At 64.7% G+C, this 269,508-nt stretch overlaps 15 protein-coding genes and 1 pseudogene across 17 annotated transcripts in view; 9 read left to right on the top strand and 7 right to left on the bottom strand.

Moving 5' to 3' along the window:
- Positions 1-18,062: 18,062 nt before the first annotated feature.
- ZNF623 (zinc finger protein 623) lies at positions 18,063-47,172 on the bottom strand. Its single transcript, XM_062187913.1, has 2 exons — positions 47,085-47,172; positions 18,063-21,518 (listed from the first exon to the last, which is right to left on the bottom strand). Exon 2 carries the CDS (start codon positions 21,447-21,449, stop codon positions 19,953-19,955), a length of 1,497 nt encoding a protein of 498 aa, XP_062043897.1. The 5' UTR covers positions 21,450-21,518; positions 47,085-47,172; the 3' UTR covers positions 18,063-19,952.
- On the bottom strand, positions 28,855-33,620 carry LOC133758219 (protein kinase C eta type-like; annotated as a pseudogene).
- Positions 45,844-47,585, top strand: LOC133758220 (basic salivary proline-rich protein 1-like). Its single transcript, XM_062189401.1, has 2 exons — positions 45,844-45,853; positions 46,378-47,585. Exons 1-2 carry the CDS (start codon positions 45,844-45,846, stop codon positions 47,583-47,585), a joined length of 1,218 nt encoding a protein of 405 aa, XP_062045385.1.
- Positions 47,586-62,851: 15,266 nt separating this feature from the next.
- On the top strand, positions 62,852-67,039 carry GFUS (GDP-L-fucose synthase). The gene is made up of 11 exons (XM_062189429.1): positions 62,852-62,929; positions 63,327-63,483; positions 63,732-63,846; positions 64,574-64,702; positions 64,787-64,860; positions 65,218-65,351; positions 65,419-65,483; positions 65,656-65,722; positions 66,403-66,482; positions 66,635-66,734; positions 66,835-67,039. The coding sequence occupies exons 2-11, from the start codon at positions 63,338-63,340 to the stop codon at positions 66,888-66,890; spliced, it is 966 nt and encodes a 321-aa protein (XP_062045413.1). The 5' UTR covers positions 62,852-62,929; positions 63,327-63,337; the 3' UTR covers positions 66,891-67,039.
- A 4,086-nt stretch (positions 67,040-71,125) lies between these two features.
- Positions 71,126-76,530, top strand: PYCR3 (pyrroline-5-carboxylate reductase 3). Its single transcript, XM_062189430.1, has 6 exons — positions 71,126-71,217; positions 72,383-72,447; positions 72,745-72,924; positions 74,713-74,925; positions 75,126-75,218; positions 75,314-76,530. Exons 1-6 carry the CDS (start codon positions 71,130-71,132, stop codon positions 75,494-75,496), a joined length of 822 nt encoding a protein of 273 aa, XP_062045414.1. The 5' UTR covers positions 71,126-71,129; the 3' UTR covers positions 75,497-76,530.
- A 2,930-nt stretch (positions 76,531-79,460) lies between these two features.
- TIGD5 (tigger transposable element derived 5) lies at positions 79,461-82,142 on the bottom strand. Its single transcript, XM_062189432.1, has one exon. The coding sequence runs from the start codon at positions 82,106-82,108 to the stop codon at positions 80,492-80,494; it is 1,617 nt and encodes a 538-aa protein (XP_062045416.1). The 5' UTR covers positions 82,109-82,142; the 3' UTR covers positions 79,461-80,491.
- A 504-nt stretch (positions 82,143-82,646) lies between these two features.
- LOC133757486 (elongation factor 1-delta) lies at positions 82,647-92,541 on the top strand. 2 transcript variants are annotated; one of them, XM_062187916.1, is made up of 8 exons: positions 82,647-82,747; positions 88,073-88,196; positions 88,403-88,474; positions 91,331-91,430; positions 91,504-91,604; positions 91,713-91,928; positions 92,180-92,374; positions 92,461-92,541. In XM_062187916.1, exons 2-8 carry the CDS (start codon positions 88,080-88,082, stop codon positions 92,497-92,499), a joined length of 840 nt encoding a protein of 279 aa, XP_062043900.1. In that variant the 5' UTR covers positions 82,647-82,747; positions 88,073-88,079; the 3' UTR covers positions 92,500-92,541. The 2 variants fall into 2 exon arrangements, with proteins under 2 accessions (XP_062043900.1, XP_062043901.1); XM_062187917.1 differs by having other exon boundaries at positions 82,650-82,747; positions 88,076-88,196.
- On the top strand, positions 83,438-87,755 carry LOC133757485 (uncharacterized). The gene is made up of 2 exons (XM_062187914.1): positions 83,438-86,039; positions 86,243-87,755. The coding sequence occupies exon 2, from the start codon at positions 86,243-86,245 to the stop codon at positions 87,272-87,274; it is 1,032 nt and encodes a 343-aa protein (XP_062043898.1). The 5' UTR covers positions 83,438-86,039; the 3' UTR covers positions 87,275-87,755.
- A 772-nt stretch (positions 92,542-93,313) lies between the features above and the next one.
- On the top strand, positions 93,314-96,219 carry NAPRT (nicotinate phosphoribosyltransferase). 2 transcript variants are annotated; one of them, XM_062189433.1, is made up of 13 exons: positions 93,314-93,560; positions 93,681-93,808; positions 93,888-93,970; positions 94,098-94,228; positions 94,308-94,423; positions 94,597-94,793; positions 94,871-95,011; positions 95,179-95,263; positions 95,340-95,420; positions 95,493-95,595; positions 95,679-95,833; positions 95,910-96,017; positions 96,103-96,219. In XM_062189433.1, exons 1-13 carry the CDS (start codon positions 93,335-93,337, stop codon positions 96,163-96,165), a joined length of 1,617 nt encoding a protein of 538 aa, XP_062045417.1. In that variant the 5' UTR covers positions 93,314-93,334; the 3' UTR covers positions 96,166-96,219. The 2 variants fall into 2 exon arrangements, with proteins under 2 accessions (XP_062045417.1, XP_062045418.1); XM_062189434.1 differs by having other exon boundaries at positions 93,681-93,769.
- Positions 96,220-98,354: 2,135 nt separating this feature from the next.
- On the top strand, positions 98,355-104,157 carry MROH6 (maestro heat like repeat family member 6). The gene is given in 17 exon segments (XM_062187918.1): positions 98,355-98,638; positions 98,812-98,881; positions 98,883-98,963; positions 99,144-99,298; positions 99,573-99,690; positions 99,871-100,055; positions 100,143-100,218; positions 100,220-100,287; positions 100,427-100,541; positions 100,629-100,772; positions 100,847-101,020; positions 101,352-101,519; positions 101,631-101,750; positions 101,922-102,024; positions 102,110-102,175; positions 102,286-103,163; positions 103,200-104,157. Coding segments are annotated over 16 exon segments (2,166 nt in total). The 3' UTR covers positions 102,525-103,163; positions 103,200-104,157.
- A 5-nt stretch (positions 104,158-104,162) lies between these two features.
- Positions 104,163-108,335, bottom strand: GSDMD (gasdermin D). The gene is made up of 11 exons (XM_062187919.1): positions 108,119-108,335; positions 106,755-107,009; positions 106,479-106,671; positions 105,970-106,138; positions 105,669-105,771; positions 105,469-105,519; positions 105,248-105,310; positions 104,966-105,138; positions 104,749-104,890; positions 104,591-104,664; positions 104,163-104,469 (listed from the first exon to the last, which is right to left on the bottom strand). Exons 2-11 carry the CDS (start codon positions 106,969-106,971, stop codon positions 104,173-104,175), a joined length of 1,482 nt encoding a protein of 493 aa, XP_062043903.1. The 5' UTR covers positions 106,972-107,009; positions 108,119-108,335; the 3' UTR covers positions 104,163-104,172.
- A 9,669-nt stretch (positions 108,336-118,004) lies between these two features.
- ZC3H3 (zinc finger CCCH-type containing 3) lies at positions 118,005-201,631 on the top strand. Its single transcript, XM_062187921.1, has 12 exons — positions 118,005-118,088; positions 118,816-120,055; positions 121,015-121,187; positions 152,703-152,856; positions 172,647-172,813; positions 177,200-177,242; positions 177,319-177,477; positions 177,569-177,638; positions 179,237-179,368; positions 196,852-197,033; positions 197,341-197,711; positions 201,314-201,631. Exons 1-12 carry the CDS (start codon positions 118,043-118,045, stop codon positions 201,343-201,345), a joined length of 2,769 nt encoding a protein of 922 aa, XP_062043905.1. The 5' UTR covers positions 118,005-118,042; the 3' UTR covers positions 201,346-201,631.
- Positions 201,632-207,153: 5,522 nt separating this feature from the next.
- Positions 207,154-208,107, top strand: MAFA (MAF bZIP transcription factor A). Its single transcript, XM_062187926.1, has one exon. It carries the CDS (start codon positions 207,154-207,156, stop codon positions 208,105-208,107), a length of 954 nt encoding a protein of 317 aa, XP_062043910.1.
- A 26,302-nt stretch (positions 208,108-234,409) lies between these two features.
- Positions 234,410-242,012, bottom strand: RHPN1 (rhophilin Rho GTPase binding protein 1). Its single transcript, XM_062189402.1, is given in 18 exon segments — positions 234,410-234,647; positions 234,938-235,145; positions 235,214-235,360; positions 235,579-235,655; positions 235,945-236,139; positions 236,231-236,296; positions 236,299-236,542; positions 236,641-236,816; positions 236,891-236,924; positions 236,926-237,021; positions 237,023-237,059; positions 237,131-237,246; positions 237,248-237,256; positions 237,401-237,478; positions 238,245-238,320; positions 238,475-238,600; positions 238,932-239,047; positions 241,902-242,012. Coding segments are annotated over 18 exon segments (2,076 nt in total). The 5' UTR covers positions 241,983-242,012; the 3' UTR covers positions 234,410-234,453.
- Positions 242,013-248,176: 6,164 nt separating this feature from the next.
- On the bottom strand, positions 248,177-265,648 carry ZNF696 (zinc finger protein 696). The gene is made up of 7 exons (XM_062189404.1): positions 265,358-265,648; positions 263,056-263,151; positions 261,756-262,512; positions 261,250-261,356; positions 257,776-258,159; positions 254,893-255,378; positions 248,177-253,180 (listed from the first exon to the last, which is right to left on the bottom strand). Exons 1-7 carry the CDS (start codon positions 265,464-265,466, stop codon positions 252,141-252,143), a joined length of 2,979 nt encoding a protein of 992 aa, XP_062045388.1. The 5' UTR covers positions 265,467-265,648; the 3' UTR covers positions 248,177-252,140.
- Positions 265,649-266,951: 1,303 nt separating this feature from the next.
- The window catches only part of ZFP41 (ZFP41 zinc finger protein), a 7,115-nt gene continuing 4,558 nt past the window's right edge, over positions 266,952-269,508 (bottom strand). Inside the window, exon 3 of the mRNA XM_062189405.1 lies at positions 266,952-268,500. The gene's annotated coding sequence lies outside the window, so the exon portion shown is untranslated. The remainder of the gene's footprint in view (positions 268,501-269,508) is intronic.

Below are 269,508 nucleotides of genomic sequence, written 5' to 3' on the forward strand. Positions count from 1 at the left end.
CTGCAGCCTGTGCCCTCCCCAGGAACGTGGCTCGCGGCTTCCCCAGAGTGGGAAACTCATTTCTAATTCCACCGCTCTGTGCACATGTTAGGGAATTCTTTAAAAACAAGCAAATGTGCAGTCTTTCACCAGCTATGGGTAACCTGGAAGCCAGGGGGTGAAAGCCTTGGCTCCATCAACCCCGCAGGGAGGGGCCGCTGCGCTCCGCGTAAGCAGTGCCACCACTTCCTGGCCTCGCAGCTCAAAGACCCCATCAGATGCACCGCTTTGAGAGGCGTGGCCAGCGTCCAATCTCCAGCTGAGGAGCAAGAGCATGGCTCAGACCTACCCCCAGCACCGGCACACTTGCAGCTGCCCTGGGGGTCCTGCATATGGAAAGAAAAGACCCTAAAAGTGAGGGGCCCAGGGCTGAGCAGAGCAGCCCCAGCTGGGAGCTGTCCCTAGGGCCTGCATCCCAGTGCACACGCAGGGCTGGGGAGGAGCGTCTGGCCTCACGAGCCAGGCTGAGTCCCCAGTGCCCTCCCCCACAGCTCCCAGAGGCGCCAGCGGGCCTCCGGCCCTCACCAGGGCACTGCTGTGCCAGTCTGCCTGGGTGCAAAGACCCCCAGGCAGGGTGCCCGTAACCAGAGGACTTGGGCAGATCCATGTGGTCATGAATACGAGCCACAGAGGCAGGAGGCGAAGCTGTGCTACCAGAGACCCAATGTCCAGGAGGCACTTCCTGTTCAAGAGGCTGTACAGAGGACCGGCGCCACGAGACGTGGTCCTTACACGTGCACAAGTGTCCCGAGATGCCATCCTCACGTGTGTGTGACTGTCCCCTGAGACACGGTCCCTCACGTGTGTGTGACTGTCCCCTGAGACACGGTCCTCACGTGTGTGTGACTGTCCCCTGAGACACGGTCCTCACATGTGTGTGACTGTCCCCTGAGACACGGTCCTCACATGTGTGACTGTCCCCTGAGACACAGTCCTCACATGTGTGTGACTGTCCCCTGAGACACAGTCCTCACATGTGTGTGACTGTCCCGAGACACAGTCCTCACATGTGTGTGACTGTCCCCTGAGACACGGTCCTCACATGTGTGTGACTGTCCCCTGAAACACAGGCCTCACATGTGTGACTGTCCCCTGAGACATGGTCCTCACATGTGTGACTGTCCCCTGAGACACGGTCCTCACATGTGTGACTGTCCCCTGAGACACGGTCCTCACATGTGTGTGACTGTCCCCTGAGACACGGTCCTCACGTGTGTGTGACTGTCCCCTGAGACACGGTCCTCACATGTGTGTGACTGTCCCCTGAGACACGGTCCTCACATGTGTGTGACTGTCCCCTGAAACACAGGCCTCACATGTGTGTGACTGTCCCCTGAGACAGTCCTCACATGTGTGACTGTCTCCTGAGACACAGTCCTCACATGTGTGTGACTGTCCCCTGAGACACGGTCCTCACGTGTGTGTGACTGTCCCCTGAGACACGGTCCTCACATGTGTGTGACTGTCCCAAGACACGGTCCTCACATGTGTGTGACTGTCCCCTGAGACATGGTCCTCACATGTGTGTGACTGTCCTGAGACACAGTCCTCACGTGTGTGTGACTGTCCCCTGAAACACGGTCCTCACATGTGTGTGACTGTCCCCTGAGACACGGTCCTCACATGTGTGTGACTGTCCCCTGAGACACAGTCCTCACATGTGTGTGACTGTCCCCTGAAACACAGTCCTCACATGTGTGTGACTGTCCCCTGAGACACAGTCCTCACATGTGTGACTGTCCCCTGAGACACGGTCCTCACACACCCAACTCTCCCCTGAGATGTGGCCCTCACACACATGCATGACATGTGTGTGACACAGTCCTCACAGACATGTGACTGTCCCCAGAGATGCGGTTCTCTCTGTCACACACACACACACACACACATGACAGTCCCCCAGACGTGGTCCTTACACACATGCATGACTGTCCCCCTAGACGGGGTTCTCACACACTATACAGTTTTCATACACACACACACACACGACTCCCCCAGACGCGGTCCTCACACACACGTGCGACTGTCCTGAGGTGCAGTCCTCACACATGGGACTGTCCTGGCCCTATGCTGCCACCACCTCGGATGCTTCCCGACGCACGGAGCATGCTGGCCACAGGGTCGCTAATTCAGGTCTTTCCCAATCCTTCAACAAGAACGCAGTTTTCTAACCACTGCAGGCGGCAGAAGGGTCCCCAAACCAGAGGAGAGCAAAGGGGACGACACAGAGTGACAAAGAGCCGGGGAGTAAAGAAATCAGGGTGCAGGCAAGGAACAGTCAGGGCAGACTAAGTTCCTGGGCCCGTCGGCTGTGGGTGAGGGAGGGCCTGCTGCATGGAGCCCAGAGCAGAGGTGGCCCTGTGGCCTCTCCAGGGGCTGGGCACCCTGGCTCTGTGTGTTTGTAGCTGGATTTTCCAGGCCAAATGGAGTGGCTGCTCCCGGGAGCTCCTCCCCAGGGCCTGAGATGCAGGGGCCTCCACGGGTCCCCGTGCCATGAGGAAGCCGAGGTAGCGAAAGCCTTTCCCGCAGCGCTCGCACGCGTAGACCTCTTTGCCAGGTGCAGGCTCCTCTGGTGGTGGCTGAGGCTCTCCTTGGCCCCAAGGCAGGGGCAGGCTGAGAGGATCCGCCCTGGTCACCCTGGCTGGTCTCTGTGACTGCAGCGGGAAGCACACACAGACCCCGGGTGCCATTTACAGCGACCCAGCATCCCTCCTACCCGTAGTGCCAGAGCATACCGCCCTGCCTGCGTGGGTGTGGGTCTGAGTTCCTTGGTTTCCCACTGTGGATGGTTTGAGCTTGCCTGATGGTGCCTCAGGGCTCAGGGAGCAGCAGAATGAGACGCGGCTTTGTTCCGGTGCGGTGTGCCGAGCCGTGCTCAGCTTCCCGGCTCGTTCTGAAGGCCCAGCACGCTCCCTCTTCTCCCTGGCGGTGGCTCCGGCAGCTTCCCTTCCTGCCCTGCCGCCTCCCACGGACAGGCCCCAGCCTCACGGGAGCTGTCGGTTTTCCTCTGCAGGGGCGAGGACATCCCTTGACCACAGGATGGGCCCGCGAGAAAGTCCACGTGCAAGGAAGCGCCGGGGAAGGAGGTGGCTTCAGGGAGCGCTTCGTCCTGAGCCAGGGTAGTGCGCTCCTCACTCCCAGTTTTGGATAGGCCTTGGATGGAAGACTTTCACTCTCTCCGCCTCTTACTGTATAACTCTGCCTTTCAAATAATAAATAAGTAAGCCTTTTAAAAACAATAACAATTTTTAAAGACCCCTTCACGGTGAGATCGAGGGCAGGAAGACAGCATGGGGGTGGGGAGGAGACAGCGACTATCCCACCACCGGGACCCGGGGGCTGCTCCCACAGTGTCCGTTCCCCGCCCCGGTCGGGCCTCGGGGCCCCTGCACCCCCTGCCTTCCCCGGCTCGCCCTGCGCTCCGCTGGCCCCTCGGGCAGCCCGGGGCCCCAGCGGGACCTGCCCGGCCGGAGCGGTGGTGGGACGGCGGCGGCCGCCCTGAGCTGTGGCGTCCGGCTGTCCTGCTGCGGGTCTCCTCTCTTGTAAAGGCACGTGGTGTGTGGGGGCCGCATCTGTGTGTCCGTCGGGTTCTCAGACGGCCACTTGGGCTGTTGTGACGTCACTGCACAAGGTCGCCGCGCAGGTCCAGGTGTCCATCCCGCGGTCAGCCAGAGCCGTTCCGCTGAGCTGACCAGAAAGAAGCAGGACCGAAGGGAGGACTGGTTAGCTCAGAGGCGCTGCCCTTGCGGCACGGAGGGGGACAGAGCAGGGCGGGTCACCATCGGGGCGCTGCTTGACAAGGATGAAGCTGAAGGGGACTTGGCCAAGTGCTGACGGCCGATGGTGCTCGAGGCAGGGGCCCGCCCTCCTGGCCGCACAGCCCCAGAGGGATGCGGGAGCGGCTCCCCGGGCTCCTGCGGCTCAGCACCGCAGTCTACTTCGAGCCGCAGCCCCACCTCCCTCCATCATGCCCACAGGTGGAGCCGCGGGGGCCAGCAGGACCTCCACGGCCACGCTGTGCCCGCTCAGGGCCTCGTGCCTCAGAGCCCCGCCCCTCACAGCCCCCTCCTCAGAGCCCCGCCCCTCACAGCCCCGAACCTCACAGCACCACCCCTCAGAGCCCCTCCTCAGACCCCCACCCCTCAGAGCCCATCCTCAGAGCCCCGCCCCTCAGAGCCCCGCCCCTGAGACCTGCCCCACTCACAGCTCCGCCCCTCAGAGCCCCTCCTCAGAGCCCCACCCCTCAGAGCCCCCTCCTCAGAGCCCCCTCCTCAGAGACCCGCCCCTCACAGACCCGCACCTCACAGCACCACCCCTCAGAGCCCCTCCTCAGAGCCCCACCCCTCAGAGCCCCGCCCCTCAGAGCCCCACCCCTCAGAGCCCATCCTCAGAGCCCCGCCCCTCAGAGCCCCGCCCCTGAGACCTGCACCACTCACAGCTCCGCCCCTCAGAACCCCTCCTCAGAGCCCCGCCCCTCACAGACCCGCACCTCACAGCACCACCCCTCAGAGCCCCTCCTCAGAGCCCCACCCCTCAGAGCCCCGCCCCTGAGACCTGCGCCCCTCACAGCCCCGCCCCTCACAGCCCCGCCCCTCACAGCCCCCTCCTCAGAGCCCCCTCCTCAGAGCCCCTCCTCAGAGCCCCGCCCCTCACAGCCCCTCCTCAGAGCCCCCTCCTCAGAGCCCCGCCCCTAGAGCCCCCTCCTCACAGCCCCCTCCTCACAGCCCCCTCCTCACAGCCCCGCCCCTAGAGCCCCGCCCCTAGAGCCCCCTCCTCACAGCCCCCTCCTCACAGCACCACCCCTCAGAGCCCCGCCCCTCACAGCCCCGTCCCTCACAGCCCCCTCCTCAAAGTCCCGCCGCTCAGAGCCCCCTCCTCAGAGCCGAGCCCCTCCTCAGAGCCCCCTCCTCAGAGCCCCGTCTCTCAAAGTCCCCTCCTCAGAGACCCACCCCTCAGCGCCCCCTCCTCACAGCCCCCTCCTCACAGCCCCCTCCTCAGAGCCCCGCCCCTCAGAGCCCCCTCCTCACAACCCCCTCCTCACAGCCCCCTCCTCACAGCCCTGTCCCTCAGGGCCCCGTCTCAGAGCCCCCTCCTCACAGCCCCCTCCTCAGAGCCCCATCCCTCAGAGCCCCATCCCTCAGAGCCCCGCCCCTCAGAGCCCCCTCCTCAGAGCCCCGTCCCTCAGAGCCCCCTCCTCAGAGCCCCGTCCCTCAGAGCCCCCTCCTCAGAGCCCCTCCTCACAGCCCCGCCCCTCACAGCCCCTCCTCACAGCCCCTCCTCAGAGCCCCCTCCTCACAGCCCCATCCTTCACAGCCCCCTCCTCAGAGCCCCTCCTCAGAGCCCCCTCCTCAGAGCTCCGCCCCTCAGAGCCCCTCCTCAGAGCCCCGCCCCTCACAGCCCCGCCCCTCAGAGCCCCCTCCTCACAGCCCTCTCCTCACAGCCCTCTCCTCAGAGCCCCGCCCCTCACAGCCCCTCCTCACAGCCCCTCCTCACAGCCCCCTCCTCACAGCCCTCTCCTCAGAGCCCCATCCTTCACAGCCCCCTCCTCAGAGCCCCTCCTCACAGCCCCCTCCTCAGAGCCCCTCCTCAGAGCCCCCTCCTCAGAGCCCCTCCTCAGAGCTCCGCCCCTCAGCCCCGCCCCTCACAGCCCCTCCTCACAGCCCCTCCTCACAGCCCTCTCCTCACAGCCCCCTCCTCAGAGCCCCGTCCCTCACAGCCCCATCCTTCACAGCCCCTCCTCAGAGCCCCCTCCTCAGAGCCCCTCCTCAGAGCCCCGCCCCTCACAGCCCCTCCTCACAGCCCCCTCCTCACAGCCCTCTCCTCAGAGCCCCTCCTCAGAGCCCCTCCTCAGAGCCCCTCCTCAGAGCCCCGTCCCTCACAGCCCCATCCTTCACAGCCCCTCCTCAGAGCCCCCTCCTCAGAGCCCCTCCTCAGAGCCCCATCCTTCACAGCCCCTCCTCACAGCCCCCTCCTCACAGCCCTCTCCTCAGAGCCCCGCCCCTCACAGCCCCTCCTCACAGCCCCTCCTCACAGCCCTCTCCTCACAGCCCCCTCCTCAGAGCCCCTCCTCAGAGCCCCTCCTCAGAGCCCCTCCTCAGAGCTCCGCCCCTCAGCCCCGCCCCTCACAGCCCCTCCTCACAGCCCTCTCCTCACAGCCCCCTCCTCAGAGCCCCTCCTCAGAGCCCCTCCTCAGAGCTCCGCCCCTCAGCCCCGCCCCTCACAGCCCCTCCTCACAGCCCTCTCCTCACAGCCCCCTCCTCAGAGCCCCTCCTCAGAGCCCCTCCTCAGAGCCCCTCCTCAGAGCTCCGCCCCTCAGCCCCGCCCCTCACAGCCCGCCCCTCACAGCCTCACTTTCCCCCGGAGCGCTAGCCGCGGCCTCTCAGGCGCGCCCAGCAGCGGCTCCGAGCTCCGCGGGCCCACTTGCGGGCCTCGCGCTAACGCGGGTCGGAGCGGGAGCGGCCCCCGGACGCCCTCCCGCCCAGAGCCGCCGCCCACGCGTCACCGCTTCTCCCCGCAAGGGAGTAGTGAACGGCACCAGTCCGAGGGCCGGACGTGGGGGCAGTGGCGCAGCGGTCATCGCCGGGCGACAGTGCGCGCGGCACCGCTTCCTCCCGATTTGGGACTGCGCTGCCTTACGTGCGACAGGAGCTGACCCGATGCGGCGGTGACTGGCATACGTGACTGACGTCTGGCCGTTGCATTCCTTTGGCCTCTCTGCGCACGTGGCCGTCAACTAGCGGTCTCTGGTTTCGCCGGGAGACGAACCGCACGCTACACCGCACGGCCCGCAGTCCCGGTGGGGCCCCTGCCCACTCAGCATCCCCCTGCCTGACACAAGCGCCACGTGCCCGCCTCCCCACGCACCTCCCCGACGCTGGTGCGGGCCCAGGGGCGGCCGGAGCCTGTGTCCACCCCGACCCCTCGCGAGGCCCCAGGCGCCGGGCACCGACACCTGCAGCAGGGCGTGCCCTGACTCAGGCCTGGGCCGGCCGCGCTTCCTGAGGCGGATGCACGCGGGGACCCCGTGGCGCGGGGTGGCCATGTGCTTCGTGTGGGAGCATCTGGACATGGGTCTGGAGCCGACACCTGCAGTTGCATGGGAAGGAGGGGCACGGCGCGCGCCCCTCTGCTGCACAGGCGAGCACCTGCGAGGCGGCGGCCGCAACCCCGAGGTGCCCCGCGCTGCTTGCTGGCAGCTGCTCCTACCCTGCCCTGACGGTGCTCGCGGCCAGGGACGCGGCTTGGAAGAAGTCTGCCTTGCGGTGGTCCTGGCAAGATGAAGAGGGTGGCAAGGGGGCCTTAGGGACCAGGCACCCTTTGTTGGAAGACATGAACCCCGGGAGGGAGAGATGGAAGGGAAAAGACTTGCTCCCTCGCGGCGTCCCGTGGCTCTCGACAGCTCCCTCACCCCCTGTGGCTCCTCCTGGGGTGCACAGCCCGAGTGGCACCTGCCTACGGAGTGTGCACCATCCACAGTTCGTGGACCCCGTCTTCCCTCCCTAGCTCAGCCTCTTCTCTCCCAACCTGGGGTGACCTTTCAGCTGCAGCGTGGAGTCGGCAGGAACAGGTGGAAAGAGTGCCCTCCTGAGTTGGTGGTGGCCAGAGGGGGTGAGCAACGAGATGACCACTCCCCTAACACACGTGTCCATCTTTCCTTAGGGACTCCACCACCTGTGTGTGCTGCTCTGGCGTGTCCCCTCCAGGCAAGTCAGGGCCCACTCCTTGACCGATTCCGACACACTCAGGAGTTGACATCCACTGACTAGGCTCACCAGGACCCCAGCGTGAGCAGGTAACATAAGCCAGCACCAGGGGAAAGCTGGCCAAGGTTGGACACTGTCCCGAGGGGAAATGAAAGATGCTGTTCAACAGTTCAAGGGAAAGAAACCTGCTCCAGTTCAGGCAGCACAGAGTAAGGCTGACTGGGGGAGAATGAACTAGAATTGGCCAGATTCTCCGAGCAAAGCCGCCCCAGTGGGGGAGGGTCAGCCCCCGCCAGCCCCACCCCCAGAGCCCAGAGAGCTGCAGTTAACGAAGCAGTCAGAGTCCCTGCTTTGGAGGACATTCAGTTCTGGCTTAGGAGACAAAAGCTGGTAAGTTATGCAAAATACGACGTCGTGCAGAATGAGCTATGAGGAGCAGTCTGGGGCTCCTGCCTCAGGGAGGCCTTCTAGTGTGGGTAGACAGACGGGGCAGTCCAGGAACACGGGGTGGGCAGTGCCAGGCGCAGCAGGGGTCGACGGGAACTGCAGACAGCTTGCTCAGCAAGGCCAGGAGAAACACGCAGTGACGATGACAGGATGCACACACGTCGTGTCTCTTACTATTCACTGCCCCGTAGGATGAGGGGTGTGTGTGTGTACGCGTCGTGTCACTTAATATTTACTGCCCCTGTAGGATAAGAGGTGTGTGTGTGTGTGTGTGTGTACGCGTCGTGTCACTTAATATTTACTGCCCCTGTAGGATAAGAGGTGTGTGTGTACACGTCGTGTCACTTAATATTCACCACCCCTGTAGGATAAGAGGTGTGTGTGTGTGTGTGTACGCGTCGTGTCACTTAATATTCACCACCCCTGTAGGATAAGAGGTGTGTGTGTGTGTGTGTACACGTCGTGTCACTTAATATTCACCACCCCTGTAGGATAAGAGGTGTGTGTGTGTGTGTGTGTACGCGTCGTGTCACTTAATATTCACCACCCCTGTAGGATAAGAGGTGTGTGTGTGTGTGTGTGTACGCGTCGTGTCACTTAATATTTACTGCCCCTGTAGGATAAGAGGTGTGTGTGTGTGTACACGTCGTGTCACTTAATATTCACCACCCCTGTAGGATAAGAGGTGTGTGTGTGTGTGTGTGTGTGTACGCATCGTGTCACTTAATATTTACTGCCCCTGTAGGATAAGAGGTGTGTGTGTGTGTGTACACGTCGTGTCACTTAATATTCACCACCCCTGTAGGATAAGAGGTGTGTGTGTGTGTACACGTCGTGTCTCTTAATATTTACTGCCCCGTAGGATGAGGGGTGTGTGTGTGTGTGTGTGTACACGTCATGTCTCTTAATATTTACTGCCCCTGTAGGATAAGAGGTGTGTGTGTACACGTCGTGTCACTTAATATTCACCACCCCTGTAGGATAAGAGGTGTGTGTGTGTGTACACGTCGTGTCTCTTAATATTTACTGCCCCTGTAGGATAAGAGGTGTGTGTGTGTGTGTGTGTACGCGTCGTGTCTCTTAATATTCACTGCCCCTGTAGGATAAGAGGTGTGTGTGTGTGTGTGTACGCGTCGTGTCTCTTAATATTCACTGCCCCTGTAGGATAAGAGGTGTGTGTGTGTGTGTGTGTGTACGCGTCGTGTCACTTAATATTCACTGCCCCTGTAGGATAAGAGGGGTGTGTGTGTGTGTGTGTACGCATCATGTCACTTAATATTTACTGCCCCTGTAGGATAAGAGGTGTGTGTGTGTGTGTACACGTCGTGTCTCTTAATATTTACTGCCCCTGTAGGATAAGAGGTGTGTGTGTGTGTGTGTGTACGCGTCGTGTCACTTAATATTCACTGCCCCTGTAGGATAAGAGGGGTGTGTGTGTGTGTGTGTGTGTACGTGTCGTGTCACTTAATATTTACTGCCCCTGTAGGATAAGAGGTGTGTGTGTGTGTGTGTGTGTGTACGCGTCGTGTCACTTAATATTTACTGCCCCTGTAGGATAAGAGGTGTGTGTGTGTGTGTGTGTGTACGCGTCGTGTCACTTAATATTTACTGCCCCTGTAGGATAAGAGGGGTGTGTGTGTGTGTGTGTGTGTACGCGTCGTGTCACTTAATATTTACTGCCCCTGTAGGATAAGAGGTGTGTGTGTGTGTGTGTGTACGCGTCGTGTCACTTAATATTTACTGCCCCCGTAGGATAAGAGGTGTGTGTGTGTGTGTGTGTACGCGTCATGTCACTTAATATTTACTGCCCCTGTAGGATAAGAGGGGTGTGTGTGTGTGTGTGTGTACGCGTCGTGTCACTTAATATTTACTGCCCCTGTAGGATAAGAGGGGTGTGTGTGTGTACACGTCGTGTCTCTTAATATTCACTGCCCCTGTAGGATAAGAGGTGTGTGTGTGTGTACACGTCGTGTCAATATTCACCACCCCGTAGGATAAGAGGTGTCTGTGTGTGTGTGTGTACACATTGTGTCACTTAATATTCACCACCCCCTGTAGGATAAGAGGTGTGTGTGTGTGTGTGTACACGTCGTGTCTCTTAATATTTACTGCCCCTGTAGGATAAGAGGTGTGTGTGTGTGTGTGTGTACGCGTCGTGTCACTTAATATTTACTGCCCCTGTAGGATAAGAGGTGTGTGTGTGTGTGTGTGTGTGTACACGTCGTGTCACTTAATATTTACTGCCCCTGTAGGATAAGAGGTGTGTGTGTGTGTGTACATGTCGTGTCAATATTTACTGCCCCTGTAAGATAAGAGGTGTGTGTGTGTGTGTGTGTACACGTCGTGTCTCTTAATATTTACTGCCCCTGTAGGATAAGAGGTGTGTGTGTGTGTGTGTGTGTGTACGCGTCGTGTCACTTAATATTCACTGCCCCTGTAGGATAAGAGGGGTGTGTGTGTGTGTGTGTGTGTGTACGCGTCGTGTCACTTAATATTTACTGCCCCTGTAGGATAAGAGGTGTGTGTGTGTGTGTGTGTGTGTACGCGTCGTGTCACTTAATATTTACTGCCCCTGTAGGATAAGAGGGGTGTGTGTGTGTGTGTGTGTGTACGCGTCGTGTCACTTAATATTTACTGCCCCTGTAGGATAAGAGGGGTGTGTGTGTGTACACGTCGTGTCTCTTAATATTCACTGCCCCTGTAGGATAAGAGGTGTGTGTGTGTGTACACGTCGTGTCAATATTCACCACCCCGTAGGATAAGAGGTGTGTGTGTGTGTGTGTGTGTACACATTGTGTCACTTAATATTCACCACCCCCTGTAGGATAAGAGGTGTGTGTGTGTGTGTGTGTACACGTCGTGTCTCTTAATATTTACTGCCCCTGTAGGATAAGAGGTGTGTGTGTGTGTGTGTGTACGCGTCGTGTCACTTAATATTTACTGCCCCTGTAGGATAAGAGGTGTGTGTGTGTGTGTGTACACGTCGTGTCACTTAATATTTACTGCCCCTGTAGGATAAGAGGTGTGTGTGTGTGTGTACACGTCGTGTCCCTTAATATTTACTGCCCCTGTAAGATAAGAGGTGTGTGTGTGTGTACACGTCGTGTCTCTTAATATTCACTGCCCCTGTAGGATAAGAGGTGTGTGTGTGTGTGTGTACACGTCGTGTCTCTTAATATTTACTGCCCCTGTAAGATAAGAGGTGTGTGTGTACACGTCGTGTCACTTAATATTCACCACCCCTGTAGGATAAGAGGTGTGTGTGTGTGTACACATCGTGTCACTTAATATTCACTGCCCCTGTAGGATAAGGTGTGTGTGTGTGTACACGTCGTGTCAATATTCACCACCCCTGTAGGATAAGAGGTGTGTGTGTGTGTGTACACGTTGTGTCACTTAATATTCACCACCCCTGTAGGATAAGACAGGGGATGGTGTGTGTGTACACGTCATGTCACTTAATATTCACCACCCCTGTAGGATGAGACAGGGGGTGGTGTGTGTACACGTCATGTCACTTAATATTCACCACCCCTGTAGGATAAGACAGGGGGTGGTGTGTGTACACGTCATGTCACTTAATATTCACCACCCCTGTAGGATAAGACAGGGGGTGGTGTGTGTGTACACACGTCACTTAATATTCACCACCCCCTGTGGGATAAGAGGTGTGTGTGTGTATGTGTGTATACACGTCGTGTCCCTTAATATTCACCACCCCTGTAGGATAAGACAGGGGGTGGTGTGTGTGTGTGTGTACGCGTCGTGTCATTTAATATTCACCACCCCTGTAGGATAAGACAGGGGGTGGTGTGTGTGTGTGTGTACATGTCATGTCATTTAATATTCACCACCCCCTGTAGGATAAGAGGTGTGTGTGTGTGTGTGTGTGTTTACTTGAAAGGCAGAGCTACAAAGATAAGGAAAGACAGATCTCTTCCACCTGCAGGTTCACTCCCCAGATGGCCACAACAGCCAGGGCTGGGCCAGGAGTCAGGAATTGCACCTGGATCTGCCATGGGTGCAGGGACCAAGCACCTGGGCCATCTTCTGCTGCCCTTCCAGGGGCATTAGCAGGGAACTGGACTGGAAGCAGAGCACTTGGATTCAAACCAGCTGTCTGCTATGGGATGCCAGGCCCCAGGAGCAGGGTCTTAACCTGCTGTCCCACAACGCCAGGCACAGATACGAGGTTTATGTTCATTCTTCCTCAGATGAAGCACCTGAGGTCCAGACGCCCGAGATTATAAATTCCAGCGAATAGCGTAGCTGAGCCAGCTCCCCCTCTCCCCCGCCAAAGAAAACAATGGGCATATTCAACAAGAAACCAAATGAAAGATGACTAGAAACTGTCCAGTCCAGTTGGATCTGGTTGCCTTGTCATGGAGATTTTCAGAAGTGTTGGGAGAAGCCACACGTTGAGCTGAGGATAGGAAATGAGATTGGAGCGAGAGTGTACAGGTGGCATTTTTGAGAAGCAAGGTTGATGACAGCAAGGCATTGTGTGGCTCAACACAAGTGGCAAGAGTCACCCTCAGCACAGGAGTGGATGGCGAGGTGGACTTGGTCCCACAGAAGTTTCCTTTAGAACCGGGCACTGTGGGGATGACTAGGGAGCACTTCCCCATGAATCCAAACTCCTTTTGCTGGGCAGCTAGCAAGTGGCTTTCTCTACCACTGGGTAGTTGATTTTTTGTTTTTTTAAGATTTATTTATTTATTTGGAAGGTAGAGTTAACAGAGAGATATTCTATCTGCTAGTTCACTCTCCAAATGGCTGCAATGGCCAGAGCTGGAATGATCCAAAGCCAGGAGCATCATCCAGGTCTCCCATGTGGGTGCAAGGGCCCAAGCATTGGGCCATCCTCTGCTGCTTTCCCAGGCCATAGCAGAGAGCTGGGTCGGAAGTGGAGCAGCCGGGACTCAAACCGGCACCCATAAGGGATGTCGGTTCCAAGGAAAAACCTCAATGTGCTCATCAGAGGACTCACTGAGAAGCCTTACCAATGCAAAGGAGGATGGGAACTCGTGCAGTTAGAATGCTTTCCACAAACCTTTCTGACCTCAGAGAAACCGTACTGGACAAAACACATTTTGATGTGGTGACTGTGGGAAATTTTTTGCTAAAGTTCAGACACTATACAGCACAAGAGAATTCACACCTGAGACCCTAAGCATGTAATGAACATGGAAAAGCCATTATTAATTCTACTTCAGTCATTCCAAAGTATATGAGAATTCATACTGCAGAAAAACCCCACGCATATGCCAGAGAGCGCCTTCACCAGCGCTCAGTTACCCAGCACTGGGGACACACGGCAGGGTCCTGAGCATAACAGGTGAAAGCCACCCCTCAGTGAACACAGAATTCCACAAGAAACCCTATGCATGTGACATGGGAAAGCCATCAGGTAAGCTCTGGCCACCTCTCATTGTGAGAGGATTCGTGTGGACGGAAGCACTCAGGCCATCTGCTGCTGCTTTCCCAGGTGCGTTAGCAGGGAGCCGCATTGGAAGCAGAGCAGCTGAGACCCAAACTGTTATTCTGACTTGGGATGCTGGCGTCGAAGGTAGTCGCTTAACTCTGTGGCACAACACCAGCCCCAAGCAGAAATTTTAAATTCTGGCTATTACCCGTAATTAAAAAAAAAAAAAAAACTTTCCACAAAGGAACCCCAGGATTTCACTAGCGAAATGGATCAAACAGGAAGAAATAAAAACTTCAGGACATAACATGTGGATAAAATAATTCATGACTCTTGACAGCAACATTACCCAGATAACAAAACAAAACCAAAGCAGTATGTACTGAAAATCCTACAAGAGGCCGTGCTTGGTACAGTAAGCAAGAAAAAGGAACAAAGTCCATGTGAACTGATAAAGAAGAAATAACGTTCTGACTGGCAGATGACATGATTGCCTATGTAAACATGGCAAAGCATATAGGAAGGAGCTGGACACTGCGGGACACTGGGTCACCACAGAAGTGCATCTCTATACCAGCAATAATAGTTGGAAATAGCTTTTTAAAAACCTGTATCATTTGCAACAGCATTTTTAAGATGAAATGAAATTTTTATTTATTTTTTTAATTTTTTTTTTATTTTTGACAGGCAGAGTGGATAGTGAGAGAGAGAGACAGAAAGGTCTTCCTTTGCCGTTGGTTCACCCTCCAACGGCCACCGCGCTGCGGCCGGCGCATCGCGCTGATCCAAATCCAGGAGCCAGGTGCTTCTCCTGGTTTCCCATGGGGTGCAGGGCCCAAGGACTTGGGCCATCCTCCACTGCACTCCCGGGCCATAGCAGAGAGCTGGCCTGGAAGAGGGGCAACCGGGACAGAATCCGGCGCCCTGACCAGGACTAGAACCTGGTGTGTCAGCGCCACTAGGCAGAGGATTAGCCTGTTGAGCCACAGCGCTGGCCGAAATGAAATTTTTTAAAGATGTATTTACAGGGCTGGTGTTGTGGTATAGCAGGTAAAGCCACTGCCTATGACACTGGCATCCCATATGGGCACTGGTTTGGTTTGAGTCTTGGCTGTTCCTGGCCTTTTTTCTTTTTAATAAAGAGGAGAGCTATACAGAGGGAGGGCAAGACAGTTTTTTGTTTTTTGTTTTGTTTTTTTTCAACATTTACGTATTTGAAAGAGTTAGTCTTCCATCCACTGGTTCACTCCCCAAATGGCTGCAATGGGCAGAGCTGGGCCAATCCAAAGCCAGGAGCCAGAGATGCTCCTGGGTCTACCATGGTGGGTGCAGGGGCCCAAGCACTTGGGCTACCTTCTATTGCTTTCCTAGGCCATAGCAGAGAGTTCAGTCGGAAGTAGAGCAGCCAGGACTCGAACCAGTGGCCATATGGGATGCCGGTACCACAGGCGGCAGCTTTACCTGCTACGCCACAGTGCTGGCCCCAGAGAAAGAGATCTTCCATACTCTGGTTTGTTCCCCAAATACTCGCAGTGGCCAAAGCTGGAACAGGCTAAAGCCAGGAACCAGGAGCTTCACTGGGTCTCCCATGTGGGTGGCAGGAGCCCAAACACTTGGGCCATTGTCTGCTGCTTTCCCAGGCCATTAGCAGGGAGCTGGATCAGAAGTGGAGCATCCGGGACTGGAATTGGTGCCCATATGGGATACTGACACTACAGGTGGTGTCCTAATCCACTATGCCACAATGCTGGTCCCAGAAATGAAATATCTAACAAGAGAGACCTGTACACTGAAGGAAATGGAGTAGACTTAGACAAATCAAATAATATACAAGTTCAAGAACAGTAAAACTTGGAATTGCTAAAATGTCAGTTGTCCCTAAATTGGTTTATAAATCCCAGGAGGTTTTCTTGGGTAGACACTGACAACTTGACACAAAAACTCAGCATAGAAATGCAAAGGACCTAGAATAGTTCTTAAAAGAAAAAAACTGAAGCACTCTGACTTCAGTACTCATAAAACTACAATAATCAACACAGGTTCATACTGTGGTAAAGATAGCATATAGGACAGAAATAACAGAGTTCATCGTGACCACTCCTATGGCCAGAACTTGAGGTTTACTCTTCGGGAAGGCATGGTCCTTCAAGGAATGGTGTTGAAGCAGTCAGTCATCCACATGGACAGAAAACACATGTGGTGGAGTCGGCTGGACATGGCTGCAGCCATTCTGGACTTAAACACCGTCTTGCCCTTTAGGTAACCCTGGCGGTTACCCCCTAGCCCTACAGTAAGCACTGTCCATTTGGTGCCTGAGCTGTAACCTTTAAAACATCCAAGTGCATTCTATCAGCCACAGGCTACCTGTCCGTGAAATCCTTTGTCTCCTGCAACCCTTGTCTTGTGGTGATCCCAGAGCACGCCTCTGCGAACACCCCAGTGAACATTCCACGTAACCTTGGATTTGTCCCCTTGCTTCATTCCTGAGCCCCTTCTGCCTTTGGCACTTGGTTCTTGTATCCCAGGTTTTTCTGAAACACTTTTTAAAATTTTTATTTATTTATTTGAGAGGTAGATTTATAGAGAGAGACAGAGAGAGAGAGAGGTCTTCCATCTGTTGATTCACTCCCCAATGGCCGCAACAGCCGGAGCTGGGCCAATCTGAAGCCAGGAGCCAGGAGCTTCTTCCGGGTCTCCCACGTGGGTGCAGGGGCCCAAGGACTTGAGTCATCCTCTACTGCTTTCCCAGGCCACAGCAGGGAGCTGGATCAGCAGAGGAGCAGCCAGGACTAGAATCAGCACCTATATGGGATGCCAGCTCTGCAGGCAGAGGCTTAGCTCACTACACCACAGCTTGGGCCCATTTCTGAAACATTTGACCCTCATAGCACCCCATACTCTTACTCAAAACAGGTAAGAAACCTCCATATGAAAGCTAGTACTCTAAAAAGTCCAGACCAAAAACATGAGAGTAAATATTATCTTCTGAGTAGGGAAATGTTTCTTAGAACCAAAAGGCAATAACTATAAAAAGTCTTTGATAAATTGGACCTAATCAGAATTTTTAGGGGCCGGTGCTGTGGTGTAGCGGGTAAAGCCGCCACCTACAATGCCGGCATCTCATATGGGCACCAGTTCAAGTCTCAGCTGCTCCACTTCAATCCAGCTCCCGGCTGGTGCACCTGGGAAGGCAGCGGGAGGACAGTCCAAAGGCTTGGCCCCCTGCACCCACATAAGAGACCTGGAGGAAGCTCCTGGCTTCGACCTGGCCCAGCTCCGGCTGTTGAGGCCATGTGGGGAGTGAACCAGTGGATGAAGATGTCTCTATTTCTCCCTCTCCCAGTCTCGTAACTCTTTCAAATAAATAAATATCCTAAAAAATTGTTTAAAACTGATATTCAAGACACTACTAATAAAATGAAAGGCAAACTAAAGGCTAAAAGGAAATAATGATAATACAGATTTGGAATTTTTCATCTAGAATATGGAAAGGAGTCTTTCAAGTCAGTCAGAAGCAGCCCACTAAATAGGGGCAGAAGCAGACACACCACAGAATACACTGAACAGCAGCAGGCACAGAGGGGTCCAGCAGCATCACTTACACGCAAACACAAAGCAACATCGTGGACTAGCATGACTTAAATTTTAAGAAAGACAATACCAAGTATTGGGAAGGATGTGGAGCAACTGGAACACTCATCTACTGTGGCAGGGGTGTTAAACAGGATGCCCGCTACGCAGAGCTGTGTGGCAGTTTCTTAGTAGGGCGGGCTGTGCACAGCAGGCTCAGCTGCCAACGGGGATGCCTGTGCACCGTATCAGAGTGCCAGGTCCTGACTACTCAGCTTCCATCCAGCTTCCTGCTAATGCACCTGGGAAGACAGTGGTTGATGGCCAGAGTACCTGGGTCACTGCCACCCACATGGAAGACCTGTATGGAGTCCCAGGCTCCTGGCTTTCACCTGAGCTAGACCCAGCTACTGTGGGCTTTTAGGAAGTGAACCAAATCAAAGACCTCACTCTCATTCTGCCTTTTAAAGAAATTGTTTTACAAAACTAATGTACTTATTGCAATGGGCTGAGTATGTTCCCCCAAAATTTGTATCTTTAGATCCTACTCCCCAAGGTGATGGTGTCAGGAGCTGGAGCTTTTGGGACGTGATAACAAGGAGAACCTTGCTGAATGGGACGAGGGCTCCTATGAATGAGGTCTGAGGTTTCCTAGTTGCCTTCTACCACATGAGGTCACAGTGAGAAGACATCACGTAGGAAGGGATGGGTCCTGACCAGAAACCAAACTGGCCACCACCTTGATCTTGAGCTTCCCAGCCTCGAGAACTGTTGTTTATAGGCACCCGGTGTATGGTGTTCTGTTACGGCCGCCTGAATGGACTAAGACATTTAAGAGAAATCCGATGAGAAATAAAGACATGTGCAAACATCCTCTTACACAATGCTTACAGCTGTTTTATTCTTAGAGCCCAAACTAGAAACCCAAATGTCCACCGTGGAAGGACGAACAAAGGACAGCCGATCCATAAGATGCACACTACTCAGCAAGAACTACTGAGTCACCAAGCCCGGCTGATTCTAAACACGTGACAAAGTGAATCGAGGAGACACAGAGGAGGCCCTACCTGACCGTGTCAGGAGCTGCTAGAACCAAAGCTAGGACCGACGGCTGTGGTTAATGCGGCAAAGTGAGACTGACCAGGAGACAGCAGAGGGACCACCTTGGTGTCAGAACACGATTTCCTTGACTGTGTGGCAGTTGTAAGGCTGTGGCAATTTTCCAAAACTGACCATGTGAAATATGTTTGTTGATCCCATACCACGTGCAGTACCTCCAGGAGTTTCCAAGAAATGGTGTTGTGTGTGTGCTCAGTTATCTGCCCCTCTGGGTTTCTAGAGTTGTGGGAATTTATTAAGACCAGGATACGTGCTCCTGGGTAAAAAATCGATTTCTATAATTTCCAAACTGGATGTTTTGGCTAAAATTCAGACATAAACTCAGAGGCAAAGATTCGCAGTTTGCTAGCTGGTTCCCCACCGTGTTAACCCGCCTGCTCTGACCACGGGGCCAGGCCACTGTTGGTGCAGATCTCCTCTCCGACAGCTCTCTCTTCTCCAGGGGCCCCCAGCCTCTCAGGAAGCCACCTCAGCTTGGTGACCCCTCACCTAGGAACATACTTGTATTTAAAAAGCTAACTCCCCGGCCCAGGTCGTCTGTGTTCCCTGCTTCACTCTGAGGGACCCGAGATCAGCAGCGTCTTACTGTCAGCTTCCTCACTGCTTGGAACCTCTCTTTACAGACACCAACACGTGTTCAAGCAAATGTCATGCTGAGCCGGGGAGCCGGGACAGGGCTGAGAATTAAGTTCAAACCTGGAAACACTGGGAAAGAAGTTACCCAGGGCGTGGGGACTGCATGCCCCTTGGCGGTGAGAACGCCACAGGCCACGCAGGTCACTGCGCCCAGCCCAAGGTCTGGGCACGCAAAGGGAAGCACCCGCAGCCAGCAGACCCAGCAAGCGCCGAGCTTCTGAGCTGGGGAGGAGCAGTCGGCAGAATCGGCCAACACGAAGCACAGCAGACAGAAAGGACAAAGTGGGAGAAACGCCAGTGACACGTGGGTTCGCGGTTTCTTGTGTTTTGGGGGACTTTGCTGTGTGCTAGACGCTGGGGACACAGAAGCGACTGAATGTGCTCACTGTTCCCCAGGAACCGCGGATACGAGACAGCACACACAGTTCTGGCAGCAAAGCAAGCCGAGCGACGGGGCGAGCAAGCATTAGCACAGAAGCCGGCTGCCGGGCCCGGCCTGAGGAACAATGTGCCACACGTGGCGCTGAGACGAACCTGAACAGTGAGTGGGGAGGACCCAGGTGGGCGCAGGGAACAGCGCAGAGCACGGGGGAATCTGCTGGACAATCAGCTGAACATGTCGGGGGCCTGGAGCTGAGTCCAAGGGTAACAGGGGCCCAACCATTGTTCCACACACGAGAGAATCCTTCTCCGACCCGACCTCCCGAGGGCGCAGTCTTCCAGGCACTCCTTTAAGTAGATGCGTAGCTCTGCGCTCAAAGGACTGAGCTCTGGGACGGAGAGTGAGTGAATAAACACAGACCTTCCCGCCCCTGCCCCCACTGCCTCTCCTGGGGGTGCCTGGGGCCGAGGCGGGGAGGACCCGGGTCCCAGGTGCTGCACACTGAATGCCCACTCCAAAAGCAGCGCCGGTGGGGATCTGGGACACTTTGCACATCCCAATCCCAGAAGCCACAGGGACCCTAGCTGCACAGACTCGCAAGCATTCTCAACTGCACAGGACGGTGACAGTGTCACAGGTCACCTGGAGGGTCCTCCTGGCCCACGGGCCGCTCCCCCAAACACAGCGGGGCCGTGCTCAAGGGAAGGCCCTCCTGCTGGGCATCGGGACTGTGCTCGAAGCCTGGCGGCGAGTTCAAGTCCTTCTCAAACTGACGACATTCGTAGAGCTTCTCCTCGGTGTGGACCTTCTGGTGCTGCAGGAAGTTCGACCTCTGGATGAAGCCCCTCCCGCAGTAGCTGCACACGTAGGGCTTCTCTCCGGTGTGGATGATCTGGTGCAGCAGCAGCTTGGAGCTCTGGATGAACGCCTTGCCGCAGTCTTTGCACTCGAAGGGCCTGTCCCCAGTGTGGATCTTCTGGTGCTCGGTGAGGTGGGCTTTCTGGAGAAAAGCCTTCCCGCACTCTTTGCACTCATACACCCGCTCGCCAGTGTGGATCTTCTGGTGTCGGATGAGGTAGGAGCTCAGGAAGAAGGCTTTGCCACATTCGCTGCACTCGTACAGTTTCTCTCCAGTGTGAATCCTCTGGTGCTGGGTGAAGTTGGACGTCTGGCTGAAGCGCTTCCCGCACTCGTTGCAGACGTACGGCCTTTCTCCTGTGTGGATCCTCTGGTGCTGGATGAGCTTGGAGCTCCGGATGAAGGCTTTCCCACACTCGTTGCACTCAAAGGGCCGCTCCCCGGTGTGGATCCGCTGGTGCTCGATGAGGTCCGAGCGGTGGCGGAAGGCCTTGCCGCACTCCTTGCACTCGTACTGCTTCACCTCCGTGTGGATCTGGTAATGCCGGATGAGGCTGGAGCTGCGGATGAAGGACTTCCCGCATTCGTTGCACTCGTAGGGCCTCTCCCCGGTGTGAATCCTCTGATGGCGAATAAGCAGCGAGCTCTGACTGAAGCCTTTCCCACACTCCTTGCACTCAAACGGTCTTTCCCTGGTGTGAACGCGCTGGTGGCGGATCAGGTCCGAGCTGTGCCCGAAGGCTTTCCCACACTGTGCACACTTGAAGGGCTTTTCCCCGGCGTGTGCTCGCTGGTGCTCGGTGAGGTCTGCGTAGTGAGCGAAGCGGTCCCCACACATGTGACACACGCAAGGTCTCTTCCCGGCGTGGATCCTCTGGTGCTCTGTCAGGAGAGCACGCTGCCCAAAGCCTTGCCCACACTGATCGCATATGTAAGGTTTCTCCCCAGTGTGAGAAGTCTGATGCCTAACGAGCTCCGAGCCAAACATGAAGCTTTCGCCACAGACATCGCAAGGATGGGCGCCCCCGCCCACGAGCTCCCGTGGGAGTAGCAGCAGGTCGGAGTTCAGCAGAGGACCCCGCCCTGACTCACCACACGCTGAGGCCGGAGCCCCCGTCTGGATCTTCCAATGCGTCACTGTCACCTGCTTGAATTCCTCTTCCTGAGAGGGGGAACCTGCCAGGCTCTGCCCTTCCGGGTTTCCCAAAAGCTCTCCTAACGTGACGTCAGACGCAGGGGGCTCCATCACCGTGAGCTTGTCTGACAGCATCGCACGCGAACGTTCATCTTCAGAGACAGGCCGTGAGGTCAGCGCTGCTCACCAGCTCCTGTACCAGATCTGAAACAAGAGGAGAGGAGACATCTTTCCCTTTGTACACGACAGAGGCTTCTCAAAAGCAGAGAGACACTCGTCCCAGAAGTGAGGGGGAAACGCCTGCTCCTCCCGGCCGCCCGACGGAGCCCCCACGGCGCCAGACTCCAGCGCACGCTGGCCTCAAGGACACAGCAAGGACTCCATCCACAATCAAGACACCTATTTCTAAAGAAGCTATCAACACCACCTCTCCGCCATCGCTCGTTCCGTCGGGTCCTCCTCCTCCTCCCCCAGCTCAGCACCCAGGCTGGGCCCCGCACTCATTTTAGTCAGTCCTCTGCACCTGCACATTCGACCACCCCTGGACCATTCTTCACAGGAAAAGAAAACTGTCTGTACTAAGCATGTACTTTGTCAGGTCCTTATTCCCTACACAGTACAGTGTAACAACTCTCTATACAGTGCCTGCATTTTTTTTTAAAGGTTTATTTGAAAGGCAGAGTTACAGAAAGAGGGAGAGGCAGTGAGAGAGATTGATTGATTGATCTTCCATCTACTGGGTCACTCCCCAAATGGCTGCAATGACCAGAGGTGGGCTGATCCAAAGCCAGGAGCCAGGAGTTTCTTCAGGGTCTCCCACATGGGTGCAGGGGCCCAAGTACTTGAGCCATCTTCTGCTGCTTTCCCAGGCCACAGCAGGGAGCTGGATCACAAGTGGAGCAGCCAGGACTTGAACTGGCGACTATATGGGATGCCGGCACTGAAGGCAGCGGCTTTACCCGCTAAGCCACAGCGCCAGCCCCCAGTGTCTACATTTTATTAGGCACTGTAAGTAACCCGAGAGTGAGACTACCAGGAGTGTGCAGACTGCATGTAAACACTGTGCCACTCACGTAGGGAACTGGGGCACCCAAGGATCTGAGTATCTGGGGAGGGTCCTGGAGCCAATGCCCCCTGGCTAAGGGAAGATGTTCTGTCCCTGCTGCAGGGAGAAGGCCCCGAGGCAGGGCTGGAAAAAGAGTGGACCTTGGCGAATTCCGGAAAAGTCCACACCTCTGGAAACACAATTTCAATAGACCAGTGAGAAAGAGGGGAGTATGGCACATAAAATAAGGTTATGGGAAATATTAACCAACTACCAACCCCTTCCACGCTCATGAACAGAGGCAGGGACCCCTGCTGCACGCACAAGGTGAAGGGTCAGCGCGTCGCAGACGAGGAGGGCGGAGAAGGAGTAAGAGAGCAGCCTGCGGGAGGCCGGACTCCAGCTCCAGGCCCTCCTCCGCACGGAGAGCTGCGCCGCCTAGCGCACACAACCTCGCTTTCACTTGGCGCTCTCTTGGACTCTGTGCACTTCCAGACTGGGCAGCAGTTCACAGACCAGGCAGCCCCCCAGCCAGGACACAGCGGCTTGCATGGAACCCCAACTCCCTGGTCCTTTCCCTCCTCTATCTCACGTTTAGGGAACCCTGCTCCAGCCATAGGAAGCTTGCTCCCACACCTGTGTTCACCCGACTGGACTCCTTCACATGGATAACCCCTAGCCTAATCGGGCCCAGGAGCTGCCAGCACAATTTTGTAATTTGAAAGGCAGAGAAAGACAGGATCTTTCCTTTGCTGGTTCGCTCCCCGAATGCCTGGAACAGCCGGGGCTTGGCCAGGCTGAAACCAGGGCACTGGAACTAAATTCATGTCTCCCACAGGAATGGCAGAAACCCAAGTACTGGAGCCATCACTGCCGCCTCCCTGGGTATCGGCAGGCTGGAACCTGAAGGGAGCCAGGACTCAAGGCCAGGAAAGCCAACACAGTGTGAGCGCATCCCAAGCGTCTTAACCGTTGTGCCCAAATGCCCAACACTCCAATCTCCCTCTCAGCTGGTGACCTTGTCTTGATCCAGTGAGACCCAACGCAAGAGAATCGAGTTCTTTCCACATCTACAAGCCCACCTGATCTGTGCCATCTTCAGCCTCTCTCTTATGTGACATGACCTTGACCTAAAGTCGCTATTGCTTCCTGTGCATGAGAACCCGCCCTCCATCATGAACTCACTGCCTCCCCACCACCATCCCAATCAGTGGGCAAACTCCAGCCTCACTCACCTTAGAAACAGCTTCCTGGGCCTGCCTTCTCCTTGTCAACTACCCCGTTACTGTCCTCCGCAGGGAGACTGTCACCCAGGCTGGCTTCCTCCACCTGCTCCCCGCCGAGGCCGAGCCCCAGGCAGGTCCTCACTCCCGGCACATCCAACCACCGGCAGCTGCCTCTCCACGGCCTCCGCCTCGCTCCTCCTCTGCTCAGGCTCCCTGTGGAGTCTGGGACAGTCCCCTGCTCATCCAGCCCAGGGACTGCCCCTCCTATGTCCCCTGGCACTGCCCTGGCTGCTGTGCCCCAGGGCTCAGACCTCAGACCTCTCCTACACTCATCCTGAGACAAGCGCACCCATTGTTGTTTTGTTTTGTTTTGTTTTTACAATTTTATTTATTTATTTGAGAGGTAAATTTACAGAGGGAGAGAAAGAAAGAGGTCTTTCATCTGCTGGTTCACTCCCCAAATGGCTGCAACGGCCAGAGTTGAGTCGATCAGAAGCCAGGAGCTAGGAGCCTCCTTTGGGTTCCCACGTGGGTACAGGAGCCATCTTCCACTGCTTTTCTTTTTTTTTTTCTTTTTTTTTTTTTTGACAGGCAGAGTGGACAGTGAAAGAGAGAGAGACAGAGAGAAAGGTCTTCCTTTGCCGTTGGTTCACCCTCCAATGGCTGCTGCGGCCGGTGCACTGCGCTGATCCGATGGCAGGAGCCAGGTGCTTCTCCTGGTCTCCCATGGGGTGCAGGGCCCAAGCACTTGGGCCATCCTCCACTGCACTGCCAGGCCATAGCAGAGAGCTGGACTGGAAGAGGGGCAACCGGGATAGAATCCGGCGCCCCAACCAGGACTAGAACCCAGTGTGCCGGCGCCGCAAGGCAGAGGATTAGCCTGTGGAACCACGGCGCCAGCCTTCCACTGCTTTTCTAGGCCATAGCAGAGAGCTGGCTCACAAAAGAACAGCTGGGATTCGAACTGGCGCCCATGACTAACATCCATATGGGATGCTGGTGCCACAGGCGGAGGCTTAGCCCATGAAGCCACAGCACCGGCCCAAAGCTCACCCATTTTATTTCGTTAAGATTCATTTTCAGGGCCAACGGCACAGCAGGTTAAGCCACTGCTAGTGATGTCAGCATTGCACACTGGGCACCAGTTCCAGTCTTGGCTGCTCCACTTCCAATCCAGCTTCCTGCTGGATGCCTGGGAAGCAGCAGCAGATGGCCCCAATACTTGGCCCCTGCCACCTGTGTGGGGGACCTAGAGTTCCTGGCTCCTAGCTTTGGCCTGGTCCAGCCCTGGTCATTGTGACCATTTGAGGAGTGACCTAAACTGGGGAGATGGAAGATCTGTCTCTCCCTCTCTCTTTTTTCTGTTACAAAATGTACTTTTTTCAGCCAGATGAAACTCTCCAACTGCGCATGTGGTTACATATTATAAGGCCTGCCTCTGATGCGGGCCCTGTTTACAAGACCTATTTCTAATTATTAACTTGTCTCTTACAACATAGCTAAATAAATGGCTAATGTACATGTTGTCACAGACAGGCGTGGTGTGCAGCTCACTGCCGAGTCCACAGCACTGTGCACCTGGCGGGACAGCCCAGGTGATCAGGTAGCACAAACCGCAGCTCCCCTGCGGACGGTGCAGCTGTGGCGGGGACCCTTCTGTGAAAAACGCGTTCCGTGTGGACAGAGAAGACAGCGCCTCGTGCAGGGGCATTTCACAGCAGGCAAACGGCACTCGGGCAAATGCAGGAATCGTGAAGGCAAGCAAGCTTCGGGAACGCGAATCCACCGTTTACACTACTGGGGACTGTGCCACCTGTCCCTGGACACTCGATAAATATCGATTCCCTGAGAGCCAGGACATGAAAGTGCCGCCAGAGCAGCTGCCTTGGAGCCCAAGGCTGGGCTGTAAGTTGTGACACTTCAGAGAAAACCACATCATCTGGAAAGCCATGCATGGCCTTCCAGTGGCCTTGCAATTCTTCAGGAGCGATGCGTGACTTCTCGCAGACGGCAGGCAGCAGCGGGTCTCAGCTTGAAGGGCACAGAGTGGGCCACAGAAATGTTGATTTGTCTCTTAAAGTAAAATCCTGCTTTCTCAGAATTCCTAGGACCTAACGGATCTCTCTCCCTCTGTCTCCAGTTAACATCCTGAAAAAGCCAGGGAACCTCCCAGGCTGAGCAGTGTCAATGCAGCACCATGGCTCCGTCGGGACGTGAACTGGGCGCTGTCTTGAAGCTCCGCCCTTGAGAGTTCTCCGCGTGCTCCTCGGCGGTGAGGTTGCTGGTTTGAGGGCTGAGGCTGCGGAAGTCCCTGCTGGGTCTCCCTCCAGCCCTGACTCCCCGCGAGCCCACGGCTGCAGTTCTGCAGACGGGCAGGAAGTTTCTGAACGTGTCCTGGTTAATCATCGGGAGATGCTCCTCCTTTATGAAGTCAGGTGTGGTGGAATGAGAAGGTGAGAAGGTCATGCCAAGATGGCCGCTGACAACAGAAACTGCCTGGCAACAGGCCGTGATTGGGTGGCTTTGGAAACCACAGGACAACAGAGCCTGACTGACAACAGGCCGTGACTGGATGGCTTCAGAAACTGCCTGACAACAGAGCCTGACTGACAACAGGCCGTGATTGGATGGCTTTGGAAACCACAGGACAACAGAGCCTGACTGACAACAGGCCATGATTGGATGGCTTCAGAAGCCATATGGCAACACAGCCTAACTGGCAACAGGCTGTGATTGGGTGGCTTTGGAAACTGCCTGACAACAGGCTGTGATTGGTTAGGGCATAGACCGCCCCTTGACCGGATTGGCTGTCTTGGCTATATAAGTGGCTGTAGCAACTGAAATAAACGAGTCTGCGGGCTGCTCGTCTCAGGCCTGCTTTCCCCCGACTCCTGGGGTCTGTGTGGTGACTCCACGCCTCTTGCCCCCACCACGCTCTTCCTCTCAGAAGCAAATCCACTGCAACGTCTGGTGGGCCAATGTGACAAAGAGACAGCGTGTCGGACTCAGCAAGGTCCCCCCTGGATTTCGGCAAGTAGGCCCCTCGGTGTTTTGTGTGCTGTTCGGTTCTGTGAGGGTGAGCACAGAACCCCCTCCTACGCCCCTTTCCTTGTCCTTGTCCTCGGTCTAAGTGAGCCCAGGTTGGCACACACCGCCCTGAAGCGTACGTCGCTTCTCGGCTCCTCCTTTTACTTTCAGTTCACTCAGCGAACTCATATAAGGGACTGATCATCCCAGAATTTGGAACCAAGTCATCTTCCCTCACTCGAGAGAGGTGACGCTCCAGAGACACCGTGTGGGCATACGGCCTTGACCTAACGAATCAAGGAAGTCCCCCACCAAGCACAGGACATACGTACGATCTGATACACCACTGTCTGTCTGTCTAACGCAGGAACCCCCTGCAGAATGCCATCAGCCACTGAGGTGCTAGGAATTTGCTTTGTTATGGCAGCAGTGCTGTGCCTGTCTTTCCTTTGGCTAGAATTGGCATGGTGCACCGCTCTTAAGCGCTCAAGCATGGGAAAGATACCCCCCTCTCAGAATCCCGCGCAGATTACCAAACATAATCAATCTGTGAGTGATAAGAGCCTGTCACTCCAGGTCCCTGTCTCACAGACAACAGTTGATGACTTGGGGAGAGAGAGCTCTGACGGTGAAAATGACATGACAGCAGACAAGGCAGCAATGCCTAGTCAGCCACCCCCCACATCCCCGTGGGATGAACTTAGACGACCTCGACGCAATAACCCATGCGAGGTCATCCCATCTGCACCTAGTGAGGATCCCCACCTTTGTGGCAGTCCCCAGGCACCCCAGGCTCTCAGGGCAGCTGCTAGACCCCATCCCACCTGCACGTTTGCCGTTAATGTTGGAATGGATGCAGAATTCAGGCCCTGGGTTCCCACGCCCACAAATGACCTTGCTATGCTAAAAAAGGCTTCTCAGGAGTCAGGCCCCAACTCTCCTGCTTTGAACAGGTGCTCACACCATGGGCAGCGAACCTGCAAACTCATTTTGACTGGGTTTACACTGCTCAAAGCATGTTTGTCGAGACCACAGTTTTTACAGGGAAAGCCTCCTATGAGGAGGAGGCCTGAAACCGAGGTGAGGCATAATGCTGCCTATGGAATAGCAGTAACCTTTGATATGCTTACAAGCCGCGGCACGTACATCTATCCTCACGAACAGGCCCACATTGGAGTAGTTGCCTATTTTGATCAGGTCAGAGACTTGGCACTTAGAGCCTTAAAAAATATAAATCCTCCTGGTTATAGTCAGCTCTTTAGAAACCTAGTTCAAGGCCCAGGCGAATGGTTCCCCGATTTCCTTGCCAGAGTCTTGGAGGCAGTGGAGAAAAGATTACCGCCTGGCCCCGATCAAGACAATTTGGTCAAACGATTAGCTTGGATACTACCAAAGAGGCAAAAGCGGCAATCTCCCCAGTCCGTAATGAAGACCTTTCTAAATGGATAGTAGCCACAAAGGAGGTAAACCCTGCTGATACACCCATACAGGCCCTGACTGCGGCCATTCACAAACTGAACACAAGGAAGTCTAATGACCCTCCAGGTTGTTGGGGATGTCAGGAAACGGGACACCTACGGCAAAACTGCCCAAACGCTGACAGACGGGGCAAGCCCAAAGGGCTGTGTCCCAGATGTAAAAAAGGCTTTCGTTGGGCAAAAGGTTGCAAGACCAAGCCTTTAAACTCCCAGTGGGGCGGCCCTCAGCCCAGCAAGTAAGAGGGAGTCCCACCACCATTAACTGGTCGATGCCTATCTTCAAGCTGAGGCCAAAATTGACCCTATATTTAGATGACATTGCCTTTGTGGGTTTAATTGATATGGGGGTAGATGTCACTGTCTTAAAAGTTAGGGATGCGGCCGGCGCCGCGGCTCACTAGGCTAATCCTCCGCCTTGCGGCGCCAGCACACCGGGTTCTAGTCCCAGTCGGGGCACCGATCCTGTCCCGGTTGCCCCTCTTCCAGGCCAGCTCTCTGTTGTGGCCAGGGAGTGCAGTGGAGGATGGCCCAAGTTCTTGGGCCCTGCACCCCATGGGAGACCAGGAGAAGCACCTGGCTCCCGGCTTCGGATCAGCGCAGTGCGCCGGCCGCAGCGCGCTACCGCGGCGGCCGTTGGAGGGTGAACCAACGGCAAAAGGAAGACCTTTCTCTCTGTCTCTCTCTCACTGTCCACTCTGCCTGTCAAAAATTAAAAAAAAAAAAAAAAAAAGTTAGGGATGCAAGAAAAATGCAACATTGGAAGACAGCACCCAGGCCTGACCTCCAAGGCGTAGGAGGATTAAAATTGGCTGATCAGGTCATCACACCTGTAACGTGGCGAGATGACAATGGAGATACGGGGACCATCTTTCCACTAACTGCTGAGGCTTCCACAACCTTATCGGGGAGAGATGTGCTCTCACAAATGCAAGCGGTCCTTACTACGGATCACAAATCTCCACGGGCCAACAGCTTTAATGGAGAGCCTACAAGTAAGATTCACCCCCAACTCTAGGGGCCACTGCTCTCCTCATACAAAAGCCAGGCCCAATCCCCACTGAATGGGAAAAAACAGGAAACATCTGGGTAGAGCAATGGCCAATATTACAACCCAAACTTGGCATCCTTAGAGAACTGGAAAAGAGACACATAGAGCCCTCCACTAGCCCTTACAACACACCCATTTTTGTGATACCAAAGAAACAGGGAAAATATAGGCTTCCACAGGATTTGAGAGCCATCAACAAAATCATAAAAAAGATGGGAACATTCCAGGCTGGCATTCCCCATCCAGGGGCCATTCCTAATGGATACCACATAGTTACCATTCATATCAAAGATTGTTTCTTTTCCATTTCCATCGCGGAGCAGGATAAGGCCTACTTCGCCTTTATAGTATGGGAGCCCAATTTTCAGCTCCCTGCAAAAAGATTTCAGTGGACAGTACTCCCACAAGGCATGAAAAATAGCCCTGCCAGGCCGGCGCCGTGGCTTAACAGGCTAATCCTCTGCCTTGGGGCGCTGGCATACTGGGTTCTAGTCCCAGTTGGGGCACCGGATTCTGTCCAGGTTGCCCCTCTTCCAGGCCAGCTCTCTGCTGTGGCCCGGGAGTGCAGTGGAGGATGGCCTAAGTCCTTGGGCCCTGCACCCCATGGGAAACCAGGAGAAGCACCTGGCTCCTGGATTTGGATCAGCGCGATGCGCCGGCCGCAGCGGCCATTGGAGAGTGAACCAACGGCAAAAAGGAAGACCTTTCTCTCTGTCTCTCTCTCTCACTATCCACTCTGCCTGTCAAAAAAAGAAAAAGAAAAAAGAAAAATAGCCCTGCCATTTGCCAAAGATACGTTTCTCATGCGACCAGCACACTTAAAGATCAGTGCTCGGTCATACATTATGTGGATGATCTCTTACTTGCTCACAAGAATGCAGCAATTCTGAATGCCTGTCTAAGGGAGACAGTAAGAAATTTACAATTCCTGGGTTTGTCTATTGCCACAGAAAAGCTACATTTTCCTCCCTTTCAACTCTTGGGTTATCAAATCTCCTCCCATATATCTCCACTGGGCCCAAACCTAAAAATCAAGCATAAATACTCACTTAATGAACTTCAGCAACTATGCGGCCAAATCAATTGGCTGAAGCCCTTCCTTCTCCTAACACCTGCAGAGCTTAGACCGCTATATGATTTACCGACTAAGGGGAACAGCCCTTCTTCAAAAATCAGCCGCTGAAGCCACTATAGGAAAAATCAACATCCAGTTGTGAAATTTAAAATCCTTTAGATATGACCCACAGGTGCCTCTATTTGCCATAACCATATCTACCCTCAGGGGCCCCTTAGGAGTTATTTGGCAACAACACAGACCACTTTTTTGGGTGCACATAGCTTGGAGCAAGTGTCGTAAAAGAGTTAACAAAGTAGATGCCATCCTTATGATGGGACTTAAGATATTATGCCAATAAGATATTTAACTCAGAGCCAGATATAGTGGTCCTACCCCTATCACAATTAGAACTGTCCACATTGATGCAGAATAGCACGCTCTTTCAAACGTTAATGATAAATTTCCCAGGACAGGTTGACAATCACCTGCCAGCAGACAGGCTACTCCAGACACTACAAACCTTAGAAATAGACTATCCAAAACATGCTTTCCCTGCTACTCAACCTATACCCATGGCACCATGTGTGTTTACGGATGCCAACAAGTCACTGTTTGGAATAGTGATCAAATCCTCAACATAAAAAGATAAGATCCATGTAGAACCCCACGGGGGCTCAGTACAGTTGGGAGAAATAAGAGCAATAGTCAAGGTTCTACTCCTTAGCCCAGATGGACCGGTAAATATATTTTCGGACAGCAAATACTCAGTACAGGTAGCAAAGACGATCCCTTTTGTAGTCTTTAACCCGACCAATAAGCCAATTAACTAGATGTTCACAACACTTAAAGAGCTAACTGAGAGCAGAAAACACCCATGGTATATATCACACATAAGATCACATACTGGGTTACCTGGCTTCATTTTCCAAGGCAACAGAAAGGTTGATCGTCTTATCTCCTGCAACACAGCTTCCATTGGACACTTAGAACAAGCCCATATTTTACACCAAAAATTTCATATGTCAGCAAGCAACATAAAATTGCTTTTCCTGGAGCTAACAATGAGCCAATGCAAACACCTAGTGCACGCTTGCAAGAATTGTGCACCCCTCGCCCCGTTAGGCCCACTGCAACAAGCAGGAGCGAACCCGCGAGGCCTTGCTCCTAAGCTCTGGCAAGTGGACACCACTCACATTAACTCCTTTGGTAAACTTCAGTTTGTCCATGTGGTGGCAGATACCTATTCAAAGGCTGTATTTGCACAGCCCAATCCGGAGAAAAGGCCAGTAATGTGATAAAGGCGGTGAAATCAGCCAAGCTGGTCCTCGGTGTCCCCTGGACCATAAAGACTATAACGGGCCAGCGTATACATCACAGGAATTTACTTCCTTCCTGAAATCCTGGAACGGTCTGCCCCAGGTATCCCATACAGCCCACAGGGACAGGCAATCCCTGCAAGAACTCGTCCTCCACAGCAGCAGTCAGGGTCAGCATTACCGACATCGTCTCGGATTTAATTCTGGGTCTGAAGGGCGGCTCGAGCTGGCGACGGTTCAGCTGGGCCCAGTCCATCTCCTTAAGGAAAGGATGTCTCACGACGGCACGCTCACGTCCCCGCGTCAGGCTGCCCAAGCACATCGCGGGGTTTTCGGTCATGAAAGACAGAGGATCCATGGCGTCCAGGGCGGGTAGACGACTTCATCGTCCAGGATGGCCTCAAAGAGGTGGGCCTCGTTCCCGGCCTCAGAGGGGGCGTGGCCAGAGCGCCTCCTAGAGCAGCACGCCCATCGCCACCAGTTGATGGAGGCCCGCGCAGCACTTCCTGGATCTGTGGTCGGGTGTGGCACGGCACGCGGCTGCGGTGACCCCGCCGCAGAGCCCCTCCCCGCACATCCCGAAGCCGGCCAGCTCACAGCGGCCTCGCTGTCCAGCAGCACAGAGGCCAGATTCCTTTCTCCTGCAGGAACAGGAGCGCCGAGATGGCCTCCACAGCGCAGAACCGGGCTTGGGCTTGGTCTGATCGATCAGACTTCAGGATGCGGACCATCGAGCAGACCCCACTCCCAAACTGCACCCCAGCGAGCCCTGGATCCGGGCTCTGGAGGCAGCAGCATAACCGCGTGAGGAAGCGGTGCCTGCGGCCGGAGCCAGGACCCTCTCCTCGGTCTCGGTGCACCCACGTCGTCATCCTGCAGGACCAGGCTCCCCTCCAGGGGCACACAGGTCCCCGGTCTCCTTTATTCTCGCCAGCATCACCTCCCCCAAACACCCCTCCCGCAGCACACCGATGAATGCCAAGTTGTCGACCTCCAGCCGATTACCAAAGAAGCCGCTGCCTTCTCTGACGCTGTCCCTTCCCTGTGGTCTTAGGGCCGGTCTGGAAACGAGTTTCGAGGTTGGCGGACAATTTCTGGGCTGGAGCCCCGTGCTGGCCAGGTCTCGGCGGGCCACCGTGTTGACCCACAGTCAGGGGCCGCGGTGGTCGCAGAAGTGGACACTGAGCCCAGCCTCTGCCTGGCAGCCTTGGAACTCGCTCGTTCCTGTTGTATTGGCAGGTGCAGGCCGCAACGATCAGATGACGGCCGTGTGTGGACACAGGTGCACACCTGGCATTCGTAACCCTGCTTTCCAAACACTCCCGAGTGAGACTTCCTGTTCGGGCTATCACCACAATTATTTCTCCCGAGTTCCGGATCCACCCAGCCCTCGAAGGTGTCCGAGACACTGGCCGTGCGCAGCAGCTCCTGGAACTGCAGGGTACAGCTGGCCATGAAGCGGGCACAGCCCAGGGGCGTCTCGTGGAAGATGGCCAGCTCCAGGGGGCTGCCGTTGGCAACACTGGTGCAGAACTCGTTGTATGTGGGTGTGTTGGTCTGCTTGGTGCCGGCCCATGCGTACGTGGCTCCCGATCACTGTCAGCTAGGGGTCCAGCAGCTGGCAACCCTTCTTGAAAAGTAAGTGGCACAGGGACCAAGCGGTGGGCCGCAGCCCACTGCCTCGCTGATGCAGACCCTTCGACAGCCACTGAATGTCACGGTGCGGACATTGCCAGCGCCGCCGCCTGGGCCCTGGGGACTGCACGGGCTCACCCCTGAGTGGGGAGCCCTGCCTCAGGCCAGCCCACGCAGCAACCTCAGGTGTGGAGGCAGCTCCAGGAGGAAGCAGCGCCCAAACCCGCCCTCAACCAGCCATCTGTCGCCTCCCTGGGACCCTCGCCTCCTTCCCTGCCTCTGGGTGGAAAGGAGGGGAGCCCAGAGCCCAGCCCTCTCTGGCCGGGGAAGCCCAAGCGTCCCTCTGGAGCCTGGCCTAGAACTCGCCTCTCCTCCAGGGCTGAGCAGTGTCTTCTCTGGTGACCCCTCGGGTGAGCTCCAGCCCGAGCGTCTCCCCCTCACCTCCTCCCGCTTCTGCTCCTGCCCCCACTGCATCGGCTCACGCTCTCCCCCCCTCGGCGAGCTTCAAAGCAGGAAGCAGCTGGTGGGAACTCTGTGCCGCCAGCCTTAAGTTCACAGCACCCCAGTGCCTTCCAGACCCCAGGGGCATGGCACAAGAGGCCCAGCGGCCCGCCCCTGCGGGCGCTCCTGGCTACACAGGTCTGGCCGAGTGCTGCGGGCTGGGGACCGCTCCAGGAGCAGGCCTTTTTCTCTCCCTTTCTGTAGCTCTCCCTTTCAAATAAATAAATCTTTATGTAAAGAAGACTCATCTGGGGCCAGTGCTGTGCTGTAGCGGATAAAGCCGACGCCTGCAGTGCCGGCACCCCACATGGGCCCCGGTTTGAGTCCCGGCTGCTCCATTTCTGATCCAGCTCTCTGCTATGTCATGGGAAAGCAGTGGAAGACTTGGGCCATCTTCTGCTGCTGTACCCGCATGGGAGACTGGAAGAAGCTCCAGGCTCCTGGCTTTGGACTGGCACAGCTCTGACCATGCAGCCAACTGGGGAGTGAAGCAGCAGCTGGAAGACCTCTCTCTCTGCTTCTCCTTCTATGTGTAATTCTGACTTTTGAATAAAATAAATAAATCTTAAAAAAAAAAAAAAGATCATCTGCCTATCCGACAGGTGCGAACTCCATCTCTGCTGAGAACACAGCACACCTCCTCCTCCCCACAGCCCTTTCCCAACAGCTTCTGGAGATTCTAGAATTCGCACCTAACAAGCCACACTTCTGCCTTTCCTCCTTCAACTGCCCCTTCTCCAGTCTCCCCATCAGTGAGAACCTTATCCCACACGCAGCCCCAAACAGCACAGTCATCCCAGCTCCCTCTGCTCATTTTCATCTACTGAGAAGGGGAGGGAGGAGGCAGAGGTCGCCACCCGTCGGTTCACTACCCAAATGTCTACAACAGCCAGGGCTGGGCCAGGCCAGAGCTAGGAGGCCGGAACTCAATGGAGGTCTCCCGGGCGGGTGCAGGGCCCTAAGCACTGGTCACCCACTGCCTCCTCGGAGAACCGGAGGCAGAGTCGGCAGCCCCCACTCAGCACTCCCACTCGGGATGCAGACCTCCTAGTGCTGCGCCACGACACCCACGCCCCCTTTTCTTCCTTCCAGCCTGACCCTGTCTCACAGCCCGCACCGGCGCCCTCTGCCACCCACTCCCACCCCACCCAGGCCCTCCCCCTCGCCTCCAGAGCCAGGAGGAGCCTGGAAGGCACAGATCGGAAGTCACTTTCCACTCAGACTCTGAAGGGTCTCCTTCCCCCACTAAAGCAGAGTGAATCCTCTGCCTGCCGAGGGCCCAGGTCTGCCTGCCCACTCCTCCTCACCCCTCTCCTCGGCCACTGGGCCGCTGCTGCCTCTGCCTGCCTTGGGCCTTTGCACCTCTCGTCTCTCTGCCGGAAATACTATTTCCTGAGCCATCACACGGGGTCAGCCTCCACCCACCCAGCTCCCCAGCACTCCCCTCTCCTGCCTCCTCCGGGGTCCTCACCACCTGACAAATAATTGACCCCAGCCGAGGTGCCCTCAACACGAGACTCACCACTACTGTGTGTACTGTGTGTACACTGTGTGTACCGTCTGGGAAACGGCTCAGGAGCCTGCGTTCCAGTCCCCGCTGCTCCCCACCCCAGCGTCCCGCCCACGCATGCTCCAGGGGCCGGCAGGGCTTGGCTCAAATACTTGGGCTCCTGACACCCAGACGGAGTTCCCAGCTCCTGGTTTGGCCTGGCCCAGCTCTGCCTGTTGCACATTGTTGGCTGGTGAATCAGCAGATGGAAGGTCTCTCTCTCTCTGCCTTTCAAACAAAGTACATAATTTTAAAAAATAAAATAGTCCACCAATGCTAAGAGGCAACTAAATTTCAGATATTAAAACACGAGGGACCAGTGCTGTGGTGTAGCAGGTAAAAGTCACCGCTCCTCCCACGGGGGCGCCAGTTCGAGTCTCAGCTGCTCCACTTCCGAGCCAGCTCTCTGCTATGGCCTGGGAAAGCGGAAGAAAATGGCCCAAGTGCTTGGGCCCCTGGGTTCAGACCAGAGCCCAGCCCAGCCCAGCCCAGCTCCAGCGACTGTGGCCATTTGGGGAGTGAGCCAACAGATGGAAGACTTTCTCTCTCTCTCTCTGCCTCTCAAATAAATAAATCTTAAAAAGAAAAGAAAGAAATGTATATCTTAGCATCAACAAAGCGTGTGCACACAGGGACACACAACCACGGACCAAATTCTGCCAGGCTCCCCCTGGAATGTGAGTGCTATGTGGGCCGGGGCTGTCTTGCATCAACGACACCTCAACAGCTTCTGGCATAAGGTGGACAATGTGATAAGCATTTCTTCTGCGTACATGCACACATCGCCCACGCCACAGCAGCAGTCACGGTTCCCATCTAACGGAGTCCCCGGAGCGCACGGCTGCCAGCAGGGCTGGAGACAGGTGCGGAACGGGCGGTGCAGGGGCCGAGGCCGGCGGACCGTCCCAGCAGCTGTCTCTTCCCTTCCAGCAACCATGCACGGCTCCCGCCTCCCTCGCCCGCAGCGCGCTGAGTCACGGCTAGTGGGACGGGAACACCCGTCACCCTGGGGCCACAGCGCAGCGGGCTTCTGCACCGGCTTGAACCTGCTGGTGAGAAAGGCCCAGGCAGGAGCAGGCCAAACAACGGAGGAAATGCTGGGCCAGTCCGCATCAGACGCCACCGCAATAAACCCAAGACGTGGGGCGGCTCGCTCACGCCGGTCACGGAAAGCACTCGGCAGAACCCAAGGCCACGGTGTGCCGTCACCCAGGCTGCGCCCACCCGCGCCGGCGCCCGAGGGAGCCAGGTCGGCCTTGCCGGCTGCTCCCTGGCTTCCGGAATGCACCTTGAAGGGGCTGAGGTCCAGAATCAGCCCATGTCAAAGCGGGGGGGCCTCTCAGGAGGCTGCTGTGGGCAGCTGGAAGTGAGCAGCAGACGAAGACTTTCCGTCTCTGCTTTCCAAATAAACAGCTTTACAGCTGTATTTATTTATTTGAAAGTCAGAGTGACAGAGAGGAGAGACAGCGAGATTGTCCATCTGCTGGCCCACTCCCCAAATGTCCACAACAGCCAGGCGGGGCCAGGCAGAAGCCAGGAGTTTGTTTGTTTGTTTGTTTGGTTTTTTTTTGGACAGGCAGAGTGGACAGTGAGAGAGAGAGAGACAGAGAGAAAGGTCTTCCTTTGCCGTTGGTTCACCCTCCTGCGGCCGGCACATCGCGCTGATCCGAAGCCGGGAGCCAGGTGCTTCTCCTGGTCTCCCATGGGGTGCAGGGCCCAAGAACTTGGGCCATCCTCCACTGCACTCCCGGGCCACAGCAGAGAGCTGGCCTGGAAGAGGGGCAACCGGGACAGAATCCGGCGCCCCAACCGGGACTAGAACCTGGCCGCAAGGCGGAGGATTAGCCTGTTGAGCCGTGGCGCCAGCCAGGAGCCAGGAGCTTTACCCGGGTCTCCCACCTGGGGGCAAAGGACCCAAGCGCTAGGGCCATCTTCCACTGCCTTCCCAGGCACGTCAGCAGGGCGCTGGATCGGATGGGATGCTGGTACTGCGCACGGCAGCTTAGCCTGCTGCACCACAGTGCCAGCCCCAAAATATATTTTAAAAACATTTTACTTTAGGCTGGCGCCGTGGCTTAACAGGCTAATCCTCTACCTTACGGCGCCGGCACACCGGGTTCTAGTCCCAGTTGGGGGTGCCGGATTCTATCCCGGTTGCCCCTCTTCCAGGCCAGCTCTCTGCTGTGGCCCGGGAGTGCAGTGGAGGATGGCCCAGGTCCTTGGGCCCTGCACCCGCATGGGAGACCAGGAGAGGCACCTGGCTGCTGGCTTTGGATCAGCATGATGCGCCAGCCGCAGCGGCCATTGGAGGGTGAACCAATGGCAAAGGAAGACCTTTCTCTCTGTCTCTCTCTCTCTCACTGTCCACTCTGCCTGTCAAAAACAAAAAACAAAAAAACACATTTTACTTTAAAAACCTATTTTCATTTTATCTGAAAGGTGGAACAACAAAGATAGACGGAGACCTTCCACCCGCTGGTTTGCTCCCCAAATGCCCACTACAGCCAAGGCTGGGACAGGGAAAGCCTGAAGCCCAGAACTCCACCCGAGTCTCCCACATGCGTGGCGGGGACACAAGCACTTGAACCACCATCTGCAGGAAGCTGGATCAAAGGTGGAGCAGCCGCTCCTCTTCCAGGCCAGCTCTCTGCTGCGGCCTGGGAAGGCAGTGGAGGATGGGCCAGGTGCCTGGGCCCTGCACCCCATGGGAGACCCGGAGGAGGCTCCTGGCTTCAGAGGATCGGCGCAGCTCCCGCTGTTGCAGCCATGACGGCAGACCTCTGTCTCTCCCTCTGTCTGTAGCTCCACCTCTCAAATAAGTAAATAAAATCTTAGAAAAAAGTGGCGCAGCCAGTACCTGGGCCAGGCAATCCGCTGTGGATACGGGCGTCCCAGGTGGTGACTTACCCACTGCCCCAAACACCTGCACACATTCCACCACAGCTGTCGTGGGGGCGTGGACGGCTGACCACCGCAGCTGTCGTGGGGGTGTGGACGGCTGACCACCGCAGCTGTCGTGGGGGCGTGGACGGCTGACCACCGCAGCTGTCGTGGGGGCGTGGACAGCTGACCACCTGACCACCACAGCTGTCGTGGGGGAGAGAGGACGGCTGACCACCTGACCACCACAGCTGTCGTGGGGGAGAGAGGACGGCTGACCACCACAGCTGTCACTGGGGGAGAGGACAGCTGACCACCACAGCTGTCACTGGGGGAGAGAGGACGGCTGACCACCACAGCTGTCACGGGGGAGAGAGGACATCTGACCACCACAGCTGTCACTGGGGGAGAGAGGACAGCTGACCACCGCAGCTGTCGTGGGGGAGAGGACAGGTGACCACCACAGCTGTCATGGGGGAGAGAGGACAGCTGACCACCTGACCACCACAGCTGTCACTGGGGAGAGAGGACCCTTCCTGTTCACCTGTGCAATCGCTCCTCACCCAGAGGCTCCCCCATCAGGGCTCCCCCCAGAACCAACGAGCTGTTGTTGGAGGGGTCTGGCCTGTGTTTGAATTTTACTTAAATAGAATCATACAGCATTTCCCTCTTGGGACTGCTTTTTTCACAACCAAATTAGAACAAATTCAGTGTCTGAAACAACATAGTGGCCTCTACTCTATTCCAAAGGCTGTGCCAGCCGCACCGACTCCAGAACACCTCCACACCTGACGACACCCTTACACCTGTGCTGACACACCAACGGCGCTGTTCTCACTGGTATGCGGCGTTCTGCGGCAACATACACATCCGGGTCACCCCTGACTTGGCGCCGTCACGTCTACACCGCTATGAGCATTCCCGTGCTTGCCTTCTGGCACACAGACGTCTCGTGTCTGCGGAGCCACGGGACACAGGAATGCTTTCCTGTGGCACTGAGACTTCCGGCTTGGCAGGATTCCACCGGCGGCCAGAGCAGCAGCCGCTGCCGGCTCCTCCTACCCTGCAGTCCTGGGCTCCGCTGCCGGACGCGGGGACACGGATCATGTCTGAAGTCGGCCACACGCGAGGCTGCACTGAACCCTGATGGAGAAAGCCCCATGGCACCCAGAGATCCCGGGCCCTGGGCCAGAGGCAGCACCCGAGGCTGACCCACGTGTGAGAAGACACGGGTGGCCAGTGGCGCTGGTGGCCCAGTATCCCTGCGTTCCTCTTCCTTTAACGGCAGAAGCCCCACCGTAGGACAGCCAGTGGCCACCCAGCAAATGACTACACTTTGCCATGTCCCCTCAGTTGGGCACAGCCACGTGACCGAGCCGAAGAGATGGGTCGGGATAACCACCCCCCAGCCAGGGTGCAGGGAGGCAGAGCAGCCAGGGCCCCGAGAGCCGTCGCCAGCCTGAGACCCAGAAGTCCGTCTCTTCTTGGAATTCCCTGTAGAGCACCTTTAAGTCGTGCCTCACGTAACACCACACGCGGCCCAGACACCAGACGGCGAGAGAGGGAGCGCGGGCATCGCTTGGGCTAGCCCTGAAGGCCCCAGTGGGACGCCCCGTCCCGCGTCTGAGGCCCAGCCCTGGTCCTGACTCCAGCTCTCTGCTCGTGCAGACCCTGGGACGCAGTGGTGACGGCTCAAGTCACTGAGTCCCTGCACTCACACGGCAGACCCGGCAGAGCGCTCAGAGCCTGGCTCTGCCTGGCCTCGTGCCAGCCACCGCAGGCATCTGAAGCGTGCGCCCGTGGGTGGAGCTCTACCCCGGCCCTCCTCTCAGTGAGGGCGGGGCACGTCTGAGGAACCCACTGCAAGGGGATGGAGCTAACGGTCCTCCATCTTGGCTTAAAATCTTTTCTACTGTTTACTAAAACTAGCTTAGGGGCCGGCGCTGTGGCACAGTGGGTTAACGCCCCAGCCTGCAGCGCCGGCATCCCATATAGACGCCGGTTCTAGTCCCAGCAGCTCCTCTTTCTTTTTTTTTTTTTTAATTTTAATTTTTTAATTTTTTTTTTTTTTTGACAGGCAGAGTGGACAGTGAGAGAGAGAGAGAGACAGAGAGAAAGGTCTTCCTTTGCCGTTGGTTCACCCTCCAATGGCCACTGCGGCCGGCGCACCGCGCTGATCCGATGGCAGGAGCCAGGTGCTTCTCCTGGTCTCCCATGGGGTGCAGGGCCCAAGCACTTGGGCCATCCTCCACTGCACTCCCTGGCCACAGCAGAGAGCTGGCCTGGAAGAGGGGCAACCGGGACAGGATCGGTGCCCCGACCGGGACTAGAACCCAGGGTGCCGGCGCCGCAAGGCGGAGGATTAGCCTAGTGAGCCGCGGCGCCGGCCTAGCAGCTCCTCTTTCAATCCAGCTCTCTGCTGCGGCCTGGGAAAGCAGTGGAAGATGGCCCAAGTCCTTGGGTCCCTGCACCCATGTGGGGGACCCGGAGGAAGCTCCTGGCTTCAGATCAGCTCAGCTCTGGCCATCGCGGTCATTTGGGGAGTGAACCAGTGGAATGTAAGACCCCCCCCCAGCTCTACCTCTTTCTGTAACTCTTTCAAATAAATAATTAATTTCACATGTAAAGGTAAATTATGCTCATTGAGGAAAACGAGACAACCGAAAAAACTTAGGAAACTACTTTTAACCTCCCCTGAACCCCACCCAAAACCACAGTTAACATCTTCCATTCTAGCCTTCTGCATCAACACTTTACGAAACCAGGACCCTACTGTTCAGCTTTATAGCTTTACTTTTATAAATCTTTCCAATTCTTAGAGACTAAAATCATCAAACACACTGTACAAATATCTCAGCCGACAGAGAAACATAGACTACTACGGAAATCTGGTAATTCACCTGTAGCTGTTCACACACATCCACCGACTCTTGCTTAACCAGCTGGACATGGACGTCCATGCACACGATTTTCAGAACCAGTGAGTCGCCCACTGAACCCACCCACCTGCCACGTCTCTGGGTGTACTGCCCCGGCGTTCTCCAAGCACACACCAGCTGCCCCTGCTTGGGGCTTCACCGTCACAGCAAGGGGCTGGCTCAACAGCAAGGTGTGCCCCAAGTGTCCTGGCTGCCGCCCAGCCACGCAGGTGGAAAGGCCACAGGACAGAACCTGTGGGGGGACCGCCGGCACCGCAGCCCACGCGCTCCCACCTTCCCGGGAGGCAGCTGCTTCCAGGGCCACCCACTCCGCCCCCACCCTTCCTGCCAGGAGTCTCAGGAGGACGGCGCCGCTGTTGAGGACACCCGTGTCCCCTAACGGAGTGCCGGGCCTGAGTCTCAGCTCCTCTCTCCAGGCCGGTTTCCCGCTAACGTGCTCGCTGGAAGACAGTGGCTCATCCCTATCGACCACGTGGGAGACCCAGCCGGAGTTCTGGCTCCAGGCCGGTTTCCCGCTAACGTGCTCGCTGGAAGACAGTGGCTCATCCCTATCGACCACGTGGGAGACCCAGCCGGAGTTCTGGCTCCAGGCCGGTTTCCCGCTAACGTGCTCGCTGGAAGACAGTGGCTCATCCCTATCGACCACGTGGGAGACCCAGCCGGAGTTCTGGCTCCAGGCCGGTTTCCCGCTAACGTGCTCGCTAGAAGACAGTGGCTCATCCCTACCGACCACGTGGGAGACCCAGCCGGAGTTCTGGCTCCAGGCCGGTTTCCCGCTAACGTGCTCGCTAGAAGACAGTGGCTCATCCCTATTGACCATGTGGGAGACCCAGCCGGAGTTCTGGCTCCAGGCCGGTTTCCCGCTAACGTGCTCGCTGGAAGACAGTGGCTCATCCCTATCGACCACGTGGGAGACCCAGCCGGAGTTCTGGCTCCAGGCCGGTTTCCCGCTAACGTGCTCGCTAGAAGACAGTGGCTCATCCCTATCGACCACGTGGGAGACCCAGCCGGAGTTCTGGCTCCAGGCCGGTTTCCCGCTAACGTGCTCGCTGGAAGACAGTGGCTCATCCCTATCGACCACGTGGGAGACCCAGCCGGAGTTCTGGCTCCAGGCCGGTTTCCCGCTAACGCGCTCGCTGGAAGACAGTGGCTCATCCCTATCGACCACGTGGGAGACCCAGCCGGAGTTCTGGCTCCAGGCCGGTTTCCCGCTAACGCGCTCGCTGGAAGACAGTGGCTCATCCCTACCGACCACGTGGGAGACCCAGCCGGAGTTCTGGCTCCAGGCCGGTTTCCCGCTAACGCGCTCGCTAGAAGACAGTGGCTCATCCCTACCGACCACGTGGGAGACCCAGCCGGAGTTCTGGCTCCAGGCCGGTTTCCCGCTAACGCGCTCGCTAGAAGACAGTGGCTCATCCCTACCGACCACGTGGGAGACCCAGCCGGAGTTCTGGCTCCATGCCGGTTTCCCGCTAACGTGCTCGCTGGAAGACAGTGGCTCATCCCTATCGACCACGTGGGAGACCCAGCCGGAGTTCTGGCTCCAGGCCGGTTTCCCGCTAACGTGCTCGCTGGAAGACAGTGGCTCATCCCTATCGACCACGTGGGAGACCCAGCCGGAGTTCTGGCTCCAGGCCGGTTTCCCGCTAACGTGCTCGCTGGAAGACAGTGGCTCATCCCTATCGACCACGTGGGAGACCCAGCCGGAGTTCTGGCTCCAGGCCGGTTTCCCGCTAACGCGCTCGCTGGAAGACAGTGGCTCATCCCTACCGACCACGTGGGAGACCCAGCCGGAGTTCTGGCTCCAGGCCGGTTTCCCGCTAACGCGCTTGCTAGAAGACAGTGGCTCATCCCTACCGGCCACGTGGGAGACCCAGCCAGAGTTCTGGCTCCAGGCCGGTTTCCCGCTAACGTGCTCGCTAGAAGACAGTGGCTCATCCCTATCGACCACGTGGGAGACCCAGCCGGAGTTCTGGCTCCAGGCCGGTTTCCCGCTAACGCGCTCGCTGGAAGACAGTGGCTCATCCCTACCGGCCACGTGGGAGACCCAGCTGGAGTTCTGGCTCCAGGCCGGTTTCCCGCTAACGCGCTCGCTAGAAGACAGTGGCTCATCCCTACCGACCACGTGGGAGACCCAGCCGGAGTTCTGGCTCCAGGCCGGTTTCCCGCTAACGTGCTCGCTGGAAGACAGTGGCTCATCCCTACCGACCACGTGGGAGACCCAGCCGGAGTTCTGGCTCCAGGCCGGTTTCCCGCTAACGCGCTCGCTAGAAGACAGTGGCTCATCCCAACCGGCCACGTGGGAGACCCAGCCGGAGTTCTGGCTCCAGGCCGGTTTCCCGCTAACGTGCTCGCTGGAAGACAGTGGCTCATCCCTACCGACCACGTGGGAGACCCAGCCGGAGTTCTGGCTCCAGGCCGGTTTCCCGCTAACGTGCTCGCTAGAAGACAGTGGCTCATCCCTATTGACCACGTGGGAGACCCAGCCGGAGTTCTGGCTCCAGGCCGGTTTCCCGCTAACGTGCTCGCTGGAAGACAGTGGCTCATCCCTACCGACCACGTGGGAGACCCAGCCGGAGTTCTGGCTCCAGGCCGGTTTCCCGCTAACGTGCTCGCTAGAAGACAGTGGCTCATCCCTATCGACCACGTGGGAGACCCAGCCGGAGTTCTGGCTCCAGGCCGGTTTCCCGCTAACGTGCTCGCTGGAAGACAGTGGCTCATCCCTATCGACCACGTGGGAGACCCAGCCGGAGTTCTGGCTCCAGGCCGGTTTCCCGCTAACGTGCTCGCTGGAAGACAGTGGCTCATCCCTACCGACCACGTGGGAGACCCAGCCGGAGTTCTGGCTCCAGGCCTGGCCAGCTGTTGTGAAATCGGCAGATGAGATATGTTTTTCTGTCTCTGTGTCCACTTTCAAACAAAAAATGAATGCAGATTTTAAGAAGAGAGCAGGCTCTGCCTGACCAGTTCAGAACCCAGGGACGGAAGGAGGACAAAGTGCCCCGGGGCCTCGACCTCAATGCAGGCGGCCGGGCCACCTTGCCTCACACCCTCCCAACCTGAGCGCAGGCATTACCCTGGCCAGAACTGCTGTAGAGAGAAAGACACAGAGGCTGAGAGACAAGTCAACCAGCCAAGGCCGCTAAGCCAGCAGGGACAGAGCCACAGTGCGCCTGAGCCCGGGCCCCCTTCCTCATCCCTACAGGGCCTTCCCTTCCCCAGTCTGACATTTCCCCAGGATTTTCTACTTAGCGGCCAGCTGGAATCCTGTTAGAGCACTAAGCTGTGATTTTAAGCCTTGTCATTTTCCTGAATTAAAAAGGGGGGCGGGGGCGGCGCTGTGGCACACAAAGTTGAGCTGCTGCTTACAGCGCTGGCATCCCATATGGGCACAGGTTCAAGTCCCAGCTGCTCCACTTCCAACCCAGCTCCCTGCTGACGGCCAGAAAAAGCAGCAGCAGCTGGCCCAAGCCTTTGGGCCCCTGCACCATGCGAGAGACCTGGATGAAGCTCCTGGCTCCTGGCTTCAGCCTGGCCCTGCCCTGGCCATTGCAGCCATTTGGGGACTGAACCAGCGGACGGAAGATCTCTCTATATGTAACTCTTTCAAATAAATGAAAATAAATCTTTCTTAAAAAATTGAATTTACCTTGCTCTAAAGAAGCATTTATGTGAAAGCCAACAATCCATACTTCCTGTTTACCTCCTTTTGTTCTGTAAATTCAGGTAAAATTATATCAATATCCTTTCATTTAACGAATAAAGACGTGAGAACATCTCAACAACCACCTGGGCCGTGACCCCTCCTGGACACAGAACTTGCAGGATGAACCTGCACGGGAGCTGTCCGCAGGCACTGGGGGCTCTGCTTCTGCATCCACACTGCCTGAGAGACATGTCCGGGGGCCAGTGCTGTGGCGCAGGTTAACCCTCCACCTGCGGAGCTGGCTTCCCAGATGGCCACCGGTTCGAGTCCCGGCTGCTCCTCTTCTGATCCAGCTCTCAGCTGTGGCCTGGGAAAGAAGTGGAAGACGGCCCAAGTCCTTCGGCCCCTGCACCCACGTGGGAGACCCGGAAGAAGCTCCTGGCTTCAGATCAGCGCAGCTCCACACGTTGTGGCCATTTGGGGAGTGAACCAGCAGATGGAAGACCTCTCTCTCTCTCTCTCTCTCTCTCTCTCTCTCTCTGCCTCTCCTCTCTCTGTGTAACGCTGCCTTTCAAATAAATCTTAAAAAAAAAAAGAAAGAAAAAGCAGAGCAAGAGGGTCTAAGCCGACCCTGGACAGGCATTCCACGAGGGTCAGGCCGGCGCTGCCGCCCTGATGAGGGGAGCTGAGCGCCCGCGCACGCGCCGCCACGCAGGTGCACTCACAGCCGCCCTGACGAGGGGAGCTGAGCGCCCGTGCACGCGCCGCCACGCAGGTGCACTCACAGCCGCCCACGAGGGTCAGGCCGGCGCTGCCGCCCTGACGAGGGGAGCTGAGCGCCCGCGCACGCGCCGCCACGCAGGTGCACTCACAGCGCCCACGAGGGTCAGGCCGGCGCTGCCGCCCTGACGAGGGGAGCTGAGCGCCCGCGCACGCGCCGCCACGCAGGTGCACTCACAGCGCCCACGAGGGTCAGGCCGGCGCTGCCGCCCTGACGAGGGGAGCTGAGCGCCCGCGCACGCGCCGCCACGCAGGTGCACTCACAGCGCCCACGAGGGTCGGCCAGGCGGTCTGCTCACGGAGAGGCAGAAGTGGAGGCAGCGGCGGCGCCTCGTCCTCCCCAGGCCAGCCGGCTCCCTGCTCCCGCCTGCTGCTCTGCCCCAGGACACCCCAGCGTCCACCATGGCCTCCGGTGACCCTAAAGCAGCAAGCACCAGCCGGTCGGCCCCTTGAACTGCTTCTCCGCGGCACCCCGGTTCTGGGCCGGCCACCTCCCAGACCTCCCCCTCTGCTCCCGTGTCCAGCTCGGGCCTCTCCACCACCCCACCATCACCCTAACTCCAGGACAGGCTCAGCGCCGCACACGGGGCGAGGCTCCTGAAGGACAGAGGAGCGCTGCTGGGGTCACCGCAGGAACAGGGTTGGCGGAGAACGCGGTGGAGGGCAGCACGCGCCCCGCACTCTGACACCCCAGGGAGGCCTCTGGACGCCGCGGCCCACGCGTGGGCTCCCGGGAGGCCGCTGGGGCCCTGCAGGGAAGCGGGGCCGGGAGGCCGGGAACCGCTGCACACCGGCAGCGACACGTCTGGGCGACACCCCGGCCCCAGCACGGGCGGCCTCAGGGGCCGGCGGCTCCGCAGCGCAGGGCAGGAGCCCCGGGGACCGGGAACCGCTGCACACCGGCAGCGACACGTCTGGGCGCCACCCCGGCCCCAGCACGGGCGGCCTCAGGGGCCGGCGGCTCCGCAGCGCAGGGCAGGAGCCCCGGGGACCGGGAACCGCTGCACACCGGCAGCGACACGTCTGGGCGCCACCCCGGCCCCAGCACGGGCGGCCTCGGGGGCCGGGGGCTCCGCAGCGCAGGGCAGGAGCCCCGGGGACCGGGAACCGCTGCACACCGGCAGCGACACGTCTGGGCGCCACCCCGGCCCCAGCACGGGCGGCCTAGGGGGCCGGCGGCTCCGCAGCGCAGGGCAGGAGCCCCGGGGACCGGGAACCGCTGCACACCGGCAGCGACACGTCTGGGCGCCACCCCGGCCCCAGCACGGGCGGCCTCGGGGGCCGGGGGCTCCGCAGCGCAGGGCAGGAGCCCCGGGGACCGGGAACCGCTGCACACCGGCAACGACACGTCTGGGCGCCACCCCGGCCCCAGCACGGGCGGCCTCAGGGGCCGGCGGCTCCGCAGCGCAGGGCAGGAGCCCTGGGGACCGGGGACGGCGCCGAGCCAAAAGGCCCGGGAGCCCGGCCTGCGCCCACAGCAAGCGCTTCCGGCAGCGGACCCGAGCTCGGGCCCCAGCGGGCTCGCCCGGGACACTGCGGGCCGCGAGCCGCCCCCCGGGACACCGGCTGCGGAGGCCCAGCTCCCGGCACCTGCGGGCGGCCCTCTCGGCGGCATCCGCCCGACCCCGGGGCGCACCACTCACCCGGCGCCCAGCGGCGAGAGGACGGCGCGGCCCGCCCGGCGCCGGAGCCGGACACCTGCCGACAAAGCCCGCACAGCCACCGCAGGACCGCCCGCACGCCGCGGGCGGAAGTCGCCGAGGCCCCGCCCGGGCAACTTCCGGCGCCGCTCTAGGCGCGCCGGGGCGGGCCCTCCTCTCGATGGTGCGCACTTCCGGCCGAGCCGGGGCGCTGGGGCGGAGGCGGTTTGGGCGCGGCGTTGGCCCTGGAGGAGTGAAGTCGCGGAGGCTTTCAGCTTCGTGGGCCCGCACCCCGTGTCCGGGGAGCCGCAGCTGCGGCCGCGCGTTGCTCCCGCGGAGCGCAGGCTCGGCCCTCGGGGTCGCCGGGTGAAATGCCGCCCTCTGTTGTTACCTGCGGTGCGGCGCAGCCGGGAGGCCGCGGAGGGCGGCCCGTGCACAGGGAGACCGGCGTGGGGCGTGACCAGCGCGCGGAAGGCCTCGCTCCGTCACGCTGCCCACAAATAGATAAAATCCTGCCCGCAGAGTTGTGCACAAAGTGCGCTCTGCTCACGGCGGCTGCGTCCCCAGCCGCTGCCCCCACGCCGGGCCACCTGCAGGCCGCCGCGCCCTCCCCCGCGTGTCTCCGCGGCTCCGGGAAGGCACGGGGCGAGCACCCGGGATCCGTCTGGCTCCTCTCACCGGCAGCCCCGCGGCTGAGGCACACTCTGGAAGTGTCGACCAGGTGCACAGGGGGACCGGCCTGCTGTGCGACAACACCGGCCGAACGGACTCTGGGCCACTCCCTGGATGGCCGCAATGGCCAGGGCTGGGACAGACGGAAGCCAGGGGCCTGGGGCTTCATCCAGGTCCCCCACATGGGGACAGGGGCCCAACGCTTGGGCCCTTCTCTGCTTTTCCCAGGCCGTAGCGGGGAGCTGGATGGGAAGTGGAGCACCCGGGACTTGAACCGGTGCCGATAAGGGATGCGCGTCGCAAGTGGCACCTTCACTAACCGCTGTACCCCGGCGCCGGCTCTTCAGTAAGGCGCAGTCTCCCTGGGACTTCAGTGGAGACCTGGGGTCTTCCCAGAGGGGTCAGAACCGGGTTCTCAGCCCCATGTGGCCTCTCACCGGCCCCCTCTGCAGGCCACGCAGGACCCCTCGGGTTGCGGGCATCTGGTGCCTGCCCACGAGGACCCCGTGTGCAGGCGCCTGAACCAGACGTTCATCTGTCAACCGGGAAGCCTGATTCCACGTGCCAGCAGCTGGCGTTGCTGGCTTCTGAGCGCCCTGCCCCTGGCTGGGGCCGGCTGCTCCCTGGCAGGAGCCACGTAAAGCCTCTTCTCCCTGCTCGCGCCCCGGGAAGGAAGCAACAAAGTTCTGTTGTCTCTCCCCGCTGTGAGAGAACAGATCCTAGCCGACCAGGGCCCCGTCTTCGTGGCCTGCCCCAGGTACAGCCCCTTTGGGGATTCAGGCTTCAGCTTGGGGACTTAGGGGAGACACATTTCAGTACCTAACAGACTACTTTTTAATGAATCTTTTAATACCATACGTGGCTTTTTTATAAAAGATCTATTTATTTATTATAAGAGAGGCAGAGAGAGAAAGGACTTCATCCACTGGTTCACTCCCCGATGGCTGCAACGGCCAGAGCTGGGCCGATCAGGAGCTTCTGGGTCTCCCACGTGGGTGCAGGGCCCAAGGACCTGGGCCATCTTCCGTTACTTTCCCAGGCCGCAGCAGAGAGCCGGATTGGAAGTGAGCAGCTGGACTCACGGGATGCCAGCACTGCAGGCAGCGGCTCTACCTGCTGTGCCACGGCGTGGCCCCAAGGTTTACTTTTTTGAAAACATAAATGTCATTGCTTCCTAAAATGCACGAGTTGGAATTCCCCGGCAGTGCCCAGCTTCCTGCAGGCGGCGACTGGTGTCGACAGCTCCAGGAGGGACACGGTCACCCCTGGAGCAGGAGGCGCAGGTGCAGGGGTGCCACGTCGGCCTCCGGGCCCTCTGAAGCCACGCGCCGGAGCAGGACGAGACCACAGTGAGGCCGCGGCGGTCCTGAGACCCCTGGCCTCGCACCTGGGCAAGCTGCTGGGAAAGTCAGGTACCTGCCCCTGGCCTGCAGGTGGAGCCCTCCTCCCAGCCCCACCCCGCCCACAGTCAAAACCCCAAGCAAGCGGCGACACGTAGACCAGCAGTGAAGACGCCCCTGCCTCCCAGAGCAGATCCTGGGCAACACGGCACCGCTTCTTCAGGGCGCGCAACAGCCAAGCCCTCTGCCGTAGGGGTCCCGGCAGGGCCCTGGGTGAGGGTTATCCTGAGACGTCCTCAATGGGGTCATCAGGAAAACTTGTTAAAAATCCGTTCGGCCGGCACTGTAGCACAGCAGGTAAGCTGCTGCCTGCAGTGCCAGCATCCCATAGGGGCGCCAGTTTGAGTCCCGGCTGCTCCACTGCCCATCCAGCTCTCTGCTCTGGCCTGGGAAAGCTGTAGATGATGGCCCAAGTGCTTGGGCCTCTGTACTCACGTGGGAGACCCAGAAGGAGACCCTGGCTCCTGGCTTCAGCCTGGCTGTTGTAGCCATGTGGGAATGAGCCAGCGGATAGAAGATCTCTCACACTCTCTTTCTCTCCTCTCTCTCTATATATAACTCTGCCTTTCAAATAAATAACATAAATCTCTAAAAAAGAAAAAAATCGGTCCCCAAGCCCACTGCAGATCGTGATGAAGAGAGACTGGAGGAGAGGTTAGCACAGGTGCGTGGGGGGCCCCGGGGCCTTCAGGGCACTCGTGTGTCGCCAGAGGGCCTGGGGTCAGGAAGGCTCCGCCACAGGAAACCTCAGAGAGCCCCAAGGCAAGCACCTGCCGCCCCTCCGCCCTCTCGTCCAGGCACATGGCTAGCCCTGCAAACCGAGGACGGGTGGCAGTTAGGCCAGGGCTGCCGTCACCTCGCCTGTGCTGGGAGCTCAGCCCTGTGCCGGGGTGCAGCCGTGCCACGCCCTCTCCCCATAACCTCCCACGCGAGCCCTCTGTGAGAACCCTCAGCAGCAAGGAGCGAAAACCCAAGCCAGACGGGGCCAAAGCAAGAGCGAGCAGCTCGTGCCCAAGCCACAGAGTGGCCCAGGGCTGCTGCCCAGTTCCGCTGGTTCTCAGGCTCCAAGTGACATCGCCACACGGGGGCCCAACGCTTAACACTGGCCTGGGCCCAACATACAGCGGCCAGAATGGCTGCTGGCCACACACGGTGGGACTCAGCCTGGTCATTGTTCTGGCACTGCGTCTACCCTCCTGCCCTTAAAAATTTTAAATATATTATTGGGGCCAGCGCTGTGGGATAGTGGGCTAAGCCTCCTGGCTGCTGTGCTTCCAATCTAGCTCCCTGCTGGGGCAGCAGTGGAAGATGACCCAAGCGCTTAGGCCCCTGCACCTATGTGGGAGACCCAGAAGAAGCTCCTGGCTCCTGGCTCCTGGCTCCTGGCTTCAGATCACCAGCTCCAGCCGTCACAGCCATCTGGGGAGTGAACCAGCGCAAGGAAGACCTCTCTCTCTCTCTCTCTCTCTCTCTCTCTGTCTTCCCTCTTTCTGTCTGTAACCACTTCTCAAATAAATAAATAAATCTTAAAATATATATTTTTCATTTTATTTGAAAGGCAGAGAGACAGGAAGATCTCCCATCCTCTGATTCACTCCCCCAAATGCCTGAAACAGCTGGGGCTGGGCCCTGCCGAAGCCAGGAACCTGGAGCCCCACCCAGGTCTCCCATGTGGATGCCTGCCGAAGCCAGGAACCTGGAGCCCCAGCCAGGTCTCCCATGTGGATGGCTGCCGAAGCCAGGAACCTGGAGCCCCACCCACGTCTCCCATGTGGATGGCTGCCGAAGCCAGGAACCTGGAGCCCCACCCACGTCTCCCATGTGGATGGCTGCCGAAGCCAGGAACCTGGAGCCCCACCCAGGTCTCCCATGTGGATGGCTGCCGAAGCCAGGAACCTGGAGCCCCACCCAGGTCTCCCATGTGGATGCCTGCCGAAGCCAGGAACCTGGAGCCCCACCCAGGTCTCCCATGTGGATGGCTGCCGAAGCCAGGAACCTGGAGCCCCACCCACGTCTCCCATGTGGATGGCTGCCGAAGCCAGGAACCTGGAGCCCCACCCACGTCTCCCATGTGGATGGCTGCCGAAGCCAGGAACCTGGAGCCCCACCCACGTCTCCCATGTGGATGGCTGCCGAAGCCAGGAACCTGGAGCCCCACCCACGTCTCCCATGTGGATGGCTGCCGAAGCCAGGAACCTGGAGCCCCACCCAGGTCTCCCATGTGGATGCCTGCCGAAGCCAGGAACCTGGAGCCCCACCCACGTCTCCCATGTGAAGGACCCTTATGGGGGAGAGGGACAAGAAACTAGGCCTGGGCAGATATCGGGGGCTTCTTAAGAGGTTAGATGTTCCCCAGGGTCCAGCGGGCACGTTCTCTGGGAAGGAAAAGTCTATCCCCTTTAGAGAACCTCTAGGCATGCCCAGAGCAGAGCTGCCACTCCCCCTTCGAAGAGTCTCAGTACTCTCCTCAGCATTCTCCTCAGCTGGTTCCCTCAGCACTCTCCTCAGCATTCTCTTCAGCTGGTTCCCTCAGCACTCTCCTCAGCATTCTCCGGTATGCTAATTATCCCTCTATATAACCTGTGTGAAACTGCCGCTCAGGGCTCCTCACCGCCTTAGGTGGGGGCCCGTTTGCGCAAACGTACAATAAATACCTCATGCTTTTTGCATCAACTGGTCTGGAGTCTGGATTTTTGGGCGTCCTCTCGAGCAAGTGGGCATCTCTACAACTGAGAGGTCCAACATTTTGGCGCCCAACGTGGGGCTCGAGGTCGCCCTCAGACCCATTCTCTGCAGGACCAGTTGGAGGTATAATTAAGTGTTTTCTGTATGTTGTCTTTGTCTTGAGTATTCTGATTCTGATTCTGACTGAAGTATTCTGACTGGCCAGTATCTGACCTGACTCTGTGGGACCAGTGGGGGAGGCAGGCGTGCCCAGCAACCCCTGGCCCGTGCCCCGGAGGACGCTCCGGGATGAGAGGGGAAACCCTCGGTCTGTTCCCCCGGAAGACGCACCCGGGGTGGTCTGGAGGTGGGTCGGAGACCAAGTCTCCCTCCTTCCCGGGGAGGGCTGGTCAGGTAGCCGCTCCCAAAACTATTTTAGCCATGTGGTTTGTCTTACTTATTGTATATGTTTGTGCATTGGCTGTTCTTTTTGTTTGGGTTGAAATCCTTGCACACATGGGTCAACAAATAACCACCCCTTTAAGTCTCACTCTAGATCACTGGAAAGACGTTCGAGAACGCGCGCGCCACCTCTCAGTGGAGATTAAAAGGAAACAATGGGCAAAATTCTGTTCCTCAGAGTGGCCGGCCTTTGAGGTCGGCTGGCCAAGGAACGGCACTTTCTACAATTGGAAAACCCATAACCCCTCTTTCTCTCAGGACCCCCAGGCTCTGACTGGGCTGATTGAGTCAATTTTATTGACTCATCAGCCCACCTGGGATGATTGTCAGCAGCTCCTGCAGACCCTCCTCACTACTGAGGAAAAGCAGCGTGTCTACCTTGAGGCACGGAAAAACGTCCCTGGAGCAGATGGCCGACCGACCCTACTGCTAAACGAAATCGAGGAGGCGTTTCCCTCAACCCGTCCTGATTGGGACTACACCACCGTTGCTGGTAGGGAGCGACTTCGTCTTTATCGCCAGATTCTCCTTGCGGGTCTCAGAGGGGCTGGAAAGCGCCCCACCAATTTGGCCAAGGTACGTGCAGTAGTACAGGGGGCTGAGGAAACGCCGGCAGGCTTCCTAGAAAGATTAATGGAAGCCTACCGTATGTATACCCCGTTTGACCCCCTGGCAGAGGACCGGCAGGGAGATGTAATCATGTCCTTTATAGGACAGTCAGCGCCGGACATCCGCAATAAATTGCAGCGGCTAGAGGGGCTTCAGGGGTATACTATACAAGATTTAATAAAGGAGGCAGAAAGGATTTACAATAAAAGGGAGACCCGAGAGGAGAAGGAGGAAAGGATCCGCAGGGAGCAGGAGGAAAGGGAAGACAAAAGAGATAAAAGACGTAATCGAGAGCTTAGTAGAATTTTGGCCACCGTAGTGCAGGATACAGAAAGGAGTAGACCAGGACAGAATAGGGACTTGGGAGACAAACGAAAGCCTCGGGTGGAAAAAGATCAATGTGCCTATTGTAAAGAAAGAGGACATTGGGTCAAAGATTGCCCGAAGAAAACACAGGGACCAAAGATCCTGTCCCTGGAAGAAGACGACTAGGTGAGTCAGGGCCAGGAGCCCCCCCCTGAGCCCAGGATAACCCTTGAAGTGGGGGGCAGACCGGTAACCTTCCTGATTGACACGGGAGTCCAGCACTCGGTACTGACTTCAGAAAAAGGGCCTTTAAGCTCCAAGATTTTCCTCAGGCCTGGGCAGAGACTGCGGGAATAGGGCTGGCCGTCAACCGGCCTCCCTTGATCTGAAGCCCACGGCCATTCCCGTGTCAGTTCGTCAATATCCGATGGGCAAGGAAGCTAAGGAAGGTATCCGGCCACATATCCGGAGACTGTTACACCTAGGCATTTTAAAAACCTTGTCGTTCACCTTGGAACACCCCCCTACTACTAGTAAAGAAGCCTGGTACGGGTGACTACCGCCCGGTACAGGACTTGCGGGAGGTTAACGGGAGAGCAGAGGATATGCATCCCACGGTGCCCAACCCCTACAATCTGCTAAGTACCTTGCCTCCGACCCACGTATGGTGCACTGTGTTAGATCTAAAAGGTGCATTCTTTTGTTTAAGACTGAGCCCTCAGAGCCAATCCATCTTTGCTTTTGAGTGGAAAGACTCAGAGACCGGGTTTTCAGGACAACTCACCTGGACAAGGTTGCCTCAAGGATTTAAAAACTCGCCTACCTTGTTTGATGAAGCTCTGCACCTAGATTTGGCCGACTTCCGAGTCAACCATCCGGATCTGGTCCTCCTGCAATATGTGGACGACCTCCTCCTTGCCGCTGAAACTGAGCAGAGCTGCCACTCTCCTCAGCATTCTCCTCAGCAATTCATTGCCCCGGGCACCAACGAGGAGACGACTCCGTAGCAAGGGGAAACAGGATGGCAGACGAGGCCGCTAGGGCGGCAGCCCTGAGCCAACAGGTGCTCCCGTTAAAGACAATTGAGCCCACCCAAGTATCGAGGGAACCACCTTTCCTCTATTCGGACCAAGACTTAGATACGATTCAGCGGCTCGGTGCAGAGTATGATGAACAAATAAGGGTTTGGAGGCTCGGAGAGAAAATAGTCTTGCCACATCAATTGGCTAAAGAAATAATTACCAGCCTCCATCAATGGACTCATTTGGGATACAAAAAGCTAAAAGCAGCCTTACAGGAAGATAGGCAGTCTTACTACATCCCCGGACTTGACTCTTTAGCCCAGCAGGTGACTGAATCCTGTGTTCCGTGTGCCAAGGTAAATGCCAGACACCTCAAGCTCCCGGAGGGAGCTAGGGTAAGAGGAGACCGACCAGGAATCAACTGGGAGGTCGATTTCACTGAGATAAGGCCGGGCAGTTATGGGAATAAGTATCTTCTAGTTTTTGTAGACACCTTCTCCGGATGGACTGAGGCATTCCCCACAAAACGGGAAACCGCCCAGGTGGTCGTCAAGAAGATCATAGAGGAGATCTTCCCCCGGTTCGGCTTGCCTAAGGTAATCGGGTCCGACAATGGCCCAGCGTTTGTCTCCCAGGTAAGTCAGTTGGTGGCCAAAGCATTAGGCATAAATTGGAAATTGCACTGTGCCTATAGACCCCAAAGTTCAGGACAGGTAGAAAGAATGAACAGAACAATTAAAGAGACCTTGACCAAATTAGCGTTGGAGACTGGTGTTAAAGACTGGGTCCAACTCCTCCCTATGGTGTTGTTCCGGGTCCGAAACACGCCCTCTCATTGCGGGCTGACGCCATACGAAATCCTTTATGGAGGGCCCCCACCAGTAGCAGGCTTGCTTGACCTTGCCAGTGACTCCGTTGCCGATGCCCCTAAGTTACAGGCCCGGTTGAGAGCACTCCAGATCATCCAGAACCAGGTCTGGAAACCTCTTGCAGCAGCCTACCAACCCAAGACGACAACCATTCCACATCCTTTCCAAATCGGTGATGCTGTGTATGTCCGAAGGCACCAATCTAAGACTCTAGAGCCCCGGTGGAAAGGCCCCTTCACTGTGCTGTTGACAACTCCCACCGCTCTCAAGGTCGACGGAATCGCTGCTTGGGTCCACGCCTCACACGTGAAGCGAGCACCACCTCCCCAGGGCCCCGAGGATCCGGATAGACCAGCCAAATGGAAGCTCCAGCGCACTCAGAACCCACTCAAGCTAAGACTTTATGATGTTCCTGGCCTTTCCCCATTGTTTTTCCAATCCCCATGCTCCGCAATTGTTAACGTGGAACCTAACCCAGTCCAGTAAGAACAGAGTTTCCTCCCTCCAGTGAGGCAGGTTCTCCCCAGGCCGGTTCAATAGATTTTAAGATTAAAATCTTTGCAAAAAGAAAAGGAGGGAATGAAGGACCCTTATGGGGGAGAGGGACAAGAAACTAGGCCTGGGCAGATATCGGGGGCTTCTTAAGAGGTTAGATGTTCCCCAGGGTCCAGCGGGCACGTTCTCTGGGAAGGAAAAGTCTATCCCCTTTAGAGAACCTCTAGGCATGCCCAGAGCAGAGCTGCCACTCCCCCTTCGAAGAGTCTCAGTACTCTCCTCAGCATTCTCTTCAGCTGGTTCCCTCAGTACTCTCCTCAGCATTCTCTTCAGCTGGTTCCCTCAGCACTCTCCTCAGCATTCTCCGGTATGCTAATTATCCCTCTATATAACCTGTGTGAAACTGCCGCTCAGGGCTCCTCACCGCCTTAGGTGGGGGCCCGTTTGCGCAAACGTACAATAAATACCTCATGCTTTTTGCATCAACTGGTCTGGAGTCTGGATTTTTGGGCGTCCTCTCGAGCAAGTGGGCATCTCTGCAACTGAGAGGTCCAACACATGTGGATGGCTGCCGAAGCCAGGAACCTGGAGCCCCACCCAGGTCTCCCATGTGGATGGCTGCCGAAGCCAGGAACCTGGAGCCCCACCCAGGTCTCCCATGTGGATGCCTGCCGAAGCCAGGAACCTGGAGCCCCACCCACGTCTCCCATGTGGATGGCTGCCGAAGCCAGGAACCTGGAGCCCCACCCACGTCTCCCATGTGGATGGCTGCCGAAGCCAGGAACCTGGAGCCCCACCCACGTCTCCCATGTGGATGCCTGCCGAAGCCAGGAACCTGGAGCCCCACCCACGTCTCCCATGTGGATGGCTGCCGAAGCCAGGAACCTGGAGCCCCACCCACGTCTCCCATGTGGATGCCTGCCGAAGCCAGGAACCTGGAGCCCCACCCACGTCTCCCATGTGGATGGCTGCCGAAGCCAGGAACCTGGAGCCCCACCCAGGTCTCCCATGTGGATGCCTGCCGAAGCCAGGAACCTGGAGCCCCACCCAGGTCTCCCATGTGGATGCCTGCCGAAGCCAGGAACCTGGAGCCCCACCCAGGTCTCCCATGTGGATGGCTGCAACTCAAGCACTTGAGCCGTCCGCTGCTGCCTCCCAAGGTGCACATTAGCGCTGGAGTCAGGAGCAGAGCCAGGATTCGAACCAGGCACTCTGATTCAGGGTGGCAGTGCCCCGCAGGCCTTGTACCTGCTGGGTTAGCCACGTACCTTTGCGCTGTGTCTGGGAGACTGGGAGGCCTGTCCCTCCGCCCTGAACACTTCTGTGCTCCCCATCACCAGCCAGTCCTCGTGGACCCCAGCTGGGAATCACGCGGTCAGGCAGCAGCCTAAGCTTCCACAGGCCGTGTGCCAAAGGCTTGGGACCCCAGGCTTGCACCGGGCTCACCAGGCTGGCACTGACGGGCAGTGGCGTGAGTGGCTGCTGTGCTCTGTGTAACTCTAACCAGAGCAGCAGAGTCTTCTTTGGAAAGGACGGGTCTGTTTCAGCTCGCAGTTTGAGGCTGCAGGGTCTGGGGGAGGCGCGACCCCGGGGGGAGGCAGGAAGCAGAGAGCACAGGCAGGCAGCACTGGAGCTCAAATTGCCAAAACCTGGGGAAGCAGCCTCCGCGGGCGCACCCCAAGACCCCACACCCACCCCCCGGTGCCCCCCACAACTCCACGGTGAGTCAACCAGCCACGAGCAGTACGACATTACAGTTTTTGCTTTGTTATTTTTTTAAATTTATTTATTTAAAAGAGTTACACACAGAGAGAAGGAGAGGCAGAGAGAGAGGAGAGAGAGGTCTTCCATCTGCTGGTTCACTCCCCAGTTGGCCGCAATGGCTGGAGCTGCGCCGATCCGAAGCCAGGAGCCAGGAGCTTCTTCTGGGTCTCCGACGTGGGTGCAGGCGCCCAAGCACTTGGGCCATCTTCTGTTGCTTTCCCAGGCCAGAGCAGAGAGCTGGATCGGAAGAGGAGCAGCTGGGACTTGAACCAGCACCCATATGGGATGCTGGCATGGCAGGCGGCGGCTTTACCCACTACACCACAGTGCTGGCCCCTGCTTTGTTATTTTAGACTGTTTTTTTCTTTTTTTTGGAAAGGTAGAGTGACAGAGAAAGGGAGGGAGGGAGGGATCGAGGGAGGGAGGGAGGGAGGGAGAGAGATTGAGATCTGAGTCACTCCCCGAATGGTCGCAACAGCTGGAACTGGGCCAGACAACAGCCAGGAGCCAGGAGCCTGGAACTCCCTCCTGGTCTCCCATGTGGGTGCAGGGGCCCTAGCACACGGGCCATCCTCTGCTGCTTTCCAGGGAGCTGGATTGGAAGTGGAGCAGCCGGGCCTGGAACCGGCACTCCCACATGAGACATGGGATGTCAGCATCATACGTGGCAGCTTAACCTGCTGCACCACAACGCGGGCCCAAGACACGGTTGAAAGAGCTGCATGTGTTTTGGGGAGACAAACCTTACCCAAGTGGAGACTTGGCATAGCCACGGTGTCCAGGAGGGGGCCCAGCGGAAGCTGCTGTGGTCGCTGGAGGTGTGTCCCGGTGTCTTTGGAACAGATCTCCTGAGAGGGCTGGTTCCAGAGCCCGGCCGCTCCCTGTCTCTCTGCTTCCTGGCTTGGCGTGTGACCCCCCCATCTGCGCTGCCCACCACCCCCACAGGATGCCAGATTAGCGGGGCCGCCCGATTGTGAGCCAAAGGACTCCTCTCTTGCTAAGCAGCTGCTCTTGGGCACTTGTCACAGTGACAGAAAGTCGACGCTGGGTCCCATGGTGTCATCCATTCTGACACTGCACTGGGGTCCCAGGCGGCAGGTGCAGTCCCGCGAGGCTGCCCCGCCCCGCCTCCTTGAACTCCAGGTGGTCCCACACCTTCCTCCAGGTTAGGAACTCGCTGGAGCGGCTCACAGAACTCAGTTGCTTTCCTGGCATCTCCTGGCTTCTTACAAAGCATACAACTCGGGAAAGGCCCTGCAGCTCAGGATGGGGGGCGGGACCCCCAGCAGATGTCCTACCAGGCGCACCTCGGTGGCCCACCCGCCGGGAAGCTCATCCGGCCTTCGGGCCCACTTGATGCAGCTGAGCTCAGAGGGTGGGGCTGGGAGCTGCAGCCCTCATGCTGTCTGCCTGTGGACCCGTGCCACTGAGCTGCCAAGGGCTCTGCCTTAAGGCTCTCATTGGCATAAGCTCAGGTGTGGTCACCAGGGGCTCCCTATGGGTCAGAAAAGACCCCTACCACCCAGGAAACCCCAAGGGCTCTAGGGGTCTGGCAGCAGCAACTGTGGATGGATATACCACCTACTGCACCACCCACCAAGGCAGCACATGGCACCTGGTCTACACTGCAGTGTCCACACAGAGACAGCCGGTGACACCCGGTCTACACTGACACTGCAGTGTCCACATGGAGAGAGACAGCTGGTGACACCCTGTCTACACTGACACTGCACTGTCCGCACGGAGAGAGACAGCCGGTGACACCAATCTACACTGACACTGCACTGTCCACACAGAGGGAGACAGCCGGTAACTGTGGGGAACGGCAGGCTGGCCACCTGTGGGAACCTCCTCGTCTGCATAGCTTGCAGCACTCGGTTGACCACCAGCACTCGGTCGACCACAAGGCCCACGAAAACAGCCAGGTGAAACAGATGGAACAGAATGGACTCTGCATAAACTAGGAGGAACCAGGTGAAACAGATGAAGTTGAGGCAGGGCAGACTCTGCATAAACAACTAGGAGGAACCCGGTGAAACAGATGAACTTTCGACCTGAGACTGTACGCGTCCTTTCATCTGATTGGACGATACCAGTGTGACCTGCACGGGAAGAGAGCCGCTATTGGCTGTGGAGCGGATGCGCCACAGGACTTGGGGTATAAAGGGACATTGGGACTTGGGCTTGGAGCTCCTCCTCCTCCTTCTCTCCCCTCACTCTTTCCTTCTGCCCCCACAAGTAAAAGTTCCTTGAGAACCGAGAGACAGTGACCGTGTCGTGACTGCGTTGGACCCTTGCTGGTGAGGGTCCGACAGGTGACACCCGGTCTACACTGCATCACTGCACTTTCCACACGGAGAGAGACAGCCGGTGACACCCGGTCTACACTGTGTCACTGCACTGTCCACACGGAGAGAGACAGCCGGTGACACCCGGTCTACACTGCGTCACTGCACTGTCCACACGGAGAGAGACAGCCGGTGACACCCGGTCTACACTGCGTCACTGCACTGTCCACACGGAGAGAGACAGCCGGTGACACCCGGTCTACACTGACACTGCACTGTCCACATGGAGAGAGACAGCTGGTGACACCCTGTCTACACTGACACTGCACTGTCCACACGGAGAGAGACAGCCGGTGACACCCGGTCTACACTGTGTCACTGCACTGTCCACACGGAGAGAGACAGCTGGTGACACCCGGTCTACACTGACACTGCACTGTCCACACGGAGAGAGACAGCCGGTGACACCCGGTCTACACTGTGTCACTGCACTGTCCACACGGAGAGAGACAGCCGGTGACACCCGGTCTACACTGTGTCACTGCACTGTCCACACGGAGAGAGACAGCCGGTGACACCCGGTCTACACTGTGTCACTGCACTGTCCACATGGAGAGAGACAGCCGGTGACACCCGGTCTACACTGCATCACTGCACTTTCCACACGGAGAGAGACAGCCGGTGACACCCGGTCTACACTGCGTCACTGCACTGTCCACACGGAGAGAGACAGCCGGTGACACCCGGTCTACACTGCGTCACTGCACTGTCCACACGGAGAGAGACAGCCGGTGACACCCGGTCTACACTGCGTCACTGCACTGTCCACATGGAGAGAGACAGCCGGTGACACCCGGTCTACACTGCGTCACTGCACTGTCCACACGGAGAGAGACAGCCGGTGACACCCGGTCTACACTGACACTGCACTGTCCACATGGAGAGAGACAGCTGGTGACACCCTGTCTACACTGACACTGCACTGTCCACACGGAGAGAGACAGCCGGTGACACCCGGTCTACACTGTGTCACTGCACTGTCCACACGGAGAGAGACAGCCGGTGACACCCGGTCTACACTGACACTGCACTGTCCACACGGAGAGAGACAGCCGGTGACACCCGGTCTACACTGCATCACTGCACTTTCCACACGGAGAGAGACAGCCGGTGACACCCGGTCTACACTGCGTCACTGCACTGTCCACACGGAGAGAGACAGCCGGTGACACCCGGTCTACACTGCGTCACTGCACTGTCCACACGGAGAGAGACAGCCGGTGACACCCGGTCTACACTGACACTGCACTGTCCACATGGAGAGAGACAGCCGGTGACACCCTGTCTACACTGACACTGCACTGTCCACACGGAGAGAGACAGCCGGTGACACCCGGTCTACACTGTGTCACTGCACTGTCCACACGGAGAGAGACAGCCGGTGACACCCGGTCTACACTGTGTCACTGCACTGTCCACACGGAGAGAGACAGCCGGTGACACCCGGTCTACACTGTGTCACTGCACTGTCCACACGGAGAGAGACAGCCGGTGACACCCGGTCTACACTGTGTCACTGCACTGTCCACACGGAGAGAGACAGCCGGTGACACCCGGTCTACACTGTGTCACTGCACTGTCCACACGGAGAGAGACAGCCGGTGACACCCGGTCTACACTGTGTCACTGCACTGTCCACACGGAGAGAGACAGCCGGTGACACCCGGTCTACACTGACACTGCACTGTCCACACGGAGAGAGACAGCCGGTGACACCCGGTCTACACTGACACTGCACTGTCCACACGGAGAGACAGCCGGTGACACCCTGTCTACACTGACACTGCACTGTCCACACGGAGAGAGACAGCCGGTGACACCCTGTCTACACTGACACTGCACTGTCCACATGGAGAGAGACAGCTGGTGACACCCTGTCTACACTGACACTGCACTGTCCACACGGAGAGAGACAGCCGGTGACACCCGGTCTACACTGTGTCACTGCACTGTCCACACGGAGAGAGACAGCCGGTGACACCCGGTCTACACTGACACTGCACTGTCCACACGGAGAGAGACAGCCAGTGACACCCGGTCTACACTGACACTGCACTGTCCACACGGAGAGACAGCTGGTGACACCCTGTCTACACTGACACTGCACTGTCCACACGGAGAGAGACAGCCGGTGACACCCGGTCTACACTGCGTCACTGCACTGTCCACACGGAGAGAGACAGCCGGTGACACCCGGTCTACACTGTCCACTGCACTGTCCACACAGAGACAGCTGAGAATAGGTGGCAGTTAGGTCTACACCCCACATCGTCTGGTTTGGCCTTCCAGTGAGTAAATGATGCGCCCATGGTAACGTGGTTTATCCGGGAGGCAGAGAGGCCTCTCCAAATGCCAACAGCTGAACTTGCCGGGTGGGAGCTGGGAGCCAGGAACTCACCCATGTGCGCGGAGGACCCGGCTCCTTCAGCCTGCACCTGCTGCCTGCCCCTGCGCCAAAGGCCCCGCCCACGATTGTTCATTGTAGCAGCTAATTAACATAATTACTAATTTAGGGACCCTGTCTTGATTAACAAAGCTGCCGGCCCCTTCACCAGCACAGTCAACTGCGCGGCGGAAATTCGTCCGAAACCACCGCTTTCCAGACACGGCCCGTGTCACCCCCAGCAGCTGAGATGCTGTCGCAGCGCGGGAGTGACAGCTGGTAGACACCGCCGGCGACAGAAGGCCCGCACGGGAGCGTGGCCGGCGGCTCCGGGAGCGCGCACCGGAGCGCGCGTGGGTGCGGGGCCCCTCGGCACCCGTCAGGCCTCCGCGCCGGCAAAGGCGCCTCTGTCCGTGGGCGGCGGCTCCCACCTCGGCCGAACCTCGGCGTCCCGGGACCACGGAGGGCCGGCTCCCCGAGTGGGCCGAGAACATGAGGCGAGCAGGACATCGGAGGGTCAGCGAGGGACGCTCGAGAATCGCGTGCGGTCCCGCTCCCGACTGTCCGGTGAGGGCTCAGGCGCGGTGCCCGCCACGATTTAGCCGCTGTGGCCACCTGCTGCCTTGGGACCCGGAGCGCCAGCCTCCGGAGTGAGCCTAAGCTTCCCAGGTGGCTGCGCGGCCTCGGACTACACTTCCCAGGTGCCCGCGCGGCTCAGGGACTACACTTCCCAGAGTGCCGTGGGACGAGGACGCGGTCCCGCCCCCGCCCCGCCCCCTGGCCGCGCGCGTGGCCGGAGACTCGCCAGGCGCCGGAAGCAGCTCTACCCGCCGGGCAGGTGGGGCTGGTGACAGGTGAGATTGCACCGGACGCCGTGGGGACCCTCGCGGGCGCGACGTGGCGAGCCCGGGCCCGGGCCCTGCGTGCTCTGGGAGGGCCAGGGAGCCCCGGGGGCCGGCGCCGACCGCGGGACCCCAGCCGCGGTGACGGCTACCCGCGCACCCCGGGTCGGGATTGGCCGTGGGGACGCGCGGCGCTCCCAGCGGAGTGTCCCGGAGGTCTGTGCGGGAGGGATCAGGCTCGCGAGCGCTCTGCGGGTTCAGTCCGGAGCGGGTGGGCGCGGGGCTGCAGCTGGGGGCCGCCCCTGCCTCCCTCCTGTCCGTACCCTGGAGGCCCGTGCAGAGCTGCAAGCCGCGAGCGCCCGGGGAACAGAGCGGGCAGGAGGGGGCCTCACAGCCTCCGGGCTTGCAGGTGCAGCCAGCATGGGTGAGCCCCAGGGGTCCACGCGGATCCTGGTGACCGGAGGCTCTGGGCTGGTGGGCAAAGCCATTCAGAAGGTGGTAGCGGATGGAGCCGGCCTGCCCGGAGAGGAGTGGGTGTTTGTCTCTTCCAAGGACGCGGATCTTACGTGAGGAAGCCATCCCCGGGGACCCCCACCCTCCCCGTGCCCGCTCCACACCACCGAGCTCCGGGCTGGCCTGTCTCTGAGCCTGGCAGTAGCCACGTGTCCCGGACCTGCCCGCCAGGTGGCTGGCCTGGGCTGGGTGTGCCCCGCGGACGTCCTGGGTCCCTCCCTGCCCAATGCCCTCGCGCCCGTCCACACTGGATGCCCACCTGCTGCGGCCCCGTGGGGCCCCTGACACCCGGCTCCCCCAGGGACGCGGCGCAGACCCGAGCCCTGTTTGAGAAAGTGCAGCCCACCCATGTCATCCACCTTGCCGCCATGGTGGGGGGCCTCTTCCGGAACATCAAATACAACTTGGACTTCTGGGTGAGTGAGGGGCCCAGCAGGCTCCTGGTGGGCTTCGGGTTTCCACCCGGGAGCAGAGGTGGGACGGGCCGCAGAGCTGACCCCCAGTGTCTGCCGTGAGCGCTGAGGCTCCTGGGCTGTGTGCCCTGGTGGGGAGGGCTGTGGTATAAGGACCCTTCCCCTAGGGCGGCCTGGACCCCCCTGCCTGTGGGCAGCAGCCTGGCCTGCGTGGCCTGCACCAATGACCACATTCTGCCCCAGGCCCTCCTGCTCTCAGCGTGCCAAGCAGTGGCCTGGCTGCCACCTCCGCCCTCTGCTAAGACCAGTCCAGATGCCCTGGCCATCTCGGGGCCAGCTTGGGGAAGGGATGTGGGTGCTGCGGAGGGGTGGGCAGACCAAGACCTGGGTGCTCCTGGGAAGCCGGGCCTGCGTGGGTTCCTCTGTGCGAGGGTCACCGAGGGGCCCCTTCTCCCCCTGGAGTGGGGGTCCCACGGCACCCCGGGGACAAACTGGGCCTCTTTGGCTCCTTCCATCCCCCCCACTCCCGCTCTGACCTCAGCAGCCCTGGACAGGGGTGGGTACCTCTCCTCTCCCCAGGGAGCCAGGGCTAACGCTCCAGCAGCCCTGGGTGGGTGGGACCCTTTGCAGGGGGTGACGGGGAGGCTCTGGGACCACTCCTGTCTGAGGGGCTTCACCCCTGAGGGTTGGGGAAGGGCTGAGGTCCCGATCCGCGCCCCCTGCCCCGCAGAGGAAAAACGTGCACATCAACGACAACGTGCTGCACTCGGCCTTCGAGGTGGGCGCCCGCAAGGTGGTCTCCTGCCTGTCCACCTGTATCTTCCCCGACAAGACCACCTATCCCATCGACGAGACCATGGTGAGGGGCGGGGCCCGGCGGGGGCGGGGCCTGACGGGGCGGGGCCGGGAAGCCGCGGCCTCAGCGCGCCTTCGGCTCCCGCAGATCCACGACGGGCCGCCCCACAGCAGCAACTTTGGCTACGCGTACGCCAAGAGGATGATTGACGTGCAGAACAGGTCCGGGCGGGGCCGGGAGCGGGGTTCGCGGGCTGCGGCGGGGGCCGAGGTCGGGCTGGGCCAGGAGCGGGGTTCGCGGGCTGCGGCGGGGGCCGAGGTCGGGCTGGGCCAGGAGCGGGGTTCGCAGTCTGGGGCGGGGGCGGGAGCGGGGTTCGCGGACTAGGGTGGGGGCCGAGGTCGGGCTGGGCCAGGAGCGGGGTTCGCAGTCTGGGGCGGGGCCGGGAGCGGGGTTCACGGGCTAGGGTGGGGGCCGAGGTCGGGCTGGGCCAGGAGTGGGGTTCGCAGGCTGGGGCCGGGGCCGGGGTTCTCGGGCTGGGGCCGGGCAGGCGCTGAGACGCTGCGTCCCCGCCCCCGCAGGGCCTACTTCCAGCAGCACGGCTGCACCTTCACCGCCGTCATCCCCACCAACGTGTTCGGGCCCCACGACAACTTCAACATCGAGGACGGCCACGTGCTGCCCGGGCTCATCCACAAGGCGCACCTGGCCAAGGGTGAGTGCGCGCGCGGCTGCGGCCCGAGCCCCGGCCGGAGGGCGCTCTGACCGTGTCCTCCGCGCAGGCAGCGGCGCGGCGCTGACCGTGTGGGGCACCGGCAGGCCGCGGAGGCAGTTCATCTACTCGCTGGTTCGTAGGGACGGGGCGCGCGGGGCGGTGGGAGGAGCGGTCCTGGTCTGCGGGGTCCCCACGGGAGCTGCCGGCGCACGGGGAGGCAGGACCGGCCACAGGGGGCCCGTCGGGGGAGGCCCGGTTGTACCCCCTGAGCAGGGCCGGCTCCCACCCTCCCTCCGGCCTCCAGGACTTGGCGCGGCTGCTCCTCTGGGTGCTGCGGGAATACGAGGAAGTGGAGCCCATCATCCTGTCAGGTGCGCTGGGCGGGGCCGGCACCGCCCATCCCCGGGCGGGGGCGGGGCAGGTGCAGCCCATCACGTGTGGGGCGGGGGCGGGGCAGACGGAGCCCATCACCCTGTTAGGGGCATAGTGTGGGCGGGGCAGGCGCAGCCCAGCACCCTGATATGGAGTGGGACAGGTGCAGCTCATCAAATGTCAGGGGGCGGGATAGGTTCAGCCCATCACCGTCAGGGGGCGGGGCAGGCACAGCTCATCACATGTCAGGGGGCGGGGCAGGTTCAGCCCATCACGTTGTAGGGGCGGGGTCGGGGCAGGCGCAGCTCGGCATCCTGACTTGGAGCAGGGCAGGTGCAGCCCATCACCGTCAGGGGGCGGGGCAGGTTCAGCCTATCACCTTGTAGGGGTGGGGGCGGGGCAGGCGCAGCCCAGCATCCTGACATGGAGCTGGGGCAGGTGCAGCCCATCACCGTCAGGGGCGGGGCGGGGCGGGGCAGGTGCAGCCCGTCACCGTCAGGGGCGGGGCGGGGCGGGGCAGGCGCAGCTCGTCACCGTCAGGGGTGGGGGCAGGCGCGGCCCATCACCCTGTCGGGGGCGGGGCGGGGGCGGGGCAGGCGCAGCCCAGCCTCCTGGCGAGGGCGGGGAGGGGCGGGAGCCCGGCGTGGGGCCCCGGCCTGACCCAGCTGCGGCCGCGCAGTGGGCGAGGAGGAGGAAGTGTCCATCGCAGAGGCCGCAGAGGCCGTGGTGGAGGCCATGGGCTTCCAGGGGGAAGTCTCCGTATCCTTTGAAGCAGCCGGGAGCTGCACGGACGCCTGTCCTCCCCGAGCCCCCTCCCCACAGCAGGACGGGGTCCCCCCGGCTCCCCAAGGCCCCCAGGAAAGGCAGGGGGTGGGGATGCTTTTCGGCTGTGGCCTTGACCCGGCGCCCAGTTCGACGCCAGCAAGTCTGACGGGCAGTTTAAGAAGACGGCCAGCAACGGCAAGCTCCGGGCCTACCTGCCCGACTTCCGGTTCACGCCTTTCAAGCAGGGTGAGCCCTCCCCTCGGGGCCCCCCCGCAGCCCCTCCCTGTGCGGCCTGGGAGCCCAGCTCAGAGTGGCCCTGTGTCCTCGGGCCCCCCCACCTCTACAGCCGTGAAGGAGACCTGTGTTTGGTTCACCGACAACTACGAGCAGGCCCGGAAGTGAAGCCAGCGCCAGGGCCACCACCTCAGACCCTGCCGAGCCAAGGGGTTCCACCCCCGTGCCAGGACGCCCCCTTCGTGTCTGTCCTCAGGGAAGGCGAGGCCTGGGCAGGCCCGGCCTGAGCGTGCTGCCAATAAAGTGCATTTCACAGGCCTGGCCTCGGCAGCTGTGTGCCCAGCCACCCCCGGCTGGGTCGCCCTGTGCTGCCCAGCCGGACGGCTGCTGGCCCTCCGCGGGCAGGAGGCGTGGAGAGCCAAGGGTGAGGATGGGAGGTGGGAGCGGGCTTGGGTGAGGCAGGGCATGGCAGGCCTGGGTGACCGGGCACCCCCGGCCTCCCTGCCTTAGCCCTGAGGCCCTTACAGGAGCCGCTGTCTGGATTTAGGGAAGGCACAGGATGGCCCAGGCGGGGCCGGGGCTGGGGCTGGGGCCAGGGCGCAGCCTGGCCGGCGCAGGTCAGCTCTGCCACCAGGGGGCGAGCACCATCACCGGAGCCCCTGTTCGCCGCCGGGAGACTGAAGTCCAGAAAGCTGAGCCAGGGTCTCCCCGCGGGGTGGTGCTGGGACGGGGACACAGGTCCTGCTGCCTACGGCCTTCCTGGTGTGGGGGTCGCCAGGACCAGGCCCCTCCCTGGCCACGGTCTCCCGGGAGCCCCTTGCTGTGCTCACCTACGCTCGTGTCTCCCCTGTTACCTGGGCAGCGTTGGTGACTTTCCCTGTCCCGGGCACCCAGGTCAGACCTGTGCACCTGAATCCCTGAGCCCAGACCTGGGTGCCTGCACCCCTGAGCCCAGACCTGGGTGCCTGCACCCCCGAGCCCACACCTGTGCCTGCACCCCCGAGCCCACACCTGGGCGTCTGCACCCCCGAGCCCACACCTGGGCGTCTGTACCCCCGAGCCCACACCTGGGCATCTGTACCCCCGAGCCCACACCTGGGCGTCTGTACCCCCGAGCCCACACCTGGGCGTCTGCACCCCCGAGACCACACCTGGGCGTCTGCACCCCCGAGCCCACACCTGGGCGTCTGTACCCCCGAGCCCACACCTGGGCGCCTGCACCCCCGAGCCCACACCTGGGCGCCTGCACCCCCGAGCCCACACCTGGGCGTCTGCACCCCCGAGACCACACCTGGGCGCCTGCACCCCTGAGACCACACCTGTGCCTGCACCCCCGAGCCCACACCTGGGCGCCTGCACCCCCGAGCCCACACCTGGGCGTCTGCACCCCCGAGACCACACCTGGGCGCCTGCACCCCCGAGACCACACCTGTGCCTGCACCCCCGAGCCCACACCTGGGCGTCTGCACCCCCGAGCCCACACCTGGGCCTGCACCCCCGAGTCCACACCTGGGCGCCTGCACCCCCGAGCCCACACCTGGGCGTCTGCACCCCCGAGACCACACCTGGGCGCCTGCACCCCCGAGCCCACACCTGGGCCTGCACCCCCGAGCCCACACCTGGGCGTCTGCACCCCCGAGCCCACACCTGGGCGCCTGCACCCCCGAGCCCACACCTGGGCGCCTGCACCCCCGAGCCCACACCTGGGCGCCTGCACCCCGGAGCCCACACCTGGGCGTCTGCACCCCCGAGCCCACACCTGGGCGTCTGCACCCCCGAGCCCACACCTGGGCGCCTGCACCCCCGAGCCCACACCTGGGCGCCTGCACCCCCGAGCCCACACCTGGGCGCCTGCACCCCCGAGTCCACACCTGGGCCTGCACCCCCGAGCCCACACCTGGGCGCCTGCACCCCCGAGCCCACACCTGTGCCTGTACCCCCGAGCCCACACCTGTGCCTGCACCCCCGAGCCCACACCTGTGCCTGCACCCCCGAGCCCAGCTGAGCCTCTGTAGCATCTGTCACCACCCCTTTCTCTGGGAAGCCAGAGTTCCTGCTCCAGGCCTCCCCACCTTGCAGGTTTCCCCTGAAGTGGCCCTCCCTCCAGGAAGCCGTCCCTGACTGCCTCTCAGCCCTCTCACACCACCAGTCCTGCTGTGCCAGGGTGCCGGCTTCTCTGGCTCATGGACCTTGAAGCCCAGGACCTGGGTTGTGGGTGGGGGTCCTGTCCATGCGAGGGTCCTGGGAACACCCCTTGGACCAGGCAGGTCTGGAACCATGGGAAGGGCCCAGCAGAGGTTCAGGGATGCACTTGGCAGGTGACAAGTGGCTGATGGGCTTCCAGCCAACATGGTGTGGGACGGGTGCAGAGCTGCCCATGGCCAGGGACAGCGGGGACAGGAGCAGAGCTGCCCATGGCCAGGGACGGCGGGGACAGGAGCGGAGCTGCCCATGGCCAGGGACAGCAGGGACAGGAGCGGAGCTGCCCACGGCCAGGGACGGCGGGGACAGGAGCGGAGCTGCCCACGGCCAGGGGCGGCGGGGACAGGAGCGGAGCTGCCCACAGCCAGGGACGGCGGGGACAGGAGTGGAGCTGCCCACGGCCAGGGACAGCAGGGACAGGAGCGGAGCTGCCCGCGGCCAGGGGCGGCGGGGACAGGAGCGGAGCTGCCCGCGGCCAGGGGCGGCGGGGACAGGAGCGGAGCTGCCCGCGGCCAGGGGCGGCGGGGACAGGAGCGGAGCTGCCCACGGCCAGGGACGGCGGGGACAGGAGCGGAGCTGCCCACGGCCAGGGGCGGCGGGGACAGGAGCGGAGCTGCCCACGGCCAGGGACGGCGGGGACAGGAGCGGAGCTGCCCACGGCCAGGGACGGCGGGGACAGGAGCGGAGCTGCCCACGGCCAGGGGCGGCGGGGACAGGAGCGGAGCTGCCCACAGCCAGGGACAGTGGGGACAGGAGTGGAGCTGCCCATGGCCAGGGACAGCAGGGACAGGAGCGGAGCTGCCCGCGGCCAGGGGCGGCGGGGACAGGAGTGGAGCTGCCCGCGGCCAGGGGCGGCGGGGACAGGAGTGGAGCTGCCCGCGGCCAGGGGCGGCTGGCATTGGGCCACTGGGTCCTTTCCCCGCGGCTGTGACTGGTGGCCCTGATCTGTTTCACCCAAGGCAGCCGGCTCCTGTCATCCACTGTGACATGGGGCTGGGTGCTACAGGTCCCCGCCGTGTCCCTCAGCCCTTGCCCCAGGCCATCGCAGTCCCAGGAAGCCAGGAGAGCAGGGACAGAGAGGGGCAGCAGGGACGGCTGCAGGTGGGCAGGGCGACCTCACACTGGCACAAGCATCCAGACCACAGTTCCCTGGGGGGGGGGGGTCAGCCCGTGGCCCCACCCATCCCATCTCCTAGAAAACCAAGCCCACTGCTCCCATCACTCTCTAACTGGGTGCTCAGGCTGCAGCCCTGGAGGGTCCCAGTGTCCTGCTGTCCTTCCCAGCCTCCCAGCCATGTCACTGCAGCCTCTGCCCCACTCTCCCGTCCCCACTCAAACGCTGGGCCTGGCCTGCTGCCCGCCTGCCAGGAGTGTGACCCCGGCTGTTAGAGCTTCTGCCCACCTCCCGTAGCTGTCGACCTCCGAGAGCCGGTGTGAACGCGGGGAGAGGCGCAGAGCCAGACCAGAGCAGCAGGGAGGGCCAGCACTGTGGGCCCAGCTGTCCACTGGCCCGCACCTTCCTGCTGCAGTGACCGGAGCAGCCTCCCGGTCCCCACCCCTCCCTCCCCGGCATTGTTCTTGAATCTTGATGAGGCTGGCATGTCATGTGTTTTGGTGCCCACGCGAGCCTCTGCGTGGATGGGTGTGTGTGCGCCCAGGAGTGCCTGTGTGGGTGTGCCTCTTCGTGGGTGCGTGTGCGTGCGTGTTGGCTGCGGAGGGACTGTTGCCACAGCCAAGTGGACCGCGGCGTGAGGGACGGGTCCACCCGTCCGGCCGCTGCCCTGCGGTCCGCAAGGGATGCGGGGGTGGGGCTCGCCGGTGCGGAGCGCGGCGGACGTCAGGGGGCTCAGAGACCACGGAACGCCTTCGCCACCTCAGCCCGGGTGGCGGGTGAGACCCCCACAACCCGGGGTGTGCTGAGGCACGCAGGCGCCCTCCCCGGGCTCGCCCAGCGCTCCTGCGCCCCCGGGCAGCGGGAGGCCCGCTCGGGGTTCCCGGGTCTGCCCGCGCGGGCCTTTCGCCAGCTCCGAGAGTGTGGCCCTTCCTGGAAGCCCAGTCGCCCGGACCCACCAAGCGGCGGCGGAGAGCGCCCTGCTCCGGGACGCCCCGCCCCGCCCCCGCGGCGCTCAGCCAATGGGCGGCTGCGGCTCTCCGGCGTCCTCGGCCAATGAGCCGCGGGGGGCGGGCCCAGTGCCGGCAGAGGCGATGGCGGCGGAGGCGACTCCGCGGCGCGTGGGCTTTGTGGGCGCCGGCCGCATGGCGGAGGCCATCGCGCAGGGCCTCATCCGAGCAGGTAGCGGGCTCGGGGCGCGGCCCGGGGCGGGAGGGCGCCCGCGGGTCCCCTCCGGACCGCGGTCCCGGGCGCACAGCCGGCTGTCCGCGGGCTGCGCGTGCGGAGTGCGGCGCTCCGGGGTTCGGAGACCTAGGACTGGGGAGAGGGGCGGGGAGGGAGGGCAGGGGAGCGGCGGGGGGAGGCAGGGGAGGGGAGGGGAGGGGGCAGGCAGGCCGGTCGAGGACGTGGCTCCCTTCCGCACCGTGCCTGGGCGTGCTGTCACATAGAGCGCTCTTAGGTTAGCTTCATCCGTCTCCTCCGCTTTTGCAAGTGTGGTTACGTGGGCGGCTCCCGGGGACGGTGCTGGCCCGCGTGGCCCGCTTCCTGGCCTCACGGCCTGGGTGAGGTTCACCCTCCTGAGCCCCAGGCTGGTTTTTCCGTCTGTGCGCCCTCAGCCCTGTGGGCGTCCGCGGCCCTAGGGTGTTGGGCATCCCCGGTGGCTGTCTGTCGGGAGATGCGGACAGCCAGAAACGGGCGGGGGGAGGGGCATCGCCCGCGCACCCTCCCAGAGCTTGGAAACCTGCACCTGCCACGCGGGCACCGGGAGGGGCGACCTTTGCCTTTCTGCCTTCATCAGCCAGAGCTCATGGTGCAGAGGAGCGGGGAGCAGCTGGGAGAGCGCCCAGCAGGTCTCGGGGATCGCCTGCCTCCCCGGCTCCACGGGCTCCGGGAGCCGCTGTCACAGATGTTGAGCCCAAGCGGCCACCCTGATGCCCGGCTGTGTCCAGGAGCTGACGCGCTGTCTTCCTGTTCAGCCCGGTCTCCCCAGCTCCCTGCCGCTAGCCATCCAGCACCACCACACCCCTTCCAGGGAAGCTTGGCCCCAGTGAGGTCAGGTGCCTTCAGAACCGGGACAACTCCCTGGGGCACCGTACTGTGCTGCCCTCCCCACTGCCCTGGCCAGTAAGCCCCTGGGGTCCATGTGCTCACTGGACAGGCCAAACTCCTGGCCCCTGTGTCCAGCAGCAGGCAGGGGGCGGTGGCTGCCCCATGAAATCAGTGCATCTGCTGTGTCGCCCCAGGGGGGCGGAGCATCACCCAGTCTCCAGGGGCCAGGGCTGGGCGGGGCCGGGGGACCAGACTCCTCCCACCCTCTCACCACCGCTTCCTTCTCCATTCTCTCCAGGGAAGGTGGAAGCGCAGCATGTGATGGCCAGCGCGCCGACCGACAGGAACCTCTGCCACTTCCGGGTGAGTGGACGAGGGGTCCCCCAGGGGCCCAGGGCGCCACCTGCTGACCCCTGTCCCTCAGCTGCTTCTCGGGGCTGGGGAGCGTGGCTTTCGGAGCTGAGGTTCTGAGAAGTGTTGGGCAGGGTCCTGGAGGCCTGAGCAGGGGTGTGCACGTGTGTGCTGCCGTGGGGGGCGGGGCCGGTGCAGGCACGTGCAGGCCAGGCCGTGGTCCCGTGGGGGAACGCAGGCAGCCTTCCGCGCCGTGGGGGTGACCCCGGTCATGCAGCCCCAGCTCCTGTCCTGGTGTCCCCCACGCAGGCTCTGGGCTGCCAGACCACCCACTCGAACCAGGAGGTGCTACAGACCTGTTCCCTCGTCATCTTCGCCACCAAGCCCCACATCCTGCCAGGCGTCCTGGCGGAGGTGGCCTCTGTGGTCACCACAGAGCACATCTTGGTGTCCGTGGCTGCCGGGGTCCCTCTTAGCACCTTGGAGGAGGTGAGTGGCCTGCAGGGGTGAGGCCTTGCCCCTGGGGGGGGCTCTGCTGGCTTGATGTGGGGGGCAGCCAGTGACCCAGCTAGGTTAGGTGCTGGGGTGAGGGGCACTCCTGCTGCTGTGCCAGGGGCACGGGGGATGGAGCCTGCGGCCACTGGGTGTCTGTCCACAGGGCCTGGCCCGGGGCGTGGGGTACGGAGCCTGCGGCTGCTGGGTGTCTGTCCACAGGGCCCGGCCTGGGGCGTGGGGTACGGAGCCTGCGGCTGCTGGGTGTCTGTCCACAGGGCCCGGCCTGGGGCGTGGGGTACGGAGCCTGCGGCCGCTGGGTGTCTGTCCACAGGGCCCGGCCCGGGGCGTGGGGTACGGAGCCTGCGGCCACTGGGCATCTGTCTGGGAGGGCCCGGCCCGGGGCGTGGGGTACGGAGCCTGCGGCCACTGGGTGTCTGTCCACAGGGCCTGGCCCGGGGCGTGGGGTACGGAGCCTGCGGCTGCTGGGTGTCTGTCCACAGGGCCCGGCCTGGGGCGTGGGGTACGGAGCCTGCGGCCGCTGGGTGTCTGTCCACAGGGCCCGGCCCGGGGCGTGGGGTACGGAGCCTGCGGCCACTGGGCATCTGTCTGGGAGGGCCCGGCCCGGGGCGTGGGGTACGGAGCCTGCGGCCGCTGGGTGTCTGTCCACAGGGCCCGGCCTGGGGCGTGGGGTACGGAGCCTGCGGCCGCTGGGTGTCTGTCCACAGGGCCCGGCCTGGGGCGTGGGGTACGGAGCCTGCGGCCGCTGGGTGTCTGTCCACAGGGCCCGGCCTGGGGCGTGGGGTACGGAGCCTGCGGCCGCTGGGTGTCTGTCCACAGGGCCCGGCCTGGGGCGTGGGGTACGGAGCCTGCGGCCGCTGGGTGTCTGTCCACAGGGCCCGGCCTGGGGCGTGGGGTACGGAGCCTGCGGCCGCTGGGTGTCTGTCCACAGGGCCCGGCCTGGGGCGTGGGGTACGGAGCCTGCGGCCGCTGGGTGTCTGTCCACAGGGCCCGGCCTGGGGCGTGGGGTACGGAGCCTGCGGCCGCTGGGTGTCTGTCCACAGGGCCCGGCCTGGGGCGTGGGGTACGGAGCCTGCGGCCGCTGGGCATCTGTCTGGGAGGGCCCGGCCTGGGGCGTGGGGTACGGAGCCTGCGGCGGCTGGGTGTCTGTCCACAGGGCCCGGCCTGGGGCGTGGGGTACGGAGCCTGTGGCGGCTGGGTGTCTGTCCACAGGGCCTGGCCCGGGGCACGGGGGATGGAGCCTGCAGCTGCTGGGTGTCTGTCCACAGGGCCCGGCCCGGGGCGTGGGGTACGGAGCCTGCGGCCGCTGGGTGTCTGTCCACAGGGCCCGGCCTGGGGCGTGGGGTACGGAGCCTGCGGCCGCTGGGCATCTGTCTGGGAGGGCCCGGCCCAGGGCATGGGGTACGGAGCCTGCGGCGGCTGGGTGTCTGTCCACTGGGCCCGGCCTGGGGCGTGGGGTACGGAGCCTGCGGCCGCTGGGCATCTGTCTGGGAGGGCCCGGCCCAGGGCATGGGGTACGGAGCCTGCGGCGGCTGGGTGTCTGTCTACAGGGCCCGGCCTGGGGCGTGGGGTACGGAGCCTGCGGCCGCTGGGCATCTGTCTGGGAGGGCCCGGCCCAGGGCATGGGGTACGGAGCCTGCGGCCGCTGGGTGTCTGTCCACAGGGCCCGGCCTGGGGCATGGGGTACAGAGCCTGCGGCCGCTGGGTATCTGTCTGGGAGGGCCCGGCCCCACAGGCTGCCTGCTTCCACCCTTTCTCCGCCAGCTGCTGCCCCCGAACACCCGGGTGCTGCGGGTCTCACCCAACCTGCCCTGCACGGTCCAGGAGGGGGCCATGGTGATGGCGCTGGGCCGCTGTGCTGGGAGCAGCGAAGCCAAGCTCCTGCAGAACCTTCTAGAAGCCTGTGGGCAGTGCGAGGAGGTGCCTGAGGCCTACGTGGACATCCACACCGGCCTGAGCGGCAGTGGCGTGGCCTTCGTGAGTGTTCTCGCCCTTCCCCTCCCCCCACCCCGGCAGGCCAGCCCTCTTTGCAGGGGCCTCCAGGTCGCTCCCCCAGGACGGAACGATGGGTGGCCCCTGCTGGGCCCTGGGCTGCGGCCTGGCGCACACGTGCAGGGCTGGGCACCAGGGCCCGCACAGCCCTGGCCTTGACCCCCTGCCCCCACACGCTGCCACAGGCGTGCACGTTCTCTGAGGCCCTGGCTGAAGGCGCCATCAAGATGGGCATGCCCAGCGGCCTGGCCCACCGCATTGCTGCGCAGACGCTGCTGGTGAGTGAGGTGGCCCTGGGCACACAGCAGGTCCCAGAAGCTCGGGCCCAGGTCCGGGGGCAGCTGCTGAGGCGTCACCACCCCCTTCCCTCCAGGGGACAGCCAAGATGCTGCTGCAGGAGGGGCGGCTCCCGGCCCAGCTGCGCACCGACGTGCTCACACCCGGGGGCACCACCATCTACGGGCTGCACGCTCTGGAGCAGGGCGGGCTGCGCGCGGCCACCATGAGTGCCGTGGAGGCGGCCACCTGCCGGGCCAAGGAGCTCAGCAGAAAGTAGGCTCTGGATGAAGCCGGCAGCCGCTCGCCCTCCGTGCCCCGCCCCAGGGAAATGCAAGGGGCCAGGCTTTGAGCAGGCAGGCCCCCTCCCCTACGTGGCAGAAGGCTCCAGGGCGGTGGCCCGGCTCCTGGTGAGCCCTTGGTGATCGGTGACACTGGTCCTGAGAGCTGGCACCGTGCAGGGGGCCTGCCTTCTGTGAGCACAGCTGCAGGCGACAGCAGCCTGGCCGGCCACCTGGTCTGGACGCAGGCCCTTTGCGTTTCCCAGCGTCCTGGGGGCCGCTGCCTGGCCAGCTTTCTCATTTGGCTCCACCAAAGGGTCCATGGCCTGCCGTGGGGTGGGGCCACCCATGGGGAGCCGGAGCTCCCCCACCAGAGCCCTGCACTGCCCTCACCTCCCCCCAGCAGCCTCCTGAGACTGGCCGTGAGAGGGCAGTGCCCGCTGGGCCATCCGCCGGCTGGGTGACCTTACACAAATAACCCCCGCCTGAAACAGGGCTCCTGGCATCCAGAGCACAGGAGCAGATGTCCTGCCCCCACCACCGTGCCCTGCACCCTGTAGCTCCACCCCCGTTCCCAGGCAGCCCTGCCGCCAAGGACCCACCCGCTGGCCTGCAGGTCTGGTGCAGGCCGCCTGCGGGCAGGGACCCCGGGGACAGCCACCAGAGGACCACCTGCCCCCAGAAATCACTGCTGAATCGGAGCCAGCCCCTGCCAACCCCCGGGGACCAGCGCACCTACGCTTCGGAGGTCCTGGCTGTGACCCGTGTCTGTGGAGCCCCGCCCAGCTGACCACAGCCCAGGGCCAGAACTGTTCTTCCCAGAGTGGCGGGTGTGGGAGAGGCAGCACCGGGCTCGACCGTGGGCCTCTGAGGCCCTTCCTCGCCTTTCACGGCCGACACTGTTGTGCAGCGTGGACAGAGGGTGTGATGCGGCCGTTCCGAATCCCAGCTTCACGTCCCGTCCTCGCTGTGTTCCAGAACCGCCCTTCGGATCACAAGTGAAGAGTTTACAATAGAGGTGCTTACAAAGCTCTCATGTTGAACCTGTTAAATAGTGTGCTTGCCTTCTGGGTGGCTATCAGCAAGGTCCACACAGCAGGAACCCCACCACCCATCCTCTGCAGCGTGCACTTGGGGTCAAGCCTCACCCTTGGACCCCCATGAGTGAGCCCTGCCGGGTGTGGACGGGGTCAGGGACCTCCCCTCCCTCTCCCATCTTTCCCCTGTCCATCTTCAGCCCAGTGGTCTGACCGTGGCCACCCCCGCTGAGGAGACTGCCACATGCATGTCCCATGGGGCCGCGAGGGTCCCTGTCTGCTTGTGAAGTCCCCAGGACCAGCAGGTGGCCAAGGGCTGAGGGGGGGTCACTGCCACTGCACCTCCGCCCACACACACCATGGGCTCCCACCCCCTGGCTGGATGTCTGCCACATCACAGGCCCAGCCAAGGTGGGTGTCTGCCACCACCAGAGCTTCCTGCCAACACGTGTGTGCCACCACAGGCTCTGGGACCAGCTTCTGGGGCTGCACACAGGGCCAGGCCCTGGGCTCAGCAGCCTGCTCCTTGCTAGAAAGAGGACACTGCTGGGCTTCCAGCCCAGCCAGGTGCACACCTGTCACACAGATGCCACCACCCAGCACAGGCGCACAGTGACACACAGATCCCACCCAGCACAGGTGCACACTGACACACAGATCCCAGCACAGGCACACACTGACACACAGATCCCAGCACCCAGCACAGGCGCACACTGACACACAGATCCCACCCGGCACAGGCGCACACGGACACACAGATCCCACCCAGCACAGGCGCACACTGACACACATATCCCAGCACAGGCGCACACGGACACACAGATCCCACCCAGCACAGGCGCACACTGACACACAGATCCAGCACAGGCGCACACGGACACACAGATCCCACCCAGCACAGGCGCACACTGACACACAGATCCCAGCACAGGCGCACACTGACACACAGATCCCACCCGGCACAGGCGCACACAGACACACAGATCCCACCCAGCACAGGAGCACACTGACACACAGATCCCACCCAGCACAGGCGCACAGTGACACACAGATCCCACCCAGCACAGGCGCACAGTGACACACAGATCCCAGCACCCAGCACAGGCGCACACTGACACACAGATCCCAGCACCCAGCACAGGCGCAACACTGACACACAGATCCCAGCACCCAGCACAGGCGCACACGGACACACAGATCCCAGCACCCAGCACAGGCGCACACTGACACACAGATCCCAGCACCCAGCACAGGTGCACACTGACACACAGATCCCACCCAGCACAGGTGCACAGTGACACACAGATCCCACCCAGCACAGGCGCACAGTGACACACAGATCCCAGCACAGGCGCACACTGACACACAGATCCCAGCACCCAGCACACATACACACTGACAGATCCCAGCACCCAGCACAGGCGCACACTAACACACAGATCCCATCACCCAGCACAGGCGCACACTGACACACAGATCCCAGCACCCAGCACAGGCGCACACTGACACACAGATCCCAGCACCCAGCACAGGCGCACACTGACACACAGATCCCAGCACCCAGCACAGGCGCACACTGACACACAGATCCCACCCAGCACAGGCGCACACTGACACAGATCCCAGCACAGGCGCACACTGACACACAGATCCCACCCAGCACAGGCGCACACTGACACACAGATCCCAGCACCCCAGCACAGGCGCACACTAACACAGATCCCAGCACAGGCGCACACTGACACACAGATCCCACCCAGCACAGGCGCACACTGACACACAGATCCCAGCACCCAGCACAGGCGCACACTGACACAGATCCCAGCACAGGCGCACACTGACACACAGATCCCACCCGGCACAGGCGCACACTGACACACAGATCCCAGCACCCAGCACAGGTGCACACTGACACACAGATCCCAGCACCCAGCACAGGTGCACACTGACACACAGATCCCACCGGCACAGGCGCACACTGACACACAGATCCCACCCGGCACAGGCGCACACTGACACACAGATCCCACCCCGGCACAGGCGCACACGGACACACAGATCCCACCCGGCACAGGCGCACACGGACACACAGATCCCAGCACCCAGCACAGGCGCACACGGACACACAGATCCCACCCGGCACAGGCGCACACGGACACACAGATCCCAGCACCCAGCACAGGCGCACACGGACACACAGATCCCACCCAGCACAGGCGCACACTGACACACAGATCGCAGCACAGGTGCACACGGACACACAGATCCCACCCAGCACAGGCGCACACGGACACACAGATCCCACCCAGCACAGGCACACACTGACACACAGATCCCACCCAGCACAGGCGCACACCTGACATTAAGGTCCCAGCCCAGCCTGCACCTGCCTTGCCCAGGGACCATCCAGAGGGCTGAGGACACACAGCCACCATGGGGCTTGGGCACCCAGGAGAGAGGGCTGGCTCTGGACAAGATAGAGATGCTCACCAGGGAGCAGCGTTGGTGAGGGGCAGCTCCCCGAGGCCGCTGGGCTGTGTGGCATGGCCCAGGTGTGCAGCCCTCACCTGGAGCAGCCCTGAGGCCTGCCTGTCCCCGGAGCCCTGCGGAGTGGAGCTGCGGCTCCCAGGGCCGTTTAGGAGGTGACCCATGAAACACACTAAACTCCTGCAGCCCAGCCCCAGCCATTCGGATTGGAGACCCAGGGCCAGCCCCAGCCTGCCGGAGCCCAGGCTGTTGCAGGGCCCCAGGCTCAGGATGCTGGACGTGGAGGTGGCCAGCGGTCAGCAGGCCCAGAGCCTGGGCCCCTCCCTTTACCACCCCACACCGTCCCTCACTCTGAGACCTGAGACAGGCAGCAGTTCAAGGACCTTTTATTCTGGGACATGTGTAGAGACTGCCGTGGGGGCGCGCCCCCAGCTACCCCCTGCCAGGCCAGCACCCGGCCCCTCCCTCCCACTAATGCCCCTGTGGCTGCACCCCCAGCCCCAGGTCTGCAGGCTGGGACTGATGGGGGGGACAGACAGAGTGGCTGAAGCAGGCCCCTCCTGGGGGCTCTGACCACAACTTGGCAAGACAGCCCCTGACCCCCTGCAAGGTTCTGACACGCCCCCCCCCCCAGCACCCGTTTGGCAGCTCCAGGACAGGTGGGGGTCTCAGGGGAGGGGCCTATGCAGCCGGCACTAAGGCACTGCAGATTGTTCTGGTGGTCGGCTGGGCCGTGGCAGGCGTGCAGGCAAGGAGCCTGTCCTGCCACTGGGCAGGTCGTGGGCCCGGTGCAGAGGCCCCGCAGCCCAGGGCACGAGACATCTGTTCAGGATAGTTTTCTCAGGGAGAACTGGGCATTCAAGTGAAAGGGAGCCCCGCCCCCTCACAGTGATGCACCAGGGAGCCCCGCCCCCTCACTGTGCTGCACCAGAGAACCCCGCCCCTCACCACACTGCACCAGGGAGCCCCGCCCCCTCACTGCACTGCACCACGGAGTCCCACCCCCTCACAGTGATGCACCAGGGAGCCCCACCCTCCTGACTATGCTGCACCGTGGGGCACCGTCCTCCCAGACTGGGCCACAGGGGCCCCCAAGAACGGGCTGGATGTATAAAAACGGTAACAAATCCAGGGCTCTGCCCCCCCAAATGACCCGCACCTGCAGCTCTGGGCCCTTGTCCAGTGTCTGGCAGGAGGGAGAGCAGCCATGGACAGGCCCAGCCCGGAGGCCTTGGCCCCACAGGGGCCACAGCCAGCTGCCCTCCAGAGCACACCCCCACCCTGGGAGGCGCCTAGACCCAGACTTCTCTTCCAGCTGCCCCAAGACCAGGGGACCCTTCACCGGCCAAGCCCCTTCAAGCGAGGCGGGCTGGGGTCCCTGGAACCTGCAGAGCCCCTGGGGCGGGCTAGCCTCGAGGGGAGGAGAGGCGTGGAAGCAGGAGCAGGACCAAGGCCACCTGCTCCGTGTGGTCACACGCCATCATCAGGAGCCGCCGGGGACGGCCCCACGCCCCCCAGCCTCCGCGCCACCCCGATGAGCGAGCGCAGCTGCACCAGCCGCAGCGGCCCCACTTCCCTAGGGTCCTGGCTCTCCAGCCACCGCAGAGCTGTCTCCAGGCCCCGGACGGCCTCCCCAGCGGTGGGCACGGAGGCTCCTCCTCCTGCTCGGTCGCCCGCCGCCGCCTCCTCCTCCCCGCCCCCCACGTCGGAGGCCAGGCCGGCCGGGGCCGCAGGGGCCGCGGGGCCCAGCTCCTCCCTGCAGGCGTCCGGCAGGCCTCCGTCGTCGTCCAGGTGCAGCCACTGGGCCACCTCCTCGGGCGCCAGGCGCCTGTGGGCCAGCGCGGCCAGGTGCGTGAGGTCGCTGAGCGCCCGGCTGCGCTCGGCCGCCTCCTCGGCGAGGCGCGCCGGCTGCTGGCCCGGCTCGAAGGCGGCGCGCAAGCCCAGCAGCCAGCAGCGCTCGATGCTGCCCGCCTGCACCAGGTCCCACGAGAGGCCGGCCAGGTGGAGCATGTCCTTGAGCATGAAGCTGCGCGCGAAGTCCAGCGGGGAGCCGCCCGCGCAGGACACGGCCAGCCGCAGCAGCTCGCGCTTGTACAGCTGCTTGAAGGCGGCCACCACGCCCTGCTCCAGAGGCGCGGGGATGCGCGCGCGCCCGCGGCCGCGCGACAGGAACAGCACCCGCACCGCGCCGTCGGGGGTCTGCAGCGGCTCGGGCCGGCAGCGCCTGGGCGGGTCCTCGCCCTCCTCCGGGGCGGGCGCCCGGGGCGGGTGAGCCACCAGCAGCACGGCCCTCTGCTGCAGGCAGCTGCGGCGCAGGTAGCGCCGGACGCCCGGGACGAACTCGTCGAAGAACCAGCCCCGCAGCAGCGGGCGGCTGAGCCACGCGTCCGGGCTGTAGCGGTAGGAGGCCGGGAACTGGTCCCGGTTGAGGTGGCGCAGGCTGGGCGGGTCGGGCAGCTGCCCGATGACCAGCGGCTTCAGCTTGTGGCTGCCCGTGAGGTTGGCGGCCAGCAGCACGGTGACCCGGTCGCCCCCGGGGCCCGCGTCCCGCTCGGGGAGCAGCCGCCAGTAGAGGCCGGTGACGTCGGCGTTGTAGATCTGCTCGTCGCCGTAGCCGCCCTCGGCGGGGGCCGGCGACGCGGGCGCGGGCGCGGGCGCGGGCGGGCGCGCGCCGTACAGGCGCTGGCTGGAGATGCCGTGGCGCTTCTGCCAGCGCCAGAACCAGCCGTGGCTGGCCTTGAAGGTGCTCGCGGGGCCGTGGATCTGGCGCGCGAAGGCCTCGGCCTGCGCCTGGATGGCGGGCCCCGACAGCGGCACGCCGCGGCCGCGCAGCGCCAGGAACCACGCGTACACGGCGCGGTCGATCTCCTCCTCGTTGGCCAGCCGCATCTTCTTGCGCTGCCGGCCCACCTCGCCGCCCAGCTGCTGCAGGAACCAGCGCAGCTTCGGCTCGTCCTTGAGCCAGCCGCGCAGCGTGCCGCCGGGCACGCCGAAGTCGCGGCACACGCTGGCCTGCCGCTCGCCGCCCTTGACGCGCTCGATGGCCTGCAGCTTGTCCTTGATGGAGTAGGCCTTGCGGAAGGCCATCTTCCCGGCGGCCGCGGCGGGGGCGGGGCGCGGGGCCGGGCCGGCCGGGGCGCCCGCGGGATGCATGGCGGCGGCGGCGGCGGCGGCCCGGGGGCCACACGCCCGCGCCGGCCGCTCGGGGCGGGGCGCGCGGGGCGGGACCGCCGGGCCCTCCCCTTTGTCTCGCCCGCTCGGCGGTGCGCGCAAGCGCGCTGGCGCTGGCCTCGCGCCGCCGCCCCGCCCCCCCGCCGCCGGCGGCGCCTGCGCGTTGGCTGTGTCGCGCGTCACTCCGGGCGCGCTGGCCCGGCTGCCCCGCCCCGCCCGGGCGGGCGACTCCACTGCGCCGGCGGCAGAGGGGCGTCGGGCCGGGGGCTGCCCTGCTCCCGGCCGTCGGCGTCGACCCTCTTCCCGGGAGGAGTGGCCTCGGGGACCGGGCCCGACGGGCTTCTGCCGGTGCGGTTTCGGGGAGCTTCTTGCCGAGCGCCCCGACGCGGGGCGGCGCGTGCGTGAGGGCGGTGCTCCCCTGCGGCCCCGGGCCCGCGGCGCTTGGTAGCGCCCAGCGCTTCATTTCCCGTGCGCGGCCTGGGAGGTGCTCCCTTTCCGCAGCCTCCGCGCGCTCGCCGGCCTCCCCCGTTCGGTCGCCGCGTCCTTGGTTGGCGTGTGAGTACCGCAAGCCCCGGAGCGGCCGCCGGCGCCGTCGGGGGCGGGGGCCGGGGAGCGCGAGCCCCCGCGTGCACGGCGGGCCTGCGGGCCGGGGCGCAGGGGGCGGGGCGGCAGGGCCACGCGGCCGGCCTGGCGGGGCTGGGGGCGCCGGCCAGCCGCGACGGTGACCTCCCTCTTGGCGTTCGCGCCGCGGGCGCCCCGCAGCCGCCTCGGGGGCTCGAGGGAACCCGGGGTCTCGCTCGGGGGTGGGGATCTGCAGCGGGCGCTTGTGCGGTTCTGTCGGAACTGGCGTCCAGGGCGGTCGCGCCGCAGGCACAGAGCTGTTGGTGTCGCCAAGCTTTGGGGTGGCCCCTGCCTGACAGCCGATGCCGACTGCAGCTTGCTGGGGAGGGGGCCACGGGGTCCTCCTCGCCCACGCCGGGGTGCAGGCGCTTGTCTCGGGAAAGTGCCGCCTCATGCAGAGCTGGCGCGCGCACAGACTGCGAGCTGCGGGCCTGCTCCGTGGCGCGGAGCCCGGGGTCCGCCGGCAGGCGGGAGGGGCTCCCTCCCCGGGCGGGGCCCTGCGCCCCGTTATCGGGGTGCAGGACTGCGGCTGAGCCTCTGTTCCCGTGCTCTCGGCGAGCGAGGTGCGGGAGCCGCTCCTGGGGCCCTCGCTGGCGGGTGGGAGCTTGCAGCGTGCGTCTGCAGCCAGGCGTGGTGGCCCCGCGGGTCGGGGGCAGCTGCGCTGTGCGGGGCCTGGGTGGCTGCGGGCTGGTCAGGCACTTGGGGTGCACCGCCGAATGGACAAGGTCTCTTGCTCTGACTTTCACGTAGATGGAAATAAACTGTTTAAAAGTTCGCCGAAGTGGAATCGCAAGGTTTTTTGCGCACAGGGAAGTTTCATGTGATTGAAAAAGGGACGTGGACTTCAGGAATTTTTCTTTTGCATCAAAAAACCCACCCATCATTTGTAATAGGTGCTTTTCAGGGAGTTTTCTGAAGTCTCCTGAACAGGCCCGGTGGGCACTCACCTGCACAGGTGCTGTCCAGGGAGCACTGGCCGGTGAGGCCAGCGGTCCGGCTGCCGGCGCAGGCTGGACTGGGGGGCTGGCCACGGCCCTCGGGCCCTAGCACCTTCTGCTGAGGCCGGCGCTTTTTCAAAGCAAGGTTTATTTAAATGACAGAGTGGCCCGGAGCGGTCAGCGGGGAAGCGGCTGGGCTGTGGCGTTATGCCCCCGTGCGGTGTGGAGCCCCAGCCACACGTCCACGGCCAGTAGCCATGCTTTGGGGCAGGAGGCCAGTGCCTCTGTGTCCCCTCAGCAGGCCAGATGTGGCCTGGCCACAGAGGCTCCAAGCATGTTGTGGAGAGCAGGTGCCGGCTGGGCCCTACACCGGCCACCTGCACACACACACACACCCGCCCCCCGTCTTGTTTCCCAGGTGAGCAGACTCTTCCTGGGGCCACCCCCAGCTGGGGCCCCGTGGCTGCACAGGCACTGTCTCTGCCTCCGGGGAGGGTGGGGGTCCACGCTTCCAGGAGCAGGGCTGAGGTGACCCTTGGGCCATTTCCCTCTGGGTCCTGCCTTGGTCTCCAGACTGCTTGTCTGGCAGCTGCTGTGCTACTGCCTGGCCGGTGCGGGGCTGTGGGTGCCACCATGACGGTCCTGCTGGGGACTGCGGGAGGCTGTGTGTGCCTCCTTGTCCACACAAGAGGACCATGGCCTCCCAGCGCAAGGGCCTGCTCCGACCTGGGCTCCAGGGTGGGCTCAGGTGCGTGGTGGTGTCGACGGAGAGCCCTGTGCCTGCCGCAGCGGCGGGGGGAGGCAGGCCAACCCCCAGGGCGCCCTGGTTGCTCAGCGTGGCTCTGGATCCTGTGGCCTTTGCAGAGCCGCCTGGCTTTGTGAGGTGGCTCTCGCCGTGTGCAGTACGAGACCTGGTGACTGTGGCTACCAGGCAGTCGGTCTGCGAGGCTCTGCTGGCCCGTGGCAGCACAGGGGCGGGGCTGGGAGCCCCCTTGGCAGCTCCAGGGCACCTGTGAGCCTGGCTCACCTTGCCCCGGGTTGCCCGGGAGTTGGGTGAAGGCAGCTCAGGGATCCCTGCTTGTCCCCCGAGGCCTTCCCGGGCACCAGCTGACAGGAGCCACGCCGCCTTAAGCAGGTGGGCTTGCTGACCGCCTGGGGTCCTGCCCGGCACTCACCATTCCTCTCCCTCTGGACAAGCAGCATCTGAAGGGCGGCCGCCTGTCACCACGTGTGGCCTGTGGCCTTCCTGGTGCCTCTAACCTCCTGCTTTTCCTTCATGCTGTCCTAGGAGGTCACAGCAAAAGTAAGTACCCACCTGCCAGGGCCCTGCTCCCTCCTCCCAGCCAGAGGGCCACCTCATCCACACCTGCGGCCCCGAGCTGGCTCGGCGGGACCTCATGGTCCCCTGTGTGCCGGGTGGCCTGACGGAGCGCCCGGACTCTCGGCCCTGACCCCTGGCGGTGGGCATCTTGGAAGCAGCTGCCTTCCCTGAGTGAAGCCCCCGCTGCAGGGAGCGCTGGGGACCAGGTGTGAGGTCACAGGGAGGTCTGGCCCACGCTGGTGCCAGGGGGCCCTGGCTGGGGGTGGGAGGGCCTGTGGGACAGTGGGTGATGTCACAATGCCTGCCGCCTGGGCCCTGCTCCCACTCCTAGCCCGCCCTACCTCTGTCCCAGCAGCCTGGCCTTGGTAAGTGCTGCCCTGGCGGGGGGGCAGGGGGTGCCTCTGTGGCCTGCCACGGGGCAGCTCCGTGCTGACCCAGAGGCTGGGCCATCTCAAAGGCCCTCTGTATTTGTGGGGGTTAGGTGGCCAGGCCCCCTAGCCACTGGGCTGAGCTGTGGGAGCGGGGCATAAGTCCGCAGCCAAGGTCAGTGGTGAGAAAGGTCTGCTGTCCCTGGGTGAGGGCTGGGTGGTGTGGGTGCACTCCAGCAGGTGCGCCCACAGGGGGTCCCCTCCTGAGTCAGCTCCCGGGTGTCAGGACGGAATCCAGATGGAGCTGTCCTCGGGGACCTGCAGTGAGCGAGCTCAGGGCTCTCATCCAGGCTGGGGGCTCGCCCCTGGGTGCTGCTCGGTGTCTGGCCAAGGCACCCCTCCTGTAGCAGCACCCTGGTCCCTGGGGCAGGGCCGTGTCCTGCGTGGCTGGTGCGGCTCAGATCACGCTGCCGGTCTTGCTTGTGGCCCACAGACCCTTAGAGTTGCCTGGAGCTTGAGGGGATGTCACTCAGCGGGCTTGTCCCCAGCCAGGGCAGCGAGGCCTGCCTTCCCGCGTCCCGGGGCTCCCAGTTCCAAAGGTGAGGGCTGGGCGGGGAGCCTGGAGGTGGTGGCCAGCCTCCCCTCCCCCGGCTCTGCAGCTGTCCGAGCCCCTCCTGTGGTGGGGGGCAGGGAGAGCTGGGGCGTCTGCGCACGGGGCTGCCTGCCCTGCCCCTCCGCGGGAGGCCGCGCCCAGCGTGCCGCAACTCCTCCTTGTGCTTGCTTTTTAACGCTGCCCCGGAAGATGAGGAGCGGCAAGGCCTCCTGTGCGCTGGAGACCGTCTGGGAGGACAAGCACAAGTATGAGGGAGCCGAGCGGCGCTGCTGTGAGCACGAGGCCGCCCAGCACCCCCCGGCCGAGGCGCCAGCCATGAACGGGCCCGGCCAGGCAGGCGGTGAGGACGCCGACGAGGCAGAGGCCCCCGACGCCGGCAGCAGGCCTGAGCCCAGGACGAGCCGCGACGGCCAGAAGCCCCTGCAGAAGAAGAGGAAGCGCTCCCCCAAGAGCTGGCTCGGCCAGGCGGACCTGGCCCTCGTGGGCCTCTCGGCTGACCACGTGTGGCTGGACAAGCCGCTCTTCGACCAGGCAGAGACCTCCTACCGCCAGCGGTTGGCCGACGCAGCCGCTCAGGCCACCCAGCTGCCTGCGCTGGCCCTGCGGGGGCCCTGCGCCCACGGGAGCCTGGTGGCCTGCCACCATGTGACCTGGGGTGTCTGGGTCAACAAGTCTTCCTTCGACCAGGCCGAGCGGGCCTTCGTGGAGTGGTCGCAGGCCCTCCTGCTGGCTGCAGAGGGGAGCCGCGGCCAGGGGGCCCCCGACCTGGCGCTGGCTCGCCAGCCCGCTCTGGGCAGCCTGCAGGCTATGGTGCGGGAGGTGTGGCTGGAGAAGCCGCGCTACGACGCAGCTGAGAGGGGCTTCTACGAGGCCCAGTTTGACGGCCACCCGCCCGGGAAGGTGCGCCTGCAGGAGCGAGCCAGCCAGGCCGAGGGCGCCCGGCGCGGCCGCAGGGACCGGCGCGGCCGCAGCGCCCTGGGAAGCAAGCGGCCTGGGTCTCGGCGGGCTGACGGGGAGGCCCCCTCGGCCTTGCCCTCCTGGTACTTCCTGCACAAAGATGCAGAGGCCCCCTGGCTCAGCAAGCCTGCCTACGACAGCGCCGAGTGCCGCCACCACGCCGCCGAGGCCCTGCGCATGGCCTGGCGGCTCGAAGCCGCCTCCCTGGCTCACCGTCCTGGGCCCCGCTCGGGCCCATCCATGTCCAGCCTGAGACCCAAGTAGGAGAAACCAGCTGGGCGGGGCCTGGCCTGGGTTGTGGGCACAGGGACCACTACAGTCCCTCCCCCGGTGGACCCAGCCGGGTTGAAAGCAGCGGTGGGCTGGGCGAGGTGGTGCTGTGTCCTTGTGTCCAGAGTCCACCTTGGGGTGGGGGTGGGAGGTCATACCCTGGCTGGGCAGGGCAGCCCCTGGGATGAGACGCAGGCCCTGCCTGGCGTCCTGTCCACGCCCAGCTCACCTTGTCACCCATAGCCACCTTTGAGGTAAGGTGGGCATCTCATCCCAGGGGATGAGCGAGTCGGGGGCCAAGAGGGGCCCTGCTCCAGGGCGGTGACTGCGGCCCAGCCGCCATCTTTGGAGGCCAGATGGGCCGGGGTCTTGGTGGGGGGGCTGGGTTTGCTGGTTTCAGAAGGTGGTTTTGATTTGGGGTGGGAATGCTGCCCACCCCCCTGATGGCTTGTGAGGGGCCCGTGGCCCTGGGAGTTGGTGGCAGGGTGGGAGGGGTCCGTTCTCACTGCGCTGGGCGGGGCGGTGGGCTGTATGGGGCGGGGCAGATGGTAACAGCTGCAGGAAGGACTCTGGCCTCACCGAATGTGCTTACAGAGCCGCTTTGCGTCTGGGGGGGGGGGCTGTGCGTGTGCACACACGTGTGTGTGGATGGTGTGCAGGCACAGTGGGCTCTCCAGCCACAGCTGGACTGGGAGGGGCATCCCAGGGGCTCCTCCGCGTGTGGGGAGGGTGGGTCTGGGGACGGCCCAGGCCCCTCCCCCTAGCCGCGTTGACCCAGCCCCCTCCCCCCAGCAGGAAGATGACGACGAGCTTCCTGGTGCACGAGAAGATCTGGTTCGACAAGTTCAAGTACGATGACGCAGAGCGGAGCTTCTATGAGCGCATGAACGGGCCCGTGGCCGGCCCCTCCCGCCAGGTGCGCTGGGGGGTCTCGGCAGGGGTGGCCTTGGCTGGCCTGTGGGGTGCGGGGCCAGCGCAGCTCTGCAGCTTCTGGAGCCGCGGCCTTGGGCACCTCTGCTTTTCACTGTCCTGCTGCGCTGTCACTGTGCTGTCTGTGAGGGTTCTTGGGGTTTTGGGTTTTTGAATGAAAAAGAAAGACTGGTGTCTCTGCCCTGCCCGCAGGAGAATGGCGCCAGCGTGATCCTGCGCGACATTGCGAGAGCCAGAGAGAACATCCAGAAATCGCTGGCCGGAGTGAGTACGCACAGCCCGCGTCCCCGGCTCGGGCTCGGCCACGCAGCGTGCCTGCTTCCTCCGTCCTGCCGATTGTCTCAGGGCGCAGCGTGCAGGGCGGGCCGTGTGGGCCTCACCTCCAACTTCTCTCCCTGCCTGCTGCTCGCTGGCGGCCTGGGTGGCGGTGTTGTGCTGAGCGCTCGCTGGGCCTCCCTCCGGCCTTGCTCCCCGTGTCACAGGTGCTCCACGTCAGCCGGCGCCATCTTGGATCGGAGGCCCAGAGGGGCTCGCCGCCCTGCCCAGCCTTCATGTCCTAGGCAGGGTTGGCAGTGCTGGGTACTGGCTGCGCCCGAAGTGGGCAGGGTCTTGGTTTTCTCCTGGCTGTCACAGGCCAACTGCTGAGAACTCACACGTGCCGGCACAGTTGTCAGGGTCCCAAGCTGGGAAGGGCTCTCACGGGACAGGCCCCAGGAGAGCTGGCCGCCCCGCCTGTGCAGGTCCCTCGGCCTGGGCCCCGCGGGCAGTCTCGTCATACCAGCTCTGCTGCCCGCACATCCCTCTGACCCCCACCTGACCACCTGGGGCCCCGTCCCCACCCCTTCAGCCACAGGTGCAGGTCACAGGATCTGGGCTTGGGACACTGGCACCTTGGGAGCTTTTTTTTTTTTTTAAGATGGATTTATTTGAAGGCAGAGACTGAACGAAATCTTCCAGCTGACTGCTGGTGCACTGCCTAGATGGGCAACGGCCAGGGCTGGGCCGGGCTGGGCCAGGAGCTGCTTCTGGGTCTGAGGAGTGGGTCCTGGGCAGAGCCGTGCTGCCGCAGCGAGTGTCTGCCCCAGTACGCAGCTGGGGACAGTGTGGGGCCGGCGGGAATGCTCAGACCCTGTTTGCTGTGGTCTGGACACGAGTTGGCTCCCGCAGCTCCTGTACCCAGGACGTGCATCCGTGGGCATGGGGAGCCGTTAGGTCGTGTGGCCGTGCCCCCAGAAGCTGTGCCTGTGCCACCCCTGCTGCGGCAGAGCCCCAGCCGAGGGGCTGCCCGGTCTCGGAGCTGACCTGTGAGAGCTAAGTGGGTCCTGGCGTTCACTGCCCGGTCTCAGAGCTGACCTGTGAGAGCTAAGTGGGTCCTGGCGTTCGCTGTCTGGTCTTGGAGCTGACCTGTGAGAGCTAAGTGGGTCCTGGCGTTCGCTGCCCGGTCTCGGAGCTGACCTGTGAGAGCTAAGTGGGTCCTGGCGTCCGCTGCCCGGTCTTGACGCTGACCTGTGAGAGCTAAGTGGGTCCTGGCGTCCGCTGCCAGCTGCAAGAGCTGACTCATGTATTCGTCCCAGGCGATTTCAGACCCGGCTGGGCACCTCCCGGGTGGCTCCGGCCGCGCCTGGGTCAGTGCTCTTGATGAAAACTCTTCCTTTGCTTCCTTGAAGTTAGACAGAGCATCCCCACTTGCTCACTCCCCGCGTGTGCACCACGGCAGGGGCTGGGCCGGGCTGAAACCAGGAGCCAGGTACCCGATCAGGTCTCCCAGGAGCCAACCCCTGAGCTGTCGGTGCTGCCTGGCCTGCGTGGGACCCAGGCATCTTGACCGCCAGCCCAGACACCCACCCGTCCCGTCCGGAAGCCAGCAGCTGTCAGCAGCGGGCTTTGGGAGTCTGCAGCCTTCTCTGACTTCATCCTCTCTCCCTTTTGGTCCAAGCTGGCACGGTTTCTGCCCACACACAATTCTGAGAACCCGGGGTCTCCCTGGCGTGGGACGGATGAGAGGCCGGAGGCAGCCCCAGCCGTGGAGGCAGAGCGGCCCCTCCGGGCGACCTGTGGTCTTCCAAGTCTGATTGGTTGAAACAGTTACAAAGGGAGACAGAGCTCCAGACTGGGACCCTCCACTCCCTGGTTGACTCCCCACATGGCTGCGATGGCCAGGGCTGAGCCAGGCCAGAGCCAGGGGCCCCCTCCGGGTCTGCCACGTGGGTTCCGGGGCTTGAGCACCTGGGCTGTCTGCCCGCTGCCTTTCCCAGGCCTTCAGCAGGGAGCTGGATCAGACGTGGAGCAGGTTGGACGCTGGGACGCCGGCATCACAGATGGTGGCTTACCCGTCACTGTGCCACAGCGAGGCCCGCCTAGCCCGCGAGGCCCGAGGGTCACTGGGATGGTGTTTCTCGCCTGCCTGCAGCTCCGCACTGGCACGGCCTTAACATCCGAATTTCTGCCAATAACTGGAGGAGGCACTCAGCGCATCGCCTTTGCTCACCGCTGGCGACAGCCCCAGTGGCGCCGGGCGGCAGCTGCAGGGTCAGGGACCTGGAGTGCTGCCCCGACAGGGCACTGTGGCTGCCAACCGTGGCCGCCGGCTCCTCAGCAGCCTCCACTCTCCCTGCTCGTGGTGGGGGCCCCCAGGCGACACAGGCCTGCCTCCCGGACCAGGGGCCGGCACCCACGGCGGCCCCGCCTGCTCTTGCCTGGGGCTTGCTGTCTTCCCCACCAGACCCCAGCCGTCGTGAGCAGGGGGACACACACGGGGTCAGGGTAGTGTAGACTCGCACCCGGCCGGGCAGGCTCCGCTCCAGGTCCTGGTCCCCGAGATGTCATCAGGACTAGAACTGGTTTGCTGCGCGGTTCTAACAGCACCACAGACTGGGGCGTAAACCACAGAAATGTGTGTGCTCGGTGAGGGGGGGGCTTTCCTCTGAGGCCTCTCCCTGGGCTCCTCACCTCGCTGCCTCTGTCAGACCATCTCGCACCTGTGCGTGAGCTCAGACGCACAGCATTCAACCTGGGCTGCTGGCCCGCCGCTCCACGCTCCCTCTGGCCGGGCCTGGTGTGGCTGGAGACACGGCCAGCCTCCCACTCCGAGTGCCAAGGGTCCTTCCCCCTGCCTTGCAGAGCTCGGGCCCAGGGGCCTCCAGCGGGCCTGGCGGCGACCACAGCGAGCTCACCGTCCGCATCGCCAGCCTGGAAGTAGAGAACCAAAACCTGCGAGGCGGTGAGGCCCGGGCCTGGGGGTGCCACCCCGCCCCGCCCCGCCCCGCCCACTGACCGGCACCCTCGTCCCACAGTGGTGCAGGATCTGCAGCAGGCCGTTTCCAAGCTGGAGGCCCGGCTGAGCGCACTGGAGAAGAGCTCGCCCACCCACCGGGCCTCGGCCCCACAGACCCAGGTGAGCGCCACCGCCCACAGCGGGCTGGCGGGCCCGTCCTCTGCCACTCTTCCGCCCAGCAGAGGGGCCGCGCTGGGCCGGCCTCAGCTTCCCCCTCCCCCGTGGCAGCACGTGTCTCCCATGCGCCAAGTGGAGCCCCCGGCCAAGAAGGCGGCCGCCCCGGCAGAGGACGACGAGGACGACATCGACCTGTTCGGCAGTGACGAGGAGGAGGACAAGGAGGCGGCCCGGCTGCGGGAGGAGCGGCTGCGGCAGTACGCCGAGAAGAAGGCCAAGAAGCCTGCGCTGGTGGCCAAGTCCTCCATCCTCCTGGACGTCAAGCCCGTGAGCAGCGGCTGGGAGGGCTTCGGGAAGGCCGGGCCAGCCCCTCTGCCGCCTGGTGGGGCTTCACGGTCACGAGCAGGAACCCTGGGCTAGGAGCGAGGCCTGCTGCCCCCGGCGTGTGCGGCCAGCTGTGGTCCCACTGTGCCCAGGCGCTGGGAGACCTGGGAGGCAGCAGGGCTGTGTCCTCAGTGGGTCCAGGGGGAGGCCTCGGAGGGTGGCCGACTCCAGCAGCCTCCCCCCCGCTCCCGCAGTGGGACGACGAGACAGACATGGCCCGGCTGGAGGCCTGCGTGCGCTCGGTCCAGCTGGACGGGCTGGTCTGGGGGGCCTCCAAGCTGGTGCCCGTAGGCTACGGCATCCGCAAGCTGCAGATCCAGTGTGTGGTGGAGGACGACAAGGTGGGCACCGACCTGCTGGAGGAAGAGATCACCAAGTTCGAGGAGCACGTGAGTGTGGGGGGGCGGGGCAGGGCCGGTTACCCGCCCCCTCCGGGAGCCACCCCGCCCTGACCGCTGCCCCTGCCTGTCCCCAGGTGCAGAGCGTGGACATCGCAGCGTTCAACAAGATCTGACGTGGGGGGCCCTCCAGTGATTAAAGAGATTCTGGCACTTTGGCTCCTGTCCTGTCATTCCGTGGCGTGTCCTGCCAGGCCTCTGCTGGCCCCTGGCCGCCTCCCCACAGCTGGCAGGGCCCCGCGTCTGCCCCCTGCCCGTGACTGCATCCAAGCTGGTGGAGTCAGACCAGATCTAGCCAGCCCTTGCCTTCTGGCCCCACGGGAGCTGCAGCTATGTGTGTGGGGGGGGGAGGTGCCTGTGGCATTCTGGTGCCACTGCTGCTGCGGCCACCTGACATCACGTGGCCCGGGCCTGAGCCCTGTCCACGGCCCCCAGGATGCAGTCCACGCTCTGTCCTTAGTGCTGGAGCCCCTGGGAACAAGGCCCTTCCCTGGCAGGGACCCGGCCCCTGGCCTGTGAGGCCAGCTGTGGTCCCACTGTGCCCATGGCCGCTCCCCTAGGTTGGCATTTGGGTGACTGGAGTGAGTGACCCCAGGAGCCCTAGCCAGCCTCAGGGGGACAGACAGTCCCCCCAGCATTTCCCACGGGGCCTGGAGTGCACGACCCCGCCAAGGCCACCACCCTGGGCCAGTGGCCCGAAGAACCTATAGTGGCAGCTGGGGTGGCCAAGTGCTGCTCACAACTTCCTGGGCGCGGTGCGTCCTGAGACCCAGCCCCTTCCCGCCCCTTTGGGAACCTGTGCCTACCGCTCCACCCCTCGCCCGGAAAGGGCGGTAGGTCGCTCCCAGGTGTCTCGGTCCCCCTGGCTTTGGGTCCGCGGGGTGCGCTATTGGCCCGGGCGCGTCACGCGGCGCCGGGGCGGGGCCGGGCGGCCTGAGGGCAGCGGGCGACATGGCTGCCGAGGGGGACCTGGAGGCGCTGGCCGCCGCGCGGCCGCTGCTCACGGACCTCTACCAGGTCACCATGGCGCTGGGCTACTGGCGCGCGGGCCGGGCGCGCGACGCCGCCGAGTTCGAGCTCTTCTTCCGCCGCTGCCCGTTCGGCGGCGCCTTCGCGCTGTTCGCGGGGCTGCGCGACTGCGTGCGCTTCCTGCGCGCCTTCCGCCTGCGGGACGCAGGTACCCGCCGCGCCCCGGGCTCCCCCGGGCTCCCCCGGGCTCCCCGAGCACGTACCTGCCGGACGCCCCCTCCCATCCCCGCTTCCCCCGCCCACCGCGTCGGCGCCTTGTCACCCGCAGACGTGCGGTTCCTGGCCTCGGCGCTGCCCCCAGACACGGACCCCGCGTTCTTCGAGCACCTTCGGGCTCTCGATTGCTCCGGGGTGACGGTGCGGGCCCTGCCCGAGGGCTCCCTCGCCTTCCCGGGCGTGAGTGCGGGGCCAGAGGGCGGAGGGGGCGACCCTGAGTGCGGGGGGTGGGCGCGCGCAGCTGACGGGCTCCCCGCAGGTGCCGCTGCTGCAGGTGTCCGGGCCGCTCTTGGTGGTGCAGCTGCTGGAGACGCCGCTCCTCTGCCTGGTGGGCTACGCCAGGTGGGGCCCCCGGAAGTGCGAGGGTCCTGCCGCTCCTGCTTTGCAGGATCTGGGGGAGGGTGGGGCTCTGGGGCTTGGAACTGCCCACCTGGGTGGCCCTGGGTTCCCTGACCCCGGCTCCCTACAGCCTCGTGGCCACCAGTGCTGCACGGCTTCGGCTGATCGCAGGACCAGAGAAGCGGCTGATGGAGATGGGTCTGCGGCGGGCCCAGGGCCCAGACGGCGGCCTCACTGCCTCCACCTACAGCTACCTGGGCGGTGAGAGCCCTGGGAGAGAGAGGGCAGCAGTGGCTGGGGAGGGAGGCGGCCCCCCAACCCCACCCAACTCCCTGCCCAGGTTTCGACAGCAGCAGCAATGTGCTTGCCGGACAGCTGCGGGGGGTGCCCGTGACCGGGACCCTGGCCCACTCGTTCGTCACTTCCTTTTCGGGCAGTGAGGTGCCCCCTGACCCGGTCAGTACCCCTTCCCAAGTGCAGCGCAAACCCCAAGGGCGGCCTCTGCCCCAGGAGGGCTGGGCCAGGCCCGGCTGTGCACGCAGTGGGGCCAGGCCTGTTCCGGGGAGCTGGCACCTTTGCCCTCAGCTGGAGCGGGCGGGGCCCATCCCGTCGTGACCACCTCTCCACAGATGTTGGCCCCAGCTGCCGGGGAGGGACCTGGGGTGGACCTGGCTGCCAGTGCGAAGGTGTGGCTGGCGCGTGTGTGCGCCCACCTGGAGCTGGGGGTGCAGGAGCCGCACCCCGGGGAGCGAGCCGCCTTCGTGGCCTATGCCCTGGCCTTTCCCCGGGCCTTCCAGGGCCTGCTGGACTCCTACAGTGTGCGGAGGTGAGCCACAGACCCTGCCCTCAGGGTGGGCTCGGCTAGGCAGCTGCAGCCCCCCAGCCTCGTGTCTGTGCCTGCAGGAGCGGCCTCCCCAACTTCCTGGCGGTTGCCCTGGCCCTGGCGGAGCTGGGCTACCGGGCAGTGGGAGTGAGGCTGGACAGCGGTGACCTCCTTCAGCAGGCCCGGGAGGTCCGGGAGGTCCTGCAGACCACTGCCGCTCAGTGAGTGCCCCCACCACCAGGGCTCGAGGCTGCTGGGAGACCCCCTGGGGAGCTGGGGTGGGTGGGCGGGCAGGGCAGGGAGGGACCCTGGTGGAGAGGAGCGTGGGTGTGGCCGGGGTGGGGGGGACCAGGGTCACTCAGGAGCTGCGCCGTCTCCCACGCTGCAGTTTCCAGGTGCCCTGGCTGGAGCGGCTGTGCATCACAGTCAGTAACAACGTCGATGAGGAGGCGCTGGCCCGGCTGGCCCAGGAGGTGGGTGCGGGGGGCGTAGGCACAGGGTGGCCCCGCTGGGTCCTGGCGGGCCTCAGTGTCACCCCGCCTCTCCCAGGGCAGTGAGGTAAACGTCGTCGGCATCGGCACCAGCGTGGTCACCTGCCCCCAACAGCCTTCCCTGGGCTGCGTCTACAAGGTGGGGCCGGCGGCCGGTGGGCCGGGGGGGGGGGGGTCTGGGCCCAGCCGTCCCAGCAGCCTCTCCCTGCAGCTGGTGTCCGTGGGGGGCCAGCCTCGGATGAAGCTCACCGAGGACCCCGAGAAGCAGACGCTGCCGGGCAGCAAGGCTGCCTTCCGGCTCCTGGGTGCTGACGGTGAGCCCCCTCCCACCCTCCATGTCCCCCTTACAAGCCCTGAGCCCCCCTCACCGTGTTACTCTTGCCCCTCGCACACCCAGGGGCCCTGCTGTCCGACGTGCTGCAGTTGGTGGAAGAGCCGCCGCCCCAGGCTGGGCAGGAGCTGAGGGTGTGGCCTCGAGGGGCCCGGGAGCCCTGCACGGTGACACCAGCCCAGGTGGAGCCACTGCTGCAACTCTGGGTGCAGAAGGGACAGGTGACTGCCCCCCCCCCGGCCCCCAAGCTCAGCCGAGCCGCACTGGAGCCGGCCCTTGACCCTGCCCTTCCTGCAGCTGTGCCAGCCGCTGCCGTCCCTGGCCGAGTCGCGAGCGTTCGCCCAGCTGTCCCTGAGCCGCCTCGGCCTGGCGCACAGGTGGTTGCACGGCCCTGAGCTGTACCAGGTGGGCCGAGAGCCGTGGGTTGCGGCCTCCCTGTATGCCCTCCGCCCCACAGCCAGCCACCAGCCTCTCCTCTCCCCCCCTGCAGGTGGCGCTGTCCGAGAAGCTTCAGGCCCTGGTGGACAGTCTGAGCGCCAGGGGCTCCCCGTGAAAGTCGGAGGCGAGGGGGCTTTCTGGAAACAGCACGATCGCTCGCTGGCCTCCACGTGTCCCGTGTCGTTTGTTCTCCCAGCCGCCGCTCACTCGTCCCCCCCAGGGTCTCCAGGGCTGGGCTGAGGGGAGACACGGCCCAGGCTGAGTTCAGAAAGGCATCCCGACCACATCCCAGGCTCCGGAGGCTGGGCCGTGGGGAGCCGGATCTGACGCTGGAGCAGGCCAGAGCCACGGTCGAGGGAGAGCTTTGAACTTGGGGAATGACTGCAGAAGAGCTGCCCCTGCTAGAGGCAGGCTGGGAAGGGGTGTGTCTCACAGAGGGTCCAAGCATGGCCCAGGCTCCCACACCTGCCAAGGGCGCTGTCCAGTGTCGGTGGGGACATCTCAAGTCCCCCGAGCCAAGGCGAGTCCAGGCTCCCACACCTGCCAAGGGCGCTGTCCAGTGTTGGTGGGGACATCTCAAGTCCCCCGAGCCAAGGCGAGCCCAGGCTCCCACACCTGCCAAGGGCGCTGTCCAGTGTTGGTGGGGACATCTCAAGTCCCCTGAGCCAAGGCGAGCCCAGGCTCCCACACCTGCCAAGGGCGCTGTCCAGTGTCGGTGGGGACATCTCAAGTGCCCTGAGCCAAGGCGGCCCCAGGCTCCCACACCTGCCAAGGGCGCTGTCCAGTATTGGTGGGGACATCTCAAGTCCCCTGAGCCAAGGCGGCCCCAGGCTCCCACACCTGCCAAGGGCGCTGTCCAGTGTCGGTGGGGACATCTCAAGTCCCCTGAGCCAAGGCGAGTCCAGGCTCCCACACCTGCCAAGGGCGCTGTCCAGTGTTGGTGGGGACATCTCAAGTCCCCTGAGCCAAGGCGGCCCCAGGCTCCCACACCTGCCAAGGGCGCTGTCCAGTGTCGGTGGGGACATCTCAAGTCCCCTGAGCCAAGGCGAGTCCAGGCTCCCACACCTGCCAAGGGCACTGTCCAGTGTCGGTGGGGACATCTCAAGTCCCCTGAGCCAAGGCGAGTCCAGGCTCCCACACCTGCCAAGGGCGCTGTCCAGTGTTGGTGGGGACATCTCAAGCTCCCCGAGCCAAGGCGTCCACTGCCACTTTGCAGCTGCCTGCCCTGTACACCCTGGCCCTGGCCTGGGGACCTTGGCTTCTGACCAGCAAGCAGCCCAGGAAAGGGGGATGGGGCATGATGACGCGCAGGCTCAGTGGGTCCCAGGTCAGCCCCCACCCAGTGAGCATGGCCTGGCTCCGCCTCTGGGTAGCAAGGTGGTGAGCTTGGAGATCGCCGGCTTTGGCAACCTAGGCTTCGGAAGGAGAGGGGTTCTGGGCTTGGCAGCAGGTGAAGGCTGCGGGCCAGGACATGGCGGATGCCAGCCATCCAGGGTGCTTCCGGGAGCACTTCCGCTTGCCTGGGTATTCTGCCAGACCAGATCAGCAGGCTCCCCAGTGCTCAGGGCTGGGCAGGGCCCACTGCGTGCTTGGTTGAGGATGGAAGGTGGAGATTTAGGGCAGAGGGCTGGGCAGACCAACCCTGGGGAGCGTGAGTTTGGAGAGAGCACCCCGTCCTGGGCAGCCACAGAGCGTCAGCCTCGGCTGTGTGCTCCTAGGGGCCCGGCCATGGCGGGGCGCTGTGGTGGTGCCGGTGGGCACCTGCAGGAGCTCTCGAGGGGCAGCAGCTCCTCTTGCCTTGATGGCCCCACCCCCAGGCTGCCCACAGTCAGAGACACACAAGCCGCTAGCAGTTCACCCAGTCACACTCGTGCCCAACGTATCTGGCTGGACTGGAATGCGGGCGGCTGGACAGGCACAGCCCGGCCCTCACTGCTTCCTCAGGGCTGGACCTGGCGAGGCCTCTGCTCAGGACTGGGCCCCCCTGGGCCCCTCGGCCAAGATGGGCTGGCAGCCAGGGTTGAGGGCCCTTCCTTCCTCCTCTTCGGATCTGCCCTCTCCCCGGGATCTTGCCCCTTCAGAGGGCTGGTGGGTGGTGCCAGGCTGGCCACTCCAGTCCAGCAGCCTGGGCAGGAGGGCCCTTTGCAAGGCCCACAGCAGGCTCCACGGGGGGCACACCCACTTGGTTCCCCAGCACACACTCGCACCACGCCTGCCCATGGGCCCGCCCCAGGCCACATCTAGGTCAGGCCTGGACACGACTTCCTGGGAGAGGCAGAGACAGGTGCTGCTGGCTGCGCGGCCATGGCTGGGGGCGTGTGGGGCCGGGCCCGGGCTGCCCCTGTGGGGGCCCTAAGTCTGACAGCTCTGGCTGAAGGGATCCGGGCCAGCCAGGAGCAGTGCCCGGGACCCCCTCCCACAGGCCCCCAGCCTCAGCCCCAGGAGCTTGAAGCCGAAGCTGAGGTCCAGGCTGCCACCCCCACCCCTGAGGCCGAGCCGGGAAGTGGAGCATCAGCCCTCGGCGTCGGCAGTGAGCCCTGCTCCCCCCACGGCACCCAGGAGCCGGCCTCCGAGGGCCCCTACCAGGTGAGCTGACAGGGTTGCTCCTGGGAGTCATGGGTGGCCCGCCAGCTCCCTTGGGCTGGAGGTGGGGGCTGCAGAGCGCCGGGACTCTGCGGGGACGCCAGAAAAGGGGCTGGCGAGGACAGCAGAAGAGCTCGGAGGTTTCCTGCACCCCCAGCCTGTTCTTGGCATCCCCTTCCCCAAAGAGTTCCTGGGATGAAGGGGCTCTCGCTGACCTCGCGCTGTACACGGCTGCCTGCTTGGAGGAGGGCCGGCTTTGCGGGGACCCAGGCCACGGCGCTCACCCTGTCCTCGGCCCTGGAGGCCCGGGGGCAGCGCCTGGATGACCAGGTCAGCCCCTTCCTACCCCAGACAGGGGCCCTCCACTGTGGGGGGTGGGAGCGCAGCCTGATGCCACGCCCACTTCAGAGAGGCCTGCGGGAGCGGGTGGAATGCTGGCCCCGCGGGCAGTGTGCTAGGGTCCAGCTGGCCTGGTTGCTGACCTCTGCCCTCTGCCCCCTCCCATGCTAGGTGCACGCCCTGGTGCGTGGGCTGTTGGCGCAGGTGCCCAGCCTGGCCGAGGGGCGGCCGCGGCGGGCGGCCGTGCGGGTGCTGAGCGCGCTGGCCCTGGAGCACGCGCAAGACGTGGTGTGCGCACTGCTGCCGCGCTCCTTGCCTCCAGACCGGTAATCCGCCCTCGCGGCCCCCAGGCGGCTTCCTTCAGACTTCCCGCTTGGTTCCTGGCGGCAGGCAGGGCTCCCCCACCCCCGCCCGGGACAGCCGGGGAGACCAGCTGGGGTGTTGACTCCTGGGTGGATTCCCTGGGAGAAGTCATCTAACGCCAGGTTTATTTCACTGCGGCTGCCGATCTGGAGCCCCTGCGGGGCACCTCGTGGCTGCCTCCACCCCGCAGCCTGGGCACCGGCGCCGGTCTCACTCCAGCCCCTACTCCCACCCCAGGGCGGCAGCTGAACTGTGGCGAAGCCTAAGCCGGAACCAGCGCGTAAACGGGCAGGTGCTGGTGCAACTGCTGTGGGCGCTGAAGCGCGCCGCGGGGAGCGAGCCGGAGGCGCTGGCGGTAGGTGGCCCGCGCCCTCCTCCGGGGGGCCAGAGAGTCGGGCGCTGATGCGGGGCAAGCAGCGTGGGCTGAGCCGCAGAAAACCCCGGGCGCCAGGCCAGAGGCAGGTGCGCCTGCCCCGCCGAGGCCCCAGGCGGCTCCCAGCGCTCCCCAGGGCTGAGCCGGCGGCTTGTTCTGCAGGCCACGCGGGCGCTCGGAGAGATGCTGGCCGTGTCAGGCTGTGTGGGAGCCACGCGGGGCTTCTACACGCACCTGCTACTCGTGCTGGTCACGCAGCTGCACCAGCTGGCCCGGGGCTCGCGCTCCCCTGACTCCCCTAAGGTTTGGGCCCCGACTCACCGAGGGCCACCGCACAGCCACGCCAGGTGAGAGGTGACACCTGGACAAGGAGGGGTGGGGGCCGGAGCCCCCTCGGTCCTCACTGGCCATTTGCCCACCGCCCCCACTTCCAGCTGTGCTGTGGAGGCCTTGAAGGCCCTGCTCACTGGGGACGGAGGCCGCATGGTGGTCACGTGCATGGAGCAGGCGGGAGGTTGGAGGTTGGAGGAGGCTGGTGGGAGCCCACACCCACCTGGAGGGCGTCCTACTGCTGGCCAGGTGAGGAGAGGCTTGCCACTGGCCAGGTCGGAGCTAGGGGCGGGGGACGGGGCAGGGGCATGAGGGCGGTGGGGCAGGGCCTTCTCCAGGGGTGAGGCGCCCACGCGGAGGGAGAGCTCCCACTGCCGCCCCACCCCAGTGCCATGGTGGCGCACGCCGACCACCACCTGCGAGGCCTCTTCGCAGACTTGCTGCCCCGGCTGCGCAGCGCCGACGTCCCGCAGCGCCTCACGGCCATGGCCTTCTTCACCGGGGTGAGCCGGCCTCCCGGGGGGCTGGGGAGGGCTGACGGGGGACGGTCCGGGGACCCAGAGCGCGCTGACCTCGCGTCCCTGGCCCAGCTGCTGCAGAGCCGGCCCACCGCACAGCTGCTGCGGGAGGAGGCCATCCTGGAGCGGCTCCGGACCTGGCAGCGCGACCCCGAGCCCACCGTGCGCTGGCTGGGGCTGCTCGGCCTCGGCCACCTGGCGCTCAATCGCGGGAAGGTGAGGGCGGGGCCGGCATGGGCCGGGTGGGGCCGGGCGGCGCCGCGAGGGGTCGCGAGTGTCTGTCCCCGCAGGTGCGGCACGAGAGCACGCTGCTGCCGGCGCTCCTGGGCGCGCTGGGCGAGGGCGACGCGCGGCTCGTGTGCGCGGCGCTGGGCGCGCTGCGGAGGCTCCTGTTGCGGCCGCGGGCACCCGTGCGGCTCCTGAGCTCCGAGCTGGGGTCGCGCCTCCCACCGCTGCTGGACGACGTGAGCAACGCCCGGCCCCGCCCCCAGGCCCAGGCCCCGCCCCAGGCCCCGCCCCCAGGCCCAGGCCCCGCCCCCAGGCCCCAGGCCCCGCCCCCAGGCCCCGCCCCCCACGCCCCCACGGGCTCTTCCCTTACTGCAGACGCACTCCCCGGCCCCGCCCACCGACGTTCCCACCCGGCCCCTTCCCCTCCCGCCGTGGGCCGGCCCCTTTCCCCAGGGTCGCCCCCCCCAGCAGTTCTCCCCCCAGCCAGGAGCCCCACCCTCCTTGCCGTGCTCCGGCCGCCCCTCCCACCCTTGGCTGCCGCTCCCAGTGACCGGGTCTCGCCCTCAGGCCCGGGACTCGGTGCGCGCCTCTGCGGTGGGCCTCCTTGGCACGCTGGTGCGTCGGGGCCGGGGCGGGCTTCAGGTGGGGCTCCGCGGGCCCCTGCGGGAGCTGGTGCTGCGGAGTCTGGTGCCTCTGCTGCTGCGTCTGCACGACCCCAGCCGGGACGCCGCTGAGGTCAGCGCCCACCCCGGCCCGGGCAGGGACGCCCCCAGGGCTCCTCCGCCCCGACCCCGCGGCGGATGCCGCTTCCTGGGCCCACACCCCTGCCCCCTTGCCCTGTGTCAGAGCTCAGAGTGGACGCTAGCCCGCTGTGACCAGGCCCTGCGCTGGGGCCTGCTGGAGGAGGTGGTCACTGTGGCCCACTACGACAGCCCCGAGGCCCTAAACCGCGTCTGCCACCGCCTGGTCAGTAGGGGGAGCTCGTGATGGGGGCGTGGCCGGCAACACTGGCGGGTGAACGGAAGCCCGGCGCCTTGCCCTTCCCTGACGCTCCTGGGGGACCTTTGGATTCAGCTGTGCTACCTCCCCATGTAGGAATGTCCCCCCTCCCCCCGCCCCAATCACTTCTGTCCCCAGGTCCAGCGACACCCCAGCCACGTGCACCACTTCCTGAGCCAGGCCCAGGGCTACCTGCACAGTCCCCAGGACCCCTTGCGGCGGGCGGCCACCGTGCTCACCGGTGAGGCAGGCCTGGGCCATGTGGGGCCTCCGCCGGTGCTCTGGGCACTGAGCCCCACTCCCTGCTCACAGGTTTGCTTCCACAGGCTTCCTTGTCCATCACGCCAGCTCCAGCCGTGTCACCCAGGACCTACTGGACTCCCTGCTCCAGGGTGAGGAGCTGGCTCCCCAGGGTCCTGGAGGTGACAGGTGGGGGGCGGGGATGGGCGGCTGGGCCGTCCTGGGCTCCCCTCCCACCTCCCTGAGACACGGTTTCCTGCAGACCTGGGCCAGCTGCAGAACGACCCACTGCCCACAGTGGCCGCAGCGGCACATGTGACCGCCCAGCAGGTCGTGCTGCTGGCCCGGGCGCAAGGCCAGCCCCAGGGCCACCTCCTGCTCCGCCTGGCCCCGTGGCGCAGGGCCCAGCCTGCCCGACAGCTGCCCGTCTATGACGACAGCCCCTTCCAGCGCCGGAGCCTGGCTGACCGCTGGGGCTGCCCGGGACCCCGCGGCACCTGACCTGGGGCACGTCGGTGGAAGGCCCGAGGCGGGACGCAGGTGTCTGCTGCCTTGGGCCCCTTCTCTGGGCCGTGGCAGCCGTGTGACCAAGGGCCAGGCAGCGCCTTCGGTCCGGGACATTTCACCCTTGGCCCCTGCCCCTTGCGTGCAGGGGGCCGCCCCTGGCCAGGCTCGCTCTCCCGGTCCTCGGAGTGTGCCGGGCACCCCCGTCTGGGGCCTGGCAGCTGACCCGTGCGGCTCCTGGACTCCTGCACTGCAGTGGCCTGCCGGGGCCTCCTTGTCCCCCACTCCTCACTGCTGTCCGGAGGTGCCAGCCTGAGAGGAGCTGACCTGCTGTCCCTCACCCACTGGACCCCACTGGCCAGTCCCCCACCTGTCCTGGTGGCTCCTCCCTGAGCGTGGTCTCCTCTGAAAGGTGGCGCTGAGCACAGGCCAGGACCACACCCGTGGGGTCAGGTGACCAGGCCGGGAGTACTGCTGGCAGCACCTGTGCCCTGGCTGAGCCCACGGGGAGAGGCCTGGGGAGCCCCCGCCACCGGGAGTCTCCCCCCAGCTGCTGGCCCTGGCCGGGTCCCACCTGGAACGCACCCACAGGACGTGTGCACGGCCTGGGAGGGGTGAAGCACTTTAAGCAAACAGGTGGGGCCTGCGTTGTGGTTAAACAGCTGCTTACAGGGCCACTATCGCACGGGGCGCTGGTTCAAGTCCCAGCCGCTCCACTTCCCATCCGTCTCCGTGCTGGTGGCCTGGGAAGGCAGAGGAAGATGGCCCAAGTGCTTGGACCCCTGCACCTGCGTGGGAGACGCGGATCTGGCTTTTGCAGCCATTCTGAGCAGTGAACCAGCAGATGGGAGGTCTCTCTGCCAATACATCTTACGAAATGAAGGAAGTGTGTAGATCCAAGGCTGGGTGTCTGTCCGCTCAGGCCGGCAAGGGTAGGGGTCGGCCCCGTGGCCGGGCTAAAGGTCAGGCCGGTTCTGGGTGCCAGGTCATGCTGGGGCTCTCTGGATAGGAGGGACGTGCCGTGGTTCAGCACGCACAGAGCCGACGGGGGTCAGGGCCTCTGCCGCCGTGCCCAGGGTCGGCTCTTCGTGAAGCTAGGGGCATGACCTGGTGTAGTCGTCCGGATATCCTCCAGGGCTGATGGTGCCGGGGGATTCAGCACCCAGGGAGGTGCCAGAGAGGCCAGGAGGCCCCAGCCCCCCCAGTGAGTGAGAGAGGGAGGAAGGGCGGGGGCTGGGCAGGAGAGCTCCCACATGTCTCTCAGGACAGAAGCAGCCGGGCCCCAGGACCGGTGCAGCATTCACTCCTCCCAGCACAGGTTTGTCCGCGCCCCAGGGTATTGCCAGAGATCCTTGTCGGCAAACCCAGCGGCACCACGGGGCCCACTCCCCTCCCGCGTGGCCGCTGGCTCAGGCCCCGTCCCTGCAGTCCCCCTCAGCGCCTGGGTTACCACCGTCCCAGCAGCACCGAGGCTCGGGCGAGCCAGCACGGCCATGCGGCTGGTGGCTTGGACTGGCCAAGTCCAAGCGAGGGCAGGGCAGGCTCCCCCTGTCCCTTGGTGCCTGCTGTGAGCCCCCGTGTCCCCCCACTCCTGCCCAGGGACCCTCAGACAGGCCATGAACACTCTTGGCTCCACACACCGTGTTTACTGGGTGCCGCCAGCTCCCAGGCCCTGTGAGAGCTGGCCCAGGCTTGCCGGCTGGCAGGGCTGCTGGCTCAGCCCGGCCAGCAGTGCCAGGGAGGCGTAGAGCGCACACGTGGGGCCCTGGGCCCGCGGCTCCCAGCACACCTCTGGGGCGCCCGCCTGTGGCTCGTGGCCACACTCCTCCAGCAAGGTCCAGGCGGCCGCGTCCTCGCCCCAGCTGCTCCCCAAGAGCCTGGGGGGCAGGGGCACTGTCCTGCGCTCCTCCCAGGGGACACTCTGCTCCAGGAAGCTCCCCACCTGCCAGGAGGGGATGAGTAAGCTGGTGGACGCGCAGCGTCTGCTCACGGCACCCCTTCCCAGAGCCGCCCGGGGCCACCGTCCACGGGCCAGCCGTGCCCTGCCTCCCGCACACACTCACCAGCTCCAGCTGCCCCACCAGGGCCCCTGTCTCCAGCGCCTGGGCCAGCAGCTCCTGCTGAGTTCCGCTCAGCACTGGAGAGAGACCGGAGGAGAGGGGTCCTTGCCGGCTCAGTGGGAGAGCCCAGGTCCCGCCCTTCTGGCACCCCCGGGGCTCACCGGTCAGTGCCCCGACCAGGTAGAAGACGGGGTTGACGACCTCCAGCACCAGCGCCCCGGAGGCACGTGGCAGGCACTCGAACACGGCTCTGGCTGGACCGTCCTGGGGCTGCGGCTCCTCGCGGCTCAGGCCCTGCTCCAGCTAGGGGCACGCACGGGCTGTGAGCCTGGGCGGCCGGGCAGGCCCCACCCGCAGCCTGGCTTCCCCTCAGCTCACCAGCGACTCCAGGGCCCCCAGGGCCTGGTGGTCCCGCAGCAACGTCGCCAGGCCCCCCAGCAGCTTCCGGCTCAGCCTCCCGTCCAAGCACTCGAGCTGCAGCAGCTTGGCCTCCACCTCTGCCCGAAGGCCCTGGAAGTCTTCCGTGAGCACCGGGCACTCAGCCGGCCCGTCTGTAGGGAACGAGTGTGGCACTGCCCGGCTGCCCGCAGGGCCCTGGACAGCCCTGGTCAGGAGGCACCGACCCCGTGGGGGTTCAAGGAGCGTGGAGGGGCCACTGACCTGCCTCAAAGTTGGATACCCAGGAATGCAATACAATATCACCGGAGCTCCGTGGCTTGTCACCTGCGTCACAGGAAGACTCGTGCCTCAGGCAGGACACGAGGAAGGGCCAGGGAGGGCAGCAGAGGCCTCCCCTGGGCCCCCGCAGTCCCTCTCTGCTCCGCTGACCCTGGTAGGCAGATGGGGCCGAGAAGGCTGGGCTAGGGGTGCCCGGGCCTCACCTGAGGGGAGCGGCTGGAACGTCTTCCGCTTCTCTGGGAGGAAGAGGATGTCTGGGAGGCAGCGAGAGCGACAGGAGGGCAGGTCAGCACCCCACCAGGGGTGCCCTCCACCCCAGGTCCTGCTCTGATGGCTCGTGCCCAGAGCCACCCCAGCCGGCTGTGCAGCCAGATGCCTCCTGCCGCCCCCAGCCCCCGCTCACCCCAGTCAGAGCCAATGACCAGCTGGGCCACCCGGAAGGCGAGGACGCTGCCTGCGGGGATGGTGACCATCTTCTTCCGGTTCAGGTGGCCCTGGCCCTTGCCCTGTGGGGTGGATATAGGCTCAGGCTGGGCTCTGGGCTCCGGGTCGGGGGGTGTGGGTGTGGGCTGCTTGGTGGTGACAGGGTTGTCACCGGTGGTGGCCAACACGGGCTGCAGGACACCCTGGCTGTGAGCGGCCCTCAGAGGGGTCTCCGCAGAGCCCACCCGGGTGGGGCTGGTGGGGCAGGGCTGGCCACACACCTGCAAGTGCACGGCTGCAGACAGTGTGAACTGGCCTGAGCCCTCCTGCTTGCGGGCCTGGGTGACCTGCACCTCCTGCTGCGTCTGTAGCACCTCAGTCACCACGTACACGTTGTCCCCACAACGGCGCAGCTGCTGCAGGATTTTGGGTTCCGGCTGCCGCAGGCGCCTGGGGCCCAAGGGCCAGGAAGCTCATGGGGGAGCCACACCACGGGACTCTTGCCTCCCCCGCTGACCCGGGGCACCCAGCAGTCTGTGGACACCAGTCTGGTGCTCCTGTGAGTGTCCGTGGTGGGGAGGGATGGGCTCCAGGGAGAGAGATGCCCACCACCCCCCGACTCGGCTGCCCTCCACCGCCGTCTGTCGCCTGTGCCCCGTGTCCACTCCACGCCCTTCTCACAGCAGCCGGGGCCCAGCCTGACCCCCGGGGCCCAGGGCGCCCAGGCTCCAGTCCCGGCCGGGGAGGCTGGATGACCTCTGCAGCCTCCTTCCCGAGCCGCCGCGCTCACCTGCTGCGGAGCATGGCCTCCAAGGTGCTCGTGCCCACTCGCAGCCTGCACACTTTCATGGAGCTGCTGCTGCTGCCGGAGACAGCAGCCTCGCCCGCGATCCTCCCCGGCCCGGGGCCCGCCAGCTCCACACTGCCCTGAACCCGCGCATCCACGACATCGTCGAAGTGGAAGCAGGCGCTGCACTCCGCATCTGCAGAAGAGAGACCCCAGGCCCTGTCCCCGCCTGCCGCAGCCCGCTCGAGGCTCTGCGGGCGCCAGCACCAGGCTGCCTACCTGGCTCCGGGGCCTCAGGCTCCAGGATGTCTTTGATTGACAGGTTGGTGCACAGGTACCGAGACTTCCAGAACAGGGAGCGGGAGGGCTTCCTGTGCAGCAGGCAGTAGGGCCGGAAGCTGGAGGAGCTGTGGAGGCTGGCCACGGGGGTGAGCTCCCGGCTGCTGTCCAGCTCGCGGACCACGCTGCGGACCACGCTTTCGAAGGCCGACGGCATGCTTCCCAGAAGTGGGGGTCGGGCAACGTGCCGCAGGGCTGGAGGGGCGGGGGCAGGCGGTTGGCACTTAGATGCCTGCAAAGCAGCTGTGGCCAGCCAGTCCTGAGGCGTCCTGGCTGGCGGGAGGCTCCTGCCCCAGCCACTCCCCAGGGCCGAAGGAAGCCGTGGGGCCGGGTAAAGCCGCCACCTGAGGCACTGGCATCCCCTATGGGCATCGGTTCCAGTCCTGGCTGCTTCGCTTCCGATCCAGCTGTGAAAAGCAGTGGAGGACGGCCCACGTGCTTGGGCCCCTGCACCCACGTGGGAGACCTGGAAGAAGCTCCTGGCGACGGCCTAGCTGTGTTGGCCATCGCGGCCATCTGGGGAGTGAAGCAGCAGGTGGAAGACTCTCTCTCTCTCTCTCTCTCTCTCTCTCTCTTCTCTCTCTCTGCCTCTCCCTCTCTGTAACTCTGACTTTCAAATAAATAAGTAAACAAATAAATCTTAAAAAAAAAGAGGAGGAAGCAGCGGCAGCAGCGCGTCCACCTGCCTCCCACTGTCCCTGTCTCCACAGGGCCCCGAGGGCCTCCAGGCCGGCATCACTCACAGCCCTCGGCAGCTCAGGCCACTGGGACAGGCCCTGGGCACTGTGCTGGGGCGAGGGGGCCAGGAGCTGCAGCGCGTGTCAGCCTAAGAAGCTTAGAGCCAGCATGCAGGGGTCAGGGCTCAGACCCCTGTGGCTGCTGCCTCCCTGGCCGGGGGGCTCAGAGGACCAGGGAGGAAGCAGAAGTCCCCCCTGCCTCCTGGGACCTGGCACTGGGCGAGCAGCAAGCCCCAGCAGTGTCCCTGGGCCCCACCCCGGCCTTCAGGGCCTCCTCTGTGCCTGGAGCCCCAGGAGCCTCCTGTCTGGGGCTGAGGCTTCAGGGTTCAGAGGCCAAAGCAGGCCTGAGCTGGACACAGGAAACCTGGGCCAGCCCGGAGGGGCAGCCACTCCTCGAGGAAGCCAATGCCTACAACCGCCGCGAGGGCCTGGGTGCCGGGCAGGCCGACCCCAGCGCGCTGCCCAGGCAGACAGCTTTCCAGAGACCCGGGGTGACCTGGGAGGGTGCAGAAGCGAGGTTGTCCCCACCCAGAGTGCTGAGTGAGTGCCGGGCGGGGTGCAGCTCACCTTGACCGTGACCGTGACCGTGGGCACCGGAGGGCAGAGGCTTGGTCCCAGGGAGCGAAGTGAGACTGTCTTGTGGGCTGGGGCCAGTCGTCTGAGCAGACGGGAGCAGCAGAGTGAGCTGAAGCCTTGGAAGTGAAACTGGGTTCCTGGAAACCTCCCTGGGGCCCGCCCAGCCCCGTCCCCTCCTCCCAGGAACCAGTTGGGCCTGGAGGGGAAGTGCCTGCCCGGCCGCCCAGCTGCCGTTCCTGGCGGCCTCTACCGGGCAGCTCACTTCCTTAAACACCCACAGTGGAGGTACACAGGGTGCAAAGGTCAGGAAGCACTCGGACAGCTGCTAGCACCGGGGGTCATCCGGGAAGCGTGGCGCATGCCCCCTGGAAGAGGCCCGAGTTGGCGGGGACGGTGCTGGCCACCCCTGACCCGCAGTGCCTGGAAGGACCGAAGGCACGGGCTCCAGTGGGCCTGATGAGCCAGTGTTCCCTGCCGTCGCCCAAAAGCGTAAAGTCACTGATGTGGGGGTGAAAAAACACAGCAAACCCACGGTGGAACACACGCGTCGGACGGCAGCACCGGGCCCTGGACAAGGCTTGCCCACAGGCCAGGCGAGGTGCGTGACTCCGGGAAGCGTCGAGCAGGCACATGGGGGGTCTCCGGCTGTGGAGAGGCTGGCACGCCAGCCTGAGGAAGCGAGTGTCAGGAGGTGGCAGCTCAGAAGCTCACGGGAAGCGGCCCAGGATTTCACACCCCAAGTCCTGCCTACTCCCTGGGGGTCCCGGCCTCCCCCAGGGGAGGCTGCCCGGGACAATCCTCTCTCGGCACCCACGGGTGGCCCCCAGGGGAGGCTGCCCAGGACAATCCTCTCTCGGCACCCACGGATGGCCCCCAGGGGAGGCTGCCCGGACAACCCTCTCTCGGCACCCACGGGTGGCCCCCAGGGGAGGCTGCCCGGACAACCCTCTCTCGGCACCCACGGGTGGCCCCCAGGGGAGGCTGCCCAGACAACCCTCTCTCGGCACCCACGGGTGACCCCCAGGGGAGGCTGCCCGGGACAACCCTCTCTCGGCACCCACGGGTGACCCCCAGGGGAGGCTGCCCGGACAACCCTCTCTCGGCACCCACGGGGGGCCCCCAGGGGAGGCTGCCCGGACAACCCTCTCTCGGCACCCACGGGTGACCCCCAGGGGAGGCTGCCCGGGACAACCCTCTCTCGGCACCCACGGGTGGCCCCCCAGGGGAGGCTCCCCGGGACAACCCTCTCTCGGCACCCACGGGGGGCCCCCAGGGGAGGCTGCCCGGGACAACCCTCTCTCGGCACCCACGGGGGGCCCCCAGGGGAGGCTGCCCGGGACAACCCTCTCTCGGCACCCACGGGGGGCCCCCAGGGGAGGCTGCCCGGGACAACCCTCTCTCGGCACCCACGGGGGGCCCCCAGGGGAGGCTGCCCGGGACAACCCTCTCTCGGCACCCACGGGTGGCCCCCAGGGGAGGCTCCCCAGGACAACCCTCTCTCGGCACCCACGGGTGGCCCGGCCTGACCACACGGAGCAATAAAACCGTCACGTCCTTCCTCCAGGGTGGCGCCCCAGGGAGGCTCCTCTGCCCGCCCAGGGGGCTCCCCGTGTGACAGCACTGAGCAGGGAACGCCGGGGAGGAATCCACTCACCGACACAGCACACCTCTGTCCTGGGGGGGGCACGGCGGGAAGACCTGGGCCCTTGCCTTGTCAGCCGCAGTCTGAGCACTGGGCACTCGGCTCTGCCGCCCGCCCCGCCGGGGGCATCCTCTGCACTTACCCACGGGGCCTCGCCGTCCCCAGGCTGAGTGGCGGGCGCTCTCTCTCAGGTTCTGCCCCCCCCCCCGTTCTGCCGGACCCCCGGCCCAGCACCCCTGCCACCCTGCTGACCGCCGCTCTCTGTCCCACCCTGAATTCTTTCTCGTGAGGAGCCTGCCCCTCCCGCCGCCGCCAAGTTTGTGAACCATCTGTTAATACAGCTGTTTCAGATACGTGGTCCCGGTAGCAACACCAAGCTGGGGAGAAAGTGCCCCTGGGTCACCAGAGCTGGTCCTGTCCCCCACGTGGACACCCCCTGCTCTGGGGCTGTGAGTCGGTCCTGGTGAGTGGCCCCATCACAGGTGCTAGAGGCCGGGGCAGCCGTGGCCCTCAGCTGTGGGCTCCCGGGCACTGCCCTGCCCTTGCAGACCCGTGGGCTCCCAGGTCTCCTCTGGGGACCCCTCTGGGCATGCCCCCCCTTGCTGAAGGGCCCTGGAGTGTGGGGCCCCGGCGGGGTGGGGCCAGCCGGTCTTGCTGTTCTGGAGGGCTAGCTGCCTCGTGGGCACCCGGTAGGAGGCAGGAGCTCGGGCAACTGAGGGTGTGGCTCGCGGTGTCCCTGTCTGCCCACCAGCTGGTAGGACCTGGGGCAGCCACGGCTCCGGCTGGGCTGCTGTGTGCTTGTGCAACCTCTTGTTCCCCAAACAAAAAGCCCTGGGCAGCCTCAGCCGGAGAGAGCGGATGTGAGCCAGCCTGCGGGAAACGGAGGAGGAAGGGCGCTGGCTTCTAGGAACAGTCAGGGAGAGGCCAGCTCTCGGGGAGCACGCGGGCTCCCAGCCACCGGCCCATGGCTTCGTGCTCCCGCCCGCTGGGGACCACGCCACGACCCTGCCTGTGTGCACTGGGCCCCCAGCCACAGCCCGGCCTCCGGTGGAGTTGGGCAGGGGTTGCCCGAGTGGGCGCTGAGCCCGAGAAAGTTCGCGGCAACCACAGCCCTCTGGGTGCCCGGGCAGGAGGGCGCCGCACTGGACGGCCCAGAGGGCATCCCAGCGCTACAGGGCCAGAGCCGGGCTGTGGGGTCCGGCATGTGCCCCCGCCCGCCCGTCCTGAGGCCGTGCGCAGGATGGCTGAGGGGCAGGGGATCGCCTAGGCACGTGGGGCCCACTCGCTTTGTGGGAGACAGTGACCACCAGGTTATAGCTTTGGGGGCCGCCAGGCTCAGTTCTGGGGCCTGCGGCGACGCTGCGAGCCGGGTTCTCCAAGGAAGAGGGGGGTTTATCTGTGTGAATCCCAGAGGGGGAGCAGGCGGCAGCCTGGACCAGCAGGAAGGAAGCCAGTCGCTGCAGCTTCGCGGGGGAAAGGGCGCCTGGCCGGGCAGGGGCGGCGCGGGGCATCTCGGCCTAGCGCCACCGTCCCCCCCCTCCGAACGTCCATGCAGAGCGCGAGGCGGTAGTACAGACTCTGTGGGCTTTTTTTTTTTTTTTAAAAGCATGTGTTTATTCATTTCTGTATCGATTTCCTACCCACTGAGTGCCTCCCCAAACGCCTCTCCAGGGCTCTCTGGAGCGATCCGGGCTGCGGGTTCCAGCCAGTGCACCGTGTCACAGCATCCCCGCCCACCCTGCCCCACTCGAGTCCTGACTGCTGCTCCCAGGCCACCTCCCTGCTCCGGTGCCCGGCAATGATGTAGGCAGGCAGAGGATAAAACGGACTAGGCTTGTGAGCGGGAAGACCACGCCCGGGTGTGAGCTCCTGCCCCTGCCTGACCCCACCTGCCAATCAGGCTACGTGACCACACCCCGCTGGAAGTGGACAACAGGCCTGGAACACGGTGGGCCGGGCCCTTTTTCGTCAGTATGGACCCTCGCTGCCCTTGTTGGCCCCGCGCTGCTAGCAGCTCCCCAGAGCCAAAGGCTGCTGCATGTGGCTCTGTGTCCAGACCCCGCTGCTGTGGACGGGGCCCTGGGCTCTGTGTCCAGACCCCCCTGCTGCGGACGGGGCGCTGGGCTCGGTGTCCAGACCCCCCTGCTGCGGACGGGGCGCTGGGCTCTGTGTCCAGACCCCCCCTGCTGCGGACGGGGCGCTGGGCTCTGTGTCCAGACCCCCCTGCTGCGGACGGGGCGCTGGGCTCTGTGTCCAGACCCCCCTGCTGCGGACGGGGCGCTGGGCTCTGTGTCCAGACCCCCCTGCTGCGGACGGGGCGCTGGGCTCTGTGTCCAGACCCCCCTGCTGCGGACGGGGCGCTGGGCTCTGTGTCCAGACCCCCCTGCTGCGGACGGGGCGCTGGGCTCTGTGTCCAGATCCCCCTGCTGCGGACGGGGCGCTGGGCTCTGTGTCCAGATCCCCCTGCTGCGGACGGGGCGCTGGGCTCTGTGTCCACATCCCCCTGCTGCGGACGGGGCGCTGGGCTCTGTGTCCAGATCCCCCTGCTGCGGACAGGGCCTGGGCTCTGTGTCCAGACCCCCCTGCTGCGGACGGGGCGCTGGGCTCTGTGTCCACATCCCCCTGCTGCGGACGGGGCGCTGGGCTCTGTGTCCAGACCCCCCTGCTGCGGATGGGGCCTGGGCTCTGTGTCCAGATCCCCCTGCTGCGGACGGGGCGCTGCACACGGCTCAGCCTGCTGCGGACGGAGCCCTCGCTCCCCTCACGGAATAAAAACGCTTACACACTTAGCGTGCCTGGGCTATCTGAGCCACATTCAGAATTCTCTGAATTCGTGGCAAGAGCCCACACCGCCTAATGCTTTCAGAAAACTCATAGGCACCCCGGTATCAGCAGGGCGGCAGGAGACGGTCCAGGTGCTCGGCGAGACCAGGATAGGTTCCTGGTTCCCAGCCCTGGGGAGTGAGCCAGTGGGGGGGATCTCTCTGCCTGTCAATCAAATGCAGGCATGCATCCTCTCACGGCTCCCAGGTCTCACAGAGGGTTCTGGGGTAGCCTTAGGAGGCAGGGCTGCAGAGAAGCGGGGTGTGGCCAGGCCCGCCTGGCACGGGGGACCGCTGTGTAGCTCAGGAGGGAGAAGGCGGCTTGGGCTGCAGGGCAGAGAAAGCCAGAGTGGGGTCGCCGCTGTGGCGGAGCGGGCGAAGCCGCTGCCTGCGGTGCCGGTGTCCCGCCGAGCTGGTTCTGATGGCCGGGAAGGCGGGGGAGGATGGCCCGACTGTGCCCCCACAAAGAAGCCCGGCACGGGGTCCTCTGGGCTCTGGCCTGGCCCAGGGAACCAGTGGATGGTCGATCCCTCTGTCGCTCCTTCACATACACACATCTGTAAAACGAAACACGAGCCCCGGAGGAGGGGAGAAGAGAGGGGCAGGCCTCGGTGGTCAGCTCCGAGTCTGCAGGCCACCCCGCCGTGGCCGGGAGTGCCGCAGGGAGAAAGAAGTGGGCTTGGGGGGAGGGGGGAGCAAGCGGGTGGTGGCTGGCTCCTGGCGGAGGCCGCGCTCTGGCTGGAGGACAGCGCCAGGCCTGAGAGGGCTCAGGACTCACCCCTCCCCCACCATCGGGGCGGGGGTCTCGGATGACTTGGGGGACACACGCAGCCTGACCCCGCGCGTGCCACTCTGCTCGGGGCCAGCCCGGCTCGCTCACGGGGCAGAGGCCGAGGCCGGGCCGCACCCCCAAGCACAGTGACCCAGGAGGACCCCTCGCCCTCTGTTGGTCCCACATTTCGCTGCCACAGCTACACACCTGATACCTTTTTACTATTTTTGCTGTAGCTATTCAACTGATTTGGAGAAGAAAAGCAAATTTTATTGATTAACGTATTTCCCATTTCCTGGGCTTTTTTCTTTTGAGATAGAGGAGAGAGAAGCACCTATGAGCTGGCTCACTCCCCAGACGCCCAGAGCGGCCAGGACTGGGCGCGGCAGGAGCTGGGAACTCAGTCCAGCCTGGCAGGTGGGTGGCAGGAAGCTTCTCCCTTGAGCCATCAGCGTCGCCTCCTAGGGTCTGTGGCGTCAGGCGCTGGAGCCAGGAACTCCGATGTGGGACCAGCGCTCCACTACAAGGCTGGACACTCGGCTCTCCTGTACTCCCACTGCTCCCACACAGCATCGCCATCAGCCGCAAGGATCTCCACTAACACCCGTGTCGTGAACGCCCGTCCTGGACACCTGAGATCCATACCACGGACACCCGGGCACCTGACACTCCGTACCATGGACACCCGGACACCTGACACTCCGTACCTGAAAACCTGTCCCGGGCACCTGACACTCCGTACCTGAACACCTGTCCCGGGCACCTGACACTCCGTACCATGGACACCCGGGCACCTGACACTCCGTACCACGGACACCTGTCCCGGGTACCTGACACTCCGTACCTGAACACCTGTCCCGGGCACCTGACACTCCGTACCTGAACACCTGTCCCGGGCACCTGACACTCCGTACCTGAACACCTGTCCCGGGCACCTGACACTCCGTACCTGAACACCTGTCCCGGGCACCTGACACTCCGTACCTGAACACCTGTCCCGGGCACCTGACACTCCGTACCTGAACACCTGTCCCGGGCACCTGACACTCCGTACCTGAACACCTGTCCCGGGCACCTGACACTCCGTACCTGAACACCTGTCCCGGGCACCTGACACTCCGTACCACGGGCACCTGACACTCCGTACCACGGACACCTGTCCCGGGCACCTGACACTCCGTACCACGGACACCTGACACTCCGTACCTGAACACCTGTCCCGGGCACCTGACACTCCGTACCTGAACACCTGTCCCGGACACCTGACACTCCGTACCTGAACACCTGTCCCGGGCACCTGACACTCCGTACCTGAACACCTGTCCCGGGCACCTGACACTCCGTACCTGAACACCTGTCCCGGGCACCTGACACTCCGTACCATGGACACCCGGGCACCTGACACTCCGTACCACGGACACCTGTCCCGGGCACCTGACACTCCGTACCTGAACACCTGTCCCGGGCACCTGACACTCCGTACCACGGACACCCGGGCACCTGACACTCCGTACCATGGACACCCGGACACCTGACACTCCGTACCACGGACACCCGGACACCTGACACTCCGTACCTGAAAACCTGTCCCGGGCACCTGACACTCCGTACCACGGACACCTGTCCCGGGCACCTGACACTCCGTACCACGGACACCTGTCCCGGGCACCTGACACTCCGTACCTGAAAACCTGTCCCGGGCACCTGACACTCCGTACCATGGACACCCGGGCACCTGACACTCCGTACCACGGACACCCGGGCACCTGACACTCCGTACCACGGACACCTGTCCCGGGCACCTGACACTCCGTACCTGAACACCTGTCCCAGGCACCTGACACTCCGTACCACGGACACCTGTCCCGGGCACCTGACACTCCGTACCACGGACACCTGTCCCGGGCACCTGACACTCCGTACCACGGACACCTGTCCCGGGCACCTGACACTCCGTACCACGGACACCCGGGCACCTGACACTCCGTACCACGGACACCTGTCCCGGGCACCTGACACTCCGTACCTGAACACCTGTCCCGGACACCTGACACTCCGTACCTGAACACCTGTCCCGGGCGCCTGACACTCCGTACCACGGACACCCGGGCACCTGACACTCCGTACCATGGACACCCGGACACCTGACACTCCGTACCACGGACACCCGGACACCTGACACTCCGTACCTGAAAACCTGTCCCGGGCACCTGACACTCCGTACCACGGACACCTGTCCCGGGCACCTGACACTCCGTACCTGAACACCTGTCCCGGGCACCTGACACTCCATAGCATGGACACCTGACACTCCATACCATGAACACCTGGACATCTGACACTCCGTACCATGGACACCCGGACACCTGACACTCCGTACCATGGACACCCGGACACCTGACACTCCGTACCATGGACACATGGACACCCGACACTCCGTACCATGGACACATGGACACCCGACACTCCGTACCACACTCCATACCATGGACACATGGACACCCGACACTCCGTACCATGGACACCCGACACTCCGTACCACACTCTGTACCATGGACACCTGGATACCTGACACTCCGTACCATGGACACATGGACACCCGACACTCCGTACCATGGACACATGGACACCCGACACTCCATACCCTGGACACATGGACACCCGACACTCCGTACCATGGACACCCGACACTCCGTACCACACTCTGTACCATGGACACCTGGATACCTGACACTCCGTACCATGGACACATGGACACCCGACACTCCGTACCATGGACACATGGACACCTGACACTCCGTACCACACTCCATACCATGGACACATGGACACCCGACACTCCGTACCACACTCCATACCATGGACACATGGACACCCGACACTCCGTACCCTGGACACATGGACACCCGACACTCCGTACCACACTCCATACCATGGACACATGGACACCCGACACTCCGTACCACACTCCGTACCATGGACACATGGACACCCGACACTCCGTACCACACTCCGTACCCTGGACACATGGACACCTGACACTCCGTACCATGGACACATGGACACCTGACACTCCGTACCACACTCCATACCATGGACACATGGACACCCGACACTCCGTACCACACTCCATACCATGGACACATGGACACCCGATACTCCGTACCACACTCCGTACCCTGGACACATGGACACCCGACACTCCGTACCGTGGACACATGGACACCCGACACTCCGTACCACACTCCGTACCATGGACACATGGACACCCGACACTCCGTACCATGGACACATGGACACCCGACACTCCGTACCACACTCCATACCATGGACACATGGACACCCGACACTCCATACCCTGGACACATGGACACCCGACACTCCATACCCTGGACACATGGACACCCGACACTCCATACCATGGACACATGGACACCCGACACTCCGTACCACACTCCATACCATGGACACATGGACACCCGACACTCCGTACCACACTCCATACCATGGACACATGGACACCCGACACTCCGTACCACACTCCGTACCCTGGACACATGGACACCCGATACTCCGTACCACACTCCGTACCCTGGACACATGGACACCCGACACTCCGTACCGTGGACACATGGACACATGACACTCTGTACCCTGAACACCCGTCCTGGACACTTTTTTCTTTTTTTTTTAACCGTACTAAGACAGATACATGGGGCCGGCGCTGTGGCTTAGCGGGTGAAGCCGCCATTGGTAGCACCAGCACCCCATATGGGCACCGGTCCCAGCTGCTCCACTTCCGGTCCAGCTCTCTGCTATGGCCTAGGAAAGCGGTAGAAGATGGCCCAGGTCCTTGGGCCCCTGCACCCGCATGGGAGACCCAGAAGAGGCTCCTGGCTCCTGGCCCAGCTCCGGTCATTGCGGCCATCTGGGGAGTGAACCAGCGGTGGAAGACCTCTCTACCTCTTTCAAATAAATAAATCTTTAAAAAAGACATATACATCCTAAAAGCTGTCATTTTAGCCACTTTGAGGTGTTCAAGGGCACCGACTGCAGGCACAACGCTGCCGTCTCGCCCAACAGGACGTCTGAAGCCATCATCCGGTCACCCCCGGGCCCCGGCCCTCCTGCGGCTGTGCCAGCCCACGGCCGCCGGCGCGTCTCCGCCGCCCGCTCTCGGCTGCGGGCCGGCTCTGCCCCACCGCGCTTCCGCACAGCCGCCGCGCTCGCTGCGGGTTCCTGCGGCGTCCACACGCCCACCCGGGCGCGCTCGCCCGCACTGCGCTCCCCGCGGCCGGAGCCCGGACACGGCATCCTGGCCTCGAGCCACTGCAGCCGGCCCTTCTGCCGCCAGGTCCCCGCCAGGCCTCGGTGCCCCCGCCAAGTGCCCGCACCTCGACGCTGACCCCGGCCCCCACCGCCCCGGCCCCGGCCCGGACGCGCGAGGCCAGCCCCCGGCGCTCCCTAGTGACGCACCCGCCTCGCCCGCTGCGCGTGCGTATCCCCGCCCCCCAGTGGGCGTTGCCAGGCGGCGGCGCGCCCCCTGGCGGCCCCGCCCCGTGAGACCTCTCGCCGCCCCGCGCCTCGGCGGTTCCGGCTCCGCCCGGCCCCGCCCGCGGGGAAGCGGTCGCGCAGCAATGACGTCGCGGGGGCCTGGCCGGGCGTCGCGGACTCGGGAGATGGATGAAAAGGAGCAATTACGGCGGCAGATCCGCCTCCTGCAGGGTGGGTCAGGCCCGGGCGGGCGCGCGTCCCCCGCGTCCCCTCCCCTCACGGCGGCCCCCGTCCCCCTCCCCAGGGGTGGTCGCGCTCCGCCCGCCGTCCGGTGGCGGCGCGGGGGCGGGCCGTCGGGCGGGCCGGAGCCAGCGGGGCCGCGGCGGGGTCGGCTCCGCGCCCCGGCTCGGTCCGGCGGCCTTCGGGGCCCCCCGGGGCCGCGGCGGCGGCGGGCTTCGTAACGGGCGGGGGCGCCGCCGCGGCCGCGCCCCGCGCCCCTCGCGCCCGGGCCCGCTCCCGGCCTCGGGGCCCAGGCCGCAGCGTCCTCTGGCTGATGTCTTTCGACCCAAGTTGGTCTTTCTAAACTGGAAAAATATTAAAAGTAGACTGTGCGCTCGGGGAGACTATTCGGGGCCGAGTGGAGAGCCGCGGGGGCGGCCCCAGGGTGGCCGGGGCCGGGGCGTCCGCGGCTGCCCGGCCCTCCGCCCAGCGGCTCAGTGCAAGCCCGAGGTCCGGTCGGCCTCCCTGCGGAGGGGACACGCGTGGCAGGTCCGCGTCCCTGGCGCCCCGCCGCCGCCCCCGTCTGGGCTGACCCGGCCTCCTCCTGCCCAGGGACCGCTGTGGTACAGCAGGGCCGGGCTGAGGGTGGAGCCCTCAGTGAGGTGGGGTCTGGCGCCTCCCAGCCCCGAGGGCGGGCGTGGCCGTGCGGGTGACCCGAGCTGTGATTCTGTCTTCTCAGGTCTGATCGACGACTACAAAAACCTCCATGGCAACGCACCTGCCACGGGCACCTCGGCTGCTCCCCGATGGCGGCCGCCCGCTTACCACGGGGACAGGGCCTTTGGCACCCGCTACCCTCGTCCCAGCCGGAGAGACTTCACACACCAGGGGCCTTCGTGGCGCAAGAAATACTCCCTGGTGAACTGGCCCCCCGGGTCCTCCGACCCGCCCGGTGACCGCGACGTGCAGACGGCCCTTGGAGCAGGGGCCAGGCCGGACCCCGAGCCCCAGCAGGAGGACGTCCTTGAGAGACAGGTCCAGCTCGGCTCAGATCACAACATGGTCATCAAAATCAAGCCACCGACGAAGGCCGGCTGTGCCGGGGCCCCGGGGCCCCTGCAGAGCTCCGTGGGAGATGAGGACGCCCCCTGGGGAGCCCAACAGCCCCGGGAAGGCGAGGGGGAGCCCCCTGGGGGGCAGCTGCAGCCCTGCAGGCCAGCAAGAGGCAGGGGCGGCCGCAGCGTGGAGGACCCCCTCCTGGTCTGCCAGAAGGAGCCGGGCAGGCCCCGGGTCGTGAGGTCCGTGGGCAGTGTGACTGGCAGCGCCCCCGGGCCCCGGCGGACGGTCAGCGAGAGCGCGGTGGCCATCAAGCCACACGCCCCCGCCCCCGGCCTGGGCCGCACAGGCGCCCCTCACTCTGCAGCCAGCTGTGCCGCGCAGCTCCCGGGGCACGGGAGAGTGAGGGCTGGCCACCCAGCTCAGCCGGTCCCCTCAGGATCCACCGTGGGCCCAGCCAGGCCAGCTTCCGGAGCCAGGCAGGCCCGCGAGGCCTCGCTGCTGGTACCCTGTCGAACCAGCAAGTTCCGGAAAAACAACTACAAATGGGTCGCCGCCTCAGCCAAAAGCCCCCGTGCCACCCGGCGTGCCCTGAGTCCCCGAGCAGCCGCGGAAAACCTGGGCAAGGCCCCCTGCGGCACGGCCGCGACAGAGACGGCGCAGCTCCGGCCGGACCAGGCCAAGGCCAGAAGGCCGGGTGCGGCCTCGAAGCCCGGGCCCTCGCCCAGCAAGTACAAGTGGAAGGCCGCCAGCCCCTCCGCCTCCTCCTCCTCCTCCTCCCGCTGGCAGGCAGAGGCTGGTGGCAGGGACCACGCCCCCCCGCTTGCCCCCGTGCCGTCCAGGTCCCCTCCGGGGGAGACCTCGCTCTCGGCTTACAAGGTGAAGAGCCGCACCAAGATCATCCGGCGGCGCAGCGGCACCAGGTACGGCCGGGCCCCTGACTCTGGTCTTTGGGGGAAGGCCTTGCCCCCCTGAGCCTGTGCTCCCTCCCACTGCATGCTTCCGGTCAGGCCCACAGCCGGGGCGGCACGGCCAGCAGGCCTTCCCTCTCTCCTGTGAGCCTGATGGGAGGGCCGCTGGGCCAGCTTCTGTCCAGGTCCACGGGCTCAGGGCACGTGGTGGGATACGGGGGCTGCCTGGGCGCAGCTGTGGGGGTGCGGCGTGCCTGCCCCTGGCCTGCAGTGGCAGGCTCAGCTCTGCTGGGGTGGCTGTGCTCCGATCAGCGCCCAGGGGCACCTGGTCTTTGCTGCTCTGCCCCGGGCGCAGGCCCTGCCTGGCTTGCGCTGAAGGCCGCTGTACCAGGCTACAGTGGGCAGCCGTCTGAGCGGGCTCCAGGGCTGCAGCCTCCCTGGCTTTGACCGTCAGGGGCCGTTGCCCCAGAGGGAGCCAACTCCCTCGCATCCCAGCTGCCCCATGGCGGGTAAAGTGGCCAGGCCGGCACTGCCTCCCCGGGCACACGTCCCTTCCTGTCCCTGACCCATGCGCGGTAGCCCGGAGTGCATGGCCTGGGGTCGGGGACAGCGCCTCCCCCCCCAGGAAGGCCCTCCTGCGTCTGGCCTTGGCGTTTGGCTCTGGTGGGCAGTCCCCTGCCCTGCTGCCCTCGGCGGGAGCCGCCCCTCCCTGCCTCCCTCTGCGGGGCTCGCTCTGCTCTGGGAGTGCTGGCCTGGTGGGCGGCACTCGGGATCGGTGACAGCTGCCGCTCGGGGACATCGCCCTTTGTCGCACCTGGCCTGGGAGGTGGGGAGGAGGCGGGAGGTCCTGTCCCCCCCCCTTTCCTGGGGCGTGTGGCAGGATCCCCTGGGGTGGTGGGTGGGGCTGCTCCCCAGCTGGCCGTGGAGGCGGGGCAGGTGGGTGGGCAGCTGCCTGCATGTTCTCCCCACAGCCTCCCTGGGGACAAGAAGAGCAGCCCCTCGGCTGTCGGCACCAAGACGCCCGTCAGCCTGCGGCGCCGACAGGCCGTCCGCGGGAGGAGCACCCCTGTCCTGAAGAAGACCCCCCACAGGGGCCTGCTGCAGATCACCAGGCACCGGCTGTGCCGCCTGCCCACCAGAGAGGGTACGCCCAGGGGAGGGACCGCTGGGCTGGGGCGGGGCGTGCGGCGGGGCAGGCACGGAGCCTCGTCCCTCCTGGGGAGGGAGAGGGCGGTGGGCATGCAGACCTGAGGCGAGGAGGCCTCCTGGCGTGGGCTCCGGCCGCAGATCCGGCCTGGGAGGCGCTGGCTTCCCTTCCTTTCTGTCACCCAGGGCCCTGTGAGCGGCTCAGAGGAGTGGGTCTGAGGCCTTGGCGTGGCCTGGGGAGGCCTCAGCCTCGAGGAGGTGGGGGCTCTGTGGGGCCACCTGGCCCTCCCCGACCATGAGTGATGAGGCCAGGACACGTTGGGGATGCCACCTCCAGGCTGGCATGTGCTTGGGGCTCTGTGGGGAGGGGTCTGAAGCCCTGGGATGGCACCAGCCGGGGTTGCCATGGAGAGCTGGGTGCATCCCGGCGCACCTGGTCCCCTTTGCGCATGGGGGCGTGTGCGGGTGGGCGGGCCTTTGGGTGTTGGGGCTGTGACAGGTGTGAGGTCTGGAGCAGGTGGGCTTTCGGGACGTGCGCAGCCGGACTGAGAACTGGTGCTTGTGAGCGCGGTGCTGTGTGGCCCGGGCAGTGCTGAGAGCCTGCAGGGCCTGTGCGGCTGGGCTTGGGGCCCTGGCAAGTGTGGACCTCATCCAGGGTGACAGGTCCAGGGCACTTGAGGCACCGTGGCCGGGCTGGGTGGGAGGGACGGCTGTGGGGGTCCTCGTGGAGGTCTGTGGTCTGTGGGGGCCACCACCCTGCTTCGTACCAGGCTAGCCTGTTTCCAGGGCCGTGGGCGCCCACGAGTGCCCCCTGAGCCCCACGGGGAGCAGGAGTTTGGGGTTTGAGGTCACCAGCCCCAGCTGCCCAGCCATACACAGCCTTGGCCAGGCACCCTGGCAGCTGGGGGATGGATGAGATGAGGAAGGGGGTTGTAGCCACAGCAGGGAGGGAGGGTGATTGGCTGGGGAGCCAAGCAGGGAGTTGGACCCGCATCCATGTCCTCAGGGACGTAACGTGCCCTGGGAGTGGCCAGCAGAGGAGCCAGCAGGCAGGCAGGGGGGCCTCGCTCTCCCCAGTGGGCAGGGAGTCCTGCAGAGCTGTGTGAGCCACTGGCCTGGACCCTGCTGTGGCCAGTTGGGCAGGAGGCCCAGGGAACGCCCCTCCACGAGGTCAGAGGTCAGGCATTACCTTGGACAGCTTCCCAGGTGGGGGCTGGCTCACCTTGGGGAGTCGGCATGGCTGCCCCAGGCTCCGTCTTGCAAAGACCCTGCCCTGCGGCCTGCCTGCCTGTCCTGAGCCCTGGTGGGCAGAGCTGGCCCTCTGCCTTACAGGCGTCTGTTTTGTGCCGTGGGTGCTTGGGAGCAAGGCCCTCCCTGGGCCCCAGCGGCCTGGGTCTTGCCACAGCTCCTCCAGGAGGGTGTGGACCCTGGCTAGAGTGGCTGCCAGCCGGCTGGGCCCCCCAGGGTGGGCTCAGAGGCGGCGCTGCCCCTTCATGAGCTGCTCGGGGACCTCACCTCCCTGTTTTCCGTCCAGCAGATGTTGAGCCCTGGCTCCATCCTGTTGGAGGAGTGCCCGTTTCCGGGGTGTGTGGGGCTCTGCCACCCCCGGGGCTGCTGTGTTGTGGGAGAGGGAGAGGCTTCCAGGAGCCGCTCTTGCAGCTGCACCCGTGTCCCCACCGCAGCCCTGCTGTGCGGCCTGGCGGCCAGCAGAGGGCGCACTTACTCCTCTGATCCCCTCGGTGCGCTTTTTTTTTTTTTTTTTTGGTGGTAATTGATTGCCTAATTTCCTCTTTATGTGAAAGAAAGCAGATATCAAGTAATTTGCAGCAATAACCTGCTAATGCTGGGCCAGTATCGAAACTCCCCTGCTCATTTCAAGTGGCAGATAAAACACTAATACATAATTATCCTTGCAAATTGGATTGTTTTAAATAACCAAAAGGCTGCGGCCAGGGGAGAGCGATCCCATCTCCCCTGAGTTACTACGGCAGCATAATTGCCGCGCTCAATCAATTTCCCTGGCATTAGGAATTCCATCACAATCAACATTAGGCTTTACTCATTGTGATGGCCGAGAGCCGGGCCATTTCTCCTCTTATTCTTAACTGGCAAAATTAATCAGGAAAGGGTTTTAAACATTTACCCGTGTGAAAGAGGTCAGCTCTGCCGCTGTGTTGCTCAGCAGATAGGGGGCTAATAAAAAGAAAATTGAATTACTAATGACCACCAGGAACAGTGTATAAAACCTGCCGTCGCCAGTTCAGGAGAAGGGAGAATCAATTTTCTCGGGACAAGGTGCGCTCATTTTTTATTTTGGCGCATATTATCAGCAGTTTAATTTGCGAGTGCGTAAACCGGAGGAAGCAGGGAGGGAATGCGGGGCTGAGGTGCGAAGTGCCTCGGGGTACGTGCTGTACACGATTTATTTGCCACAGCAGATAATCGCTTTAATTGAATTCAAAACTGCATTGTTCAGCATCCACGGCCGCTTGCCCTGGGGACGGAGCGGGTGCCAAAGTCGCGGCCTCTCCCTGCCTCTGCTGCCTCCCCCTCCCGAGCTCGGTGGGCCTGTGGCTGGGGGCCGGACGGGGTCCGGAGCGCCCCAGCGGTGTGCTGCTTGTGTTTTCTCCTGGAAGACGCTGCTGGGAGCCTGGGCGCTGAGGTGTCCGCCTAGCGCCGCGCAGATGGTGTCACCTGTACCCGGCTCAGCAGGCGGACGTGGGGAAGGCACTTGGCAGAGGCGGTGGAAGCCTTCGGGGGTCTCAGACTTGGCGTAGGATTTGCCACGCGTGCGATTGTGCCAAGTGGTCCGTGTGGAGCTCACACCAGGGACGCCACTGCTGCTGGCCTCTTGTGGGTCCAGGGCCAGCTCTGAAGTTCTCCTCCTCCAGCCACAGCCTGGGCCCAGCACGGGGCTTCGGCCACCATGGGGTGACTGGCTGAGTGGCTGCTGTCCCGCTCTCCCAGCTGCCGCCTTGTGCCCTAGTCGGGGCTTCTTTGAGCCCTGGAAGAGCTGCAGTGGGCAGCGGTGTGGGGAGACTTCTGTCCTGCTGCCCCCATTCCACCGCCTGCACCAGGCCTGCAGGAGGCTCCGGCGTGGAGGGCTGGGTGGGAGTGAGCAGGACGGGGTCCACCTGTGGTGGACAGGAGGACCCGCTTTGCACAGTGCTCTCATGGGTAGCAGTGAGCTGGTGCCAGAGCTGCACCTGCCTGGGTGCTCACTTGAGCCAGCTGCCTCTGTCCCAGCCCTGGCTGGACCTGTGGCAGGTGACCCCAGCCTTGCCCCAGGACACTGGGGGGAGGGCAGGTGGGGGCCACGGGCCCTTGTCTGGCCGGGTGTAGCCCCTGTCACCATGTGCGCTGAGAGCTGTCCCCGGCCTCACCCCGGAGCCCCGCCTTTTCTCACCCCCACAGGCCTCCCTGCTTCCCTGCCTCCCTGCGCTGGCCCCCTGGGACCTGGATGCCTGTTCCTGAGTCCCAGTCTCCAAGGGAGTGCTCAGGGAGCCCCTTCCGTGTGAGCGCTGTCCACCTCCCCTAACACCTGCCGCCCTGTGCAGGACCCCACAGCCTGTTGGCCAGCTCTCCTGGTCAAGACGCCTGGGCACGGGGGCCCTCTGGGCACTGGTCCTACCCTCTGGCGGCCCCTGCCAGTTTCCGGGTGGGCTCTGCCCACCCACCCCGCGCCCTGCTCGCTGTCCTGTTTCCCTCCGCGCTTCACGGCTGCCTCCCCAAGTTCTTCCCCACCCCCTCCCAGGTCCCTGGTGTCCCCTGTCGGGTGGCAGCGCAGGCCCTGCTGGTGCACGTGGTCCTTTGTCGCCTCGTGCCCAGGCCTGGCTCCGACCATGGCTCTGCACTTGGCTTGTGCTGGGATGTTGAGGGGAGGGGTCAGCACGCGCACTGACCGGGCGGAGCCTAGGCTCTGGGCCTCTTCCTGCTCACGTCCATCAGCTGTCACGCTGCTCCCTCACGTGGGCGTCTGCGGTGGTGCTGGTCAGCCTGTGTCCCGCCCCCTGGGCGTTCCCTCTTTTCTGCCCGATGGCCTGGTGCTGCAGGCCAGGGCCCTGCGCCCTCCTGCACGCGCACGGCCTGGGCTGAGACGCACACTCAGGGCGCTCGATGCAGGGAAGGAGGCTGCCGTGGGTGCGTGGGCTGGCGCCGCCTCACCCATCCCGGGCCGGCCAGCGCCCTGGTCAGGACGGGGCAGGAGGGCAAGCACTGCTGTGCGTCCCGAGGGCCCACAGACGGCCTGGGGCAGACGCCGTCGTCAGGCCCAGCTGGCCTCGGCAGGAGGTGAGGTTTGCTAGAGCTGCCCCTCCTGGAGGTCGGCGTGCCGCCGCGTGAGGCAGAGGGAGCAGAGCGACCCAGACCTCTCCATGCTGTCCTGCTGCTGGCCCCGAGGGGGCAGGATGGTCAGCAGGGGCTTGCCTGTCCCGCCCTGGGCTGCGGCCCTGCAGGGCCAGCTGGTAGGACCTCTGAGCTCCCAGGTCTGCTCTGGGCGGCCGGCTTGCTGTCCTGGCCGTGCCGACCTGGTCCTGGGGGCACCTGTCCCCCCTGTGCTCAGTGGTGCCGCCGGCTTTCTACTCTGGTCCACTCTTGAGCTGGCCCGAGGTCTGGGTTCCAGCCCCAGCAGGGTCAAGACCTGCGGTGGGGTCCCGGGACGCCTCGCCCTGCGCCGTGCGGGGGTGCGTGTGCTCATCGCCCTGGCCTGGCTGAGCACGGAGCTCCTGGCTCCAGCGTGGACGACTGCGACTAGAGCAGGTGGCCACAGTGCTCGTGGACCCCAAGCTGGGTGCCGCCCTTTCCTGGAATGAGCTCAGACGCTGTGCCTGGTGTGGCCTGCGCCCACTGCATTGCCACCCACCTCGTGTGCGAATGGGCCAGAGGGCCTCCTCTCCCCGGGCTGCTGTGGACTGAGGCACCCTCAGGCCAGGGGCGGCCCTGCCGAGCCGTGGGGCTGCTGGGAGGCCTTGGCGGCTCCGGGGCCTGCATCCATCCTCGCGTGTTGGTGGACACGCCGTCTGATTTTACTCCGGCAAACGCCAGGAAAGGACGCGAGAGCAGTTAGAGCTGAGCCTGCTCCCGGGGGAGAGCGTGCCGAGCCAGGCTCTGGAGGGCGGCACGGCGGCCGTTAGCAGGTGGCCAGGGCCTCCGAGCCTGCGTGTCTTGTGGCCGTGCGCGTGTGCATTACTTACCCCTGAGAACTGGAGCCCGTGTGTGCCGCGTGTGGTGCCTGTGCTGGGAAGCTGGAGACCTGGGGCTCCCCCAGCCACCTCCTGGCCCAGGAAGCTGGTGGTGTCGGGACGGCCCCAGCTGGCACCGCCGTGGGGGTAGGAGCCCTGGGTTCCCCGGCCGGGGCAGCGTGTGCGGGTCCCTTTGTTGGGTGAGTCGTTGTGCTCCTGGCCACCAGTGGCTCAGGCCCCTTCCCACCACACACCCTGGGAGACTGGTCGAGGGCAGCACCCTCATCCCCTGAGCCACAGGATCCCTCTCACCCTGGTGGTGTCGCTCAGGAATCTGGCCTGGCGGTGGGTGCTGGGACACGGGCTGTGTGAGTTCGTGTGGTCTGCCACATGCCCCAGGCTGCAACAGTGGAGACATGCCACCGAACGGTCAGGGGATTCCTGGGGCACAGTGCCGGGCTGGCCCCGCGGCCCACCCTGTAGGCCACACTGGGAGTCTGCGCCCAGGCGGGACCAGCAGGCCTGAGGCCAGCGTGGGGAACTGGCGTGATGCAGCGTCCCTGCCGCCTCCTGGTGGCATCTCCTCACCGCTCCTGGGTTTCACACCTGGGTGTGGGAGCAAGGCGGCAGCGCCCAGAGAAGCTGTGATCCTGGGTACTGAGCGCTCCACCTCCGGAGGGGAGGTGTGGCCTACAAGGGCCCAGTAAAGTGACCCCTTCTCTGCTGGGGCCAGCCTGCGGCTGAACCCCTCATGCAGGCGCCCTGGGGTCCTGGTGCTACTGGGCGGCACCCCCTCCACTTCTGTCTCCCCGCCCCCACAGCCGGGGCAGGCTGGGTGTGCCAGAGCTCCACGGGGTGTGCACTTGCTCTGGGGACCTGTGCTGCTCTCCCCGGCATCCATGGCGTGTGGTGGGGGCTGTGACAGGGAGGAAGCCCCGTTCCCAGCCCGTAGCTGTCCCTGGGTGCCTGATCTTCCTGCCCTGTGCCTCCCTTGCTGACCCAGCATCCAGTGCACACCTGCCTGGTGCTGGGCATGTGGCCGATGGCTGGCACGGCAAGGCCCCAGCCACACTGAGATGATTCTTGGTGGGAGACGTGGGCTGTCTCCAGGAGACCAGGGAGAGTCCAGCTGTGGACAGGGCTTCCTGAGGCTGGGCCTGGACCTGGGGTGTTCTGCACGGAGTGCAGGGACCTGGGTCCCAGGTGGGGCCATGGCTGTCCCCGCCCCCCAGCTGGACACGGGTGCCCCTCCCCATGGGTGCTGACCTGGATGCTGGGCCCCAGGGCCCCAGGGAGGGAGGAGCCAGTCCAGATGGCCGTGGAGCGGCTTTTCCAGACCCATGCTCGGTGCGTTTCACCGAGGAGGCACAGAGTTGGGAGAGTCGGGCCGTTGGCCCCGCGCTGGCAGACAGGCCATCTGGCCCCGGAGTCTGCCTCCCTCCTCATGGCCCTGCCGAGGAGGCCCCCACCCTTCCTGCCCTTGGACCCTGGGCTTTAGTGGAGCTCTATGGCCAGACTCTCGGGGGGGGGGGGTCTTGACCCCTGCTCTCGGGCCAGCTGCAGGCAGAGACCGCTGAAGGGGGTCAGGTCCAGTCCCCCGTGGTGGCAGGCCCAGGAGCTGGGTGCCAGGTGAAACCCGGGAGGGCCAGGAGGCGGGCTAAGAGCAGTCTCCTGGAAGGCGATGCAGAGGCCCAGCTGCCCAGAGCCCACCTCCTGTCCCCTGGTGGGAATTTGGTGGCGCCAGGCAGCCCTGGCTGCCACAGCTGCCACGGAGGTGTGCTCCTTGGAGGGATGCCTGCTGCTGGCCCATCCCCGAGCTGTGCCAGGGCCCGGCGTCTGTGCATTTGCTGGGCCAGCTGCAGACCTGTGCTGGGGCCTGGAGAGGCCCTCCCTGGCTGCGGGAGGGCGGGGCCTCAGCCTCCCACTTGTGCCGGGCTCTGCTCTCCCTGCTGTCTGTTGCTCTGTGGCCTTTGGAGCTGGGGTCCGTGTACCCTACCTGGGCCTGGCAGCCAGGCTGGGCGGTTCTGACCGACCCCTGAGCAGCTCCCAGCTTGGATGTTCTGTGTGGGCCAGGAGGAGCAGGGGCAGGCGGCCTGGCTCAGGGCCACTGGCCTGTTGACTTCCCAGGGGCTCCCAGGGCCTTTCCCCTGGGGCTCCCGGGGCCAGCGATGGCAGCCCCACTGCTGGTGCTCTGGGACATGGCCCCCGTGGGGGATGTGGGGAGCCGGGCCTGGGAAGGTGTGCTCTGGACAGGCCTGGCACTGCGGGCAGAGTTCTCTCGTACCCAGGGCAGCTGAGGGAAGTTCAGGCCAGCTGGGCTTCCTCCTGCCCTGGGCTGTAGTGGAAGGGGTGTGGTGGTCCCCTCAGAATTGCACTGAAGGCCCCAGGCAGCACCTGGCTGGCTTGCTCTGCACAGGTCTTGGGCTGGCTCTCAGAGCCATGTGGGTGTGGGGCTGGGACGCGCTCTGGCGGTGACCTGCTGTGACACTCAGAGCCCGAGTGTGTCTGAGGGCGGTGTGGCAGCCAGAGAGCCAGGCCCGCCTTGTCGCCCTGCCGTGTGCTGACGGTGGGTCTGGGGCCAGAGGTGACAAGGGGCGCCTGCGCCGCAGTCTCCAGGGGCAGGCAGTGCTTTTAATGGGGAACGTTCGCGTGGCTGGGGCCATTGTCCGGTCTGGCTCTGGTCACTTTGCCCAGTGCCACCCTACACGGCCATCACATAGCTGTGCTGTCCCCGTGCCTGTGCTCTGGACTCCGGCCTCTGGCCTTTGCCGAGGCTTCTTGAGGGCACAGCTCGTGGGCAGCCTCCGTCAGTCTGAGCGTCTGCCCTGGCGCCATCGCAGTGGCCGGTGAAGTCTCTTAGGGAGCGGGGAGTCTGGCTTTTTTTTTTTTTTTAAAGACTTATTTATTGTTTGAAAGGCAGAGTTACAGAGACAGAGAGGGAGAGAGACGTCTTCCATCCACTGGTTCACTCCCCAAATGGCTGCAACGGCCAGAGCTTAGCCAATCTGAAGCCAGGAGCCAGGAGCTTCTTCCAGGTCTCCCACATAGGTATAGGGGCCCAAGCACTTGGGCCATCTTCCACTGCTTAGCAGGGAGCTGGATCAGAAGTGGAGCCTCCGGGACACAGACTGGTGCCCATGTGGTGCCCGTGTTTCAGGCAGTGGCTGACCGCTAGCTACAACGCTAGCCCCTGAAGTTGTCTTTTAAGGAGATATTTAAGGTGGTCGTTGACTTGGTGGTTAGGATAGTGAAAGGTGCTTGCCTTCCATGTGGGAGTGCCTGGGGCCATGCCTGGCTCCTACCGTCCGCTTCCTGCTGGTGCAAAGCCCGGGAGGCCGTGGTGATGGCTCAGCGGTCTGTCCCTGCCTTGTAGGTGAGACACCTGGGTTGAGTTCCTTGCTCCCAGCTTCGCCTTGCCCTGGGGCTGTTGGAGTGACCCAGTGGATGGGCAATCTGGCTCTACCACTTAAGTAAATAAATCAATAAAACAGTGTTGAAAAATTGGGTTTTTTACCTTTAGCGTAGTAAAGGATGTATCTGGATTGACTTTGCCATCTTCCCATGTGTTTTCTCTCTGTTCTATCTTCTTCACATTTCTGTTCTTTTATTTATTTGAATGGCAGAGTGGGGGCCAGCACTGTGACAGTGCCAGCATCCCATGTGGGCGTTGGTTCAAGTCCCAGCTGCTCCACTTCCAATCAGCTCTTTGCTAATGCACCTGGGAAAGCAGTGAAAGATGGCCCACGTCCTTGGGCCCCTGCACTTACGTGGGAGACCCGGAAGAAGCTCCTGGCTTCAGATCAGCTCAGCTCCGGCTGTTGTGGCCATCTGGGGAGTGAACCAGCAGATGGAAGACCTCTCTCTCTCTCTCTCTCTCTCTCTCTCTCTGCCTCTCTCTGCCTCTGTGTAGCTCTGCCTTTCAAATGAATAAATAAGTCTTAAAAAAAAAAAGCAAGTGACAGAGAAAGAGGAGGGAGGGAGGGAGGGAGGGAGAGAGAGAGAGAGAGAGAGAGAGAGAGAGAAATCTTGCATCCTCTGGTTCACTCCCCAAGTGGCTGCAGTGACCAGGGCTGGGCCAGGCTGAAGCCAGGAGCCAGGAACTCTTGTACTTGGGCCATCCTCTGCTGCTTTCCCGGGCACATTAGCAGGGAGCTGGATCAGAAGTGGAGCAGCCAGGACTGGAGTCAGTGCTCATACCGGATGCTGGGATGCTGGCGCCATTAATTGGTGCACTGTAACACTGGCTCCTTTCCCTTGTCTTTTTTTTTTTTTTTTTAAGATTAGATTTATTTGTTTATTTGAAAGTCAGAGTTGTACAGAGAGAGGAGAGGCAGAGAGAGGTCTTCCATCTGCTGGCTTACTCCCCAACTGGCCGCAATGGCCAGAGCTGTGCCAATCCAAAGCCAGGAGCCAGGAGCTTCTTCCCAGTCTTCCACGCAGGTGCAGGAGCCCAAGGACTTGGGCTATCTTCTGCTGCTTTCCCAGGCCACAGCAGAGAGCTGGATCGGAAGTGGAGCAGCCGGGACCTGAACTGGCGCCCATATGGAATGCCGGCATTGCAGCTGGCAGCTTTACCGCTACACCACAGTGCCGGCACCTGAATGAGTTGTGTGTGTGTGTGTGTGTGTGTGTTAAAAAGATTGCTTGAAAGGGAGAGTGACAGAGAGAGAGAGGGAGAGACAGAGAGAGAAGGAGATACTCCATCCACTGGTTCAGTTCCCACATGTCCACAACAGCTGGGGCCAGGACCAGGTTGTAGCCAGGAGTCAGGAACTAGACCCAGGTTTCTCGCGTGCGTGGCAGGGGCGCAGTACTTGGGCCATCATCTGCTGCCTCCCAGGTGCGTTAGCAGGGAGCTGGAGAGGAGTTGTGGCGGGGTCTGGACACAGCCAGGCACTCTGACCTGGCACCATGACACGTGCCCCTGCAGTCTCATCTTTTAACCCCTTGGGCTTATCAGTAGTTATTTATTTATTTTTCAGGTTGGCTTAATTGCCTTGATCCCTATCCATTCCATTGTCTGGTTTAAGACCATTTTAGTTCTTCCACATGGGTGTCAGGGACGCAACCACTTGAGCCATCCCAGGGTGCGTATTAGCAGGTGGCTCATGGGAAGCCGAGGCGCTGGGACGCGACCCAGGAGCTCCAGCTGAGGATGCTGCAGCCTAAGCATGTGCTGAACGCCTGCTCTTTCTTCCTCGCGGTCTCCGGTCCGCTTGTCTGTTGGGTGGTAGAGACTGTGGATGGACACTTTGCAGCCCCGGGTCCCAGGCCCCCCGCCCACCCCCAGTGCCTGGCAGGCCGGCCCAGTGGGGCGTGCATGCTGGAGAGCCGGGGTTGGGAGCCCCTCCCCCAGCCCCATAGCTGGTGGCCCACTCCCCAACCTGCAGGGTCAGAGTGCAGGGTCCTGGTGACCTATGTGTACAGGACAGGCCCTGTGGTCCCAGAGCTTTCAGGGTGAGTGGTAGGAGGGCTGCTGTGAGCCTTGTGGACGGCCAGTGCCTCCTGCGGCTTCTCCTCCCTCCACTCTAGGCGAGGGGAGAGGCCTCAGGCAGCCATGCCTGGTCAGGATGCAGATCCTGCTGTAGCCATGCTGGGCTGAGGGCGGTGGGGGCTGCGTGAGGCGCTTCTCCTGGGGCAGGGCTGCTGTGTGGGCTTGAGTGACAGTGGGTGACAGGCCTCAGGTGTAGCCAGCAGACCCCTCAGCGACACTGAGGGAGGCCCTGGGTTTCGGGGTCAGAGCATGCTGCTTGGGGTGCCTCTCTTGCTGGGAGTGTGGAGGGGGCTGTGCAGGTGCTAAGCCTGGCTAGGGATGGTAGGGTGCTGGCCCACGGTGGGCAGGGGTGGGCACAGGCTGCTCACTGCTGCTCTCACAGGCCAGGGTGACCAGCGCTGCCTGGTTGCATGGGGCCACTGCCAGCAGGAGACCTGGCTGGGCGTGCCTCTTCACCTGAGGCCCCTCCCCGGAGCCTGCTCTCTCGGGCTGTGTACGCCCCCGTGGAGCCCCAGGGCTATGCCTTCTTGGCTGGCTGTCCTCACTGCCCATTGCAGAAAACTGGGAGCATGTTGACATGGATGGCAGCCCCTGAGGAGGGTCCTACTTGGATCTGAGCTGAGACCCTCCCCTTCCCTGGCTTTTGGGCCCCTTGTGTGGCTCTGCCTAGGGAGAGACATGAGGAAAGGACTGGGTTATGTGTGTTTTAGCTGCCAGAGCTTCTCGACAGGTCACGGGAGCCCCCCGCCCCGGGGGAGAGGGGCTATGTCGACTGCAGCCCCTGCTCTCATGGTCCGCTGTGGTCTGCTGTGGTCCTGCTCCTTCCTGCTGTGGTCCGCTGTGGTCCGCTGTGGTCTGCTGTGGTCTGCTGTGGTCCGCTGTGGTCCCGCTGTGGTCTGCTGTGGTCTGCTGTGATCTGCTGTGGTCCCGCTGTGACCCGCTGTGGTCTGCTGTGGTCCGCTGTGGTCCTGCTCCTTCCTGCTGTGGTCTGCTGTGGTCTGCTGTGGTCCGCTGTGGTCCCGCTGTGGTCTGCTGTGGTCTGCTGTGATCTGCTGTGGTCCCGCTGTGGTCCGCTGTGGTCCCGCTGTGGTCCTGCTCCTTCCCACTGTGGTCTGCTGTGATCCGCTGTGGTCCCGCTGTGGTCTGCTGTGATCCGCTGTGGTCCCGCTGTGGTCTGCTGTGATCCGCTGTGGTCCCGCTGTGGTCTGCTGTGGTCCCGCTGTGGTCCGCTGTGGTCTGCTGTGGTCTGCTGTGGTCCCGCTGTGGTCTGCTGTGGTCCGCTGTGGTCCCGCTGTGGTCTGCTGTGGTCCCGCTGTGGTCCGCTGTGGTCTGCTGTGGTCTGCTGTGGTCCCACTGTGGTCCGCTGTGGTCCGCTGTGGTCTGCTGTGGTCTGCTGTGGTCCCACTGTGGTCCCGCTGTGGTCTGCTGTGGTCCGCTGTGGTCCTGCTCCTTCCTGCTGTGGTCCGCTGTGGTCCCGCTGTGGTCTGCTGTGGTCTGCTGTGGTCCCGCTGTGGTCCGCTGTGGTCTGCTGTGGTCTGCTGTGGTCCCGCTGTGGTCCGCTGTGGTCTGCTGTGGTCTGCTGTGGTCCCACTGTGGTCCGCTGTGGTCCCGCTGTGGTCTGCTGTGGTCCCGCTGTGGTCCGCTGTGGTCTGCTGTGGTCCCGCTGTGGTCCGCTGTGGTCCCGCTGTGGTCTGCTGTGATCTGCTGTGGTCCCGCTGTGGTCCGCTGTGGTCCCGCTGTGGTCCGCTGTGGTCCCGCTGTGGTCCTGCTCCTTCCTGCTGTGGTCTGCTGTGATCCGCTGTGGTCCCGCTGTGGTCTGCTGTGATCCGCTGTGGTCCCGCTGTGGTCTGCTGTGATCCGCTGTGGTCCCGCTCCTTCCCACTGTGGTCTGCTGTGGTCCGCTGTGGTCCCGCTGTGGTCTGCTGTGGTCCTGCTGTGGTCCCGCTGTGGTCCGCTGTGGTCTGCTGTGGTCTGCTGTGGTCCCGCTGTGGTCTGCTGTGGTCCTGCTGTGGTCCGCTGTGGTCTGCTGTGGTCTGCTGTGGTCCCGCTGTGGTCTGCTGTGGTCCGCTGTGGTCCCGCTGTGGTCTGCTGTGGTCCCGCTGTGGTCCGCTGTGGTCTGCTGTGGTCTGCTGTGGTCCCACTGTGGTCCGCTGTGGTCTGCTGTGGTCCCACTGTGGTCCCGCTGTGGTCTGCTGTGGTCCCGCTGTGGTCTGCTGTGGTCCGCTGTGGTCCTGCTCCTTCCTGCTGTGGTCCGCTGTGGTCCCGCTGTGGTCTGCTGTGGTCTGCTGTGGTCCTGCTCCTTCCTGCTGTGGTCCCGTTGTGGTCTGCTGTGGTCCGCTGTGGTCCGCTGTGGTCTGCTGTGGTCTGCTGTGGTCTGCTGTGGTCCCGCTGTGGTCCCGCTGTGGTCTGCTGTGGTCCGCTGTGGTCCTGCTCCTTCCTGCTGTGGTCCGCTGTGGTCCCGCTGTGGTCTGCTGTGGTCTGCTGTGGTCCTGCTCCTTCCTGCTGTGGTCCCGTTGTGGTCCGCTGTGGTCTGCTGTGGTCCGCTGTGGTCTGCTGTGGTCCGCTGTGGTCTGCTGTGGTCCCGCTGTGGTCCGCTGTGGTCCTGCTGTGGTCCGCTGTGGTCCGCTGTGGTCTGCTGTGGTCTGCTGTGGTCCTGCTCCTTCCTGCTGTGGTCTGCTGTGATCCGCTGTGGTCCCACTGTGGTCCGCTGTGGTCCGCTGTGGTCCCGCTGTGGTCCCACTGTGGTCCCACTGTGGTCCCGCTGTGGTCTGCTGTGGTCCCGCTGTGGTCTGCTGTGGTCCGCTGTGGTCCTGCTCCTTCCTGCTGTGGTCCGCTGTGGTCCCGCTGTGGTCTGCTGTGGTCTGCTGTGGTCCGCTGTGGTCCGCTGTGGTCCGCTGTGGTCTGCTGTGGTCCCGCTGTGGTCCCGCTGTGGTCCGCTGTGGTCTGCTGTGGTCCCACTGTGGTCCGCTGTGGTCCGCTGTGGTCTGCTGTGGTCTGCTGTGGTCCTACTGTGGTCCCGCTGTGGTCTGCTGTGGTCCCGCTGTGGTCTGCTGTGGTCCGCTGTGGTCCTGCTCCTTCCTGCTGTGGTCCACTGTGGTCCCGCTGTGGTCTGCTGTGGTCTGCTGTGGTCCTGCTCCTTTCTGCTGTGGTCCCGTTGTGGTCTGCTGTGGTCTGCTGTGGTCCGCTGTGGTCCGCTGTGGTCTGCTGTGGTCCCGCTGTGGTCTGCTGTGGTCCCGCTGTGGTCCGCTGTGGTCTGCTGTGGTCTGCTGTGGTCCCACTGTGGTCCGCTGTGGTCCGCTGTGGTCTGCTGTGGTCCCACTGTGGTCCCGCTGTGGTCTGCTGTGGTCCGCTGTGGTCCTGCTCCTTCCTGCTGTGGTCCGCTGTGGTCCCGCTGTGGTCTGCTGTGGTCTGCTGTGGTCCCGCTGTGGTCCGCTGTGGTCTGCTGTGGTCTGCTGTGGTCCCGCTGTGGTCCGCTGTGGTCTGCTGTGGTCTGCTGTGGTCCCACTGTGGTCCGCTGTGGTCCGCTGTGGTCCTGCTGTGGTCTGCTGTGGTCTGCTGTGGTCTGCTGTGATCCGCTGTGGTCCGCTGTGGTCTGCTGTGGTCTGCTGTGGTCTGCTGTGGTCCCGCTGTGGTCCGCTGTGGTCTGCTGTGGTCCCGCTGTGGTCTGCTGTGGTCCGCTGTGGTCTGCTGTGGTCTGCCGTGGTCCGTTGTGGTCCCGCTGTGGTCCGCTGTGGTCCGCTGTGGTCTTCCGTGGTCCGTTGTGGTCCGCTGTGGTCTGCTGTGGTCTGCTGTGGTCCCGCTGTGGTCCGCTGTGGTCCGCTGTGGTCTGCTGTGGTCCCGCTGTGGTCCGCTGTGGTCCGCTGTGGTCTGCTGTGGTCCGCTGTGGTCTGCTGTGGTCCCGCTGTGGTCTGCTGTGGTCCGCTGTGGTCCACTGTGGTCCTGCTCCTTCCTGCTGTGGTCCGCTGTGGTCTGCTGTGGTCCCGCTGTGGTCCGCTGTGGTCCTGCTCCTTCCTGCTGTGGTCCGCTGTGGTCCGTTGTGGTCTGCTGTGGTCCGCTGTGGTCTGCTGTGGTCTGCTGTGATCCGCTGTGGCCTGCTGTGGTCTGCTGTGGTCCGTTGTGGTCTGCTGTGGTCTGTTGTGGTCTGCTGTGGTCCGCTGTGGTCCGCTGTGGTCTGCTGTGGTCCGTTGTGGTCTGCTGTGGTCCGCTGTGGTCCGCTGTGGTCCGTTGTGGTCTGCTGTGGTCCGCTGTGGTCCTGCTGTGGTCCTGCTGTGGTCTGCTGTGGTCTGCTGTGATCCGCTGTGGTCCGCTGTGGTCCGCTGTGGTCCGCTGTGGTCCGCTGTGGTCTGCTGTGGTCCGCTGTGGTCCGCTGTGGTCCCGCTGTGGTCTGCTGTGGTCCGCTGTGGTCCGCTGTGGTCCGCTGTGGTCCGCTGTGGTCCGCTGTGGTCCGTTGTGGTCCGCTGTGGTCCGCTGTGGTCCGCTGTGGTCCGTTGTGGTCCTCTGTGGTCCGCTGTGGTCCTGCTGTGGTCTGCTGTGATCCGCTGTGGTCCGCTGTGGTCCCGCTGTGGTCCCGCTGTGGTCCCGCTGTGATCCGCTGTGGTCCGCTGTGGTCCGCTGTGGTCCGCTGTGGTCCTGCTGTGGTCTGCTGTGGTCCGCTGTGGTCCGCTGTGGTCCGCTGTGGTCCGCTGTGGTCCCGCTGTGGTCCGCTGTGGTCCGCTGTGGTCCGCTGTGGTCCGCTGTGGTCCCGCTGTGGTCCGCTGTGGTCCGCTGTGGTCCCGCTGTGGTCCCGCTGTGGTCCGCTGTGGTCCTGCTGTGGTCCTGCTGTGGTCCGCTGTGGTCTGCTGTGGTCCGTTGTGGTCCGCTGTGATCCGCTGTGATCCGCTGTGGTCCCGCTGTGGTCTGCTGTGGTCTGCTGTGGTCCTGCTGTGGTCCTGCTGTGGTCCGCTGTGGTCCGCTGTGGTCCGTTGTGGTCTGCTGTGATCCGCTGTGGTCCGCTGTGGTCTGCTGTGGTCTGCTGTGGTCCGCTGTGGTCTGCTGTGGTCTGCTGTGATCCGCTGTGGTCCGCTGTGGTCTGCTGTGGTCTGCTGTGGTCCGCTGGGGTCCGCTGTGGTCTGCTGTGGTCCCGTTGTGATCCGCTGTGGTCCGCTGTGGTCTGTGGTCTGCTGTGGTCCCGCTGTGGTCCTGCTCCTTCCTGCTGTGGTCCTGCCCTGGTGAGCCCAGGGACTCGATTGCTGCTGGCAGCAGGCAGGGCCCTGCTTGGAGGGACCCGTGGGCCCTAGAGGGCCAGGGAAGCCGCAGCCATGGCTCGGTCCCGCTGGCACTGCCTGGGCGTCCCCTGCATGACCTGGCGCATCTCAGCGTACAGGCCCTGCGAGCTGGAGATCGAGTGTCAGTGCCCAGGACGGATGGGATTTCCACGGGAGATCACAGCCGGGTACAGTGGCTGGGAACGCGGCTGCTCCTGGTCGTTGAGTGGCTGGTTGTTGGTTTGCTGGAGTGTCTGCTGTGTGGCAGGAAGGCACACTGGCCTTGGAGAGGAGCCTGGCCCCCCTGTGCCACCACTCCGGGCGTCCAGCTCAGGAAGGCTGGCAGGTCTCATCCCAGGCCACAGCCTCCAGTGCAGGGGAGACAGATCTCCCCCTTTGTCCTTGTGTCGCCCTTGCCCTGCCCCCTCACGGCTGTTGAGGTGGGGGCCAGTCATGGGGCCCCGTGACCAGCTGGACTGGTGGGTGTGTCCAGCGCGATGGCCTTAGCTGTCCTGCTGCTGTCTGTGGCCTGGCGCCCAGCAGAGAGGGGCGCACGCAGGGGCTCTGGGAGGCAGGAGTGGCCCGGCGCAGGGCGGCTCCCTGTGCCTGCTGCAATCCCAGCCTGGCCTTGGGCTGCAGAGCTGTGTGCGGAGCAGCTGTGCCGAGGGGAGGGCTCCGGAGCCCCGCTGGGCCTGCTCGAGGCTCACTGCAGGACACGCAGAGAGGGCCAGGGGCCGCAGGTGTCTGAGGGGTGTGGCTCCTGCTTCCCATGGTTGCCTCCCTGCCTGTTAGAGCCAGCCAGCTCGGGGGACTGCCCGAGAGAGCTGGGTTGCCTGCTGCGCCCAGACATCGGCCTGGAGCAGACCTGAGCCCGGGCTCCCATGCAAGGCTGGCTGTGTCTGGGAGAGGGTTCTAGTCTAGGCAGGTTCTCCCGGGGAGGCCCCTGTGTGCTCGGCCCTGTGGGCCCCTTAGCTCTGGCCGGCTCTCGTCTGCTATCATTCTATGGGGGTCGACTCGCTCTAAATGATTCCCGGAGCTGCTATTTCCCCTTCATGGTGCACGCCAAGCCGCTGGGATCCGGCTGGGGTCCGGCCGCGTTCTGGTGCTGTAGCAGCAGCAGCAGCAGCGCGGCGGGTGTGGCACAGGCGCGGCAGCCTGCAGAGAGCCTGCACTGGGGGCCCGCGGTGTCAGTGGCCAGTTCTCAAGAAAGTGGCTGTGGGAATGTCTCCAGTGCCCCGGCTGCTGGCAGCGAAGGGCCTGCCGGAGCAAGGCGGGGGTGCAGACACTGTGGTGCCCCACTACTGTGAGATCATGCGGCTGTTGGCAGAGCCTCCGGTGGCTGCCCTCCCCTCGTGTCCCCCTGGGAAGCCAGGGGAGGTGTCTCCCCAAGCCTTGTGCTCTGGGTTCTTCCCTAGGTTGCCTTCATGTCCGTCTGCCTGCACCCAGAGCAGCCGTGGACGGTTGTGTCAGGTGGGTGGCAGGGCCCGCAGTGGTCCACCTCTGGACAGGACAACAGCTGAGAGCCCCACGGACAGCCCTGCCCTGGCCCTGGACTCCGGCTCCAGGGTCTCTGCCAGCACTTCTGAGGTCTTGGTGCACGTGGGGGCCTAGACTAGGGGCCGCAGAACGATGTGAACTGGGATCTTGCTGAAACCAGAGAACGGTGGGTTTCATTTTTTTTAAGTGCTCCTCTGAAAGGCAGAGGAAGCAAGCCAGCCAGCAAGCCCTTGTCCCGGATGCCATGACGTCTGGGGCTGAAGCTGGGAGCACCGTCCCGGTCTCCCACATGGGGCAGGGGCTCAGCAACGGGAGTCCTCGCTGCCGCCTCCCGGAGCCAGAGCTGGGTGTGAACCTGGTGCTGGTGTGCGGCGTGTGCTTGCTCACTGGCAAGCGCGGGTGGTGGTTTCATGAGCTCAGCGTGGCCCGCGTGGCCTGAGGGTGGCCCCTCCAGCGGCGGGGCAGGCCCGGTTAGCAGTGCTGACGCCTGCGGAGACTTGCAGAGACTCGGTCAGTTCCGGGATAAGTGTGGATCCTGAGGGAAGGCCGGGCCAGGCAACCCTCTCCTGCCTCACCCCTGCAGAGGCCTCTGCTGGAGAAGCCCCCGAGGCAGCTCCCGTCTTGCTCCTGCTGCCCTGAGAGCACCCTCGCCTGTGCTGGACCTGTGCCCTCCTGGCGGGGCGTTCTGGGCCGCTCAGGGCCAGTGTGAGGCCGGTGGCAGCAGGTGCAGGAGGGTGTCGGGCGGTGACCCACCACCTGCGGGGGCATGTGGCCTGCCTGCTTCCCCAGGAGGGTGGTGCTGGGGGTGTGTGTATGTGGCTCACTCCTGGGCCTAGTGATGATGCAGGAAGAGGGGCTCATATGGTGCTGCCACAGCCTGGGCTCCCCGCCCTTGGCCAGTCCCTCACTTGGCCCCCTGGGAGCTCCTGGGAGGGTGGACATGGAGCTGGGGCCAGAGCCCTAGGTGCTGTTGCTGGCCCCAGGGGCCGCAGGGGCTCCCACTGGGCAGAAGGTGAGCTCGATCCCTCCGAGCCTGGTGTTGGTGCACTCAGGAGCCTTGTGACCTCCGGCCACACCTCTCTGTGCCTCGGCTTCCCTGCCAAGAAGTGGCGGCCACAGCTGGTCATTAGGAGGCGTGAGTCAGCGCCGCAGTGAGCACATTCCCGCTCGCCTGCTGGGAAGGGCAGCTGAGCGTGTTGTGGCCAGGCCCTGCCTGCTCGCACCTCTCCCCTCCCCGGCCAGCTCTTCACAGGGGAGAACCTGCTGCTCTCCCCCTCCCCCTCTCTGGGCGCTGTGGTGGCCCCGCAGGGCTCTTGGCTCACTGTGCCGGGGGCACGTGAGGCAGGTGGTGCTGGTTGCGGGTGGCATTCCATGTTGGGTCTGGGGACTCGCTGTGTAGCCAGGGGAGCCCTGGCCCTGTGCCTGGGGTCTCTGTGCCGTCTGCTTCCTTCTTTCCTTGCACATGCGTGCACGCCACAGCAAGCACGTTAGTGCCTCCTGGGAGCGGGGGGCTAGAATGTTCCTGACGTGTGGCTCCACACCCCCGTCCCCAGCCCATGTGGGCCCCTCTCTAGTCCTTCCACAGCTCTGGCTGAGTCGCTTCTGGCCTGACCCCACTGGGTTGCCTTAGGGACGAGTGAGGCCTGGGCACACCCAGTGGCAGCTCTGGGGACTCCCCCCACCCCCATGGCCTGCTCACTGCTCTGCAGCTCCGCCCCTCTGGCCGGCAGCACAGCTGGGGAGGCCTGGAGGGAGACTGGCACGCGGGGTCTGGGATGGGGTGACTTCCAGGCCCCTGCAGGGCTCCCGCCGTGCCTGTGATGGGCAAGTTTCTGGGGGCTCGCGGCAGCCGGGCTCAGTGAGCAGGAAGCTCCTGCCCCGGGCCACGTCCTCTTGACCCCGAGAATCCCTCTGGGCACCAACATGTGAAGGTCGGGGGTAGCTCACGGCCTCAGCTGGGGGCCTGCTGGGGGGTGCTGGTCAGATCTGTGCCTCCCTGGGGTACGCTGAGGTTAGCCGGACTTCCCAGTGGAACCCCCTGGCGGCTCAAGCAGTTCAGGTTCCTGGGTTCCCACCAGAGATGCAGCCTGGACTCTGTGGGGCGCTGCCTGCTACCCGGAACGGCCACTTTCTGGGACCCAGCGGGGAGGACCCGGGAGCCCTGCCTGTGCTGACCCCAGCAGGCCCTGCTTTTGAGGTTGTCCTGCCTGCCAGTGTTAGGGGCCTGGCTGGCTCCTGCCCACAGGTGTTCAGGTCGGGCAAGGGGGGTGGACAGGACTGGGGACACAAGTTAGGAGTGTGTCCCCGAGGGGAGCAGGGAGCTGAGGGTGAGGGTGTGTGGTCAGGGGAGCCGAGGCCTTGTGTGGAGTGCTGGGGGACCCTGTCCTCCCCCAAGGGCTCTACTGAGGTTTTAGGACAGTGGCTGCGGGGTGGGGCAGGGAGACGGGGTGTGGCCCCGCAGGCCAGAGCTGGGAAGCCAGGTGACCACAGTGCCTCTGCCTCAGGTGCTGCTTGGCGTCTGAGGCTGGAGAGGACAGGGAACGCCAGCCTTGGGGTGCAGGGGCCAGGGACTGCCGTGACCTTGAGCTGGGTGGGGTGAGCTTGGGGGGAGTTGGGAGGGGTGAGGCGACTCGCTGCAGTGCGCAGGTGCGGCCGAGCACTGTGCTCCCGCGCTCACTGCCCCTGAGGCCCGTGCTCCCCTTCTGAGGGCAGGCCCCTCACCGCCCACCGTCCTGTCCCCTGCAGGCCCATACTTCCGCGTGGCTGGGGTGTGCGGGGTGACTTCTCTCTCCCTCCCTGCTTGGAGGCAGAGCAGTCGTGACAGGGGAAGGAAGACCCACCCCCCAGCCGGTAGCGACTGTCACTGAGCAAACCGCACCCGTGCCCGTGGCGGGTCGGTGTCGCTGTGCGATCGATGCTCTAGCGCGGTAATTACAGGAACTAGCGACTGGCGTTGCTTGAGTGACTTTAAGAAGAGCAGGGTCTCAATCTTCCTCCTAATAGGGCTCTGACAGTCCAAGGCGGCGGCCGCCTCACTGTTGTCATTAAACACTAGGTAGCGCGGAGCGGCAGAGAACACGGATCCCGTGCGGGGGCCTGGCGGTGACAGCCGTCGTTTGTCATCTCTGAGCTGCCCGGATGCCTCAGACTGCGGCGCACACGGCTGCTTAGGGTGACTTACGGCCCTGCCTGCACTGCTCTTGTGATCTGACAACCTGTGAGCGGTGTCGGGGTGTGGATCCCGTTTCTGATGGTGCTGCGAGGAAGGCAGGTGGGCGCCGTCTGCGGGGGCTCAGCCCACCCCGCACGCAGCTGGAGGTGCTGCAAGGCCCCCAGACGGGTCTGGCTGGGCCCCTCCCAGGGTGCATTCGTGCCCAGCGGCCCAGCGGCACGGGCAGGATGAGGAGCCGTGCCTGCAGCCACCCCGTGCAGGACGGCGGGTTTCCTGAGACGCTGATGAGGGTTCGGGTGAGTTGTGCTGACGAGGTATCCCGGCAGGGCCTTCCCACAGCCTGTGGCCTGGCCATCTGCGCTCTGCCTTGCTGAGTGGCGCCCCGCCTTGCTGAGTGGCGCCCCGCCACTGCCGAGGTGCCTGCTGGCCGGGCTGGCCGCGAGTGGCCCCTGGTGGCCTCAGGGTGCAGGTTCGAGGCAGGCGCGGTCCCCGCATTTGAAGTGCTGGGAATCCTCACGTGCAGGGAAAGAGGAGTGATTTATTAGGCTCATAAAAATTCATGCTGTGATTCCAGTCATCCCACATCTGAAGCTTGTTAGAACTGGGCCTGGCAGCTCCTGCTGCGCCAGCGTAGGGGCGGGGCACTCCACAGCTGCCCCCTGCCTCAGCTGCCATTGAGGCTTCTTTGAGAGGCAGACACGTCCCTGCAGGCCCCAGAGCAGGTGGAGGCAGGCGGCAGGCAGGTGGGGGCTTTGTGCCAGTAATGCAGCTCCATGTTCCCTGCACCTGCGGGGCACGGGCTGGACTCTGCCAGGTGGCTGGTGCTGGAGGACCGAGTGTGAGGAGGTCCTGGAGCTGGCTCCAGGTGGGCAGTGCAGGTGTGCAAGCACGGTAACGGTTGGCCCACTCACAGAACGGTCGACAGGCACAGGTGGAGGTGGGCAGGCACAGGAGGAGTAGCGATTACAGGTGGGGGTACAGGCACAGGTGGAGAGGTACAGGCAGAGTGTGGGGCAGGCACAGGTGGAGAGGTACAGGCAGAGTGTGGGGCAGGCACAGGTGGAGAGGTACAGGCAGAGTGTGGGGCAGGCACAGGTGGAGAGGTACAGGCAGAGTGGCGGGGCAGGCACAGGTGGAGAGGTACAGGCAGAGTGTGGGGCAGGCACAGGTGGAGAGGTACAGGCAGAGTGGCGGGGCAGGCACAGGTGGAGAGGTACAGGCAGAGTGGCGGGGCCAGCACAGGTGGAGAGGTACAGGCAGAGTGTGGGGCAGGCCCAGGTGGAGAGGTACAGGCAGAGTGGCGGGGCCAGCACAGGTGGAGAGGTACAGGCAGAGTGTGGGCAGGCACAGGTGGAGAGGTACAGGCAGAGTGTGAGGCAGGCACAGGTGGAGAGGTACAGGCAGAGTGGCAGGGCAGGCACAGGTGGAGAGGTACAGGCAGAGTGTGAGGCAGGCCCAGGTGGAGAGGTACAGGCAGAGTGGCAGGGCAGGCACAGGTGGAGAGGTACAGGCAGAGTGTGGGCAGGCACAGGTGGAGAGGTACAGGCAGAGTGTGAGGCAGGCACAGGTGGAGAGGTACAGGCAGAGTGTGGGGCAGGCCCAGGTGGAGAGGTACAGGCAGAGTGTGGGCAGGCACAGGTGGAGAGGTACAGGCAGAGTGTGGGCAGGCACAGGTGGAGAGGTACAGGCAGAGTGTGGGGCAGGCACAGGTGGAGAGGTACAGGCAGAGTGGCGGGGCCAGCACAGGTGGAGAGGTACAGGCAGAGTGTGGGGCAGGCCCAGGTGGAGAGGTACAGGCAGAGTGGCGGGGCCAGCACAGGTGGAGAGGTACAGGCAGAGTGTGGGCAGGCACAGGTGGAAGCGGGCGGGCGTGTGTCTGTATCTCGGGGACAGCTGTGCAGTGCCTCCACCCTTATTTCCAGGCTGGGGCAGTGGGCGTTGAGCCCTGCTCTGTCCTTCCTGAGAGATGTCCCCCTGGTCATCTGGGGCCCTGCCCTCCTGCCTAGGCGTCGGTCGCCTCCGATTCCTGCCCTAGGGGCTGATGTACTCTTGGGTCTGTCACGGGGCTGGCGCGTGGGTCTTGTGTCAGGGACACGCAGGGACAGCGCGGCAGCCCATCGTGGATCTCCTCTGCACAGCTGAGGGGCCTGGGAGGCGTGGGCAGAGAGGCTGCGCTTCCCCAGGCGTCTGCTGTGGTTACTCCGTCACAGCTGCGGGCCCTCAGCCGCAGTGCCGCCTGCAGGGAGTTGGGGTCACGCACCAGCAGCCTGGGCCTCGGTGCTCATCCCTGCTAATCAGAGTCCCTGCTGTGCCCCGCCTGAGGGCTGTGATGAAAGCCCCACCCAGTGGGCGGGTGCGGCGCAGGCACGCGCTGCCTCCTGTTCTGGGGTCTGCCCCAGGAGTGCGACGGGACTGCTGGGTCGGGCAGAGCAGCGGGGTGTCCCAGGGTGCAGGGTCTGCGGGACTGGGGCCAGAGGCCTGCACTGGTGTCTCCCCGGAGCCTCCCTGGGCCTGCGGACTGGCCCACACGGGGCGGTGGAGGGCTGGGGAGATGCTGCAGCTGACCAGAGGGAGGGCGCTTGTGTCCCTCGTGGGGCAGAGGCTGGGCTGTTGGTGCTGCACACAGGAGCCCAGGGGCTTCAGGCATGTCCCACTTGCACTGCTGTCCTGTGGGCTGGCCCTGAGCTCTGCCAGGAGAGCAGGATACCTGGTCTCGGAGCCTGGCTGACCTGAGGGGGCAGGAGTGTGGGTGGGGGGAGTGGCCCTGAGCCGGGGAGCAGGAGTGTGGGGTGGAGGGAGTGGCCCAGAGCTGAGGGAGCAGGAGTGTGGGGTGGAGGGGGTAGCCCTGAGCTGAGGGAGCAGGAGTGTGGGGTGGAGGGAGTGGCCCTGAGCTGGGGAGCAGGAGTGTGGGGTAGGGGGTGGCCCTGAGCTGGGGGAGCAGGAGTGTGGGGTGGAGGGAGTGGCCCTGAGCTGAGGGAGCAGGAGTGTGGGGTGGGGGGAGTGGCCCTGAGCTGGGGAGCAGGAGTGTGGGGTGGAGGGAGTGGCCCTGAGCTAGGGGGGCAGGAGTGTGGCGTGGAGGGAGTGGCCCTGAGCTGGGGAGTAGGAGTGTGGGGTGGAGGGGGTAGCCCTGAGCTGGGGAGTAGGAGTGTGGGGTGGAGGGAGTGGCCCTGATCTGAGGGAGCAGGAGTGTGGGGTGGAGGGGGTGGCCCTGAGCTGGGGAGTAGGAGTGTGGGGTGGAGGGAGTGGCCCTGAGCTGGGGGCAGGAGTGTGGGGTGGAGGGAGTGGCCCTGATCTGAGGGAGCAGGAGTGTGGGGTGGAGGGAGTGGCCCTGAGCTGGGGGGGCAGGAGTGTGGGGTGGAGGGGGTGGCCCTGAACTGAGGGGCAGGAGTGTGGGGTGGAGGGAGTGGCCCTGATCTGAGGGGCAGGAGTGTGGGGTGGAGGTGGTGGCCCTGAGCTGGGGAGTAGGAGTGTGGGGTGGAGGGAGTGGCCCTGATCTGAGGGAGCAGGAGTGTGGGGTGGAGGGGGTGGCCCTGAGCTGGGGAGTAGGAGTGTGGGGTGGAGGGAGTGGCCCTGAGCTGGGGAGCAGGAGTGTGGGGTGGAGGGAGTGGCCCTGAGCTGAGGGGGCAGGAGTGTGGGGTGGAGGGAGTGGCCCTGAGCTGGGGAGCAGGAGTGTGGGGTGGAGGGAGTGGCCCTGAGCTAGGGGCAGGAGTGTGGGGTGGAGGGGGTGGCCCTGAGCTGGGGGGGCAGGAGTGTGGGATGGAGGGGGTGGCCCTGAGCTGGGGGAGCAGGAGTGTGGGGTGGAGGGAGTGGCCCTGAGCTGGGGAGCAGGAGTGTGGGGTGGAGGGAGTGGCCCTGAGCTGAGGGGGCATGAGTGTGGGGTGGAGGGGGTGGCCCTGAGCTGAGGGGGCAGGAGTGTGGGGTGGAGGGAGTGGCCCTGATCTGAGGGGGCAGGAGTGTGGGGTGGAGGGGGTGGCCCTAATCTGAGGGGCAGGAGTGTGGGGTGGAGGGGGTGGCCCTGAGCTGGGGGAGCAGGAGTGTGGGGTGGAGGGAGTGGCCTGAGCTGGGGAGCAGGAGTGTGGAGTGGAGGGAGTGGCCCTGAGCTGAGGGGGCAGGAGTGTGGGGTGGAGGGAGTGGCCCTGAGCTGGGGGGGCAGGAGTGTGGGGTGGAGGTGGTGGCCCTGAGCTGGGGAGCAGGAGTGTGGGGTGGGGGGAGTGGCCCTGAGCTGAGGGGGCAGGAGTGTGGGGTGGGGGGAGTGGCCCTGAGCTGGGGAGCAGGAGTGTGGGGTGGAGGGAGTGGCTCTGAGCTGGTGGGCAGGAGTGTGGGGTGGAGGGAGTGGCCCTGAGCTGAGGGGGCAGGAGTGTGGGGTGGAGGGAGTGGCCCTGAGCTGAGGGGGCAGGAGTGTGGGGTGGAGGGGGTGGCCCTGATCTGAGGGGGCAGGAGTGTGGGGTGGAGGGGGTGGCCCTGAGCTGAGGGGGCAGGAGTGTGGGGTGGAGGGAGTGGCCCTGATCTGAGGGGGCAGGAGTGTGGGGTGGAGGGAGTGGCCCTGAGCTGAGGGGGCAGGAGTGTTGGGTGGAGGGAGTGGCCCTGAGCTGGTGGGCAGGAGGTGACCACACGCAGGTGCAGTGTGTGTGAGTGTACGCCTGTGTGTCTGGACATGCGTGGCCGTGCTGTGTAGCGCAGCCACAGGCAGACACAGAGGGGCAGGGCGCAGCTGGGGGCTGCGGACGGGAGAAGCCCACCAGAGCCGGGTATGGAGAGGGATGGGCAGCTGGCTTGGACGGACCCTTGTCTGTGTGGGAGGCCAGAGCCCATCCCACTGGCCTGCCTCCAGAGGACACGCGACCCGGGGGCCCATCCCGTGGAGAACATGTCACCCCGAGTCTGCCCTGGCCTTGCTGGTGCACAGCCAGAACTGGGGGTGACAGGCCGGCTCCCAGGGTGGTGGGGGGCACAGGCCAGCTCAGATGGGGCTGATTCTTAGCCAGGGCCCTCGCTGTGCGGTCAGGGGCTGAGCTGAGTTTAGGGCCTCCGTGGAGGAGCCGTGGCCCCTCCCTGGCGTCATGATGCTGGGGTCTGTGCTTGTGTGGGCGGAGCCCCTGGCCTGGGCAGCACTTTGCCTGCCCTGCCCCTGTCCAGCTGTAGGGCCGCCGGCAGGCAGCTTAGACACACGTCACGGTGCAGATGTGGGGCACGGGCTCTCAGAAATGGATGCCGCACGTTCTGTGTAAGTCTGTGGCCATTTCTCCAAGAGTGCAATTCAGCAGTTGCTGGGGAAGAGACTGCCTGCCACGGCGCCTGCTCTGGGGAGGGGCCCTGATGGCTGCAGCGTCCCTGGCAGGGTCCTGGTGGGGAGGCCTCCACCTCACCCCCGCCTGCCAACCGTCAGCCTCGCAGCCGCGGAGCTGGGGTGCCCCCTTGCTCCTGCCTGCTCCCTGCCCGCCTGGGCCGGGGGTCCTCCCGCACCTACCCCCAGCTCTCACACCTTTGCCCTTCAGTGCTCTCCTGGCCCACGTTGGGAGGGACAGGACAGTGCTGTCACAGGAGGGGCCTTCAGCTGGGTCCTGGGCGTGGCAGGTGCTTCCTGCCTTCCTGATGAGCTGAGGGTGCAACACCAGTCAGTCCCCAGCTCCCCGCTCACTGCTCCTGCTCCCTGAAGGAGAAACCACGCCTTCTGCCTGGAGTGCCTCCTGCTTCGGAAGCACACCCCTTCCGCTGCTGCAGTGCCGTGTGTGTGCCCGTGCATCCCCCGTCCCCTTCCGCTGTCCCGTGTGTGTGCCCGTGCATCCCCCCTGTCCCCTTCCGCTGTCCCGTGTGTGTGCCCGTGCATCCCCCGTCCCCTCCTGCTGTCCCGTGTGTGTGCCCGTGCATCCCCCGTCCCCTCCTGCTGTCCCGTGTGTGTGCCCGTGCATCCCCCGTCCCCTCCTGCAGTGCCGTGTGTGTGCCCGTGCATCCCCTCGTCCCCTTCCGCTGCTGCAGTGCCGTGTGTGTGCCCGTGCATCCCCCGTCCCCTCCTGCTGTCCCGTGTGTGTGCCCGTGCATCCCCCTGTCCCCTTCTGCTGTCCCGTGTGTGTGCCCGTGCATCCCCTGTCCCCTTCCGCTGTCCCGTGTGTGTGCCCGTGCATTCCCCGTCCCCTTCCACTGTCCCGTGTGTGTGCCCGTGCATTCCCCCTGTCCCCTTCTGCTGTCCCGTGTGTGTGCCTGTGCATCCCCCGTCCCCTCCTGCTGTCCCGTGTGTGTGCCCGTGCATCCCCCGTCCCCTTCCGCTGTCCCGTGTGTGTGCCTGTGCATCCCCCGTCCCCTCCTGCAGTGCCGTGTGTGTGCCCGTGCATCCCCTGTCCCCTTCCGCTGTCCCGTGTGTGTGCCCGTGCATCCCCCCGTCCCCTTCCGCTGTCCCGTGTGTGTGCCCGTGCATTCCCCCTGTCCCCTTCCGCTGTCCCGTGTGTGTGCCCGTGCATTCCCCGTCCCCTTCCACTGTCCCGTGTGTGTGCCCGTGCATTCCCCCTGTCCCCTTCTGCTGTCCCGTGTGTGTGCCCGTGCATCCCCTGTCCCCTTCCGCTGTCCCGTGTGTGTGCCCGTGCATTCCCCCTGTCCCCTTCCGCTGTCCCGTGTGTGTGCCCGTGCATCCCCCGTCCCCTCCTGCAGTGCCGTGTGTGTGCCCGTGCATCCCCCGTCCCCTCCTGCAGTGCCGTGTGTGTGCCCGTGCATCCCCCGTCCCCTCCTGCAGTGCCGTGTGTGTGCCCGTGCATCCCTTCTGCCTGGAACCCTAGCTCTTCCTGCTGCCTCCAAGCCGGGCCCAGTCACTCCTGCAGGGGCACTTCTGTGGTTCCGCCCAGACTGCCCAGCATTGCTGTTCTAATCCCCCCATCGCCGGTAGCCTCCTGCAGCTGGTGACGGGGGCATGGCCACCGGAGCTCTCAGTGTAGCGGGCATGTGCCGAGGAAGAGGCCTGGCAGTGAGGCCGGAGTCCGGTGGGGTGGTGCCTCCCAGCAGTGCAGCGGGGTACTTGCTCAGCTGGCCCCAGGACCCTGCCTGGCCCCGCAGGCTCTGCTCGCACCGAGCGTCGTCCTGGTCCCATCTCGATGATGGAGCAGTTGTGGGCCTGGAGCCACTCCCGTGCATATCTTCCTCTCCCTCTGAAGTTCCGTGAAGTCTGAACGCCCCGAGCAGCTCTGCCATCTGGAATGCGGGGGAGGGGAAGCCGGGCCAGGCTCCCCGGCAGTGCCTGGGGCGTGGGAGGCAGGGCACAGCTGCGCGCTCAGGGGTGCCCTGGGCTGGCTCTGGCTGCAGGCGGCTGAGGGGGGCTGAGGGCCCAGTGCAGCGCAGGGGCGCGCGCCGCTGATAGATGGGCTCGCGGCCCGGCCGATATGACGCCAGCAGCTTTTTTGTAGTTTGTCTTCCATTGCGGCAGTAAAGTTTTTAATTAGGAAAGCTAATGAGATCGATTAGTCATTAGAAGTGACCTCTGGATGGCGGGTGGAGAGGGCTGTGTGTGTGGGCCTGATAACGGGCATGGGCCCGCGGCGGCAGTAAAGGCTCCCCGGGCTTGGTCTGGGCGAAGCATGCCACGGGGAATACATCACGTGCAGAAGAAATTACAGCCCCGGGAGCCTGTGATGAAGGGAATTAACCAACATCCTATCTAAATAGCATGATTATCTACACAGAACCTCCAGCCAGGGAGGGGCCGCCGCCGCCACCTGTGTCCCCAGGGCTGGCCGCAGCGCGAAGCCCACCCTGTGTCTGTGTGGAAAGGAGACCCGGCAGTGGGTCCTGGGACGGGGCCCTGTCCCTGGTGTGATGGGAGGCCTGCTCTGGGGGTGCGACAGCTAGGAAGGGTCTGCTGGAGCCTTTGGGGCAGGCAGGTGGCACCCTGCATCCGTCTGCCACTTGGGCCGCCTGCATGGCCTGACAGAGGGCCTGGCTTTGAGTCCCGTCTCCGCTGGTGGGCAGCCTGGGAGGCAGCAGGTGACGGCTCAGGGATGTGGATCCTTGCCATCTACATGGAGACTCCTGGCTCTGACCAGGCCCAGCCGTGGGTTGTGGGCATCTGGGGAGTGAACTGGTGGGTGCCGGTCTCTCACTCCGCCTTTCAAATAACTAAAATAATAGAAAAGACGATGCATAGATTTCAAAATTGTTTCGCATTAAAATAATCTTACTTTTTAATTCCATATTTTAAAAAATCTCTACTTAAGAGGCAGAGAGAGGGCCGGCGTCGCGGCTCAATAGGCTAATCCTCCGCCTGCGGTGCCGGCACACCGGGTTCTAGCCCCAGTCGGGGTGCCAGATTCTGTCCCGGTTGCCCCTCTTCCAGGCCAGCTCTCTGCTGTGGCCCGGGAGTGCAGTGGAGGATGGCCCAACTGCCTGGGCCCTGTACCCCATGGGAGACCAGGAGAAGTACCTGGCTCCTGGCTTCAGATCAGCGCGGTGCGCCGGCTGCAGTGTGCCGGCCGTGGCAGCCGTTGGAGGGTGAACCAACGGCAAAGGAAGACCTTTCTCTCTGTCTCTGTCTCTCTCACTGTCTAACTCTGCCTGTCAAAAAAAAAAAAAAAAAAAAAAAAGGCAGAGAGAGAGAGGGGGAGAGAGAGGGAGAGAGAGAGGGAGAGAGAGTGCTTCCATCTGTAGGTTCACCGTCCGGATGTCTGCGGTGGCTGGGGCTGTGCTGGGCAAAGCAGGAGCCAGGGCCTCAACCCCAGTCTCCAGGTACTTGAGCCATCGCTGCTGCCTCCCAGGGCCTGTCTTAGCCGGAGGCCGCCGTCAGGAGCTGGAGCCAGGGCTCAGACTCGGGCAGTCAGATGCGGGATGTGGAAAAAGTTTTTTTTTTAAGATTGATTTTTATTTACCTGAGAGACATAGTGACACAGGGAGACATCTTTCATCTGCTGGTGCACTCCCAAATGGCCACAACAGCTGGGGCTAGGCCAGGCCAGTGCCAGGAGCCAGGAGCTCCACCATGGTGCAGGGGCCCAAGCACTGGGTCACCTTCTGTTGCTTTCCCAGACATGTTAGGCACTGGATGGGAAGTGGAGCAGCCAGGACTTGAACCTGTGTCCTGATGTGGGATGCCAGAGTCACAGCTGGCAACTTAGCCCACTGTGCCACGGTGCCAGCCCTGGGGTACGGGCTTCTTCTTCTTCTTTTTATTTAAGATTTTATTTATTAATTTGAGAGGTAGAGTTACAGACAGTGAGAGGGAGAGACAGAGAGAGAGGTCTTCCTTCCGTTGGTTCACTCCCCAAATGGCCGCAACAGCCGGAACTGCGCCAATCCGAAGCCCGGAGCCAGGAGCCAGGAGCTTCCTCCGGGTCTCCCATGTGGGTACAGGGGCCCAAGTACCTGGGCCATCCTCTACTGCCCTCCCGGGCCACAGCAGAGAGCTGGCTAGGAAGTGGAACAGCCAGGACTAGAACTGATGCCCATATGGGATGCTGGTGCCGCAGGCGGAGGATTAACCTAGAGCACCACGGCGCCGGCCCTGGTCCGCACTTCTTGACTGGCCCCTTACCTGTCCCTGCTTCTGTGTTCCTGTGAGCTTCTTGAAGCACCTGGTGTTTCCCAGAGGTGACACGTGGTACCAACAAGCAGAACACAGCAGTTCACGGACTTGACCTGGGCACAGGGGTGTGCTGGAACTGACGGTCATCTCCAGGCAGGCCCTGCCCTGGGGGCTGCTGCCCTCCCAGGGAAGACCTTTGCAGAACATGGAGTTCAGTTCTGCGGGGGCCGAGGGGCACTGGGGCACCTGGGAGGCAAGGTGGGCCCCCGAGGTCGGGAGAAGGTAACTGTAGGGTGAAGGGGCTCCCTGGTGCTCGGATGTGCTGGGGAGCAGGGCCCCCCAGTCCCTGCCTTGCTTGGTGGTGCACGGCCCAGGCAGGCCTGGGCTTCTGGCTCCTGGCTCTGCATCCCATGGTGGCAGTCGACGGGAGGCTGGTGAGTGGGACTTGGTCAGAAGTGGCTGCAGTTGACCACCTGGGTGCCCTGCGGCTGAGGAAGGGCAGGCCGAGCCCGGCCCCCCACTGCCACGTTCTAGGGTGAGCAGTACCACAGCACAGGCTGCTGAGGTGTAGGTGGCGTGGCATGGGGCAGGCAGGTGCACGTGTGGCAGGCTCGTCCCGTCCCCCGCCTCCCTGAGGGTGCTGTGTAGGCCGGTGCACCTGCGCAAGAGGCCTGGCCCAGCAGCTCCCTAGGAGGGGCCTGGCTGGGAGGTCTGTTGTGTCGAGGGCTCTGAAGAGGGTCTTAGGAACCCTCGTTGCTGGTGGTGTAGGTGGGACAAGATGCCATGGGGGCTGTGGTGCTGGCACGGGGGATAGGGACTCCATCCAGGGCCAGGAGGTGAGCAGCCAGGAGAGGCGGGCTCACCCCTGCTGTGTCAGCTTTAATTATCTGGGCGGTCAGAGCTGCATGTTATGAAAGTCGGGCAATTAGATGCATTCCTCGAAGCTACAGAGAAATTGCTGGCTGTCACGTGGAAGGAATCGGGCGAAACAGACCCTTGCTAATTGCATAAAACACTCAGAAGGAAAAGCCGTCGTGGCCATCACCCTGCAGAATGTTATGAAAACAGTGATTAAGCACAGAAATCTGCCTGGGCAGGCGGTGGGCATGGGGCCGGAGCTTCCCGGAGTCAGGGCCCAGCCCCACATGTCTGATGTGACACGGCCCAGGCACCCGGGCCTGCAGCTCTCCTGGGCTCGTGCTTCCCCTCATCACCATGCCCTGCCTTGTGGGGGCTGTGAGCACGTGCCCCTGCCCACCGTCCTGGAGGCCGCACAGACCAGCTCTGGAAGCCCGAGCTGCCAGACGATTTTGGATGTGGAATGCTGCCTGGGGAGGGGGCTGGAGGTGGACGCCACCTTGGCCGCTGGGGCCTCTCTGGCCCTGCCCTGCTGCTTCCACTGACCTGTGCCCATGCCGGCTTTCTCTGCAGCCTGCAGCCTGCACCCCCTGCGGACCCCACCCACCAGCAAGGTGATCAAGACCCGCTACCGCATCGTGAAGAAGACGCCCACCACGTGCCCCAGCGCCCCGCCCTGCCCCTCGTCCCCGCCTTCCTGGCGGGCCCGGCGGCTCTCCCAGTCCAGGTAGGAGGCCCTTGTGCAGGCTTCGGCAGGCCGGCAGGCCGGGGCACTGCAGGTTGGGCCCTGAGGGCTGCAGGAACCAGGGGCTTGCGTGGTGCGTGGCTTGTTGGCTGGAGCACGGCCTGATGTCTGTTGAGCAGCCTGTGTGTTGTGCGCACACCTGTACACACGCCCTCTGCTGTTCCTAGCAAGTGTGTTAGCTGGTGGGCCCTGTGCGCTGGGGAAGCCGCCCCTGTCCAGGCAGTCGCGCCCTGGTGAGTCCGTGGCAGGACTGGCGGAGAGGCTGGGTGGAAGCCGTCGTGATTGTCCAGGCAGTGACGTGCGGTCCCTCCTTGCCCCGCCAGGGCTGCCCCATATGGGCAGTGGGCGTGGCCTGACCGCACGCTGAGCTGCTGTGTGTGAGAGTGGGGGGAGTGTCCTGGGGCCCCTCTCTGCGCGGGCTCTGCTGCCTCCTGATTGATTTGCTTGATCCTGGGTCTCCAGCAGACCTGGCTGTAGGGGACGTGGCCAGAGACACGGGGGGCTGCTCCCGGGGGCTGCAGGGGACGTGGCCAGAGACACGGGGGGCTGCTCCCGGGGGCTGCGTGGTTGGCGACCTGCTGTGGTCCTGGGGACCCACCAGGGGTGTGTGGACAGAGCCTGGCCTGGGCCCCGGTGGGCGAAGCCGCTCGGACGTGTGCCCAAGGCCCGCCTCCCCTCCTGCCGGCACTAGCGGGCCCTGCCGTTGACTCTCTGGAGGCAATAGCTCCAAGTATATTTTAAATTAATTTTACTGCACTTTTTGTAATATTTTTGTTTTAAATAGATTTATAAGCATCTTGGGGGCTATTTCTACAAATTTATGAAGATAATTTTTACTCTCTCGATAAGGTTAGATTTACACCTGCTATTTCCATATTAATTCACATTGCTAAGTGGATCTAATTTTCTTCCGTTCTTCTATCTGGTGAGCACGGCCTTTCCTAATGCAATTTCCCCCTCAGTAAATCACAGTGATCGGGAGTCATGATCGAGCTAAATTAACTTAAATTAATTTACTTAATAAGAGCCCCGGATCATCGTGAACGAGGCCCAGATTGATTGATCCTCGCCTCCCCTCCACCTCCCGCGTCACCGTACGGCCGACGCCTCCCCTCCTGGGGGCATGGCTGCACCAGCCCTGCCTCTCTCCCTCTGGCCTCTGAGGGCTGAGGAGGCCTTGGGTTTGGGCCCAGTTGGGCCTGCCCAGGAAGGTCCCTGTGGGGTTGCACAGAAACAGGAACCTAGGCCCCAGTGGGGAGGACTTCTAGGGGAAGGAGGCAACCGGCTGAGCTCTAAGGACCGATGCCACGGCTACTTTGCACCTTCAGCCGGCGTGTGTGGAGCCCAGCTGCTCCCTTGAGGCACCTTGTCCTGGGAGGGTGCAGCCTGGCTGACTGCTGTGGTTCCTGGGGCCTGGCACAGGGCAGCCCGCTGCTATGGCTAAGCCATGCTGTGGAAGGCTTGGGTCTTGTGGCTGCTGGATCTAGCCCACCCCAGCATGGACATAGGAACAGGACGTGTGGGACTGACCCCTCACCCTCAGCGGGTGTCTAAGACTTGGGGAGGAGGACGAGAGAGTGCTGAGTGAGGGGTGTGGGTCTTAGGAGGCCCTGGGAAGAGTGGTGGCAGTGAGCTGAGCCGCCGTGCCCAAGGTCACCTGTACCCTGGTGTGGCTGCCTTCTCAGCAGAGTGGCTGCCTGCCAGCTTCCCAGCCCGCTGCTGGCCGCACACACTGGGCCCAGGCTTGTCTCTGGGGCTGGCGCCAAGCTGGTCAGGCCAGAGCTGCCCAGTGGGGCTGACAGGCTCACCTCGGCCGTGGTGGCAACCCTGAAGGCCCCTCGGCCCTCCCTGGGCAGAGGGAGGGATCAGACTTGTGGCTGGAGCAGGCCACTGCAGGCTGTGGACTGTGCTGTGAAGACAAAGTGGGCTGTCTACTAGGCAGCCAGCCTGAGCCCTGGACCCAGGACTCTTGTGGGGTCTGCAGCCCACCCCTCTCTCCAGGCGGGCAGGCCCCAGCAGTCCTGCAAGCCTGAGTGGGCCCAGTGGTCCAATGCCACACAGACACAGGGTGCTCCTGCCCACCCACAGGCACTTGCTGTGGTTGGAGCGTGGGTCCCCTGGAGGAAGTGTGGGGTGGGGAGCTGTGCCCTGAGCAAGCGTCTTCCTTGTCAGAGCTTCAGTTTCTTGATCGGCCCTTCAGGTGGAACCTGCTTGTGAGGGGCAGACAGGGATGGCTCCCAGGGGCTATGAGCACAGGTCTAGTTGGGTCTGCCCTAACAGCCAGGTGACCTTGCCACGGTCCTGCCAGGACTGAGGGGGAGCAGGACCCCTGGGGCCCCTCCATCCTGCCCTCCCCCCATCTCGATCCTCTCCAGTGCCCCCACAGCCCTCCCGTCCGCCCCTCTGCAGACCATTGCCGTCGGCCTTAGAGCAGGGGGCCGTGAAGGAGCCCCACTCCCGCAGGGCCCCCAGAGACCTGGTCTGCTGCTGCCCTGCTGCTCTGCTGGGGTTCCGGCGCCATTGTCCTGGTGTCTGATCCTGGGGCGAGAGCAGAGTGCAGGTGGTGAGGCCCCATCGCTTTTCTGGGAAGTTCCAGAAACTTCTTCGGAGCCCACGGGCAGCATGGGAGCCGGAGACTGGCAGCAGTGTGGCCACTGCCATCAGCTGTCCCCAGGTTGTCCTGCTGCCTCTCCTGGCACAAGCTGGCCTTGCCCTCAGTGGGGAGCTCACGGCCACCTTGGGATCACGTCCTTCCTACTGCCAGCTCTTAGTGGTCAGCCGGAAGTCACTGTGCTGGCCAGGTGAGCGTATGTGCAGGCCAGGGCACCAGGGCAGAGAAGCAGGCAGGGCGAGGCTCTGGCCTCCAGGGGCGGTGTCGGTGGTACCGGCTCTGTGCCGCCTGTGGAGGTGCTGCTCAGGGGCAGGGGCGCTGCTGGCCGTGTGCTGTGTGGCCGGGGCTCGGCCGCTCTGCTGTGGACAGAATGTGGACAGGACGGCCCAGTGCCTTGCACACTGCCTGAGCCCCACAGCAGCCCCTGTGGCCTCAGCGGGTCGCGTTGGCCGGAGGCTCCGGGTTGCAGGGCAGGAGATCCAGGGAGGGCCCCGGGGCCCCCGGCTGGGGCTCGGGTTGTTGTTTGTTGTTGAGATTCGTGGCGTGCCTGTGCCCGCGCCGGCTGCCAGCCGGTTCATTAATCTGAGCCGAAGCTGGAACGGAACTTGTCCCCTAACCTGCCTGCCACTTTCTGTCTTTTTCCAAATCCATTTGCCGTGAAAGTGCGAAATAAACAGAAGCCGCTGCGCCTGCCGGCTCGCGGGGAGGCGCCTCCATCCCGACTACAAATGGTGCTGTCACGGCTGTGCGCCTCCACGGTTCCCACACACTGCCTCTTGCGGAAGCTGCGTGTCTCCTTAGTGAGCAGCGCACGCACAGCCCCCGGGGGTGGGGGGAGGCCGCCTGCCACAGCCCACGATCAGCCCGCGGTCAGCCCGCCGCCCTGAGGCTGCCTCCTGGTCAGCAGGGCCTTCTGGGAGAGCACTGACCTCAGCAGCGGGCTCCGCCCTCAGGTCCCTGTCTGAGCCTCAGCAGGGCGCACGCCCAGCAGCCCGCTGGAGCTGGGCTTCCCACCATCTCCTGAGGCGGCTTGAAGGGTCTGCATGTCGCAGGGACTTGGGGGTCCCCCCTGCTCCCCAGGAAGGCCTGACTCAGGCTCCCCGCCCCCTGCTGTGTGCAGGGCCTGCTCAGTCTAGCCGGGGGCTGAGGGGGAGGCGGTGTGTAGGGCTAGGATCCCATAGCAGGTGCCTGGTGGCTGGCAGGAGCCACGCAGACCCTGCAGCAGGGTGTGTTGTGTGGCCAGGACCCTCGAGTCTTGCACTGGCTGCACGGTTCTGTGGCTCGCCCAGAGAAGCCCCTCTGATGGCAGGGGCAGAGGCAGGGAGCCCGGGAAGGTGGGGCCCGTGGGCCCTGGGGCTAGGCCAGCAGGGGCAGGGCCGTCCGCTGTGGGCTGCTCCCCTCGAAGCTGCCTGGGCTATGACACTGGGCGACGCCAGGGCATATCCTGGGGTGTCCACTGGCCTCCACCTTTCCCTGGACATTGAGCCCCAGAGCGTGGGGCTCTCGCCTAGGAAGCCAGCGCCCATCTCTGGCTGTGTGGCGGGGTAGTGTTGCTTGTTGGGGCCCGAGAGACGCCCAGGCCACGCCCAGCTTCCTGTGGCTGTGAGGTGCTCACACCAGGAGGGACACTGTCTCACCTGCCGAGAGGAGCAGCGTTCTGAGTGGGCGCTGTCACGTGCGGGCGGAGGCCTCGAAGGCTAAGAGCTTCAGGGATCTAGAAGTTTCTAGGAGGCAGGGCGGGACAGGGCGTGTGAACACCTTGGAGCAGGGAGCCTGCGTCCGTAGGTGTAGGTCTGGCCAGCCCGTGGGCGCCAGCACACAGCCACTGCTTCCTTCTCCTTGTTTGCCCATCCCTGTTTCTGCCTGTTCTGGTAAAGATTCCAACTTCTGGACCCCCGGCAGCTCTGCGGCTGAGCAGGGCCCCTGGCTCTGGGGGCCCAGCCCATCCTCCCCCCCAGGGCAGGGCTGGGGCTCTGGCTGCCCCCCAGGCCTGCTCCTGCTCCTGCTTCTGCCCGAGTCTCCTGCTGGGCCTTCGTGGGGTCCTGTGGCATTTGTGGCTTTGGGCTCGTGGGGGTGCTGGCCTGCAGGTGCCCCAGAAGGCGGCCTTGTGTGCTGTGAGGGGTTGGGGGCTCCTCAAGGCAGGCCTTGGTGCTTGTGTGCCTCCCTGCCCCTGCTCACTGGATGTGCCTGTCACTCTGTGTGGGCACCCCCGGCCCAGATCTCTGCTGTCCCATAGGCGGCCTGAGGAGAGGACAGGCAGCCAGGTTGGGAGTTGGCAGTTGGGAGAGTCGTCGTTGGGAGAGTACTAGGGTACCTAGTACTGTGGCGGGGGAAGGCCTGGTCCCCCTCCCCCATGACACCCTCCTCCCCTCCCCACACAGCCTCCCAGGACCCCTGACTGACAGGTGGGCGTGCACAGAGCCTGTCCACCAGGTCAGGAGACCCAGAGCAGAGACCCTCAGGAGCCGGTCTGCAGCGGCAGTTCTGGGTGCCCCTGGCTTCTGGCCAGGCTTAGAGATGGCATTTGGGCTGTGGGTGTGAAAGGGGCTGAACCCTCAGGAAGCTGCCCCTCAGGAGGCCAGTGACGGAGTGGGGTGGGCACACTGCCCAGGGTCCTGCGTCACTGGCAGCCGGGCACGGGGGGCTTCTCCTGGCAGAGGGACAACACTCACAGGAAGGGAGGGATCCCCAGAAGCTCGGCAGGAGGTGAGGCAGCTTCCACACCTGGGCCCATGTGCACAGCACTGAGGCCCTTGCTTGGGGTGTGTGCGCTCTGCTGTGTGCCCTGGCCTCTGTCCCTCAGCCAGAGCAAGGGAGCTGCGCGTCTGCGTGTGTTCATTCTGCCTCCCGGCTTCCTGTTTGTGGCCCTCTTCCTGCCAGGGGTGCCTGCTGCAGCGGCCCCATCTCTGCCCGTCTGTGGCAGCCCAGAGGCAGCGTTGGAGCTGCTGGCTGTGCTGGGGGCACAAGCCTCCTGGCTGGAGGTCCCGCTGGCGTGCGGCCCCTCTGTTAGGCCAGGGTGATGTGGCAGTGAGAGCCGAGCCAGCCGTGCTCTCGCTTCTGCTGGTCGTTGGCTTTCGTGTTCTCGAGAGCCATCTACACGGAGTCCGTGTCCCCTCTCAGGTCCCCAGCCTCGCTTGCGTGGCGTCCAGCTTGGCCTGTGCTGTGTCCTTGCATGGTGTGTCGCTCACATCCTGTTCTCGCCAAGGGGCGGCCCCTCTGCTGCCCGGTTGGTCAGCGTGTTCTCGCCTTGGAGGCCGTGGGGGCTGTGGATATCCTGCCGGACTCGGTGTGGCCCTGTGTCTGCTACCCTTCAGGGAGGCACTGCTGGGGCGTGGGGAGATGTGTCTTCAGCCTCTCCCTGCGAGGTGGGCCCCGTGAGGTCCCACTACACAAGCCGTGGTGGCCTCTTGCTCTGGTGTCCATTTGCATTTCCCTGATGACCAATTCATCAGCGAAATGGGTTAATTTAAGGCCGTTTGTTGTCTTCTCTTGTGAAAGATCTGGTCAAGGCTTTCTCGGCCCAGTCATGATGAGGCCCGTTAAGCTGCAGCCTACAAGGCAGCCAGGGTGCCCCGTGAGGGCCGGTTTGTGTCCTGGCTGCTCCCTGCTAATGCTCCTGGGAAAGCACTGGAGGACGGCGTGGGTGCTCGGAGCCCTGCTCCCATGTGGGAGACCCGGATGGTGCGGCCTTTTTTGGGGAGTGAACCAGCGGGCGGAAGATCTCTCTCTTTTCCTCTCTCTTTTTCTCTGCAATACCTTTACATGGTTTAAAAGTTTGTTTATCGCTTTATTTATTTGGGAAGCAGAACAACAGAGGAGGAGACAACAGAGACAAACAAATCTCCCATCCACTGGTTCACTCTCCAAATGCCCACAGCAGCCAGGATGGGCCAGCCCGGCGTCAGGAGCCAGGAGCTCCATCTGAGTCTCGTGGGTGGCAGGAGCCCAAGCACTTGGGCCATCATGTACTTCCTTCCAAGCGCGTTAACAGGACGTTGGATTGGAAGTGGGGGCGGAGCAGGAGCCCACACCAGCCACTCTGATCTGGAATGTGGGTGCCCGAGCAGCAGGTTCACCCCCTGCACAGAGTGCCCCCGCATGGTCTCCGTTTCTTAAGTTGGTGGTTTCTGGGTTTAGCCTCCCACTGTGAAGATGCACTAATTTTCGGGGGCTCTGCGCCCTCCTTCTTCCCTTGCTGAGTGAGCCTCACCTGGCGGATGGGAGCTTCGCTTCCTGTCCACAGGTTTGGTGGGGTGCAGGGCTGTGGCCCTGTGGGACTTTGTTCCTGGTGCCGCACGTGACCCACCTGCCACCCTCACCTCTGTCTCTGGAGAGTGGGTGTCTGAGGGCGCATGCGTACACACATGCGTGCACAGACACGTGCACACGGGTGTACACACATGTGCAAAACACATGTGCCCACACATACCTGCACACAGAGAGAATGCGCATACACACAGCAACACACGTGCACCCGCACACACAGGGGCGTAGCCTTGTATCCCGGTTCTCACTCGAGCAAAGCCGTAGCATTTCTTTCTTTCTTTTTTTTATTTTTTTTTTAAGATTTATTTTATTTATTTGGGATGCCGGCAGCACCAGCCCCAGCCTTGGCAGAACTTGTGAGGGCCGTGTCCTGCAGCTTGCTGTGGAGCAGGTCCTGTGCTGGTGCCTCGGGGACATTTGCTGGAGCCCCCTTCTCTGCCAGCCTCACCGGTCCAGGGCCACTCCTGTGCCGGCTGTGGGGTTCCTCGGTCAGGCTCTGTCAGACCCCGTGCAGTGGGAGAAGACAGGTGAAGAGAGGGAGACAGGTGGTTTCCTGAGGGTGGCTGTGGAGGAGTCTGAGCCCTGGGAGGCGTGTGCAGCGCCGGGGTCCCAGCTGTGGGAGGTGTGTGTAGCACTGGGGGTCCGAGCCCTGGGGGTCTGAGCCCTGGGAGGCGTGCGCAGTGCTGGGGTCCCAGCTGTGGGAGGTGTGTGCAGTGCCAGGGTCCCAGCTGTGGGAGGTGTGTGTAGCACTGGGGGTCCGAGCCCTGGGGGTCCGAGCCCTGGGAGGCGTGCGCAGTGCTGGGGTCCCAGCTGTGGGAAGTGTGTGCAGTGCCAGGGTCCCAGCTGTAGGAGGTGTGTGTAGCGCCATTCCGAGCCCTGGGAGGCGTGTGTAGCACCGGGGTCCCAGCTGTGGGAGGTGTGTGCAGCGTGGGGGGGGTGCGAGCCCTGGGAGGTGTGTGTAGCACCGGGGGTCTGAGCCCTGGGAGGCGTGTGCAGTTCCCGGGGTCCCAGCCATGGGAGGTGTGTGTAGCGCTGGGGGTCTGAGCCCTGGGGGTCCGAGCCCTGGGAGGCGTGTGCAGTGCCGGGGGCCGAGCTCTGGGAGATGTGTGCAGCGCTGGGGTCTGAGCCCTGGGAGGCGTGTGCAGTTCCCGGGGTCCCAGCCGTGGGAGGTGTGTACAGTGCCGGGGTCCCAGCTGTGGGAGGTGTGTGTAGCCCTGGGGGTCCGAGCCCTGGGAGGCGTGTGCAGTGCCGGGGGTCGAGCCCTGGGAGATGTGTGCAGTGCCAGGCGGGGTCAGCCGCAGGCAGGGTCTCAGGCCCACCCTGGCTGGCGTGTGTGGTGCTGAGCAGGTCTCTTCCGGCAGGTTCTGTAGGGTTTTATTTTATGAGAACAGGCGGTTACGGCTCCCCAAGTGCTGTAAAAGTTAATGTGATGGCCCCCCTGTGCCGGTGCTCATTTTTATAATTTTTTATTTTATGAAACAGGACAGGGAGCTTAGTGACTTATTACTATTCATTTCGTTTCAATGCAGTAAATATTGATTCAGTTGGGGGTTTTCAATTTAAACCACTCGGCGATTATATAAAATATTACTGGCCTCTGAAATTATGCTTACCGATCCCTTCGGCTGCTCATTAAGGAAGGAGTGCAATTTTTAGATCCCTGTGCCTTCATCATTCTAATAAATGGGCCGAGATGCTTTGTGCACGGAAGGTGCCGCCGGAGCTGCGAGCAGGGGCCTGACAGCGTGGGTGCAGCTCTTAATTTGGAAGCCGTTCAAAGCGCGCCTCCGTGTATTTATTCTTCTCTGTGCGAGGGCACAGGCTTTCCTGCCCAGCCTCCTGAGCCCTGAGCCCTCGCGTGCCGTGCTGGCCTCAGGGAGGCCGAGGGCGAGGGCCAGTCCCGCCGGTGTCAACCAGGAAGTCTGAGAGGCCTGCCCTGGGTACCTCTGTCCCCGACATGTCTGTCTCAGGCTGGCTGTGGCTCAGCCCCTCTGCTGTGTGCTGTGGGCCTCCCTGTCTGGCCTTTCTCGCAGGGATCTCAGAACCCAGCCCTGCCATCCCTGGCTCCTGCTGCGGGCCCTGCGTTGGGCGTGCCTCAGAGGGAAGCCAGCCGGTGGGCCCTGGGGCTGGGTGGGCAGCTGCTGGTGGGGAGCTCCAGCGTGGCCAGAGGGCGGGAGGCGGCCGTTCTGGATGGAGGGCTCCAGGCCACCCAGGAGTGGGGCCAGCAGGTCATCCTCCACGGTGACCCCCTGCCATGACAGCCCCTCCAATACCCAGTTGTGCCGTGGCCTCCCCAGCGGGTGGCCTCTGGGCTGCTAGCGTGGTGCAGGGAGTGTTGTGGCCAGCAGTTTCATGGATCGGACAGCCTGGGGGTCATGGGCTGGCGTCTTCCCTGCGGGTAGTGAGGAAGGAGCAAGCAGGAGTCTGGGTACTGCGATCAGGTCTTGGCCCTAGAAATGGGAGGGAGGGGCAGGCTCCCAGTGCCCCTTCTGCCGTATCCCAGGCTGGGACCTCCCTCCTCCTCTCTGTCTCCACCACCCCTGCCGCCATGCTGAGCTGTTCTCCAGCACTGCCCCCGTTCACCAGGTGGGAGGGAATTCTCCCAAGGGTGGACCACCAGGTGCCAGGAGGCCAGGGGCTGCCCAGCCACGAGGAGTGGGTGCTGGGAATGGAGTCAGTGGCCAGGCCGGGGGCTCAGGTGGTGCCCCTTGGAATACAGCCTGAGGCTCACGCTCACCCTAACCCTGCTGCTCCACTCGAGGCACCCTGCACCCATCCTCTCTGTCATGACCCTGCAAGCCAGCCTGTCCCACCCCACTGCCTAGGCTCCTCCCACAGAGCCTGTCCCGGCTGCCCACAGGTCAGACCTAGGCAAGGCAGGCTAGCGTCTGCTGGGTTTCCGTGCTGCCTCTCTCCATAAGCTGGCCTGTAGGCCTCCAGCCTAGAACGACAAAGCAGCCACATCTGTGCCCCATAGATGACACCCAGGACGCTGCCCTCTGCTCCATCTGGAACCACACAAGTGTTGGGACAGAGAGGGTCCCTGGGCCCGGAGGTCCCAACCCAGCGTGGCCATGAGTGCTGCTGCCACCCACCGCAAGGCCCCAGGCCGCAGGGTGGCCTCTGCACGGGCCTGCAGCGAGCCCAGGGCAGTGGCTGTGTCTCATGGCAGGGCTGGAGGACACCTCCCTTTTGTCCAGACTGTCAGCCTTCGGAGCCCACAGCACTGTCAGCGCCCTCATCCCCATGGGGCATTCCTGAAGCCCGGAGCAGGGACCCTGCACATCCCCGACAGGAAGCAGTAAAATGTCCCTGTCACCCGGGGTTGCCCGCATGCCTTACACAATTAAACACCGCTTTAAACACCACTTTACCCTGGTTTTAGAGGGTGTAGTAAAATACCATTCAGATAATCAATAGCACACATAACTCCTCAAATACATCACCCGCCCGCCGGCCCCGCCCCGAATGCAGAGGGAGGGGCTCCCGCAGCAGCTACAGCGTCTGGAGGGAACCCCGTCCCGCTGAGGACCACAGACCACAGCCCAAGGGTCACCTAGGGCCACAGTTGGACTTGCTGTGCCTTATCTCAGAGCCCCACTGTGGGGTACAGATTCTCTGGCTTGGGTCTGGTGCCCGCTCCAGTCCACGTGTGATGATGCTGGGTGGGACAGGACAAGCGTTCCACAGGGCCCGCAGAAGAGGGAGCGGGGTCTTTCTCCTGGCCTGTCCCCGCTCTCTCTGCCTGCGGGCAAGGCCCTTGTTGGGGTCTCCTCCTCCTTGGTGTTCTGAGCATTAGCCACGCACCCTGCCGGCTCTCTGGGGGTCCCTTGGGAAGCACTTGGCCTGGGGCACAGGTGTGTCGTGGTCAGGCTCGGGGCCCCCAGCTCCTGCCAAGTCCCCCGGCTCGAGGCCCAGGCTTGCCGATTTCCTGATTTCCTCCAAGTCAGCAGGGCTTCCGTGGCAGCCGCCCACTCCCCAGCGTCAGGAGCCCTGGTTTAATTTGCAGTTGGACGTCTGTTAGGACCGCGTCCACTTCCCCAGTCAGCACTTAATTGGCAAGGCGCGTGATTTAACAGCGTGGGAGCCTCCACCGGAAAAATGGCTTGGGTAAATCACTGCCTGACGCCAGAAAATAGATATAATCTCAGCATTAACTACATTAATAGTAGCAGGAGCCGAATTAAGAAAGCCATAAAGCAGCACAGGCAGGAGCGTAAATTACGGCCTTGCTCTGTCCCCTCAGTGGGCCGTCCTGGGCGGGGCAGGGCGAGGACCGCCCCAGCCCCCCTGTCGTCACCTGGTTCCTGGAGCTGGAGGGATGGGTGGGCGGAGCCTAGCCAGCAGTGCCCCCCCCCCCCCCCCCCCCGGCCCTGCATAGCTCAGTTGCAGGAGCTACAGCAAGAGCGAGAACCTCGCGACCCCAGCCCCTCCCTGCTGTTGGCTGCACAGTGCCGCCACCCCCCCCCCCCGGCACCCCTCTCACTCCTGCGTGCCGAGCATCCTGTGCCCACTGGGTGCTGCAGGTGCTGGGTGTCCTTGCTGGCTGTCGGTGGGAATGGCGGAGTGGGGAGCGAATTGTATGGGACACCCCCTTCTCCAGAGCCTGCGGCCCAGAAGGCTTCTCGGAGGAGGTGGCTCATGGCTTCCTGGTTAGGTAGCTGCAGCTTGACCCCACTTAAAGTCTGGTGTGGATTTGCTCTTCACGGTTCTGACTCAGCTGCAGGGTGGCCCATGCTGCAGGCCTGGTCAGCGCGAGCCTCCGTCGCCACACGCTTGGACAGACGTGTGAGGGAGCGTGCTCCCAGTCTAGACTTCAGAGAGGGGGCTCACTCCTGGTCAAGGTCAGCACTGTCTGCGTTTCCTGCTTGTCTGTCTGTGGCTCTGGTTTCTTGGGGCTCCATCGGATGCTTTGGGGTTTGGAGACGTCACCTGTCTGTCATCTTCCCCAGTTTCAGCTTTTGAGGACTTCTGCGAGGCTTCGCTCGTCTGTGCGTTTAGATCTGTCAGTCTGTCTTAAAGGCTGCGCGCACTGCATTGCTTAGAGCAGCTTCCCGGCCCCGAGTCCCTACCCTGCCCTCCGCCCAGTCGGCCTGCTGCAGGCCTCGGAGGGATCACAGCACGTCGGCGGCCGCCGGGTGAGACAGGCTCCAGGAGGCCAGCGCCCAGGGTTCCGCTGGGTGGGAGGAAGGGACGCCAGGGCACACAGAGAAGCCGGCTTGTCTGCGGCCTCCCTGCCCTCAGGCCCCCAACACGGAGCACACGGACACACTTGCCCTGCCGCTGCTGCGGGCCCAGCCCAGGCTCCATCCAGCGGGGGCTGCTGCTCTCGGGCTGTGACGAGGGCCCCGCCTCTCAGGAGCTGCAGCGGGGCCGAGTCTCCACCGGGAGGCCTCGTGGGGCCTGTCCTGGCCATGGCCAGCGGTGCTGAGGCCAGTCTGTGCTGGTCAGACGTGGTGACAGCTGAGGTCTCAGGCAGGGTGACGCCGAGCTCCTGCCTCGGCCCCACCTGTGCACTGGAGTGGAGCGAGCCTCGGGCCTGCCCATTTGCGTGTTAATTTGCTTGTTTATTGATTTGATTTATTTATTTATTTGATTCTTTGCATACTGTAGGCGGGTGCTTGGCAGCTGGCTGGCCTCGTAGTGATGTTTGGTTTACCAGCCTCTCTGACGAGTCGTGCTCCTTGTGTCCTAAGAAACACTGGCCCGGCCCAACAGCTGTTTGCTTCCTGAAACAGACGGGGCCTTGGCCAGTGAGCCGCCGCTGCCGCCTTTCTTTGTTTTTGAAATTTTATGTATTTATTTGAGAGGCTGATACGTGCATCTGGTTCACCATCAAATGTCTGCGAAGGCTGAGTCTGCCCCGGGCTGAAGCCAGGAGCCTGGAACTTGAGGCAAGGGCCCAGATCCCTGCGCCGTCTGGGCTGGAGCTGGGTGCAGGCACGACAGTGTGGGTGCAGGCATCTTATCCTTGAGGTCCAGTGCCTGCCCCGTGGTCCAGGTAGGGGTAGGGAGAAGAGTGTGTATTGAAATGAGCCCCTGGTCTGCCCAGATCCCTGCGCCGTCTGGGCTGGAGCTGGGTGCAGGCACTACAATGTGGGTGCAGGCATCTTATCCTTGCGGTCCAGTGCCTGCCCTGTGGTCCAGGTAGGGGTAGGGAGAAGAGTGTGTATTGAAATGAGCCCCTGGTCTGCCCAGATTCCTGCGCCGTCTGGGCTGGAGCTGGGTGCAGGCACGACAATGTGGGTGCAGGCATCTTATCCCTGCGGTCCAGTGCCTGCCCTGTGGTCCAGGTAGGGGTAGGGAGAAGAGTGTGTATTGAAATGAGCCCCTGGTCTGCCCAGATTCCTGCGCCGTCTGGGCTGGAGCTGGGTGCAGGCACGACAATGTGGGTGCAGGCATCTTATCCCTGCGGTCCAGTGCCTGCCCTGTGGTCCAGGTAGGGGTAGGGAGAAGAGTGTGTATTGAAATGAGCCCCTGGTCTGCCCAGATCCCTGCGCCGTCTGGGCTGGAGCTGGGTGCAGGCACGACAATGTGGGTGCAGGTATCTTATCCTTGCGGTCCAGTGCCTGCCCTGTGGTCCAGGTAGGGGTAGGGAGAAGAGTGTGTATTGAAATGAGCCCCTGGTCTGCCCAGATCCCTGCGCCGTCTGGGCTGGAGCTGGGTGCAGGCACGACAATGTGGGTGCAGGCATCTTATCCTTGCGGTCCAGTGCCTGCCCTGTGGTCCAGGTAGGGGTAGGGAGAAGAGTGTGTATTAAAATGAGCCCCTGGTCTGCCCAGGCCCCGGCTCCCGGTCCCCTTGCCTCGTGTCTCGTCCGCACCTGGAGGTTGGCTCTTCAGGTGGACTTCAGGGTCACTGGGCCAGGTTCTCAGCTTGAGTCCCACGTCAGCAGCCTCTCCGCTGGCCGGGCACCCTGCTGCGGAGCACGGCCTGCGCCCCCGACTGTTGCTGCTTCTCTCTGTGTCTTCTGCCTGGGCTTTGTGGATGCTTTGGGAGCCATCGATTTTCACACTTAGTCGCTGCAGTTAGCCACCCGTCCCGCCCTCCGGGACCAGGGGTTTCCACTGAGGCGCGTGGTCTTCCCCGGGAGAGTCTCCGGGGTCCCTCCCCTCTTGCAGGGAGCCAGTGGAGTTCACGGTGTGATCTGAGGGGGGCTGTGGGCGAGTCCCCACCAGCCAGGCCCTCCAGGGCAGCCACATTTCGCCGCCAGCCGCAGCCCCTGTGCCTAGCAAGCTGAACTTTGCAGTCCCGAGTGGAACTGGAGCCATTAAGCCCAGGAATACCTGTTTTTTTGCAGGCAACATACAAAACACCAATAGTTTCAGCTGAAATGGATTTTTAAAAGTGTCATTTTATGGAGAATTTTACTTTCCATCTTATTGTTTATTAGGCTCTTAAAGGGAAAGCTTGTAATGCAGCCATTGATCGAAATACCAATTGAATAGATGGGAGCACATAAAACAGCCCCAGCGCTCACAGTGGGACATGTTTGTAATGGACGTGGTGCCACTGTGCTGGCGGCCTGCACCCTTTTATTCATTCCTGGGGAGAGTGGGGTTGCTTGGGGAGGAGCCATACCTGGCTCAGGGCTTTAGGAGCTGTGCCGGCTCAGCGGTTACACACAGGGCCCCGCCCACGCCCTTGCCCGGCACCTCTGTGGGCTTCTGCAGCCTCGCTGTGGCCTGTGGGGGCTGAGGGGCGCAGGCTCCCAGCCCAAGGCTGCAGGGCCGGCTGTTCCTCTTGTACCTGCAGCCTGTAGCCCACCTGCCAGATGTGTGTCCCGGAAAGCAGCTGTCAGTGTGGCTCTGCACAGCTGCTATGAGGTGGCCACGCCGAGGACGGAGAGCCACCCCCGCTCATGGTGCTGCAGCCCCTCTCGGTTAGGATCCTCTGCCTGGGAGTGTCTGGGACCCTTCAGAGCTGGCTGGGACCCTGTGATCTGTGGAGGGTCAAGCTCAAGAAGAGCAAGTTACGTGGTTGGAGGATGGTCCTGCGAGGTCAGGTGGCCGCGCCACGGTGAGGCTCGAACGTCCACCAGCTTGCCGATTCTCAGCCGCAGGGTCAGAGGCAGGCCCGGGCCCTGGGCACGCAGCTGGTACCAGTTCTCAGCCTGCTCAGCCACCCCACCCCCCACGCCTTTACTCTCCTGCTCTCTCAGCCCCATCCTGCTGTCCTGCTAGGCCCCTCCCCCACACGCTTGCCCTCCGAGCGCGGCCAGCGGCCGTCAGCGTTTCCGGTGGAAAGCCCCACTTAAGCAGTTTAGTGCCTGTCACGGCGCAGCGGCTCCGCCTGACCTACTTGGGATCCGCCTGCGGAGCCGCCTCCCCCGCTGCTCTTGTGCTGACGGCGCACTCCCCACTCGCGCTGGCTCCAGGCTTCGGAAAATCGCGCTCCATTTCCTGAAAAATGCTCCCTGCCAGCCTGCCCGCTGTCCGCACGGTCACCACTGGCCTGGGCACGCAGGCTGGACCCTGCCACCGCCAGCAGCCGGGCTCCCAGGTCAAGTCTCGTCCCTGCCTTGCGGGTCCTGCGTTTTCCTCCAGCCCTAGGGCCCGGCCCAGGCCCCTCTTCCTTCAGTCCCTGTGTTCCCTCCAGGGCAGAGCCAGCGGGGTCATGGAGCCGGGGCCGGCGTCCACGGCCCCTGCCTCCCTCCCCTGGTCCTCGCTGCTCGCTGCCCTCTGCCCCTGCGTCTGCCGAGCGAGCGAGGCTTTCCTTCCCGCCTCCTGCCCCTTCTCTGCCCCCGGCAGCACTGTGGCGCCCCACGCCTGGCCTGTGTCCCACCCGGAGTGGGCACTTGCCATGCCTGGTGCTGGGGAGCCACTGCGTGGGGCAGTGGCTGTGGAGGGCGCGCTGTGACCTGGACGTGTTGCCGTGGGAACAAGGGCCGCAGGGCGGGGTTGCAGGTCAGACGGGCAGGGGGGACTCTGCGCAAGTTTCCGCCCGTGGCAGCCTTGGTCGCGGCCCTGGTGCCACGCGCTCTCAGGCCAGTCCCAGGCCAGTCTCTGGGCTGGCGACGGCACAGGGCGCAGGCGTGCCTCTGCCCCCAGCGGGAGCACATGCAGAGCCTGGCGCGCACGTGCTGGGGGTGGGGGCGGCAGGCGCTCGCCATCAGATGCGTTTCTGCTGAGCTGCAGGCTTCTGCTGCCACCACCCAGGGACGCGCACGCTCGTGTGTGAGCGGAGCGCGCCTCTGCCCGGCAGCCCGCTGTCGCATGGGTGTGCGCGTCCGCGCCTTGGGGGCGGCCCGGGGCCTGTGCGCCGAGGTGCAGACCGGACAGAGGGCACACTGGGCACACTGTTGAGGGAATGCACAGGGTGTGTGTCCAGGGTCAGCCCTGGAGCCTTGCTGTGCGCCTTTGCCAGTGGCAGTTCAGGCCGGGCCCTGCCAAGGGGCTCGCCCAGCAGCGACAGGCCGGGACAGGCTGCCTGGTCCCTGGCTCGCGGAGGACTTCTCTCTGTCCTGGCCAGACTCTCAGTGCCCTCCTGCTGTGTCCTTTTCACTGGCATTTTCTGCCCCACTCACACTGTGGGCAGGAAGGAGGCCCCTCCCACCCCCGCTCCTGCTGTCTGCCACCCCCCCCCCCCCCGCGCGCGCTGGGCCCTAGTGCCTTCGTCTGGGAGGCCTGCCTTGCCCGGGCCAGGTGGACAAATGGCCTTCAGAGGCAGGGAGAGCCAGGCCCCTGCCCCTCAAACAGTCCGGAAGTTTGGCTGCTCCCAGGCAATGGACGCACAGCTTTCCCGAAGCTGGCTTTAGGGTGTGTGTGTCTTTCCTCCCCCTCCGTCCTTCGTGCCCCCCCAGGGGGAGAGGGGAGGCCCAGCCTCACCCCGTGTAGTCAAGGTTATGGTGATAAATCCTAGGGCATTGTCACTTCTATTCGGAGTAAATTGGCTGGCCGCTTTCGGCTGAAGGAAGATAATTTGCTGTAGTATTTCAAATGGATTAGAGATGGGCTTGAAGGAAGGTTCATGCCTCCCATTACAGAGGCGAGAAAGGAGACCATCTTGAGGCACTGTTCCCTCCCCGGCCTTCATTATCCACGCTTAATACCTTTCCTATTTTCCAGCGTTAATGAAATTTCCTGGCGGTGTGGGCCTGCCGACGGGCGGGAGAAGCCTTTAGACGTGCGGACGGGCGGCAGAAAAGGAATTACAGAGCCGTGCCGTGAGGGCGCCTGGCCCGCGGGGTCCTTGGCCCCGCTATTATCTCATTAGTTTTACCCTCTCTTCTCAATACAGTTCGTTTCCAAAGGCTCCTGTCCATTAGGGTGGCGATTGACTGCCGTGCTGTGACACCCCTGGCAGTGAGAAGCCGCAGGGCCAGTGCCGTGAGGGCAGGGGCGGGCAGGCGATCCTAGGGGGGCGGGTAGGCGTCCCAGACCCGCTCAGACCCCGGGGCTCTTCCTGTCCTCACCATGGACCGCGCTGGCCCAGGGCTCCCGCCTGGGTCTGTACTCAAACTGTAAGTGCCATCCCAGCACCTGAGTTGTGCTTTGGGGAGGGAGGGGATGGGGACAGGTGCTTCTCCCCTGAGAATAAGTGTGTGGGGTCAGCAGCGATGTCTTGGGAGGAAGTGTCGTCCGAGATGCACCTCTGAGCTTCAAGAACTGGGCGTGGAGAGCGGCCATCAGTGGAGGTTCTTGCACACCAGGGTGCGGGCCGCGGGTGCTGAGCTGGCCCAGCTGTGAGCCCGACGGGACCTTCTCTCAGCACACAGCAGAGGGCCTGCGGCACCTGCCTGGGCCTGGTGCCCTCCTGCATCTGTGGCTTCACCTGTGTACGCCCTGGGTGAAGGGTGGGTGAGAAGCAGGTGTGGAGCCCCTGGCTTGGTACTCCCATGGCCCCATGGTCGGGCAGTCCCAGGGCAGCTCTGGAGAGAAGGTGGTCACCCCTCTGCCATACAGCCCTGTGGATGAGTTATCTCAGGGCTGGGTTCCTGGGGCCCTGGGGCCTGCTTCCTCCCTTCCCCTGCCTGAGACATCCTGGGGCTGGCCCTGGAGGGAAACTGGACCCTGGCCTGGCCACCTTCTGCCCCTCATGTTCTCAGCTCCATGGTGGTGGCCAGGACCAGACATGGCGCCTGCGGCAGCGTGGGAAAGACAGGACCTGCTTGCACCCCAAGTTGGGGTACACGAGACCAGGCTGAGACCTGCACTCAGTGCTCACTCAGTGAGGACTAGAGCTGCCCTCTAGTGTTGGCTCAGCCACTGGCCAGTGCTGTGGGGTGGGGGCCCTTCGGCCCCTCACCCCCCTGACCCAGCCCCAGCCGCAGCCCCAGCCCCAGCCCGGTGTGTGAAGGGCACTGCTGTGCGGGGGGCGGGTATACTGAAGGCTCTGGGCAGCAGGGGCCAGGGCAGCCTCGGGCTGAGTGAACCATGGCAGCGGGCACTGGGGGCAGTGGAATTTAGGGCCAAACTTGGTGTCCTTTGGGCAGTGGCTGCAACTTCTAGCCAGGGTCAGGACCCTCCCCTGAGGGGGTTCTTCAAGTGCCATTGGTTGGTGCTGATGCAGGAACAGGCAGCGCTGACCCGGTCCTGTCACACCCTACCTGGCAGTAGCACTGGACAGGTTGCCCCATGGGTGCACAGAGGCTGCAGTTCAGCCGACTTCCTTGGGAGGGTCCCGGGGCCACAGAACGCCCCCTGCATGCCGCTGCTGCCGGCTGGAGCCTGTAGGGCCAGTCAGGTTGGGAACGTGGCTGGGCAGACCGCGCCGTGCAGCCAGGCCCTGGCGGGACTCTCCCTCTAAGATGGTGTTTGCAAACTCGAATTTTAATTAAAGGAAACTGGGTTAAGTGCTTCCAGCAGTCTCTGCAGCACCTTCCTTCCGGCGCCCTCGCTGTACACTTGTGCTTACGCCGCGGCTTCGGCCCAGGGCATCTCTCTAATGGGCCCTAGGAGGCCCCGGCTCTGAGAATCTCCCCAGCTTGCAGATGGAGGGACCGAGGCCTAGAGGGGCCAGGTTGCTGACTGGTGGGGACAGCAGTTGAGCCCAAGAGCTGGACTGCTAACCCTCCCAGCTGCCGCTTCTGGGTGACCCCTCGTAGGCAGCAGGGCTGGTGGAGATGGGCAGTGCTGGGGGGTTCCTTGGCAGATGTGACTCTGGGTGCACTGTGCTTTGGCCCTGGTCTGCTGGGACGGGATCTCCTACAGCCACAGGTGCTCCTCAGGGGAGGAGCCCACTTCGCATCTCACTTCCTCCAGGAGCCAGGACGGGGTGGGCTGCAGGCTCAGGAGCCAGAGGGAGGGGCGGGGCCATGCGCCAGGCCAGGACCCGCAGCCTCCCCCTTCCAGCTGGCCCCTTCCTGCCACCTCAAGCCGCACGCAGCAACACCTCTGCAGCCGGACAGCAGCACTGCTCCCCTGGGCTGGCCTGTGTGCCGTCGGCAGTCATGACATTGTAAGCTAGTGTGGACCTAGGCCTCCTGACGCCTCGCTCCCACAGCTGTCCAGTGACGTGGACAGTGGCTGCGGGCCGTCTCCTAGTCTGTGATGAGGGTGTCAAGCCTCAAGGCTCACCCCCAGGTTTGCTCCTCTGACCTGGACTGCCTACGTGGCTGGTCCGACGGCCTCCTCTAGACCTCTAGACCTTTGACCTTGAGGCCAGCTGCCTGGGGTCGGGGGTGGGCTCTCAAAGTGGTGGATGAGGGGGTGGGGGCAGGGCGGTGTGTGCTTGGGCAGAGTCGGGACAGATGGCCACCAGTCTGGGCACAGAGCCCCAGGCAGCCTTGCAGCCGTGCACGGCCCAGCTGGCCACTGTGTCGAAGGGAGGGTGCACATTGGAAGGGGAAGGGGGCAGGGGGCACCACCTCCTGGGTCCTGGGACTCGTGGTCAGCATCCTGGCCCTGCAGTCGGTGCTGGGCTGCATGTGACGGGCACCGCACTCTCCCCCCAGGGCCCTGGCGCTGAATCGCGTGCGTCCGACAGCTGCAGGCCCTGCTCGCTGGGGGAACAAAGGCTACTGCTGCATCGGAGGTGTCCTCTACAAGGTGTCCGCCAACAAGCTCTCCAAGACCTCGGGCCGGCCGGGCGACGCGGGCGGCAGGCCCCTCCTGCGCCCAGGTAAGGCCGCGCCGGCAGCTGCGGGCCCCCAGCTCCTGACCTGGCCCGGGAATTGATTTCACTCCTGTGTGCCGCAGCGGCCTCCCCAGGGAGGGGCCCCAGCGTGGCGCCCGCCTCACGCTTGGCTGAGCGGCTGCCAATTCTTTTGTGGGGGCCGTGTGCGAGCACCGTGCTCTGCTCTGGGACACGCGATGGGCCAGGTATGGCGCGCACGCCTGGGTGAGTGAGCACCTGGGGCCGCATCGCCCGTAATCGCATTGGTGACGCCTCGGCAGCTGTGTCAGGAGGCGGGGAAGGAAGCGCGGCCTCGCTCGCTGCACGTTAGCTGGAAACTATTTTGATCTCAGTCCAGTCGCACTCCTTCCTTGTCCATCGCGGAGGGGGCGGCTGACAGCCCACCCCCCCCCCCCACCGCCCGCCACGGGGCTGGGGAGGAGGCTGAAGGTGGGCACAGAGACCTCCCCGCCAGGAGCACCCCCAGGTTCTGGCCTGCTGCTGGGAGTGGGGCTGCTGGGCCCCATCCCCAGCACTCCTCATGTCCCGCGTGAGCCAGGCCCGCGCTGAGGGCCAGGGTCCCTGGTGCACTGGCAGGCACAGTCCTCCTTCGCTTGAAGATCTGAGGGCAAGCCCCGGTGCCTCTTTCCCATCAGACCCTCGGGCTGGGTGGAGAGTCGGGTGCTCAGTGGGCCCTGCACAGACCCTGCTGTGGCCTCACGCAGCCGCACTGAGGCTCAGGCCTCCCGTTGCCCTGTTGGGGTTGCTGTGGCCACCTCTGACCCTAGAACTGTGTCAACTCAGAGAATGACGACCGCCCACGGACAGCTGCATCCCCGTCCCAGCGGCCCTGCCGCGTGGCCAGAGCACGTGCTGGTGTGACTCCGGCCAGTGCTGGAGCAGCTCATCAGCAGACAGGAGATGTGTCCCCCTGCCAGGGCCGCGGACTGGCTGTGACCAGGTCCACCAGCCCTCGCTGGGCGACACGGTGCGGCCACACGCGCCACCCCGCTCCTCACGCCCTTCTGTGTCCACGAGCCTGTAGGGCACGGGCAGTTTGGATATGGCTTTGTCACTGATGCCCCCGCCCCAAGTGGGGAGAGCCCAGGCTTCTGTCCTGAGAAAGGGGGTGGGGCCACCCTTCCTCACCAGACGTTGCCGCGCGCTCTCGCTGCCGAGGTCTGCAGTCTGCCCTCCGCTGGCTACTGGCTGAGCCCAGGGGGCCCAGAGCTGTTGGCGTCACCACTGTGAACACTCTGTCCCTGCTGCACTCAGCCGCTGGCTCTGCCTCCGCCCGGCCCTGCCCGGCCCTGGAGCTGGCCTCAGAGCTGTCCCCATCCCCTGCCCCTCTGGCACACTGTGGGGCCCAGGGCCCAGGAACCTCCTCCCCTCGCCAGCCTGCCCCGTCCCCGCCCCCAGCGAGGACCCCACCTGCTGCCAAGCAGGGCTCCAGCTGTTCTCATCTGCTGACCGCACTTGGCAGCCTCCGTGGGACAGGCCTGGGGCTCAGCCCTCGCCTCGCTGGGGAGGAATGTGGGGCAGGGGGGAGAGGCAGAGCCCCAGCTGCCTCCCTCCCCACTGCTGCTCCCAGCTGTGGGCCGCTGATGGCCAGCCCACTTAGATGAATAATAATTAAAGAAATAAATTTCCTGCCCTGATGTCAGCAAAACTTCCAACTTGAACCAGAAAGTGCACGTCTCCCTGGGAGGGGCGGGGCTCCCCCTCCCCCTGGCTTCCTGCCCTGGCTCTCTGAAGCCAGGCGCTCTTCTCTCAGTACACCTGCCCTCGACCCTGCACCCCTCCTGTGGGCCCTGGGTGCCTACCAGGAGCCCAGCTGCAAGCTGTGGGCCGACCCTGGGCGGACCCTGGGCAGACCCTGGGCGGACCCTGGGCAGACCCTGGGCAGACCCTGGACAGACGTGCTGTGCCTGACCGAGGTGACCTGCTGCTTCCTCCCCTCCTCTGCCCTGCCCACCCTCCCTGGGGCCACAGGGAAGGGCACAGGAGGGAGACCCTGACAGCTGCCCGGTCTGGAGCCCCGCCTGGCACTGCCTCCCCCTCTGCCCCCTCGGCCTCTCCTTCCAGAGTGCAGCTTCCTGTGCCTGGGAGGGTTGGGCCCTGGCAGGCCCGTGCTGCCTGACCCCTCCCTGCTCCCCACCCCTACCTGGTGGTTGAGAGGTCCCCCGTGGCGCCTGGCAGCCGGGCTGGGTGGAGCCCGAGGGAGCCCGGTCTATTCTGGGAAGACCCCGGGAAGTGAAAGTTCTCTCAGCCTTCTGCTCTCAGGCTGCTGCCTTCACACTTCTCAAGCCAGCTACTTTATGTGCATTTTTTAACGCTGCAAAGCATTTGAAAAGGTGCCTCCTGTTCTTGTCAAAACTCCCACCGTGAGCCCAGCCACATTGGCAGTTTTTGAAAAGCAAAACGTAGAAAGGGGAGGGAGCACCCCCACCCCCTCACAGGCGGGGAGCAGATGGTGCCCTGGCGCAGTGTCACCGCAGCCCAGGCTCACCACAGCTATCCGGTTGTGTGTCACTGCCCAGGCCGGCAGGTGTGAGGTCCTGTCTGTGCCACCTGGGCCTCCATCAGCTGGGGACAAGGGCTGCCCAGTCCCTCCCCATCCCTGCCCATTGCTGCCTCCTTCGTGCCCTTGTGCCTGCAGCCCCCTCCCCCCCCCCAAGTGGGGTGCTGCTGGTTAGTCCCGGAGCCACCCTTTCTGGGCTGGAGGCCACAGGCTGAGAGGAGGCCGGGCCTCCCAGCCCGCCCAGCAGAGCAGATCCCTAGTCCTAGCGACTCGGCCACAGGCAGGGCTGTGCACCCCTACGAGGGGAAGTCTGGGTCAGCATGGCCCTGAGGCTCCGGCCTGCGGGGCAAAGGAGTTGGGGTTTGGATGGACCACAGGGCATGCCCAGCTGGGGAGACAGGGCAGCCTGGGACAGGCATGGTGTCCTCACTGGGCCGTGTGGCCCAGGATGCCCTGGGGGGGGTGAGAAGGGGCAGCTTTGGAGCAGTGTCCTCCAGACCCATGGCGCTCAGATGGGCAGGGATCCACTGTCAGATCCAGGCAGCCTTGGAATATCCCGTTTTAAAATTGGGTGTCTGTGTCATGGCCTCAGGGCCCCAGGATTCCTGGGTGATGTCACTTCTGCCTCTTACCAGCGTGTCCATTTCAGCCCTCGCCCTGCAGGAAATTGGATCTGGTCTGGGAGGGGCCGTGTGGGTACTTGAGGAACCTGGGCAAGCCATCCGAGCAGGCCCTGCCCCCCACCTCCACCCCGCCTGCCCGTGGGGGTGACCGCATGTCTTTAAAAGGTGGGCCAGGCCGTGAGCCTGCTGCGAGCTGGCCTTGTGTCCACCCTTTTGTCGCTGGCCTTGCGTCCACCCTCCTGTCGCTGGCCTTGCATCCACCCCCCTGTCGCTGGCCTTGTGTCCACCCCCCTGTCGCTGGCCTTGCGTCCACCCTCTGTCTCTGACCTTGCGTCCACCCTCCTGTCGCTGGCCTTGCGTCCACCCCCCTGTCGCTGGCCTTGTGTCCATCCCCCTGTCGCTGGCCTTGTGTCCACCCCCCTGTCGCTGGCCTTGAGTCCACCCTCCTGCCTCTGGCCTTGTGTCCACCCTCCTGCCTCTGGCCTTGTGTCCACCCCCCTGTCGCTGGCCTTGTGTCCACCCCTGTCGCCGCAGTGCTCTTCTGGCCCTAGCTGGCCATCTCAGAAAGGCCTGCCTGGCTTTGGCTCGGCCCTCTGAGAGGTACTGGACAAAGCACCTCCATAATATTGAGCCTTCGGGCCAGTGCCCTTGTCCGTGCCACACAGCCTGAGCACCGAGGTCCACCCACACACATGAAAACTGTCCTCTTGCAAAGCTAGGCACGTGTGGCTTGTGGGCTGTGTGGGCTATGGCTGCTACCCTGGTCCAAGCCACCGCCCCCCCAGGCCCAGCTTCTGGGCTCTGCCATTGCAGGGCAGCTCCTAGGTGGCCGAAGAGAGGCCTGGAGAGTGCTGCAGTCCACACTGCCCCTGAGGGTCTGAAGGCTGAGGGACGCCCACAGGTGGGGATGTCTGCTCAGCGCCACGTGTGGTCTCAGGAAGCCTGGCTGACTGGGGGCAGCAGAGGCGGGCAGGTGTGTGAGCCCTTAACTCCGAGCCCTGTCTCCTAGAGGTCCATGCCTTGCATGGGATCTGCTGGCCCCGCCCCCGGCCTCTTCACCGTCCCGAGAGGCCTGGGCAGCCCAGGGGGTACCTGGCCCAGCCACAGGAGGGGCAGTGGTGCTGGAGCTGAGTGCAGCGGGGCAGGGAGGTGGCTGGGGAGCAGTGAGAAAGGGTGCGACTCCAGCCACGTGCAGGCCAGAGTGGGCAGGGGCTGCAGCCTGGGGTGACCGAGTCTCTCTCCCTACAGGCCGACTGGACCCTCCCAGCAGCTGTAGCCGCTCCCTAGCCAGGTACGTCTCCCAGGGTGGGGTGGTCGGCTTGCCCCCTGCGTAGCCTGTGGCTCATGAGCCTCCTCTCTGCCCACAGCCGGGCGGTCCAGCGCAGCCTGGCCATCATCCGGCAGGCGAAGCAGAAGAAGGAGAAGAAGAAGGAGTACTGCATGTACTACAACCGCTTCGGCAGGTGCAACCGTGGCGAGCACTGCCCCTACATCCACGACCCTGAGAAGGTGGCCGTGTGCACCAGGTGCCTGCCCTCCCGGTGGGCCGGGGGCCTGTGGGACCCTGCCCTGGTCTCCACCAGGCCCTCCTCAAACCCCCTTTCCCCCGGGCCACAGGTTTGTCCGGGGCACGTGCAAGAAGACGGATGGGACCTGCCCCTTCTCCCACCAAGTGTCCAAGGAGAAGGTGAGTGGCCCTGGGCCCGGGCAGGTGGCGCCCTGTGGTTTTCCCTGGGCCCCCACCCCACCTGGTGACTGCCGGAAGCAGTGCCCTGCACAGGGTCTTCCTCCCCAAGGCCCCTTCCGCCCCCCCACCCCGCGCGCTCCAGGGAGCTGGCCCCATGGGGGTCTGAGGCCTCACCTCCCGCTCTGGCCTGGGGCTGGTGAGGGGAGCTGTGCTGAGGGCTGGAGGCCCCTGGGGGGAGTGGAGGGGCAGCTCCGCAGGGCCTGTGGTCGCAGGGCACTGGCGTGGTGTGGGGATTCCCGCCCTGCACAGCTCCTAGGGAGGCTTTGTGCCCACGCAGGCTCCCTGCAGGGGTCAGTGGGCCCTGCCCCCCGGGCTCGGTGTGGGGAGGGGGCTGAGGTGAGGGAGGCGCTGCTGCCGCCGCAGCTTTTCCCCTTGAGGAGCTTGGGGAGAATCAGCACTTTTCTCCCTAATAGCGCTCCGAAACTCTGCCGTGAGCAGTTTGGAAATTCACGTCGAGTTTCGGGTTCATTAGCCGCAGCTCCAGCGCCGGAGCGCGCTCCGAGCTGTCTGGTGTGGACGCCCGCGCCAGCGCCTGAATTAATGTTATTGTTATTTGTGTGGACGTGGAGGGGTTCAAACAAGGTTAATTGAAATGAGAATGCAGTTTCCTCCCGATAACGGCCTGCTCTGACAGCCAGGAGGAGCCCGTTTGGTGTAAGAGTTGGCTTTATTATCCCTTTTTATTAGAGCTAATTTGGGCTCTATATCAAAAACCACATTAAGGGAATTGTCTACAGCCGCACCACCGCCAGCCCCAAACGGGCCCCCAGCCCCTCTTCCCTCTGCGGCTGCCGTTAAAAGACAATTAAAAATCAACTCTCACTCCTTCAATCACCCTTTGTTTCCTTGATCTCTTCCTCCTTCCCTCTCAGCTCCTCAGCCCCAGCCAGGTTCCCCCCGCCCAGCCCCTCCCTCCTCAGAAGGGGCTTTGTAAAGCCGCAGGCCCACAGGCCCCTGCAGGCCCGGCACGACCCCTGGGAGGCCTGCTGGGGGCTCTGGGGGTGCCACGCAGAGGCAGGACGGTGGGTCCAGACCTCAGGACAGGCCGCTGGCCACAGTGGGGCCAGGCAGAGCAGGTGCTGGAGAGGTCAGGGACTTCTGCCTCCCTGTCCGCCCGGCCCACGTGGTGAGAACAAGCAGTGACTGTGGCCAGTGGTCACCGGGGGCGGGGAAGGAAGGCCCTGCCCAGGCTGCTGCCACCACCAGCCCTGACGCCGTCCCCACCCACTTGAGGGGCTTTGGAGCAGCCCAGGCAGCCATGTGGCCCACCCCGGCCCAGAGCCCTGGGCAGGCTCAAGCTGGTGGGGCCTCCAGGGAGGTCCACACGGGCCTGCCCCTGCTGCGGGTGCTCAGCCTCGTGCCCTGCCCTGGACACAGCTGCCTGGGGAAGCAGGAGGCCCCCTGGCTCCTCCGACCACCCTTGGGTGTCCGCGCCACACTCAGGAGAGCCAAGGAGAGGTGTCCAGCCAGTGTCCGGCTGTAATGCGGGTGGGAGTGTGGGGGCAGGGCCTGCCGTGCTCATCCCCCTCCGCCCCCAGATGCCCGTGTGCTCCTACTTCCTGAAGGGCGTCTGTAGCCACAGCAGCTGCCCCTACAGCCACGTGTACGTGTCCCGGAAGGCCGAGGTCTGCAGCGACTTCCTCAAAGGCTACTGCCCGCTGGGCGCCAAGGTGAGGGGCTGGGGTGGACGCGGGTGGCTGAGAGTTCCCTGCAGCCCGGAGGTGGCCCCGGGCAGGGTACAGCAGAGTGTGTGGGGGGATTGGAGCCCTGTTGGGGAGAGGCCCAGTGGGCGGCTGGGCTGCACAGCCTCCAGGAGACAGCTGAGGACAGGCCGTGCAGTGCAGGGGACAGCAGAGCCAGGTGGCCATCCCCTGGGATGGCAGGTGGTGGCCTGGGTGGAGCTGAGGGGGCGCAGAGCACCCCTTGAGTGACTGGTGGGCCTCGGCCCCATGCAGCCCGGGGGTTGTTGTGGAGCCCCGCCCCCTCCACCAGTCACAGCCTCCGCACTTGTGCCGACCTGGGCTCCTGCTCCTGTGGGGAGGCCGGCAGGCTTCCTGGGGGCCTGTCCCTGGCCTGGGTCCCCAAAATTGAGAGTGTGGGCCCTGCCTCACGGCCCCCAGTCTGGCAGTACCCCGGTGAAGTCCATGGTACCTGGCGCTGGGTGAGGGGGTCAGTGGACTCTAGAGGGGTGCATCTCCCTTTCCCTGTGCACCCCAGCAGGGAGGCCTCGGGGTCCTGGAGCAGCCCCTAACGATGGCCGTGCACGACTGCTCTAAGATATTCCAAATTAAATGAAAATATCACAGCGCCGTGTGGGGCTCCTGTTGGGGAAGTGCTTACGGCGTGCCTTTGCGCGCTCGGCGCTGTGTCGCGGCGGCATGATGGATGGCAGCTTGTAATTATACACGGGAAAGCGCTGAGCAGGCCGCCTCCAGCAGCCTGGGCCTGGGAGGGTTAACTCCGTTCTCTAAATAACAGAGAAAGTGCTGAGTCGTCACCTGTGCCTGAGCAGCCGTCCTCCAATGGGCCCCAGAGAGCTGCTGCTGTTCCACGAATCGGAAACCGCTCACCTTGCTGCCTGGGGTGGGGGTGGCCAGAGAGGCGCCTTCCCTCTCCTTGTGAATAATTGAGGTGGTGCGTAAATCTGCACTCCTCCCCTTTTGGGGGCCCCCGCGAGCGGCCTCCCACAGCACCAGGCCAGCTGTTCCCCCTCTCCCCTCCCAGGCTGCAGGGCGTCAGGCCGGGTAGGTGACCCCACGCCCCTCGCCTCGGTGGGTGTGTCCTGCAGCCAGAGCGCGGTGCCCCACGTCTCCCCTCCTGGCGCCCAGCCTCTCCCTCCGTGTCCATCCCAGCTCACAGGTGTCTGTGGGACAGTGCTCCTCCGTCCGCCAGCCTGGGGCCCCCTTATGCCGAGGCGCTCACCCGCACTTGCTTTGTGCCGGCTGCGGCCCAGCGCCCAGCGCTCCCTTTGCTTCTGTGTTCTCTCATTTACTCCCTTGAGAGAACCAGACAGAGGGCTCGGCCTGCGGGTCCTGCCGCAGCCCAGGAGTTCAGTCCAGGCCCCCCACGTGGGTGGCAGGCGCCACTGCCAGAGCCCTCGCTTGCTGGCCCCCAGGGTCTGCCCAGCAGGAAGCAGGAGTGGGAAGTGGAGCCAGGTCTCCAAGCCACGGCGCCGGACACCCACCTCTCGCGGTCCCTCCTCGGTCTGAGGGCGGCGTGGCCCGGTTGGCCTGCGGGAGGCCCCTGCGACCCTCGCACGTCCTTGTGCAGGGACAACAGGGTGCTGCCCTGGGCGGCTGCTCCGCAGGGGCCCTGGCTCCGCCGGGACTTCACAGTGTGGATGCCGTGTGCTGTCGGTGTGGGTGCCGTGTGCTGTCAGTGTGGGTGCCGTGTGCTCTCGGTGTGGGTGCCATGTGCCGTCGATGTGGGTGCCGTGTGCCCTCGGTGTGGGTGCTGTGTGCCGTCGATGTGGGTGCTGTGTGCTGTCAGTGTGGGTGCTGTGCGCTGTCAGTGTGGGTGCCGTGCGCTGTCAGTGTGGGTGCCGTGTGCTGTCAGTGTGGGTGCTGTGCACTGTCAGTGTGGGTGCTGTGCGCTGTCAGTGTGGGTGCCGTGTGCTCTTGTTGTGGGTTCTGTGCGCTGTCAGTGTGGGTGCCGTGCGCTGTCAGTGTGGGTGCCGTGTGCTGTCAGTGTGGGTGCCGTGTGCTGTCAGTGTGGGTGCTGTGCGCTGTCAGTGTGGGTGCCGTGTGCTGTCAGTGTGGGTGCTGTGCGCTGTCAGTGTGGGTGCTGTGCACTGTCAGTGTGGGTGCTGTGCGCTGTCGGTGTGGGTGCCGTGTGCTGTCAGTGTGGGTGCCGTGCGCTGTCAGTGTGGGTGCCGTGTGCTGTCAGTGTGGGTGCCGTGTGCTCTCACTGTGGGTGCCGTGTGCTGTCGGTGTGGGTGCCGTGTGCCGTCGGTGTGGGTGCCGTGTGCTGTCAGTGTGGGTGCCGTGTGCTGTCGGTGTGGGTGCTGTGTGCCATCAGTGTAGGTGCTGTGTGCCATCAGTGTGGGTGCCGTGTGCTGTCGATGTGGGTGCCGTGTGCTGTCGGTGTGGGTGCTGTGTGCCATCAGTGTGGGTGCCGTGTGCTGTCAGTGTGGGTGCCGTGTGCTGTCGGTGTGGGTGCTGTGTGCCATCAGTGTCGGTGCTGTGTGCCATCAGTGTGGGTGCCGTGTGCTGTCGGTGTGGGTGCCGTGTGCTGTCGGTGTGGGTGCCGTGTGCCGTCAGTGTGGGTGCCGTGTGCTGTCAGTGTGGGTGCCGTGCGCTGTCAGTGTGGGTGCCATGTGCTGTCAGTGTGGGTGCCGTGTGCTCTCACTGTGGGTGCCGTGTGCTCTCACTGTGGGTGCCGTGTGCTGTCGGTGTGGGTGCCGTGTGCCGTCGGTGTGGGTGCCGTGTGCTGTCAGTGTGGGTGCCGTGTGCTGTCGGTGTGGGTGCTGTGTGCTGTCGGTGTGGGTGCCGTGTGCCGTCAGTGTGGGTGCCGTGTGCTGTCAGTGTGAGTGCCGTGTGCTCTGTGCACTGTGCAGTGGGGAGCACTGCCCCCAGTGTGCCACGTGGTACTGCCGCAGGACTGCTGCGTGTGTGCCTGTGTGCTTGTGTGTAGGGGGACGTAGTTACCACTCACTCCATTTCCACGCTGCGAGTGTTGAGCTTCCTCCTCTGTTATCCGCAGGCAGCTGCCTGGCTCTCCTGTGCCTTTAGTGCCTGAAGGTGGCCTGCCTGGTGGAGGAGGCCCTGGGGATGGACTGCCAGCTTCCAACAGAGAGCTGAGAACCAGGGAGCCCATCCCAGCCACTCTGCTCCATGACCCTGGGTGCGTCGCTTTGCCTCCGACCTCTGTCTCTGTGTGAAGTCTTTGGCGGCACCTACCCGGAAGGGCCAGCGTGGTCACAGGCAGCTTCCTGGGCAGGCCCACCAGGCCTCATGTCCTTTGTGCCTGAGCCTCGCCCAAACCTCATTCTTTTAAAAAAAAAAAAAAAGGTTTATTTACTTATTTATTTGAAAGGCAGAGAGAGAAGTCCTCCATCTGCTGGTTCGCTCCCCAAACGGTTGCAATGGCTAGAACCAGTAGCCAGGAGCTTCCTCTGGGTCTCCCACGTGGGTGCAGGGACCCAAGGACTTGGGCCGTTTTCCACTGCTTTCCCATGCCGTTAGCAGGGAGCTGGATCAGAAGTGGAGCAGCCGGGGCGTGAACCAGCGCCCATACGGGATGCCGGCGCTGCGGGTGGCGGCTTTTACCTGCTATACCATGGCACCGGGCCCCCAAACCCCGTTCTACTGGAAAAGACTCGGCTCTGTTGGGGCGCATTTCCACGCTGTGCAGTTGTGCCAGGATGCCCGCAGTCCCCGGGGTTCCCATCCCCCACGTGCCCCGCAACATGCTCCCTGGCCCTTGGTCCTGTTCCTGCTGTCCTGGCACCGGAGCTGCGCCCCGCCCTGCACATTGGGCAGTTTGTTTACCCACCCACGCTCAGGGACTGGACATTTGGGCCATTTCTGGTCTGGAGCTGCTGTCACTGATGCTGCTACGAACGCGTCGGCAACATGTGTGTGTTTCCGTTTCTCCAGGGTGGGTAGTGAGGTGTGGGATCGCTGGGTCCTAGAGCGGCCAGAGCCTGAATGAGCCATGCCTCCTCCTCTAGGCTGCACCCTCACAGCCCCACCGGGAGCCAGGGAGGGCTGCGCTGTGGCCATACCTCACCAGCTCTCGTCCCTGTCTGACTGCAGGCCTAGGCACGGTCTCTGGTGGCTAGTGGTGGTGAGCACCTGGTGTGCTGATTGGCTGTTCTCGCCCTGAAAACAAGAAGCAAACCACACACACAGAGCTCTGTTGAGGTGCAGTCTGCACAGCACATGACTCACCCTCCGGAGGTACACATTCAGGTGTTTGGCCTAGTGGGTAAGACGCCTGTCCATGCCAGAGTACCAGGGTCCATGTCCAGCTCCCCTCCAGCACCTCGGGAGGCGGTGGTGATGGCGCGAGTAACTGGGTCCCCGCCATTCGTGTCGGCGACGGGTTGCGTTCCAGCTCCCAGCTTCCATTTGGCCTAGCCTAGTCCTGGCTGTTGTAGGCACTTGGAGAGTGAACCAGTAGAGAGGAATGTCCTCTCAGTGTCTCTCCTATATAAAAGTTTAAAAAGGTGTACAGTTCCGCAGTTTTTGCGTGACTGCATTATTAACTGTTTAAGTTAGGGGAGGGAGCATGTTGCCTGAAGTTGCGGCACCCTTGGTGCCTGGTGGGGGTCTTGGCTCCACTTCTCACTCAGCTTCCTGCCGGGGTGCAGCAGTGATGGCTCAGACACTGGGTCCCAGCCGCCCACGGCGAAGCAATTTGAGTTCCAGGTTCCTGGCTTCGGCCTGGGCCCGCCCTGGGCTTTTGTAGAGTGAACTAATAGAGGAAAGATCTCTTTCTATCTGTCTCTCTTAGCCTTTCAAATAAAAGGAAAGTAAATTATTTTTTAAAATCAATAAATATAATATTGGTAAAATTATGTGACAGGTTCACCATTGTAACCACTTCTAAGGCCCATAATTCAGTGACATTAACTGCACTCACCGAATTATGCAGCTGTCACTATCTCTTTTGAAGATATCTTTTTGAAAGGCAGAGTTTCAGAGAGAGAAGGAGAGACAGAGAGACGTATCTTCCATCCAGCCAGCAGCTTCATCTGGGCCTTCCACATGGATGCAGGGGCCCAAGGACTTGAGCCATGTTCTCATGCTCTCCCAGGCACGTTAGCAGGGAGCTGGATCAGCAGTGGAGCAGCCGGGATTCAAATCAGTGCCCACATGGGACGCTGGCGTTGTGGGCGGTGGCTTCACCCACTGTAGCACAGCGCCGACCCAGCCGTCACTGCTTCCTTACCCCAGATAGAAGCACTGCGAGCACTAAGCAGCGACTCTGTTCCCACTCCACCCCTGGCAGCCATGGACCTACTGGCCTTCTCCAAGAACTTGCCTGTCCTGGAAGCTTCTTGTAGATGGAGTTGCATGAAGCACGCTGCTTATAGCACAGGTCGCTCCTGTGTGTGTGTGGGGGGGGGGGGGGTGTCAGAGCTTGGGCTGAGTTGTGTAGACACGTTGTTCACTTAGGGTGCATTGCTGGCTTGGATGCTAATTCTGTGTTTAATTTTTTTCTTTTTAAAAATATTTATTTATTTGAACAGCAGTTGCGCAGAGTCGGGGAGAGAGATCTATCTGCTGGTCTGCTGGTTCACTCCCCAAATGGCCACAATGGCCAGGGCTGGGCCAACCTGGCCAGGAGCCAGGGGTTTCATCCAGGTCTCCCCTGTGGGAGGCAGGGGCCCTAGCCCTTGGGCTAACATCTACTGCCATCACAGGTGCATTAGCAGGGAGTGGAGCAGCCAGGACTGGACCTGGCACCCTGAAATGGGGTGCTGGCATCATAGGTGGTGGCTTAACCCACCATGCCAGTGACAGCCCCTGTGCGTAGCTTTCTGAGGAACTGCCGAACCATTTTCCTCCGTGGCTGTGGGGTTTTGTGTTCCAGCTGTGCACACGCATTCCCACTCCTGCGTGCCTTCCTCAGCACTTCTCGTTGGGCTAATTCATTTTGTGTGTGGGTCCTTCAGGGTTTTCTGCATATAAGATCACATTGTGAGTAAGCAGGTGATTCACTTCCTTTTCAGTTTGGATGCCTTTTATTTTGTTCTCTTGCCTAATTGCTCTGGGTAGGACTCCTAGGTGCTAGTGCTGTGGCATAGTAGGGGAATGCAGTGGAAGATGACCCAAGTGCTTGGGCCGCTGCACCCACATGGGAGACCCAGATGAAGCTCCTGGCTCCTGGCTTCAGATTGGCTAAGCTCTGGCCATTGCGGCCATTTGGGGAGTGAACCAGCGATGGAAGGCCTCTCTGTCTCTGTCTGCCTGCCTGTCTCTCAAATAAATAAATAAATCATTTTTAAAAAAGGCTTCAAAACAAAGGCTTCTAGTACTATGTTGAACAGAAGTGGCAAGAGAGAGCATCCCTCTTCCTTGCCTTAGAGGGAAAGTTGTCATCTTTGATCAGCTGTGACCGGCTGGGGACTTGCTCTGTGCTGGGTGCTGAGCTTTGTCACTCAAGGTGACCCTTCAGGGCTTTTCTCCTTTGTTCTGTTAAGGTGGTCTGTCTGCTGCCTTAAATCACAGCCAGTTTGCACTGGCTGGTTTTTGTATGTTAAACCATCCTTGCATTCCAGAAATGTCTTTTTAATAAAGCTGCCCGTGTCATGCTGTTTGGTCTTCAGGTTTTCCCAGGGACAGCAGTGCTGGGGAAAGACTTGGTCTCAGCTCTGCTTGTCCTGCGGTTTCTTTTGGCATCAGGACAATGTGGACGTCGTTGGACGCACAGCAGAATGACCGTCCTCTCACGTCTGGGGCAGCTTGAGAGTCGCTGTGCGTTCTCTGTTTTAGGAGTCACCAGTGACGCTGCACAGCCCTCGGCTCCCCTCCGAGGAGGGTCTGCTCACTGCCTCACCACAGCAGGGCCTTTTTGAGTTTTCTGTGTTTCTTGAGTCAGCGTTGGTAGGCTGTGTATCGCTCATCTAAGTTTCAGATCCAAGTGCGTGGTGTGGTTTGACCCATTTCCAGTTCCCCTTCTGATGTCTGCAGGGTCTGTAGGAGCCCTGTTTCATACCAGTAATGGAAATTCGTGACTTTTTAACCGTCTGTTCAGCTAGAGGTTTGTCAGTTTTATTGATCTTTTCACAGGGCCAGCTCCTTCCTCACTGATTTTTCTCTGTGTTTTTCTGAGCTCACTGCTTCCCACTCTTCGCTTTATGTTTATTTCTGCTTTGCTCCTTTTGTCCTCTCTGAGTTGTTCAGGTGGGAGCTTCAATTATTTTAAAATTTTTAAATGCATTTATTTGGGAGACAGAGAGCTCTCGTGTGCTGGTGCACCCTTGAAATGCCTACAACAACCAGGGATGGCCTGAGGCCAGAGTGGGAGCTGGAACTTAACCCAGGTCTCCCTCGGGGTGGGGGGGTGGCAGGAGCAGGGAGCGGAGCCAGAGCCAGAGCCGGGCCTGAACACAGGCTCTCTGATGGGGGTGCGGGTGTTTAACCACAACGCTGAGCACCGGCCGTCTGTCCTTTAATTGTTGTGTTTAGGCCGTTTACATTTAGTGTGGCTGTGGCTATATTAGGGCTTCAGGCTGTTTGAGTTCTTGTTTTCTGGTTTTCAGTTCTTGTTTATCCACTGGCTTTCTGTGGATTACTTCAACATTGCTTAGAATGTTATTTGGAATTATCTGTAGTGGTTATTTACTGTATTCTTTTTAAAATTTTTATATTCATGAGGCCAACATTGTGACACTGCAGGTTAGGCCACTGTGAAGCCAGCATCCCCTGTGAGCACTGGTTTGTGTTGCACTGCTCTGATTCCCATCCAGCCTCCTGCTAGTGGCCTGGACAAGCAGTGGAGGGTGGCCTGAGTGCTTGGGCCCCTGGATGAAGCTCCAGGCTTCAGGCTTCGACCTGGTCATTGCTGCTATTTGTAGAGTGGACCAGTGGATGGAAGATCAATTGATCTCCCTTCCTCCCTCCCTCCCTCCCTCCTCCCTCCCTCTTGCCTTCTCTCTGTAACTTTTAAAGTTTCAAATAAATAAATGAATGCCTTTCAAATAAATAAGTAAATCCTCAATAAAATAATTTGTTATGCAAGAAGAGGGGGAATATCTTTACATAACTAAGTGATTATCCCGGGTGTTAAATTGTATATTCACAAGCTATCAAAGTCTACCAGTCCTATCATTTTACCAGTTTAAGTACAGAAAGCTTGCCTTCATGTCCCTTTACCCTCTCCCATTTATTTATCTATTTAAGATTTCTTTATTTTGAAAGAGAGAGAGAGAGAGATCTTCCATCTGCTGGTTCACTCTCCAAATGGCCGCAGTGGCCAGGAGCCTAAAGCTCCATCCTGGTCTCCCGCATGGTGCGGGGTCCCACAAACCTGGGCCGTCGTCCACTGCCTTCCCAGACGTGTGGGCGGGAGCGGGATGGGAAGCAGGGCGGCCGACGGGAGCCGGCGCTGCGGTGTGGGGTGGGGACGCCGGCATGCGCAGTGGGCGCTAACCCTCTGTTAGGACAGTGCCCGTCCACAGCGAGGATACTGACAGTTATCTTAAGTGTGTGATCCACACGTTTAGAGCCATGACAGAAGCTGTTAGCATTTTTGCTCAAACATCAAATACAACTTAGAAAACTCAAGAAGAGGGAAGTCTGGTGTGTTTATTCCTGTTTTTGCTAATCCTGTTCTTCCTTCTCCGTCCGTCGCTTCCTTCGCTGCTGTCCGGGCGGCCCTGCTGGTGACGCAGCCCCCAGTGCCCGCGCCTGGGAGCACGGTGCTTCCTCCTCCCCGAAGGCCGTCCACCGCGCGGGTCCCGCGTGCTGGTCTTTGTCCTCTCGGCTTCCGTCCTCCCTGATGTGTGGTCAGGCCCGCAGGTGGACGTCTCTCTGCCTGCTCTGAGGATTCGTTCTGTGACTTCTACGAACGAACCTGCGGTGTATTTCTCTGATTTGGAAGCCGCCCAGCTGCTGCTGCTGCCGCTGCCGCCGCCTTTTCTTTTCTTTTTTTTAAAGATTTGTTTATTTGAAAGGCAGAGATACAGAGAGAGGAGAGAGCGCAAGAGAGCTCTTCTGTCTACTGGTTCACACCCCAACTGGCTGCAATGACCAGGACCGGGCCAGGCCAAAGCCTTGTGGTTGTGTGTGTGGAGCGTGATTATGGTTGTGTGTGTGTCGGGTGTGTTTGTGGTTGTGTGTGTCGGCTGTGTTTGTGGTTGTGTGTGTCCGGTGTCTTTATGGTTGTGTGTCGGGTGTGTTTGTGGTTGTGTGTGCCGGTGTGTTTGTGGTTGTGTGTGTCGGCTGTGTTTGTGGTTGTGTGTGTCCGGTGTCTTTATGGTTGTGTGTCGGGTGTGTTTGTGGTTGTGTGTGTCAGGTGTGTTTATGGTTGTGTGTCTTGGGTGTGTTTGTGGTTGTGTGTGTTGGGTGTGTTTGTGGTTGTGTGTGATAGGTGTGTTTATGGTTGCGTGTGTGGAGGCCTGTGGTTGTGTGTCAGGTGTGTTTATGGTTGCGTGTGTGGAGCGTGTTTGTGGTTGTGTGTGTGGAGTGTTTGTAGTTGTGTGTGTCAGGTGTGTTTGTGGTTGCGTGTGTGGAGTACCTGTGGTTGCGTGTGTGGAGCGTGTTTGTGGTTGTGTGTGTCAGGTGTGTTTGTGGTTGCGTGTGTGGAGTGCCTGTGGTTGCATGTGTGGAGCGTGTTTGTGGTTTTGTGTGATAGGTGTGTTTATGGTTGCGTGTGTGGAGGCCTGTGGTTGTGTGTCAGGTGTGTTTATGGTTGCGTGTGTGGAACGTGTTTGTGGTTGTGTGTGTGGAGTGTTTGTGGTTGTGTGTGTCAGGTGTGTTTGTGGTTGCATGTGTGGAGTACCTATGGTTGCGTGTGTGGAGCGTGTTTGTGGTTGTGTGTGTCAGGTGTGTTTGTGGTTGCGTGTGTGGAGTGCCTGTGGTTGCATGTGTGGAGCGTGTTTGTGGTTGTGTGTGATAGGTGTGTTTATGGTTGCGTGTGTGGAGGCCTGTGGTTGTGTGTCAGGTGTGTTTATGGTTGCGTGTGTGGAGTGTTTGTGGTTGCGTGTGTGGAGCGTGTTTGTGGTTGCGTGTGTGGAGTGCCTGTGGTTGCGTGTGTGGAGCGTGTTTGTGGTTGTGTGTGATAGGTGTGTTTATAGTTGCGTGTGTGGAGGCCTGTGGTTGTGTGTCAGGTGTGTTTATGGTTGCGTGTGTGGAGCGTGTTTGTGGTTGCGTGTGTGGAGTGTGTGGTTGTGTGTGTCAGGTGTGTTTGTGGTTGCATGTGTGGAGCGTGTTTGTGGTTGCGTGTGTGGTTGCTTCCAGAGCACGGTTCTGGCGCTGAGTTGAGGTCTGTCTCCAGCACCCGTGGTTGGTGTGTGGCTGGTGTGTGCTGCGCTGTGGAGAGCAGTGTTTCACGCACAGTCAGTTTGAGATCTTGCTGGTGTTCGGAATGGGGAGTTATTTTTCGCAGCGGGAGGTACCACCCCATTGCTCTGCCACTGACGCTGTGGGCGGGGTCTCCTTGCCGCTGCTTGGGGGGGCAGGGTACTTCCCACAAAGCCTCTGCTGGTGCCCCTGCTTGGGCTGGGGTGGAGTCCACATTGCTTCTCCCACACCCACACGCCCTCCACGACACCATGTCACGCCTGCAGCCTGCCTGGGGTCATGCCCAGTGAGCTGAGTGGGGTGCGCCGTGCACCTGGGGGCTGCCCTGGTCCACCGTGGGCATGTCCACGTCCTTGGCTGCAGCGAGGCGGTGCCCTGCGTGGCTCCACAGACCTTGCTGTGTTGGGAGCTGCTGTCCCGTCTGTGAGAGCGGCGTGCGCTGCCTCCGTCTCAGGGCCCTTCCCAGCAGGCAGTGGTGCGCTGGTGCATGGCGACTTGGGTCTCGATGCAGCTCCCCGAGCGTGGGTTCTGCCCAGCAGTTGGGCACTGGCTGGGTCCCACCTGGGTCCCAGTGCCTTCTACCAGCCTGAGCCCTGGGGTCGCCCTGCTCAGAGCGGGGGCTCAGCACACAGCAGTCCCAGGCCAAGGCAGCCAGGGCTGAGGGTCACCCACCACGACCCCAGCTGGCACCGCAGTCTCGTCTCCAGCTCCCCTGCCTGCCCCTTCCCTTCCCCCAGCTGCAGACCTGGCCCAACTTTGCCACAACCTCCAGCCATTGTTTTGTTTTAAAGATTTATTTATTTGAAAGGCAGGGTTAGGGAGAGGGAGAGAGATCTTCCATCTGTTGGCTCACTCCCCAAGTGGCCATAGTGGCTGGAACAGGGTTAGGCTGAAGCCAGGAGCCAGGTGCTTCTTCCAGGTCTCCCACACGGGTGCAGGGGCCCAAGCACTTGGGCCATCCGCTGCTTTCCCAGGCCGTAGGCAGGGAGCTGGATCGGAAGTGGAGCAGCCGGGACTGGGACGGCTGTCCATATGGGATGCTGACTTACCAGCCACGCCATAGCACCGGCTCCAGCTTCCAGCCTTTTGACCTTGCCAGCCCCTAGGGCTTCCCTCAGCAGAACCGCAGGCCCCTGTGGGCTCAGTCCCTGGCCTTCCAGTCATCCCCTCCCTCCCCTCCCCATGATGGAGGGCTGGCAGAGCTGTCTGGGGCTGGGCGGGGCGTCTGACAGCAGCCCTGAATAGAGCCAGTTCTCGCCCCGCCCTCTGCTGCCCCTCCCTCCTGCAGGACTCCCACCCCCAGGGGCTCCTGTGCCCTTGGAGTGCCTTCAAGCCCTGCCCCAGTAGCCGAGTGGCCCTGCAGGCTGCACTGTGGCTGTCCACTGCTCAGGGCCCAGCACAAAGCACGTGGCCATTTACCGTGTTCCCTGCTGAAGTTTAGATTTGCCGTAAAGGTGCAGGGATCCCAGAGTTGCCACGCTCTGCGCCGTTCCTGGCAGGTGACTACCCCCAGCTGCCCACACTGGTGGTTGACGTGAGCATGTGGCCGGCAGTTCCCTGAGAACGGTGTCTGCTTTCTGCTCCAGGGCACATGGCCGCTATCCCTAACGCCGGCTGGAGACTTGGGCAGCAGAAGAAATTCCTGAGGTGGGGGCAGGGGCAGGCGGTGGGACGCGGCCAGCAGTCTGCGGCGTCCTCTGGTTTTGGGCAGTGGGAAGAGGCTGTCAGGAGGTGGCGCTGTGGAGCCGGGCCTGGGGCTGTTGCCTGTGAGCCTGTGAGGAGAGCCCCCTGTTGAAGCCTTCTGAATCCTGCTCCTCACACCAGCCGCCCAGGCAGAAGCCACTGGCCTGTGCTTGTCCTGGCCTGGGGCGGCCGTGGGGGCCCGGCAGAGCCTCGCTCTTCATGGGGTGCTCTGAGTGGGGAGGGTGTGGCAGGGCACCGGGCGTCGGCGCTGTTACACACCGTTGTCTTGGCACCAGTCCAAAAGCCGGTGACAGCTGAGTCATTGGCACACAGCTTGGCTCTGCAGCCCCTGGCCCAGAGCAGGGGCCACACTGTGGGCAGCTGTAGCCGGGGGGAGGGGACGCAGGCCACCGCCTCCAGGCAGCCCTGGGAGGTCCAGCCTTTTCTTCTTGACCATTAGAAGAATCAAAAGTTATTTTATTTATGTTTTAAGAATTATTTATTTGAAAGGCAGAGTTACAGAGAGAGAGGGAGAGAGAGGTCTTCCATCTGCTGGTTCACGCCTCAGATGGCCACACGGCTGGGGCTGGGCCAGGCTGCAGCCAAAAACTTCACCCGGGTCTCCCCATGGGTGCAGGGGTCCAAGCACTTGGGCATCCTCCCCTGCTTTCCCAGGCCACAGCAGAGAGCTGGATCGGAAGCGGAGCAGCCAGGATATGAGCTGGAGCCCATATGGGAGTGTTTCAGGTGGCAGCTTTTACCACACCGCTGACCACAGAAAAATACGTCTTTTTACAAAAATGAAAGAAAGGGCTGGTGTTGTGGCGTAGCAAGTTAAGGCGCTGGCGTCCCGAATGAGCGCTGGTTCAAGTCTCAGTGTCTGTCCATAGCCGCCCCTCCCCCAGCCCCCGTTAGTGTCCTTAGTGAAGTCTCGCTCATCTCCTGAGAGCTTCATTCCAGGCACTGTAAAGACACTTAGAGAGGCAGAGCTCCGACACACTGGCTCGCTCCCGACTTGCCCACAGTGGCCAGGACTGAACCCAGGTCTCCCACCTGGGCGACTTGAGCCCTCCCCTGCCACCTCCCAGGGCCTGCATTAGCAGGGAGCTGGAGCCAGGAGCTGGGGACTGAGTCCAGGCCTCTGGTGTGGGACACGAGTGTCCTAGCCGGTGGGCCAAAGCCCACTCCCCTGCTCCAGGCACTCTTGCTATTGGATACTAGCACGCCCTGTCTTCACATTTTATTTTCCTGCTTTTCAGGGGTGTGCACCTTGGTTACCCACAGGTCCTTGGGTGTTTCTGCACAAGCATCGCACCTTTCCGGCTAGTGATCTTCTTTCCTTCTTCGTTTTCTTTGCCTTGCCCTGCCGCACTGTCTAGGACCACTGGGTCCTAGCGTTCCGCCTTTCCCCAGTACTTTGTGCTTTCTGGAAGGTTCTTGTGAGGAACACCGGAACGTGTCCTTCGAGTGCTCCTTTGCTGAGTGCTTCCTTTTTCGTAGATTGGTTACGGCATAAACCGCCCCTTGACTGGATTTTGCATGGAGCTTGAATCTCACTAAACCTCTCTTCTCCCATGGCCTGCCCATCAGCCTTGACTGTGCCGATTCTCTGGTGTTAAACCAGCCGTGCATTCCAGAGATGTCCTGGCACGGTTCCGTGGTGGGTTCGTGTCTGCACCCATTGTAATCTGTACAGGACCTCTGCCCTTCCTCGTGAAGCTGGCCTGAGAGCCTGCAGGGCTGCAGGGTTCCCGCCACTGCGCTTCCCACGGGGGAGCCGCTTCCGCTCGGAGACTCCTGCCGGGGCCCAGGTGACGCTCAGGCCGCACGCGCTTTCTCCTCCTCCTTTCTCAGCCTTCAAACCAAGCTCTTAGTATTTTTTTTTTTTTTAAGATTTTATGTATTTATTTGAGAGGCAGAGTTAGAGAGGTCTTCCACCTGCTGGTTCACTCTGCAAATGGCTGCAGTGGCCGGAGCTGGGCCGATCTGAAGCCAGGAGCCAGGAGCTTCTTCTGGGTCTCCCACTCGGGTGCAGGGGCCCAAGGACTTGGGCCATCTTCCACTGCCTTCCCAGGCCACAGCAGAGAGCTGGATGGGAAGCGGAGCAGCCGGGACTCGATCCGGCGCCCATATGGGATGCGGACACTGCAGGTGGTGGCCCTACCCGCTACGCCACAGGCCAGCCCCAGGGCAAGGCCGTGTTTGGTTTCTGATCTGCTCATTGCCTGTCTTTGCGTGAACAATCCCAGGGGCAGGCAGCCCCTCATTCCACGTCGCCATGTTGCGTCCTTGGCAGCTCTAGGGATTACAGATTCTCCTTTGTATGGAGCTGTCATTTTTAAATTTTATTTATTCAAAACATGTTTGAAGTTCTATTTTTTATTTATGAAAGGTAAAAGAGAGAATTCAATCTTCCATCCACTGGTTCACTCCCTAAACGGCCACAACGGCCAGAGCTGGGCCAGGCTGAAGCCAGGAGCCGGGAGCTTCTTCAGTCTCCCACGTGGGTGCAGGGGCCCAAGGGCCCGGGCCATCTTCTGCTGCTTTCCCAGGCCACAGCAGAGAGCTGGGTGTCGCGTGGAGCAGCCAGGCTTTGAACCAACACCCATGTGAAATGCTGGCGTCTCGGGCGACTGGAGCTGCCACAGCACAACACCTGCCCCCACTTTCATTAGTTACTCATTCGAATTCCTTGTGGGCATAGGAATATCAGGGTTTTATCTTTTCTGGGACTTGTCAGTTCTGTGTGTGTTCCCCCTTTGTTGGTGTGAAGTGTGGGGCTGGTGCCTCGCTGCCACCCACTTGTCCCCCAGTGTCACTCATGCATTCTTTTTCTCCGCCTCCGGGTCAGTCTTTTAAAGTGTTTTATTTATTTGAGGGACAGACGGAGCTCTCCTCAGATGCCCACAGCGGGTGGGCCAAGAGCCCGGTCCCTGTGTGCAGGGTGCGCTCCCTCCCAGGGCGTGCGCTGGCAGGAAGCTGGGTCGGGGGGCAGTCGGTCGTGTGGGGCAGTGGCACTGCAGGACCTTAGCTGCCCGGCGGAATGGCTGCCCCTCCAGCTCCTGGCGGCGGCGGAGGTGCACGTGTTGGCGGAGCACCGGCCCGCGGCCCTCTTGGGCGCCTTTGCGGCCTGTCCCTCTGCGTTCCTCGGGTTCCTTCTGCTGTTTCCCGGGACTCTGGGGGCGCCGTGCTTTCTGGTGCAAGCGTTGAGGGCTGTGAGCACTGCTGAGCTGCACCCCGCGGTGTTACTTCCCTTGATTGAGCGGCGGGGAGAGGCCAGGAGCCCAGCACTCGACGGACACGGGGCTCCCACGAGGGCGCAGGAGTAGGGGCAGCGTGCGCTTTAGCAGGGAGCCGCGATCTGCTGCGGAACAGAGCCTTGACGGGCAGCGTGGCTGCTGCGCCCAGCACCCTCAGCCACCCTGCGGCGTGTGGTGCTGCTGTCTCGGCGCCGTGACGGCTCCGGACGTGGCCTCATCCCCGTTTCGTGTTGGATGCCTCACTGAACTGCGGTGATCTTGATTCCCAGATCTTTTTTTTTTTTTTTTTGCCAGACAGACTTAGGCAGTGAGAGAGAGACAGAGAGAGTTATAGACAGTGAGAGAGACAGAGAGAAAGGTCTTCCTTCCATTAGTTCCCTCCCCTAATGGCCGCTACGGCCGGCCCTGCGCCAATCCGAAGCCAGGAGCCGGGTGCTTCCTCCTGGTCTCCCATGCGGGTGCAGGGACCCAAGCACTTGGGCCATCCTCCACTGCACTCCCGGGCCACAGCAGAGAGCTGGCCTGGAAGAGGAGCAACCGGGACTAGAACCCGGGGTGCCGGCGCCGCAGGCGGAGCATTAGCCGATTGAGCCACGGCGCCGGCCGATTCCCAGATCTTGAGAGAGCATTCTGGGAACTCGCTGGACAGCCCTTGACATTTTGTCTGCGAAACGCGGCCCAGGAGGAAACGTGGGCCTTGAGGCCCGAGGTTTGCCTCGTGTCCGGCTTTTCTGGGCTGTTTTGTAACGTGGTTTTGCTTTCTCGTAGCTCTTGGGTAATTTTTAAATGTCTTCGTATTGGTCCTGGGGTCCTGCTGTGTGGGGCACGCAAGCTCGGACCCACGCCATCCACTGAAAGTGTGTGTGAGTCCCACGCGTCGCGTCGCCTTGCCAGGAGCCACTGGGCATTCATAGGAAACTGCCTTACAGGCCGAGCGCGGCGTGCTGACGCTCCGGGCGTCACAGGGCAGAGGCGCAGCCTCCACACGCTGTGCTGCTTCCTGCACACCCTCGGCGGCCGCGGCCATCACTGGGCGTCCACTGCCCCGCTCAGCAGCCTGTGGTCGGACCTGCAGACGCAGCCCCGAGGGACCTGCTGGCACTGTGCTGCCCAGCGTGCCGCCCACACCCCTGGAGCTCGCAGGCGCACTCGTGCACTCTGGTGGGAGTCCTTCCTTCCACACTCCCCGTCCTCTGTCCACACCGCCCTGGGGCTCCAGGCTCTGTGCCGTGGAATGAGGACGGGACGGAGCCCCTGCCTTGTGTCTGGGGCAGGGGTGAGGCTGACTGTACCCCACAGAGGCGTGGGGCACAGTGAGGGGCCAGGACTTTGAGCCACTCTGTGGGTAGCTGCCAGGTCAGGAGGACACACGCTCCGCACAGACCCCATCCCTGCCGGCTCGGGACCGGGTGCTGGGAGCAAGTGGCTCAGGGCTGTTGCCACATCGTCTCCACTGGCCGTGCCAGCAGGCGGGGGCCCCGGGGCTGGTGTCGGCAATTGGCTGTCTGGGGTGTCCAGAGAGGGTTTGCTGTCTGGCTACCGTGAGGTGCAGTTGGGATGTCCCAGGCTGGCTGGACGCCAGCTGTCCCCTGGGAGTCTTGCCCACTGGAGCCAGCTGTAGAGGGGACTGAAGGGGTATCCCTGTCCTGGAGAGGCCCCAGGCAAGAGGTGGGCTCCTTGGGGTGGAAGGGAAGGCATGGGAGGCAGCCTGGGTTGGGCCCCGGGGCCTTGGATAGGCTTCAAGTTTCCCAGTGGCCTGGGGACGGAGCGGAGGCCCCAGTACTGCCCAGAGCACCTGCCGGCTGCTGCCCCCCCCCCCCGGGGGGGTATAATTAGCCACCATGACAGGTGCTGCGTATCGAGTGCCCCCTCTGACCCAGTGCTGCCTGGCCTTGGCCGACCTGCCCCACCCTGGACCAAGGCGCAGAGGCCTCAGGCCCCACCCCCCTTAGCACAGGGACGGTCAGGAGGGGAATCCCGGGCAGTGGCACAGGCTCTGGGAGTCCCCGCACTGGCCCCACCCCTGCCCTCAATCCCTGTCCAGCGCCCCAGGGATCACTGAGGGCATCTCTTGGGCAGATGGGAGGCGTGGGAGCCCAGGCAGAGCCTCTGTGCTGGTGACATCAGCCCTCCAGCAGGAAGCCCGAGACCTGGCGGGCCGACTGCAGGGCTGTGAGGCGGGGCCTGGCCTGGTGCTGCAGCATCCAGCCAGCCGCCCAGCTGCGCCCCTCTCCCCAGTGCAAGAAGAAACACACGCTGCTGTGCCCCGACTTCGCCCGCAGGGGTGCCTGTCCCCGCGGCACCCAGTGCCAGCTACTGCATCGCAACAAGAAGCGCCACGGCCGGCGGACAGCACCCCCCACCCCGGGGCCCGGCGACACCACCCCCAGGAGCAGGCCCTCGGCCAGCCACGGGCCCAGGTGATGGTGCAGTGGGAACGGCGTGTCAGGGCACACGGGACCCCCTGGGGTGGTGCCCCCACCTGGGTCCCTGAGGCTAGACTGAGCCAAGGCATCCCCAGCCCCTGGAGGGGGTAAGAGCTTCTGATGACCTGCTGCCTGGAGAGGGGACCTGCTGTGTGAGTGTGGGAGCCCGGGCAGGGCTGGCGAGGCGGGGTGCGTGTGGAGCTGGGATTGCCACCAGCTGGGTGAGCCCGGGTGCCTCAGGCAGAGGCCCCGTAACCCCCTGGGGCCCCGGCAGAACCTGTGCCCCTTTGCTGTCCTGCAGGAAGCCCTCCGCCAGCCAGCGTCCACCCACACAGACGTCCAGCTCTGCTGCCACGGCTGCCCCCGCCTCCCCTCCCCCGACCCCACAGAAGTCAGCCTCGGCCTTTCCCTCTACTTCCTCACCCAAGGCCTCCTCCCCCTCCTCCTCCTCCTCCTCCTCCTCCTCCTCCTCCTCCTCCTCCTCCTCCCCCTCCCCCTCCCCGTCCTCCTCGGCCCAGGAGGACCCGCATCTCCAGGAGGTGGCCGCGCCTGTGTCTTCGAGCTCTGGGGGCCTCTGCAAGCTGCCTTCCTTCATCTCCCTGCAGTCCTCGCCGAGCCCGGGAGGCCAGCCCCGGGCCCGGACCCCCAGGATCCCCCGCTCCAAGGACTCAGGTAGGCAGCCCAGGTGCCCGGCCCAGGCGTCAGAGCTGCAGGTGGGGCCCTGTGAGCCAGGCCGGCCGTGGGCAGGGCCGCGAGGTGCAGCCCGGCCCAGGGCTGATTTAATTAGGAGGCAGCCGTTTGTGTTAATTTGTTCTGGAAGATCAGCAGGCGCTGCTGTGGAGAGCAGATGTTCCTGCTCCCGGGATGCACATTTGGGGCCTGGTGAATGGCTCCACTCAGCCTTGTTTAGGGAGAAAGGAGGATTTTATGGCTGCAGACGGCCCTCTCTGTAAACATTTTACAGCTCTCCGCACGTCTGAGTGACGATAAACCCCACGCAGCTCGGCGGGCTGCAAATGCGCGACCATACGGCCGGCGTTTTATTGTCGTATTTCACGGTCCTCACGCTAATGGAGGTGCTTACTGCAGCCCCTCACAGCCCTGCCAGCTCGCCACAGCCACCACGGCCAGGCCCTCGTGCCTTGCACCAGCGGGGGCCCGTGAGCACTGGGAGGGGGCCGGGGGGCGGGGTGGGTGCTGAGGGCTGTCAGAACTTCCTCCCCCCCCTTCAGGTCCCACCCACAGGGCCGGGGTGCTCTGGGCAGATGTAGGCTGCCCCTGCCAAGGTGGGCTTGGCTGCCTGGGTGGCACCTGGGAGGTGGCCCCTGAATTGCATGGGCAGTGAGGCAGGAAGCACTGAGCCAGCCTTGCTCAATGTGGAGCCTGCACTCTGCCCACCACACCCAGCAAGCTGCTCCCACAGCCCCCCTGAGTAGGAGGTGTGAGTTTGCACATTGAGTGTGGTGTGCATAGCCAGGGGTGAGTGTGCCATCTGTGCGGGTGTGCATAGGCAGGGGTGAGTGTGCCATCTATGTGTGGTGTGCATAGGCAGGGGTGAGTGTGCCATCTGTGTGTGGTGTGCATAGGCAGGGGTGAGTGTGCCATCTGTGTGTGGTGTGCATAGGCAGGGGTGAGTGTGCCATCTGTGCGGGTGTGCATAGGCAGGGGTGAGTGTGCCATCTGTGTGGTGTGCATAGGCAGGTGTGAGTTTGCACATTGAGTGTGGTGTGCATAGGCAGGGGTGAGTGTGCCATCTGTGTGTGGTGTGCATAGGCAGGGGTGAGTGTGCCATCTGTGTGGGTGTGCATAGGCAGGGGTGAGTGTGCCAACTGTGCCTGTGTACATAGGCAGGGGTGAGTGTGCCATCTGTGTGTGGTGTGCATAGACAGGGGTGAGTGTGCCATCTGTGTGTGGTGTGCATAGGCAGGGGTGAGTGTGCCATCTGTGTGTGGTCTGCATAGGCAGGGGTGAGTGTGCCATCTGTGTGTGGTCTGCATAGGCAGGGGTGAGTGTGCCATCTGTGCCTGTGTGCATAGGCAGGGGTGAGTGTGCCATCTGTGTGTGGTGTGCATAGGCAGGGGTGAGTGTGCCATCTGTGTGGTGTGCATAGACAGGGGTGAGTGTGCCATCTGTGTGTGGTGTGCATAGGCAGGGGTGAGTGTGCCATCTGTGTGTGGTGTGCATAGGCAGGGGTGAGTGTGCCATCTGTGTGTGGTGTGCATAGGTAGGGGTGAGTGTGCCATCTGTGTGTGGTGTGCATAGACGGGTGAGTGTGCCATCTGTGTGTGGTGTGCATAGGCAGGGGTGAGTGTGCCATCTGTGTGTGGTGTGCATAGACAGGGGTGAGTGTGCCATCTGTGTGTGGTGTGCATAGACAGGGGTGAGTGTGCCATCTGTGTGTGGTGTGCATAGCCAGGGGTGAGTGTGCCATCTGTGCGGGTGTGCTTAGGCAGGGGTGAGTGTGCCATCTGTGTGTGGTCTGCATAGGCAGGGGTGAGTGTGGGCATCTGTGCAGGTGTGCATAGGCAGGGGTGAGTGTGCCATCTGTGTGTGGTGTACATAGGCAGGGTGAGTGTGCCATCTGTGTGTGGTGTGCATAGGCAGGGGTGAGTGTGCCATCTGTGTGTGGTGTGCATAGGCAGGGGTGAGTGTGCCATCTGTGTGTGGTCTGCATAGGCAGGGGTGAGTGTGCCATGTGTGTGATCTGCATAGGCAGGGGTGAGTGTGCCATCTGTGTGTGGTCTGCATAGACAGGGGTGAGTGTGCCATCTGTGTGGTGTGCATAGGCAGGGGTGAGTGTGCCATCTGTGCCTGTGTGCATAGGCAGGGGTGAGTGTGCCATCTGTGTGGTGTGCATAGGCAGGGGTGAGTGTGCCATCTGTGTGCGGGTGTGCATAGCCAGGGGTGAGTGTGCCATCTGTACCTGTGTGCATAGGCAGGGGTGAGTGTGCCATCTGTGCCTGTGTGCATAGACAGGGGTGAGTGTGCCATCTGTGTGGTGTGCATAGCCAGGGGTGAGTGTGCCATCTGTGTGTGGTGTGCATAGACAGGGGTGAGTGTGCCATCTGTGTGGTGTGCATAGACAGGGGTGAGTGTGCCATCTGTGTGTGGTGTGCATAGACAGGGTGAGTGTGCCATCTGTGTGGTGTGCATAGGCAGGGGTGAGTGTGCCATCTGTGTGCGGGTCGGGTGTGTGCATAGGCAGGGTGTGATGAGTGTGCCATCTTGTGCCGGGTGTGCATAGGCAGGGAGGTGAGTGTGCCATCTGTGCCTGTGTGCATAGACAGGGGTGAGTGTGCATCTGTGCCTGTGTGCATAGGCAGGGGTGAGTGTGCCATCTGTGTGGTGTGCATAGGCACGGGGTGAGTGTGCCATCTGTGTGTGCGGGTGTGCATAGCAGGAGGAGTGAGTGTGCCATCTGTGCGGCGTGTGCATAGGGCAGGGGTGAGTGTGCCATCTGTGCCTGTGTGCATAGCAGGGGTGAGTGTGCCATCTGCTGTGGTGTGCATAGGCAGCGGGTGAGTGTGCCCATCTGTGTAGGTGTGCATAGACAGGTGGTGCGTCGTGTGCCATCTTGTCATGTGGTAGTGCATAGACAGGGTGAGTCGGGTGTATGCCACTGTGTGTGTGGTGTGCATAGACAGGGGTGAGCTGTGCCATCTGTGTGTGGTGTGCATAGGACTAGGGGTGAGTGTGCCATCTGTGTGCGGGTGTGCATAGGCAGGGTGAGTGTGCCATCTGTGTGCGTGGTGTGCATAGCTAGGGGTGAGTGTGCCATCTGTGTGCTGGTGTGCATAGGCAGGAGGGTGAGTGTGCCATCTGTGCGGGTCGTGCATAGGCAGGGGAGAGCTGTGCCATCTGTGATAGTGTGTGACTTAGGCAGGGCGTGAGTGTGCATCTGTGCCTGTGTGACATGCAGGTGAGTGTGCATCTGGCTAGGCAGGGGTGAGTGTGCCATCTGTGCGGGTGTGCACAGGCCACCCCCGCTGAACAAGCCCTGGGCACAGCAGAGGCCCCTGTAGCCGCTCTGCTCCCTTGGCCCTGGCTGCCCAGGCCAGGCCGGCAGCAGGCTGCGTGGGCCCTGGGAATGCCAGGTCCTGGAGGCCGCTGGGGGCAGGCTCCCGTCCACAGCTGTGGACCTCCCTAGCCCGGGGTGTATCTGCGTCCCCCATCCTGCGGGCCCCATCCTGAGCCCCAGACCAGGAGCCTGTTGGGGGGGGACACTGCTCCTGGCTGGGCGTCGCCACAGCCTGACCCTTGCCCTCTCCACACAGGGAGGCCTCTGCACATCAAGCCGCGCCTCTGAGGGCCCCGGGACCAGCCTGCACCTACCTCACCCTCCACCCTGAGGAAGTGCCGCAGGGGCGCCGTCCTGCCTGCCTGACGCTCAGCCTTCTGTGGCCAGTATGCCCAGGGCCTTGTCTTCCTGCCTCGGGCCAGGCACCTGCCCAGCCGGCCCCCCGTACCCCTCCCTCCTCACCCCTGCCCCTCAGGGTGCCCCCGTCCCGTCCCCTGCCGTGGGCATGGGTGGCCGTGCCCCCAGCCGCCCGACCTCCTCGGCAGGTATTTTGTGTCCAGCAATAAAGGCTCTGTCCTGCACTTGGTTGCCCCGTGCTGGCCGCCACCACAGCACCACCGCGCACGCTGGGGCCCGCCCTGCCCCCCCCAAATGCTCTGGGGTCAGCGCAGTCCCCTGTGGCCGAGCCAGCACCATCTGAGGTGGGGTCAGGTGAGCAGGAGGTGGGGGCAACCCCGGCTCCACCCACCCTGTTGGCACTTCGGGTTCTGAGGGACCTGACTGGGCCTGCGTGAGAACGCCGTGGGACCCCTGGAGGACCCCCAGTGGCCTGCGCGTGCGGCCATCTTTGCATCCCCTGGCCACTGCCCTGTGCCAGCCACTGCCTGCGCCTGGAGCCCGGCAGTGATGAGGTTGAAGGGCTGCGCTGGCCAGGGCGGGTCCCTGGGAGAGGGAAGCTCTGCCCCTGCCGCCCAGGCCACGGGGTGCGTGCCCCGCTGAGGGCAGGGGCTCCCCTAGAGCAGACGCCAGTGACCCCTCTGGCAGGACCAGAGCTCCTCCCGTGAGCAGGCGGTAGGCAGGCCTCGCCACCGGGCCCGAGGGGCCTGGGCTGGGTACCTCGTGTCCAGCATTCGCAGGGTCTGTGTCGCGGCCTGGCAGCCTGCTCACAGCTCCTGGGGCCTTTGGTGCTAGCCAGGGTGCAAGCCTTCAGAGGAATGGAGCAGGCTAGCACATGGCTGCAGGGAGTGGGGGACGAGGGGGCCGGGGCTGGGGCTGCAGGGAGTGGGGGGCGAGGGGGCCGGGGCTGGGGCTGGGGCTGCAGGGAGTGGGGGGCGAGGGGGCCGGGGCTGGGGCTGCAGGGAGCTGGGGGGGCGAGGGGGCCGGGGCTGGGGCTGCAGGGAGTGGGGGGCGAGGGGGCCGGGGCTGGGGCTGCAGGGAGTGGGGGGCGAGGGGGCCGGGGCTGGGGCTGCAGGGAGTGGGGGGCGAGGGGGCCGGGGCTGGGGCTGCAGGGAGCTGGGGCGGTGAGGGGGCCAGGGGTGGGGGCTGCAGGGAGTGGGGGGTGTGGGGGCCAGGGGTGGGGGCCAAGGGTGAGGCTGTAGGGAGCTGGGGGGTAAGGGGACCGGGGGTGGGGGCTGCAGGGAGTCGGGGGAAGAGGTGGCCAGGAGTGGGGGTGCAGAGAGCTGGGGGGTGAGGGACCAGGGGTGGGGGCTGCAGCAGTGAGCTGGGGGGGGCTGCAGGGAGCTGGGGGGGGGGTGGGGGCTGCAGGGAGCGGGGGGGAGAGTGAGGGGACCAGGGGTGGGGGTGCAGAGAGCGGGGTACGGGGGGACCAGGGGTGGGGGCTGCAGGGAGCTGGGGGGAAGAGGGGGGCCAGGAGAGGGGTGCAGAGAGCTGGGGGGGGGTGAGGGACCAGGGGTGGGGGCTGCAGCAGTGAGCTGGGGGGGGCTGCAGGGAGCTGGGGGGTGGGGGCTGCAGGGAGCAGGGGGGAGAGTGAGGGGACCAGGGGTGGGGGTGCAGAGAGCGGGGTACGGGGGGACCAGGGGTGGGGGCTGCAGGGAGCTGGGAGGAAGAGGGGGGCCAGGAGAGGGGTGCAGAGAGCTGGGGGGGGTGAGGGACCAGGGGTGGGGGCTGCAGCAGTGAGCTGGGGGGGGGGGCTGCAGGGAGCTGGGGGGTGGGGGCTGCAGGGAGCGGGGGGGAGAGTGAGGGGACCAGGGGTGGGGGTGCAGAGAGCGGGGTACGGGGGGACCAGGGGTGGGGGCTGCAGGGAGCTGGGGGGCAAGGAGGCCAGGGGTGGGGGCTGCAGCAGGGAGCGGGGTACAGGAGCACCAGGGGTGAGGGGTACGGGGGCACCAGGGGTGGGGGCTGCAGGGAGCTGGGGTGTGGCAGGACCAGGAGTGGGGGCTGCAGGGAGCTGGAGTGTGGGGGGACCAGGAGTGGGGGCTGCAGGGAGCTGAGGTGTGGGGGGACCAGGGGTGGGGGCTGCAGAGCTGGGGTGTGAGGGGACCAGGGGTGGGGGCTGCAGAGCTGGGGTGTGGGGGGACCAGGGGTGGGGGCTGCAGAGCTGGGGTATGGGGGGACCAGGGGTGGGGCTGCAGAGCTGGGATACTGGGGGACCAGGGGTGGGGAGTGCAGAGCTGGGGTGTGGGGGGACCAGGGGTGGGGCTGCAGCAGAGCGGGGTACGGGGGGACCAGGGGTGGGGGCTGCAGGGAGCTGGGGTGTGGGGGGACCAGGGGTGAGGCTGCAGCAGAGAGCGGGGTACGGGGGGACCAGGGGTGGGGCTGCAGAGGCTGTCGGCTCAGACCCTCTGCCCGCCCCTCGCCTCTGCTGCAGGTGGTCTGTGACAGCTGCCTGCCCACCTGGAGGGCTCTGGTCTGCGGCTCAGGCCACACTCAGAGGGGGCAGCTCCACCTGTCACCACTGCCGGTGCTGCCACATGGCTGGGGGAGCCGTCGCAGGCCCAGTCAGCCCTGCCCCGTGCTGTCCATGGCCACACTGAAGCCTGCAGGGTGGGGGTGACACTGACCTTGAGGCCTCTCTCAGCGTCCTCCCAGGCAGCCCCCACCCCCCTCCGCTGCCCGGTGCCTGGCCGGAGAGTGGCCAGCCCTGCCAAGACATGGGCACGTGCCGACCTGGGGTCCTAGGTCCACTGGGGCAGAGCAGTGTGGGCCGTTGCCAACCGGGGGAGTCCTCAGGATCCTAGCAGGCAGCGGCCCCACCCCCAGCTCCTGGTCTGAGGGACATGGGAGCTGGAGGTGGGGGCTGGGGGCAGTGGGGGTCCTGACTGGAGAAGGGCGGCCAGGTGGGCAGCAGGAGGCCAGCTGGACTCACCTGCACCCCTTCCCCAGCATGGTGTCCCCCGCAGGAGAGCAGGTGTGCGGGGCACAGCAGGCCCTGGGCCAGCACTTGGGAGTGTCCCCCTTTCAATGCAATGAGTCCCCGTCTCCGTGGGTGGTCGACGCTGAGTGCGGAGCCTTGGCCTGCGGAAGGCAGGAGCCAACTTCCCACTGCTGTGCCGCAGGACCACCAGCCCTGCCCGTGGCACCTATCCCGGGCAGGTGCCAGACCGTGCCACAGAGGTGGCTGGGGCGGGGAGCAGGAGGCGGGTGTCCTCACAGTGGGCTCCCAGGCCTCAGACTTGTCCCCAGTGTCACCCTGGCTGGCTCTGGGCTCCGCCCTCTGCTCTGGCCCGTCACCCGGCCCCTGCCTTGGGCGGGAGCTGTGACAAGACCAAGCGGTGATGGTGACAACCTATGACACGGGACTCGGCTGAAGCTCGGCTGGCTGTCCCTGCAGGGGACCTGTGGCCAGGAGCTGGAGGGGCAGGACCTCCAGATTCAAGAACGTGGCTCCTCCCCCAGCCCGGGTGGGGCACCTGGGAGGGCCGACCTGCGTAGGAGCCCCGTGGCCCCAGGTGAGACCACGGCCTGGCGGCCCCACTGCTCTCGCTCCTGCTGGTGCATGAGCCCAGTTTCGGATCATTTGCTCCCGCAGGGGACCTGCACAAGGTGTCTGTGCCAGCCCGGCCCCCACCACAGTGGGTGTGGCTCCCTGCTCACTCGGTCACCGCAGAACCAGCCACCCTGCCGAGGATGGCCAACTAGCCCTCTGCTGGGCGGGGCTGACGGCTCCCCTGACAGCTGTCAGTCACCCCATCGCCCACATCCCCAGTGGGGTCACCGTGGGACAGGTCCCACCCTCCCTGCACAAATCCCGCAGCCCACACGACAGGTGACACTCATCGTGGACCCTGGCTCACAGCGGGTGTTCACTAGACTGGAGGGTGCACTCAGCACCCAGGAGCAGCTGTGGGGTGAGAAGCCTGGGAGGGTGTGGGGTGCTGACCCAGCGCCTCTGCCTGCCGCACAGAATTGGGCACAAAACGGGCTGTTCCACACCGACACTGGGCCAACGCAGAAGCCCGGCTGTTTTCCACCCTGCTTAGTGGGCAGCCCTGCAGGACCTGGGCAGGGCCTGGACCCTCACTGCCTTCCCCCCAGACCCAGCTGTGCGTGCCAAACTCACAGAGGAGCCCCCACAGGGCCCCAGGCCTGAGGGCTTCCTCCAGAGCCCTTGGGTGTCCCCTTCCCGCGGGGCCTGGGTGCAATGTGCAGATGACAAGGGACCGGAACCCTGCAGGGCCTGGGCTGCCGGGGCACGGAGAGCTGAGGGTGGGGCTGCTGGCCCCAAGAAGTTCCAGAAAGCCAGGCACACCTGCTGTCTGGGAGGCCAGGTCCAGAGTCAGGGAGGGGCCCGCAGGCACGGGTTGCGTGGGGGAGGAGCTGGAGTTCTGAAATGTGCTCCGCGGAGGCCAAGGCCCTCGGCGTCCTGCGCGAGCCCGGGCAAGGGGCTGCCAGGGCCTCTCCCGAGGCCACAGAGCTTGCGGGGGCAGCTGGGGAATGAGAGCCGGCCAGCACCACGGAGGCCGCCGGGACTTCGCGACCCAATTGTCCCAAGTCAGGCAGCAGCCACGGGGCCCGCGGCCAGGGCGCGGCCTCCCGATCAGCATCCCATCCCAGCGCTGCCACCCAGGCGCGCGCGCAAGACCCCGCTTCTTCTGCACTGCGCCCCGCCCCATCCACCTGCGCACCCCTTCTCCCGACCCCGCACCCCCTCCACCCGTCTGCTCTCCCTCCCCCCTCGGCCCAGAACCCCCTCTCCCCTCTACAACCCCTCTCCACCCTTCCCCTCCCCCCGGCCGCGCGCCCCTCCCGCCCCGCTGGCCGCGGTGGGTCCCGGCGCGCAGAGGTGCCAGCAACTTTGTTGACGAAATTCCTGAACCCGCCTGAACCGCGAGGCTAAAAATAGCCGGAGCAGGAGCCGGGCGCGGCGTCCGCGGTGTCGGGATGCCCCTGGGGCCCGGCGGGGCGACCCGCGGCTTCTAGGCGGGCTGCGGCTCCGGACCCTCCGCGGGCTCACGGCCCGCTCCCTGGTCTAGGGAGGCCCTGTTCGTTATGGGGGCGCCGACAGGGACCCTCGGCGCGGTGACCCCGCCGCTCCCTTGGCGGCTTCGGCCTCCGGGTCGCGGACGCGGGGCCCCGGAGGTCTCTGGTTGGGCCCGGACTCCGCGCCCAGCCCTAGGTGCCCCCGCGCGCCGTCGGCCCTGCAGTTCCGGAAGGCGGCCACCAGGGGGCCCTGCCCACTCCTCGAGCCTGCGGCCCGCCCCACCCCTTCTCACAGCTGTTTCCCGTAGGAGATTGACAGCTGGGCCTGGGTTGCCATGGGGATAGGCAAATGAGGGCGGAGGGGCTGGGGCTCCGATTGGCCCGGGGGCGCACGCCCCCTCCCGGGGAGGCGGGCCCGGACGCCCGGCTCTATAAATGGGCGCGCGTGGCTCGGCGCTCAGCCGTGGGAGGCGGGGCCGGCCGGCGGCGCGGGCGGAGCGCGGCGGCCGGGAGGGGCGGGCGGGGCGGCGGCCGAGCGCCACCTGCCCCGAGCGGCGTCCCCTGCGCGCCGCCCCTGCGTCGGCCGCGCGAGCTGCTCCCCGCGCCCCTGGGCGCCGCGCGGCCCGGGGGAGCGAGCGGAGGGGCCCGCGGCTCCCCCCCGCCCCGCCGCCCGTCGGGGCGCGGCCGGGCGCGGCGGCGAGGCTGGGGCCCCGGGCGATGGCCGCGGAGCTGGCGATGGGCGCCGAACTGCCCAGCAGCCCGCTGGCCATCGAGTACGTCAACGACTTCGACCTGATGAAGTTCGAGGTGAAGAAGGAGCCGCCCGAGGCCGAGCGCTTCTGCCACCGCCTGCCGCCCGGCTCGCTGTCCTCGACGCCGCTCAGCACGCCCTGCTCCTCCGTGCCGTCCTCGCCCAGCTTCTGCGCGCCCAGCCCGGGCGCGGGGGCCGGGGGCGCGGCGGGGCCGCCGAGCGGGGGCGCAGGCGCCGTCGGGGGCGCGGCGGGGAAGCCGGCGCCGGAGGATCTGTACTGGATGAGCGGCTACCAGCCCCACCTGAACCCCGAGGCGCTCAACCTGACGCCCGAGGACGCGGTGGAGGCGCTCATCGGCAGCGGCCAGCACGGCGCGCACCACCCGGCGGCCGCCGCGGCCTACGAGGCCTTCCGGGGCCAGGGCTTCGCGGGCGGCGGCGGCGGCGGCGGCGGGGGCGGCGCGGACGCGCTGGGCGCCGGCCCGCACCACGCGGCGCACCCGCACCACCACCACGCCGCGCACCACCACCACCACCACCACCACCACCACGTGCGCCTGGAGGAGCGCTTCTCCGACGACCAGCTGGTGTCCATGTCCGTGCGCGAGCTGAACCGGCAGCTGCGCGGCTTCAGCAAGGAGGAGGTGACGCGGCTGAAGCAGAAGCGGCGCACGCTGAAGAACCGCGGCTACGCGCAGTCCTGCCGCTTCAAGCGGGTGCAGCAGCGGCACATCCTGGAGAGCGAGAAGAGCCAGCTGCAGGGCCAGGTGGAGCAGCTGCGGCTGGAGGTGGGGCGCCTGGCCAAGGAGCGGGACCTGTACAAGGAGAAATACGAGAAGCTGGCGGGCCTCGCGCGGGAGCCCTCGCCGCCGCAGGCCGGGCCCGGCGGCGCCAAGGGCGCGTCCGACTTCTTCCTGTGAGCGCGGGCCCCGCGCGCGCCCCGCGGCCCTCCGTCGCTCCGTGCAGCTGGCCCCCCGCGCCGCCCTCCCCGCCCCGACTTGGCGGGGTCTTTTATTTATTTTGCTTGGAGACTGCGAACGAAGCCCCCCGCCTCCCCCCGGCCGGGGCTGCCCTCGGACGCCCGCCAGTCCCGCATGTGTCGCCTGCCCGCTCGGGGCCCCGGCCCCTGCCCGCCCGTCCCCGCCCTGCTCGGCGTCCCCGGAGGAGAAGCGCGGCGGCCTTGGCGATGCGGGGAGGGGTCCGCGGCGCCCCCGGGCCGCCGTTTCTCTGTGCACCGCACCGCCCGGGACTCCTGGGAAATACGTCTTGTCATTTTAACCCCAAAGAGGAGTGGAAGGGGAAAGTTACGCACAGTATTTCTAGAAGAAAAAAAGATCTAAGGGGAAGCTTCAGCCCCAGCTTCCCGGCATGGGGTGGGTGGAGAACTTGTTTTTATTTTAATTTAAATTGTGTTTCGTTTCGTTTGTGGGATCGATTTTAAAAGCCTGGCCGCTGCTGGGCTGGCGGGAGTGGGGGGCGGTCCAGGGGGCTGGGCACCCGCGAGTCCCGCCCGCCGCTCCCGCGGCCGCCCGCGCTCGGAGCGGCGGTCCCCGGCTCGTTGGAACTCCGCTTGTGTTGGTTTCTGTTGGGTCCTTTTTTCATTTGCTACGAAACCGAGGAAAGGGAAAGACATGCAGAAATAAATCCGTTGAGATCCAACAGTGGCTGGAGCCTGGCTGGTGTCTCTGTGGCTTTCGCTTTTTTTCCCGCCCCCGGGCCGGACAGAAATCAAAGGAGGTCCCGGACCCGGTGGAAAGCAAGCCGGCGGCCGCGCCCCCCAGCCTCCCTCGGCCAGGCTGCGGGGGACGAGCCCTGGGCTCGGCTGAGGCGCGCAGGGGCGCGGGGCTGCGATCCGGGACCGCGATTGGCTCCGCTCTTCCGGGTGGGCCTCGCCTCGGCCCGGGTCCTCAGGACTGGCACCCCGGTTAAGGGGCGTGGCTTCCCCCGAGACCGGGGCTTGGCTGCGGCAGGGAGTCTGAGCTCTGGGGGTGCGACCCCAGCCTAGCACAGGGGACAGGAGTGGGACGGGGGGTGGGGGAGCGGGGCTGATCCAGAGCCGGGCTCGTTCCCGCCAGTCTGAGGGGGACCCCGCACCAGCTGCCGCTGGTTCCGGGTTTCCAGGTGGTGGTGGGGAGCCCAGGACGGCGGTCACTGCGCTGGGGAGCTGGTCACCCCAGCCGGCTGGGAGCAGCAAAGTGCAGGTGCACCTCGAACCCTCCCTGCCCGGCACCGCCCCACAGCGCGGGCAGGGGTCTGGTCAGGCCCTCCTGGTGGGCTCAGAGCTGCATCCCCCAGGGGTGCAGTGGGGCTCCACTTCCTGTCTTCTGTCTCTTCCCTGCCTCCCTGGGGGGCGCACAGCAGGCCGGCGCCTGGGAAGCCGCCTCCCCCCGGCCCCTCCCAGAGCCTGCACTCAGGGCAGGAACTGGGGGCTTGTCCTGCACAGGCCTCCTGCGGGAAGGGCCGCCCGGCTCTCTGGAGGGCTCCGGACTGTGTTTGCCATGCCCAGCCTGGCTGGGGACAGGGCTGGCCACGGAGGAGGCACTGTGAGAGCCGGGGCCCTCAGGAGGGCTACAGAGCCCAAGGGGGTGTGTGCGCTGTGCACGCCTGTCCGTATCGCATGTGTGTCCGTGTAGGATCGCTGGTCGGAGAGGGATGACCCTGCATGGCCCGAGAGGACGTGAGGGCACCTGGCCTGGGTGTCCCCTCGCATTGGTGCTCACGGCCAGCCCAGGCATTCTTGCAAAGGAGCCTTCCTGGGCTTCGGGGTGGGCCCTGCCCCCACTCCCGCCACCCACGGCCCCCAGCGCCTCCCGGGGGAGTCCTGGGAGGGAGGGGGACGCCTGTGGCGCTGTGCAGCGGCCGCAAGGTCTTGGGGACCAAGGGGACAGGTTGTGGACCTGGGCTCTGTGCAGCACCGGCTCCACTGTGTGCGCCACGCCCTGGCCTCAGCTGCCCCGCAGGGTCTGTGCTGGGGCAGCCGGAGCTGACGACTGACTGCTCCCCAGCGCCCTGGCTGGACCACGAAGCCGCCTGCCGCTCCCCTGCAAGTGAACCCTGGAGACCTGGGTCCAGGTGCCCCTGCTGGGGCCCCTGTGCCTGCTCCGTCCTGGGACGGCCCTACACCCCATGGCACGGCCTTGTCCCCGGCCTCCTATTTATAACTGGTTCTGAGGCTGGAGCCAGGGAAGGCGGCGCGTCCTCACGCCCGGTGCCCGCGCAAGGTGGGGAGCAGGGCCGTGCGCACATGCACACAGCGCACACGGCCTGGACATGCACAGGGCACCCACGCACACGCCGAGGGCTTCTGACAGTTCACGGAGAAATGGAATTAAAAGAAGCTCCTTGTGGCGCAAAAATACTTTCAGACTCACGCCTGCTCTTAGGGCAGCACAGTTCCGGGCCCTGCGGGGGATGCCACACAGCTGGGTACCGGGGCGAGGGTTCCCGGGCTCCTGGCCCTCACCCTGCCCAGTCTAGGGCACTCTGGCCCAGCCCTGGGGACTGGGAGCCAGGCAAGGGACGAGGCTGGCCTCTGCCTTGAGCCCAGCGAGCCTGGGCCCCTGGCAGCTGCGTGGTCTGAGAAAGCGGCACCTGCCATGGAGGCTGGGCCCTGGCGCGTGGGGTCCACAGTGCTCCCCTGCCCTGCCCCCGCCCTCCCCTCCCAGCCTCGTGGCAGCCCTGGCCCTGGCTGCCAGCTCAGCAGTTCCAAAGGCCGCCGAGTGGGGCCGGGCCAGGGAGGCCCACGGGGTGCCCTGCGCTCCCAGCTCCAGCCCCCAGGGGCCCCACCTCCCCAGCGCCCCTGACCCTGGACCTGGGCAGGGCCGCCCTAGTGGGGGAGGGGAGCTCAGTCCTGCCCTGGAGGCCACCGATGAAGCACCTGCCCCAGGCTAAGCAGGCACCGGGGGTGGAGGCAGTGACAGCCCCCAGCAGGCAGGGCCGGGGGGACCCTGGGGGCGGCAGGGACAGTGGGTGAGGGTGGGGAAGGGGCCACAGAAGCACAGTCGGGGTCGCCACAGTCCCGGCGGCGGGGGCGGGCAGCTCCTCCCCGAGCCTGGGAGCCCCCTCGGGAGGGTGTGGGCCGGAGAGGCCCGGGTCAGCAGGAAGAGGGAGAGGGTGGGGAGGCGGGAATTAAGGGGGGCCTGGACTCCCCGCACACTCGGGGGCCCCTGCACCAGCACGGGTGGCAGGGTGGGCTCCAGGCTCCCCTAATGGGCGGGGGCTGGAGCTGTCACGTGGCTGGGGGAGGAGGCCGAGGGCAGCCCGGGGGAGGGGGCGTTCGCGCCGGAGGGGAAGGAGGACGAGGACGTCTTGGGGGCCGATTCGCACTCAGAGCCCAGGACGCAGCGCCGGGGGCGCGGCCGCCAGAGAAGACGCAGGCGGCCAGGGGAGACCTGCGCCGCGACTCCCCGCGGGAGAGCGCGGCTCCAGCGCCAGCCGCAGCCCGGCTGCCTTCGCCCAAGCCTGGCCGCCGCTCCCCACGCCGCGTGCCTCCCAGTTCCTCCCCTGCACCGTCTCCCGAGCGCGCCCCCCGCCCCCAGCGGGGCCGGGACCCCAGGGTGGCGGGACAGAAACCCCAGGGTGAGGCCGCTGCCCTCGGGCCGGCCGGGGCTCCTGTGCCCGCGCCTCCTCCCGGCTGCGGGGCCCCGCGTGCGGAGCGCTCGCGCCCTCGGGGAAGCCGTTTTCCGACCCTCGGCCGCCGCCCTGGGGGCGCGGGCCCGGCGGGGGACGCGGCGTGCCCGCGGCGGGGGTGGCGCCCCGCACCCGCTCCCGCAGCCCCGGCCGCGGTGCGGGGAGGCCCCGCGTGCAGCCCGCGGGCTCCCAGCCCCCCGGAAAGGTGCGTGTATTCCCTGCCGGGGCTCACGGAGAGCATCTCCGTTCGCCCCAAGCTCGTGGGAGTCGCCTGTTGTGGGAGAACGCGTTTCAGCAAATCCCGCGGGGTTGGCCCCAAGATGACCGACCCCGCCGCGCCTTCCCGCGGGGCTCTGTGCCCAGGCTGGGGCTGAGCGGTGCGCGGGGGAACTCGGGGACCCCGGGAGCGGGCTCCCCCACCCCACGCTGGAGCAGAGGGGCCTCGGCGGGGAGGGGCAGGCGGGACTCGGTCGGCGCCCAGCGCTCAGGGTCCTGCGCGGCCCTTGGGCAGCCTGGGAAGCCCACGGGAGGCGGCGGCCGCGTCTCTCCGGGAGCGCGCGCCACGCTTCTGGAACTCCAGGGTCCCCGTGCCAGCCCCCAGCTCCCGCAGGGCCTGTCCGCTGCGGGCCGTGGCGCCCTGCCCCACGGGCAAAGCCCAGCGCGTGCATCCAGACCTGGACAGCCTTGGCGCTGCCCGGAGAGCCGGAGAGCCGGATTAGGCTGCGCTCAGGAGCGCTGGGGCCCTGGATCCGGGCTGGGGGCGACGCTGAGCCATGCAAGAGTGGTGGTGAGCCCCCCCACCCCACCCCGCACATCCCCAGACACCGGACCTCTGGCCAGCACCGGCAGCTGTCAGATCTGCCCCCAACATCCAGTGCCATTGAAGATGCGTTACCCTCCCAGAACATTCCAGGGCCTGGTTGAGCCAGTCCCAGAGGGAGGGAGTCGGGCAGGAGACCACACCCACCTGCCCTCACCTCCCTCCGGGCCCCACTTTCCTGAGGACGGAGAGTGAGTGGCGTAGCCCAGGTGACGGGTCCACAAGGACTGGGACAAGCAGGTTGTTTCCTCCTCCTGAAGTCCGGAGGCAGGGACGGCACAAAGCACTCTGGGAGGAATGTGTTTTCTGTGTTGGCCTTTGTGTCAGGGGCCAGCCTGTGGTCCAGGGGGCTGCTTCCACTCCAGCCACCACATCAGCATTCCAGGAGGGAGGAGAAAGGGGAGCCAGCAGGGTGCCTTGCTGTCCTTGAGAAGAGTCTGGGAGACTGTCCTGTGACCTCCCCAGCTCCAGCGATGGCCAGAGCCCAGCTGCAGGATCTCAGCCCGCTCAGGGGAGGGGAGGAAATGCGGATTTCAGCCTCTGAGCTGGTCCTGGGGGAGGAGGAACCAAGGGTGAGCCCTCACTCCCACCCACGGGAACGCGAGGGTGAGCCCACACTCCCGCCCACGGGAACGCGAGGGTGAGCTCACACTCCCGCCCACGGGAACGCGAGGGTGAGCCCACACTCCCGCCCACGGGAACGCGAGGGTGAGCCCACACTCCCGCCCACGGGAACGCGAGGGTGAGCCCTCACTCCCACCCACGGGAACGTGAGGGTGAGCCCACACTCCCGCCAACGGGAACGCGAGGGTGAGCCCACACTCCCGCCCACGGGAACGCGTGGGTGAGCCCACACTCCCACACACGGGAACTCGAGGGTGAGCCCACACTCCCGCCCACGGGAACGCGAGGGTGAGCCCACACTCCCGCCCACAAAACACAAGGGTGAGCCCACACTCCCGCCCACGGGAACGCGAGGGTGAGCCCACACTCCCGCCCACAAAACACAAGGGTGAGCCCACACTCCCACCCACAGGAACGCGTGGGTGAGCCCACACTCCCGCCCACGGGAACGCGTGGCTGAACCCACACTCCCGCCCACAGGAACTCAAGGGTGAGCCCACACTCCCACCCACGGGAACGCATGGGTGAGCCCACACTCCCGCCCACAAAACACAAGGGTCAGCCCACACTCCCGCCCACGGGAACGCGTGGGTGAGCCCACACTCCCGCCCACGGGAACGCGTGGGTGAGCCCACACTCCAGTCCACAGGAACGTGAGGGTGAGCCCACACTCCCGCCCACGGGAACGCGAGGGTGAGCCCACACTCCTGCCCACGGGAAAGCGCGGGGGAGCCCACACTCCCGCCCACAAAACACAAGGGTGAGCCCACACTCCCGCCCACGGGAATGCGTGGGTGAGCCCACACTCCCGCCCACGGGAACACGTGGGTGAGCCCACACTCCCGCCCACAAGAACGCGTGGGTGAGCCCACACTCCCGCCCACAAAACACAAGGGTCAGCCCACACTCCCACCCACGGGAACGCATGGGTGAGCCCACACTCCCGCCCACAAAACACAAGGGTGAGCCCACACTCCCGCCCACGGGAATGCGTGGGTGAGCCCACACTCCCGCCCACGGGAACACGTGGGTGAGCCCACACTCCCGCCCACAAGAACGCGTGGGTGAGCCCACACTCCCGCCCACAAAACACAAGGGTGAACCCACACTCCCACCCACGGGAATGCGAGGGTGAGCCCACACTCCCGCCCACGGGAACGCGTGGGTGAGCCCACACTCCCGCCCACAGGAACGCGTGGGTGAGCCCACAATCTGCCCACAAAACACAAGGGTGAGCCCACACTCCCACCCACGGGAACGCGAGGGTGAGCCCACACTCCCACCCACGGGAACGCGAGGGTGAGCCCACACTCCCACCCACGGGAACGCAAGGGTGAGCCCACACTCCTGCCCACTGGAACGCGTGGGTGAGCCCACACTCCCGCCCACGGGAACACATGGGTGAGCCCACACTCCCGCACACGGGAACTCGAGGGTGAGCCCACACTCCCGCCCACGGGAACGCGTGGGTGAGCCCACACTCCCGCCCACAGGAACGCGTGGGTGAGCCCACAATCCCGCCCACAGGAACGCGTGGGTGAGCCCACACTCCCACCCACGGGAACGCAAGGGTGAGTCCACACTCCTGCCCACGGGAACGCGTGGGTGAGCCCACACTCCCGCCCACGGGAACACATGGGTGAGCCCACACTCCCGCCCACGGGAACTCGAGGGTGAGCCCACACTCCCGCCCATGGGAACACGAGGGTGAGCCCATACTCCCGCCACAGGAACACGTGGGTGAGCCCACACTCCCGCCCACTGGAACACGTGGGTGAGCCCACACTCCTGCCCACGGGAAAGCGCGGGGGAGCCCACACTCCCGCCCACAGGAACGCGAGAGTGAGCCCACACTCCTGCCCACTGGAACGCGTGGGTGAGCCCACACTCCCGCCCACGGGAACTCGAGGGTGAGCCCACACTCCCGCCCACGGGAACACGAGGGTGAGCCCACACTCCTGCCCACAGGAACACGTGGGTGAGCCCACACTCCCACCACAGGAACACGTGGGTGAGCCCACACTCCTGCCCACTGGAACACGTGGGTGAGCCCACACTCCTGCCCACAGGAACGTGAGGGTGAGCCCACACTCCCGCCCACAGGAACGCGTGGGTGAGCCCACAATCTGCCCACAAAACACAAGGGTGAGCCCACACTCCCACCCACGGGAACGCGTGGGTGAGCCCACACTCCTGCCCACGGGAAAGCGCGGGGGAGCCCACACTCCCACCCACAGGAACGTGAGAGTGAGCCCACACTCCTGCCCACGGGAACACGTGGGTGAGCCCATACTCCTGTCCACAGGAACACATGGGTGAGCCCACACTCCCGCCCACAGGAACACATGGGTGAGCCCACACTCCCGCCCACGGGAAAGTGCGGGGGGGGCCCACACTCCCGCCCACTGGAACACGTGGGTGAGCCCACACTCCCGTCCACGGGAACACGAGGGTGAGCCCACACTCCTGCCCACAGGAACACGTGGGTGAGCCCATACTCCTGCCACAGGAACACGTGGGTGAGCCCACACTCCTGCCCACAGGAACACGTGGGTGAGCCCACACTCCCGCCACAGGAACACGTGGGTGAGCCCACACTCCTGCCCACTGGAACACGTGGGTGAGCCCACACTCCTGCCCACAGGAACGTGAGGGTGAGCCCACACTCCTGCCCACGGGAAAGCGCGGGGGAGCCCACACTCCCACCCACAGGAACGCGAGAGTGAGCCCACACTCCTGCCCACGGGAACACGTGGGTGAGCCCATACTCCTGTCCACAGGAACACATGGGTGAGCCCACACTCCCGCCCACAGGAACACATGGGTGAGCCCACACTCCCGCCCACGGGAAAGTGCGGGGGGGGGCCCACACTCCCGCCCACTGGAACACGTGGGTGAGCCCACACTCCCGTCCACAGGAACGCGTGGATGAGCCCACACTCCCGCCACAGGAACGCGTGGGTGAGCCCACACTCCCGCCCACGGGAACGTGCGGGTGAGCCCACACTCCCGCCCATGGGAACACGTGGGTGAGCCCACACTGCCTCCAGGAGCTGACCAGCAGATCCTGGACAGCAGGCAGAGGACAGGCAAATCCAGGCAAGGAGGAGATGATGCCTGCTGTCTCCACCCACAAGACCCCAGGGAGCTAATGGGTGACAGGCTCCTCCCCGGCCTCCCATGTCCACACAGAGCCTGAATCCCCCATGTCCTCACAGAGCCTGAATCCCCCCATGTCCTCACAGAGCCTGGCTCCCCCCCCCCCATGTCCACACAGAGCCTGGTTCCCTCCATGTCCACACAGAGCCTGGCTCCCCTCCATGTCCTCACAGAGCCTGGCTCCCCCCATGTCCTCACAGAGCCTGCCTCCCCCCATGTCCACATAGAGCCTGAATCCCCCCCATGGACTTACAAAGAGCCTGGTTCCCTCCATGTCCTCACAGAGCCTGGCTACCCCATGTCCACACAGAGCCTGGCCCCCACCATGTCCACACAGAGCCTGGCTTCCCCCCCCCCATGTCCTAACAGAGTCTGGCTCCCCCCCATGTCCACGCAGAGCCTGGCTCCCCTCCATGTCCTCACAGAGCCTTACCCTCCCATGCCCTCATAGAGCCTGGCTTCCCACCATGTCCTCACAGAGCCTGAATCCCCCCCATGGACTTACAGAGCCTGGCTCCCTCCATGTCCTCACAGAGCCTGGCTCCCCCGCCCCATGTCCACACAGAGCCTGGCTCCCCCCTATGTCCTCACAGAGCCTGGCTCCTTCCCATGTTCTTACAGAGCCTGGCTCCCACCATGTCCACACAGAGCCTGGCTCCCCCTCATGTCCGCACAGAGCCTGAATCCCCCCCATGGACTTACAGAGCCTGGTTCCCTCCATGTCCTCACAGAGCCTGGCTCCCCCCCCCCATGTCCTCACAGAGCCTTGCCCTCCCATGCCTTCATAGAGCCTGGCTCCCCCCATGTCCTTACAGAGCCTGGCTCCTCCCCATGTTCTTACAGAGCCTGCCTCCACCATGAGCTGTGCCCGGCCCTGCTGCCTCTTGCCCTTGTCCCCTTGTCCCCTCTGTGACAACCCCACCCCCATCTCTGCTCCCAGGCCCCCCAGTAAGGCTGGGCAGCCCAGCTGGTCCTGAGACCCTCCCTCCCCTCCCCCTCTAGGGCTTTCTCTCCTCTTGGGTGTTGGGGCCAGTGCTGCCTTCTCCAAGAAGCCCCCTGCCCTACACATACTGCAGCCACGAAGTTTGCTCCACCATCTGCCCCCAAGAGCCAGGAAGGGCCTGGCACACCGTGGGGTGGCCTCTGAGCCTGACCGTCCCTGCTGACCCAGGGAGTCCTGGGTCCGGGGCTTCCTGAGCCCCATAGCCAGGGCAGACTGGTTTCAGGTCTTTCTGTGGCCTTCCAGAAAACTGCTCAGTTAATAGGCTGTGGTCATTCATCCCGGTGCCACCCATTTCCAATTTTATTGCTCAAAGTGACATTAGCACGTCAGTATTTCAAAAATGCAACAGCATCAGAGACAAAAGTATAATGGGCGACATCCTGCCCAGGCCCAGATCCTACTCCAGCTGCTCATCCCCGGGTTCACCCCCAAACTGCCCAACCACTGCTGTGCTGCTGTTCTCCATTTGTCCATTTGGGACACTGAAGTTTAGATGGGTAAGAACTTCGCTCTGTGGTGCACCGCGCCAGCGTCGTAGCTGCCGCGACACGCTGTGGTGCACCGCGCCAGCGTCGTAGCTGCCGTGACACGCTGTGGTTCAGCCAAGGTTCAGCTGTGGTTCAGCCGTGGTTCAGCCGTGGTTCAGCGCCTTTCCTGAGCAGCTCTTTGGTTTTCCTGGGGTTGATAATTGCCTCTCAGTTTGCTGCCTTTTTTTTTTTTTTTTTTTTTTTTTTTTTTTTTTTAGTTTTCTACGTGTGGGTCACAACAAACTCCTCTCAAATGCCTGAATTATTGCAGAAATCATTTTTTAAAAAACATTTTAATTAATTATTTTACTTTTATTTGGAAAGTGGAGAAACAGAAAGATAGAGGGAGGGAGTGGGAGGGGGAGGGAGACCCTCAAATGCCTGTAATAGCCAGGGCTGGGCCAGGCTGAAGCCAGGAGCCCTGCGCTCAATCCAGGTCTCCCATGTGGGTAGCAGGGGCCCAGGTGTCTGGGCCGGCACTGCTGCTTCCCAGTGTGTGCCTTAGCAGGCAGCTGGACTGGATGTGGACAAGCCAGGACCTGGACAGGCATCTGACAGGGGTCGCGGGTGTTCCATGTGCCCCATCCATGGGGCGCTCCCTCCTCTGCCATCCTGCTTGGCACCTCCTGGCTGCTGTGGCACTGCCGGAGGATCTGTGGGCCAGGGCCCCGGTTTGGGACGGCCACTTTTCGCTGTCATCATGTAGAGCCTCCAGCCACCTGCCTGGGAGCCTGGCCCAGGCTGTTTCCCCAGACAACCAGAGGCCAGGAGGGGTCAGGCTCACTGGACCCGCACTCCAGTGCTGTACGCGGGGGGCCTTGTCCAGGGTGCTCTGGAGCCAGAGGCCGTGGGGTGAGGACAGGCTGAGACCCCTGCTTCCCCAGCCCCCTGGGTTGTGAGCCAATCCCTGCTTCCCCAGCCCCCTGGGTCGTGAGCCGGGGTGCCGGAGCCAGCAGCCTTGTCCCCATTAAGGGGACGGCGGGAGAGTAAGCACTTTTCTTTCCTCATTTACCCCGCTGTCTGCTAATATCATATTGATGATGATCTCTCTTTAATGGGCTATTTGCCGTAATTATGATGCACGGAGTGAGTAATTGTATCTGACTCTGTGTGCCCACCAGTGCGGGGAGGCATGCGGCCCTCTGCCCTCTGCCCTCACCCTCCCGTGGCCCCGTGGGGCTGGGGTCGAGTGTGGCATTGCAGCATGGGGAACGCGGGCCCCGGAGGCCCATCATCCAAGCACCAGCTCCCCAAGCCCCAGGGGCCTTTCCCTTGCTTCCTCCTGGGCTGCTCCCGGATCCCCTGGGTCTGGCGGGACCACCAAGATTCCCCAGAGGGCCCTGTCCCTTGCCACTCCAGGCAGGGACTTCCCTGAGGGGCACCTGGCATGCAGCGTGGTGCCACAGGTGGCTGGGTATAGGGCGTTTGGGGAAGGCACAGCCCGGCTGCCGCTCGGCCACGGTGGCGCCTGCAGGGACCTGTGCCCTGGCTTCCTCAGAGCCACCTGCCCCCACCTGCCTCTTCTGGGGGCCTGTCCCCGGGAGTGATGGAGCCCTTTTGTGTGCCTGGGATGCGCCAGCCCAGGTAAAGGGCAGAGGTCAGGCGGTCACACTCTAAAGATCCCCAGCCAGAGGGTGAGGTCGGGCTCGGTCACCCATGTCATCCCCAGAGCTCTTTGCCTCCATCACCACCACCACCACCACCACCACCACCATCACCACCATCACCACCATCACCACTGCCATCACCACCACCATCTCCACCACCATCACCATTGCCACCATCAGCACCACCATCACCACCACCATCACTGCCATGACCATCACCACCACCATCACCATCACCACCACCATCACCACCACCACCACCATCACCACCATCACCACCACCACCACCACCTTCACCATCACCACCACCACCATCACCACCACCACCATCACCACTGCCACCATCACCATCACCATCACCACCATCACCACCACCATCACCACCACCATCACCATCACCACCATCACCACCATTACCACCACCATCACCACCGCCATCACCACCACCATCTCCACCACCATCACCATTGCCACCATCAGCACCACCATCACCACCACCATCACTGCCATGACCATCACCACCACCATCACCACCACCACCACCACCTTCACCATCACCACCACCACCATCACCACCACCACCACCATCACCACCACCACCACCACCACCACCATCACCACCACCACCATCACCACTGCCACCATCACCACTGCCACCATCACCATCACCACCACCACCACCATCACCACCACCACCACCATCACCACCACCACCACCACCTTCACCATCACCACCACCACCACCATCACCACCGCCACCATCACCACTGCCACCATCACCATCACCATCACCACCACCATCACCACCACCATCACCACCACCACCATCACCACCACCATCACCACCACCATCACCACCATCACCATCACCACCATCATCACCACCACTATCACCACTGCCACCATCACCATCACCATCACCACCATCACCACCACCATCACCATCACCACCACCATCACCACCACCACCATCACCACCACCACCACCATCATCACTATCATCACCACCACCACCATCATCACTATCATCACCACCACCACCACCACCGCTCACCCGCTGTGGGCCGCAGCTCACCAGCTTTGTGAGCCAGCTGGGAGGACGCCGAGTGACAGCAGACTCCCTGCCCACAGCAGCAAGCCCAGTGGTGTCACGGTGTCTGGGCCGGCGTGGTCCAGGCACCCAGGTTGGTGCTTGGGAGGGAGCAACACAGAGTCTGGGCAGCAGCGCTCCCGGCGTCACCGCCAGCCCAGGCGCCAGGACCGGGCAAGGAGGTGGCCTCCACCTGGGCGGCTCCTGGCCACGAGCCCTGCAGGCTGTGGTGCCTTCAGGTGGCCAGGGGTGTGGAGAGGGGGGCTGGGGGGCTGGGGGGCTGGGGAGCTGGGGAGCTGGGGGCTGGGGAGCTGGGGGGCTGGGGGCTGGGGGGCTGGGGAGCTAGGGAACTGGGGGGCTGGGGGGCTAGGGGGCTGGGGAGCTCGGGGGCTGGGGAGCTGGGGGGCTGGAGGGCTGGGGAGCTGGGGGGCTGGGGGCTGGGGGACTGGGGGTCTGGGGACTGGGGAGCTGGGGGGCTGGGGTGCTGGGGAGCTGGGAAGCTGAGGGGCTGGGGGTCTGGGGGTCTGGGGGGCTGGGGGAGCTGGGGGTCTGGGGGTCTGGGGGGCTTGGAGCTGGGGGAGCTGGGGGGCTGGGGGGCTGGGGGGCTGGGAGACTGGGGGGCTGGAGGACTGGGGGTCTGGGGGGCTGGGGGGTCTGGGGTCTGGGGGCTGGGGGCTGGGAGCTGGGGGGCTGGGGGGCTGGGGCCTGGGGGGCTGGGGGAGCTGGGGGACTGGGGGGCTGGGGGAGCTGGGGGACTGGGGGGCTGGGGAGCTGGGGGCTGGGGAGCTGGGGGCTGGGGGAGCTGAGGGCTGGGGAGCTGGGGGCTGGGGGGCTGGGGAGCTGGGGGGCTGGGGGGCTGGGGGAGCTGGGGGCTGGGGAGCTGGGGGGCTGGGAGGGTGGGGGAGCTGGGGGGCTGGGGAGCTGGGGGGCTGGGGGGTCTGAGGAGCTGGGGGGCTGGGGGGCTGGGGGCCGGGGGGCTAGGGGGGTGGGAGGGTGGGGGGCTGGGGACAGGGGAGGAGCTGGGGGGCTGGGCTGAGGATGTGGGGACCCCATGTGCGCCCTGGCTCCCTCCCGCCCCTACACACCCACGGCTGCAGGAGGCAGAGCCGCGTTTCTGGTCCATAAACCCCAGCTCCTGGGGTGGGGGCCGGTGCGCTGCCCCCCCACGCCGTCACAATTAAGCACGTGCAGCTAATTAACTGCGAGTTGCGGACGCTAATTAGTGCCTTTATTGAGACTGGAGGAGGGTGAAGGGCAACCTTGGCTCTGGGCACCCTCCCCCGCCCAGGCTGGCTCTGCCCTCCAGGGTCCTCCATGGCCCAGCCCCCACCCCTGGGAGCCTCAGGCAGCGCCTCTGCCTTGAGCTGTGGGACAAGAGGCTGGGGGCAGGGGTGGGGACAGTCCCAGGAGGCCTCCGCCTTGAGGGCCACACCCCCTCCATCTGTGAAGTGGATGGTGATGAGACACTGTTCCCGGAGGCTTGGGCGGGGCAGGTGACTGTGCTCTGCCCAGTGTGGCCCTGCAGGGCTAGGAGGGGGCCTGCAGAGGGGCAGCCCAGGGGCTCCAGAGGCCCAGGAGAGCCGAGCATTTTTTTTTCTTGGACAGGCAGAGTGGACAGTGAGAGAGACAGAGAGAAAGGTCTTCCTTTTCCGTTGGTTCACCCCCCAGTGGCCGCTGCGGCCGGCGCACCACGTTGATCCGAAGACAGGAGCCAGGTGCTTCTCCTGGTCTCCCATGGGGTGCAGGGCCCAAGCACTTGGGCCATCCTCCACTGCACTCCCGGGCCACAGCAGAGAGCTGGCCTGGAAGAGGGGTAACCGGGACAGAATCCGGTGTCCCGACCGGGACTAGAACCCGGTGTGCCGGCGCCGCAGGCAGAGGATTAGCCTAGTGAGCGGCGGTGCCGGCTGAGCCTGAGCATCTTGATGGGGCTCAGTGTGGGAGCCAGGGGGTGGCATGGGGGTGGCCGCAGCTCTGGGGCCCCAGGGTGGGGGATAGGTGGGCTGCCCGTGGGGGTGGACGCAGCTCTGGGGCCCAGGGCGGGGGATGGGTGGGCTGCCCGTGGGGCCCGGACCCCTGCACCTGCTGCTTCTCACCATGGACCTTCCCTCTCCCCATTCCCGGGGCCCACAGGTGTCACCAGGACCAGGGTCTAGGGACATGGGGCCGGGCCGGGGAGGGCTGGGTGCACCAGCCAGTCCTATGCCTGTGGCTTGACAGATGGCAGCAGCGGGGGGCTCAGCTGGTGCTGCCCCAGGCCCGCAAGACCCCCACTGAGGGAGCGCTGGGGCCTGGGCTCTGCACGACCGGAGCAGCCGCGGTGCCGCACAGAGGCAGAGAGGTGACACCAAGCGGCCACCACCGGCGCCCCAGGCTGTCCCGGCGAGGGCAGGAGAGGTGAGGCAGGGCCACGCAATGGGCACAGCTGTCTCCTCGCAGGGCCTGTGCCTGTGCGGGGTCTGCTCCTGTGGTGTGCAGGGCCCCTGTGTCCCCCATGGCCCCCACTCCATGTCCCCATGTTCCCCAGCCCGTATCCCCCATGGGCCCCCACCCCGTGTCCCCCATAGGCCCCACCCTGTGCCCCCACGGGCCCCCCACCCAGTGTTCCCCACAGGCTCCCCACCCCGTGTGCCCCACCCCATGTCCCCCACCCCGTGTGCCCCATAGGCCCCACCCTGTGCCCCCACGGGCACCCACCCTGTGTCCCCCACAGGCTCCCCCCCCCTTGTCCCGCACCCCATGTCCCCCTTGGCCCCCACTCTGTGTGCCCCACCCCATGTCCCCCACCCCGTGTGCCCCATGGCCCCTGCACCTGCCCCACCTGCTAGAGCTGCCGCTGTGGCCCAGGCAGGTGTCCATCCTCCAGGCACGGGGTGGGGTGCACTGGGGGGTGAGGGCTGGATTTCATGGGCTGGACAGAAGAAGGGGCCCACGAGGTCAGAGCAGAAGTCCCAGAGCACCCCATTCCCCCCACAGCTCCTCCACGTACCCCACATAGCCCACAGCACCCTGTGTACCCCACGTACCCCATGTGGCCCACAGCACCCTGTGTACCCCACAGCTCCCCCACATAACCCCTGTAGCCCACAGCACCCCATGTCCACACAGCTCCCCCACGTACCCCATAGCACCCCATGTACCCCACTGTACCCCACATAGCCCACAGCACCCCATGCCCTCCACAGCTCTCCCATGTACCCCACAGCACCCTGTGTACCCCACTGTACCCCACAGCACCCCATGTCGCCCACAGCACCCCGTGTACCCCACCGTACCCCACTGGGCTGCCTGTGCCGCAGCCTCGGGGCTCCTGTGGGGAGGCCCCGCCTGGCTTCTGGGGTCCCCGGCCCACGGCTGCCTGCCCGCACAGGGCTCAGGAGAGGCCCCCTCCTGCCCCCCACCCCCCTCCCTGGCTCTGACCCCAAGGCCTGTGAGGTCAGCCGGAGGCCACGCCCCGCCTCCCCGCTGGGGCCCAGGCATTTCTGTGCTCCCGCCCTGTGCCTGCGGCCACTCTCCGGAGGTGGGTATCCAGCCCCAGCCGCATCCGCTGGCCAGACCTGGGTGACAGCTCTCCCCGCTGGGCCCGGCCCCACCCCCACAGGAAGCTGCCACAGCCCCCCCCCCCCCCCCCCCCGGCCAGCTCAAGGCTCCCCACTCCCCTACTCCCTGGGGACGCAACCCTGGGCCGGGGTCGGGCCTGTGCTCCACACTGGGGACAGTAGAGTCCACCCCGTGGCCAGTGCACACTTGGTGACAACCAGAACCCCCGCCGGGAGCGGTGTGCTTCCTCAGGGTGCTTGGCCAGGGAGGCTGGGTCACCAGGGCTGGCAGAGGGGGCAGAGGGTGGGCTTCCTGGGGGAGGCGGCGTCTCACACAGCCAGGCAGCACTGCCCCTCCAGCCTCTGCCCTCTCAGCTGGGCTCCCACAGGCCCCTGGGGCTGGGGGGATTTGGGAGGGGCTTCCTGCCACCCTCCAGGGGGGACTGGAGCCCCAGGGCAGGGACGGAGACTGCGGGGGGAGGGGCGGGGGCAGGGGAGGGAGGAGGTGGGAGGAAGGCCAGGCCAGGCCAGCAGGCCAAGGACACGTGGAGGCGAGCAGGGCCCTGCCGCAGGGAGCGGGAGCGAGGAAGGCAGGGCCGGGGACAGTGACTGAGTCCCTGTAGGCAGGACGGGGAGCCGGCGGGAGACGGAACGCAGGCCACCCCAGCTCGCTGGACAGCCGCAGGGGCCTGTGCCGTGGCCGGAGGACGGGCCCAAAGCCACGAGGTCCACTTTCCTGCAACACCCGGCTCCTGGCCGCACTCCCGAATCTCACCCACGCGAAGCCCGCACCTGCACGGCCAGGGCAGGGCCAGGCCGAAGCGGGAGCCTGGAAGCCCACCCGGGTCTCCTGTGTGGGTGCAGGGCCCCACGCACGTGGGCCGACCCCTGCTGCTTCCCAGCCGACAGCAGGGGGCTGGGTCGGAGGTGGAGCGGCCGGCGCTGGCCTGGGTCGGAGGTGGAGCGGCCGGCGCTGGGCTGGCGCTCAGCGGGGAGTCTCAGTGTCCAGCCACGAAGACGCGGACGAGACTTTGGAAAGTGAATTTTCCCCTGTGGCCGTGGTTCCTGGGGGGGGGGGGGGGTCCAGGAGAACCCCGTGCGGGCAGCGTGCTCAGCCCGAGCTCGGGGCACGGCTCTCGGAGCCCTGCACGTGTGGCATCGAGAGGGGACCCCACTCGGGCCCTGTGGACAGGCAGCGCGGTGCAGGCTGGGGTGCAGAGAGGCGGGCCCAGGGCAGTGGGGGGCGTCTCCCTGCGAATCCACAGCTGCCCTGGGGAGGGAGGCCTTAGCCGCAGACCCCACCCCCACTGACCTGCCACCTGCCCCAAGACGGTGGGGAGACAGAGGCAGCGAGGAGCCTCAGGAGTGGGTGAGGCCGCGGGGCCAGGCAGGGCTGGACGTGCCCCGCTCCTCCGTCCCTCCCTGCCCTCGCCCTGCCCCCAACGAGCTGACGGATGGCTCCTCCCTGCTGGCTCGCTGACCATCCAGCTCAAGTGTGGCGTCTTCATCGGTGTGGCTGACCAGGGCCCACCGACTGCCGCGGGTCGGACAAATCAGCACAGACCTGCCCCTGCCTCCCAGGCCGCCTCCCCTGCCCTGGCTCTGTGGCGCCCTCTGGTGGCCTCAGGGTGCAGCACAGCCTGGAGAGCAGAGGGGAGGCTCCCGGCGGCTGCTTGTCCCTGACCCCTCTTCCACGGACACCAACACCCCCCTCACCCTGGGACAGCCTCCTCGTGGCCCGGCGTGCACCTGCTCCCAGCCTATCTCCCAGACCTGCGGGTCCCACAGAGCCTGGTGACACGACAGCGTCACCCCCTCTGGCTCTGCTTGCCTCCCCACCCGCTCCTGCCTCAGGGCCTTTGCACCATCCTGGGCCCCTCCTCCCCATGTGGTCCCGATACCCCATGCAGCCCGTTCCCCCACAGCTCCAGCTCTGGGCAGCTCCCAAGGCCTGGAGAGCTGCCGCTGGTTCGTGGCTGCTCCTCGGGGCCTGGCATACAGCAGGTGCTTAGTCAGCGCTACTGTCCAGTGACGGATGGGCGAGCCAAGTGCTGAGGGGAGGCGCAGGAGAGCCAGAGGCTGCGGACCCCGGGAGCACAGGCAGCAGCCCCCTCCCCATGGCCTGTGCATCCCCGGGCGGCTCCTGGCTGCATCTGGGCTCCCGGCGGTGGGGAGTCGGGTCCTGTGGGCCCACAAGCAGGGAGAAGGACCCACCTGGCCCTGGGTGTGCCCAGGGCTCAGGACCCCGGCCCCTCCTGCTCCCCTCTCTCCCTGGGCAGGGCTGGGGGGCCAGCCAGGCATCACAACTCCCTGGTTAGTCTGTGCCCAGGCCGGCACAGATCGGGTGGGGGGGCAGCCGGCTCCCTGGGGCCAGCTGGTGAACATGCTGGGCCTGGGGCCTCACTGAGCCATGAGGGTCACCACGGATGCCTGGGGCAGCTGGGGACTGCCTCCCGCCTTGGCTGGCCGGCTGGGCTGGACGCAGCAGGTCCTGGGCCTCTGTCCTCTCCAGCCTCCAACCAGCCGGCCAGGGCCAGGCCGGAAGTGTGTGGATGGGTGTGGCCACAGCAGGGATGCATGGAGTGGGCACCCCCGCCCGCTGCCTTCCCTGGCCAAGGTCAGCAGACCGCACATTGGCGGGGGAGGGTGCAGGCACCTCAGCTCGATGCCGCCTGCCTTGTGAGACGATAAATTTGGCCATTGACCCGGTGAGCAGGGTCGATAAATGAACAGTCAGTGTGAACGCCGGCCTTCCGAAACTAACCCTGGCGGCCAGGGGCAAGCGGGGAGCAGGGAGTGGACAGGGCCATGGGCTCTGCCAGGGAGGCCTTTCCTGTCTGCAGGGACCTTGCTGTCCACCCAGGAGGGAGGAGCCTCAGGACAGGAACCCGAGAGGCCCTGCACACCTGGATTCCGGGTGGGAAGGCAGAGCTGCACGTGCACAGCACGTGGTCCTGTGTGCTCACACCACACCCTCCTGTGTTCACACCACACACACCCTCCTGTGTCCACACCATACATGCCCTCCTGTGTTCACACCACACACCCTCCTGTGTTCACACCATACATGCCCTCCTGTGTTCACACCACACACCCTCCTGTGTTCACACCATACATGCCCTCCTGTGTTCACACCACACACCCTCCTGTGTTCACACCATACATGCCCTCCTGTGTTCACACCACACACCCTCCTGTGTTCACACCATACATGCCCTCCTGTGTTCACACCACACACCCTCCTGTGTTCACACCATACATGCCCTCCTGTGTTCACACCACACACACACTCCTGTGTTCACACCACACACGCCCTCCTGTGTTCATACCACACACACCCTCCTGTTCTCACACCACACACACCCACCTGTTCTCACACCACACACACCCACCTGTTCTCACACCACACACACCCTCCTGTGTTCACACCACACACACCCACCTGTGCTCACACCACACACACCCTCCTGTGTGTTTACACCACATATGCCCTCCTGTGTTCACACCATACCCTCCTGTGTGTTCACACTGCACACACCCTCCTGTTCTTACACCATACACACCCTCCTGTGCTCACACCACACACACCCTCCTGTGCTCACACCACACACACCCTCCTGTGCTCACACCACACAGGCAGGATCTACTGACACCTAACAAGGAGTCGATGCTGATCTGAAATCCAGGAGCACCTGAGTCTTCTGTGTCACCTGAGACCCTGTTGGGGGCACAGGGACGGCTGGGGTGCACACAGCCCTCAACCTCTTCCCCCTGACCGCATGTCCCGTGTAGGTGCACATGGCAGGTGCAGCTGGGTTTGTGGTCTGCGGCCTTGCACCCGAGGCTGACCACACCTCTGCAGCCCCTGCTCCCCCTGGGGGAGGGGGTGAGGGCGCTGCCTCCCTGTGAGTGGGGCCTGAGTGTGGGGCCCCAGCCAGGCCAGCACCTCCACTGAGAGCCCTATAAATAAATCAGCTACATCAATAAATGACTCCGCCCATGGGGGGCCTCTGGGAAGAGGTGGGGGGCCCTACACTTCCCAAGGGCCCAGAGGACTCCCAGCAGCCCCCAGCAGCACCTGGGGGTAGCAGCCAGGCCTGCAGTGACCGACCCAAGGGAGACCAGAGCTGCCCCGAGCTCCCACCATGCAGCCAGTCCTGCCGGGCACCCTGCAGCCTGAGTGGTCTCCCCAGTGCCCTCCAGAGCTGGGTAGGGGGAGCACACTGGGTCCCAGGGCCCACTCAGAGGTGGGAGAGCTGACGGCTCAGGCGGAGCCCCCACAGGGCTTGGCCAGCAGTGGAGGTGGAGGTGCTGGGCCCAGCTTGGGGTGCTGCAGCGCCCTGCCTTCCTCTAGGCGGAGCACAAGGGGGCGTGGCCCAGACCTTGTTGGAGGGCCTGTGACTGACAGGTCCTGGGGGCCGGCCTTGGCCTCTCTGCGCTGGGGGGTGGCCGGCCCTGTGTCCCCCCGGGGAGCAGGTGCTGGGGATCCCTGCCTGCCCCCAGCAGGGCTCCCAGGGCGGGCGGCTCTGACTCAGCACAGCTCAGGAGCCTGGGGGCCCACGGGACCCGCTGAGCCCCCACCCCATCCCTGAGGCCAAGGGAGGAGGCGGGGGCGTGGCCTGAGGCGGGAGGGCATGGCCCGAGGCGGGCTCCCTGCTGTCCTCATCCTCCTGCCACGCCAGGGGATGCTGGGCCTGGGGGAAACCGCCAGCGGTGAAGGGCCTGGGCGGCAGAGCCAGGGGCTGGGGAGGAGGGGTGAGTGTGGGGAGGCAGAGGCGGGTGGGGCTGTGCTGACCCCGCGCCAGGGCTGCCCACGAGCCTGCACCCGTGGTGGGGCAGTGACTCTGCAGGTGGGGAGGGGTCTTCAGGAACCCAGGACGTGTGGAGGGAAAAGGCTGAGGGTCCTGCTCTGGGGACAGCAGGCCCTAGGACAGGCCACGGGACCCATGGGACAGGGGCTGGGGCGGACGCAGGCCCCTGAGGGAGGCCACGCCCCCACTGGTCACTTGGTTGGAGCCTCTCAACTCCCTGCGGGGGGGGGGGGTCGTTGCCCTCTGGGTCACAGGTGTGGAGCCCTGGGGGCAGTCCCAGGCTGGCCCAGGGTCTCAGCCCCCTCCCTCAGGCTCCCCCTGGGTGCAGAATGGAGAGCGTGGCCAGGAGGCTCCCCCAGGTGTACAAGGTGCTGTCGCTGGTCAGAATCACGGCCGTGCCCTGAGCTAAGGGATCTCCATGCAGGCCGGCCGGCCTGAGACAGTTCCCAGCCATTGTGTGGGGCGGGGCCTCCCTGCCAGGCCCGTCCCACCACTGGGGGGGGCAAGGAGGGGGGAGGGTGCGGGCAGCAGAGCTGGGCCCCAGGAGGGGTGTGTGTCCCACCACGGCTCCTGGATGTGGGAGGCCAACCAGGGTCCAGGGGCCCCTCCAGCCCCCGCCCCCACAACGGCCTGCGGACCTGGGGTGCACGGTGCTGGTCTCAGCCTCCAGGTCCCACTTCCGGAGGTTCATCCCCGGGCCCTGCCAGCCAAGCCGTGCCCTCGCTGGTGACCAGCGGTGGGGTCCAGCGCGGGGTCTGCTGGGGGCGCCGCTCCCCCCAGGGCCTCCCCTCAGGCTCCTGGGGGCCAGGGGGGCCTCTGGCGCTGGGGTGGGGGCTCCTCTGGCCCAGCCCAGCCACTGACCCACTGCTCGCTGCCTGGGCCACGACCCTCACCCTGGCAGAGAGGAGGCGCGTGGAGGCGAGGAACCGTGGGCGCCTCCCTGATGGACACGGGGGCCAGAGCCGCTGCAGGAGGGTGTTTCATGACCGACAGTTTGGCATCCGGGTGCCGACGTGTGGAGCGCGCAGGGGGACAGCCCCGGTGGCTCCAGCACAGCCCAGCCTGCCTGGGTCCCAGCCACACCCCTCCCCTCTCTCCTGCCGCCCTGGGGGGCCCTTGGTGTCCCCTGGGGAATGGGGCTGAGGGGCCCGCTGGGGAGACGGGCAGAGTGCCGAGGCCAGGTGCCACTGCTGCCCGTCAGGCCTGTCTCAGGGCAGGGGCCCCTACCGGGCTCCCGCTGGGGACTGAGGACAGCACAGCACCGCCGAGCTGCTATCGACCGGGGCCAGGCCCTGGGTCAGCAGATCCGTCCCATTGATTAGATGGACGCTGGCTTGCGGGGCCTGGGGGCAGCCTGTGCTGCGGGGCCACGGGGAGAGCGCGGGTTCAGAGCAGTCTTTCCCATCCCACCCCGCCGGGCACCTGGGACCCAGGGGTCTCTGTCGCTGCTGGGGTCAGCGGGCAGGGCTGAGTGGAGGCTGGCTGGCCGGGGCCCCCGCCCCCTCACTGGGCGCTGGCTGCTGTGGGCTGCCCGCCGGCCCTCCGATCGATGCGGGAGGGGCCTGCGGCTGGGCCCCCGTGGACCTCGCCGGCCGCGCTCCCTGCTAATGAATTGGGCTTTGATCCGTCAGACCGCGGCCTCCACCTGCCCGCCTGGCTCCGGAGCGGGGTGGCCTAGCGAGGCAGGGTGGGCCGGCGGCCTTGTCCTGCAGCCCCCGGCCGCCCGGCCTCTGGTTAGGAGCTGAGCCCTGGGAGCGGAGCCCCCAGCCCCCTTGTGCTTATCACCTTGGCAACGGGACCCCACCTGGGCTGTGGCTCCCTGAGAGCCCCTCCTCCCAGCCCGGCCGCCTTTTCCTCCTTGGCTGTGGCTACCCCCAGGGGAGGGGGGCCCGGCCTGGGGGTCCCCCCAGCCTCTGCCGCAGCTCCTCCCACAGCATCACCCCACCCCCACAGCTGCAGCCACCCTCCTGGGGGTCAGGCCCCAGCCCCCCATGGAGACTCAGAGCCCCTGACCCCGAGTGGGTGAGTGAGCACCCCAGGGGGCAGCACTGTGGGGAGCGGCTGGGCAGGGCACAGGCCTGGCCCCGCAGCCCCTGGCCACTCACTCACCCCATGGTCATCACCACTGTGTGACTACCCTAGCCAGCACCCCCGGCCGGGCCTTGTACCACCGCCAGTGACACCACAGCGGCCGGCACACACCTCGCCTCCCGTCCACGCTGCTGGCCACCGCGGTCTGCACTCCTGGACCGGGCCGGGCTGTGGGCGGGTGGGGGCGGGGGACGGCCCGGGCCGCGGGCAGGGGCCGCAGTGGGTGACGGTTAACGGCCGCTGTCGGACTGTGCGTCTCCGCCGGCAGCCGCGCGGTACCAAGGCTAATGGATTTGTGAGGCCAGATTGATTTTTCATTAATTTGGTAAAAATCTTTTCCTCCCCCCTATAATTCTGTCTTAAAGCGCTCCCCGACAGCTCGATAAGTCACTCTGCCTTAGTGCAGGCCTGGCTCGCCCTCGGGCGGGGGAGGGGCCCAGCAGCTGCCAATCAGTGCAGGCCCGCGGCCCAGTGGCGAAGGCTGGCTCTGGGCAGCCCTGGTGACCCCGCCCGAGTGGAACCAGCCTGGGAGGGGAGCTGCCCGGGCCTCTCTGCCCCAGGTCCTGCAGCCGCAGCCCAGACTCAGCGGCTGCTCCCGGCCTCGCTTCCCCCCCCAACCCTGGTCCCACCCTCCCCCGCTCCTGCCCCTGCTGCCGTGGGGGCCCCCACCCTGCACAATCCCCCCCGCCCAGGGCTCCTAGGCCCACCGCCCTCACCAGGGCTTGGTGACCCGGGTTTCACTCCAGTGCCAGCCCCAGAGCCTGTGTCCAGCGGCTTCCTAGACAATGTGCCCTCGGCATCTGCCGGGGTCCCTGGACGGCCAGCACCACCCAGGCCCCTCCCTCCCGCTCTGCAGCCAGGGACCTTGGTAGCAGTGGGTGGTGGGGACGGCGCTGGGGAGGGAGGGGGGTAGTGCTGACGTCAGCAATGATGGGCGTGTGTGCCTTGCCTGTGCTGCGAGCCCTTGCGCCATTGCATGACGGACAGGCTGTGCAGGCTGTGTTCAGACCGGGCGAGGGAGGGGAGCAACTCCGTGGGCCTCTCCCCCCTGAGCCCCAGGATCTCCGGTTACGACACCTGAGCCCCCGGTAGGGATGCTCGGGCCACACTGAGCACCTCCCCACAGAAGCCTGGGCTCCACCGGGCACCCATGCCCTCCCCGCCTGGCTTTGTCCCCGCCCACTGGGGGCTGGGGTCTGGGTGGTGCCTTGGGGTGCTCCTGTCCACCCAGGGCCTGCCGGGGGGACGCTCCAACCCCAGACTGGCAGGGACGGTCGCAGCCTTTGGGCCTGGTGTCACCTCCTGGATGGCAGCTCCAGGGCCTGCCCGTGAGGCCCAGATCCCTCCTGTCCCCTCACGCCTGGAGGCAGGCGGCCTGGAGCAGGCAGGAGGCTGCCATGTGTGCCTCACCCGGGAAACCAAGGCCAGAGCCGCTGCTTGCTCTCCCTGCCCGGGCACTGGGCCGGCCCCGACTGCCTGGCCAGGCTGCCCGCCTTGCCCCGGGGACCTAGCCCAGGCCCTCTTCACCGCTCAACTGCACTGGACGCCCAGCCCTGGCCCTGAGGCGGGCCTCAGCTGCCCGTGGGGCACCGCAGCTGCCGGGGGCGCCCGGGTGTGGGGGTGGGCTGGACCCCTCTCCCCTCCGACAGGGCGCGGCTGGCACGGGGACACGGGGCAGGGAGGTCCTCCCACCCTGGACCCTACCTCCCACCTGCCCCTGGCTCGCCTCTGTCGCAGCCCCCGCCCCCGCCGCGCTTTCCTCTCCCACATTAATCTCCGCCTGCTCTGCTGACCCAAGCTAAACCCCGCCGCGCTTCCTCTCCCACATTAATCTCCGCCTGCTCTGCTGACCCAAGCTAAACGGCGCTCGCTTCTCCCTCTCGGCAGATTTCTGTTGGCAAAGCAAAAAGGACCGCGGCCTCGCTCCCCCGCCGCCGCCGCCCGGCCTTCCCCGGCCCACGGCACCTCCCCGGCCCCCAGGGCCCTGGCTCGGAGGGGACCCCTGCTCCCGCGAGGCGCACATCTGCCCTGGGATTCCAGGCGCCCTGGGCAAATCGGCCTGGCCCCTGCCTGTGACCCACAGTGACAGGGACGTGGCCAGGGCCAGGCCCGGGTGGGCACCCCGCTCTCCTGAGAGCCGCCCATCTGGGAAGGCCTCGGCCAGGCAGGCTCTTGTGGCCAGGTCCCTGGGGGACACCAAGCACGCTCAGTGCGGCCCCAGGGCCTGAGCAGGCCACCTTCCTGCAAAAGCGCTGGCCCCTGGCAGAACGTAGGCTGACGCTGCTTCCACGGGCGACGCTGGGCGCTGGACAGGCAGGCCCATCCCCATGGCCAGCTGCCCATGTGGGGGAGGACAGGGGCTGTGACAAGCCCTGGTGGCAGGGCGGCCCCAAGGGACGGAGGCACAGGGGGAGCGGCCTGCGGGCTGGCGGGTGTGAGGGGCAGGAAGCTGAGCACAGCCCCGGGGAGAGTCCAGGCCTGGGGCGCCCGGGACGGGAGGCAGCCGCTGCGTCCCCCTGGGTGGGCCCACCCTGCCGTCTGCCATCAGCACCATCAGCGCAGCCGCACTCATCAGGGTCTGCTGACACGGGGCTTCTCCCCCAGGAGGGCGGAGGTGCACCTGGCCCCCCACCCCAGGCACAGACCCTCACCCAGAGGCGAGGACAAGGTGGCAGGGGTCTCAGGCCGCTCCTCCCCATCCGGGGCTGCCTGAGGATCAGCCTTGATCGGGCAGCAGCTGCCCCCTGGTGGCCAGCCTCGCCTCTCGCTGAACCTGCAGGGCCCGGCTCACTGCCCTCCCTGCCCCTCCTTGGGAGCCCGCCCCAGCCCCTCCCTCCAGGGGTGTCTCTCCCAGACGCACGCAGGCCTGGACTCAGGACAGCCAACGCCCCCCGTGCTGCAGCAGGTGCACCTGTGCCCACCCCAGGTGCAAGGGAATGAGAGCGGGGCTGGAGCAGCGGCTCCGGCGCTCAGGGTAGACCCGCAGTTGTGGAGCAAAGCTGCCCACGCCCCACCCACCCATTTCCCCGGCAGAAGGGGGGACAAGCGAGGACGAGGGGACGGGCGGTGGGAGCAGCGGGGGCCCTGAGCAGAGGGGGCTGGCGCCGTGGACACCCCTGGCTCTGTGAGGGAGCTTGGCTTGGCAGGGCTGGGGCCTGTGGGTCTGTGCCCAGGGCAGCTCAGGGCGCAGGGGTCCTGCAGGATGGGTGGACAGGGCAGAGCATGGGGGAGAAGGCTCCCACCCGGGTGACGGGGATGGGAGCTCGGGTGTGGGTGAGTCACCCACTTAGCACCCCAGCACCGCACTCAGAACCTCGTGCACTGTGGTGTTTAATGGTGGTCCTGGGGGGGGGGGGAGAGCGCCAGTCACAGCTGCCCCGGGCGCTCAGGGCTGGGCACCGCAGCCTCCACGGCAGCACGGGGCACGGCGGGGCCTCGGGTCTTGCCCCCCTTGGCCGTGCGGCTCCAGCCGAGGAGGCGCCGGGGGCTGGGCGGCCCTGGGGCCGGCTCTCCACCATGCTGCCGCTGGCTCCTCAGGGGCAGGGCTGGCCGCCGGTCCCCTGCTGGGACAGACACACGCTGGTCAGCTCAGCTGGCTGGCTGAGGGTCTGCTGGGGGCTCTGGTGGGACAGCCGGGCAGTGGATGGGCGCAGCTGTGTGGCGGGTGAAGCCCAAGGAGGGGCTGTGCTCCCAAAAGCCAACCGGGCAGGGGCCACCCCGTGAGGGCACCCCAGTAAGGCCACCTTGGTGAGGGTCACCCCAGTGAGGAGCACCGCAGCAGGGCCACCCCAGCGAGGGCCACCCTGGTGAAGGCCACCCTGGCAGGGCCACCCCAGCGGGGCACCTGCACCTCCGGGGACAAGGAGGGCGGGGACCAGCCCTGGGCCCGCGCTCACCGCGGCAGGCAGTGTGGGGCCGGGCAGCAGCGACACCACCTGCAGGCTGGCGCCGGCCTCGCCCGCCGCCCTCAGCTGCGCCACCACCTCGGTGTGCTTCCACCACCGGCACGGCTGCCCGTTCACCGACACGATGTAGTCGCCCTCCTTCAGGCCGGCCGCCTGCGGGCACAGGGAGCCATGAGCCAGAGCGCGCGCTTCGCCCCAGCCCGGGCCGCGGGGCCCCTTACCGCAGCCCGGCCCCCGGGGGCCACAGCCGCGACGAGCACCGGCGAGTCTCCCCGCAGCGTGAGGCCGAATCCGTCCTCTCCGCGGGTCAGGTGCACGGGCCCCACCAGCCGCCACCGGTTCCTAGCCGAGAACACGGACAGGGGTCCCTAGGGGGTGGGTGGTCAGCCATCAGAGGCCTGGCTGGGCCGCACCCCCCAAGCCGGAACAGCTGGGACAGGAGTGCTGCGGGGGCGGGGCCACGGGAGGCGGGCCCACGGCGGGAGGCGGTGCCGTGGGGCGGGGCCATGGTGGGAGGCGGGGCTGCAGGGGCGTGGTCACAGGGAGGCGTGGCCACGGGGAGGCGGGCCCCGCCGGGTGGGCTCACCAGCCGGTGGAAGAGGTCAGTCCCCTTGCCCCCTGCCAGGCTGGGCGTCCTGACCTCTGGCTTCTGCTGGGTCTTAGCTGAAAGACGAGAGGCGGAGCTAACTCAGGCCTGGATTCAGCCGGGAGAGCCCCTCCGGGGCAGCCTGCCCTGCCCACGGACCCGTCCCGGTCCCTCCCCACGGTCCGCCAAGCTGCCCCCATGGTGCCGAGGCGCGTGTGGGATTCCGTACGAGTGGCGGCCTGCACCTAGGCCCGGCGGAACTGGGACCCCTCCCAGAGACCGCCAGGCCTGCACCTCCGGGAGCACCAGTGCCGGCGCACCCCCCCCACCCACCGAGGGTCGCACCCCCCAGCCCTGGCTGCTCACGCTGGATGTCGGGGGCCTCGGCCACCTCGGAGAAGTCGTCCTCGCGGTCGAGCTGCGAGTAGCGGGCCAGCGAGCGCCGCAGGGCGCGGGCTACGGCCGCCTGCAGCAGGTCCACCTGGCGCAGCACCCGGCAGAGCGCGTGCAGCCGCAGGGCCTCCTCCTGGCCCAGGATGGCGCGCTTCAGGTGGGCCTTGGCTGCGCGGGGGCAGAGCGCCGTCACACGCGGAGCCCGGGCCCGCCCCCGGGGTGCAGCGGGACTCGGGGACCCGGGGCGCGACCCCCTCACCCAGCCGCCGGCGTTCCTCGGGCTCCGCGGGGAACACCTGCTCGCGGGACGGGGGCGGTCCGGCTGTGGGCAGAGCGGCCGTGAGCCCGGGCACCGGCCTCTGCCTGCAGGCGCGGGTGCGGGGCGCGGGGCGCGGGGCGCAGGCGGGCACTCACGGGCGCCGTCGCAGAGGGCAGCGGCCGCGTGGTAGTGGGCCAGCGCGCGGAAGTGCTCGGCCTTGACCTGCACCAGCGCAGTCCAGGAGGTGGGGAAGCAGCTGTGGGCCGGCTGCTGGGCCATGGCCGCCTGCACGCGCCGGTATTCGGCCGCCACCTGCCGACGGGCACGGGGTGGGGTCCAGGCGGCCGCTGTGCCCCCGCGGGGGTGGGGGGGGGCAGAGACTCTGAACCCGGGCCCCTGACCGGCCTCACCTGGGCGGCCTCCTGCGCCAGGCAGTCGTGGGGGGCCGCGGGGGTGAGCGAGAGGCCCTCGAAGGCGCACTCCTGGGCCTGGGCGGCCATGAGCCGCTCCAGCGCGCAGAGGGAGGCCGCGCTCATGTCCGGGCTGGGCGCCTGCGAGAAGTTCCCGCTCAGGAAGCAGAAGGCGCCTGCGGAGGGAGACGGCGCTCACAGCGGCGCGCCCCGCGGCCGCCCGCCGCGCGGGCCCCGGGGGCTGCCTCACCAGCCGCGCTCTGGAAGGCCCGGCCGGCCCAGCCTGGCGCCCTCGGCGCAGCGGCGGTCCTGCCGGGCGGCGATCTGCGAGTGCAGGGCGCCCAGGTTGAACAGCACGCTGCCCTTCTCGAAGGCCAGCGCCCCGCTGCTGCGCAGGGAGCCCCGTGAGCGCGTCGTACCTGCGGGGGAGGGGCAGGTCAGGCCGCGCCCCCTCCGGCCAGCCGGCCGCCGCCCTGGGGCCCGCGCTCACCAGTGGAAGACCGGCCCCAGGCTCCGGGCCGGCGCGGAGAAGCGGGCGTCCAGGAAGCAGAGCTGGTTGTAGTAGGCCGCGAGCAGCTCCAGGCCGGCCTCGTCCCGGCTGGGGGTTCCGCATGGCCTGCGGGGCGGGAGCCCTCCACTCTCACCCACCCCGGGAGCCTGGGCGAGGCCCATGCAGGGCCCGAGGGCCCCGCACCAGGGCCTCCGAGAAGGCGCACGCTGCACCCCCCGCGGCCCCGCCCAGACACAGGGCCCCGCCCACCTGCCGCAAGCCCTCCAGCTCCCTGATCTCGGCCTCGTAGGAAGCCCCATCCTCTCCAAAATGCGCAGAGATCAGCTCCTGGGGAAGGGGCAGGTGTGGGCACAGAACCCCGTGCCTGGCGGCTGGTGGGGCGGGGCCACAGAGCAGGGGTGCCCCAGGCCTGCCCCCCCCCCCACCGCGCAGAAGTGGAGCTGGGACTCACACACGCCCCCCTAGGAATCCCCACGGCCACCGGGTGGCAGGTGTGGGCATAGAGCCCCGGTGCCTAGTGGCTGGTGGGGTCACAGAGAAGGGGTGCCCCAGCCCCCCCCAGGCAGAAGTGGAGCTGGGACTCACACACACCCCCCTAGGAATCCCCATGGCCACCGGGCAGCAGGTGCCACCCGAAGGCATGCAGGGGGCCACTTTCCCCCGCGGGACACGGCCCAGTCCCAAGCCCCTGCAGGATCACCTGGGCTGGCGTGGGCTGCGTGCTGGCCCCGAGCCAGAGACCCTCATGGGGAGAGCCCAGTGGGGCTCCCGGCGGGCCCAGGCCAGTGACCCCCATGCCAGGGCAGGCACACATCCAAGCCCGCCGTGAGGTCAGCCCGCAGCCCTGGGTGTGGGCACTAACACACTGGCCGTTTCCGCCACAACCCTGGGGGGCCCAGGTCAGCCCTCCCTGCTCTGGGCCTTATCTGCTCAGGGAGAGTCTCAGGGCAGGACCCCCCCCCGGGCCCCCAGAGGGCAGGGCAGGGCAGGACAGGGTCCCCCCAGGGTTCAGGGCAGGGCAGGGCCCCCCATGGGCCCCCAGAGGGCAGGGCAGGGCCCCCCCTAGGGTCCCCCAGCCCAGGGCTGCTCCTACCTGCAGGGGTGTAGCCCAGTCCAGTTCCTTGGTCTCCTTCAGGCCCAGGGGGATCATGGGGGCAGTGACGCCATCACTAGGACCAGAAGCGTGGACCCTGCACCCTAAGGCCGGACGTCTGTGCCTGGACACCGCCGCCGCCCTGAGCGCTGGGGGTCGCGCCCCAGCCCCCCCATTTGGCCCCGCCCCCACCAGGGCCCCGCCCCTCCCCTCGGCCCCTCACCGCGCACCTGCTGGGCTGGGCCTCTTCGGGGCTGCCGAGCTCCTGCAGCTCCTCCTGCAGCAGCTGCAGGCTGGAGTTGACGCGGCTGAGCTCCAGGGCCACCGTCTCCCTGACCTGGCTGTTGCTGGTGGCTCTGTGGGGTCGGGAGCCCCAGCCCCAGAGCCGACCTGTGAGCGGGGCCCACCCAGCTCCTTCCTGGGGGCTGTGCGCCTCCCGAGCCCCCGTGGTGCCCCCCCGTGGCACCGCAGGTCGGGGCAGGGCTCCTCCAGGTGCCTCGCAGCAGCTCAAAGACGACCGCCCCAGTGGGCCGTGTGGAGGCCCAGGCAGGGCCCTGGTCCCAGAGAGGCCCCCAGCCTCCCCCCCCCCCCAGCCCAGGAAGTCGCACAGCCCCATGGGCCATCTGCCTGCCCGCCCCTCTCCCCGCTGAGCCGCGGGGCGGCCCTGCCTGGTCACGGCTGGCTCACCGGTAGAGGTTCTCGGCGCCCGCGCGCATCTGTAGCTCCTTCTCCATCTGCTGCCGGATCCGGGCCCCGCAGCTCTGCAGCCGGCTGCGCCGCGTCTGCGCAGGGGACTCATGGCCCTGCAGGACCACAGAGCCCCGTCACAGCGCACCCGCGGGCCGCCCTGGGAGCCCGCGGTCCGACCCAGCCAGGCCAGGGGCAGGGGGGTCCCTGCCCTGTGGGGTCCCGCAGAACCCCACAGGCCCAGCCCCCGAACACGCAGGCCAGGGTCCAGTGCCTCCCTCAGCCGCAGAGCCGCCCACGCCCTCCGACCCCTTGGTCTGGCCCCAGCCCCTCTCACTGGTCGCCCGCTTTTTCACATTAACCTCTGTCTACAGCCCGCCTAGCAAGGCAAGGTGCGCCTCCTCCAGGAAGCCCACCTTTCCTGCGGGCCCCGCTGAGGCCTAGGGCAAGGCCCTCCCACAGGTGGCTGTGGCTCTGCAGCCCAGGCACCTGGCCAGGTCTGGCTCCAGGGCAGCGCCCTCAGGGCCTGCAGGTGGCAGGTGCACAGCATGTGAGCTGGCAGTGAGCCTGGGCCAGCCCTGAAGGCACTCGGGCCCCCTCCTGCACTTCCTCCCAGCACTGCTGGGCGCCCGAGGTGGCTGAGCCTCACCTGAGCCGGCCAGGGTCTCCCCAGCCAGGTCACCAGCCAGCCCACGGCTGGTGGGAGGAGCTTCCCAGCGGACGGCTGCTTGGGCGCTGCCGCAGGCCTTGTACGGGAGAAGTGGGCCTATGGCCGGTTCAGGCCAGTTCAGATCCCCGGGCTCAGCCCCTCCCAGCGGGACCTCCCAGAGGCCCCACGGAAGCCCCATGCTGTGGTGTGGAGGAGGCTCCTGCACTGCCACCACCTTGGACCATGGCCCAAGCCGACCTCCAGGGCCAGCTCAAGAGGCTTGTCAGTCAGGGAAGGCTTCCCGGAGGAGGGCGCTGGGCTGGGCTGTGAAGGGCAGGGGCCTCCAGTGACCCTCTGGTACCAGAGCAGACCCACCCGGCCAGACAGCGCGGACACGGCCATGCCCAGCGCCCGCCCGTGCAGAAGGGGCAAGCTGAGGCCATGGCCGCCTGTCCACGGGCGGGGCCGCCCCAGGGAGAGGGGCCGTCATAGCCAAGGCTATTGGCCCAGGGGTCCTGCTGCAGTTCCTGTGGGTTCCAGGGGCTCGGGCCACCAGCCCCACCGAGACGGGCGCTGGGCATGGCCCCGGCCACAGGGCTGCCTTCCTGGGCGCGGCGGCCACTGTCTCTCGCCTCCCTGCAGGCACCAACTGGCCTGAGTGGCCCCTGCAGGAGCGGGGGCCCCTGACACCCCAGTGCCCGTCCCTGCCCTGTACCAGCAGAGAACAGATGGACCACGGTCCCCGGGGGTCCCCCCAGGAGTGTGTGTGTGTGGGCAACACGGAAACAAACACGCCACACCCCTGCTGCTCGGCCCAGGCCCAGCCCCAGCGCAGGGACCGCCGGGCAGCTGGCAGGAAAATGTGGGCGGAGGTCAGGCAGGGCCAGCCCCAGCCCCCACCCCAGCCGGGTCAGCTCTGGCCAGAGCCCAGTCCCTGCAGGCCAGCTGCCCCCTCAGAGCCCCGGCCCTGAGGCCCACCCAAGGTGTCACCGGCACAGAGGAGCCCGGGGCGGTGGAAATCCTCCCTCTGCCACCACGCGGGAGGGGACAGAGCATGGGTGTGGCCACGGGGGTCCCGGGGATGCAGTGGCTGTGGGATCCCCCACAGGAAGGGCGTCTCGGGTTCCTGAGTTCCCCCAGGCAGGCCCCACTCTCGCAGCCTGGCCTAGCTGGGCCACGTCTGGAGTTTCTAAGTTTAAATATTTATTTATTTGAAAGTGTGTGTGGAGAGAGAGAGAGAAGTCTTCCATCCACTGGCTTACTCCCTAAATGCCCCCAACAGCAGGGGCTGGGCCAGGCTGTGGCCTGGAAGTCCAGAGCCGGGTCTCCCACGTGGGCGCAGGGGCCCAAGCACTGGGCCCTCTGCTGCCGCCCAGGGGCATTAGCAGGGGCTGGGCCAGGAGCAGAGCCGCGTAACCCGCTATGCCCCAGTGCCTGTCCCCAGGCCCAAGAGTCTGTGTGCCCAGGGAGTGCTGGCGTCCATTCAGGCTGAAGAACCTCGGACTGACCTGGTGGTGAGCTGCAGACCCCCGGGAGGGCCACAGCCCACCGCCCCGGACTGCGGGGACTGCCTGGGCTGAGCCACCTCACCCAGGGCCCCTGGCCGGCCTGCCCGCCCGGTCATCCCAGGGTGTGGTCAGGACGCAGCGGCCAGCGAAGCCACTGCAGACGGCTCCTGCCCCGTGTCCAGGCTGGCAACCAGCACGGGGCAAGGCCAGCGCTCCCCCTGCCGGCCACCCGCAGCCGTGGCGGAGACACACCTGTGGTGCACAGGGACTGGGCCCTCGGGGGCTCTGGTCAGCACCGCCTGGCCACTTGCGTACCTGCAGCCTAAGCCCCGGCTGACGCCCCCACCCCCGAAGACCGGAGCCCCAGACAAGGAAGCTGACCGGAGCCAGCCCAGGGGCCCGGTGCAGCCCGGCGTCCTGGGACTGCGCGCGACCGAGAGCCCCCGGGCCGGGGCGGCCTCCAGCGGGGCCGCGCGGCAGGCAAGCAGCGGACGCTGTCCCAGGCGGCCTCGACAGGTCTCCGCCCCAGCACACACACCGGCGTCCGGCAAGGGGCTTGGGAGGGCCGGCGAGGCGGCGCGGGGACCAACGGCCCGGCTGCGGCGACCCCACGGGACAGCCAGCTCCGGGGGGCGCCGAGGGCGCGGGCCGGGCCGGGTCACAGGCCGGAGCCCACACCTGCCCGAGGGGTGTGGCTCCCAACAGGGAGGCCGCCGGGCCTCAGCTTCCGCAGCGCCAAGGCCAGGACCGAGAGACCTACGGGGGGGGGGGGGGAGGGCGGGTCCGGGACCCCCACCCAGTCCCCACGCCCACCTGGCCGCCGCTGCCGGCCGCCTGCAGCCGGCCGACGTCTTCGCCGGCGCCGGGGCCTTCCGGCTTCTCCTCCAGGATCATCGCCGCTCCCGGGAGCCGTCCCGCGTTCGGAGACCCGCACCCCGGCCGCCGCCACGCGCGCCGCGGACAGAGCTCTCCCCGGGAGCGGGCGGCTCCGGCGTGCGAAACTTGCCTTTGCCCAATCGCTGGCGGCCGCCGCTTGACGGACGGCAATACCGACCAACCAGAGAACAAAAGAGGCGGGCTCCGGGGGCCAGCCCCCGTCCCGCTCGGCCCGCGGAGTCCCGGGGAACTCGGTTACCCTGGCAACCGCGGACACTGCGCAGGCGCCGCGGGACAGGGAAACCCCGCGTCGCGGTGGGCGCGGAGGTCGGGTCCCGGCCGCTGGCGCCGGTGCGGGACGTCTAGCGGTCTCCCCGGCAACGGGACCCTCTAGGGGACGGTGCGCGGTGGGGACTGGAAACGGTTTTGTCGGCGGACAATGCCTGCTTTCTTTCGGGCGCGCCGCGCGCAGCGAGGCTTCCAGAACCTTCCATAGCCGCCCCTGCGCTCCGGGGCCTCTGATCGCTGGGGCCTGCGGGTCCCGCGGGGCGCTCGGGGGCGCGGTGCGGGCGGCCAGACCCGGCCGAGCGGGCAGGCCCCGACCATGGCCCGCTCGCGTCAGAGCCCCGCGGGCTCGCAGGCCTCCTGCACGGGTCTCTCCTCACGCCCCCTGGCCAGGGCGCGTCCTTCCCCGGTGGCCTTAGGGGCCCCTTGCACCCTCCGCCTGACTCGCACCAGCCACGAGGTGTCCTCGGCCAGCGCCCCCACCGCTGGCTCCGTGGTCCAGGCGCCGCCGCCTTTGTGTGGGGCTTCCACGCGGGTCGTCTCGGCCCTCTGTGCCCGCGCGGAGACCCCAGCGCTCTCAGTAGCCCTCAGAGTCGCCCGTGTGCCCAGGAGGCCTGGGCAGTGCCTGGGAGATGTGACGGGGGTGACCAGGTTGGGCCGGGGGGGCGCGCTGGCAGCTGGCCCCTGGCCCCTGGGCCGGCAAGATCCCCGGGTTTCAAGCATCTGTGGATTCCTCTGGAGTGAGCCCCGCCACCGTGGCTGACCCTAGGCTGACCCCTGGATGCGAGGACACGACCGGGCGGAGTGTGTGGCCCGAGGGGCGCTCCTGGGCGGCTGGGGCAGCCTGCAGGGGGAACCGCGTGGCCCAGCAGGTGGACAGGGCGACCTGCGGTCCTGAGCGCGCTGGGAGGAGACTCCAACGGAGGGTAGGAGGCGCGGCCGCGCGTGGAAAGTGCTAGCCCCCTGCCCCTGCACTGACCTGGGCCCTGGGGGCTTCAGGTAGCCAGGTCTGTCCCTCGGCCACCAGGGCTGCCGGCATTCCAGGTCCCGTTTTGGGTGCAGCTTCCTGCGGGGAGGTGCGTGGGCGGCAGCCGAGCGTGGCTGCGGTGTTGCTGCGCCCACGTGGCAGACCCGGCTGGAGGTGCCCAGCCCCTGGCTGTTGTGCGCCTTTGGGGCGTGAAGGTCAGTCGGGAGAGTCTCTGGCGCTCTGCCTTCCACATAATAAATAATCCGTAGGAGGAAGACAGCAAGCACCATCCCCGGGGCAGGGGGCAGCTGGGGGCGGGGAGTCGTGTGAACCCCCGCTAGGCTGCCCTTGGGGGCTGCGCTGTCTGCTGGCCGCGCCCAGGACCCCGCGATGCCAGTGCATTCCCGCTGGCTTCTTCGCGAGCCACCACCCCGCAAGTCCCAGTGACACCTCTCGGGAGCCAGAGCCCTTTCCCAGCGAGGTCCGAGTTAACGGGAACTTAAGTCGCCTAAAACGGAAGTGGAGAGAGGGAGCTGAGCGAGGGCGTCTGTGGGAAGGCACGTGACTGCCTGTGCGGGCACCACAGGGGGTTTAGCCCCGGTTCCGAGGTTCCCACGCTTCTGGGCTGGGGGGAGCCACTCCCCTCAATGCCGCATCCCACAGCGGCGCTGGTCCCTGTCCAGGCCGCTCCACTTCCGATCCAGCTCCCTACGAACGCTCTACGGAGGCAGCGGAAGACGCCACACACGGGAGACTTGGGCGGAGTTCTGGGCTCCTGGGCACACACGTGGAGACTTGGGCGGAGTTCTGGGCTCCTGGGCACACACAGGAGACTTGGGCGGAGTTCTGGGCTCCTGGCTCCGGACCAGCTCAGCCCTGGCCTTGCTGCCATTTGGGGTGTGCACCGTGGAAGACCCCTGTCTCCACCTCTGCCTTTCAAATAAGGTAAATAAACAAAGAATTGCAACGCGTGCAGACCAGGAGTTAGTGCCCTGAATGCAAGGGCGTCTAGAATGGATTTTGAAACAAAGCTAAGTAGGAAAAACGGGCACCAGCGGCCAGCAGCCCAGGCCCAGCCAGGAGAGCAGACGCCACCAGCGCTTCCGAGGCTGGAATGTGGGAGCCCGGAGCCGGGCGGCGCACCCGCTGCCGCTGCAGAACGCTGGGTCCACACTGCGCCGCTGCTGCCAGAGGCCCGGGCTCGGCCCCTCTCCCCTTCCCCAAGTGCCCGGGGCCAGGCCTCCAGCCTCCCTGTGGACGAGCTGCTGGGTACCCTGGCCCCCGTGGAGACGGTGGCCCAGGGCGACAGCCACTCGTACCAGAAAGGAGCAGCCCACAAAACCGAAAATGCAGGTTGCCGACAGACACGCAGGAGCACGCGTGAACACACGTGAACGCGCACATAAACTGCACACACATGGACACTGCATGCGGACACGCTGGCGTACACACGTATACACAAGGCACACGTGCACACACACCCCGCACACGTGTGCACCCACGCAATGCATGCACGGGTGTGCACTCCCCCGCACTGCCAGGCCCCAGGAAGCCTTGCTGACACTGGAAGGCCGCCTCCCGCGGAGTCACCTCCTGGAGGCCAGGCCCCAGGCCCCCGGCTACTGGACGTTTATTTATTCATTTATTTACTTGAGAGGCAGGCAGACAGCCCGTGGATGGCTCACTCCCTAAGTGGCCGCGATGTCCGGGCTGGGCCAGGAGCTGGGACTCCACCCCCCCACCCCCCCCCCACCCCGTCCCCCCAGGGTGGCGGCGGTGACTGAAGCTGGCCCAGGGGCCCCCAGTGGATGCCCGCTCCACCGGCCCCACTGTTAAGGACATTTTTAAAAATCTGTGGTTGCCTTGAGGAAGAGAGAAGGAGCTAATGGGGACGCCGCGGTCTCTGGGCCGGCACGGAACTCGATCCAGGTCTCCCAGCAGGAAGCAGGAACACGTCCCCGGGTCCCGGTCGGGGGTCGCGGGGGTCTCGGGGGTCTCGGCCTGCACACAGGGGCCTCGGGAAGCCGGCGGCAGGGAAAGGGCAGGGCACAGGGCGAGGCACCCCCGCGTTCACGCTCCGGCCTCCGGGACCCGCCTGGGTCTCCGTGCGGGACAGGGCCCCGCAGCCTGCGCAGGCTCTCAGACGGCACTGCGCAAGCGCAGGTCTGGGGGCGCGGCCGCCTCCGAGCTAGGCGCAGCCGGGTCCCCAGCCGGGCCCCGCAGTCCCCAGAGGAATCGCCCGCGCAGCTCCCCCACCTGCTGCACGGGATGGCCCAGGAGGGCCAGCGCCGAGCCCCAGCTCGGCCAGGACGGGCCGCTTTCCCGGGCCTGGGCTGTCCAGCTGAGGTCAGTCGCCCGCTTGGCTTGCAGGTGCACTTCCGCAGTGGGAGGGGCCTGGAGGCAGAGCCCTCACCTGGCGCTGCCGGGGTGCCTGCGTGCAGGTGGAGCCCGCCCACCGCGTGCTGACCAGACCAGCTGCCCTCCTGCGCGTCCTCGAGGGTGTGTGGGGCGGCACCGAGGGACACGGGGCTGGAGTCAGCAGATGCGATGCTTGTCACACCGCCCACAGGTGACAACCATCCAGCCCCTTCAGCAAAGCGCGCACGTGGCTGCCCCCCTCCCAGACACACGCGGTCCCAGAGGAGGGACAGGCGTGGGTATTACTGGAGGACAAGTTGAGAAACACTGGGGGGGGGAGGGTGTTTGGCCTGGAGGTGCAACCGCCCGGGTCCCACCTGGGCCCACCTGGGCTTCCTTCCTGGCCCAGCTTCTCCAGTCCCTGGAGGCAGTGGCTCAGGTGACTGGGTTCCTGTCACCCCCGTGGGAGACCTGGACAAGGCTAGAAAGGGCTACTGAGGACACAGCTCCCAGCAGTACCACCCGAACTGTCCTGGGGAGAGGTGGGCATGTGGCCCAGCGGGTGCCACCTCGTCCCATAGCAGAGGGCCTGGCCTGTGGGTGGTCCCGTGGGACTGCCTGCCCTGTCTGTGCGGGAGGTGGGCGGGACCCCCAGCCTGGCTGCTGGCCGGCGGCAGGAGCCCCAGGCCCAGTTCCCCCTTCCCCCTTCCTGTTGGACGCCTTGTGGCTGTGCCTTCGTGACTGATAGAGAGCCGATAAGCAACGCCCACATTCCAGATGGGGCCTGCGTGGCCTGTGTGAAGTCGACTGGTAGGGGTCTTTTGGCATGCTGCCCCTCTGCCCTGCAGAACTGCTGTCACCACCCCAGGTTTGTTCTCCCCCATGAACATCTGTGCCTGATTGCTAATAAGCAGACACGCTCACCAGCCCGAGGCCGGGCTCTTCCAGCCGACGGCTGAGGGTCTCGCACAAAGACCCCCCTGGCCTCGAACCCCCAACCCCGCTGCCGATGCTTCCTGCTGCTGCATCCTGGGTGCTCGTGCTTGGCCCTCCCACAGGCGACACCCAAAGGGCGTTCCAGGCTCCTGGCTTCAGTCCGGCCAGTGCTGGCCACTGTGGGCACTTGGGGAGTGAACCAGCGATCGGAGCCCTGTGTGTCTGTCGCTCTGGTTTTCAAGTAGGTGGAAGTAAATAAACATCTGGAGGAAGCCACGGGGAGACAGACGTTCAAAGTCCCCTTTGGAGGCGCCGGGCTCAGGCCCCTTGGCAAGGCAAGACTGGACCTTCCAGGACCCTCGGGGAGGAGCAGCTCGCTGGGAAGGGCGGTGAGGCATAGCGAGCTTGCAGCTGGCCGGGTGGCCTGGCGCAGGCGTCTCTCTGGTCCCTGCTTCCACCCTGAGAGCAGCGCCGTGGCAAGGAGGCTGGGGCTGGCGCGTGGGCTGTTTGCAGTGGCATTGGCTGGCGCCGTCACTGCCGGAAGCTCGCTCCGGGGCACAGCCTCCGCCGAGCCTGGGGGAGCTGCCAGGCTGGGGATTCCGCTGGGCGGGGGAGGAGCAGGAGGGAGCAAAGGAGTAGGTGGGTGGTCTGCATTGGGCAGGCGGGCGGCGGGGTTTGGGGCTGTTGAGGGTGCAGCTCAGGGCCGAGATCCCCTTGGACACATATGCCGTCCCGTCCCTGGGGCCAGCGTGTGGGATGGCTGCCATGGTGGCCAGAAGACGGCCAGCTGGGAGCAGTGGGCTCGGGAATCCCCGGGGAGTTGGTGACCGCCTGTCGCCCAGTGTGCAGAGGTCGGCAGGACCAGGTCGGTGGGGACTTTGCAGGCGTGGTCTCGGGGGGCGGAGAACAAGGCTGCTTGGCCCCTATGAGCTGGAGGAGCGGCCACAGGAGGGGACCCGCATCTGCACCCTGGAGGCTGGTGCGGGCACTGGCGTGGAGGGCGTGGGAGCTCAGCACACTGAGAGGAAAGGGCCCGGCAGGGAGGGAGGTCCTGAGGGGCAGGCAGTGTGGGGACAGCCGGGGACAGGCACTGTGGTGTACGGCGACCCGGGGGGTGGCAGGCAGGCTGACCGGGGCCCTGCCGGCTGTACCACACCGCCGCGGTCTGAGCCAGGTGCTTCCCTCCTGTGTCCCCACGTGCCTCTGTCTCTTTCTCTGCCCCCTACCAGCTCTCCGTGGCCCACTGGTCTTCTGTTTAGCCCGACCAGCGCGACCCGGCTGCCTAGAAAAGTGGCGTGGGAACTGTCCTGTCCCCATGCAGGCGACCTCACTGGGCCCCGCCCGTTCCTAGAGAGCCCGACGAGATGTCAGCACACGCACATGTAGCTGTGCGCCCCGTGGGGACTCCAGGGACACAGGGCCTTCGCTGTGGCTGAGCATGGTGCGGGAGTGTCCTGTCGCTCTCTCATGTGGACTCAACTGGCCCTGCTGAGTCGAGTCACCTCCCTCAGAACCACGTGGCGAGGCCCCGAGGGCTGCAGGTTCTCGGTGGAGCACAGCCTGGAGCCGCCGGGAGGGTGGGACAGGGACGCAGGCGTCAGGCTGGGGAGGAGGTGGGGACGCCCTGTGACCGCTTCTCCCTCGTAGCCACAGCAACCTCGTTTTTACAAAGATGGGTTTATTCATCTGAAAAGAGGGCAACAGATAGATCCGTGATCAAAAGACGACAGAGGCGGGCGTCCATCTCCGGGTTCACGCCCCAAGTGCCCACAGCATTTCCCGGCTGGGGCCAGGAGCCGGAGCTCCACCACGAACCGGGGGCCTTGGCTCACCACCTGCGGCCTCGGAGCGCTGAGCGCAGGCGGCTGGGGTGGAACCAGGCCTGATGGGGGCGCCAGCACCTGCCCCCACCTTAGGTTCGACAAAAGGCAGAGAGGATGCTGGGCTGTTCAGGGGAGGGGCCCAGCCAGAAACCAGGGAACCCAGGGGGCCGGGTCAGTGTCTTCACTTCCTGTCCGTGTTTCATTTTTAAAGTTTTCAATACGTGTGTTCTCTTTTGTAACACAAGACCGTTTGATGAGTATTTTTTGCATATAAAGAACCTTTCTGTCACTTTTTCAGATGTATTTGTTCAAAACGCAGAGTGACGGAAGATCTCCCACCCAAACGCTTCCAACAGCCAGAGCTGCGCCAGCTCCCCCGGGTCTCCCCCATGGGCGCGTTAGCGAGGAGCAGGATTGGAAGTGGAGCTGGCGCGGGGTGGGACGCGGGCTCCCTGCCCCGGCCCGGGCGTCCGGCTTGCACACAGAGGCTGCGGCCACCCACGGGGCGGCTCCAGTGCGTCAGCAGTGCGGCGGCGGCCGTGGCCTGACTGCGGACACTCCAGGCGTCCCGTTCTTCCCGGCGGCCTTGTTAGTGCTAGCAGCAATCCTGTTGGCCATGGCATGGACCTGCTCTCGTGTAACTCACCTGTGGCTCGCGGCACGGCAGATCCTCCAGCATGCCGTCGCCTGCCTCTCGGAGGACCTGCAGGCAGGGCCGGCCCGGCAGTGGCGTCTGCACGCGGGAGCCCCGTCTTGGTCCCGGTCCTGCTCTCACCGGAGCGGAAGTGAACCGCAGGTGTTTAGAGCAGGTTGGTTCCGAGAGCTGCGGTGGGACAAGAGGAAGCTGGCTCCCAGAATTCAGGTGGGAGCCCCGGACGTGCCACGGGTGTCCTGAAGGTGCCACGGGCCCTCTGCGTTTGCTCTTGTCCCAAGTAAAGCATCCGGTCAGTAGTACCTAAGCTGGGTACCAACACAGCCCACCTCCGCCAGACGGCGCCAGAGGCCCTTTCGGGGACACACGGCTGCTTTCCCTCCAGGTCACGGCGCACACAGCCCCCGCCATGCAGAACAAAACCTGCCGGATGCAAGAAGCTGTTCAGCTTTGCCTGTGAAAAACGTGCTGCTGTGAGACGCGTGGCTGGATGGCGGGATTTGAGCGTCGGATGATCGGGAAGTTGTGCAAGTTGGAATCAGCCCGTTTGAGCTGTGTGGTTTTCAGAAGTTCCACTTGGGGACCAAGCTTGGCCCTGGGGCAGGGAGGACGTTTAACAATAACTATTTCTATTATTATCATTATGAGAGGGGGAGAGAACTCCCAACGGCTGGCTCACGCCCAAACATGAGCAGCAGCCGGGGTGGGGGTCCAGGGCCGGAGCCGGAGCCCAAGCCGGGAGCCCAGTGGGGACCCAGGCGTGGGCGCCACGTGCAGTCCTGGTCACCAGCTCCCTGTAACCTGTCTCGCTGTGGCCGGCCACGAGCTGCATGTTGGCATCCAAGTGGCAGGGGGTACAGGGCCAGAACTCTGACCTCGGAGCAGCTCCCGTCGCAGCCCATGGCTTTGCCTGTTCCGGACACTCCGCGTGCAGGGAGACACATGGCGCTGGCCCTGGATGCCCAGCGTCCCACTGCACGTGCCCCCGGCCCTGCCATCCCGTAGCTGTGTCCCTGCTTGTGGCTGAAAGTACTTTTTAAAAAATTATTTATTTGAAATAATTAGAAAGGGAGAGACAAGAGACAGGCAGAGAAACTTCCATTCTGGTTCACTCCCCAAATGGCTGCCATGGCCAGGGCTGGGCCAGGCCAAAGCCAGGAGCCAGGAGCGTCACCCAGGTCTCCCACGCGGGTGCAGGGCCCAAGGACTTGGGTCATCCTCTGCTGCTTTCCCAGGTGTATTAGGAGGGAGCTGGATCGGAAGTGGAGCAGCCAGTGCCTATGTGGGATGCCGGCGGTGCAGATGGCATTTTAACCAGCTACGCCACAGTTCTGGCCCCTCAAAATACCCTTTCGGCAGCCAGCACTGTGGAGCAGTGGGTTAGGCTACGACTTCCGATGCTGACATCCCATGTGAGTGCTGGCTCCCTGCTGATGGCCTGGGAAGGCAGCAGATGACGGACCCAGCGCTTGGGCCCCTGCACCCACATGGGAGACCCAGATGGAGCTGCTGGCTCCTGGCTCCTGCCTGGCCCAGCCCTGGCCATTGTGGTCATCTGAGTTGTGACCTGGTGGATGGAAGATATCTTTCTCTGTCCTCCCTGAAACTCTGCCTTTCAAACAAATAACTTAGCCTTTTGCTAAGATCAAGTGTAGGATCTGTCCTTATCAGCTTAACAGACAGTTAAAACCCCCCCCTGCCTGAGCAGACCCCTATTGTTAGCCACCAACCTCATGGAGGTCTGGGGGTCTGAATGCTGGCACCGTCAGCGTCTGTGCGTTGCGCTGCCGCGACTGCTTATATACAGGTGTTTCAGTGTCTGCTCCCAATTTCTTTAATATTTATGTTTGTTTATTTGAAAGAGTTACAGAGAGAGGTAGAGCTGGGGGGGGGGGTCTTCCACCTGCTGGTTCACTCCCCAACTGACCGCAACGGCCAGAGCTGGGCTGACCCGAAGCCAGGAGCCAGGAGCTTCTTCCGGGTCTCCCACGCGGGTGCAGGGGCCCGAGGACTTGGGCCATCTTCTACTGCTTTCCCAGGCCACAGCAGAGCTGGCTCGGAAGAGGAGCAGCCAGGACTCGGACGGCGCCCATGTGGGATGTTGGTGCCACAGGTGGAGGCTTAGCCCACTACACCAGTGCCGGCCCCCGGGGTCTGGTTTTCAGTTTCTGCAGCGTAAGCTGAGGCTCTGGTGGGGCCGCAGGAGCTTCCCCAGCCTGGGAGAGCTGTCGGCAGGGGCTTTCCGCTCGGTTAGTGGTCTTTGCTTCCTCTCGGTCTTCCCTGTGTTCCCTTGGCTACACTGATGGCTGGGGTTCCATGTGTGATGCTGGTGGAAATACATTTCATTTATGTGAGCTTCCTTTTCGGTCTGCTCACTGCCGCGGTACAGAACAGCTGACACCTGTATTCTGGAGCGGTGCCCTTCGACCGCTGAACTCACCTGCAGCTCTCATCGTCGGAGGACCCCGGGCCTGCCCTGCAGACCACGGCAGCACTGCCGTCACCTGCTTCTTCCCGCTCCCGTTGTGCCGCCTGCTGGGGGAGCCTCCCGTGCCTGGCAGAGCAGCCCCTGCTCTGCTCCCTGGCCTTGGGGAACTGGCTGTGACTGCCGGGCCAGGGCAGCTGTGCGTCCCCTTCTCACGTGTGGTGCAGGATGGCAGTGCCGCCATTCTGAAGATTCACGCTGGGCGGCGCTGTGGCGCAGCAGGCCAAGCCGACGCCTGAGGCACCAGCGTCCCACACGAGAGCCATGTGCGTCCTGGCTGCTCTTCTTCCAGTCCTGCTCTCTGCTGATGGCCTGGGAAAGCGGAACACGGCCCACGTGCGTGAGACCTGGAGGAAGCTCCTGGCTCCTGACAGGCCCAGCTCCGGCCGTCGTGGCCATTTGGGGAGTGAACCAGCGGATGGGAGACCTGTCGCTGTCCCTGTCTCTCTGCCTCTCAATCGCTAGGAAAAAAAACCACCTCCGTGCCTCTCAGCCTGCGGACACGCGCGCTCAGGTCTTTCCTTGGGAAGCCTGCGGCTGCCGCCCAGACTGCCGAGCAGGGGCACAGCCACGCTCAAGTTTCCACAGCGCAGAAGTCAAACCACGCAGCTTCCTGGCTCCCCTCCGTGCACGCCGAGGCGGGCGGACACGACTCGGCGCCTCGCGCGGCTCACTCCGGGCCGTGGACTCGCCGGTGCTGGATGAGGTGGAAGCTCAGGCGGAAGGCCCTCCCGCAGTCCGTGCAGCGGAACGGCTTCTCGCCCGTGTGCAGCCTCTGGTGCCGGAAGAAGCCCGAGAGCGCCCGGAAGGCGCGGCCGCAGTGCCCGCACTCGTAGGGCTTCTCCCCGGTGTGGATCCTGCGGTGCTCGCTGAGGAAGGAGCTGCGGCTGAAGGCCCGGCCGCAGTCCCCGCACTCGTAGGGCCGCTCCCCGGTGTGCACGCGCTGGTGCTGCAGGAGGTTGGAGCTCTGGCTGAAGGCCTTGCCGCACTCCGGACACGCGTACGGGTTCTCCCCGTGGTGAATGCGCTGGTGCCGCACCACGTTGGAGCTGTGCACGAAGGCCTTCCCGCACTCCCGACACGCGTACAGCCGCTCCCCAGTGTGGCTCCGCTGGTGCTTGACGGCGTCCGAGCGCTGGCCGAAGGCCTTGCCACACTCGGCACACTCGTACGGCTTCTCCCCGGTGTGCGTCCGCTGGTGGCGGATGAGGTTGAAGCGCTGGCTGAAGGCCTTGCCGCACTCCTTGCACACGTACGGCTTCTCCCCGTTGTGCACGCGCTGGTGCCGGACCACGTGCGAGCTGTGGATGAAGGCCTTGCCGCAGTCGCCGCACTCGTAGGGCTTCTCCCCGGCGTGGATGCGCTGGTGCTTCACCACGTCCGAGCAGCACGTGAAGCTCCGCCCACAGGCGCCGCAGGCGTACGGCCGCCCTCTCGGCCCCGCCGCAGGGCTCGTGTTCAAGGGGACGTCGGAGCCGGACGCACCACCTCCGTGGCCAGTCTGGCCCCCAGCGTTCTCACAGCCCACGGGCACCTGCGGGGCCCCTCCGGGCCTCCCTCCAGCTTCCGCATCTTCACAAAGGCCAGGGGCCTCCGGCGGCCCTGGCGCCGCCTCTCCCGGGCCCCCTCCTGCCGCCGTCTCCAGCGTGGGCGTCACCTCTACACTCGGAGCTGCCTGCCCGGCAGCCGGGCTGCCACGTGGGGCCTGCGCTGGAAGACACACGTGGACCGCGTCACGAGCGGAAACGCCGCGTTCCGATCGCAGGCGCAGGGAGGTGGGGTTGGCATCTGTGGCGAGGGCGGAGCGACAGCAGCAGGCCCTGGGCCTGCGGCTCCCGGCAGGGACAGGCTGGGGACAGCCGGCCGCACTCCTTCCCTGTGAGGACCCGGCCCCAGGGGACCAGGTTCCGGGCAAGCCCTCCTTCCGCCATCTGCCTGGAGAGCCACGGAAATGGGGAGGGGCGCGCCGTGGGGCCGCGGCTTCCAGCTTCCTCCCCCGCCCGTGGGTCCCCGGGACAGCACGCTCCACCCCCGCACCCCCCAGGCTCAGAGCTTCTGTTCACACAACCGTCCTCCCCGGGTCAGAATTCAGCCCGAGAGCCGCCGCCGCCCGGGGCTGGGCAGCGCGGCCGGGCTCAGGGGCAGATCCTGGCCACTGAGAAGCTTCAGGGAGGCGGCGGCACAGGGGCTCAGTGTAGCCTCCCGAGCGCGTGGCGGGCAGCAGCTGCCAAGGCCACAGCAGGGCCTCGGGCGGCGCTCGGATGAAGGCCCCTGGCCTGGTCCGGCAGAGCTGCGAGCTCAGGGACTCCCCACAGGTCTGGTTACGGGGCAGGCATCCGCCTGGACCGCAGCGCCCTTCAGGTCCGCGGGGCCACCCCCCAGGCCCTGCATCCTGCAGCCCCTGCACGCCGCTCAGGGGAGCCCCACGGGGCCCCAACCATAAAGCACGCAGGCCACGTGCTGGGGAACACCTTACAGCGCCAGGGCAGCGCCCCCGCAAATGCTCGCCCAGCCCGGATCCCAGGTACCAGGGTGGAAAGAAGTCCCCGGGAAGCAGAACCTGTGGCTGTGCGACTTCTAACCAAGACCCCGGCTGCTGACGGGACAGAGGCCACGAGACCCGAGGGCCGCGGATCACCTCGGGCCGCCCTGCCTCCCGCGGCACGATGGCACTGCCTGGTCAGCGCGGGGGTGGCGCCCTGCGTTCCTCTCCACGTGAGGTGCTGCCACCTGCCTGCCCCCCCACGCCGTGCGCCAGCGCCTGCTGGTGATGTGTGGCCCGCTGGCAGGCTTGTGAGGAGCCCTCTGACTGCACCCGCACACGACGCAGACCCCACAAGGGAGGGCAGGCACAGCCCAGGCTCCCAGAGTGGCTCTGCGGTTGCGCCCCTGGGCCGCTCCCTCCTCACCGTCCCCCCAGTGGGTTCTGGGAATTCGGGAAGGCACAGGCGCGTCGGGGTGGGGGTCCAGGGACGCCTTTTCTACTTGGCTCCCGCGGCTGACCGCAGTGACCAGGAAGAGCAGGAAGAGCTTCAAACCGCATTTCTGGGCTAGGGAGGGCTCGTCATGTAGCAGTTCAGTCACAGGACCGGCCCTTGGCTTTGGCAGCCGGCAAACGTGGTCTTACACCTCCAGAGGGAGGGCGTCCGAGAGGCCAGGGGGCCGAAGGGCGCCTGTCACTCGTCAGACCCTGGTAGGTCGCCTCCTGGACAAACCGAGCCAGGTGCTGACGCCCTGGGCGCCTCCAGCGGGCTGGGAGGGGGCGGGCAGAGTGAGGCCAGGACCCACACGGCGGGGGTGTGCGTGGCACAGGATCTGCGTGAGCCGAGGCCAGGGCGGTGGGGCGGCCCGAGCAGCGCGGCAGATGAGGTCCCCCTGCCCGGCAGAGCTCGCCTGACTGTGGTGCCCCTCGTGCCCCTCACCTGTGGGCGCCTCCATCAGCGTCTCCCTCTCCTTGGCGCCCGGGATCCAGGCCTGGCCGCCGTCCTCGATCCTCCTTGCAGACCAGCGGCCGGGAACGGACGCCGCTAGGGGAAGAGATGGGAACACAGGACACTGAGCACAGAAGGGCTGAGCAAGCGGCTGGGCCGAGGGAGCCGCCGCACCGCTGACCGTCCTGGCGCCAGCAACCAGACGGCCCCAAGACGTGTTCAGGGCAGACCCTGGGGACCGAGGCCTGGGCTCTGCAGCGACTCCTCCCTGGAGCGAGACGCACAGCACCAGGGGCGTGGCCGTGCCACCTGCGCTGGGGCCTTGGCACCGCAGGGCCGTGCCCGGCACCTGACACCTGGAGTTTTCTTCAGATTTCAACACTGACTCGATGGCTAGAAAGGACAAAGATATGAAGCCAAAAACTCGGGACAACGATGTGAACGGTGCAGCTCTGGGCCAAGGAGTGACTTTATTTACTTATTTGAAAGGCAGTTTGAGAGACAGCAATCTCCCATCTGCTGGCTCACTCCCAGAGGCACAGGGCCAGGCCGAGGCCCGAGCTCCAGCCGGGTCTCCCACGCGGGTGCAGGGCCAGCACCTGGGCCGTCTGCGGCTGCTCTCCCAGGCCGGCAGCAGGGAGCTGTTTCGGAAGTGGAGCAGCCGGGACTCGGAACAGCACCCACGTGGTGTGCCCTGACGCCGGCTCTGAAGGGCCCCCAACGCCGGCTCTGAGGGGCCCCCCGACGCTGGCTCTGAGGGCCCCCAACGCCGCTCTGAGGGGCCCCGACGCCGCTCTGAGGGGCCCCCAACGCCGCTCTGAGGGGCCCCGACGCCGCTCTGAGGGGCCCCCAACGCCGCTCTGAGGGGCCCCGACGCCGGCTCTGAGGGGTGCCTTTCAAAGCCTGACAAGAGGTAAAGTCGGAGACTCAGCTCTGCAAGCAAACTTCAGGCCCCAGAACAGACACAAGAAATACCTGCTACCCATTCAGAGCCGCAGCTGGTGAGGCCTCACACGCTAGACAGTGGGGGCGCTGGCACACAGAAGAAAAACCAGTGGGCGGCAGGGTTTTACCCCCCCCCCCCCATTGTCAATGCAGACTGTGAATTAGGACACCGGCTTGGGAGCAGGCACGAGGCCCTGGGGTGTCCCCACCCCGCATCACAGCGCCTGGGTTCCATCCCTGCACTGCCCGGGATCCCACCCCTGCCCCCAGGACATAGGTGAGGGCTCAAGTACCCGGGCCCCGTCACCCACCGGGAGACCCGGACGGAGCACCCGGGGCCCCGTCACCCACCGGGAGACGCGGACGGAGCACCTGGACCCCTGTCACCCACCGGGAGACCCGGACGGAGCACCTGGGCCCCTGTCACCCACCGGGAGACCCGGACGGAGCACCTGGGTCCCCGTCACCCACCGGGAGACCCGGACGGAGCACCTGGGTCCCTGTCACCCACCGGGAGACCCGGACAGAGCACCCGGGGCCCCGTCACTCACCGGGAGACCCGGACGGAGCACCCGGGGCCCCGTCACCCACCGGGAGACCCGGACGGAGCACCCGGGCCCCTGTCACCCACCGGGAGACCCGGACGGAGCACCTGGGCCCCTGTCACCCACCGGGAGACCTGAACAGGTCACGTGGGACCCTGCCACCCGCCGGGAGACCCGGACGGGGTTCTGGGCCCCTGTCACCCACCGGGAGACCCGGACGGGGTTCTGGGCCCCTGTCACCCACCGGGAGACCCGGACAGAGCACCCGGGGCCCCGTCACTCACCGGGAGACCCGGACGGAGCACCCGGGGCCCCGTCACCCACCGGGAGACCCGGACGGAGCACCCGGGCCCCTGTCACCCACCGGGAGACCCGGACGGAGCACCTGGGCCCCTGTCACCCACCGGGAGACCTGAACAGGTCACGTGGGACCCTGCCACCCGCCGGGAGACCAGGATGGAGCACCTGGACCCCTGTCACTCACCGGGAGACCCGGACGGAGCACCTGGGCCCCTGTCACTCACCGGGAGACCCGGACGGAGCACCTGGGCCCCTGTCACTCACCGGGAGACCCGGACGGAGCACCCGGGGCCCTGTCACTCACTGGGAGACCCGGACGGAGCACCCGGGGCCCCGTCACTCACCGGGAGATCCAGACAGAGCACCTGGGTCCCTGTCACTCACTGGGAGACCCGGACGGAGCACCCGGGGCCCTATCACCCACCGGGATACCCGGACGGAGCACCCGGGGCCCCGTCACCCACCGGGAGACCTGAACAGGTCACGTGGGACCCTGTCACCCACCGGGAGACCTGAACAGGTCACGTGGGACCCTGTCACCCACCGGGAGACCCGGACGGAGCACCTGGGCCCCTGTCACCCACCGGGAGACCCGGACGGAGCACCTGGGCCCCTGTCACTCACTAGGAGACGCGGACGGAGCACGTGGGACCCTGCCACCCACCGGGAGACCCGGATGGGGTTCTGGGCCCCTGTCACTCACTGGGAGACCCGGATGGGGTCTGGGCTTCTGGCTTCAGCCTGAGCCAACCCCAGCTGTTGTGGCATTGAGGGATCTCTCTCTCTGTTTTCCCGATTTTCAGATAAATGAAAATGGTTTTTAGAAAGTGCGATTTTTTCTCAGAAAGTCGATTTCTGAAAACGAGCAGCTTACGAGCAAGGCTGCGAGGGCACCGGCGCTGCGCTCGGCGGGTTCGAGTCCGGGCGCGGACGCCGGGCCCCGGGAGCTGACGCGCACCAGACCCCGCGCGGCCGCCCCGCGACCACCCGCCCCGCACGCCCGGACCCCGGGCCCCCGCCCCGCGCAGGCGACACCGCCCCGGCCCTCACCTGCCGCTCGCCCGCGCGCCGGAAGTGCCGTGACGTCGCCCCTGCGGCTCGGGCACTTCCGGCGGCGCTCTGGGCCGCGGGAGGACCGCGACTCGGCTGCCCTGGGCGGCCTCCCGCGGCCCCGCCGCCCCGGTTTCCCCCTCTAGTCCGGCGTCCAGCGTGGGCCCGCGGCCCCTGCGGACGGACGGGAGGGAGGAACGAGCGCGCGCGGGCGCGGGGCGGGGGCTCGGTGGGGCCGAGGTGCGGGCTGGGCGTCCGCCGCCGCCTGCGGGGCCGAGGTGCGGACTGGTGGTCCGCAGCCTCCTGCGGGGCCGAGGTGCGGGCTGGGCGTCCGCCGCCGCCTGCGGGCCGAGGTGCGGGCTGGGCGTTCCCGCCGCCGCCTGCGGGCCGAGGTGCGGGGCTGGGCGTCCGCCGCCGCCTGCGGGGCCGAGGTGCGGGCTGGGTCCGCCGCCCCCCGCAAGCCGAGGTGCGGGCTGGGCGTTCCCTGGGCTGCTCCCTGCGCACCTGCGGGCCATTTCTGCCGTAAACCCTTTCCTGCTGCCCCCGGCGCGGGGCCAAGCCCGTCGTCGCCAGCAGCTGCCCTGTGCTCCTGGCCTGTCCACTTCCTTGGTGTGGCGGCCGCTCCGGGCTCTCGGACACCGGGCGTCTCTGAACGTTGTTTGCATCTGTGCGACGTTCAGAACTATCGGGCACAGCTTGCCGGGGGCCTGGGCTCCAGCCCCTGCCTTGCAGGGCTCCAGTGCCCGGGGCCACCCACGTGGGAGGCTCAGACTCTACTCTGCACCCCGTCTTCTGCCAGTGCGTGCAAGGTGTTCTCTCTCTCAAATAAAAGTTGAAAAGAAAGGAGACGTTAAGGAAGTTTGCGCGGCCCCTCCCTAGCGTGGCCTAGCGTGGCGTGGGGTCAGCTCCCTGCCTGCCGGCCAGCGGAGGGCTTGGAAAGGGAAAGCCGGGTCAGGGTCCTGGGGCCCCGGTGACCCCGCGGTGCCCCGGGCTGGCGTGGGCACGCAGCAGGTGCTCGGGAACAGCTCGGCAGCCAGGGGCGGGGGATGTGCGGCCTTCCAGCTGCAGGTGATAGGCTGGGAGTTGCAACACTGAAGTCTGTTCATTTCTGACACCCCGCCCTGCCCGTTCTCCTGCCACGATCTTGGCCCGCTGAGCAGCCACCTTGGCCGGGGGCTGGTGTTGGGGGGCCCCAGCCCCTAGCGGGGGATGTTCCGGCGTCGGGGCTGGTGCCTGGGGCAGCTTGGGGCTCTGCCCGGCATCAGGGTAGAGAGGATCTCAGCAGGTGGTATCAGTGAGACCTGCAGGAGTTAAGCTGTGCAGACACAGGGAGCAAGGCGAGATGGCCCGCCCAATGGTTCACTCCCCGGATGCCGGGCGGGCCAAAGCCAGGGGGAGCAGCTGCCTCTGGGCCTCCCTTGTGGGTGGCGGGGGCACTGGCAGGAAGTGAGGAACCGGGACTGGGGTCAAGGACTCCCATCAGGGCTGCAAGTGTCCCAAGGGTGACTTCACCCCGGTGCGCGTTGGCACCTTAGCGCTATGACGAGTGGCCTACAGGTCCCCTGCCTGGGTGCGGGGTACCCAGGAACGAGTTCCAGTGTCCTCGGATTCTGTCAGCATGGTGGGTGGTCCCGTCCAGCCTGCTTTAGGGCGAGATGGGGGGAGGCATCCTGTCTGCTGTGGAGCCCGGGCCTCAGACCCGAGCTGAGACATGGGCTCCCCTGTCCATCCTGGGCCTCTCCCAGCGGCTGCCTCCTATGCTGCACATCTCCCTCTCACGGCCTCCCGGGGGGGCGGGGTCTGCTCCCTGGGCATAAGGAACAGGGCGGCGGGGGCCCTGGAAGCCTCAGAGGCCCAGCCAGAGGCCGGCCAGGAACCTGGAGCTCTCCACTTCCCCACCTCTTCCTGTAAAGCGACCGCTCACCATGCCTGGCCACACTCGTTTGGAAAAACCCAGCGTCCGAGAACCAGTGGCCACAGCAGGGCGATGCTGAGACCGGAGAGAGGCCGGCCAGGGCTACAAGCCTGGAGCACCCGAGACTCACAGGGGTCCTGGGAAGCCACAAGCCAGGCACCCTGGGGCGTGCAGGTGGTGGCCCAGCAGGTAACGGCCACGTAGCAAAGCTGCTGGTTGGGGTCACACCTCTGCTTCTGACCCGGCTTCCTGCTAATGCGCCCTGGGAGGCGGCCGGAGGTGGCTCAGTGGGCGGGCCCCGGCCACCCACACAGGAGACCCAGATGGAGCCCCGCTGTTGCAGGCATTTGGAGAGTGAACCTGTGGTTCTCTCTCTGCCTGTGACCCTCGGGGAAGCCCCAGGAAGCAGACTGTAGACAGAGGGAGCCTCAATGCACCTGCACTTGGACAAGAGCTAGTTTCTTGTTTGTTTTTTATTTGTGAGGTAGAGCTACAGAGAGGGAGAGGCAGAGAGAAAGGTCTTCAATACCCGAATGGCCGCAATGGCCCGAGCCAGGAGCCTTTTCCGGGTTTCCCAGGTGGGTGCAGGTCCGGAAGATACAGTTTAACACTGCTAAAAGCCAGGCATGAGGGGCGCTCCCGCTGCCCCTGGGCAGCAGGCACTCTGTGTACCCTGCAGGGCTCGGGAGACCCTCCACAGCCAGCTACACAGCATGACCGTGGCCACGTCCACCTGGCTCCGCCCCTACCCCAGGCTACCCCTGCCTGGCGTGGTACAGAGGGAGGCGCCCTCCTGCCAGGACCTGTGAGGATCTCTGTGGGCAGCCGTGGGCACAGCCAGCTGAGCCCACATCCTGACCACACTGCTGGTTCAGGGGCCGGCATCCCATATGGGCTCCTGGGATGCACCTGGGGGCTGCAGTGCCTGGGCCCCTGCATCCGTGGGGGTCCTGGGTGGAGCTCTCGCCCCCAGATGTTACAGGGATCGCAGGATCTCTCTCCCTCTCTGCTTTGGAAGTAAAAATAAACCTCAATCTCTTAGCCTGGCTTCCATGCGCCCGACAGCCACGGCTGTTCTGGGCTGGGTTGCCCCTGGTGCTCCCGGGGTGGGGGGCACAGGGTCACGGCCCATGGCCAGCGTGACCAGCAGGCAGCACAAACCAGACACAGGTCAGGAAGGAGCCACAGAGCAAGTCCCCTGCGAAGCACCCCGGGCTGAGGGTCTGAAGGCCCCCGCATTAGGCCATTTGCCCCAACCTTGGACCAGGCCAGGTGCCAGGCCCCGCCCCCAGGGCGTCCAGGGGCCACTTCAAGGTTGGTCTAGGACGTTGGGGCCACCCGCAGCCGGGGTGGGGCTCGGGGGGGGGGGAGTTCCCGCAGAGGCATGGCGTCTGTGTGGCTGCACCGCACAGTGGTTACTAAGGTGGGGCACGCAGCCGACTGACCTCATCCTCACAGCCCCAGCCCCAGCCCCGCGGCTGATGTCCAGCGCGCAGCCTGGCCTCCAGTCCCCACCGGAGCGAGGCCTGGTGGGGTCTCAGGGCTCTAGGTCAGGGCTAGGGCTGTGAGGCTAGAGATCCCAGCTGCTGTCACCACCCATGTGCGAATCAGGGGACATCCCTGGGGTCATGTGCGCCCTGGCGCAGGCGACACTGGACGTGGCCTGCACGTCCAGCCGGATCAGGAACTTCCTGGCTGCCCTGGGGCCAGGCGCAGGGCTGTGGGTGTCACCGGGGAGCCTCTGGAGGGGTCGGGTCCCCGGTGTCCCAGGAGCAGGCGGGGCAGGACAGGGCGCCGTTACTTGCAGCCAGCTGGGCTCCTGTCTGGCGCAGGGGCTGGGAGGCACCCGGGCACCCCTTCTTCCGAAGCCCACCAGGTGTGAGGGCAAGGGGCGGGGCGCGAACTGACCCGAGGAACCGGGTCTGCAAAGGAGCTCCACTGCCCAGGGCAGAGGGCAGATGGCGCGCGGCGCCTGCCCGTCCTGGGGCCGGGGCGGCAGGCTGCGGGGGACCGCGGGAGCCCTCCGGCCTTGCGCAGGCACAGCCGCCCCCCTTGGCATCGGTCAGAAAGGATTTACTGGGGCTCGGGGCGCCGACTACTGGCGGGAGTGGACGCGCTGGTGCTGGATGAGCTGCGAGCTCTGGCCGAAGGCCTTCCCGCAGGCGCCGCAGGCGAACGGCTTCTCGCCCGTGTGGGTCCGCAGGTGGCGGAAGAAGTGCGAGCGGCCGCGGAAGGCCTTGCCGCACTGCGCGCACTCGTACGGCTTCTCGCCGGTGTGGATGCGCTGGTGCTCGATGAGCACCGAGCTCCAGATGAAGGCCTTGCCGCACTCGGCGCAGGCGTACGGCTTCTCGCCCGTGTGCAGCCGCTGGTGGCGCACCAGGTTGGAGCTCTGGCTGAAGGCCTGGCCGCAGTCGCCGCACTGGTAGGGCTTCTCGCCGTTGTGCGTGCGCAGGTGCTGCGTGAAGTGCGAGCTGTGGCGGAAGGCGCGGCCGCACTGGCCGCACTCGTAGGGCTTCTCGCCGGTGTGCACGCGGTGGTGCTGGATGAAGCCGGACCAGCCGCGGAACGCCTTGCCGCACTCGGGGCAGGCGTACGGCTTCTCGCCCGTGTGGATGCGCCCGTGCTTCAGCAGCAGCGACTTGTACCGGAAGCTCTTGCCGCAGGCCTCGCAGCGGTGCGCCTTCGCCCCGCCCTCGGCCGCGCGCGGCCCCAGCGGCCTGTGCCACGCGCCCGCGCACCCGGGGCCCCGGGGGAGGCTCTGCAGAAGGCTCCGCAGCGCCCCTCCCCCCTGGCCAGCCCCGTCCTGGGCAGCGTGGGCGCGCGGAGAGGGCGGGGCCTGTTCGGGCTCCAGGGCTGGAAGGAGAAGGGCAGAAGCTGACCGTCGACCACCCCTGGCCCCCGCGGGGGTACTGCAGGGGCGGGGCGGGGCAAAGCCGACTGGGGTCTGCAGAGGGCGGGGGTGCACAGAGCTGGACGCCGAGGGAGGCCCCGCACCTGTGCACAGGGAATCAGGCTCTGCAGGCGCAGTGGCCAAGGGCAGCGGTGACCAGAAGGGAGCCCCGGGCAGACATGGGAGCAGAGGGACACGCGACCAGGCTCCAGAGGATGCCCAGGGCCGCCCCGGCCTGCTGCAGTGTCCTGCCTGGTAGCAGTCTAGGTGGCTGCCGGGCTACAGCCTAAGCCCCGCCTCCCGCCCCGGGGGTGGGGGTACTTCCTGAGGGGCCCTAATGACCCCTGGTTGCTGGTCTTGGGGTACAGCCCATGGCAGGTCGGGGTGGGGGGCCGGGGTTGCTGCTCTGTTGCGTCCAGCTGGTGGCCACGAAGCCCGGGGGTCCACAGGAGGGGTCTGGGCTGCTGTCGTGAACCAGGGAGGCTGCGTGGGCGGGGCGCGCTCACCTGGCCAGGTGTCTCTGCCGATTCTGACCGGCTCTGCACCGCAGGGGTCCAGGTCGGCCGGCTGGGAGGGCCCCTCAGGGCTGCGGTGGGGGGAGCCTGGGGGGACAGGGCTCTGTGACTCACCCCCACCCTAGTCTAGAGAGACCTCCCTCCTCCGAACCAGCCCAGCTTGCCGGCAATGCCTCGTGCTGCCAAGCTGCACCCCAACAGCCCAGTGTGCCCCCAGAAGGGCAGGGCAGTGACTTGGCGCCGTTGTTCACGGCTTCCCTGGCCTGGGACTGACCCCTCCCCATGGTGGGCCCTCCCTTGGCCTGAGATGAGCCTGGCCTGCTCTCATACCAGTGCCCGCCGCCTGGCCTAGTCCCAGCACGGCACCCAGGACAGGAAGCGGTCACCCTGGTGTGGCAATCACTGATGGGCAGGTGCTGTGCCCCAGCCCAGCCATCACCCCAAGGGCACACGATGTGGCTGCTCCCCAAGGACATACACGTCCCTTGGCACAGGAGGGGTCTCTCCTTGCTGTTAGCTCAGCTGCCCTGACCCAACCAAGGGCGGCTCCTGGCACCCAGGCCGTGCAGCGCAGATGGAGCTGGGGTGGGGTGGGGGAGCCCCGGCCGCACGCTGGGCATGGATTCTCAGACCCCAGCTCAGAGCTGCTCTGTGGCCTGGTTCAAGAACCACACAGGGGCCGGCGCTGTGGCGTAGCAGGTAAAGCCACCGCCTGCAGTGCTGGCATCCCATGTGGGCACTGGTCCAAGTCCGATCTAGCTCTCTGCTGTGGCCTGGGAAAGCAGTAGAAGATGGCCCAAGTCCTTGGGCCCCTGCACCCATGTGGGAGACCTGGAAGAAGCTCCTGGCTCCTGGCTCCAGATCAGCACGGCTCCGGCTGTTGCGGCCGACTGCGGAGTGAACCATCGGATGGAAGAACTCTCTCTCCCTGTCTCTCTCTCTCTCTGCCTCTCCTCTCTGTGTAACTCTTTCAAATAAATAAATAAATCTTAGGGGAAAAAAAACCCCACACAGCCCTGTGTGGGGGGTGGAGGGGCACTCTGTGGTCCCTCTGCTCATCAGCCATGTCTTTGCCCCCCATGGGGGCCCCGAGCCTAGGAAGGGACCCCAGCCCCACTCCCAAGAGCCCTGAGGGCTGGGGCGGTCGGGAGACGGGGCGGCCATGACACTTCTCCCCGCTGTGCTGCCTTGGCCGGGGCACCCTTGGGCCCTTCAGGCAGGCCTCTCCCGGGGTGGGGGCAGGCACAGGAGCCCCAGCAGCTAGAGGCCCTGGCCACAGCGTCCCAGCTGAACCCCCGACTCCAGCTCTGGCAGGGGCAAGACAGCGATGCCACCAACACAGCCAGGAGCAGAGCCTGCCCAAACCTTGGCCACGGCCATGGCCATGGCCGAGACACTGCCAGGGCGCCAGGGTCTTCTCTCAGGCCCCTGAAGGCCCCACCTGAGGCCCCCCAGGGGCCGCCTTGGCTGGCACACAGCAGAGCTCGCTGTCTCTGGGAGCCTGTGGGCCCAGCAGGCGGCAGCCTGGCCCCGTGGCTCTGCCCCCAGGCATCCCACAGCCTGCCAGTGTGGCCGCCACGCTGGGGTCGTCATTGCTAAGGAATCTGTGGCCCCCCGGCCACTCCTGACGTGCAGGCAGCTGAGACCTGCCTGTCCTGCCCACGTGTGGCCTCTGGGGAGGTTGCCCACAGCACCTGGCAATCCTCAGGGTCACCCCAGTGCCACGATGCCCTCCTCCCGCAACGGGACCAACATCTGCCTGTGGTCCTGTTCACGAGGGGGGCGGGGACGGAGCCTGAGAAGGCCCAGACCTGAGAGCCAGGGACGGGTGGAGCGAGGTCCGGTCCCTCAGGCCAGCCTGGCGTGAACTCTGCACCCAGGGCCCATACCCGAGAGCCTGGGCTCATTCCTGGCTCCACGCCTGACTGCAGCCTCCCCTAACACAGCCTGGGGACAGCAGGTGGCGGCTCAGGTGCCTGGGGGCCCAGGAATGAGTTCCAGCCTCCCGGCTCCAGCCTGGCTCAGGCCCGGCTGTCGCAGGCTTGTGGGGATCTCTTGGCTTCTTTCAAACAAAAGTTAAAAAGAACTATGGGCGCTACTCCCCTAGCTCCAGCACAGAACCTCGGAGGTGCGCTGTTCTGGGCCGCACGGGACCCAGCTTTCGGGGCCACTTTTTCTCCCACTGGTCCCCGGGGGGCCCGGCAGCACCCCTCGGCGCTCTGCCCCAGGTCCCAGCCCTCCTGGCCCGGGGTGCGAAGCCCCAGCACCCGGGGAGCTGCGCGCGTCTGAGTACCATGTCGCCGGGCCGCGCGGTGCCGGGTGCCGGGTGTCCCTGGTGACGAGAGACTGGCGACAGGGGATGGGACAGGAGGGGACTCCTCGGTGTGTCCCAGGGATGCCATCCTGCCTGACTCGCGGAAGCTGTGCACACGGGGACCTGGGAAACGAACGTCGAGGTGGACGAGGCGTCGCCGGCGCCGCCCCAGCTCCCAGCCGCGGGCAGGAGTGCCAGGGTCTCCGCAGGGGACGCGCGCGCTTCCAGCCCAGGGAGAACACCGCCCGCCCCCACCGCCCGGGCCGCGACAAGAGCTCGGCCGGGCGGTCCTGGAGGCGGCGCCGGGCCTCTCCTCGGGGCAGCGGGCGCACGCGTCACCCCCGGCACAGGTGGCGAGCGCGCGTCCACGAGGGGCCCACGCACCCCTGCCCTGGCCGGGGGGCGGCGGCAGTCTCCCCTGAGTCCCGCGGCTTCGCGCGCCGGGGTGCGGGGCCGCGGGCAGTGACTTCGGGGCTCCGTCCCCCACCTGCCAAGTGGGGACCTCCGCGGCTCCCGCGAGGAAGGCGTCCCGGGGACGGACACCCGCGGCCCAGGAGCCCACCCTCGCCCCAGGCTCAGCCCGCGGCCAAACACGGAGGCACCGGACCGCCCCAAGCTCCCGGCCACCGCCCGCGCCCACTCACCTTCGGAGCGGGAGGCGGCCACCGCGCCGGCCGGAAGTGCAGCTGCCCCGCCCCTGCGCGCGCTTCCGGGACGCTCTGGGCTCGGAGGACCGCGCGCCTCGCTGGCCGCGCACGCGCACCTGCCTGCCGCGGGGCGACCCGGCGCTGCGCTCTCCGCTAACGCGGGAGATGCCGGGTGGCCGGATCAGCCGCGGCCCGGGAGTTCTGCGGGTCCGTGCCCCGTGGCGGTCGTGCGTTGGACCGCAGAGCCCCTCGGTCAGGCCGCAGTCCGCCAGGCCCCTGCAGGAGGGCTGTGCCCGCTGCCTTGCGGGACTTCCCCAGCCCGTTCTTCCAAGTAGGCGGACCCAGGGGGCGTCCGTGCCCCCGCCCCGCGGAGGGGGCGTCCGGGAGGAAGAGACCCGAGACCTGGGCCGGTCAGGGGAGGGTGGCGCTGGAGGAAAGGCGCCGCAGGGGCGCACGCGGAGAGCCCGGCCCTGCGCTGGACTCCAGGGCCGCCTGGGGCCCTCCCGGGTTTGTGTCGGCGCACGGGGGAGCGGGTGCAGGTGCACGCTCCTGCCTAGGCGGCCCCGCTGGGAGCACGCAGCCGGGGCCCCCGCGCTGGCCAGGGGTCTCCGATGTGCGCGTGCCTGCGGGTGACAACGCCGCCGTGGAGGCAGGAGCAGGGCTCCAGTGCCCGCCCCTCCCCGCGCGTGCGCCCGGCAAAGGTGCCCGCCCAGGGCTGGGGGCTCCCGACCACACGCGTGGGCCCTGGTTTCGCAGGAGGGAAGCCGGACGCGGGACCCCTGCCCCGCACGACGGCACTCTGCCGGCTTGGGTCCGTTTGTTCGGAGCCCTGCGCTGTGGCGTAGCGGGTGAAGCCTCCACCAGTGACACGGGGCTCGAGTCCCTGCTGCTCCGCAGAGGTGACCCCCCTCGGGGAATGTAGGGCGGGGGTCTGTCGGCGGCTCCGCCCCTCCTCTCGTGGCCTAGCGGCTCCTTCTGAAACTCCGCTTGCAGGTGCATGTATCTGCTGGCCCCAACCTGGTGCGCAAGGGGCCACTGGGCCTCCCACTGAGCGGGCGGCCTGCCTGCTCCCACAGGCGGCAACCGAAGGGCCACACTGACAGGAATCGTCCCTTGTTGGGAGCGGCTGCCCTACAGGAAGGCTGAGTGGGCAAGGCCAGGCCAGATGACGGTTCAGAGGAGGTCCTCTGGGGTCCTGGGTGTCTGGGCCAGGGAAGGGATCCCTCTTGTTGGACACTGAGCTGCTTGGTGAATGGGGCCCTGGCCCTGCCTGGTGAGCACCTGCTCACGGTGCCCACAGCTCCTGGGACCCCACCACCAACACGGGGCTCTCTGGAACACACGCGGGTCACACACAGACGTTCACTGCACGCAGGGCTGGGAGGCTTCATTTCAGGGACAAAGAACGGGGGAAGAGACCACACCAGGGACATTAGCCACGACACCCAGACCACGGCCACGGCACTGGCTGCTGCCAGTTGACCCCAGGGTGGGCCCCTGGTTTGGGATACCCAGGGTGCTGGGCCACTCCAGGGAGCGGTGAGCACTGGGCACATGAGGGCCAGCCACACACCCAGGCTGGGAACAGGTGCTACAGGCAGCCCCACGCCGGGCTCCTGCAGCCCAGGGCTCTGTCGCCCGGGGCGGGAGGGCATCTTCAATGCTGAGGCTGAGCGAGCGTTGCCCTGGACCTCGCCTGGGGGTGGCCACTGGGGTCAAGGTGAGGGGCACGTGCTCCCCCTTGGTTTGCTGGGAGGCACCCAGGAGACAGCAGCCGGGGGTGGGGCACGAGACTCAGCTCCCCCGCCCCCCCAGTGGCCGTGCAGGTGAGGAAGCGCCCGGCCTCTCCCGGGAACCAAGGCATAGTCCCATCTGCCTCTGCCCACCTCACTGTACAAAAGGGCGACCACATCTCGATCCCACGTGGGAGACACGCGGCCACGATGGGATAAAGTGCAGGTGCGCCCGGAGTCCCCACCCTCTCCAGGAAGTAGTGGGTCCCCCAAGTCCCAGCTGCCGTGTGGAACGGGCCCAGCCGCTGTGGAGCAGGGGTCGAGCCCCCAGAAGTCAGGTTCCTGGGAGGCGGAGCTCAGGAAATGCTGGGCCCAGGGTCACGTGACATCAGGCATCAGGTCCCCTGGCTGGGGACGCTGGGCCCAGGGTCCTGTGCCATCAGCCCCCCCCCCCCCCCCCCCCCGCTGAGGTTGTGCAGTGTCAGACGCAGCGGTGGGGGCGCGGCCCAGGTGGAGTCCAGGCTGGCTGGGAGGGTTTCCGGCTGAAGGCTCCCACGTTTCTCCCAGGACCCTGTGAGCTGGAGCTGGCTGCCCTGCGGGGACGCTGAGAACGTGAGCGCTCCCTGCAGCCGCTGTGCCTCCGGACCCCAGGGCCCTGTCTGGGACGGAGCTGCAGGCGCCGCGGGGGTCTCACCAGCTGAGGGGTCCGCAGGATCTGCTGACTGCCTGAAGACAGAAGGACCTGAGGGAGGGAGGGGTGGGAGCTCCAGCACACAGGGGGACCACGCAGCCGCATCCCGCGCGCTCTACCCACACACGTGAGGCCCAGCACGAGCCCCGCGCTTCTATGGCACCTGTGTGTAGCCTGCCAGCACCCCACTTAGCTGCGCTAGGTCTGAGCTTGATCTTTATAAGAGATTTTATGTATTTGAGAGGCAAAGTTATGGCCAGAGAGGGAGAGAGGTAGGGATAGGGAGAGGTCTTCTATCCACTGGTTCACTCCCCAGATGGCCACGATGGCTGGAGCTGGGCTGACCTGAAGCCAGGAGCCAGGAGCCTCCTCCGGGCCTCCCACGTGGGTGCAGGGGCCCGAGGACGTGGGCCATCTTCTACTGCTGTCCCAGGCCATAGCAGAGAGCTGGATCGGAAGAGGAACAGCCGGGACTCGAACGGGCCCCGTATGGGATGCCGGCACTGCAGGCGGCGGCTTAGCTCATTACCACCACACTGGCCCCTGCATTGATTCTAAATTACTTTGGGGGACAATTTAAGTCTTTATAAAGTTTTAGGGCTTTCTACCAATGAAATACCTATTTTTCATTTATGTAATTGAAATTTCCGAGGCCTGGGGCCGAGCCTTCACCTCCGCTTCCTCCCATGGGCCTGGGAGCGGCAGATGGAGTTCCAGGCTCCCGGCCCAGCCCGGTGCTTCCCGGTCACTGAGCCGAAGGCGCCGCTCACACGGGGCCCTCCCCACTCTGAATGGCCCATCTGCCTCATGCTCGCTGCCAGGCGACGCCTTTCAAACCCTGCTCACTGTCCGTCCTCAACGGCACCAGCTGCGCTAACCTGGAAGATGGTTTACTCAATCCCTCCTGTTCACCGCGCGCTCCTCCTGTGGCCCTGATGCCGGTGCACAGAGTCACCCGCAGGCCGAGCAGGGCTATCGCCGACTGTAACAATCTGTCACTCTAAGGGGCCGGAGTTCAGGTGCAGAGGGTGAGCCGCTGCCTGCGACACCGGCATCTCG

Source organism: Lepus europaeus, chromosome 4 (assembly GCF_033115175.1).
Source record: "Lepus europaeus isolate LE1 chromosome 4, mLepTim1.pri, whole genome shotgun sequence".
Taxonomy (NCBI): Eukaryota; Metazoa; Chordata; class Mammalia; order Lagomorpha; family Leporidae; genus Lepus; species Lepus europaeus.

Bases quoted from the DNA above. Each gene is read 5' to 3' on its own strand.
- ZC3H3 (XM_062187921.1), top strand. From the start codon at position 118,043: ATGGATGAAAAGGAGCAATTACGGCGGCAGATCCGCCTCCTGCAGG. The intron at 121,188-152,702 runs GTACGCCCAGGG...CTTTCTCTGCAG, and splicing joins CCGCCTGCCCACCAGAGAGG to CCTGCAGCCTGCACCCCCTG. The intron at 177,478-177,568 runs GTGCCTGCCCTC...CCCGGGCCACAG, and splicing joins AAGGTGGCCGTGTGCACCAG to GTTTGTCCGGGGCACGTGCA.
- LOC133757486 (XM_062187916.1), top strand. From the start codon at position 88,080: ATGACGACGAGCTTCCTGGTGCACGAGAAGATCTGGTTCGACAAGTTC. The intron at 88,197-88,402 runs GTGCGCTGGGGG...CCCTGCCCGCAG, and splicing joins TGGCCGGCCCCTCCCGCCAG to GAGAATGGCGCCAGCGTGAT. The intron at 91,605-91,712 runs GTGAGCGCCACC...CCCCCGTGGCAG, and splicing joins CCTCGGCCCCACAGACCCAG to CACGTGTCTCCCATGCGCCA.
- GSDMD (XM_062187919.1), bottom strand. From the start codon at position 106,971: ATGCCGTCGGCCTTCGAAAGCGTGGTCCGCAGCGTGGTCCGCGAGCTG. The intron at 106,672-106,754 runs GTAGGCAGCCTG...TCTCTTCTGCAG, and splicing joins GCCTGAGGCCCCGGAGCCAG to ATGCGGAGTGCAGCGCCTGC. The intron at 105,772-105,969 runs GTGTGTGGCCAG...TCCACCCCACAG, and splicing joins CTGCAGCCGTGCACTTGCAG to GGCAAGGGCCAGGGCCACCT.
- ZNF696 (XM_062189404.1), bottom strand. From the start codon at position 265,466: ATGGCATCCCTGGGACACACCGAGGAGTCCCCTCCTGTCCCATCCCCT. The intron at 263,152-265,357 runs GTACTCAGACGC...CTGTCCCCCCAG, and splicing joins CCGCGCGGCCCGGCGACATG to GCTCCCCCCACCGCAGCCCT. The intron at 261,357-261,755 runs GTAGTCGGCGCC...GCCTGGCCCCAG, and splicing joins CAGCGCGTCCACTCCCGCCA to GGCAGCCAGGAAGTTCCTGA.
- MAFA (XM_062187926.1), top strand. From the start codon at position 207,154: ATGGCCGCGGAGCTGGCGATGGGCGCCGAACTGCCCAGCAGCCCGCTG.
- ZNF623 (XM_062187913.1), bottom strand. From the start codon at position 21,449: ATGCTGTCAGACAAGCTCACGGTGATGGAGCCCCCTGCGTCTGACGTC.
- GFUS (XM_062189429.1), top strand. From the start codon at position 63,338: ATGGGTGAGCCCCAGGGGTCCACGCGGATCCTGGTGACCGGAGGCTCT. The intron at 65,352-65,418 runs GTGAGTGCGCGC...TCCTCCGCGCAG, and splicing joins CAAGGCGCACCTGGCCAAGG to GCAGCGGCGCGGCGCTGACC. The intron at 66,483-66,634 runs GTATCCTTTGAA...CCCGGCGCCCAG, and splicing joins GCTTCCAGGGGGAAGTCTCC to TTCGACGCCAGCAAGTCTGA.
- NAPRT (XM_062189433.1), top strand. From the start codon at position 93,335: ATGGCTGCCGAGGGGGACCTGGAGGCGCTGGCCGCCGCGCGGCCGCTG. The intron at 93,971-94,097 runs GTGGGGCCCCCG...GGCTCCCTACAG, and splicing joins TGCCTGGTGGGCTACGCCAG to CCTCGTGGCCACCAGTGCTG. The intron at 95,264-95,339 runs GTGGGTGCGGGG...CGCCTCTCCCAG, and splicing joins TGGCCCGGCTGGCCCAGGAG to GGCAGTGAGGTAAACGTCGT.
- PYCR3 (XM_062189430.1), top strand. From the start codon at position 71,130: ATGGCGGCGGAGGCGACTCCGCGGCGCGTGGGCTTTGTGGGCGCCGGC. The intron at 71,218-72,382 runs GTAGCGGGCTCG...CATTCTCTCCAG, and splicing joins GCAGGGCCTCATCCGAGCAG to GGAAGGTGGAAGCGCAGCAT. The intron at 75,219-75,313 runs GTGAGTGAGGTG...CCTTCCCTCCAG, and splicing joins TTGCTGCGCAGACGCTGCTG to GGGACAGCCAAGATGCTGCT.
- TIGD5 (XM_062189432.1), bottom strand. From the start codon at position 82,108: ATGGCCTTCCGCAAGGCCTACTCCATCAAGGACAAGCTGCAGGCCATC.
- LOC133757485 (XM_062187914.1), top strand. From the start codon at position 86,243: ATGAGGAGCGGCAAGGCCTCCTGTGCGCTGGAGACCGTCTGGGAGGAC.